The 288,358-nt window shown below is 44.7% G+C and overlaps 1 protein-coding gene across 1 annotated transcript; it reads left to right on the forward strand.

The window, feature by feature from the left end:
• Window positions 1-65,645: 65,645 nt before the first annotated feature.
• LOC146812913 (killer cell lectin-like receptor subfamily G member 1) lies at window positions 65,646-211,043 on the forward strand. Its single transcript, XM_085614645.1, has 7 exons — window positions 65,646-65,850; window positions 95,191-95,238; window positions 166,115-166,210; window positions 178,431-178,580; window positions 184,837-184,988; window positions 192,489-192,601; window positions 210,707-211,043. Exons 1-7 carry the CDS (start codon window positions 65,772-65,774, stop codon window positions 210,858-210,860), a joined length of 792 nt encoding a protein of 263 aa, XP_085470771.1. The 5' UTR covers window positions 65,646-65,771; the 3' UTR covers window positions 210,861-211,043.
• The last annotated feature ends 77,315 nt before the right edge of the window (window positions 211,044-288,358 follow it).

Below are 288,358 nucleotides of genomic sequence, written 5' to 3' on the forward strand. Positions count from 1 at the left end.
TAAAAGTAAAGCGCGGGTGCCGCGATTATAGCAAAAGTAGAGAAATAGATGTTTTTTCTATTTTTTTCCTTTTGCGAAAGTGAAAGTCATCACGGTTCTAATGACCCGTGAAAGACTGCTGGTGGCCGGCTGCGAGCATGCATGCTCACGTGAACGCAAGCGCTAGGCCAGCCAGCAGCACTTTGAAAACTCGTCTATAAAATGTCTCTCTGAGCAGCGCATGCGCGCTGACTCAGCGAGACCTAAAAAAGGAGCTATGTGGCCCACGGGAGCCCGGAGCTCAGATGAGCTGTTTCCTACTCCATTCCTGTTCAAGCCACGTCCCCTTCTCTCTCACTTTTATCCTATGATAGAATGGGGCTCTGCCCCCACTGTTTACCCCAGTAGCTCCTAGTATAATATTACTGATGCACTTCCATCCTCAGTCAGACAAAACTCAATTCACAACAATTGTCAGTTGTTACAAATACAGACACTTCGGGAATTATTATTTACAGCAACTGTTTTTCAGTCTCCACTACTGTTAATAAAATTATATATTTTACCCATTAAGTTAGGACAACTACTAATATAATCCTCAAAAACTCAGGTGCGTCACTTATTTCGCTTGTTTCACCTAAGTTGCCAAGGTTACCTCGTTAAAGCTGAAATTAGTTTTTTTCACCACACAAGAAGAAAGTGGCGACAGCGCGATATAATCTCAGGGCTTTATCATTGATCATCCAACATAGGTTCATAAATGATAAGAGTTTCGGAATCACCCAGCACTCCTTAGTAATAGTAGCCATGGATGTAGTGACCGGCTGGTCACTATTCTAGTGTTTGTTGTACGTCGTTGGCAAAAAAAAATAAAAAAAATAACTGGTTTTAATAATACCTGTATTTACGGTAAAACTATGGCCGATTTTACAATAACTGACCTCCATTAGCAGTATGTATATTAGTAATTTATAGCAATAATAAACGCGGACTCGTCACTGTCCACCCCCAGCCTGTGGCATAGCTTGGGCCACGGCCGCCAATGAGCCTCTTGGTGTGGCACTGCACGCACCAGCATCCGTCTGTGTTGAACTTTAAATTAGGATTTTCCTGCGCTGGCCCGGCCGGTGCACAGACATTATTTGCTGGCACTAAACGAGTGCTGTAAGTTATTGTCTCGTGCAGAAGAAGTTGCACTAGAAGTTCACACCTGAGTGCCCCGGCCATAGCACAGAATTGTTGCTTGTTTTTCGGGTCATTACTAGTGTTTATAGACTTGGGAATATTGGCACCAGCCAGCTTTAATGACGTCTTGTCAAAGGCGCTGAGGGACATCTCTTTGATGTATTTACAGATGGGTTTAAGAATCCTCTCAGCCCATTGAGCAAATTTGATTAAAACCCTCCTTTTAGAGCCTTGGATGTCTGTCAGTGTCAGTGTTTTTTCGCCTAACAAGTGCCACATCTAAACGTGTGTGCATGATGGAGCGTGTGACAGAGAAGGAAAACAAAAGTGAGGTGCGAAAGAAATGACATTTCTAGAGCGGTACATGTCATAACTAAACCAAAAGTGTCAGTTCAGAACAAAAATGTGGTTAGAATTAGAAAATGAATGTTGAAAAAAGCATAGAAGAAAATTCATTTCACTATATTTTTTCACACATTTGCTGAATTCAGGTCCTGTATTGTTTTTGCGAAGTGCAGTGACCCCAAAAATGATCACAAAATAACCATTTCAACAAAGCACATAGAACTAATGTGCTTCCTTCCAAAAACTCCAGAGGGCAAGATTTGCGTCAGCTTTGCGTTTGTGCTGAACTGTGTAGCGCCAAGTAACTGTTTGTAGGTCGAGTAAAGCTTATTTTCCTTTGTACAAATAACATTTTGTGATTCACAAAGCATGCTTAGAAACGGAGAGGCCAAGTGTGCTCTGTACACCACAGTAACTCGAGGGGGAGATACAAAGGCCAACATTAATGAGTCCAGCAGGTATCTCCACTCCAGTATTCACAAGTTACTGCGCCCGGGATCAGGGTAAAAATGGAGGCCTCGGGCATACTAAGCCCATTCCTGTATGATGTTCCCTGATTCCAGGCCCTGGCGTAGACGTTTTCCATCTGCTTTCGGCTGGTGGAAAGTGTACGTAGTAAAGCATTGCGGATTCTTGCTTTTTTGTTTGGAGTTTTATATAGTGTGAGTTTGACCCGAAGGTATCAGAGCGCCTTACATGAGCACCAGTTGCATTACATACGGACACATTCTTTTTTTTTTTGTTTGGCCCGGGGAGATTAAGTGATCTGCACAGGTCAACCGCTCTAGCTCTTAGACCACATCTTTTCTGTGCTCCTGTACCCAGAGTTTGACTGGAGCACAAAATACACAATTAGGGGTGTGGCCTAAATCATGCAAACTAGAATCATGTGTTTAAGAAATTCATAAAGTTGTATTTGACAAAGGATAATAAAATAGCAAAATGTTACATGAGACCCGTGCACAGCATAGCCAGGCAACACACACAAACTAGCATGCTTATACAATAGTGATGTAGGGAGTGTGTCATGGGCCCTAGTGTAAGAAAGGAAATGGGTCAGCACTGAGAGTGAACTATAAGGGAAATGCTTTTTTGTTTCTGCAAACTGAAGTAGCAACTAAGTACTTATAGGCTGTGGAACTGCTGCGGGGCAGGGGAGGGGCAGGGTGGGGGGGTAGTGAAGTCAGACAAACGACGGCCAGGAGTAAAGTAAAACACTTACTTTACGCCTGGCCTTCGTATGTCCAACTTCACTGCCCCTCACCCTGCCCCTCCCCCGCCCCGTCCCGCAGCACTCCCACTGCGAGCCGCCACTGCTTATACAGTATGAAAGCTTGCAAGAGAAGCAATAGTGGTGAAAAGACTTAGGTACCCAGGGTGTGTTGGTGACTGTACGTATGAAAAATAATGTGCTTACAAGTACAGCTTTTTGGTGTTCTAAACCCAGTCTGGTAATTGGCAAGCCATCTGTTTTGGTCACCATCCCATGTTAAAGGTGCTCTTTCAGGTGTGAATAAAAACAAAGATTACAAAATACCTATTAAAATCTTGAAATTTCATTAAACTTAAATTGAGTTGTTATTTTGGTAACCGTTGTTTTCTTAAATTCTGTAGTGGAAAGAAGACTGCTTATTCTCTGTGCATCTGTTATATAACACAATTGCAATTACACCTTATTCTAAGCTATTGTGTAATATCAAACACCTAGAAACAGTTTGTATAATTGGAAGACCTCTTTTATGACAGTTATTAACTGCCTTAACTGTTGCACAGGAGTCTATAGTGGTACTGCCTGAGTAGAGTGTAGACTGATGAGTGATCATAGCACCATTTGAAGTATGATTGTAACAAAATGATTTATAAAAACAATTTTCAACTAGAGGACAAAAAGTCACAAGTGGAAGTGACAAAAAGACTCACTCAAGTGTATTGCATGATTTTATTCAGTTTATTTGTTTAGAGTGTTCTAAGAACATTTCGGTTTATTTTGTCACATAGGCTATGTACAAGTTGTATCTTTGAACTCATAGACTCTGTTAAAAATGGCATCCCCAAGTATTGTCCTCTCCCGAAATCGGCACAGAGCACTGGAATTGTCCCTTTTCAATGCATTAGTGATTTTAGCTAATTTATTCCAAAATTGTCCTTTTAATGCACTTTTGATTTAATCTTTTTCAAAACTTTCACAGGACAGAAGAACCTCCTATCAAATCTTTACTATGAGGAAGGCTCCCTTGCTGAAATTCAGATTGGGTATTACATCAGACTTTTAGCAGTGACTAGTTGAAGTTGGAGCTAGTAGAGTAAGTGGGTGGAGCCAGTGGAGGAAGTGAGTGGAGCCGGAGAAAAGTAGGTGTGGCCTCTGACAAACATTTGAGCACCTGCACTTCATATTTTACAAATTAAGCACTGATGTGGCACAAACGGAAAAAAGACCGCCCTATGTGTAAAAGGGCCCCCGGATGTTAGTAAACCATAGGAGGTAGGGTGTTGGCATCCTAGTGGTCACAAGTTTTCTTCTGTTGCTCCGTCAAGTCCCAACCTGAAAAAGCAGCCAATCTCTGCATGGAGATATTCCCTTCAAGTTATGCCATGGCATCAAGGGCCTTGTCTTGGGACCCAAAGGCTTTGTGTTCCACCCCGTCGCTGCTCAGTTCTGAACATCATTTTGGATTCTCAATCCCCAATGGGCCACGTGGCCCTCTCACAATATTCATTTTGTTTATTTGTAAGCCTGTTCATAGTGCCTTGCCAATATAAAGAGCAAATGTTCTGTTGTTACCACTCATAAGGAAGTATCTGCTCTGAAACCCTGCTTACTGCTGATTATGGGACCCAAGTAGGGTCTCTCATGGGAACTGTCTGAATTAGATTCCAGCAGGGCTCCTTCTCTGGTGCATTTCTTCCTCTGCTGCTTCCTCCTGCTGTAGTTCCATCTCAAGCCCTTGGGACCAGCACCATCTTGGGTGCATCAGTCGGGAGCCCATTTGTGCAGGTTTTTACAATCCAAAGATATCTCTCCTTACGGTTGGCATCTGGCTCTGCCCATCTATTATCTCTGTGTGTGATGGCCCATGTTTGGTCCTCGCTTAGTGGAAAGGGTTCAAGGCAAAGGGGGCTGGAGGCAGAGGAGCCCTCAAATCACTTCTCTCCCTCCTGCTTTCCTCAGCCACATTCACAGCAGAATGAACAAGGGGGAGGCAGAAGCAATCTTGTGCAATGTATACAAGCAATCATGTCTGCCTTTCTTTCAAGATGAGATATGCAAATGGAGACTGATGCCAATAACAAGGATATGTATGGTATCCCACAGCAGTATTTCCATATCTAATCTTACACAGCCCACTTCCCTGATCACACCCCAAATACAACAACCCCCCCACCCCATCCCCCGCTGATGAGCAGACACGAAGCAGGGTGCCCAGTTTATCAATCCACACTAACGAATAAGAGCTATATAATTGATCTGAAAGGAATTTTCTGAGCTAAGTTCCACTTACTGCTTTGCATTGAGACACAAAATGTTTCCTCCGGACCTCCGCACTGCCTTGTAAGGCTCTGAGCACCATCTAGGGGCCGTTTAAGGGAAAATCACTATCAATATTTCTCTTATGCACGACTGTAATTTAATGAATGTATCAATAGTCCTCTTATACTAGACGACAATATAGGACTAAAAATAAAGCACTCCAATGTGCATATCAACAAGGGCCTTATCTCCGCTTTTTTGGCTTTAAAAGCCATAAAAAGCGTAGATAAATCTTTCGCCCTATTTACAAGTGGGTGCTAACATGCATTAGCGCATGTTAGCGCCCGTTTTCCCGACGGCTCGCTTTGCAGCTCTAATGAAATGCAAAGTGGGCGTCACTGGGCAGTACTGCATGTAAATTATTGCTGATGTGCACAAAGCTATATTTACAAGGAGGCCCACACATTTTAGCAGACGCTAGTTTTTGGCGTTTTTGCCAAAAACTAACGTCTACTAAAATTCTGACTAACGTATACTTAACATTGGGGGGGGGGGGTTATGCTGATACGACCACAGGGTCGTATTAGTAAGGTTATCACTGTTTTCCATGGAATATCGCTGGAAATCCATGGAAAACACCTCTATCGCTGGAATAATTATCGCCATTGCGCTATGCGTTTTTAATACAGCGCTTGAAGGCGATAATTTCCAGCGGTAGCCGCCGGAAAAAAACTTTCACGCTAAGCGCGGCCAGCGATAATTATCGCTGCCGCTTGACAATATGCCCCCTAAAAGTGATACACCGGCGGTGCGAGGGGCTTGTAAATAAGCCCCTTTACATGTAAACTTAGACTTCAGGTCTAAAGTTAAAATTCAGGTTTAAAGTTAGAATTCAGGTCTAAAAATAGACTTTAAATCTAAACTTAGCCTTCAGGTCTAAATTTAGACTCTATGTCTAAAATTAGATTTCTGGAGTAAACATAGGGACAGATTTACAAGCCCCTTGCGTCATATGTACGACACTGTTGCATCACTTCTGTGAAGCAGCAGTGGCGTAAACCATGCGCCACTATGCAAAAGATTTACAATGTGACGCATCTAGTGAGATGTGTCATGTTGTAAAGCCCTGTGCTACATTATACCTGCGTCAGTTATAATGTATGCAGGGTGGGCGTTCCGTCATAAGGAAGCCCCGTAAAAGTGACGTAGTGAAATATACAAGATATCACGGAGTCACTTTTACATGCATGCTGCGTCAAAACCTTACGCCTGCTTGAAGCAGGTATAAGGTGTGATGCAGCATGGTAGGTATATGGCGCCCCTGAGCATTGCTGGTGTTGCGTTGCACTTGCGACACGACTCCAGCAATGCACTGCCCCTACGCCAGAAGATCCGACACGCATCTGACTATCCTTGCGCCACGGTGAGTTGCATTGTAAATGTGACGCATCCATGGTGGCACAAGGGTATTCCTGCGTGTCGCATCTTTACTGGCGCATCCCTACCAATATGCACGGATGCCCCAGTTCTTGTAAATCTGCCCCACAGACTTTAGATCTCAGCTTAGCCTTCACGTCTAGGTTTACCTTTGTGAATCGGGCCCTTAGAAACTGGAGTTGCCTGTAGAAGAGGAAACAAAAGTAAGAGGTCTACAAAGTTGGAGTTGCCTTTCCAAGAACCAATAAGCTTATGAGGGGGAACTGACAGAGTTCTTGAGGTAGGAAAGGTTGTATGCTACAGATAAGTAATACAGAAAGGTATCGGCACCCATGCAGTTGCCCTTCTCTTGGATGGACACATGAGGCTAACTATATACAGTCACATGAGCTCTCTCATAGCCCCTTAAAACCTGGTGAGCCACACGCAGACCTCTGTTCTGACAAGGCCAAAACAAATTTGTATCACCCCCATTGATACACCACCAACATTAACTATGGCAAAACCACATCACTTAAAGTTAGATGAAAGGCTTTAATGCACGGAGCAGAACCTATTCAAAATCAACTATCCACCAATTCTAACAAAAAAACAGCAAGGAATTTTAAATTCAGGTTACTAAAGGAAACAACCTGGAACCCTAATTTCTGCACATACTTCTGCTTGTAGAAAGGAGCCCTAAAAAATGACCTAATCTTTTTTTATGCAGTGGACAGCATTCTGGAAATCCTCACTGACCACTCTTCTAGATCCCACTTCCCCCTAAATGATTCCACATGGACTAAAATACTCCATATACCCATCCTGACTTTTTAAGGCAGAGGCAGTAATATCAATTTAGAGGGGCAATATTATTCTTGTGCAAGCATCTAAGCAGAACTTGGAATAATTATTTGACAGGTTCCTCCTTACCCGTAAAGAGCACATAACTCTTGAGGAACCTGCAAACTCACGGCTTGCCACCTGCTAGAACACAACTCCACCAACTTCCAGACAACATTCACCATATCCACAACTCTCTCATAGCCTCTTAGCATATCCTCTCTTCTTTCACTCTTGTAATCAGTGCGGCTCTCTTGGACAATATGAGTCTGACCTGGACCTCCACAAATGACAACAGGTCCACTGTAACCCCGCCCCCCCCGTAACTCCTTCACACAGAAATAACACATCAGGACAGTTGTCCACAATTAATCGCAAGCAAACATCTCCATAACAGAATGAACCAAAATAACTGTGGACACCAGCATCTGCTTTACATCCAGGGAAAAACACCACACCTTCACTGACTGACTCTACTTCTTATTCAAGGACCACTAGTGACCAACCCAATTGGCTACACTCTACTCCAAAGCCATATTCTCTCAGCCCATCAAGGCTTCTCATCATGCAAAGATGACAGAAGACACCTCAACACAACTATGTAAAAAAACAGCCCTAAGCTAAATCAACAAGATCCCGCCTCTGAACACTTCCAGCTCTTGCACTAAAAGGTTACATTTACACGCACTCAGAGCAGTGAGCCAGAAGAAAACCAGTCATGACAACTCCATGGTCCATTAAATAGGAAGATCACTAACTGCAGCTTCAACCTAACCTCTCACAGTCACCCCTCAATTAACAATTTAGAGCTCAAGATCGATATAATTACTCGGGAAATCCAACACATCATAGAGAACCTAGGCAGTGTAGTACAAAATACTTGCAAAAGGGTGTCTCCCACCACCCTGAGGAGCTCCTTTACAAATCCTGGATTGGTGACGTCATCAATGATGTCATTTGAGATGTCATCAGTGATGTCATGAATTGAGTCATAGAACATGTCATGAGTGATGTAATATGTGAGTTACTAAGCAGTGCGTAGCAGGGAAAAAAATTATAGTTAACTCTGATAATGTTAACAGTGTAATTGAAAAGTTCACCTAACAATAACGTCACTTTAACCTTTGTTTTTTGCAGTGACTTTCAAAGTTTTTTTTAAAACAAATACAGATCTTTTTATCACACCTAACTATAAAGCTTTGGCTTTTTTCTGTGAATTTGTGGAGGTAATCACAGGACTGGGCATTCCGCCAGGCCCAGTGGCCAAGCACCCAGCAGGCTGAAAACCCCACACTGTGCATAGCCTTTGCAGTGCGCAGCATAGGGTTTGCTTTAGGCCCCTGGACACCCCGTCACCTATGGACAAAAAATATATATTAAGGGAGAGGGTCATGCAGCTCCCTCCTCGACACTTAATTGGCCCCGCGGATGCCAACCCCTGGGGCCAAATACAATTAAACAGGGGAGGAGGGTGTGCAGCAGCCCCAGAGACTTAATGGGACCCAGGGACCACATTCCCTGCAGCCAACTACAATAAAATATGGGAGGGGGGTCATGGGGCCCCCTTCACCACACCTTCCTGGGCCAAGGGACCCCATTCCTGGGGCCAGAACCTTAGGGAGGGGCTTGCAGACCCCTCCCTGAGCCTTATTAAACCCCCTGGGGACCTTATCCCCAGGGGCTGCATATGTAAACAAGCATTGGAAATGCATCTGTTACGCTTATATAATAAAAAAAGAGCTGTTTTCATCAATCATGGGCCAGGAGAAGGAAAGAGCTCCCTGACAGATAACACGTAGTGGAGAGGATGTGGCACAGCTGTCAGAGCTGCTGACTGAAGACCTAGGGATCCCAGTTTGAGTCTAGGTGGCGCCGCACAACATTCTGTGATACTATGCAAGTCACTTAATCTCTCTGGGTAATAAATTGTTTGGTAAATATGCTGCAATAGGAAAAGTCTAAACTTTATGAAAATATAGTTCCACCAAAGCAGATGTTAACAGTATTTCGGCAGTGGGAAACTGATAAGAGAAGCAGATGAGGAACAAGCATTGGTAAATGCAGGAAAATGTGCTACAGCCAATAGAAATGGAGGAAAGGTAAGCAGCACACACAGGAACCAATCAGAAGCCAGGAAAGAGAGGAGGCAGGATGTAAGTCCCTTTTAAGTTTATATTAAAAACAATAGATCTCTTAAGCACAGTGCAAGCACTGTGCAGGCGAAACTTAAAAATGGAAGGGAAACCTTGCAGCCCCCTCTTTCCGAGCCTTATTATGCCCCAGGGATCCCATCCGGTGAGCCAAACCAATAAAAACATGGAGGGAACCCCCCCACTACGAGCCTCGTTATGCACTGGGGACCCATCTCCAAGGGCCTTATGTATTTTAAAGTACAGGGGGGCCCTGATCTTGAGGCCCTGAGAACCCCAACCCCCAGGGTCAAATTGTTAAAAGGGGGGGGCACGTTGTCCCCATCTCCCAGCCTCATTAGGCCCGTAACTCATCCTCCAGGATATTCTGAACCTTAAAGGGGAGGGGGGTCCCTTCTAGTAGTCAATACTGCTTCACACAACTTATCCAATGTTTCTGAGCGATTGATTATTGGGTTCACAAACTTCGGATCCAGAAGTTACAGACACAGAGATACCAGACCAAGAGCCATCTGCATAGATATGGTCACTGTGGGCAGCTGCTGTGCTCAGCCCCGGCCCACCTGCATCCTTCAGCATGAGGGGAGCACAAGAATTTTTCCCAGCTAAAGAAAAAATAAACCTGACCTCCCACTGCCTCCCTTCAGCTTCCCAGAGACAAAAGAAAACCCCCTGTACCATTTACCGCCTGCTCCAACCCGATGGTAAATATATGCAGATTTGGGCCTTTTATTTCCTCTACTACTACTCAACAGTCTTGTAGCACATCAACTTACATCTCTTTCATGCAATATGAATCAGATGTAAATAACACTGATAGAATTTAAGCATTATTTCTGCTAGGATATTTACACCTTTAATAATCAGGCCCACAGCCTTGCTTGAATACGCCACCAAGACAGCATCTGTCCAAATTACAACGTGGTGTAACCTGTCACTTAATTAGTTTGTAAACTAGTCTCCATTTCCTTGCCCTGAAGGAAAGGAATGCAGCCCTATTGATACCTTTAATAAACCTGTGTAGATACTTTCAGCTGAGGTCTGCGGTTGATTGTGACTACCCTGTGGAATCTACAGCCTGGAAACAATTTGATTTTTCTCATTCTCATTACAAGAGTGATGGTTCACGGAGCCAACATCTACATAAAACTCATACCCTGAGAAGGTGCCCTTAGGTCATGTGTTATGTTTTGACCAGTTCTGTGAATGTGCATCCCATAATAGTGCTGATGAGTGGGTCCTCTTCCTTGCATTCTGGCCTCACCTGGCAGCAGTGCTTAATTCGTAAATAAGCAAGTGCCAGGGCACAGGGTTTTGCTCAGGAGGCCACTGCAGGTTGCACTACTGACTGGGACTGTTATCACTGGTAAGTCAGTATAAACGCTCCTACCAAACATCACAATGGTATATACTGACTGGGACTATCATCACTGGTAAGTCAGTATAAACACTCCCACCAAACATCACAATGGTACATACTGACTGGGACTATCATCACTGGTAAGTCAGTATAAACGCTCCTACCAAACATCACAATGTTATAAATGTGACAGTTTGGACGATTCCAGGCCACCTAAAGCAGTAGAGAATGCACTTTACAATTATCCTTGAATGTGCGTTTAATTGTTAACCGGATGTGCTTCACGCAGGAATAGACAGACAGTGTCACCATGTGCTGGACTGTCATAAGTAACAATTAAGTATTATTGCAGAGCACCGGAAGACACCAGCACAAATTAAGCACTGTTGGGCAGAGACGACGTTTACCAAGCTTTGTGGCTGCAACTATTGGTCGCTAGGCTCCAAGCGCGGCAAGCATCCATTCCACCATGTGCCTGTGCCTTTCAGTGCTTACCATCCCAGCCAGGAGTTTCCTGTGGCCTCATTAATTAGCAAAGGGATCATTTACACATCACCTCATGCTGAGGATGAGTGGGGTATCTCAACACGGGGTGCACTGCGCACACATGAATGCTGTGCAAGAAAAAGGTGATGCTGTGAGAGGAAGTGGATTTGCAGATGTCATGTAAACTTCACGTGGAGGACAGGATAGCCATGTGAGGCTTAGAGTACGAAGTCTTTGTCTGTGGGGCCAGGGGGGAGGATTAAAAAATGTAAAAACATCACTTACCCACATACCTGATTACAGCCGCAGCTTTTCTCTGTTTTCTTCCTGGCTCCCGGCAGCACACATACTCCATGCACAAGCCAGCATGACAGCTGCGTCGTGATTAGTCTGATAATTATCGCTGCCGCTTGACAATATGCCCCCTAAAAGTGATACACCGGCGGTGCGAGGGGCTTGTAAATAAGCCCCTTTACATGTAAACTTAGACTTCAGGTCTAAAGTTAAAATTCAGGTTTAAAGTTAGAATTCAGGTCTAAAAATAGACTTTAAATCTAAACTTAGCCTTCAGGTCTAAATTTAGACTCTATGTCTAAAATTAGATTTCTGGAGTAAACATAGGGACAGATTTACAAGCCCCTTGCGTCATATGTACGACACTGTTGCATCACTTCTGTGAAGCAGCAGTGGCGTAAACCATGCGCCACTATGCAAAAGATTTACAATGTGACGCATCTAGTGAGATGTGTCATGTTGTAAAGCCCTGTGCTACATTATACCTGCGTCAGTTATAATGTATGCAGGGTGGGCGTTCCGTCATAAGGAAGCCCCGTAAAAGTGACGTAGTGAAATATACAAGATATCACGGAGTCACTTTTACATGCATGCTGCGTCAAAACCTTACGCCTGCTTGAAGCAGGTATAAGGTGTGATGCAGCATGGTAGGTATATGGCGCCCCTGAGCATTGCTGGTGTTGCGTTGCACTTGCGACACGACTCCAGCAATGCACTGCCCCTACGCCAGAAGATCCGACACGCATCTGACTATCCTTGCGCCACGGTGAGTTGCATTGTAAATGTGACGCATCTGTGGTGGCACAAGGGTATTCCTGCGTGTCGCATCTTTACTGGCGCATCCCTACCAATATGCACGGATGCCCCAGTTCTTGTAAATCTGCCCCACAGACTTTAGATCTCAGCTTAGCCTTCACGTCTAGGTTTACCTTTGTGAATCGGGCCCTTAGAAACTGGAGTTGCCTGTAGAAGAGGAAACAAAAGTAAGAGGTCCACAAAGTTGGAGTTGCCTTTCCAAGAACCAATAAGCTTATGAGGGGGAACTGACAGAGTTCTTGAGGTAGGAAAGGTTGTATGCTACAGATAAGTAATACAGAAAGGTATCGGCACCCATGCAGTTGCCCTTCTCTTGGATGGACACATGAGGCTAACTATATACAGTCACATGAGCTCTCTCATAGCCCCTTAAAACCTGGTGAGCCACACGCAGACCTCTGTTCTGACAAGGCCAAAACAAATTTGTATCACCCCCATTGATACACCACCAACATTAACTATGGCAAAACCACATCACTTAAAGTTAGATGAAAGGCTTTAATGCACGGAGCAGAACCTATTCAAAATCAACTATCCACCAATTCTAACAAAAAAACAGCAAGGAATTTTAAATTCAGGTTACTAAAGGAAACAACCTGGAACCCTAATTTCTGCACATACTTCTGCTTGTAGAAAGGAGCCCTAAAAAATGACCTAATCTTTTTTTATGCAGTGGACAGCATTCTGGAAATCCTCACTGACCACTCTTCTAGATCCCACTTCCCCCTAAATGATTCCACATGGACTAAAATACTCCATATACCCATCCTGACTTTTTAAGGCAGAGGCAGTAATATCAATTTAGAGGGGCAATATTATTCTTGTGCAAGCATCTAAGCAGAACTTGGAATAATTATTTGACAGGTTCCTCCTTACCCGTAAAGAGCACATAACTCTTGAGGAACCTGCAAACTCACGGCTTGCCACCTGCTAGAACACAACTCCACCAACTTCCAGACAACATTCACCATATCCACAACTCTCTCATAGTCTCTTAGCATATCCTCTCTTCTTTCACTCTTGTAATCAGTGCGGCTCTCTTGGACAATATGAGTCTGACCTGGACCTCCACAAATGACAACAGGTCCACTGTAACCCCGCCCCCCCCGTAACTCCTTCACACAGAAATAACACATCAGGACAGTTGTCCACAATTAATCGCAAGCAAACATCTCCATAACAGAATGAACCAAAATAACTGTGGACACCAGCATCTGCTTTACATCCAGGGAAAAACACCACACCTTCACTGACTGACTCTACTTCTTATTCAAGGACCACTAGTGACCAACCCAATTGGCTACACTCTACTCCAAAGCCATATTCTCTCAGCCCATCAAGGCTTCTCATCATGCAAAGATGACAGAAGACACCTCAACACAACTATGTAAAAAAACAGCCCTAAGCTAAATCAACAAGATCCCGCCTCTGAACACTTCCAGCTCTTGCACTAAAAGGTTACATTTACACGCACTCAGAGCAGTGAGCCAGAAGAAAACCAGTCATGACAACTCCATGGTCCATTAAATAGGAAGATCACTAACTGCAGCTTCAACCTAACCTCTCACAGTCACCCCTCAATTAACAATTTAGAGCTCAAGATCGATATAATTACTCGGGAAATCCAACACATCATAGAGAACCTAGGCAGTGTAGTACAAAATACTTGCAAAAGGGTGTCTCCCACCACCCTGAGGAGCTCCTTTACAAATCCTGGATTGGTGACGTCATCAATGATGTCATTTGAGATGTCATCAGTGATGTCATGAATTGAGTCATAGAACATGTCATGAGTGATGTAATATGTGAGTTACTAAGCAGTGCGTAGCAGGGAAAAAAATTATAGTTAACTCTGATAATGTTAACAGTGTAATTGAAAAGTTCACCTAACAATAACGTCACTTTAACCTTTGTTTTTTGCAGTGACTTTCAAAGTTTTTTTTAAAACAAATACAGATCTTTTTATCACACCTAACTATAAAGCTTTGGCTTTTTTCTGTGAATTTGTGGAGGTAATCACAGGACTGGGCATTCCGCCAGGCCCAGTGGCCAAGCACCCAGCAGGCTGAAAACCCCACACTGTGCATAGCCTTTGCAGTGCGCAGCATAGGGTTTGCTTTAGGCCCCTGGACACCCCGTCACCTATGGACAAAAAATATATATTAAGGGAGAGGGTCATGCAGCTCCCTCCTCGACACTTAATTGGCCCCGCGGATGCCAACCCCTGGGGCCAAATACAATTAAACAGGGGAGGAGGGTGTGCAGCAGCCCCAGAGACTTAATGGGACCCAGGGACCACATTCCCTGCAGCCAACTACAATAAAATATGGGAGGGGGGTCATGGGGCCCCCTTCACCACACCTTCCTGGGCCAAGGGACCCCATTCCTGGGGCCAGAACCTTAGGGAGGGGCTTGCAGACCCCTCCCTGAGCCTTATTAAACCCCCTGGGGACCTTATCCCCAGGGGCTGCATATGTAAACAAGCATTGGAAATGCATCTGTTACGCTTATATAATAAAAAAAGAGCTGTTTTCATCAATCATGGGCCAGGAGAAGGAAAGAGCTCCCTGACAGATAACACGTAGTGGAGAGGATGTGGCACAGCTGTCAGAGCTGCTGACTGAAGACCTAGGGATCCCAGTTTGAGTCTAGGTGGCGCCGCACAACATTCTGTGATACTATACAAGTCACTTAATCTCTCTGGGTAATAAATTGTTTGGTAAATATGCTGCAATAGGAAAAGTCTAAACTTTATGAAAATATAGTTCCACCAAAGCAGATGTTAACAGTATTTCGGCAGTGGGAAACTGATAAGAGAAGCAGATGAGGAACAAGCATTGGTAAATGCAGGAAAATGTGCTACAGCCAATAGAAATGGAGGAAAGGTAAGCAGCACACACAGGAACCAATCAGAAGCCAGGAAAGAGAGGAGGCATGATGTAAGTCCCTTTTAAGTTTATATTAAAAACAATAGATCTCTTAAGCACAGTGCAAGCACTGTGCAGGCGAAACTTAAAAATGGAAGGGAAACCTTGCAGCCCCCTCTTTCCGAGCCTTATTATGCCCCAGGGATCCCATCCGGGGAGCCAAACCAATAAAAAAATGGAGGGAACCCCCCCACTACGAGCCTCGTTATGCACTGGGGACCCATCTCCAAGGGCCTTATGTATTTTAAAGGACAGGGGGGCCCTGATCTTGAGGCCCTGAGAACCCCAACCCCCAGGGTCAAATTGTTAAAAGGGGGGGGCACGTTGTCCCCATCTCCCAGCCTCATTAGGCCCGTAACTCATCGTCCAGGATATTCTGAACCTTAAAGGGGAGGGGGGTCCCTTCTAGTAGTCAATACTGCTTCACACAACTTATCCAATGTTTCTGAGCGATTGATTATTGGGTTCACAAACTTCGGATCCAGAAGTTACAGACACAGAGATACCAGACCAAGAGCCATCTGCATAGATATGGTCACTGTGGGCAGCTGCTGTGCTCAGCCCCGGCCCACCTGTATCCTTCAGCATGAGGGGAGCACAAGAATTTTTCCCAGCTAAAGAAAAAATAAACCTGACCTCCCACTGCCTCCCTTCAGCTTCCCAGAGACAAAAGAAAACCCCCTGTACCATTTACCGCCTGCTCCAACCCGATGGTAAATATATGCAGATTTGGGCCTTTTATTTCCTCTACTACTACTCAACAGTCTTATAGCACATCAACTTACATCTCTTTCATGCAATATGAATCAGATGTAAATAACACTGATAGAATTTAAGCATTATTTCTGCTAGGATATTTACACCTTTAATAATCAGGCCCACAGCCTTGCTTGAATACGCCACCAAGACAGCATCTGTCCAAATTACAACGTGGTGTAACCTGTCACTTAATTAGTTTGTAAACTAGTCTCCATTTCCTTGCCCTGAAGGAAAGGAATGCAGCCCTATTGATACCTTTAATAAACCTGTGTAGATACTTTCAGCTGAGGTCTGCGGTTGATTGTGACTACCCTGTGGAATCTACAGCCTGGAAACAATTTGATTTTTCTCATTCTCATTACAAGAGTGATGGTTCACGGAGCCAACATCTACATAAAACTCATACCCTGAGAAGGTGCCCTTAGGTCATGTGTTATGTTTTGACCAGTTCTGTGAATGTGCATCCCATAATAGTGCTGATGAGTGGGTCCTCTTCCTTGCATTCTGGCCTCACCTGGCAGCAGTGCTTAATTCGTAAATAAGCAAGTGCCAGGGCACAGGGTTTTGCTCAGGAGGCCACTGCAGGTTGCACTACTGACTGGGACTGTTATCACTGGTAAGTCAGTATAAACGCTCCTACCAAACATCACAATGGTATATACTGACTGGGACTATCATCACTGGTAAGTCAGTATAAACACTCCCACCAAACATCACAATGGTACATACTGACTGGGACTATCATCACTGGTAAGTCAGTATAAACGCTCCTACCAAACATCACAATGTTATAAATGTGACAGTTTGGACGATTCCAGGCCACCTAAAGCAGTAGAGAATGCACTTTACAATTATCCTTGAATGTGCGTTTAATTGTTAACCGGATGTGCTTCACGCAGGAATAGACAGACAGTGTCACCATGTGCTGGACTGTCATAAGTAACAATTAAGTATTATTGCAGAGCACCGGAAGACACCAGCACAAATTAAGCACTGTTGGGCAGAGACGACGTTTACCAAGCTTTGTGGCTGCAACTATTGGTCGCTAGGCTCCAAGCGCGGCAAGCATCCATTCCACCATGTGCCTGTGCCTTTCAGTGCTTACCATCCCAGCCAGGAGTTTCCTGTGGCCTCATTAATTAGCAAAGGGATCATTTACACATCACCTCATGCTGAGGATGAGTGGGGTATCTCAACACGGGGTGCACTGCGCACACATGAATGCTGTGCAAGAAAAAGGTGATGCTGTGAGAGGAAGTGGATTTGCAGATGTCATGTAAACTTCACGTGGAGGACAGGATAGCCATGTGAGGCTTAGAGTACGAAGTCTTTGTCTGTGGGGCCAGGGGGGAGGATTAAAAAATGTAAAAACATCACTTACCCACATACCTGATTACAGCCGCAGCTTTTCTCTGTTTTCTTCCTGGCTCCCGGCAGCACACATACTCCATGCACAAGCCAGCATGACAGCTGCGTCGTGATTAGTCTGAGTGGCCCACGTTTGGCCGCTCAGACAGCGCCAGCCTATGGACTGTCCTCCACCCGACTGTGTAACACAGCCAGGTGGAGAAATGCTAAGTGCGCATGACTGTTTGGCCGGCCCAAGACGTCCGTCCAAAGTGTCTCGTGCACTTATGGTTCATACATATATCCTCCACCCTACCCTGGCATTGTAGCCCGTACTAAAAGTAAAATGATCATAACTTTGTTTTATTATCATTTCGTTTTTCCTTTTTCCACTGCTCTGAGAGCAGTGGGGTGATACTGCTGGAACTTGTTTTCATGAAAGCAAAGGAAAGAAGGACTAACAAGCAGTTACAAATCATAGAAACAAATGGATGGAATGAAATGCAAAATGCTGTTGTCATCTTAACCAAAAAAAGCATATGCATGTACTGCTAGTGGCATCATTGACAGGTGACCATTTGTGAATGTGGTGATAAGCACTTTAATTGAGGGAAACACAAGATGGTGCCAGACTGCAACAAATGGTTTTCTTAAGAAAGGGCAAATGTTTAAGGGCAGGGTAGTGCTTTTGAGAAGGCGTGAATGTTTAAGGTGGAGGGTAGTGCTAATGCAACCAATGTGTTTTGGCTCTGGAGTCTTCATGTGTGTGGATGCTGTGAGGTGTGTCTTGAAGAGTATTTTAGCCAATTGTGTTTGCTGTACATAATGGAGTGGGTGGAGTTCTGCAACAAACTGCACAATCCCAGTGCTCGAGAGAAGTCACCCATAGCACTGTGGTCAGAGCACGAGTTGGGGGTACACGCGGGTGGACAGCGTCCGCCCACTATTTTCACAGGGTGCACCCAGTCCACCCCGCCAAAAAGTTGGGGCCACTAAAAAATATGCTGAATTCGTCCTGGTGTTATTGGCAAACACCGGGACACATTCAGCAGCGCCTGCATGTTGTTGTCTGCTTTCCATCCCAAAAACGTGCAGGCGGGGAGGGTTTTCTTAGTTCAGACTCCTTCTGGGCCCATAACAAAGGCCGCATCTGAGGGGCCATCAGGCCTCCTTTTGTTGGAGTCTACTGGCTGGGAGCAGTCAGGTGTCTCACACCTGATGCAAATGCAGCAGAGGGGAAACAAAGGCTCACATCTTGTTAGCACTTCACACATACTTAAGAGAGGCAGCTTTTCACTTTATGCAGTCCTTGTTTACAAGATATGCATGTGCTGTAAGAATGTCAGATGCATTGGTCTTTCCCTGTATTTACACAAAATAAATGTAATTTATATGGTGCTTACTACCACTAAGGAGGCGTTGAAATCATTTAAGTACCACTATTTTTTCTTGTAAAGCACTATGGGTAGAGGAAGTTTGCGCTGACAAAAGGCAACACTGTTTTATGCGTAGCTTTCAAAAGTGTGAATCTTCTGCCTCAATCAGGAGGGTTTGCGTGTATACTCGAAATGTGTTCCAAAGTACTCATGATAGACCTGTTAAACATATATGTGAGGGCTCAAGATCTAATGTCACTTTTTATGATGCTACTTCCTGTGATGTCACGTGTCGTGATGTCACACGCCATGATGTCAGGCACCGTGATGTCACGCGCTGTGACGCCACTTGCATTCTGAATTACTAGGTTAGTTCACCCACTTCTTTTTTGAGGACTTGTGCCCTGACTGTAGTGAAAAACTCTCACTGGAAGTCTGCCTTGACTGTGGTCACATCATCTCGAGAGATAGTTGAACTTCCCCCCATACATAAGCATGTGAGCTGCTGTGGCTCTAAGCATCTTCTGCTTAGTGAGAAGGAAAACACTCACAAACAGTCCGTGCAATGAAAATAGCAGGTGCAATTTATCATTTATCTATAGTCAATAAACTCAACAGCTAGAAACAAGAGATATATAAAACACATGTACAAATAGCACACATTAGTACAAATAACTAAACAATATAAAGAGATGCTCACATGTAAGGCATCCGTAGCATGTTAAAGAATTCATCAGTTATGCTTCATGACCTGCAATTCTGAATATGATCATTCATTTCTGCATGTGATTTATTTATTACCTTATTTGTAATGTTGCCTAACATGAACCAGGCCTGTGGGTGTCAGTACACTTTACAGAGGCAAAGTGTATCAAGAACAGGTATAAATAAAATCAAATAAGTCAGATTCTAAATCAGCTAATAAATTGCATGGAAATGTCAGAAATATTGCATAGGGTAAAATGTATAGGAAATAAACACAAAAAGTACAAAGACATCTCAAGACAACTTAAACCTAAAGGAACCGTACAAAATCCCAACCAAAGGCCCTAAAGCATTATGGGACGATATTCTAGAGTGCAGTGAATATTATAGTATCCAATATCAAAACACTCCACAAGCGGCAGGATCTCGGGCTCAGCTGAGAGATAATACTATAATATTCTCTAAACTCTAGAATCTCGCCCCATAATGCTTTGCTGGGCCTTTGGTTGGCATTGTATTTTTGCCCATAACTATGCTTCGGGTGGTCCTAAGAGGATGGGACCACCAACGAATTGTTCAGCATGATATGCTCTTTGTGTTCAAGGCATCTGCTTTCTCTCCCCCTAGGTAAGGGGTGACCCCAAGGTCATCACCGCTCTCATTGCCTGATGTTTTTGAAAGTTTACTTTTGTGAATTGGTTATATGCATGTAAAGGTAAAGTTGATTTACCAAAGGGTTGTGGGTACAGTAGGTAACTACATTGTGTAGTGGAGTGGGAATTATTTTATGAATTCCGTGTGTTTTCAATGAAATGTGTAGTTACCAAATCTCCGCAATGCTAGTGGAGTGGAGTTGGCCATGATGCTAACTAGTATTTCAAGCCCTGCACAGTCTATATTAAAGCGATGATATGGGCGTCTCACTAACATACAGTGAATAAAATGTCTGCATGTCTCTTGACTGATTAGAGTGACTGTGACTGGTCAACTGTGTGCGGCACCTTTTGAGACAATTGTACAAAGCACATTTTCATCTTTAATAACTATTATCTCAAAACAAAATCCACACTCTTCTTTCCTATTTGAGTTTCTTTGTCCTAATCAATGTCTTATAATTTTGCTTACTTTCCTAATAGGATCACCTGACATCATTGTTTTATCATTTTTTTAAAAAATAAATACATATACTCAACTTAGCTAGCAGTGAACAAATTGGTCCCCTCTCTCCCTCTCTGGCTTTGTTCTTTTTCCACAGGCCTTGCATAGTGGCGGATGACCTTTGCAAGTCTTGGCATAGGGCCCAGTGTAAGGCCAGGCCTTGCATCCCTTGCTGCGCTTGGCTAATGGTCATGTGCAGTAAGGGATGGCCTACTGTAGGGGTTTGGCATCAGGGTATGGCTGTAGTTTCACGCTGCACAGCTCCCCTGTTTGCTCACAGTTGAAGGCCACGTGCAAGTGGATTGGTCACTTCCAGAGGGTTGAGCACAAGGTATGCTACTGCGGCCAAGCATTGCTCTGCTTGGCTAAAGGCAAACTATTGGTACCTCTGGATGATGACATCACTGAGGCCATTTGAGCAGTCATCAGTGATATTATTAATGATGTCAGTTAACATTCCGTGAGTAAGGTTATATGTAATTTAATAACGTGATGTATAGAGGCAAGTGTTATGGTTATTTTACTTCTCTGTAATTGATTAACTTCAGTGTGGGTTTTTTAGGTCTTATTCGGTAATCATACCTTCATTGGAACTGTTTCCAGTGAATTACCTGTTCCCAAAACCAAAGAAAACCATATCTTTACTTAACACTTTATCCTTTTTCTTTTTCAGTGACTTTCTCACTTATGCTTTTATCAGAAAACATGATTATTAGTGATACCTATACACCAGTCCTTGACTTCCGATCCCTCCCTAAATATGATATTATATGCCTTAACAGAGAAGGCAAAACAGGTTGTGAAGTCACTGTAATCCACAATCTCTCTGTGTGTTGGACCTGTCAGCCCTAGGGTGGTCTCCCCATCTATTTTTGATCGCGCCTCTTTTTTTCCACCCTCATTTTGATGTTGGACTTAGGTCTCCGGGCGCCTTTTCATTGCCAATCAGTGTTAAGGTGCGGGTGCTCCCTTCTCCCAAGATGGCTGCCACAGGCTCCTGCTACTGCAGAGTGGTCTTTCTCGTAGCACCCTAGCTGCCAGGAGCTGGCTGGAACCCCACAACAATGTTGCAACACCAGCCCGCCTTTTTTGTCCCATAGGTAGAATGGGGAAGCTCCTGGAATGTGCTGGAACCTTCTAGAAGGGAGGTGTGGTTTTACTTTTGCCGCCTTGGCTAGAGGTCACCTGACCTAGGGCTACTTAAGTGAGGGAGGGAACTTTTTCTAGTTAGTTGGCCAGTGGGGTAAAGCAGAGCTGGAGAATCCACGCAGGAGTTGTAGGCGGTAGGGCCTAGACAGGAACTTATGCCTCTGAGAGTGACAGGATTTAGGTACTGCCTCTTAAGTGAGTGAGGGATCCTGTAAAGCCCACTGATCTTGACCAGCAGTAGGAGGACCCAGGGAACCTCTGCCCAGCCTGACTAGGAAGGACCTAGTCGCCAACTCAATCCCTACCCCCCAGAAACAGAACACCCCAAGGGCGCCAGAGACATCTGCGCCATCAAGACTTCATATAGCAACTGATTGCAGAAACTGAATGCTGAACCCTCATGACATGACTGCATGCTGAAACTGAATGCTGAGACTTCGTGTCAAAACTGAACACTGAAACCATATGCCAAGCTGATTGTGGAATTGCTGGGGATCGACCAGGTATTAGAGCTGTGACCCCTGCGCTCCTTGACCTGGCCTGGGATCCCCTGCAGCAAGCCCCGTTGAGCGCGGAACTCTCCGCTTAATTTGACCCCCCCCTGGCACGGGGGCTAGAGCCCGGAAGCCTGAAGTGTGGCCCCTCATCGTGTCGAGGCCCGTGGGGAAGCCCGGGGCCCCGTCGCTGCCGTCGCAGCTGCTGGAGGAGGTGCGTGAGGCTGTGGCCTGCCCCCGTCACGGAAGAATCGACTGCGGAGTCCGGAGCTGGGTTGGACGCCTCAAGACGTCAAGATCAAGGTAAGCCGGGAGGCTTGGGACAGACCCCAGTGCGCCCCCTACAGACCGGGAGCCGCACCGCACCCTGAGACCCTGGTTCCCCTCCGTGGGAGTTCCCCCGTTCACCCAGGACTGTGACACCCCTCCGAGGGATTGCCCCGTCCTACAAGACTGTCGTGTAGCGTTGTGCCCCACGAACTGCACCGGAGTACGGGAGGCTTGCTCCTTACGAGTATCGTTGTGCTCCGTGAACTGCCCAGAAGTGCCGGATGCTTGCATATTATGAGTGGCGCTGTGGTTGTAGGCTCTGCTCAGAAGTGCTTCATTCTGGTATATTACGAGTGGCGCTGTGGTTGTAGGCTCTGCTCATGAGTGCTTCATTCTGGTATATTACGAGTGGCGCTGTGGTTGTAGGCTCTGCTCATGAGTGCTTCATTCTGATAAATTACGAGTTGCGCTATGTTTGCAGGCTGTGCTCTAAAGTGTTCAATGCTCCATTATTACGAGTAACGCTGTGTTGGTAAGCCTTGCTCTAAAGTGTTCAATGCTCCATTATTACGAGTAACGCTGTGTTGGTAAGCCTTGCTCTAAAGTGTTCAATGCTCCATTATTACGAGTAACGCTGTGTTGGTAAGCTTTGCTCTAAAAGCGGTCAAGGCTCCAGTATCCCGAGTAACGCTGTGTTCGCAGGCTCTGCTCTGGAGTGTTCGAAGCTCACTTAGTACGAGTAACGCTGTGTCCGCAGGCTCTGCTCACCAGGATTCACAGCGCGATTATCACGAGTAGCGCTGGGTTCTAGTGCGCTGTTCCAGATTGTATCAGGTACTCCATACAGCACTGTTATGGTTGATGGGTGAAACAAATGCTAATCGCTAATGAACTGCATTGACATCTTATAAATTGCATTTACCGCTAATGAACTGCATTGACATCTTATGAATTGCATTTACATATAAGGAACTGCATTTACCTCTAGTGAATTGCATTTACATATAATGAACTGCATTTACATCTGATGAATTGCATGTACCTAGACCGAACTGTTTTATGCCTATCTGCTTGGATAAACTTGAGTTATTGCATAAACCCTACAGTGTGGCGTCCCGTATTGTGTGCGTTCCCTACTTCAGAGGTTGCGTGTGTTGTATGGTCGCTTTACACAGAAGCCTTTGGGTGCCCAGCCGCTCAAGTCATGTTACCCCCTTAGGGCTTGGTGACCCCAGGTCTTACACTGTGCAAAGCCCTTCTTTCCATGGCCTCATCATAGGCACTAGAGGCCAGATGCATCAAAGGGTTTTATCCATTCTGTGTCTATGGGAAAATGTGTTTATACATATGGCCCTAGATCCTTTACCACCAAACTCATTAAACTCACCATCATCTACCATCCACCCAGCAACAACAAAGCTTTTGTCAAACATTGCATTGACTTTATCACCTGACAACTTATTTCTGAACATCACCATGTTTTTCTAGGAGACTTCAACCTACACGGGGATGACCGGAGAACAAGCCATTCCACACCCTCTCCTCCCTCCCTCACAGACAGTGAGTTAACAGCATTCCCTGAAACCTGCTCACATTAAAAGGGACACATTGACCTGATAATTGTAGGGAAAAGTTCCTTATGAACCTCAGACCCCAGTCTTGTTGACTCAGAGGATCAAAATCAAATTTCTTTTTATCTGCTCCTCTCTAAATCTATAACCTCCAGTCAACTTAAATCGCAGAGAACAATGATCAGAAACACTAACATCATAGCAATCAATCAATCAATTAGGCAATTGTGAAGCGTGCTACTTACCTATGAGGGTCTCAAGGCGCTGAGGGGGGTGCAGCTCCGAGTCAGCCGAAGAGCCAGGTTTTGAGACTCTTTCTGAAAGTGTGCGAGCATCTGATGTTGATTGGGAGCTTGTTCCAGGTTTTTGCCGCGGTGTAGGAGAAGGTTCTTCCACCCGCTCTGGCTCTGCGAATGCGTGGGGAGTTGGCAAGGGCAAGGTCAGTGGAGAGGAGGTTTTTCTTGGGTACGTGGAAGGAGACTCTTTCATTGAGGTATTTGGGTCCAGTATTGTGGAGGGATTTGTAGGTGTGGGTGAGTAGCTTGAAGGTCACTCTCTTCTTGAATGGGAGCCAGAGGAGGTCTTGCAGGTGTTGGGTGATGTGTTCATGTCGTGGGATGCCGAGGACAAGTCTGGCCGCAGTGTTCTGGATGGTCTGGAGTTTGCAGAGCAGGGATCCATTGATTCCAGTTTAGAGGGTGTTTCCGCAGTCCAGTCTGCTTGTTATGAGTGCGTGGATGATGGTCTTTCTGGATTCGGGGCGGTTCCATTTGAAGGTCTTGCGAAGGATGCGGAGGGATTTGAAGCAGGTGGAGGAAACGGCGTTGATCTGTCGCGTAATGGGTGAGGGTGGAGTTGAGTATGATGTCGAGGTTCTGGGCGTGATCCGTGGGAGTGGGGAGGTTGCCAAGTGTGGTGGGTTACCAGGTGTTGTCCCATGCTGAGGGTGAGGGCCCGAGGACGAGGACTTCTGTCTTCTCCAGGTTGAGCTTCAGACAGCTGCTGCTCATCCATGATGCGACATCTTTTATTACTTCCTGGAAGCTGAGTCTGGTGGTGTCGGGTTCCTTCATGAGGGAGAGGATGAGCTGGGTGTCGTCGGCGTAGGATACTATGCTGAGTCCAAGCTGTCTGACAATGGCGGCAAGGGGAACATGTAGATGTTGAAAAGCATGGGGATGAGCGATGATCCCTGGGGTATTCCGCAGTTGATATCTGTGGGTTCTGAGAGGAAGGGCAGAAGTCTGGTTCTTTGGGTTCTGCCGGTGATGAGGGAGCAGAGCCAGTCGAGAGCGGTTCCCTGTATGCCGGCGTCGTGGGGTCTGGCGGTGAGAGTGCGGTGGGAGACGGTGTTGAAGGCTGGAGAGAGGTCTAGTAGAATGAGGGCCGTGGTGTGGCCTTGGTTAAGAAGGGTGCGGATGTTGTTTGTGGCGGCAAGGATGGCGGTCTTGGTGCTGTAGTTGCTGCCAAATCCAGAATGGGAAGGGTCAAGGACGGAGTTCTCTACAATGAAATTCGTTAGCTGGATGTTGACGATCATCTCAGTGACTTTGGCCGCGAAGGGGAGAAGAGAGAGGGGTAATTTTTGTTTTTAGGTCTGTCGGGTCTGCAGAGGGGTATTTGAAGAGGGGTATGACTTCAGTGTGTTTCCTGTCATCAGGGAATGTGCCAGATTCAAAGGTGGCGTTGATGGTGCGTTGTAGCTCGGGTTCTATGGCAGCAGTGACTCTGTGGAAGATGTGGGGCGGGCAGGGGACCCTGGGGGCTCCTGAGTAAATGCTCTTCATGGTGGTGGCAGTGTCTTTGGTGGTGATCGGGGTCCAGGCAGAGATGGTAGGCTGGCTGTTGTTGCTGGAGGAAGAAGTGTTTTTGGTGTCTGGTGTCTGTTCATTGAAGTTGTCATAGAGGGACTTTATTTTCAGATGGAAGTAAGAGCTGAGCTTGTTGCAGAGGTCCTGGGAGGGTGTGACATCCCTAGCTTCACCTGGGGGGTTTATCCTTTGGGTTGCTGGTGTCAGCGAGGATTTTGTTCTGGATGAAGGTCCTTTTGGTGGATCTGATGTGTTGGTGGTATTCTGTCATGGCATTCTTGTAGGTGGCCCAGCATTCTGCAGTTTTGCTGTTTCTTCATAGCATCTTGAGTCATCTGCAGATGTGTCTGGATTCTTGGAGGTCAGTGGTTAACCAGTTGGCCTTTATGGGGTGCTGTCTGTCAGGGTTGCAAGGGGGCCAAGCTTGTCTGCACAGTTGGTGATCCATCTGTGTAGTTCTTTGGCTGCAGAGTTGGCGTCAGTTGAGATGGGGAAGGGATCGTGTTTGAGGGTGGAGTTGAGGTGCTCCTCAATGACCTTGCCTCCATTCCTTCATGGAGGGCATGGTGTAGGTTTGTGAGCGGTGGCTTTGTCAAAAGAGAAGTAACGCAATGGTGGTCCATCCAGGGGGGTTCCGTGGGATGGCTGAAGTGGATGTTGTTACCTCCTGCGAAGATGGGGTCGAGGGTCTGTCCTGCTTTGTGGGTGGGGGTGGTGATGAGATGTTTCAGTCCGATGTTGGCAAGGTTGTCCAGGAGGGTGGAGAAGTTGGGGTTGCGGAGGTTGTCGAGGTGAAAGTTGTGGTCTCCGTGCAGTATATAGTCCTTGAAGGCGATGGCATGGGGTACGATGAGGTCGGTAATGGTTGTGGTGAATGCAATTCGAGGTCCGGGAGGTCTGTAGGTGAGGGTGCCGTGTTGGGTCGTACTGAGGCTAGTCTGGATCTGGAAATGGAGGTGTTCCATGGGGGACGAGGAGTCTGTGTCTGTGCAGGGACAGCTCGTTAAGGAAAATGCATCTCAGGGTTTTGGGTGTGCTGGCCTCCAGCGGGAGGGTGGTGGCCATGGGGATGCGGACGTTGGTGAAGGTTTGTCAGCAGTGTCGGCAGGAGAACTGGCTGTGGGTGGTGTTCGGCGTAGACAGCTAGCAAAAGACCTGAAAAACAGGCACAATAACAGTGACAACCTAAAAAACAGACACAAGACAGTCAACAGGCACAATTACAGTAAACAATTACAGTACAACAGGCACAATTACAGTAAATAGGCAAAAAGACAATCAAACAGAGAAGGCATCCGTGCGGACCCGCAGAAGAGCAAGGCTCTCCCACTGGACCACCAGGGATGAGGTGCAGACAGGAGCTCGCTGGTGGAGGAGGGCCTCGAGCACCTACCTGGACTGAGAGGTGTAGGGGGCAGTGGCAGAGGTGCAACGACGGAGCTGCTGGAGTGGAGGGCAGATTTCCCTGACCAGGAGGTCAGAGGTCTTGCTCAATTGCTCGAGCAGCGGTGCCATTAAATAGGGAACGGGGAGGGAAATAAAGCTGGGAGGTGGGAACCGGCAGGAAAAAGGGCAGCAAAAACAGGCGCAGTGGAAAACGAAGGACATAACTAAAGGCACAAAATACAAAAGACCATAAAAACAGGCACAATAACAGTGAAAACTGAAAAAACAGACAACAGACAGTCAACGGGCACAATTACAGGAAACAATTACAGTACAACAGGCACAATTACAGTAAACAGGCAAAAATACAAAAAGACAGTCTTTCAGGGAAGGCAGCCAAGTGGACCAGTAGAAGAGCAAGGCTCTCCCACTGGACCACCAGGGAGGAGGCGCAGGCAGGAGCCTCTGGGTGGAGGAGGGCCTCGAACACCTACCTGGATAAAGAGGTGTAGGGGGCAGCAGCGCAATGACAGAGCTGCTGGGGTGGAGAGCAGAGTTCCCTGACCAGGAGGTCAGAGATCTTGCTCATGATCCACTCATGAGTCATACCTGATCCACAGACTCGCCCATCTTAATACTTATCAGGATATTCATTCTGCAACCAATGATTTCAATAACACACTTACTGCAATCATGGACATTTGTGGTTTCCAAAAGACCTTAATGAAAAGAGAGAGAGAGAGAGAGAGAGAGAGAGAGAGAGAGAGAGAGAGAGAGAGAGAGAGAGAGAGAGAGAGAGAGAGACATTCCCTGGACTTATAAGTGGTCCTGGTCCTAAAATGTGTCTAGGTAAAATATCGTATTCTCCACAGCTCAAGATTTATGTACAAAATTCATGTCCTCGAAGTCAAATTTGAGTCTTTTAGTAACTAAGCTCAATCTTGCAGAAATTGACCAAACAGTGTTTCAAAATTTTTAAAACAGCACCTAAGCCCATGGCTCTTTGGTAATACTGAATTCTGACATGCAGAGTGAAGAATTCACCCACTTCTTTGACAAAAAGATCAAAATTATTGAAGCCTCGATCCATAAGAATCACAAAAATCTCCTCAGTTCCCTACTCAGTAAATCACCCAACAAGTGATGCATTTTCAGGGACATCTCCTAGTTCAATCTCTTTAACATTACCTCAAAAATCAAAGCTTCCAAAATGTCCATGACTCCCTCTCTGCATTCCTAGCTAAAGAGACACACAATGTTCTCATACCCCATTGAGCCGACCTCATTAATCTGTCTATATGCTAGGTTTTATTACTGATTGCTGAAAAATTGTTAACAAATCACCTCTACTAAACAAATCCATGAAGGATCCTGATGTTCTGAACAACGTAGGCCTCCCGTTCCTAGACAAAATCACTGAAATTATATAAATGCACAATTTAACCAACCCATAAAAGAAAACCATCTTCTCAACAAATTTCAATATGGTTTCAGGGATGACTGAAACATGGAAACAGCCATTCTTCAAATAACCACCAATACACCCAGAATCTTGGACATTGGGGACTCAGTGCTTAATTTGAGTGGGTGTGTTCCAGTGCTCGGCCCTGGCACTAAATTGGCAGCACCAGCACTTATGACAGACTGTTTGTCTGATATAGAGTGAGCACAACAACAGTTGTTTACTAATTCAATATACGTTAAAAATGACTATCACCTGCCCCCATGCTAATCTTATAGTTTTGGGGGCCTGGGCTAGGCAAATTGTCACACTTGTAGGAGTGTGATGGTTAGTAGTTGCATTGGTATTGTCATTGGCAGGGGCAATTAGTGGTGTTGGCTGCAGTCTCCTCCTGATGAGGGCCCTGGCACTTAATTTTTCAAAAGTTAAGCACTGTAGGGACTTATTCATTCTCTTTCTCTTGGAACTCTCAATGGCTTTTGACACCATCAATCACAAAATCTTCATCCACAGTCTAAAAACTCCCATGGGTTTTGGAGGAACAGTACTGAATTGATTCACACCCTACCTAATAAGTCGCTCCACATGGTGAAAGTGGAAGGCACTCTATCCCACCTTGTAGCTATTCCCGGGGTGCCCCTAAATAATCTGTGCTAGTACCTACTCTGATCAATCTCTACCTCGACACACAATGTGCTCTCCTAAAGGACTCTGGTCCATCCGGCCACCAATGCACCCAATGGCACCAAAGTTATTAAAGAAACAAAAAAATGCCTTTCCGATAGATAGAAAGACTGAGCTAATCATAACAACAAAGTGACAGCTTTTCCCTAAAAGTCTCATCCTCTGGGCAGCTATCTCGTTGGCCAACTCTATTAACACAATTCAGTCCAGGGTGACCTCACCCAACCTCAAGCTCAATCCACATAAACAGAGTTCCTCTTTTGTTTTAACTCATTCTCCCTATTTGCTGAAAAAGTTGCTATGATCAGCCAATATCCTCAACTTCTCTCCATGGATTACAAATAACACAAAACTCATTTGATGCACTATCAATGGGAGAGAGTCCTCTACAATCATCTCTTTCATCAGTTTGCCTCCTATTGTGATGTACCAAACTCTTGTGAGAAATCGGGACCTCTCAGTGGCCATCTTGGAACCAGTTCTGTTCAAACTGTGCCCAAGGTTCTGGAACTTGCTTTCCCTTAGTGGTTGTCCCCAGCAGGAGCCCAGCACGAATCTCCGCATGCTGACTCCTAAGTCCACATACGGAGACTTTGGCGATGATCCTCCAATGCTCCACAGTCCTGGAGAAACTAAAGCAGAAAGTGAAAAAGGTAATTGAGAGCTCCGCATTTTTAAGAGGTACTTCAGGCATAGGTATACATGTTGTTTACAGACAAAAGACAGACAATAAGATCACATTTCAGAACCAAGAAAGCTACACGCTAGTGTTTAGGCAGTCTCAAGAACATTTTAGTTCAACAAACTACAATTTGCATTTGGTGTACAGACAAACCTTCAACGGAACCCCACTATGAACTGTAATCCAAATCCTTTTGTAAGTCATAAATTATGTGTGAAAATGTAAAGTGCTCTTGAAAGAAAGTGCAAAATAGAAGTTTGATGTATAACTAATATGGTGTATCCATACAGGGCCAAGAGCAAGAAGCCATGAACAAACTACCTTAACCCATTCTGAGAAACTAGAGCGAAAATGAATCTATATGAAACAAGAGACCCCTACAGCTGATCGCACGCAAAGGAAGAAATTGAATCCTGTGGGGAGGAAAGGCCAGAGGTGAAACAAAATAAAATAGAAAAGGCCTGATCGCTTACCAAATGTTGATGTTGGTCTTAGGTTTGACAGCACTCTCGGGTGAAGGCAGAATCAACGTTCAAGACCCTCTTCCCTAAGTCTAATTGCTCTTCCTTTGCAGATATAAAACTAAGATAGAAAGGTTGGATGTTCAGAGTTGGGTACACATCATCTCGGTGAAGCCACAACTTAGACTCAGGGTAAGTTCCAGTTGTTAACCTGACAGGTATCCATACCTTGTCCCTATATATTTTTTTTATTGTTTTTGCTGGCCAGGATACTGAGTTCCCAAGTCCTACAATGTCTTCTGCCACACCTTTGTTGATGTGGTAGCAGTCAATCGGATAATAACTTTAGATATGTTACATCCATACTGCATCCTCTACCCTAAATATACAAAAATTTGAACCTTAATTTCTCAAACCTCCCTGAACATATTTATACCAAATCACAAGAAACATCCTTTCAGGAGCAAAATCAAGCTTTCTGCCAAATTTGGTGTGATTCAGTTTAGCCGCTTTTGTGGTATAGCTGTTCAATTTTCCTATGGAAAACTGCATGGGAATAATGTGTTTCGGGACACACCCCATTTTTTCTTGGTCCTCATTTGAAGGATCACCACGAAATATCCCAAGAAGAAGCTGACATGTACAAGCTTTTTTTTGCAATGTTTTGTGAAGATCCATGAAACAGTGCCAAAGTTATTAGCACCAAATCACAAAAGGCATGCTTTCTGGGTAAAGATTTCATTTTCTGCCAAATTTGGTGTAATTATCTTCAGCTTTTTTGGATGTAGTGGTCTCTAAAATTCACTATTGAAATAGCAAAGGGAAGTTACATTTTGGGATCACGTTTTTTTTAGCACCCGCTTTACTTATTACCCCGAAACATTCCAGAAAGGAATTGAAGTGGATTACATTTTTCTAATGTTTCCTGAAGATTCATCAAACAGAACCAAAGTTATTAGCAAGACAAAAAATTCACTTCCTATGGTATCTAGGTTCCAACTATAACTACACAGTGGTGAATACATGAATGAATGAAAATTAATTGCAAAGCACTTTAACACTATGACGCTTTTAACTTGATATAAAAATGGGTGCCCAGCTGCCCACAGGCATGGAACCCCCTGATGTGCGCAGTCTTCAGCCATGAACAGCTTTGGGTTGGCCATCCAACTAATTCACTGCAAGCAGTCAAGTCCCGTTGTGCACAGCCTACGGCCTACTCAATGGCAGTAGCCCCAGAGTCTGTTCTCTGAACATACTCTTCTCATTTCTCTTTTTAAAATGTCTTGTCTGTACTTCAGTACTGCACTACTGTGATAACTCAGTGCTACAGTGGGTACTCCAGCAACAGGCACTGTTAATGCTGTGCATGCGACCCAATTTGTTATTTTTAATAAATTTTGTCTTAAGGGAAGATGTCTCCTTTGAACCCCCAATATGGCACTGGGCCATTGGTGTACCCACCCTTCCCATTTATGTGGCTTCCCCTTTTTTTCTGTGTTTTGTTACGTGGCTTTTCTGGGGGCTTTTCAGGACTTTGTCACTGAATCTTTTAATGACGACTACAACATTTAATCAGGATCCCCCCATCTGCCTTGAATGGGCCAAGAACAACATATATGGATACCAACCGTCCCCAGATCTCTAACAGTAGTTTACTAGAGTTAATCCCTTCATGCCGAGCAGAAGCAACTTTTTACATTCTATTTTCTCAAGCACAGCTGAATGTATTTCACCAGATAACAAAAACCATGTGATCTGAGTAAAGTTCTAACTTTTTGCCAGATTTGGTGTAATTCCATTGAGCAGTATCAGATCTACGAAATTTACAATGGAATTCACACTTTTGGGTGACACCAAATTTTCATTAGCCCCAGCTTTGCGAATCAGAGCCAAACTTTTCATGAAGGAGCCAAAATAGTTTTTAAGCATCGTGGTCATTCGTCAAATGGCACCAAAGTTGTTAAAGAAACAAAAATTTTAAAAAAAATGATTTTTTTCGGTCAAAATGACCTAAAAAGTGCAACACACAGCAAACATTTACATCTGAAATTGCATCATGCTGTCAGTCATGATTAAAAAAAATAAAAACAATGGTAATTGTACACACATTTTCATATTAGAGTACATTGGATTTTTGAGATATAAGATTAGGCAAAGCTTACACAATTAATTTCGAAAAGTGCCTGGTGCAATGGATACATAAATTAGCTAAAAAAAACGTGTATAAAAAAATGCAAAAGCTCTTGAATTTAAAACTATACATGATATACAAAATAATTAGGGAGTTTGCTATACTATCACAATTGCTACACCACAGGGCAGGGCAATAGATGCAACATTTCAAGATCTCAGGTAAACCCTTCTCGTGCACCACATTGAAAACAGGAAACCTGTATCCGAATATACTATTGGGACACTAGAATCAGATTTCAATATCCTGAAAACTTCGTGACAGCGCCTGTTGCCAAGATTCCTACAAATATGGACCAACCAACGTCTCCTTGCCTTCTGATAGCCTGAACAGCTAAAAAAAACATGGAGCTCACTTTCCTCAGGGTGGTCACATGCCGGGCACTGAATCATTTGTTGGTCTCTCCACTTAGATGTAAAGCAGCGAAGTGGAAGCACCCCATATCTGTATTGTAAATAGAGCTTCCTAGCCGCTGGTGGAATTATGAGATCTATTGCCGGCTCAAAGCAAGGAAAATCTTTTATTTCTAGAACACCACTGGTGAGTTTCCCAGTTCTGGAAAAGGTATGAAGTTGAGTCAGTCTGTACTCTTTATAACATGCCTTCATGTAATCCTTAGATGTTAGCAAACAGGCTGACTCAGGCTCAGACCAACAATCCCCTAAACCCATGCTAATTAGCAGGGATTTAATGTGGTCAAACCATGGTATCTTTGCAGCACCCCGTGCCCTCAATACCTCTAGTAATTCCTCCCTGTAGGATATGAGTTCGGGGGTGGTCCACAGGCGACGCCAGTACATTATAGGTTTAAGACTCGCTACTTCAGCTATTGGAATTATACCCATTTCAAGACGTAGCAGGACCAACGGGGTGCCACGTGGTCGTCTGAATAACTGTCTTAAATATTGGTTCTCCACCTTTGTTAGTTTCTTCAAGTTTAGGTGGACCCATAGCTCTGCGCCATATAAAGCCCCACCTCTCGCCTGAGCCCTATAGATTTCTATTTCTGGGATGACAATCCTTTTGCTGGACTTATTAAAGACCTTCATGATGCCACCTGAAGATTGTGCTAATTTTAGCGTAGATTTTGTGATGTGCGCCCCCCATTCCATAGACTCGGATATTGTAATGCCTAAATACACGAAGGATGACACTCTCTCAAGGGGTTTACCATTTAAAGACGGGTTAGGGCGTGTACTTTTTGGGCAATTGAATGCCATAAATGTGGTTTTCTGTAAGTCTATTTCTAGGCCTCTATCTCTACAGAACATCTCAAATTTATCCAAAACCCTTTGCATCCCCATAGGCGATTTAGCTACCAGTAGGGTGTCGTCGGCAAACATCATTGCCGAGATTCTGCGGGAGGCTAACTTGGGGGCATCAAGGTCTTTTTCTGCAAGCAAGACGTAAATCAGGCCATTAATATAGAGGCTAAATAAAGTTGGCGCAAGCACGCACCCCTGGTGTATGCCACGGTTAATGGGTATAGGGGCTGTGAGATTACCGTCCTTACCATACCTAATTTGCGCATAATTGCATTCATGTAAATGTTTAAAAAGTCGGATTAAATATTCGGGGACCCCCATCTCACCCAAAACTAACCATAATTTCTCCCTAGGTACTAAATCAAATGCAGATCTCAAATCTACAAAGATTAAAAAGAGACTACCCCCCTGCACACTTACAGTCTTCCAGTACAGCAATTGTAGTCTTAGTACTTGGTCCAGGGTCGACAACTTTTCCCTGAACCCGGCCTGCAGGGCGGACAGGACCTTTCTCTCTTCCATCCACGACTGCAATCTAAGGAGTAAGACTCGCGCAAAAACTTTCTGGGAAATGTCTATTAAACTTATGGGTCTATAGTTAGTTGGGAGGAGTGGGGAGCCCGTTTTAAAAATCTGAATTATTTCCGCACCAAGCCAGCTTGGAGGAATCTTCATACCTTGCATAATTGAATTAAAAAGCATCCAAAGATATGGAGCCCAAATAGCAGGTTCACTCTTAAAGAGCTCTCCAGGTATCTTGTCCAGACCTGGGGCTTTGCCCGGAGCTATTCTTGCTAGTGCGACCATTATTTCTTTTATGCTTATACTCAGGCCCACATCTCCATCAGTCAAGGGGATTGAATCCCAATTAACTGCAGGACAAACGACTGATGGGTCACAGCCATAAACAGAATCATCACCGGGCAATCGCTCCTTAGCATACAGGGTTTCGAAGTGCTCCCGCCAAACCTGTTCGTCTAGGTTTGGTTCAACCGCACTTCGGGGGGTGGTTGTACCAGAATTAGCAAGTCCCCAGAATGTTCTCATGTCTCTGTCCCCTAAAGCAGTTTTCATTGTGGCCCAATTTTCTTCTTCCCACCTTTGCTTAGCTTCTTGTGTAACTGCTTTATAGTTTGCTCTTGCCGACCGTATTGAGAGGCAATCTTTGGCTTTGATGGATATTACTAGTGCCTTTTTAGCCTTACGGCAAGAAGTATTAAACCAAGGGTGGGAGGGCAACTTATCCTGTTTCAAGATTTTATTTGGATAAAAAAATTCAAAAGTGACTTTTCCTAATTTGACATGATTCAATTGGGCCTGCTGTAAATCTATACCCTCCTTACTCAGGCTACATAAATTGGACGCGTCTGTAAGGACCGGTAACAAGGCATCGTATAAGCTGCGCAATCTGTCTTCGGATTGGCTAAAATTTGTCCATTTCACTCTCTTCCTACAGTTCGAAACCACCACCATAGAATCAATAGGATTATCTGTAACTGACAGACTACCCGTGTTCAATGCTTTAAGTTCTACTACTAGTGCAGAATGGTCGCTTTCTAGACGTGGGATTATTTTAAAATCCATCATCCGATCCCAGAAGTGTGAATTAATGAAAATATAGTCTAATATAAACCCACAATTTTTTCTGTAGAACGTATAACCATTCGATGATTCGGATAGGGATCTCCCATTACAAGCTCGAAGGAAGTGTCTCAAAGTGAGAGAGCTCCTCTGAATCGCCAGTGGTGACCATTTTTTGACTTTTGGACATCCTGACTCTGGGATTTTCAAAGAAACAAAAAAATAACTTCCCTAAAAAATTCTGAGCTAACTATAACAAAGTGACAAAAGCAAATACATAATATATACATATGCACCGGGGAAATATAAGTATACCCCCCCTTAGTCACCAGAGTTTCAATGACCAGAGGAAGCTCTATCCACTTGGTCAGGCAACATAGCCATAACAATTGGAATAACCACTCAGTGAAGGGTGAGAGAGGCAATCTCACTCTGATTGCCATCTCTGACGAAGTGGAGCACCCAGGAGTTGGAACTGGATGATGTTGCAAGAAAGTGCTGAAGGTAACATTCAGTTAGCACGCTGGGCCAGCACAGCCAGGAATGCTGAGACTTTAGATGAGAGCTCGTCTTAAGCATCAGGTTGCACTAACTCACAAAACGACTTCACCTCTTCTGATGAGAAGGTGACTCCAAGGAGTGATGAATATAAAATGACGTGGTATTATAAGTAAAAGACAAATGGCACTGCTGCTTGAAAGAAAGGGATTGCTTGTGTTCTTTGAACAAACAATGGATCTTGTCCTGAAGTTTAACAGCTTTGTACCCTGCAGCAGCAGATTAAGAGAAGATTTATGATAGAAGCATTTGTACATAAACAACAGTAATACAGTGAAAGCACTACAAAAGGACACCACACCAGTTTAGAAAAATATCAAATATATTTATATATACAAAACAAGACCAAAATAATAAGAATCCAACATACAGTACTTAAAAATATATATACTTTGCAAGATATCCTTAAAAGTGCAGAGATACCTCAAAAACACAGTTCGTACGAGTAGTAGCTTCGTCCGGGGCTATCTCGATGCTGAAACAACAGAGTCTAACAGTTCCAGCCGACCACATTGGTACCAGCCAGCGAAAGAGTGGACAGACTTGGTAACAGTATCTTCCTCGTTGCGGTTGGCACGCTGGTGCTAACCAGTCGTGGCAATCGTCGCGGTTGCGTTGCAAAATGGAGGTGGTGCAGGGCGTGGTGCACTTTCGATGCGGTGCAGGCAGCAGCTTTGTGACGATTGTCCAGACGGCGTGAGTATGACCAAGGTTTACGGTGCAGGGTGAGTCGGTGCTTGATGCGGAGCTTGCAGTTTGCGGTGCAAGCGACAGAGCCGGCTAGCGGGAGCTGGCGTCGGTTGGCCAAGACTGCTGTGTGGGACGAGGCAGTGTTTTGTGAAACTTACGAGCGGTGCAGCCAGCCACGATGCGATCATGGGTTTCAAAGTCAGCAGCAGTGACAGCGTCCATGAGACTGGGATGGCAAAGTGAAGCGAGGCTGTGCGAGATGCAGGCGGTGCCCTCTGCGGTGCCGTCATGACACAGAGCCAGCGACGGAGTCGGTGACTGAGTCGGTTGCATTTCTGTTTTCTGTGGCAACTGAAAAAGCAGTTCCGGAAGTAGTACCCGGAGGTTGGTGAAGTCTTTGCAGTCCCTGAGACTTCATAACAGGAGGCAAGCTCTACTTCAAGCCCTTGGAGATACTCAGTACAAGTAAATAAAGTTCAGTCCATTCCTTTCACAGCCCAAGGTAGAAGCAGCAACTGCAGGCCAACCCAACAAAGCAACAACACAGCAAAGGAGCAGTACTCCTTCTGGCAGCTGTTCCAGAACTTCTTCTGGGCAGGTTCCTTGACTCCAGCAAGTTCTAAAATTCTGGGGTCTTAGCACCGATATTTATACTCAAAATCCCTTTGTTTTCTCAGGCAGAGAGTGTCTGTGATTAGTCCAAACCAGTTTGGTCCTCTCCGGCCCAGCTTCATGGCAGGAGGTGGAGACAACATTGTTCAAAGCAGACCAGGCCTATTCAGATGCAAGGAAATCTCCTCCCACTACTCTAAATGCAGCCCAGGTCTATTCAGCCCAGCCCTGACTCATTCAAACTCTCTGGAGCCATTGCACATCCCCGGCCCCTGCTACTCCAAAGCCAGACAGTCAATCCACAAAACTAGCAGAGGCACACAGGATGGCTCAGCAAGAAAATACCTATTTTCTGAAAGTGGTATTTTCAAACACAGAACATAAGAAAATAATCTTTACTAAAAGAGGCATTTTTACATTCTAAGTCAAGGCACTCTAAACTCCATTTCCCTAGCTTGTCCCAATGGGAAGTTATGCTTATAAGATGTTATAAGTAAAACTCCAACTCTTTCCTATGGGACAGATAGCCATGCAGTGGTGAAAAGGGAAATACACTGTAATTCACCACCAGGACATGTCACCTACCCCAGTACGTGTCCTACCTTTAACATACACAGCACCCTGCCCACAGGGGTACCTTGGGCCTGCCTTAGGGGTGACTTATATGTAAGAAAATGGAAGAATAGGGCCTGGCAAGTGGGAGTACTTGCCAGATTGACATGGCAAGTACACCCACTGCGCGCTGACCCTGCAGTAGCAACCCTTAATTACCTTTTCAGGGCGACGTCTGTGGGTTGCACAATCAGTGCTGCAGGCCGCCCACTAGTAGCATTTGATTTCCAGACTTTGGCACTCTCAGTGCACTATACTAAGGCCTTAATAGTAATTCAAATATGTCAATTATGGAGACACCAATCCATACCACAGTTTACAATAGGAGCATATGCACTTTAGAACTGAATAGCAGAGGTAAAGTGCCCAGAGTCCTAAAACCTACAAAGACAGGTCAGGAAATAATAGGAGGAAGAAGCACAATGTTTGGGGGTAACCCTGCAAAAAGGGCCATTTCCAACTGATACCAAACAACATGAAGGTGATGAACTGCCAGTAACGCATATGCAGAGACACACTGACGTTATGTATCTGCATCATTGTGGGCATTTTTAAGGCCAAGCCATGTTTCACAAACTGAGCAAAACCAAACCCGCTTACTTGCATAAAAGCTACCTACGAAACACCGGCTGCTGTTTGCATGCATCAACGTTGGCCACAGTTCACCCAGCCAGAAGGCCCTCAGCCATAACACAGAACCTTTGTGGATCACAAATAACTCCACCACAGGGGATGGGCAGGCCGCCAGCACACTGAAGAAACCAGAAGTAGAAAAAGGTCATTTGAAAGGCCACCTGACAACTGGTACAACTGCTCCCAATGCCCATCAAGGTAGGGATCCAGTCAGAACTGTCTTACCGGAAGCTTCTACAGAGTCTTATCAGGCTCCCAGGGCCCAAGAACTAAGGACCAACAGCCACAGTGGAGGAGATTGAAAACATGCATATGCCTAGAGCTTGTCATTACTGCCAGATACAGGAGAAAGGGGTGGTTGCTGTGAATCAATGTTTATTTTTGAGTCCACTGAGTTGAACAGAACATGCATTTTCATTTGACTCGTGGAGTGTCTTGTCTCAAAGTGGGATTAACCTTCAGACTAATGACAGGGACAAAGACGAGGGACATCGAACTAATGAAGGCCACAAAGGTTCAAGTTGCCAGAACATCCCTGTGAGGGTCAGCCAACAACACAATCTTCATCCTCTCTCCAGCTAAAGATGCAGCAGAAGAAACTTGAGGATCCCGACAACTTGAAGCTCTAACATAACCAAACAAAGTGTCCTTGTAAAAGGCTGCAGCGAAGGAAGCTTTCAAAGAGGGGGAACTGTTCGGGCACGCTATTAGCACCCTTAAACAGATGTAGATTCCAGACACTGCTTCCTGTGTCCAGCAGGCACAGACTGTGGTAGTGGGAAAGGTATTTGAAGACTTGGTGTGTTAGGAGTCCCATTGATGGGACATATGCATTGGCATAAGGCAAAATGAGAGGACCTCCCTGCAGAAGGTTATGAGGGGTCCCTAAATCTCATATCTTGGAGATATTCATTAACCTTCTGCTAAATGGTGGGCCCTTGAAGGTTTGTGTGTCCATGGAATGTTGGGGCCCCAGCCATGCCCCTGAGGATATGCCAGAAGGAGAATAGGTGGCACAAAGCGTCTCTGCTGTCAAATCTTTATCTCTCATTTAGTTTAGTGTTGTAGAGCACAGCTTGTAAACTGAGACCTGTGGCAACATTCACATCAAAATGAGTAATTTAAATACGCGTTTGGCTGAAAAGCCCCTGTGCGTGACAGCTGCTGCTCTGCAATACTCTGTCTGCTTCACTCAGTGCTTAAAATAGTAACTCGGCCCTCTAAGCGCCAGAGCTGGTGCGCTCTCTCACTTGGTGACTACACCGAAGTGTGAGAAGTCTGGTTACAGAGCCAGTTACGTGATGACCCTGAAGGAAATTGCTAATTTTATCTCTCACACCATCAGACCGAAGCTTCCTGGCCACAACTATCTATATTCAGGTTGCAAAAAGCACCGCAGCACGTATTAGCAAGCAGGAGGTCACTGGTACCTACGACTAGGCAACAATTTCCAGACCCACGGCGGAAGGACCTGCGACTCTTTCAAGAGCGCTGGGCTGGGGTCTGATGCTAGCAGGTGTATTCGGTGCTGGGGTCGGATGCTAGCAGATGTATTCGGTGCTGGGGTCTGATGCTAGCAGGTGTATTCGGTGCTGGGGTCTGATGCTAGCAGGTGTATTCGGTGCTGGGGTCTGATGCTAGCAGGGGTATTCGGTGCTGGGGTCTGATGCTAGCAGGTGTATTTGGTGCTGGGGTCTGATGCTAGCACGTGTATTCGTTGCTGGGGTCTGATGCTAGCAGGTGTATTCGGTGCTGGGGTCTGATGCTAGCAGGTGTATTCAGTGCTGGGGTCTGAAGCTTGCAGGTGTATTGGGTCTGATGCTAGCAGGTGTATTCAGTGCTGGGGTCTGATGCTAGCAGGTGTATTCGGTGCTGGGGTCTGATGCTAGCACGTGTATTCGATGCTGGGGTCTGATGCTAGCAGATGTATTCGGTGCTGGGGTCTGATGCTAGCAGGTGTATTCGGTGCTGTGGTCTGATGCTAGCAGATATATTCGGTGCTGGGGTCTGATGCTAGCAGGTGTATTCGGTGCTGGGGTCTGAAGCTAGAAGGTGTATTCGGTGCTGGGGTCTGATGCTAGCAGGTGTATTTGTGCTGGGGTCTGATGCTAGCAGGGGTATTCTAACAGGTGTATTCGGTGCTGGGGTCTGATGCTAGCAGGTGTATTCGGTGCTGGGGTCTGATGCTAGCAGATGTATTCGGTGCTGGGGTCTGATGCTAACAGGTGTATTCGGTGCTGGGGTCTGATGCTAGCAGGTGTATTCGGTGCTGGGGTCTGATGCTAGCAGGTGTATTCAGTGCTGGGGTCTGAAGCTTGCAGGTGTATTGGGTCTGATGCTAGCAGGTGTATTCGGTGCTGGGGTCTGATGCTAGCAGGTGTATTCGGTGCTGGGGTCTGATGCTAGCAGGTGTATTCAGTGCTGGGGTCTGAAGCTTGCAGGTGTATTGGGTCTGATGCTAGCAGGTGTATTCGGTGCTGGGGTCTGATGCTAGCAGGTGTATTCGGTGCTGGGGTCTGATGCTAGCAGGTGTATTCGGTGCTGGGGTCTGATGCTAGCAGGTGTATTCGGTGCTGGGGTCTGATGCTAGCAGGTGTATTCAGTGCTGGGGTCTGAAGCTTGCAGGTGTATTGGGTCTGATGCTAGCATGTGTATTCGGTGCTGGGGTCTGATACCAGCAGGTGTATTGGGTGCTGGGGTCTGATGCTAGCAGGTGTAGTCGGTGCTGGGGTCTGATGCTAGCAGGTGTATTCAGTGCTGGGGTCTGAAGTTTGCAGGTGTATTGGGTCTGATGCTAGCATGTGTATTCGGTGCTGGGGTCTGATACCAGCAGGTGTATTGGGTGCTGGGGTCTGATGCTAGCAGGTGTATTCGGTGCTGGGGTCTGATGCTAGCAGGTGTATTCGGTGCTGGGGGCTGAAGCTAGCAGGTGTATTGGGTCTGATGCTAGCATGTGTATTCGGTGCTGGGGTCTGATGCTAGCAGGTGTATTGGGTGCTGGGGTCTGATGCTAGCAAGTGTATTCGGTGCTGGGGTCTGATGCTAGCAGATGTATTCGGTGCTGGGGTCTGAAGCTAGCAGGTGTATTCGGTGCTGGGGTCTGAAGCTAGCATGTGTATTCAGTGCTAAGCCATGCCCAGCTCATTGCCCTAGTGGGAATTAACATGAATGACACTCACACACACACACACACACTCTCTCTCTCTCTCTATCCCACCAACACAGCCACAAGCAAAGGTCCTCCGCCTACTCCTGGCTTAAATAAATGACAACTAGCAGGCAAGAGCTATTTTATTGAGTGGGTTGAAAGTGTAAACAGTAGTGGTAAATGTGTAAAAAGTAAGCCAATGTTCTTACCCTCTTGTTAAGGGGCAGACTGTGAAATACAGATCCTCGGCGGCCATCAGTATTTGTTCATCAGTTAATAGGACAGGATGCAAATGTTACATTTTGTTTTCAAAAGGAAGTGAAGAAGTAAAACTAATTGCACTCCTGTGGACAAAAGCTGAAGTAGCAGACGTTTACCTAAAACTACACAACTCTTGCCTGCTGTGACTTTAAGCAGCACAGTCACAGTGGCACCTATGTGTGCAGCTGTGACTAGCCCAGGCCCAGCAGTTAGATAGAGCTGTCCACTCTGTGCAACACATTTCATAGTTTCTGTCCTCAAACATCACCCCTACTCTATATCACGAAGTCATTTTCTTCCAGAGGTGTTTGTTGCTTATGCTAAGAGCACATCCAGCTATAACTCCCCGGTCTCCTAGCACCCTGTCAGATCTGTGCAAAAGGTTTATTCTGCAAAGCAAAGCTTTGCAAAATCGGCAGACTGCACAGCTTTAGAAAGTTGTGGTTTAGGTTGTTCGCATAACGTTTCTCTACGGGTTGTTCCTGCATAGAAGGATCCTCCCTCAAAAAGTAAATTTTTTAAAATGTTTTTCTACAACAAAACTTTTTTTATGGATTTAATTTTCAGTCAGTGGCGGCTCCTCCGCTTTGGCGAAGGAGCTTCGCCCCACTGCTCTCAGCGCAGTGTAAAATGAAAAATTAAATGATAATAACAGAAGTTATTATCATTTTATTTTCAATATCCGCCAAGTTAGGGTGGGTGGGGCTTGGCTTCTGAAACATCAGGGAGGAGGAGTGGTTGCTGCACTCTAAAGTGCACATGCCGGTTTGACCGTCCGTCTTCGACCGGCCATGCGCACTTTGCATGTTCTCCACCCAGGCTGCATTACAGCCTGGGTGGAGAACATGCCCAGGCTCCCATTCCCCGTCTGAGCTCCAAAACACTTCGGTCAGACCAATCACTACGCTGCATTTCAGCGTTATGATTGGCTTAGGGGAACCTGGGTATTTCCTGGTTGAGGAGCAGAGGTGAGACGACGTGGGAGGCATGGCTGCTCAGGTAAGTTAATTTTAAAAGTTTTTTTACAACCCCCTAAAAAATGTGTACTGTATTAAATAGGTACAAGTGTTTTCAGTTGGGTATATTGAGGAGTCTGTTGGATTTCACCTGGGATTTTCACATACACACAGATAAAGATAGAAACACAAACTCACTCTCTGGTCTCTGTTTTGAAGGTGTTAAAAAATGTTGGTTAGTTCGAAACATATTGTGATTTTAGTACTCATAGCATACTGCCACTTTAAGCAGGGTCGGACTGGAAACACAAACCAGCTCTGGCAATTCAGCTGGACAGGCCCCGGGGGCAAGTGGGGAGGGTTGCTAGTCAAAAGCAATGCTGCCGCTTGAGCGCTGCTGCCGGCTGCTTTGGCACTGCTGCCGCTTTTGTTACTGGGGGCAGATGTTGCAGCACTGCTGCAAAACTGGCCTCCAGTAACAAAACCAGCCCCCGTCCTTCCAGTCCGGTGCACACTATGGCCTGTCCAGCCCTGCTTAAGCCCCCCTCCTGCCTTGCTTCTCATATAATGTATTTTCACAAGATACACCTGTGAGATTGTTGTGAAATCTGAAGTTGACACCCTGCACTATTACTCACCAAGCTACGCCCACGCCTATGCCTCTATCTCGCATCATAACAACTTGTAACACCTTTACCTCGACTTAACCGTTACTTCAACTTGCCCCTACGTTTACATGACTTGTGCACCCTTAGGGTCAATCAAATGCACTATTATTTAACGCAATGCAACACAGCAGGGGGACTTGCTGACCTGCGTTGTGTGAAAGTGAGAGAGCAGAAATGCTCCAGATCAGGGTCAGTTTTAGAGCTGGTGGCGCCCGGTGCAACACTCTTTTTTGACTCCCCCCAATGACCTCTTGCTCCATGGATTAACTGACTACGACCCTCCAACAGCGCCCCTCATCCTTCTATATCCCCCCTCTCTCACATGCATTGTATTTATTTTACAGCACTACTCATACCAGTGAAGGGTGTCAGAGAACTTTACATCACATGCACGCTATACGAAGATAATGAATCATAGGTGTGAAAATCAGTCTGTAGAATATTTCACATAGGACAATGAGGATTATAAGGTGTCGGTTATTATATATCATCTATACCAGTAGGCAGTATATTTTAAGAGTGCCTGGTCTGGAGAAGGACAATCTTAGGACTTGAAGCACGCTACAGTGGTTGGGTTTGGCTTTACTCATAAGAATGTATTCTACATAACTAACTTTTTTTTACAACATTAGAACAATGAAAGACTGTAGGACAAAACATTCTAACCTATACATAACATAACATTCTAACCTATACCATGCAGTTTGCAATCATCTGTTTGATGGCAGCTCATAGGCCAATGTACTGTATTAGGTATGTAACTTATGAACCACAAGTAATAAAAAGATCTCATTGACAAAAGCAGTTACCCACTGAGTTAGGTATATAAAATACAGTTCCTGTGATCTGCAGAGTACACATTATTTGCAGCAGGCATACTAATCCTCTGTGCTACTTTATGATACATCAAAATTGCCACTAGCTAGAAAAAACTCAAACTCTCTCCTGCAGCAACATTAATCTCCAGAGCTATCTTGACATTGTTATTGTTGCCTGAAAACTGACAGACACACCAGGAACTCTGCACCAAGTGCCTTTGAGCCCATATGTTATTTCTAAACACAGCGTCCTCCGAGCTCACTGCCCTAACGCCTTGCACCACAGATTGCCCCTGCCAGTGAAGCCTGTAATGGGAATAACACAACTACTAACCATCATACTCCTACAAGTGTCATAATTTGTACTATTTTAATCCTCCAAAGCTATAAGAAGGACCTGGGTGGCATGTATTAGTAATTTTTGATGTAGATTGAATTTATAATTAACTGTTGTTTTGGTCATCTCTAAATTGGCCAGACAGCACCACCTTGTGGCAAACTTTCAAAAGCTATATTAATCAAAAAGGAGACACTGTTCCAAAAAAGGAGAGAAACAAAAGGAGACTCAAAAAGCATGAGAAGAGAGGGTCCTAGGCTGTATAAGACCCAGTGTTGGAAGGGGAAGCAGAGCTTATTTTCTCTTGTTGCCCTCACACACCCCGGAAGGTGTCATGCTTCATCATCAGGCGTTTTGCTCCTCGTCGGGCCGGCGCTGCAATGCCCTACGGGTCCCCCGAAGGGTCACTTTAGTGGAGATATTTTTAGAGAAAACGCCGTTTGGTGCCTGCGGGTGTGTGGCTTGGGTCCTAAAAAAAGGGTAGTGGTGCAGTCGTGTGTGTGACGTGGTAAATTAAAATTGTCTAAGGGTTGTTCGAAAAGTATTGTTTAATAAAGACAAAGGAATGGCACCCTTGACAAACTAAAAACCCCGTAGGTTGGGTGTTACCCTAATGGGGTTAATGTCCCATCAGATAACTAAAATGTGGTCAATGTGGTCGACATGTTTCACGCCCCTGCGGTCCAAACGGATCCGTGGCGCTTCCTCAGGACCAACTAAGAAGTGCAGTGTGTATAAAAGTGATCTGGGGGATAATACCCGCAGTATATATCCGGGCGTCCAGGGACTCGGTGGCCCTGCTATCTGTTATGTCAGATTGAAAGTCGCTCCTGGATATAAGCCTAGAATATGTCAAGGTTTAGGGTAAATATCCCAAATCTGTCCATAGACTGGACACGAATAGATACATGGTTACGGTGTTTCAGGGAACACAAACTCCACTCACGAGTGACTGGGAAAGTGGGTTCTCAACGATAAGCAAATGGATGACCAACCCCAAGATAGATATCCTGGAGTAGGAGGCCTCCCGCCGCCGCTCGGAGTCACCCACTCATCCCATGCATCTCCTGTGGAAGGTCTGATGAAACTCAACATTAATGTGCAGGTAATTATTTGGCGGGGGTGGTGACAGCTCATCTCCCATTGGTGTCTGAGCCACAATGTAGACACCCCTAAAGTGCATCTCACAACACTCACCTAAGTATAAGGAGAAAGTTGCTCCATAGACTAGGGGACGAGCGTTCACACCTTCTTGTGCTAAGAAAGGAACAAATGGATGTCCCAGTGAGTAATGGCATATAAATAAGTTTAGACCCTGTGGTCTAAATCATGGTAAAGTCAGCGACTAATATCCTAAATGCGCCTTGGGTATTTACTTACAGTTTTGCTCCGGTGTGGCCTCTGACGAAACTACCCCAACCGTCCTCCTGTCTGGAATGGAACCGTATCAGGATGTGGGTTCCATTTGTAGTCCCGGCAAGCATCGTGGAGGCGGTACCCGTATCCGGTAAAAATTTGTAACAGGTGTGCGTTCGGGTGTATTTCAGATGATGCGCATGCGCGAAGACCAGACATGCGGTCTTCGCGCATGCGTGGCCAGAGTGAGACTACGTCTTCAGAGTGTGTTCGAGTCTCCGAGCGGCGGCGGGAGGCCTCCTACTCCAGGATATCTATCCTGGGGTTGGTCATCCATTTGCTTATCGTTGAGACCCCACTTTCCCAGTCACTCGTGAGTGGAGTTTGTGTTCCCTGAAACACCGTAACCATGTACTCAGTCTTTATCTATTCGTGTCCAGTCTATGGACAGATTTGGGATATTTACCCTAAACCTTGACATATTGTTTTTTCTTTCTTTTCTTTTGTCGTTTATGTTCACCTAGGCTTATATCCAGGAGCGACTTTCAATCTGATATAACAGATAGCAGGGCCACTGAGTCCCTGGACGCGCGGATATATACTGCGGGTATTATCCCCCAGATCACTTTTATACACACTGCACTTCTTAGTTGGTCCTGAGGAAGCGCCACGGATCCGTTTGGACCGCAGGGGCGCAAAACATGTCGACCACATTGACCACATTTTAGTTATCTGATGGGACATTAACCCCATTAGGGTAACACCTAACCTACGGGTTTTTTAGTTTGTCAAGGTTGCCATTCCTTTGTCTTTATTAAACAATACTTTTCGAACAACCCTTAGACAATTTTAATTTACCACGTCACACACACGACTGCACCATTACCCTTTTTTTAGAACCCAAACCACACACCCGCATGCACCAAACAGCGTTTTATCTAAAAAGGTCTCCGCTAAAGTGACCCTTCAGGGGACCCGTAGGGCATTGCAGAGCCGGCCCGACGAGGAGCAAAATACCCGATGATTTTGCTCTACACCTTCCGGGGTGTGTGAGGGCAACAAGAGAAAATAAGCTCTTCTTCCCCTTCCAACACTTGGGTCTTATACAGCCTAGGACCCTCTCTTCTCATGCTTTTTGAGTCTCCTTTTGTTTCTCTCCTTTTTTGGAACAGTGTCTCCTTTTTGATTAATATAGACGATACACGGAGCATAGACACTGGACCATAACAAGCTCCTGGTCCCCCCCTCTTCTCTTTTTATATAGAGAAACTTTCACAAGCACCACTGTTGACAATTAAGTTTCATTGCTGAGCACCAGAAACCACCAGCTCAAATGAAGCTGTGGTCTCAGATTTCTGTTTGAAAACTCGTCAAGATTATATCAGCTCAAATTTGCCAGACCCAATTAAATTGAAATATCTATGGATTAGACTCCTCTAAATTTCTATTTACGAATTTGAGGGGTTGTGGAACCGACTCCTAAAGGGAAAGTCTACATGTCGTCTTCGAGGATACGAAATAGAAATTCTCGTGCATGTAAGATGTATATGTCATAAATTATTACACATATAAGAAGATTTTACCTGCAGTCGCTTTTTAGTGTTGCAAAAATAAGATCAACAACAAAGGCTGTCAGATATAGTCCCCTTATCAAAGATAATACCTCCATCACAAAATTAACAACATTCTTAGACCAAGCTTATAAAGCGTTAGGATCGTGTACTTAGCATATTTTAATCATTTATATATAGCTTTTTTAATAATGATTATGAGATATTATTTTATTGTGATCAGTAAGTTTCATTCAATAAAATTGATTATACACATACATCTTACTGTAGTCTTTGCACGATGCATGGACAAGGCAAAGGCTTTGTGAATCTGGGCCCCAGCATCCAGGTCTGGAGTTAGAATAACATGTTTAACCACTTGAATGAAGTAGGAGGCAGGCCAAAGAAATGACCAGTCAAATTAAAGGTCAGGTCGAAGTTATGGTTAGCTCAGTAAAAGAATCGAGGGACTGACATACATCCGTCTATGTGCATTGCTTCATAAATTATTCCCTGACTTACCTCTAAAAAAGTCATTCATGTATTTTGTATGCTCCAGGTTTATCTTGCCTCACAAAATACATCTCTTTTTCACACATCTCCACAATGTTTGCGCCTATCTCCACTAATATTAGGTTTTACTATTTCCAGATCTACGCACATCCTAATATCTATGTCTGGGGTACGTGTGTATAACTCTATAACTGTATACCTGTCTGTTCTCGTTGCCCCTGGCTCAGGCACTATAGTGCCGCCAGCGGATTGTAGTATCTCACAGACTGGCCCTCATTTATTGTGCTCTCAGCACATACGCTCTGGAAAAAGATTGAATTCATTTGCAGAGCTACCCTTGGGATGAGAACCTCTGACCCCTTCCAAGCGCCCATCTTTGCACTTTTGTCATGCCTATCGACTTGTCCCTGTTATTGTTGATCTGTTTATGTACTTGCAAATGTCATGAGCTTTTTAGAGTCTTATGTGTCTGAACCATGTGACATAACTAAATTGTTTTCTGTTTCATTTGTGAGATTGATGTACGAGGTGGTGCTTTATTGAAAACACGTGGATGTTACATACAATTAATGGTGATAATAGCTAACACTCTGTGCAAAATCATCATATTATTTTAGAAGCGGATTGGCATAAGCCACACTAACAAAAATAACAGAAAATGCATCAAAGAGAAACATTCCATTCTGCTGTGTAGATAACTATCTGTAGTAAGTAACATTACTGCAGTCATCCTGCTGATGCACAGGTAGTGTGGAAGGAAGCATGTTTCGATGCATCTGCCTGTCTGACAAACATGTATCTGGCGGAGATATTGGGGCATATTTACAACAAAGCGGTCGAGGGTGGTGTTAGCCGCTTTGGCTTAACGCCGTGCTCCGCCACTTCAGAAACGCAGTGCTGCACCACATTTAGAAGAACATGGTGCAGCTCTGTGTTTCCCCCTGCACTGGCACTAAATTTAGCTACCTAGCGCCAACACAGGTACCCTTGCACCATAGTGAGAGGGTGTCTGCGTTGAGGGGAAGATTGTTTATGTGCAGGAAGGTCTCCCTTGGATAAATCATTTCTCCTCGTTTTGCTGGTCTTAATTTAGGTGCTGCCTCCTATTCACGCCACCCTTGTAAATAGGGGTAAGCGTTAACATCAATGGGTGTTGCGCTGGCACGCCCACCGCAACACCCATTGCCCTCCCCTTTAACACGAAGTATATAGTGAAAGGGTGCCTATTTTACAAGACATCGTTAAGCCACATTAAGTGGCTTAATGCTGCCTTGTGAATAAAGGAAAGCCCCTATCGCCAGCACAACGTCACTAAAAGTGAGATTGCGGTGGCGATGGGGCTTTTTTGAATATACCCCATTATTTGCTTCATAGCGATGACTTAGGGGATTGCATAATGGCTTCCTCCCCACATCTCTATAGAAAGTAGAAAGAGATCCAAGAATATGGGAGGGGATGACACAAACTCAGGAGAGCTGTTGCCCAAATGCAGATCTGTAAAATATCCAACGCTCTGCGGGGATAGAGCATGGCTTGACATAAAATAGTTAGGGAAAATATTAACCATTCCAAAAACAAAATAGCCATGTGATTGATAATAACATAGGTGCAATGTTAGGGAGGTTTTAGGCCAAATAACTACAGACAGCAAGAATGTGAGATGTAAAGTGCTATGGGTTTTTCTAATTCCCAATGTATTCTATATTGTGGCTGATGAGATGACTATAATAAATTTCATCCTGATACACAAGGTGTGTGCATTGATTATACATGTTGGCATCATTATAAATCAGCAACGGCTTTGTCTACTGCTTTTGGGGACCAGCATGAGAGTCTTTGCCTCTACAAATAACTCCTGCAGATGAGATCTTGTCTCTTGCAAGGGTCCTGCCATATGGCTACTCCTCTATTTCTTAAAGTTTACCTCTGTGGACCCACCCAACGAGGACAAGCAGTGTGGCCTTCACCAAAGTGCTCCTCAATTCTTGATCTTTCTCTGGCCTATCCAATCATTACAGGAAGGAGCTCCTCCATGCTCGGTCCTTCCCTGTAGCCTCCCTTATAAAGGGGTGTTTTATAGGTTCTGTCAGATGGTTGTGAGGGCCTACACCATGGCAGAAATTCTCATCCACCATTCCGAGCACCAGTCATTGTACAAGGTCTGTACCAGTGATGACCACTGTTACTAGGCAAAAGTATATTAGCTGATATTATTGTGTGAATATGGTATTTCAATGGCTTCCGTGTTGCAGATATAGATCTGACTAAGATGGTTGTTGCAACCAAGACTTGGATTTGTGAACAGTGTGCTGTTTCGGCACATAACAGACAATGTAGTGATGTGGAAATCCACTAGGTATTGCAACATTTTTGCCATGTGTACTACGCACTAAATGATGAAGGAGGGAGAGAAAATGTACTGGCAATTTTAGAGAAACACATACTTGCAATCTAGGAGAAGTTTTTGGTGCACACAGCAGGTCGAGCATTGTGGGTCATCATTGCCATAGCACAAAGATCTGGTTGTCACTGGGGCTTGTTTGTGGGTCATCGTGAACGATTGCTTGTGGTGCAAAGTGCAGGTGTTGTGTTTACAATCATTACAGATGGTCACTGTCAGAACAAAGAGGAGGCCTCACTGGAACTTTGGATTGGCGGTTGTCGCGGGCAGAAGAGTTTCAACTCAAACAGGCCTGTTTGTGTGGAGGCCAACTTTAGGATTTTCACCATTTTGTTCTTGGAAGTGCATCACCGAAGCCAGCCAACGTTCCAGGACATGGGGCACCACTTGGGTATCACTATTCACTCCAGGAGAGGCAAACAGCAAGTCTTAGGCAGGTCCCGCCAGGAACCTCAAAAGATCATCTCTTCACCGAAGCATTCAAGAAAATCGAATTAACCTTAGAAGTAAGGGGATATCCTATGATGATACTGGCTGGGGACTTCAATGGAAAGATTTCAAATGCACTACTTAATAACAGGGGGAAATCTCCACAAGAAGTAGCATGTTCAATACTAACCCCTGTCTTTCCTGACAAGATAAAAGCAGATAAAAGGGGAAAAATGCTCTTGTCATCTATTGAAGCAATTAAAGGCGTTATAATAAACAGGAGAATTGATGGTGATACTCCAGCGGCATACACCAGACTGGGTCCAACCAAGTCCTCAATTATAGATTATTTTCTCTGTAGTTTAGACATATTTTCGAAGGCCCAATCATTTTCTTCCCAATATACCCACAAAAGCGACCACGCATTACTTTCTGTAGAAATTGATGTCTTCACACAGCATACATCTTTGTGGTCTCTTCGCTTTTTGGAAGGACGGGCAGTCATAAATCACAAAACTGGAAGGATCCACTGGAATTCTGAAAAAATCAGTAAATAAACCATAAAATCTCCCAAGTTCTGCTAACAACCGTGAATAGAGTAGGCAATCCTATAAACAGATGTGAAGCCACTAGGCAGTCGGTAGTTGCCTCTCTCCAAGGAAACACAGCAAGGCATGAAAACGTTAAATTACATCAAAAAGGAAAACAAGCCGATAATAATTCTTGGCAACTAAATAAATCGACTAGAATTTAATTTCGTTCTTTCTGTGTGGTAAGACAAGGAGAAATAAGGAAACTGAAAAAACTCCACCAACGGAAAAAAGAGAGAGAAAGGCAAGCTCTAACAGATTGTGTCTGGGTCGACATCCAATTTGCAGTAAAACACAGAAATAATAAAACATTTTGGAACATAATCTCTGCACAAATGGGGATACGAAAATCTGCTCAAGCCACAAAAGTATCATCATCTGACTGGGAAAAGTATATTCTAAGGCATTATAAACCTAATCATCAGCATTTGATCTTCCCCAGACAGTAGCAAGTGTTGAAGAGCCAAGGCGAGCAGGAACCAATGAAAATCTCAGCCACACAAATTTCTATTCTTATATCCTCTGCCACATCATCTGCAGCGATGGGACCAGACAAGATCCCAATTAAAGTTTAAAAAAAAAACGCAGACAACTGGAGTAAATTCTTAGCCCCACTCTTCCAACATTGCCTGAAAAGTGTGGAATTACCAGAATCTTGGCAGCGGAGTGTGGTGGTTCCTCTCCTAAAAAAAGGCTCAAGAACGAATCCTGCAAACTACAGACAAATAGCTCTTCTTGAAGCCACCGATAAGATCTTTGCAGCTTGCGTTTTGGAACACTTAAAAGACTGGGCTTTTTTGAAAAAAGTGATCCCTATTTCTCAGGCTGGGTTTCGCCCAAAGCATTCAACATTGGATAACATCGCTGTTTTCCAAACAGTACTCGACAAATATGTTACATTAAATGCTCAAACGTTATATTGTGTTTTTATTGATTTGTTGACTGCTTTCGATAGTGTAGATAGATTGACCCTATGGAGAAAATTGGCGAATTTGGGGATTCCTATAGATCTTTTAACAATAATAATTTCCCTTCATACATCAACATGTTGTAGAGTCCAAATGGGGGGAGAAAAAGGCCTAACCAAACCTTTCCCAATGAAGAATGGGCTGCAACAGGGATGCTTATTAGCTCCCCTATTAATCTCTTCCTATATTAGTAATTTACCGGGGCGTCTCTCCCAAATTAGAAATTAACTTCTGAGATCAGCACAAGTTGACATACATTGTTTAATGTACGCTGATGATATCGTTATACTTGATCGTACTCCGATAGGCCTGCAAAGAAACCTGAACAAATTAAATCAATATGCAACTGAAAATTTTCTGGTGCCAAATATTACTAAAACTAAAGCTCTCCCTTTCAGTGGCAGAAGGAAACCTTTATCTTATATATGCTCATTAGGAGGTGGACCAATCGAGACAGTAAAAGAGTATGTCTATTTGGGCCGTTTTTTCACTTATAATTTACAGGACACAGCCCACCTCCAACACTTAAGTAACCCTGGGCGTAGTTCGCGAAGTAGCACTACGCGAAGCTACGCAAAGTGCACTTCGCGAGCTACGCGTAGCACTTCACGAACTGCGTAGTACCCTGTTCGCACTGTGCAAGATGTCGTTTTCAATGATTGCACAGTGCGGACAAGCAAGTGCGAGCTGTAGTTTTCTGCCGCTAGAGTAGATTTTTACTCGAGCGGCAGTTTTCTCAATGCGGACTGGTAGTTTCTCATCGCGAGCGGTCGCGAGTATACGCGACCACTCGCAATGAGAAACCTGACCTCCTCGCGTTGAGAATCTCGCCGGGAGGTTTATTTTCCACGCTCACGATCGCCAACTTGATGTTGCTGATCGCGAACGAGGAAAAAGTCTCGCCAGGATGTCATTTTGCTTGCTCGCGGTCACCAACTTCACGTTGAGGACCGCGAGCAAGCAAAAAATGACCACTGCACTACGCAACACTACGCTACGCGTGTTCGCACTGTGCTACGTGCAATTCGCGAAGTAGTGCAAACTTTGCAAATGTAATGTAATGTAATGTAATGTAAAGGACACTTAATATAGCGCTCCTATCACTCCAAGGAGTATCTTGGCGCTCACCCAACCCAAATGGAAGGGTTGGAGGGAAAAGAGACAGCTTACACTTTACACTACACATTACACCAGTGCTCTGCAGGCAGCATCAGTCAGAGAGAACACCCAGGTTTTCAATGCTTTCCTAAACTGGGTTTCGTGGAACAATGATCGTAGGAAGGGCGGGAGCTTGTTCCAGGCCTTGGCGCCCAGCACAAAAAGGGATTTGCCACCTTTTGTTGCCAACTTAAATCTGGGGATTATAAGCAGATTCTGACCGGCAGACCTCAGGCAACGTGTCGCGTGATACCGTCTAAAACCATTACATAGGTATTTTGGTCCTTGCTGTTGAAATGCCCTGAAGGTAATTAGCAGAATCCTAAAAAGAATCCTTTTACCAATTGGTAGCCAATGGAGCACATTAAGCGCTGCTGAGGCTGATGACTTGCGGGGCCAAGGTAATACCAGGCGGGCCGCTGCGTGTTGGACCATCTGTAACCTATGGAGTACGGACTTATTAGCTCCAGCATATAAGCCATTACAGTAGTCCAACCTGGAGGTTATTAGGGCAACTGCAACCGTTTTTCTGGCCGGCAACGGGAGGAGATCAAAAAACTTCCTTAGAGCTTTTATTACATGAAAGCACGTGCCAGCTACGGCCACCGCTTGATGTTTAAAGGACAATTGGTCTTCAAACTTGATACCCAAGTTTCGAGCAGATGTAATGGTGTTGGGGGGGCTTCCGCATCATCAGGCCAACAGGTTTTTGGGGAAAACAGATTTTGATTTCCAAACAGCAAAATTTCTGTCTTTCCGGCATTACATTTTAGATGATTATCAGTCATCCATTTGAATGTTGCTGCTAGGCACTCCTTAAGATTTTCCTCTGCGCCAGGCCGTTCCCTATCCAGCACCAGGATAAGCTGGGTGTCGTCAGCATATGATATTGTGCTGATCTGGAATGATGCGATCAGTTTCACCATGGGTACCATATACAAATTAAAAAGTACGGGGCTTAGACTCGAGCCCTGAGGGACCCCGGAGCTGACGACCTTGGCTTCAGACTGGTATTGGCCCAGCACTGTGACTTGGCGTCTGTTGCTAAGGAAGTTTCTGAGCCATGCCAGAGCCTCCCCACCTACTCCTGCGGCAGCCAACCGGTCCACTAAGATGTTATGTGAAACCGTATCAAAGGCTGCCGACAGGTCAAGTAAGATTAGAACAGCCTTCTTTCCCTGGTCAATGGCCATTCGTAGGGTCTCTGCTGTAAACAGCAGGGTAGACTCGGTAGAATGTTTTAACCGAAACCCTGACTGGTTAGGATGTAGAATGTTATTCTCCTCCATGAAGCTCGTAAGTTGACTATTGATGAACTTCTCTACCAGTTTGAACACCACCGGAAGCAGGGAAATAGGACGCAGTTTGGAGAGGGTGGTTGGGTCAACCAGTGCCTTTTTCTGGAGAGGCTTAATGGCTGCAAGCTTCCAATCATTAGGGATGTCTGCTGTAGCTAATGATGAGTTAATAATACTGTTGATGATAGGGTTAACCACTTCCACTAGAGTCTGTAAGACTAAAGGGGGGCATGGATCAAAGGGAGATCCTGATTTGCTGGCCAGAATGGCCTTGGAGGTATCTTCAAGGGAGACAGGGGCGAATCCCTCCAGGCGAGTTAAAGTCTGCTCCCCCTCTATCCTTTCAGCAGCTCCCGACATAGAGGGTACTGGAGGGAAAGTCCTCACGATATCGAGGATCTTATTTTCAAAATAGTCAGATATCGCATTGCAGAGATTTTGGGACGGAGGAATCTCCTGCGAAAGAGCTGATGGGTTCATAAAATCCTTTACTATCTTGAAAATTTCTTTTTGCCCCTGACCCGCCGTGGAGATGGCCTGTAAGTAGTGAGCTTTCTTGGCTGACTTTATTCCTGCATGATATTTCCTTGTGGCCGATTTATAGGCATTACGGGCAGTAGCCTCGTAGTTCCTGCGCCACCTCCGTTCCAGTACTCTTACTTCTCCCAGCTCTAATTTCAAGACCGGTGAAAACCATGGGGCACTCTTTTTGGTCTTAATGGCACTTGAATTCTTATTGCCAGTTGGTCCTAACGAGGCACCCGCCATGGCTAGCCAATCACAAAAATTCTGATTGTCCGCAGAGGTGTTACCTGTTAACACCGGTATACTGGCTTTTAGCATTTCTACAACATCAGGTCTGCTAGATAGTTTCTTCCAATTAGGTTTGTGATTTTCATCGGGGCTGTTAATAGTTTTTGTAGTGGTGGCCATTGTTTTATAATTTGGTGCAATATGGAACGGAATAAAGAGGTGATCGGACCAGATCTGAGGGCAGGGGGGTTTAACTATAAGCCTGGTGGAATTTGAGCAGATACAATCCAATAAGTGTCCTGCAAACTACGCGAGCGTAGTGCTTTGCCCACCCTTACACTTAAGTCGGAAGGCAGAACCCCACGTTGGGGCTCTACAGAGACTGTATCACACTACAGGAAATAGACATTTTATACCAATGCTGGAGGTTTATGGCATGCAAATCCCTCAGATTCTATCATATGCCATGGAATACACACAAATTAAAACATGGCAATCTATAAAAGTAAAGGAGGGAACCAATTTGGTAAAAGTGTTGCAGTCGGTACCAGTCCAAGCTCTTCGTCTCGAGCTATCTCTAACGGGAATTTCTGCTCAAGTAATTTCCAATATCATAAGGTGGGTGTACAACTTTTACATGCAGCACCAGACACATTAAGGCATCTGATAAAACTAGAGTCTTTTAGAGAGGAAGCGTCTGGGTATACTTTCAATAGGAATAAGCCTTTGAGGTTTCACAATGCACTGTTGCACTTTTACAGGAGTGGTCTCCAGCGCTCTTGAAACTGTTTTTAAAACATTCGGCCCCTAGAATCAGCTATGAAATGGATAAAGAATATTGCATTCAATTGAAGCATTATAAAGCGTTCACAGAAAATATAGAATTTAAAACGTATGCTCCCTATTTACGATTTCAACTAGAGCACGGGGTAAGGCGCTGTATTCTGCTTTTACGTTTGGGTATACTTCCATTAGCAACATTCTTAGCTAGCTGGGATGGTACAAATAACTCTAAAGGCATATTTGAATTGTGCAAAGGTGGTCGACAAGATTTGCTTCACGTTTTATTAATCTGTCCTAATGCGAGTATGGTAGAGGCTCGACGACGATATATAACTCTAATTCACACTAAAGTATAATGCTATCTTGGCCCATGATTTAATTATGTTGTGTAACTCTCCAGTCAATGAATTTGTATGCCATAACTTGTTTACGTTTTTAAAAAGTTTATTGGAGCCGTTCTAAAGGTAAAGCGCACAATCTTAACATCTTTATTTTATTTTATTGAATGTTGTATAAGTAGACGATAAAACATTATTACTTTTCCATTCATAGTGTGTCTTAAAAGTTTTACCATTTTAATTATTATAAACTCAATAATAATAATTGTATATCTGTATTTGTTGATCTCAGTTGAGGTCTGAATCAAATAAATTACTTGTGACTTGTGACTTGTCTCAGGCAGGTCTAGGCATGTCCAGATGCAGCTGGTCAGCTAGGCAGTAGCAGGGAGGCCTCTGAAAGCTTTTTGTGTTTCTGTAGCTCATACCGGAGCTCAACTAACTTACCCTTGGAGTCACTCTTGGTAGCCTATGATGAAGGTAAACAGGTCAAATCTTTCTTCAGCAAGGCATTCTTTCAAGCAGAAGGGCTGTGATCTGGCAGCAAGGCAGCCCTCCCTCCAAATCTTCCATAGGTCCTGGAGTCTTCTGAAGGTTTTGATGGTCTCACTTGTATTCCTAGTGCCAGCCTTTGTGTGGTGAAATTCCCTGACCTACCCCATAACAGTTTCTGGTCAGTTCCTGCCCTTCCCATGGTCCAGGCTCTATTATGTCGAAGGTGACAAAAGGTAGGGCAGGCATTGTGTCATGTTCCTTTGTGTGTGCTGCAGGCAGAGCCCTTTGAAGTGTAAATTAGGCTGGTTACAGCCCCTCTTCTGCCATCCTGCCAGTATGGCCCATCCTGTGCCTACCTAAATCCCCTTTGCCTCACTGTCTGAATTGAATGATTGATGTTACTTGTAGAGCACAACAGCTACTCGAATGAGTGTCCCGGAGTTACAATGAAGCAATATAAACAAATCCCAATAGCAACGCCATTCACAGTCTTGTGATCCAGGACACTGGCAACAGACCAAATGGTTGACAAAAGAAAATGCCAACTTTCTAAGTGGCATGTTCAGAATTGTAATTTAAATTCCAACTTCACTGTTAAAGAGGATTTTAAAGTCCACATGTTTTGAGTGTGAACAGCATATTTCTATCTGCTCCCAATCTGAAGCTAGTACTTAATAAATTTAATAAGGTAACTCCATGTTAGTCACTGGGAGAGATAGCCTTACAACAGTGAAAAACGATTTGAGGGGAGTTTTTTACTGCCAGGGGATCTAAAATAAAAAGTACTCATGTCCTACTTTTAAACACAATGAACCCTGCTCTATGACCCTTTAGGGCCTACTGTAGGTTTGACTTCTACATATTAGAAAGTAAGATTTAGGCCTGGCAACAGGTTTATTTAAGTTAAAAAGGAAGGGAGAAACCCCTATGTTTGACAAAGGGACGGGGGTACAGATATGAAGAAAAAACACACAAGAAAGTCCCTATATCTTAGTGTCTAAGAGGAAAAAGTACCTCACTGGGGCCAAGTGTATTATGGAAGTGTTAACAGATTATGTTTCAAACTCTTTAACTACATAAGCTGTGCCCTTCCCCAAAGGCTATATTATTTTCACTATACCACAGTAGCAACAATCAATTCCTCACAATATACTTCTACTTGGACCACAAATTATATTAAAAAAGGTTTATTAAAAATTAGGGATAAAAACAGAAATGCATCAGATAGTCAATCCAATGTCATTAGTGGTATGCCTCCCAATACTGGTTACAATCTTATTCTGACACATAAAGTTAAAAAAGTCCAATACGGGTTACGATCTTATTATGACACACAAAGTTTAAAAAGTCGACGCAGTGTTTCGGTGTTGATTCAATACTATCACCTTCTTCAGGACAAAAATGTTCATAAGATCTGAACATGAAAAAAAACATAAAATATATATAATTTAACGACCTAAACATAAACTATACACAAATGCAACGCACTGTGGTATTTTGATTACCTATCTATTTTATTAACTGGCACATTTTACTTATTCTATTAACTTACATGACCACATACTTAGCCCTTACTATAAGTATAGCATCATATTTTATTGTAACATCGCACATAATCCATGCTTTATTTTACAACAACCAAAATCCAATTCTTGTTAGTGAAGTTATATTGCTACATCTTATGATTATCTTAACTATTATCTGACATGGACATCATAAGTACTTATACCTTCTTTTCGTACCTTTATATTAGGTGGATTATGTTTAATCAATTGCATAATCGGTAGAGCTTAATAATAATCTCGCCACAGATAATGTTTCCTTGATAGAACCTCTAGGTAAAAGGAACAAACATTAGATTTCTGTTCCTCCTCTTTGTTACATTTAATCAAAAAACAGTTGTTACCCCATGTACCTCTCATTGGATTAGTTCTTTTATTATCTCCGTCAGAGCCACCGTCTTGTTCTGGTGTGGGGATTTGATAAAAACTTTCTTATGTTTAAAAGTTCTATTGATGAAACAAAACATTTTGGATGTCAAAAGGTTGTATCTATGAGCCTATTTTTATCATATTTTGCAATGTTAAAATGTTAGAGAACACCGAATTACATATTATATATAGAAATGTTGTTTTTAGTTTTCCAGCACGCTTATAGATTCGCGTTTGATATACTGGAACTTTTAGCAGCAAGCTGAACCATGCGATTCAATGCATGTGGTTCTACGATAAAATCTATAAAGAATAAGATTTATATAAGGTTTACGGTATAGTATATCTTTTCTGCACTCTTTAGTTCTCCATACATAGCTCATATTTATTATTTGGTATTTTTCTCATTTAGGAATATTTCTACTGTGCTAGCCGTTACGATCTCTATTTAAAAAAGTTCTATGGGCCGCATCTGGTATAACCATATCACAGGCAGCTGCCGTGTCTTATAAAGTGACAGCGTGTCAGCGTTTCATAAATGCGGCAGCATATTTCACGTTACACATAAGCTGATCCTGCGATAAGGTGCTATTTTTAATTTAGAGCCCAACCTTATAGCACCCGTATGTTAATGACAGTCGCGCTCCATTACTAAAAGCCTGGATAGCGGCATGTCTTGGTTATCGGCGTACCTATATACTAAACAGCAGCCTCCCAACATTGACCTGAATTTTAAAATCACAGCATGTCAGCGTTGCATGAATGAGACGGCGTGTTTAACTTTATACACAAGCTGTCCCGGCGTAGGGCGTTTGAGACCCAAAAATTGTAGCGCCCGTTTAACAATAATAATCGCGTTCTATTATAAAAAGCTTGCATCGCGGCATGTTGGGCTAATCAGCGTACCTGTATGTTCAATAGCGGCCTCCCTGCTCTGACGGTTCTCCGGAAGTGTTTCAATCACCCCCTTCCAAGGTCACGGCCTTATATACCAGTTCTCGCGTTGTTACCAAGTGCTACCACAAAGGTTAACAACATCGTCTGACTCTGAATTGTCTCGTTATATGAAATGCACACATTTTTTATTTATTTAAGAGATATTTTTCACAGTGGCATGTCAATTTTTCTTTTTGGTGTTTAAAGTACAAATGAGGTTCTATACGCACTTTACAGTCTTCCGTAACTGTGACAGCCATTTTAAAGTGTCTGAATATCTGACACCCACAGTAATATATCTAAAAACTCACCTATTAATTTTAGAAGCCATTGTTGTTGGTTTACAGTATAGCTCTTCTTTTGCCTTTTCCTATCCTCAAACAGGAACACGTAGTAATAAATACCAAACCACCACTCCGTCTTAATTAGGTATCATTTCTTCATTTCATCTATCATGTTTATTGCGTTACTTCTCTCCAGTGGTTTTGCCATTCCCATGTTTACATTTTTAGTGATGATGATGGCAGTATAATTTAGCTAGTTCATTCTGATCAAGTCACTTGTCTACGAATTGGTTATCTAATAACTGTCAATCTATATGGGTACATTATTCCTTCATAAAACCTAATATACCCTATAGGACGCATCGTTCACACCCTATAATATATGTGTATTCTTTTATCTCAGTATTTAAATAATAAAAAGATGTATGATCTATTAAGCATCTTGAACGCATATTGTCAGAGTTAATCTTCATTGCGAGCAGTCTTATTCTACAAACAGTTTGTTCTTTTATATCAATCTCTCCCACTCTTCTTTATTGTTAAGGCCATTTTTATAGGTGTTAAAATGAGACATTAAAAATTGCTCACGTTTTTACCTTTTGCAGATATGATCTCCTCCTCGGGTGCTGAGTTGAATCACTTCAACTCCACACCATCTCAAATCCTCTAATTTATGGTTATGCGTGATCCAATGTCCACTAAAGGGGCTGTTCGTTTCCCTGTCCTGATTGCTGACTTATGTTCTGTCACTCTAGTTCTAATTTCTCACGATGTTTCACCAATGTAACCCTTATTACAAGGGCACATGATTAAATAAATCAAGTTTTTAGTTTTACAATTGATGAAACTCTTTACATTATGTATAGTTCCATTATGCTGGATCACATTGCCTTTTATGATGTTGTTGCAGTTTTTACAAGTACTACAGGGAAAATTCCCAACTGGGAGAGGGTCATTGTTGATACTGCGTTGCTTGCATCCTGCCTCCTCTCTGTATGTATGTACCAATCTATTATGGATGGTACGATTCCGTCTGAAGCTGAACATAGGTTTAGGCAGTGTTGTATTATTTTTATCATCTAGAAGTTGCCAGTTTCTATTAATAATGTTTTAACTTTATTGCTTGTGCAACTAAAGTTAGTCACAAAAATTAGGGGAATGTCCTGTGTTGTCATTCCTTGGACTTTGGGGATAAAGAGGGATTCTCTGTCGTAGTATTTTGCTCTTTTATATGCCTGTCTGATAAGCTTCTTTGGATATCCTCTTTCTAATAGTTTTTTTGACAAAACATCTGCATGTCGGTTAAAATCTTTCATCTCCGTGCACTTTCGCCTAATTCTTAAATATTGTCCAAAAGGGATATTGTTCTTTTGGCAAGTGGGGTGGTTACTGTGATAGTGGTTTATTTAGCCAGGTTGAAATTTCAATTTAAACTGTACTGCAGGCTGCAGTGGCAGGCCTGAGACATGTTTTACAGTGCTATTTTTAGTTAGTGGCACGAGTACTGTTGCCCGCTAGTAGCATTTTATTTATAGGCCCTGAGTACAAGTAGTAAATGTACCAATCAGGTTGATGTCAACTGTGCCATGTTTTAAAGAGCGAACAAGTACTTTACCACTGCATTGGAAAAAGTGCACATATTCCTAATGTGAACAAAAATGGGTTTAACCAAAATCAAGGAGTGAAGGCAAAGTATTTTGGGAGAAGGCTGTTGTGTCTTACAACTTCAAAAAGTCAATGGTTAGTAAAAATATCAAAAAGGGGGGGGGAGAATGGACCACTTGTCCTGTGTACCAGGGTCTCAATTAACGTGGGTATTCGTCGTTAAAAAACCCTCATATACGTACACAAGCAATGGGCGGTTTATGTTGATTCTCCGCCTTCGTGTACCGTAGAAGCATGATCATTGGGCTTCTTTTGTCAATATGCTAACCTCCACATGGAGGAAGACCAACTGGTTCCGCAGTAGTGGCCAGAGATAAAAAAGAGGGCGTACTCGCGCTCAAAAAAATTGTGAAGTTGAAGATAAAATTCCCAGTATCAAATTTCGTATCCTTTATTCTTGAAGTTAATGACATGGGAAATTAAAAAGTTATCGTGCATGTGAAAACCTCGTTATTGGTTTAATGCACTGGTGATGGTCTAGTGATGGTCTACATGTTTCAGCCTCGTGTAAACTCTAGAGGCTTTCGTCAGGACCGAAGAGTTTGGGAGAGCACCTTTTGGCTCACCGAGGATAGTTGTGGGGTGGGTGTTTTGTACTCACCGCCCTTATGTTCAGGGATCAGATCTGTAGTATCTGTTTTGTTTGCCGCATAGTCGGAACAGCTTCGGCGTGGCTTACCGGTTACTCATGCATACTCGCTTGTTCTGACGCTGACGTTGATCAACTGTCATGTGTGTAATTGAGGAAATGAAATTATTCTACTGCAAAAGAAGTGAAGCAAAGATGGGACCTGAAAGAATCCTCTTAATTTTTATGATTTTCAATTCTGTTAGAATACAAGTTTGAATAAAGGGGAAAACTAAGTAAACTAAGGAGCACCAGTGACCTTGTAAATCAAACATCATGGACGTCTCTTAGTTCCAAAATACTTTTGTGGCTCTGCAGCTGGAAGTCTTAATGTGATCACCTGGCTCAAAGTTGTTATGTTTTATCTGTTCCTGGACTTAAAAAAACCCAATAATCATCCTCATCATCATCCTTATATCGTCACTATTATTATTCGTGGCAGTAGTATTAGTGGTAGCAGTAGTAGCAGAAAGAGTTGTAGTAGTTGTACTACAACTACTACTTCCACCATTACTACTACCACCACTATTACTACTACTATGTCTAATAATAATAATAATAATAACAATAATATTACAATAACATAACAATGATAGAAATACCAACAATAACAGTAATCATTATGGCAATAGTAAGCTCGTAGATTTGCTGTCTCTGTATTACTGACAGCTCTTTAGGGTTTTACCTGCCCAAGGTCCCTAGATTTTGAAAGAATATAAAAGGAAGTTACCTTGAGGCAATTCTAACCTATATCAGTGTCCCAAAATATCAAAGGCCTCAGTTGTTGGCCTGTACATTCACAGGCGATAATGTTGTTTGGATATAATTGGTACCATCTCACATATACTGTATCCGAAATATATCTATTGGGCATTGTCCGTTATGAACTGCAAAACTCAATAAAATTTGTTATATAAAAAAGAAAAAGTCCTCCCCAAATAGTGGGATTAAGCCTACCCATGGGTAGTTGACATATTGGGTGTGGACTCAGTGATGAAGCATGCCACACGAGTCCATGTGTGTGAGAGTACTGAAATAAAGGGCTATTATTTCCTGTTTTAAGATAGATGCAGGATTTAAAGGTCTTTTTAGGATAGATAGGTATCGCATTATTGTTCAAATCAGAATTATCGTCTTGGGAAGGCGTGGGCACGTAGCCCATCCAACCCAGAGTTGTTTTAAGGCATAGGCAAAGTGGGCTCTGGCCCAGGGCCCCAGCCTTTCAGGGGCCCTGATAGAGTCCGCTCTGTTCTTGAGAGACTCTTGTCCTGAAGATCTTGTATAATTCTTAAACAGATTGTTTTAAATAGAGTTTTACTTTAATGTAGATTTAATGAGGGTGATGCGTGAAAGTGTATTGCAGACATTTGCAGACAAATGATGTGTTTATGTTTCATGCAACATCCACAAAACTGTTTCTTTTAGATAAAAACAGGACCTCACATATGAAAAATGTCACAGAAATGATTTGCAGTAATAATAGTGAGATGCTTTTGTGTTACAATTTTTAAAACACACATCACTATCCCTGAAAAATTGATATAAAGACATTTAGAAGTTGAACTAAAGCACTTGTGCACTGTGAGTGACCCGGCCAAAGAGGGCCTGAAAGAACTGAAACTGGTGTCAAAAATTAGGGGCCACCTCAATGCGTTTGGCCCAGGGCCCCCAAAACCCTTAAGATGTCCCTGATCCAACCTTCTCACTGCTATATTGATTTTGGAATACATTGCTCATAAGGCAATGGGCCATTGTGAGGTTAGTAGATTTATTCAATTCTGTGGAAGCAGTATTTAATTCATAATTACGAATTTACTTCATTTGCCAAATAATTTGCAAAATGTGCAGATTTCAATGATGTTTCCGGCCGAAATGGATAAAAAATGTATTGCTGGAGAATGTCCGCATACCTTGAGTTTTTGTCATATATATCAGATAACCTTGCTGTATCATTTGGTCCTCCATGTTCCATACCCACAGTAGCCCTGACAACTTAAAGCTCTGCAGGATGGTTTGGGGGCTTTCATTATGACAAAAAAATCACACAGGCAACCGAGAAATATTTACACCATACAAGTAAAGGCAATGTAATGGTAAACTTCATAGCACATGCAAACATACTACTGCACCTGTTCCTAGCACAAACCCTAAACCTAACTACAACCATAAACGTAACCTTAACCTTAGCCATGCACCTAAACATAGCTATAATACCTTCCCCAGTCCTGAGATACCCACAGATCCACAAGCATTCCTATGCCTTGAGCCTAACCCTAGATCTGAACCTACTCCTAACTCTGAAATGAATCCTTGCTGTGAGCCTAAATCTAACACTAACACACTGATTTAAAGCTAATACTTATTTACCTGAAGATGGCATTATGACTCGTGGTATGTTTGACCGGGTGATAGCTTGCCCACAATATGTTTGTTCCACAGAGTTCAAAACTTGCTTCTTAAGTGTCAAACTCATCAGGTGTATTCTCCCCACCCGTTGACTGCCTTAACTTGCACTTCTTGAACCTTTTGCGTGACGCAGAACAGGCAACTCTTTCGATCTGTTGCAATCTCCCTCCCCTTCCTCCAACCAGGCAGGACTCCCCCTCCCTGCTTTTTCAATAGATTGAAGTGTGATTGGTGTGCTCAGTCTCTTTCGTGTCTCAGAGGTGAGAGACATCTTATGTGCTCGAGACACATCAGAACAGACCCTCTGCTCCACGTTAGTCCACTCCAGCGCAGCGCTAGTTAGAGACAGTGTTGCCAAGTCATACCCGGGGATGGCAGATGTGACATACGCCGACGTGAAGTTCTGTAAGCAGGAGAGAGATCCCACAACCTCTCAACGGAGCAGAGCAGGTAAGGTGATTCTGGTACTTGTCAAGCACTGGTGAACATATCACATACTTTGTTTAGGAAGAGCTTCTAATACTCAGCAAAACTTTGGAACTTTGCTTGCTTTTTACTGAAATTGTTTGTTTCCCATCCTATTTGGGGTAATTGTTTTTTAATTCTTCGCACCATACTATCCCAGATTTTTGTTTTACCACGAAGCTCAGAATTGTTGGCTTTTTTGCAATTGAACTGTCTTCCCTAGTTCACTTATTCCTTTCATGTTTTCCATCCACTCATTCGTTCAATTCATGAATAGAAATGTGGGAGTCGTAAGGCGTGGGACGTGACATGCTGAGAACAAGCCGAATAAAAATGATTTTCTTTAACAATTGTTTTCTGCAGGTGCTCGAATGTAAAATGATGCCTGTATTCTTAGCCCCCATAAATACTCCTGCTCCCACTCAAGTCCATGGTTGAATCTCCTTTTTCTGTAATGTCACTCAACCGGCCCCTCAGTGAGGCTAAAATCTATCTGAGGTTACTCCTAGCAGAAGGAATGTGACAGAGGAGTCTATGTGTTACTGCCCAGATTAGGGCAGGACCAAGACTGGGTGCTATTTGTAATTGCACAAAGCAGTGAAAGTGGAGTGAAATGCTGGCCAGAGTAATTACCAGTGATTACAACATCCTTATCCAGCACCATCCATTGCTTTCTGCTGGCATCCATGGTCTCTATAACTGGGTACACTTACACACACAGCTACACACCTATTTCTATTTCTGTGGGACCTGTCTTTCTAGAATACAAATAAGGACGTACAGGTGGCTCAGACGACATACTCAAGTGCTTGGAACATGTATGACTTTTCTGAGAACAACCCTCATCCCACCAACTCCGACTTCCATAGATTATTTATGTGTCACTATATCACAGTGGAAACGACAAGTCGACATACACAGATACTGCATTTACCATATCGTCTAACGCCATGTCATTAAGGTAAGCATATGGAGGTAAGCAGCGACTTACCTCTTTCCGTCGCTCCATCTCTACATACCTTGACAGTGCAGCGCTAGTTGTCCAGTAGACAGGAAATGTTTGCAGGTTGGTATTTCGACCGTGATATGGTTGCCTTGCTGCAGCAGAGAGAGAGGTGGGCAGGGCAGGAATTCGAGGGACCATCCACACTGCCCATCCTCCCTAGGCACAATGCTGGTGATCAGGTGGTTTGGTGGGCAGAGGGGGCTGGAAGAATCTCTCCCAAACTTCTGCTTATCCAAAGGCCTGTCTAAATACGGTACAAACAGTAGAGACCTTGTGCCAAAGAAGAAAGGGCACCAGTGCTGGCTCCAGAAAAACATTTCAGGGGTCATTTCAATGCTCCACAGCTTTCACATACATGAACCCACATCTGTCCAAACAATGCTTATTATGACTTTTTATTCAAGATTCATGCAGCATACTTTTGATGCTATTGAGTTTTGTTTCATAGAACTGTTTATTCAACATCAGTTCTTATATGTCTTAATGCCACTGAAGCGGTACATGTTGGGCTATAATCGGCAGATCTGATGTTTTCCTTAGAAATTAACCCTTTGTCTTGTAATTCATTGAAAAGGTGAGCTCCTTACTACATTTCCTTTTAGTTTTTCGAGGTGGGGCAGAGTGTAGAATGTTGTTTTTCCAAGGCCTCAAGGCATTCTCTCTTAAGTGCCATTGCCATGTCCTCTGGCTGTGTGCAAGCCATGAACATTTACGTACAATGAGATACACTTTGGGGCAGATTTACAAGCCACTTGCGCCACTTTTGCATCACTTTTAACATGGGAAAAAGGACGCAAAAGTGGCGCAAAGGGACTTCTAAATCTGCCCCTTTGTATTGAGCGATAAATAAAAGTAAATTAAATTCTTTTTTTTTTAGTTTCCGGGTGCTCCTTATTCTTGAGTTTTCTTAAGTAGTTTGACTATTATGGTTACATTTTTTTATCCTACGCCATTTTTGGAAAGCACTCGTTCTCTGAATGGCAAGTGACACTATGGGGCAGATTTACAAGCCCCTTGCGCCACTTTTGCGTCACTTTTCCCATGTTAAAAATGACGCAAAAGTGGCGCAAGGGGCTTGTAAATCTGCCCCTATGAATTTTAATATATTGCATTGCTGCATTTTAGTCCTCAACTCTCACAGAATATTTAAGCATTTATTTTTTCTTGTTTTAAATGTATAGTTTGCGACTCCGATATTTCTTGATTTGTGTATGTATTTTAAAGTTAAAACGAGACAAGATACCATTGCGTCATCATTTATCAAGGCTAGCCCTACTCCGATCTGCCTTCATCAGAACCGAAGTCTGTTTTCCATCTCTAAAGCTGGGTGCGTCCAAAGTTATTATCATCTGAGTAAAGCAGTTCCTTTGTTTTTGGGAGGTTTTCCGATCAAAGCGTCACTGGCTCCTTGTGAGGGACGTTCATTGATGAAAATGAAGGCTCCGTTTTCGCGTGACTTTAACTTAAAAACTCTGGGGCATATTAACCATGGACAGCGATAATTATCGCTGGCTGCTCTTCGCGGGAAAAATGTTATCGCTGGCTATCGCAGGAAATTATCGCCATACTACCATTGTATTAACAACTCATAGTGCAATAGCGATAATTTCCCAGCGATAGCGAAGTTTTCCATGGAACATCGCTGGTTTTCCAGCGATGTTCCCTACAAAACGGCGATAACCTTGCTGATACGACCCTGTGGTCGTATCAGCATCATCCACCCCCAATGGTAAGTATAGCGCAGTCTGCATTTTAGCAGATGTTAGTTTTTGGAGAAAACAGCGGTTTTCTCCCAAAAATAACTTCTGGTAAAATGCGTGGGCAGCCTTGTAAATATCGCGATGTGTACATCAGCGATATTTACAAGGTTGTACTGCTCAGTGAAGCCCAATTTGTATCTCATTAGAGATGCAAAGGGAGGCGTCGGGTAAAAGGGTGCTAACATGCGCTAATGCATGTTATCACCCTCTTGTAAATAGGGCGATATTTTGAGCTCCGCTTTTTTGGCTTTTAAAGCCAAAAAAGCGGTGATATGGCCCTTGTAAATATGCCCCTCTCTTCCATGTGGCATTCAGCGCTTCCTTATTCTCAGAAGAACTTAAAAGGAGGCCAAGAGAATCCACTTTAAGTGAAAACCCACATGCAGAAATCCTTGCTAACTACTTGTATTAATTTGTAGTACTTGTGAGTATTATGGGATGCATGTGAGAGGAAAACTTTGTGACTTAAAACCATTCGTGTCCGGTTCGCTGACACCCGAGAGTTTCAGATGAATAATATTTAATATATCTGCAACTTTTGATCCTTATGTGTAAGATATAATCCGCTCTCATTTGGAGTCATTTCCGGTTGTAGGTTTTCGCCACCGCATTTGACATTGAATTACGTCAGTGCGGTGTTTTCATTTTTTTCGAAGTGCACCTGGCGCTGGCCCTTTTGTGGAGGAGACACTTGGTTCTCTAACCAGAGGCACCCTAAGGTGACAGTTTCTTTAGTGCTTCACAAACCACTTGACCTCTGTGGTTTGAAGTCACAAACAGGACATCTTCAATGAAAAGCACGTGTGCGCCCTCCTGGGTCTATTCCAGGACATTTCTGCCCTTGATTAGAACTGCTGCACCTTGTCGGAGCATACCATCAAACTGTTTGGGAGGGGTTCTCGTGCCAATTTCTTGTAGTATCTCAATTGATGGCCCTCCATTCCATAACAGAACCACCACCTTTGTGATTCCCCGTAGACAATTCCAGAGCATGAAGGCCTTCACCTCAAACACTGTCAGAGGTCATCTGAGATAAACCTACTTTCGCTTTCAAATGCTCTTCGCATGGTTGAAGAGTCTCAAGCCCTCTATCCTGCATGGCACGAGTGCACTGCTCCAATGACGTCACTCCCCCACCCTCGTGACGTGTGATTCCCAGTATTGTAGCTTGGGTGGGAGGACACCGGTCATAGGTTTGTCTGCGCCACATTGTCACACCTAGGCTCAGATATACTGAATCATCACGCAGCGCAGCGCAGTGCAGCAGCCGCAAATGCTGCGCTGCGCTGTGTGCGAAGCAGAGAGCATGAGTGCGCCATATCTACAGGGTACAGCCCTCTCCTCCCATCTCCCTAGCGCTGGCGCAGAAATGTGCTGCCAAGCGCCAATGACGCACCTTTGCACCATAGTACAACGGTGTCTCCGTGAGTGTATTATATTGGAAGGACAAGCTTCCAGTACAAAAAGAATATGCTTAGAGAATCTTTACACCTTTTCCCGCTTTGCAGTGTGCTGTACAGTGCAGCACACATGCAAAGTCAGAAAAGGAGAAACGAAAGTATATCTCCTTCATAGCGGCTGTTTGTAATGGGCGCAGTTTCTTGCCTTAAACCTTGGTTGCTTATTTAAGTAAATAGGGTTTTACATCTAAAACCTTTGGTGGTTATTTGGGAACAGCAATGCAACACCCATGGAACGTCCCCTTGGCGCTAAGTACTGCAAAGCACTTCCATGCCCTGCTTTGTGTTACTTTCAAGTGACTTTCCAGGCAAAACATTTTTTTACCTCTTTACTTTCCGGCGCAAAACATGTTTTGCGCCGGAAAGTAAAGAGGTAAAAAAATATTCTGCGCCGATTTGTGTCTCTTATGTGATGCACGCATGGTGTAAAATCTTAGTAAATAAACCCCCACATACTTGGACCTTCCCTCTACTCAGTGATTTGGTAATGCTAATGCCTTTATGCTGTGTTGCAGTTTTCTAAGTTCGTTCATTGGCATTCCTAATACGTAGTAGTACTACTTTTCCTTGAAATTTGTACATTTCTTGGAGACAGGGTGCACCGTTCTCAGTATACACAAATGGCGTGCTACGGGGAAGGTCTTATCCCCATTTCTGATGGCCCTCAGGTGTTGCAGAACTTTCTTATGAACAGGATGGATAGTGCTGCCCACGTACCGCATGCCACAAGGGCATTGCAGCACGTATACAGCATAGTCCGTTTTACATGAGTAGCTGCCTATGATCTTCTTAGATCTTTTAGAGAGTCCTAGTGTATAGGAGGTGGTATTTTTGCCATAGCTATGGCAAAAATACCACCTCCTATACAGAGTTCTGCAACACCTGAGGGCCATCAGAAATGGGGATAAGACCTACCCCGTAGCACGCCATTTTGAATCTCATCATGAGAAGAAAGAGACAGGCCTTTCGTATTTTGTCGTTGACAGCATACCGCCAAACGTCAGAGGGGGTAATCGAGAGAGAAAGTTGAGGAAACTTGAGTCATGTTACATTCTTGCACTCAACACACGAACCCCCACAGGTCTTAACATGGAGGAAGACCTAATAACACATCTGTAAGAACCTGAATACTGTATATATATACAAGATTATAGTAGCTATCCCCCTCGTTATTGTTTATATGTATGAGCTGTTTTTGTAATATGGTTTAGTTTGTGCACTGTTTATTTCCCTTTTGAGAAGTAGTCAAGGGAGAATCGTAACATTCGCATTGAAAAAAACAATTTTTGCCCACTTGGGTCTAATTGTGAAAGTTTCCTGCCATAGCAAGCAGGTTGCTATATAGACATCTATGCACGGTTAAGAAAAACCCACATGGGTTTAGAGAGCAATATAACTTTAGCTTACACAGCTGCATAGTCCCGACTCAGCGAACAATGTAAGAGGAAATGAATTATGCACTTGCATGTAACGATCCATTTTGGGAGAGTCAATATATATGCCTGAATTTAACTCTAGTCAATTAATGAGTTATACTTTTTTCTTTAGCGATTGAATGAATTATGCACTCGCGTACAATTGTATTGATTGTTTTGGGACAAGATAATATATTTGCCAGGCCATTGAATTCAATTTAATTTTATTGAATGCGTCATGATTTGTATTAACGATCGAATGCTAATAAGCTAAAAGTATAATGGTTATTTCTCCCGTTAAACTACGAGTCTGTCTTTCAACACACTACATTTGTAGTCACATCACGTGACTTGTCACGAGCACGGAAGAAAAGTATGTAAAAGACTAATCAAAGTTTGTACTGATTGTTGGTGATCAAGCCTATATATATATTTATATATATATATATATATATATATTACCTACTGGCGGTCGCCAGTAGGTAGTTATAGTTAGGACCACGTTTCCATAGGAAATCCGCAACATTCTATTTTGAATAACTTTGGCGCCGGTCGACGAATCCTCGCGAATTTTTCAAAATAGGTGGGGCGCTACGCTCCGCTCCTACCCTGAAAGTCTCGGGGGGATTCGTCAAGCGGGGGCTGAGATAAAAGGGGGTCCCAAAACGCGTTTTTCCCATGCATTTTTCCATAGGACCTTTAGACAGGGCTACAGCCCGAACGGCTGAACAGAATTTAATGAAATTTGGCAGAGAGGTAGTCCCCAGGTCAAGGAAGTGCCTTTTGTAGGTTTGGTGTAAATCTGTTCAGTAGATTCTGAGAAAATAGCCTTTAAATCAATATATATATCTGTGGCAGCTTACGGTGCGCTTACCGTGCGCTTACCGTAAGCTTACCGTACGCGTACGGTGGCGTGCGCGAGCGCGATTCGGATTGGCTCTTAGATCTTAGTAAACATTCGAATCGGTCGAAACCAGGAAGCGGCGGCCGCCATTTTCTCTCTCGCTTCCTGAGGTGGGAAGCAAAAACGAACCCCAAAAATGTGTAAAGAGGCAGTTTCATGAGATCCTAACCACCCAGCATTGATACAGGGGTCCCCAAACCACCCCCAAGCCCAAAAAAAAAATTATTTTTTTTTTCGGAAAATCGCCGATTACGCTTACCGTACGCGTACGGTAAAAAATTGTAAAAAAAAAAAAATTATCCACATTCTCCCCACCCCGTGTGCAAATGGTGCCCGAAGGGCACCATTTGTGCATGGCATATAACATCTAAGAAGTTAACAAAGAATACATTTCACAAAGATGCGCAAAATATGTCCCCCATGTGCGCACGGTGCGCGAAGCGCATCGTGCGTACATGGGCCATCCCGCTTAACGTGGGCACGCGGTGCGCGCAGCGCACCGCGTGACCACTGTGCGTGCACGGCACTAACTGCGTAAAGTGGGCGCGCGGTACGCGAAGCGCACCGCGTGCTCACTGTGCGCGCACGGTGCGCGAAGCGCACCGTGCGCGCACGGAACGAACTGCGTTAACTGGGCGCGCACGCCACGAATGGCGTAAAGTAACTTAGCATTTAAAAAACCTTGCAAATTCACTGAAAAAACCATAGGTTTCACACATGTTATAGTTAGCTGGACATTTTACTGATAAAAAACCAATGAAATTCCCCCGTTATAGTTACTGCAGGCAACTATAACTCACGCGACCGCAATCTTCTGCTGATGACATATGTGTCTTTATGAAAAAAAAATATTTGTAATATATGTAAAGCTAAAATTTAATGGAAGAAGACATGGGCAAATAAGTGTCTAAATACAGTATTAGCATCAGCAGAGGATTGCGGTCGCGTGAGTTATAGTTGCCTGCAGTAACTATAACGGGGGAATTTCATTGGTTTTTTATCAGTAAAATGTCCAGCTAACTATAACATGTGTGAAACCTATGTTTTTTTCAGTGAATATATATATATATATATATATATTCCAATTGCTCGTCCTGCACACCATTCCTTTATGTGCAAAACAGACGATACGGACCCAAATTCGTAGTGCTATAATTTATTTTCGTTCAACGCCCTTCACCAACCGCCATAACGCGTTTCAGTCGAGTGCTATTTAAAGTGACAGTGCAAGACAGACTTCTAGCATAATAGACATAGAAGATAGATTCAAAGCAACAAAACAATGCCAAACGAGGGATTGTGATACATAATAATAAAATATCATAATCAAAAATATTATAAATAAATAAATACATATTTAAATATTTAAATAATTTAAATAATTGTAAAGCTGCTAAAAATTGCCCATAAACAGCACATTGGTAGCTAAGAACAGGTAAATATACATTAAAAAGAAATAAATTCATAAAATATGAAGTCATCTTTTCATTACTGAATATTTGTAATCAAATACCCATAAGCATATACCTGTAACAATCTATTCGCAAAGTTAGCTGCTGCAATTGTTATGCCCAAGTGGGCCTAATGGAACCATCATGTCTATAACATCAAGTGCAAATATCAGAGCCACCATATGTGCAAAAGTGCAAAATACAAATAAGTTAGAAAAGGAAAAAAAGGTTAATAAATTCCAGGGGAAGCAGCCAAATATTAATTTTGATTATTTACTTTTTTTTTTTTATTTCTTTATTAATTTTTCTATCATCAGACAGCCAAGACAAAAAACAATGAATACAAACAAAATAAATATGCCATCAGTCAAGTAAGTACATGACATATGAAATCAATAAATTAACAGCACAAAATAAGGTTCATAGCCAGTTAGAGAGTGGGGTCCATAATTTCAAGCCGATTAACCTTCTTTTCTTGCCCTTTGTTTTATAGACAGCCATTTCCAAATGATATACGGACAGTAATCTAGCTTGCCAGTTACTAAAAACAGGTGGTTCGATATCAAGCCATTGCGTCGTGATACAACACCGAAAGATTGACATACATATAAATACAAATCTATCCTCCAAATCTGTTCTGGTACTATCTCTACTAGTTTGTGCACCCAAAATAATTAATTCTGCAGTAATTTGTGTTTGAACACCTAAATGAGTAGACAAAAAATGCTCTACATCTCTAATAAATTGATTTAATTTTGGGCACAAAAAAAACATATGTATAGTGGCTGCAGCAACAAGTCCACATCGGTTACATTTATTCACTCTACCATGTGCCCATCTAGCAAGTTTAGCAGGTGTGTAGTATAAATCATAAATGGACATAAAATGTTGACTTATTAATGATCCACTATATAGCGTTTTGGTGGAAATTTCTATAACTCTATGCATATCAATTCCTTCCACACCAAATTTATCTTGCCATTTATCTTCCAACGCTGATAAATCGTCCTGATGTTTTGCCAACATTAATTGATAAATATAGCCAATTCTCGATCTTTTCCGAAGTGCTTCGATAAGTTTAACTTTTTGAAACAAAATTTGATTATCAGCCCATTTTCTATCTAAAAAACTGCGAACCTGTAAGAACTTAAAGAATTCTGTCCGAGAAAGATCGTATTTTTGTTGTAAGAATAAAAAGGAGGATATCTGTTGACCATCAAATAAATCCCCCAATAGACGTATACCAGACCGATACCATCTAAACATAATTAAGTCTTTGAAAATATCCGGTAACAAAGGGCAATTATTTAAAGGAGTATAATAATTTAAATTGGAACTAAGTCCAATTCTTTTTTTGATTTTCCTCCAGATCTCAAAAGCAGTTATGATAATTTTGAATTTAGTTTTTTTTATAATAACTAGGCTCAATAATGCGGACTAAGCACTGTCGTGCCTCTTCTCCTAATACCATCTCATATATTGATGGCCTTACTGATTCATCCAAACATGTTTCATTAACAAGTAAAACGCCCATATTCTGTAAAAAAAATAGACCAAAAATATAACGGAAAATTAGGAATTGCCCAGTCCCCTCTATCTCGTGGTAAAGTACACTTTTTCAAAGCTCTTCTAGATCTATGATAGCTCCAGAGAAACCTGGAAGACATTCTTTCGATTCGATTAAATATAGAGATAGAAAAGAACAAAGGGATAGTTCGAAATAAATTCAAAAATTTATGAAAAATAAGCATTTTCAACACGTTGCTACGGCCATATAAAGACAGATGCAGATTGTCCAGTCTTTCTACGGTTTTATTAGCAGAGGCAATTATTGGATCAGTGTTGAAACGAACAATCTTATCAATATCAGCTGATATTTTTATACCTAAGTATATAGCCTCCGCCTTAAAATGCATATCGTGTGGACGTCCTGAATCTGAATGAAGTAATTGAGTCTTAGAAACATTAAGCTTATATCCAGAATACCTGCCAAATTCTTCTGACGCTTCTATTAGCTTGGGTAAGGCAGTCTTAATATCTGTTGTAACTATAGCAATATCGTCTGCATATGCAAACACCTTATAAGCTATATCGTGTATCCGAACCGGTTTAATTCCAGCATTATTATCCAAACTGTTTAAAAAAGACTCAATATACAGAGCAAATAACAGAGGCGAAGTGGGACAACCTTGTCTTGTCCCCCTATTAATTATTATATTGACAGAAAGCCGACCTGTAATACGCAGCACCGCTTTTGGATTTTTATATAAAGCCTGAATAGCTTTAATAAATTCAACAGGAAAGCCCTTCCAAACTAATGTTGACCATAAAAACTTCCAGCAAACCCGGTCAAACGCTTTTTCGGCGTCTAACTAAGCCACTGCAACCAGAGAATCGGAGGCCTGTGCCCAGTCTAATAAAGAAATGATCCTTTTAACATGATCTGTCGTATCACGCCGCATAATAAAACCATGTTGTCTCTTGGATACCAACAAGGGCATAAGATTATTTAGCCTGTTCGCAACAATTTTTGAATAGATTTTACTATCCGCATTGAGAAGAGATATGGGTCTATAAGATCCAATATCTACTTCGTTCTTCCCTGTTTAAAAAAAAAATACTATAATGGCCTCTGACCATGAGTCCGCAGGGCTACCCAGAAAGGATTGTTGACATACTTCCAGCAATTCATTTTTCAATACATTTCTAAAAGTACGATAAAACTCCAAAGGAATCTGATCTGGGCCCATTGCTTTACCCAGAGCTAATGCTAATATAGCTTTTTCCACTTCCTCCCACGTTATTGGGGCAGATAAAGATGTTTTCTGCGACTCAGTAAGTCCTGTGGTTGCAACTCCCTTCAGATAATCCCCCCCATCATGATCAGGTATCTCACTGAGCGGAGCACTATAAAGAAATTGACAACATTTTTGAAAGGACTCCAAAACCCCCTCTCTTGTTTCTTGAATGACCCCATTAGCGTCCATGATTTTACCTATATAATTATAAACAGCTTTTTGCCTTAGTCTTTTAGCCAATTCTTTACCACGATGCCTAAGTAATTTTGGATAGAGGCAAGATGGCGGCCGTGGTGCGGGCTGTGTAACAGCTCTGCTCCTTGCCCTGATTGTTGGAGAAGAGGACAGTATTGAATTGTTTCCCTTTCGAGGAGTTTATGATTGGGGAATATGAAGGGGAATGATACGGCGATTTGAATCGACAAAAGAAATGCTTTGCTGCAGCTAAAACGTGTGCACCGGGATCTCTCGCTTTTGCTGTCTTTTAAATATCCGGAGTTTTTTTCGAATGTTTGGCGGTGTCTCCCTTCCCCTCTTTGCTGCCAGAAAACGCAATGGTTGGAAGGCATTTACTGGCCAGAGCTGGAGAGAAGTTTTGATTCGCTTACCTGTTGTCTGTGCCTGGGGTGTCCGTCGGAGTGGGGCCGGCAGACACGGTGGATGTGTTCAGTGTAAGATGCCGCCGAAAGCAGCAACACAAAGCACGAAAACCCAGGCGGCTGCCATGGAGGATTCCACGGCGTGAGTGATTAATGAAGCGGCAGGCGGAATGGCCAGCGCCGGGTCAGTCCAGCACCCGATTAATGCCTCTCAGAAGAGTGGAGAGCGAGGTGGGAAGGAGAAAATCCGCACAGGAAAGTATGGAGTGAGAACGCTGCCGGAATTGTTTGGGAAACAGGCAGCCAAAAGAGATACTGTGTTGCAGTCCGAGCTGGTAGGGGAGCCCGGTTCTGATTTATCTGACATTAGTAACATTGTATCCAGCAGCCTTTATCCCCTTGCAGTGTGCTGTCCTGTTTTCTTCTAACTGCCCAAATTTAGCCATAACAGATGAACAGCCTGTGGAAAAAATCCAGCTTTCCTCTAATTTTGACAGGGGTATTCTGGGAGATGAAGTATCTGAAACTCCTTTGCTTGAAGAATCAACCGGTAATTCAGCTGATTTGATATCACAAACAGGTTAATCTGGGCTAAGTAAGGAAGTCTCATTACAGGCTAGCTCTGGCTCTCAAGAGGTCACCGATAATTTTTATTCCTTATCGGATTTCTCGTCAGACGAAAGCAGCAAAGACTGGAGTGAAAACGAAGCAGACAATAGTACGGAGAATGAAGCTGATTTAAGAAAAGACTCTCCTAACGTACCGATAATCACTGTGAAAAAAGCCAAGAAAGGAAAAGAGCGATCTACTAACTGTAATAGGCGATTATCTAGCAGTGATACGCCTAGTGGACCGATATTTTTAGGACTTACAAAGGCTGGGCCGGTTTCTGAAGTCGTCCCTAGGCTTGATATAGAAACTGATTCTATCACACAACCATTGGATCAGGAGATTACGTTGTCAACGATTTATAATACTATGCTGGGACACAGAGCTGAGATTAAATCAGAGAATGTTCGTATGCAAGCCACTTGTCGGAAAGTGCAAAACTCTATGCGGCGGGTAATTAAGATTTGTTCTGATATGGCTCTCAGAATGACTGAAGCAGAGTGAAGGATTTCTGCACTAGAAGATACTTTGGCTGCGCAGAAAACGGAATAAAGCACCATTAGAGAATATAGGGATGATGTAGTGTTTAAACTGGCAGAATTGGAAAATCAAGCTCGGAGAAAGAATCTCCGCATTTTAGGCATTCCGGAGAAAAAAGAAGAAGCTGATGTTCGGAAATTTGTGTGCGATTTGTTTGTAGAGGCTTTTCCGGAGTTGACTTCATGGGACTGGTCAATAGAGATTCAGAGGGCTCACAGGAGTCCTTTTAATGTTAGAAAAGCTAGGTTGGGGGATGAAGATAGACCACGTGCTATTCTGGTTCGATTTAATAATTTTTTGGCTAGAGAAGCCGTGTTTGGCCTTGCTAGACCTGATAAAAAGAGAGTGGCAAAAGATTGTAATCTTTTCGCTAGACCTGATTTTTGTAAAGAAACGGTCTTGAGGCGTTGGCACTTGCGCCAATTAATATCTGGATTTCAAGAGAAAGGTGCCACTGTATACTTGCAAAATCCCGCTACGCTTAAGGTCATGATTAAGGGCCAGACAAAGTTTTTCTATTCTGAAATTGCTGCTAAAGAATTTTTATATTCTTTGTAATTTGGGATCGAATACACAAGGGTTTCAATTTAAGGAGAGTTCAGTATAAACGTGTCTCAATAAGTCTGTCTTTTCTTGCAATCAGGGGAGGGAGGGCGGTAGTCCATCTTTTTAGGGCTTGTTTGTCCCTATGCCTCATATGGTGGGTTGGGTGGGGTGGGTGGGTGGTTCAGGGTATAGGGAATGGGGTGAGCGGGGGGTGACGGGCAAGGGGTGTTTGGAGGGTGAAAAATCATCGACAGCCTGGATATATCATTTTTTTGATCTTGCAAGTATTAAATTTTATGTTAAGATTATGCAAATACATTAACAATATATTACCTCAGCTACTTTAGTTATCCTTCCTCAAAATATGAGTGACTTTCGAAATGTTATTTTTGCAATATGGCCAGGAAATTAAAAATTTGTACGCTCAATATTTGTGGGCTAAATGACGTGAAAAAGAGAGATGTGTTGGCTAAATTTATTCAGATTATAAATGTTGATATACTTTGTTTACAAGAAACTCATGTTGCTTGGGCCAAAAGGGGATGTTTGAGTAAACTTGGATTAGAATTGGTTGCATGTTCTAAACAAACAGGGGTGAAGAGAGGGGTAGCAATTCTTATGAGACGAGGTTTAGGCGTATTTGTTAAATTGGCAGAAGATAAATGGGGGCGTTGGGTGATTAGTCTATTTCAGATTGGACAATTCAGATTTACGGTATGCAATGTATATGGGTCCAATTTGGATGATACGGAACTTATACATCTCCTTAATCTTGAACTAGCTCAATGGCCACAACCCCTAGTTTTATGTGGAGACATGAATATCCATTTGGATGCTAATTTTAATATAAGGATGACCTCTCTATATAATGGTAGGAAGCCACGTTTATTTACAGCGTTAAGGGATCTAATTATAGATCATGGTCTGTTTGATGTTTGGAATGCAATTCATGGAGATGATTCAGGGTATACTTTTTACTCAGCTCCTCATAACAAATTTGTGAGATTAGATTATTTTTTTGTTTCACTGCAATATTTAGGTAAACTTGAGTTAGAGATTTTGCCTAAACTTATATCTGACCATAACCCCTTAGTTCTTGAATTTGTAACTAAACCACAATTAGAGGTAGGAAATCACTCATGGTCCTTTGAACGGAGTTTGCTTCTGAACGAGGAATACTGTCAATTTATGCTCAAAGTGATACAGGAGTTCTTTTCAGTTCATAAAGGAACAGCATCTAACCAAACTATATGGGATGCATTTAAAGCCATAGTTCGGGGGGAAACCCTCAGCTTTTCTTTATCACGATGTAAAAATTTGATTGGCAAATATAAAAATGATTTTAAGATGGTTATGTTGGCCAAACATAAATTGGCTGAGGCAATTAGGTCTGGTGGGGATTCAGAATTGGCTCAAAGAGAACTTACTATTAATAGGGCTAGAGTATATTCTAATATAGTGGATAAAATAGCTTTAAAATATAAACAACATAAGGAGCAAGTATATGAATTTGGCGAGAAAACTGGATAATTTTGATTATTTACAAGCAGACAAAAATTCTCTGCACTGTATATTCATCAATTATAAACAGGTAAAAAAATCCTCACTGGAGTTAAGACCCTGTGGTGTCTTGCAATCTAACTCTAATATGTATCTGGTTTCCAACTGTCTAAGAAGAGCCTCACGGTCTCCACCTCTTCTTAGAGGGGGAATTGTGTCTACCCCAAAATATTTTAAGACACTCACATCTTTATCATGAAACTCTCCAAAATGCCTGGCAACGGGGTAAGCCTGATCACCATTAATTATTGCTCTCATGTGTTGGAGTATCCTTTTGTGCACCTGCAACTTGGTACTGCCAACATAACGCAGGCCACAAGGACACTCTACCACATAAACCGCAAAATCAGTTTTGCATGTTAGTTTTTTATCAATGCGTACAGGTTCCTTCTTAAATGGAGTTGTATATTCCAATCGATTTATCCCGTATTTACAGGCTTTGCAGGTGGAACACTTTCGAAAACCTTTGCTTGTGTCCAACCAAGTTACACTCGATCTCAACTCGGGACTGCTTTTCACTAAAGAGTTAATTATAGATTTAGCCTTCCTGAATGTAATATTGGGTGACTTTGTTAACTCACTACCCAATATCAGATCATTTTTCACAAGTATGCAGTTTTTATTCACTATCCTACGGATAGTCTTATGCTGGTTACTATAAGTCAGGATAAGTCTCGAGGGTTGTTCCATTGTGTTAGGTAACTTAGTAGCATTTGTGGTTTTACATACTAGAGCCTGTGATCTCTCCATTTTTTTTTCTATGTCTAGATGTATTTCACTCATAGAGTACCCCCTAGCTAAAAATCTCATTTTACTCTCATGTTGTGCTCTTGCACACTCTGAGTCAGTGCTACAAATCCTCCATATTCGCAGCATCTCCCCATATGGGATGCTGCGAATTAGGTGTGCAGGATGGTGGCTGGTAGCATGCAATAATGTGCTGCCAGATGTAGGTTTTCTAAACAATCTAGTTTCAAGATTATTGTTGACAACCATTATTTCAACATCCAAAAAGAAAATGAATTCCCTACTGATATGACCGGTAAAGTGTAAGTTTAGATTGTTAACATTGATCTGTTCCATAAAGTGGAGGGCACCCGCTTGGGTGCCCTTCCAAATTATGAACAGATCATCAATATACCGATACCAGTGCATAACATGATCAGATAAAACATCAGCAAACATGATTTTTAAAACCATTTCTTCCCAGTAACCCATATGCAAGCAGGCGTAGCTTGGGGAAAAGCAAGCCCCCATAGCCACGCCTCTTACCTGATGAAATACTTGATTTTGGAAAAGAAAATAGTTATGATCAAGGCAAATAGAAATCATGGACAACAGCATCTTATTGTGTTCATGAAACAATAGTGGACGAGTGTTGGAACTAACATCCGGGGGTAGCTTGGCTCGAGTGGGAAGGCCTATACCCGATAACATGTTGTGCTTGCATCACATTCATTTCACGCTTCAGCGGACCACCACCAAGAATGACGCTACACCAAGAAGTTAGAAAAGGTGGAAAAGCTTTATCTTTCCTTATTTCTTGTTTCTTTTGTCTTTCAGATCGAATCAATCAATGTTTGCTTATAACTCATTAGGGTCATATCATTCCATTGTTATTAGACTGACAGTATATCAGATTCACTAACGCCGTAAGTGAAGTCTGTAATCATAGCGTTACCCACAGCAATCACCTAGCACTTTGTATAGAGTTCACAGATTAAGCGCTGCACATAACAATGGCTTCGACGCTTCAAATTAAGTCAACCAACATTATTCTGCACACAGCGTTGTCATTGCTGTAAATAAGGTCAATAAATATTATGCTGCACAGGGCATTGACACTGCTTTAAATAAAGTCAATAAATATTATGCTGCACAGGGCATTGACACTGCTGTAAATAAAGTCAATAAATATTATGCTGCACAGGGCATTGATACTGCTGTAAATAAAGTCAATAAATATTATGCTGCACAGGGCGTTGACACGGCTGTAAACAAAGTCAAAAAATCTTAGGCTGCACAGGGCGTTGACACTACATTTGCGGACTGAATGTGTCTTAGTTCAGAGCCTGGCTGGGGGCTTCATACTCCACTCGGACCGAAACAAGGTTGTTTGGCTTGCCCCTAACTCCCACCAGACCCTCATCTCTTCAGTACCTGCCCCGCAGACTCAATGACGGGTGTTTCCCCTGTCCCTTCCCCAGGGGAGGGGCAGCTATGGGCCTCACTCGGGTCTCCCGCCCTCCCCTGGGGTTACCTTACTCTTTGGCCAGACATAGGCCCTTGCGTGAGCTCCTTGGCCTCCCGGCGATGTCCGGGCCGAGGGCCTTTCTCCCGTGACAGTTCGGCAAGAGGAAGGGTTGAAGTGCCATGGTCCGCTCCTCACTCGTCCTGGGTTCGCGCCCGCAGTCGCCTGAGCAACGCGACCTGCGAGAGCACAGCCCAGTCAGCAACCCGGGCAGCGGCGGGGGTGGCGTCTCGCAGCCCGCCCCCCCGTCACGTGATCTGATTACCAGAACCTCAGGCCTAGCGCGGCCCACAGGAAACCTCGGCGGCGCGCTCTCCTCACAGAGGACCGCGTTTCAAAGCACAAAGGCAGCAATGGGGCCCCAGTTCTTCTTACAAGCCCCTGATGACAGGAGGGATAGTCCAGCGGACCCCAGGCCACAGCGGTAAGGGTCTCCTTATGGAATCTCCAGCAGGGGTGGCTCAAGTTAAGGGGGTGATCTACAGCTCAGGGGCAATCAACCCAAACAGCCAGTTTTCCCGGATCTGTGGCGCTGGTCACGTTTCTACCTAGACCAGAACAGCTGTCAATTACAAGGTCTGGGATACTCCAGGGCTCCGACAGCAACAGGGTTATAGAGACTTTGGGCCAGTGATGGAACTTCCTATCCCTATTCCCTTTTTAAGTCCTGACTAGGCAAATAGCCCATAAAGTTGGCTTATTCCCCAAGGACAGAGGCTAGAGGCAGGGTCAGGTCACAAGGAAGGGGGCAGTGTCAACCGGGGGGGAAAAGCAGGCCCTAAGTACGGTCAATTCCCCCCTCTAGCACACCCACCTCCCCACTAAGGTGCCTGGCTCCTGACTACCTCACCTCACACTTACTACACAAAATGGCCGCCAACCCTCACCTCTAAATATAGCCTGGGCCCTGACTAGCCAGAGTGACCCAGAAGGTTCTGGAACCCCTCATGACAGCCTATGGCCCAGGTTCTGAGGTGACAGTTTAGGCCACCATTTTGTAGCGGAGACCTCATCCACCCTCCATTTTTGAGAAGCACCTTGTGCCTCACCCTCAATTAGTGAGAATGGGCACCCAGGGCCTCTAAGTCAACACCAAAAAGTGACTAGTAAACAGAAAAAATTGGAGGGTAAAGGGAAACAAATTGAGGAGGGAACAGCCAAAGGACTGGCAGGTCTAACAACGAGTATCTAAATAATACTTTATCACCTTAAGCCCATCTCTATGATTAATGCTTGTATATAGAGATGATACATCAAGCGAGATTAAGAGATACTCATGTTGCCATTTGATGTTTGTCAATTTTCTCAGTAGGTCGCTCGTATCTTGCACTTAGGAAGGAAGACTTTTTACAAAATCCTGCAGATAAAAGTCAACAAATTTAGATACATTTTCCAGTATGCTTTTGCAGGCTGAAATTATCGGTCTGCCTGGTGGAATTTTTACATCTTTGTGAATTTTTGGTATAAAATATACCACCGGCATGACAGGGTGATCATTCTTTAAATATCTAAACTCATCATCAGTGAGGAGACCAGCACTTTTCAACGCAATCAAGTTAGTGTACAGTAAATTAAATGAGGATTTGACAACCAACATGGTACTGCAGTGATAGCAATCTCGATAATTGAGTTGTTTCAATGCTTCATCCATATAGAGATAGCGTGGCCACAACACCACATTTCCTCCTTTGTCTGCCTGTCGAATAATGATATCCTAATTGGCTTGCAATTTCTTCATAAGTTGATAATACACATTGTCTTGCTTTGTGTAGTACTTAGTGGTGGACAACAGCTTAGTGTATAAACTTTTGAGCTCTTGAGTCACTTTATCATTAAACACGTCAATATTGTCCCTTAGCATTATTGGACAGAACTTTGACTTAGGTTTAAATTAAGTTTTCACTGTTGTTAAAAGCATAGCCTGTTCTTGACTAGTTCTTTGACTGATGTTGTCAGAATCACACTGGAGACAAATAAGATCATTCAATAGGTCTGTATCACCTGCTGTTAGTATCGATGGACTGAGTGCATCACTTGTTGGAATTGATTTAGGATTTGATTTACCTGGTCCTTGCAGTAGTTGATATTTACGCAATTTTAACTTTCTTATGAACCTATATAGATCAATTCGTGTTTGTGAATAATTGAAATTACATTGTGGGCTGTATGACAAACCAAGAGACAAAATCTTATGTTCTTCTTCACTGAGTTTCATTGTTGACAAGTTGATCACAGTCGTTGCAGGAAATCCAACTTCCTGTGTCATTTCTAGCGATTCCATTGTTTGGTGCGCTTCTTGGTGTATTTTCTTGCGCCATTGGTTGCACCGTCTTCTCTCACCGCGTTTTCTGTTATCCCTTTGCTGTTTTGAACATTTTGGACACGTGGGCGTAGAGTTTGTTTTCTGTCCTGGTGCAGGCAATCGACTTCCTGCGCCAGGGAAAATTTGGTAAACCACAACCTCTGTATGCGTAATTGCTCAATATCAGATTCGCTGTCAGGAACTGTGCTGAGGTCTGAGGCTGAGGTCACAGGTACAATCCCAGTGCTGGTCGATGCTATGTTTGGGACAGTGGGCGCCACTTTGCGTAATGATTTAACTTGATCAAATTTCTTTGCAAAAGTGAACACCTGACCGTGTTCATAATCTAGTTTATCGCGTTGGAATTTGAACGCTTTTCGTTTTTTTATCATGTCTTCTTCACTTTGCAGACGTGTTGTCATTTCGTCCCGATATTTTCTCAATGTGGCCGAGTCATCAAATTTACTGATCTCCTCATTAACTTCCTCAATCTTAGTTTGGAGTGCCTGCCGGTCACTTTCAGCATATTTAAGAAGGATCTTCTCCACAAGTCTCCGTGAGGAATCTAAATTGGTCTCAGCCCATTCTGCCAGTATACGGGGGTCAGGATTCTCATATCTAGGAGCTACCATAATCCTCAAACTACATGGAATCCTGCCCACCTCCAAATAGCGGGAGAGAGAACGGTGTTCCCACCACTTAGCCTGCTTGGATTTCATAAATTTTTCTAGTTTTTTAAATGATTCTTTTATATTAGGGCTATGCTCGAGTGCGCCACTTGCTTGTAAAATAATAGTCTTTTTCCCACTTGGGGTATCATCAAACATATCTTGGGCCGCTGCCTCACGGCTTTTCAGCGCGTCCGCGGTCATGGTGAGATATTGGGGGCAAAATGATAGTCCTAATGTATGAAGTGAATTAATTAACCAGAACAATTTACGGACTCCTACCTCCCTCAGAATGTTGAAAACCGCTGCTGAAGTCAGCCGACCATTGCCGCATTGTTGATTCCGCTGTAGAAGTCTCCTTGTAAGAGTCCTTTGATCCCAACGATGTCGAGAAAACGCTTCTTGCCGCACTGCCCAAACAACGGAGAAGGGGTTCCGCACAGTATCGATGAAGCCACTCGTTAAAAGTATTCCAATTGCTCGTCCTGCACACCATTCCTTTTTGTGGAAAACAGACGATACGGACCCAAATTCGTAGTGCTATAATTTATTTTCGTTTAACGCCCAGCACCAACCGCCATTCCGTGTTTCGGTATCACACATACCTTGATCACATGACACGCTTTCGTTTTCCTGAGTGCTATATATATATATATATGTATATATGCATATGTATATCTATATATACGTATATATATATGTGTGTGTGTGTATATATGTGTGTATATATATATGTGCAGATATATAAATATATATATATATATATATGTATATTCACTGAAAAAACCATAGGTTTTATGCATGTTATAGTTAGGAATTGGCATTTAAAAAACCTTTGAAATTCACTGAAAAAACTATAGGTTTCATGCAGGTTATAGTTAGGAATTGGCATTTAAAAAACCTTAGAAATTCAATGAAAAAACCATAGGTTTCAGGGGCGTTATAGTTAGCTGGACATTTCCCTCATACAAAACCCTAGAAATTCCCCTGTTATAGTTAGATCAGCTAACTATAACTCGCGCCCCCCCAATGCACTGCTGATGACGTCACATATTACATCACTCATGACATGGTCAATGACATCACTGATGACATCACTCGCGCACGGCAAGTCATGTGATTTAGAAGCAAAACTTTTCATTGGTTTATAGTAGTTTCAGGTCATGTGATTAAGAAACAACACTTTTCATTGGTTTATAGTAGTTTCAGTTCCAGAAACTTCCAACACCACACCCACTCCCCTCATTATGTCTTCTGATTCCCTGGGAGAAGGAGCTGAGCAGCTTTTCCAGTACTCCAGTACTTGAGAATGGCAGAGCAGCAGTCATCTTCTGGGAGTGAGCAGGAGACCCTTGTGAGACAGAGGAAACAGAAAGACTCTTTTATCTGGCAATTTTTTAGATTTCCAGAGGGGCAGAAGAAGGTGAATGCTCCAAAAGTCACCTGCACTATTTGTGGAGTTGTCTTATCAAGAGAACATCCTAAAAAGAAATACTCTTTTAGTATTTTCACTATGATCAGGCATGCTAAAGGAGTACATTCTGTGGCTTTTGCTCGAGCTGCTAGAGACAACCCTCCAACAGCTCAGCCAAGCACATCCGCAGCAGCTCAGCCGAGCACATAATCGGCAGCTCAGCCGAGCACTTCATCTGCGGCGGCAGCTTCACCTGCTTCTGTTCCTCTGGATATACACCCTCTGTTCAAGAGGGTGCATATACGGTGCAATGCGTGCAATGCTCTTCTCTCTTATGGGGACACCAGCATTCCCCTAATAGAGAGCAAGATACAGCAGCACACATGCGGCACTCCATAATTTTTTTCATTTTTTTGTTCCTCTGTTCCTCAATTAACACAACGGCTCTTTTTAGAGCCACCTAACATCTTAACACTTAAATTTGATTTTTAATTCTATTTTTTTTATTTTTTTTCCGCCGTGCGCGCACATCGTGACGGTGCGCACGGTGCGCGCACGGTGCACGCACCCCGCGATTTAAAAAACATTTTTTTTTCACCATTCAGGGTTCTTCAGGGGCCCCCTGACAAAAGCTAGGGGGTCAGGAACTCTGTACCCTGCCCCCTTTTCACGTTCTCCACCTTTCTTTTTCACTGTCACACACAAAATGGCGGACAACACTTCCTGATTTCGACCGATTCGAATGTTGACTGACATGTAACCACCAATCACAATTACGCTCGCGCACGTTAAGGTGCGCGCACGATGCGCGCATATAGATTTATATATATATATATATATTCACTGAGGTTTCACACACGTTATAGTTAGGAATTAGCATTTAAAAAACCTTGCAAATTCACTTAAAAAACCATAGGTTTCACACATGTTATAGTTAGGTGGATATTTCACTCGTAAAAAACCAATGAAATGTCCACGTTATAGTTAGTTTAGATAACTATAACTCGCGCGCCCGCAATCCACTGCTGATGACGTCACATATTACATCACTCATGACATGGTCAGTGGCATCACTCATGACATCACTGATGACATCATCCTTGTGATAGAGTGGCGGCCGCGAGAGTTATAGTTATCTGAACTAACTATAACGGGGGAATTTCATTGGTTTTTTACGAGTGAAATATCCACCTAACTATAACATGTGTGAAACCTATGGTTTTTTAAGTGAATTTGCAAGGTTTTTTAAATGCTAATTCCTAACTATAACGTGTGTGAAACCCATGGTTTTTTCAGTGAATATATATATACATATTTCCTAATTGTGAATCGCAAAAATACACAATTAGTAAATCGCAAACTGACTTTTTTGTACATCTGGCTCTTTGAGTTTATTGCTACCTCCATATTGGAGTCTGCAAGGGCATTCCAACACATATAAAGCGTAGTCTGTTTTGCAGTTGAAGATAGATAGATAGATAGATAGATAGATAGATAGATAGATAGATAGATAGATAGATAGATAGATAGATAGATAGATAGATAGATAGATAGATAGATAGATAGATAGATAGATAGATAGATAGATAGATAGATAGATAGATAGATAGATAGATAGATAGATAGATAGATAGATAGATAGATAGATAGATAGATAGATAGATAGATAGATAGATAGATAGATAGCAAAACCATACCCTTTCAGGGATATAGTGAAGCATAAAGCATGCAAAAAAAAAGAGAGAACTCTGGGTAGTTCCCAAGTTTAGGTGGAGAGCAGCTCCTGTATAGCGCACCCTACAACACCAGCGATGCTCTAAATTTGCTCACTTCAAATGTCTGCTGTTCTATCAAAGTCTTTAAGTTTAGGATTAGCACAGTGCCATCCATGCCAAGATAGAAAGTGACAAAATATTATGCAATTTCTATAGCAAAGAATTAAAGCATAGGATTAGCAGCCTGTCATCCATGCAGAGCAGTAAAATGACAAAAGCATTTTAACACTCCAGGCACAGTGTTATAGCTTTGAATTGGTAAAATACCAACCAAGCCCACCTGAAATGAATAAAAGCAAAACCTGACATTTGTTTTGCTATCATTATAGCTCTACAGAGAGCCAATAGGTAGTTATAATTAGGATGTAGTTTCCATAGGAAGAGCGCTTTTTTCATTCTCCAATATCTTTGGTGTCTTTTGATAAATCCTCGCAAAATTTTCAAAACTAGTCTGCCACCCAATTTAGCTGCTGTTTTGATATTTTTGGGGTGATCCATCAAGCGGGCGCCAAGAAAAAGGAGGAGGTGCCCAAACACATTTTCCCCATGTTTATTTCCTTAGGAACTTTAGGCTCAAATGGCTGAAGGGAATTACACCAAATTTGGCAGGAAGGTAGATGTTGATCCAGAAAGAGCCCTTTTTGTGATTTGGTGCAAGTCCGTTCAGTAGTTGTAGAGTAATTTGAAGAAATGTTCAGTTGTATATCTAGGGATGCGGAGGATCCGCCACCCCTCACAATCTTGTGTTGAGATCTGATTGACTGCCAACACTTTAAACCAGGAAGTATTGGCAGCCATCTTGTAACTCAGTTGAACTGAGTCACAGAAAAAAATGTCAGGAAAAAAGAAAAAGAGGCAGGGTGGAAACTAAGCCTGAGCGGAGTATGCGGAGAGTGCCACGGAGTTTTAAAAGAACTCTGTGGGACTCCGCTCCGCCCCAGTCCCACCGGAATGTTTTTTAAAGGGAAAAAACCCACTTACCTTCTCTCTCTCTTCTGCGGGATGCCCTCCTCGTTGCCGCAGTGTCTCCTCGTTGCCGCCGTCCTCCTCCTCGTTGCCGGTCGCAAGCCCCTACGTTTTACGCCTTGCGTGAACTGCAATATACAATATACAAACCTATGACACATCTTACTTGTTATGTCTTTTGTATAGCACATGATTAATTCATTGATTTTCGGAATCTTTGGAGCATATGAGTGTCACCTCTTTAGTATGCAATTTTTGCCTGAATCTGCAGATTTGTCTGCAAATGTTTTTAGAATTGTGTGTTTATGTTGGGGTCAATGTGCGTATATTGAAAATATACTTTATGCAGCAATGTGTATTATCATAAACTACATTTTAAATGCAAAACACACTGTAAGGATAATAAAAATGATGTTCTTTTCTTTTTTTATTACATTGAAAACTATTGAGTAAGTTTAACAAGACACATATAAACTAAAATGAAGGTCTTTGATGACCAGGATCTGCATTTACAAGGTGATTATCACATACTGGGAAAGATTCATTGGTACCTGAATCAAGAATGGGCCTGTAAGGGTGAGTGTGTCAGATGTGCTGACTAATGATCTAGGAACAGCATTTTAATTGTGAATGCAACATTTCTTACCAGCACTGGGAGAAAGATAACAGCCCTTATTAATGAAGGAATTTCGCCACTGATGCGTCACTTTTTTGTGACGCTGCGGCGGCATAAACAATGTGACACACTGACCCTTATTTACAAAGTGATGCATTTAGGTAGATGCATCACTTTGTAAAGGCCTGCGCTATGTTATACCTGCATCAGGCATAATGTATGCAGGGTGGGTGTTCCCCTGTGAAAAAGTCTTGTAGAAGGGCGCAGAGAAATTTATGAAATTTCACTGTGCCCACTACTACAACTTACCTGTTTCACAATCCTTACTCCTGCTTCAAGCAGCCGTAAGGAGTGACACAGGGCTTTTCACATGGGACTCACCTATGTGTAATGTCACATTGCTGGATTTGCGTCAGCTATCCAACACACTCCAGCAATAGGTCATTTTTGTGACACCAGATACGTCAAGTATTCTGACATATCCGTAAATCCCTGCTCCATAGAGCACCATATTGTAAATACGGCGCATCCATGGTGTCCTAAGGATGGCGCTATGAAAAGTGACGGATCACTGATTTGGCCAGCGATGCACCGCTTTACATAAATGAGGCCCTAAATGTTTTGTTTAACTTTATGATTTGTATATAGCTGCACATTTTTACACACATTAGGAATGTTTTCACTACCTTCGTTCTAATATAAATTATTTTTGAAGGACTGTTTGGTTCTGATTTTGATAACTGTTGGCGTTTGGTGCAATGTGTTGAGATGAAGAGATATATTTTATCATTTTCTTATTTTAATATTTTTGTTTTTATTTTGTCACTTTAATTTTTGTTTTTTAAAATAATGTCTCGGAAATATTTGTTATTTTAAATTTAATTTTCTTCTTTTAGTTATAATACTTACTTTTGAGTATGTCTTTCTTGGACTTGTCAGTTTCAGGTGTCTGTGGCTTGATTCTTTTATCCCTTTTCTTCCATTTTAGCTTCTCTTAGTGAGTGTACTTGTTTTTTGAAGATGCAAATGTATAATGTAGTTTTAGTTATTTATTTAACCTACTTTATTTTAGTTTTTTTGTTGGTACTAGGTCATGTTATTTAAAAAAAAATGCTTTGTGAGTTGAATTGAGTATTTCAATGAAGTATAGCAATCTTCGTACGTGAAACTTCCATCTGGCAAAGTGGTGCTTTGCACCACTGGTAGCATTTTAGGATGCATTTTTATTGTGTTTTTATGTCCTTTTTATATATAACTGTTTTTTTTATTGGGAAAGTGTTTCTATTCATTAACTGTTTAAAAATGTAATTTCATAGGTTGTTCTGTCATTGGTTTGAATTTGTTCTAATCATTTACAGTAAAAGCTTATCTGCAGTTTCATTTTAAATGTAAAATATTTTTAGGTTATCTATATAATGTGTTCATATGTATCAATATATTTATATATACTATGTGATTCTGAGCATTTAGTTAATATATAGATTTTATTAGCGTTGAAAGTTTTGTTTTAATGGTTATTGTTTGGTTTCATTAGTTCTACTTTAGTCACAATTTTGTGCGTTTCTTTGTTTTTGTTTTCCATATGGTTGAATTTTAGATATTTATTCTAATATATTTTGTTATCTGCATATGTGGTTTTCTTGTTATAAGTAGAGGTTCACAATTCTTTTGTTGTCAATATTCGTCGTTCACGCTGTTTTTTGCACCTTTGTGTCACTGCGCCGTCCACTTCTCACTAGCACGCTCAGTGCCCACCTTGTGTGTTATGGTCATTGTATAAATATATGTACTTACAGAATTACAGAATTATAAAATTTGACTCTCTTTACCTCACCACGACGCTGTGGTCTCCCCTCCTTTGTTCCCCTCCCCACATGTGATTGAATTCACCGCTTGTAAATTGTCCTCTCCTAAATACTCTCCAGTTGAGACATTGTTCTTAGCTGCAAAGGGAGCCCATGCTTACTGGAGCAGCCAGTCTAAAGTTACAATGTACAACAGTGGACTTTCATTTTGTGTATATATTTGTAATTTTGCCAAATTGTATGTAGTTACTTGAAAGCAAATGATGCATATTGCGGACACAGATTGTTCCAAAGTGAGATCATTATTTACTATATTGTAAATGTTAGGACCTTTTTGTCAGCATATGTTCAAAAGATTATTGTTACCTGTTATGTGTTTGTATTTTTGAAAATGTGTTGGCGGGAGAACCCTTCAGAACTCACTTGCAGTAGTTGGGCTCGCCTAGTGCTCTTGATTTCTATGCATGGCAGGAGGACTCGACTGAAATGGCTACCAGGTCTGCTTTTGGATCCCAGGTCAGCCATGGAGATTGAGAATTATTCTAAGTTCTAGATATACAAGAAAACAATTATACTTTTTAGTTATGCCCAAATTACCATGAATGAACTCAGTATCACCCAGGAATCTTCTAAAGGGATAACTTGAAATACCATAATTGCCCACATTTATGCCAACTCCACAAGATCTAATAAAAAGAAAGAACAGAAGAAAAGAAAAGTGAAACATTTTAAAGTTGGAAAGGAAGGAGGTGCATGTTTTGGATGAATGGTCAATTTCAAAAGATAAGGGATGTGACCAGGAAGAGAGATGATGAGGATCAGCAAGATTTTCAAAAACTTAACATTTAAAATGAGATGACCCAACTCCTTATGTAAAATCTCTGCTACAGAGCTTTCCCAAAAAAAAATACCAGCTTGATCTAAAATAAGCTAATGCTGTCTGGGTTAATGCATCCACTGCAAGGATAAGTGTTTACCCTATGGTCACAGAGTTTAATCCTGGACGGCTTCTCAAACATTCATCCCCATAATGTTGATAACATTTGTACAGTTGTTAGGCTTAATAAACATCTAATAGATAGCACCAAACTTTCTCTATGTGAATGTAGGTGCCAGATGGTTGACCTAGCTTGACTCATGACATTCAATCTAGCTTGATATGTAAACATTTGATTCTCTAAACCTCTAGTTTTCTGACATTTTTGTTTTGATCTGAATGTAAAATTAAGCACCCTCACTCCAAACTTATTTTCTAGTGGCACTAAAAAATATTTTATGCATAGATTTGAAGCTATAAACCAAACTTAGGAACTCTAATGTACCTTCATTAGGGAATAATAAAATAACTAAAATAGATGGTCGAGATATTAATTGGAGAGAATGATCATTGAAAGGAATGTTCAAAGTAAAACAACTAAGTACTAAATAGGAAAAATATTAGTTGCCAAACTATGGAGTACATAGGATGTAAATGATATAGAATTGTGTTGTGTCCCAAAACTGAAAGGAACTAAAAATAGTGATCTGAATCCCTCTATTCTAGATCTCATTTACACATTAGGTAAAGGTGGGCATATGGTCACCACACTCTACTTGAGACATCTAGCTAAATATAAATATACCAAACTAACCACAGCTACACACACTACATGGTAATCCGAATTTGATTCAGACCAAACTGTACTAATTTGGCCAGTAGTCTGTGCCTCTTCTTCAAGAATAAAACAACCCCTTCTTTAGCTGAAAGAAAGAACCACCTTCTCCATAGAAGAAATTGGACCCCACTACAGCTTCATTAGTTGAATCTCCGAGGCAATCCCTTATGATGGATCTGCAACCTGGACACAGATGAGCTGGCTCATATGTTGTTCTACCATTCGATGCTAAAGAAATTCTGAACAAAAATCTTTACATTTATAGATGTGATCCTAAACATCAAACTCTCTTATTGCTTTTTTAATCTTTTTCCCTGGTCCATGTGGTTCTAATTGTTTGAATACAAATGATAATTACCTTTGTGACTTACTTCTCAACTTAAATTGTTTTTGCAAATGGAAATCTGCTTCAAAAGTTTCCTTTCAGAGGAGCGGATGGCATTGCTCTTAAACAACCTCCCTGAACAACTACTACTCGTTCCATTAGTGGAAATCTAGACTACTATCTTAAAACAATCCAAGCCACCAGGAATTTGGAAAGTATCTAAAATGTATCTGTTATACCTGCATTGGATCTTGTATCAATGTCCTTCACAACAAAGCTAAATTCTTCATTCCTTCCTTTTCCAGTGATTTAAACTGTTTTTTTATGTCTTCCCAAAAATATGAATAGTGGAAGGCACATAACTGTGATCATAAACATATGACCCTGTTCTATCTCTTTTCTATTTATCATTCCTGCTTTTCTCCGCTCTAATCTCAAAGAGTTAATGATATATTTTTTCTAGATGTCATGTAAACTCACTGTGTGAGTGGCATATACGAGCCTTGAATTCTGGTACCTAATCTTATGTGTATTTTGTTTCTTTCACGTAATAAAATACTTTGAAATAAACAAAAATAAATATCATATAGCACCAAAGATCCTCTAGGTGAATGTTGAGTTTCCAGATACATATTATTCTTTTCTATCTAACATATTCTGGCAAGAGTGTGTTAATATTGAAAATTCACCCTTAAAAGCCTAATCTCTCTCATGCAACTGAAGCTGCTGTTTTTCAAACATTGTGGTGCTTGGCGTTTTCCTCCTATAGCTCTTCTTTTGTTATTATGTCCCCCCCTCTTTCTCACTTTCGTTCTTTATTTTATTTCAAATTGCTGCATGTTATTGTTGAAATTCATTTTTGCATTTATCATAATCTAACCATTCGTTGGTGTTTTTCAGAGGCCATCTATACAAATCTGAGTGTGATTCCTAAATCCAGAAATGAAGGTATTTCTTGCTGCTTGCCAGTAACTTCATTAAACTGTGTCACTTGTTATTATAATATTGACATGTCATATGAATGTGAGGTTTTCCTAACAGTAGTGTGCAAGAGAAAAGCAAAGGTTATCATACATGTGCTTATGACTTTTATTCAGACTCTCCAGTTTTTAGTGATTTTGTGAATGCCTAATACAGGCAATTTCCGATGAAAAAAAACTGTGTCCCCTTGGTGTTTGTTTTCTCTTCTCATTTCTTGAAAATGTAGTTTGTCTTTTGGCTCTGAGCATTTAACAAAAAAAGAGATCTTTGGGTTTGTATCCAGCAAGCACTCCTTGATCAGGTTGAGCTAACACTGACATGCTACTCTTTGGGTGGTCAATTTATGCCCACCAATTTCAAACTCCCCCAGCCGCCATTGAGTACCTCATCATGTCAGAGCTACAGGGTGCTGGGAGTTTGATCCTAGTGGCAATAGATAGACAGAACTAAACTCCTAAACAGATGGATTGCAACTAAGAAAAGGCATGAGGCACTATCCCTTTTCCTTGTTGCTACAAGCAATGAATCTCCTGGCACCCTGAATTCAATCAATCAATCAATCAATCAATCAATCAATCAATCAATCACTAGATTTATAAAGCGCGCTACTCACCCGAAGGCTCTCAAGGCGCTGGGGGGGTGGGGGGGGGGGGCGCTACTGCTCTTGAGCTGTTTCCTGAAGGAGAGATGGTTCTTGGCCAGACGTAGGTGGGTGGGGAGGGAGTTCCAAGTCTTAGCCGCCAGGTAGGAGAAGGATCTTCCTCCGGCGGTGGTCTTGTGGAAGCGTGGGACGGTGGCGAGGGCGAGGCTGGTGGAGCGGAGCTGGCGGGTGGCCGTGTAGAATGTGAGTCGGTTGTTGAGGTATGCGGGCCCATGTTGTGGAGAGCTTTGTGTGCGTGGGTGAGGAGCCTGAACGTGATCCTCCTGCTGATGGGGAGCCAGTGCAGGTCTCTCAGCTGGGGGGAGATGTGGCTGAAGCGGGGGGTGTCCAGGATAAGTCATGCAGAGGCGTTCTGTATGCGCTGGAGTCGCTTCTGTAGTTTGGCTGTGGTTCCAGCGTAGAGGGTGTTGCCGTAGTCCAGACGGCTGGTGACGAGGGCCTGCGTGACCATCTTCCTGGTGTCTGTGGGGATTCACCGGAAGATCTTTCGGAGGGTGCGCAGGGTGTTGAAGCAGGATGATGAAATGGCGTTGACTTGCTTGGTCATTGTGAGCGAAGAGTCCAGGATGAAGCCCAGGTTGCGTGCATGGTCCGTAGGCTTTGGGGCGGAGCCCAGGGCGGGGGGCCGCCAGGAGTCGTCCCAGGCGGAGGGGGAGGTTCCCAGGAAGAGGACTTCCGTCTTATCGGAGTTCAGTTTCAACCGGGTGAGCTTCATCCATTCCGCGACGTCTTTCATTCCTTCCTGGAGGTTGGCTCTGGCGGTGGCGGGGTCGTTGGTGAGGGAGAGGATCAGCTGGGTGTCGTCGGCGTAGGAGATGATGTTAAGGCTGTGTTGGCATGCGATGGCTGCGAGGGGGCTCATGTAGACGTTGAAGAGGGTGGGGCTGAGCGAGGATCCTTGCGGGACACCGCAGATGACTTCGGTGGCCGAGGACCGAAACGGGGGAAGACGGACTTTCTGTGTTCTACTGGCGAGGAACGAGGTGATCCACTCCAAGGCCTTTCCTTGGATTCCTATGTTGCTGAGGCACTGTATCAGGGTGCGGTGACATACGGTGTCGAAGGCTGCCGAGAGGTCCAGGAGGATGAGGGCGGCTGTTTCCCCGTTGTCTAGCAGGGACCTGATGTCGTTGGTGGCTGCGATGAGGGCGGTCTCGGTGCTGTGGTTAGCTCGGAAGCCGGACTGCGAGAGGTCGAGGGATCCGTTAGTCTCGAGGAAGGTGGAGAGCTGCTTGTTGACGATCTTCTCGATGACTTTGGCCGGAAACGGGAGGAGCGAGATGGGTCGGAAGTTCTTGAGGTCCGTCGGGTCCGCGGTGGGTTTCTTCAGGAGGGCGCTGAGCTCGGCGTGTTTCCAGCTCTCTGGGAAGGTGGCGGATGCGAAGGAGTTGTTGATGATGTCCCGGAGTTGGGGTGCGATGACGGAGTCGGCTCTGTTGAAGATGTGGTGTGGGCAGGGGTCGGTAGGGGAACCGGAATGGATGGTGTTCATCGTGTGGGTGGTGTCTTTGGTGCTGACCGACGTCCAGGTGCGGAGGGTGGTGGTAGGGGGCGCCGGATCGGTGGTAGGGTGCGTGGTATGTGCGCCAAAGCTGTTGTGTATGTCGGCAATCTTGCGGTGGAAGAACGAGGCGAGTGAGTCGCAGAGGTCCTGCGAGGGTGTGATGTCGTTGTTGCAGGCGCTGGGGCTGGAGAGCTCTTTGACGATGCTGAAGAGTTCCTTGCTGTTGTGGGAGTTGTTGTCCAGTCGTTCTTTGAATGTGGTCCTTTTGGTGGTGCGGATCAGTTGGTGGTGTTTGCGGGTGGCGTTCTTGAGGGCTGTCATGTTTTCTGCTGTTTGGTCATGGCGCCAGGCTTTCTCAAGGGTGCGGCAGGTTTTCTTGGAGATTTTGAGGTCGTTTGTGAACCAGGAGGCTTTCTTGCTGCCGTGTCTGCTGGGGGGGTTCTTCAGTGGTGCGAGGTCATCGGCGCAGTTGGTGAGCCAGTGTGTGAAGTTGCGGGCTGCTTCATTGGGGTCCTTCGTGATGGTGGGGGGGTTCTGGCTGAGGGAGGTGGTGAGCTGGTCGGCGGTGATCTTGCTCCAGCTTCTGCGGGGGACCTGTTGAGGGTGGTGGTGGGTTGTGGTTCTCATGAAGTTGAAATGGACGCAGCTGTGGTCCATCCAGTGTAGTCCGGTGGAATGGCTGAAGGAGATGTGCTTGCTGGAGAAGATGGGGTCGAGCATGTGGCCGGCGTAGTGGGTCGGGGTGTTCACCAGTTGCTTGAGTCCGAAGTTGGCGAGGTTGTCCATCAGGGTGGCGGTGTTGCTGTCATTGTTGTTTTCCAGGTGGAAGTTGAGGTCTCCTAGGAGGATGTAGTCTGACGAGGTGAGGGCGTGCGGGCTGATGAAGTCTGCGATGGCTTCGCTGAATTGTGCACGTGGTCCCGGGGGTCTGTAGATGAGGGTGCCTCTGAGGGTGGTCTTGGGGTTGGTGTGTATCTGGAAGTGAAGGTGTTCGGCGCCGGTGAGGGTGTCTTCGGCGTTGGTCGTGATCCGGATGGTGTTCCTGTGGATGATGGCGATGCCTCCTCCGGTTTGGTTGACGCGGTCCTTCCGGGTGATCTTGTAGCCATCCGGGATGGCTATGGCGATGTCAGGGGCTGAGGAGGCGTTTATCCATGTTTCTGTGAGGAAGGCGATGTCTGGTGAGGTTGTGTCGAGAAGGTTCCAGAGTTCGATGGCGTGCCTGTGGACGGAGCGGGTGTTGAGTAGGATGCACTTGAGGTGATCGGTGCTGGAGTCTGGCTTGGCGGTTGGGGTGCAGGTGAACTTGCAGGTGTGGCAGGTGAATGCTCCGTGGGTGCGTTTCGGAGTGGCTTGGTAGCATGCTGGCTGTCGGTCGGTGTTGAGTGCGTGGAGGGTGGCGGCGTCGTATCTCTGTCGGCTTGGCTGGTTCTGGCGAGGTTCAGGGGTCCTGGCCCTGGGCGCAGTCCAGGCGCGGACGGGCTTGACTTTGGCGCGCCTTCGGCACACCAGCGGCGCGCCCGCTGCATGCGGCCACGCAACGGTTGCCATAAGAGGGAGGGAGGGGAGGGGGGTTAGCTGGGAGGCGGGAGGGAAAATCCAATAGGAGCAGGGGGTGGGGCCGCACAGGAGGCAGCGGCAGGAAGACAGAGCGAAGGAACCAAGAGGTGCGAACACTGGCTGGAACAGGCACTCAGGCACACGGGGTACAGAAGTAAGAAAAAGGGGCGGGCAGGCACTCAGACACACGGGGTACAACAGTAAGAAAAAAGGGGGCAGGCAGGCACGCAGGGTACAAAAGTAAAAAAGAGGCAGAAGAAGGCAGGCCAGGCGGCGATCGAGCAGAGCGCTGACCTGGGGGAAGAGCAGGCGTCAAGGCGGGCAGGCAGGCGGAGCTGCAGCGGTGGGGAAGTGACCTACCCGAGGGTCAAGGGTCACTGACTCCGCCGCGCAGCGGTCGCCATAAGAGGGAAGGAGGGGACGAGGGGCCAGCTGGGAGGCGGGAGGGAAAATCCAATAGGAGCAGGGGGGCGGGGCCGCACGGGAGGCAGCGGCGGGAAGACGGAGCAAAGGAACCAAGAGGTGCGAACACTGGCTGGAACAGGCACTCAGGCACACGGGGTACAGAAGTAAGAAAAAGGGGCGGGCAGGCACTCAGACACACAGGGTACAAAAGTAAGAAAAAGGGGGCGGGCAGGCACTCAGGCACGCAGGGTACAAAAGTAAACAAGCATTTACAATGCAACAGGTCTCGCATTTGTAAATTTTAGAGCTATCGTACACTAAAACTACGGACCCAAATCACTCCATTCCAATGCTCGCAAGACTCCAAGATTACATCAGGTGTGATAATGTAATGTTAGCACGTATTTGTTATCTTAGCTCATCCTGCTATCCTTACACACTTGGAATATATTATGACATTTATTCAGAATTAATAAGGGCAGAAGTTACAACTAAAAAAACTGCCTGCAGCACTGAGCCCATATACACTATAAGACGAGCATATTTTCAAATACAAATGCTGAGTTTTAAGCACGACGGCGTGCTTGTCTACAAAATCAGGAATTTTCACGCTCGCTGCTAACATTAGCTGCAATAGTAATTACGACCCAAATCACTCCATTCCAATGCTCGCAAAACTCGCAGATTACATCAGGTGTGATAGTATAATGTCAGCACGTAATTGTTATCTCAGCTCATCCTGCTATCCTTACACACTTGGAATATAATGTGACATTTATTGAGAATTAATAAGGGCACAAGTTACAACTAAAAAAACTGCCTGCAGCACTGAGCCCATATACACTATAAGACAAACATATTTTCAAATAAAAATGCTGAGTTTTAAGCACGACGGCGTGCTTGTCTACAAAATCAGAAATTTTCACGCTCGCTGCTAACATCAGCTGCGATAGTAATTACGAGCCAAATCACTCCATTCCAATGCCGCAAAATAAAGACAGCTAAACCCTTCTAGTAAAATAAATACAACGACCTAAATAGCAGTACAACTCTTCCCGAAAAATAAATTAAAACAAAATAAATAGCAGAAATGGACCATCGTACACTAAAACTACGGACCCAAATAACTATATTCCAATGCTCGCAAAACTCGCAGATTACATCAGGTGTGATAGTATAATGTCAGCACGTAATTGTTATCTCAGCTCATCCTGCTATCCATACACACTTGGAATATAATGTGACATTTATTGAGAATTAATAAGGGCAGAAGTTACAACTAAAAAAACTGCCTGCAGCACTGAGCCCATATACACTATAAGACGAGAATATTTTCAAATACAAATGCTGAGTTTTAAGCACGACGGCGTGCTTGTCTACAAAATCAGGAATTTTCACGCTCGCTGCTAACATCAGCTGCGATAGTAATTACGACCCAAATCACTCCATTCCAATGCTCGCAAAACTCGCAGATTACATCAGGTGTGATAGTATAATGTCAGCACGTAATTGTTATCTCAGCTCATCCTGCTATCCTTACACACTTGGAATATAATGTGACATTTATTGAGAATTAATAAGGGCACAAGTTACAACTAAAAAAACTGCCTGCAGCACTGAGCCCATATACACTATAAGACAAACATATTTTCAAATACAAATGCTGAGTTTTAAGCACGACGGCGTGCTTGTCTACAAAATCAGAAATTTTCACGCTCGCTGCTAACATCAGCTGCGATAGTAATTACGAGCCAAATCACTCCATTCCAATGCCGCAAAATAAAGACAGCTAAACCCTTCTAGTAAAATAAATACAACGACCTAAATAGCAGTACAACTCTTCCCGAAAAATAAATTAAAACAAAATAAATAGCAGAAATGGACCATCGTACACTAAAACTACGGACCCAAATAACTATATTCCAATGCTCGCAAAACTCGCAGATTACATCAGGTGTGATAGTATAATGTCAGCACGTAATTGTTATCTCAGCTCATCCTGCTATCCATACACACTTGGAATATAATGTGACATTTATTGAGAATTAATAAGGGCAGAAGTTACAACTAAAAAAACTGCCTGCAGCACTGAGCCCATATACACTATAAGACGAGCATATTTTCAAATACAAATGCTGAGTTTTAAGCACGACGGCGTGCTTGCCTACAAAATCATGAATTTTCACGCTCGCTGCTAACATCAGCTGCGATAGTAATTACGACCCAAATCACTCCATTCCAATGCTCGCAAAACTCGCAGATTACATCAGGTGTGATAGTATAATGTCAGCACGTAATTGTTATCTCAGCTCATCCTGCTATCCTTACACACTTGGAATATAATGTGACATTTATTGAGAATTAATAAGGGCAGAAGTTACAACTAAAAAAAATGCCTGCAGCACTGAGCCCATATACACTATAAGACAAGCATAGTTTCAAATACAAATGTTTAGTTTTATGCACGACGGCGTGCTTGTCTACAAAATGATGAATTTTCACGCTCACTGCTAACATCAGCTGCGATAGTATAGTTACAGCACGAAATTGTAACATGAAATCATCCTGCCGTCTTTACATACTTAGAACATGGGATGAGATTCGAGAGGGATTAATAAAGTTAGAGCTTGCAAGTATAAAACACCCGAAAACAGTGAGCCCATGTGGTTACAACAACAAAACAGCACCAAAGGCTAAAGTGATGTTCCTTATAACACAAGCACAGTTGTAAATAAGAAACGTTTGTTTTGGGCAAATGTATACCATTTTACACATCAACACGCTTCACGCTCGCTGCTGATATCAAGTATGATCGTATATTTACGGGACTTCATTCACACATCAAATCATCCTGCTATCCTTACGAAGTCAGTACATGGTGTGCCATTTGTTATATATTCATAAAGGCACAAGGGACAATTATAAAAGAGCCTGAAGCATTGCGCCCATGTACACTATTATTCAAGGGTTTCCTACCCGCATCCACGCTACGCGCACACAGCCACTTCGCAGTGCCCTTCAATTGGGAATAATGTGTGAAAAGGGTAAAAAAATCGGAAGACAGAAAGTCTGGTATGGTGTGAAGTGTCAGCTTGTTTGTGGCAGCTAAAAAACGAAAGAAACCAGGCCAAGATAATTAAGTACATTGAGATGGGCAGTATAGATTGTAATCTCTTCGTTCCCAGCTTCAAAGACATGCAAATGAAGACACAGAGTGATGTGAAAGGTCTTTTCCATTCCAATGCCGCAAAGTGAAGACAGCCAAACTCCCGGGAAAATAAATAAAAATAAGCCCAAAAGCAGAAACGGACCATCGTACACTAAAATTACGACCCAAATCACTCCATTCCAATGCCGCAAAATAAAGACAGCTAAACCCTTCCAGTAAAATAAATACAACGACCTGAATAGCAGTACAACTCTTCCGGAAAAATAAATTAAAACAAAATAAATAGCAGAAACGGACCATCGCACACTAAAACTACGGACCCAAATCACTCCATTCCAATGCTCGCAAGACTCGCAGATTACAGCAGGTGTGATAGTGTAATGTCAGCACGTAATTGTGATCTCAGCTCATCCTGCTATCCTTACACACTTGGAATATAATGTGACATTTATTTCAAATTAATAAGAGCACAAGTTACAACTAAAAAAACTGCCTGCAGCACTGAGCCCATATACACTATAAGACGAGCATATTTTCAAATACAAATGCTGAGTTTTAAGCACGACGGCGTGCTTGCTTACAAAATCAGGAATTTTCACGCTCGCTGCTAACATCAGCTGCGATAGTAATTACGACCCAAATCACTCCATTCCAATGCTCGCAAAACTCCCAGATTACATCAGGTGTGATAGTATAATGTCAGCACGTAATTGTTATCTCAGCTCATCCTGCTATCCTTACACACTTGGAATATAATGTGACATTTATTGAGAATTAATAAGGGCAGAAGTTACAACTAAAAAAACTGCCTGCAGCACTGAGCACATATACACTATAAGACGAGCATATTTTCAAATACAAATGCTGAGTTTTAAGCACGACGGCGTGCTTGTCTACAAAATCACGAATTTTCACGCTCGCTGCTAACATCAGCTGCGATGGTAATTACGACCCAAATCACTCCATTCCAATGCTCGCAAAACTCGCAGATTACATCAGGTGTGATAGTATAATGTCAGCACGTAATTGTTATCTCAGCTCATCCTGCTATCCTTACACACTTGGAATATAATGTGAAATTTATTGAGAATTAATAAGGGCAGAAGTTACAACTAAAAAAAAATGCCTGCAGCACTGAGCCCATATACACTATAAGACAAGCATAGTTTCAAATACAAATGTTTAGTTTTATGCACGACGGCGTGCTTGTCTACAAAATGATGAATTTTCACGCTCACTGCTAACATCAGCTGCGATAGTATAGTTACAGCACGAAATTGTAACATGAAATCATCCTGCCGTCTTTACATACTTAGAACATGGGATGAGATTCGAGAGGGATTGATAAAGTTAGAGCTTGCAAGTATAAAACACCCGAAAACAGTGAGCCCATGTGGTTACAACAACAAAACAGCACCAAAGGCTAAAGTGATGTTCCTTATAACACAAGCACAGTTGTAAATAAGAAACGTTTGTTTTGGGCAAATGTATACCATTTTACACATCAACACGCTTCACGCTCGCTGCTGATATCAAGTATGATCGTATATTTACGGGACTTCATTCACACATCAAATCATCCTGCTATCCTTACGAAGTCAGTACATGGTGTGCCATTTGCTATATATTCATAAAGGCACAAGGGACAACTATAAAAGAGCCTGAAGCATTGCGCCCATGTACACTATTATTCAAGGGTTTCCTACCCGCATCCACGCTACGCGCACACAGCCACTTCGCAGTCCCCTTCAATTGGGAATAATGTGTGAAAAGGGTAAAAAAATCGGAAGACAGAAAGTCTGGTATGGTGTGAAGTGTCAGCTTGTTTGTGACAGCTGAGAACCGAAACCAGGCCAAGATAATTAAGTACATTGAGATGGGCAGTATAGATTATAATCTCTTCGTTCCCAGCTTCAAAGACATGCAAATGAAGACACAGAGTGATGCGAAAGGTCTTTTCCATTCTAATGCCGCAAAGTAAAAACAGCCAAACTCCCGGGAAAATAAATAAAAATAAGCCCAAAAGCAGAAACGGACCATCGTACACTAAAATTACGACCCAAATCACTCCATTCCAATGCCGCAAAATAAAGACAGCTAAACCCTTCCAGTAAAATAAATACAACGACCTGAATAGCAGTACAACTCTTCCGGAAAAATAAATTAAAACAAAATAAATAGCAGAAACGGACCATCGCACACTAAAACTACGGACCCAAATGACTCCATTCCAATGCTCGCAAGACTCGCAGATTACAGCAGGTGTGATAGTGTAATGTCAGCACGTAATTGTGATCTCAGCTCATCCTGCTATCCTTACACGCTTGGAATATAATGTGTCATTTATTTCAAATTAATAAGAGCACAAGTTACAACTAAAGAAACTGCCTGCAGCATTGAGCCCATATACACTATAAGACGAGCATATTTTCAAATACAAATGCTGAGTTTTAAGCACGACGGCGTGCTTGTCTACAAAATCAGGAATTTTCACGCTCGCTGCTAACATCAGCTGCGATAGTAATTACTACCCAAATCACTCCATTCCAATGCTCGCAAAACTCGCAGATTACATCAGATGTGATAGTATAATGTCAGCACGTAATTGTTATCTCAGCTCATCCTGCTATCCTTACACACTTGGAATATAATGTGTCATTTATTTCAAATTAATAAGGGCAGAAGTTACAACTAAAAAAACTGCCTGCAGCACTGAGCCCATATACACTATAAGACGAGCATATTTTCAAATACAAATGCTGAGTTTTAAGTACGACGCCGTGCTTGTCTACAAAATCAGGAATTTTCACGCTCGCTGCTAACATCAGCTGCGATAGTAATTACGAGCCAAATCACTCCAATCCAATGCCGCAAAATAAAGACAGCTAAACCCTTCTAGTAAAATAAATACAACGACCTAAATAGCAGTACAACTCTTCCGGAAAAATAAATTAAAACAAAATAAATAGCAGAAATGGACCATCGTACACTAAAACTACGGACCCAAATCACTCCATTCCAATGCTCGCAAGACTCCAAGATTACATCAGGTGTGATAATGTAATGTCAGCACGTATTTGTTATCTTAGCTCATCCTGCTATCCTTACACACTTGGAATATAATGTGACATTTAATAAGGGCAGAAGTTACAACTAAAAACACTGCCTGCAGCACTGAGCACATATACACTATAAGATGAGCATATTTTCAAATACAAATGCTGAGTTTTAAGCATGACGGCGTGCTTGTCTACAAAATCAGGAAATTTCACGCTCGCTGCTAACATCAGCTGCAATAGTAATTACGACCCAAATCACTCCATTCCAATGCTCGCAAAACTCCCAGATTACATCAGGTGTGATAGTATAATGTCAGCACGTAATTGTTATCTCAGCTCATCCTGCTATCCTTACACACTTGGAATATAATGTGACATTTATTGAGAATTAATAAGGGCACAAGTTACAACTAAAAAAGCTGCCTGCAGCAGTGAGCCCATATACACTATAAGACGAGCATATTTTCAAATACAAATGTTTAGTTTTATGCACGACGGCGTGCTTGTCTACAAAATGATGAATTTTCACGCTCACTGCTAACATCAGCTGCGATAGTATAGTTACAGCACGAAATTGTAACATGAAATCATCCTGCCGTCTTTACATACTTAGAACATGGGATGAGATTCGAGAGGGATTAATAAAGTTAGAGCTTGCAAGTATAAAACACCCGAAAACAGTGAGCCCATGTGGTTACAACAACAAAACAGCACCAAAGGCTAAACTGATGTTCCTTATAACACGAGCACAGTTGTAAATAAGAAACGTTTGTTTTGGGCAAATGTATACCATTTTACACATCAACACGCTTCACGCTCGCTGCTGATATCAAGTATGATCGTATATTTACGGGACTTCATTCACACATCAAATCATCCTGCTATCCTTACGAAGTCAGTACATGGTGTGCCATTTGCTATATATTCATAAAGGCACAAGGGACAATTATAAAAGAGCCTGAAGCATTGCGCCCATGTACACTATTATTCAAGGGTTTCCTACCCGCATCCACGCTACGCGCACACAGCCACTTCGCAGTGCCCTTCAATTGGGAATAATGTGTGAAAAGGGTAAAAAAATCGGAAGACAGAAAGTCTGGTATGGTGTGAAGCGTCAACTTGTTTGTGACAGCTGAGAACCGAAACCAGGCCAAGATAATGAAGTACATTAAAATGGGCAGTATAGATTGTAATCTCTTCGTTCCCAGCCTCAAAGAGATGCAAATGAAGACACAGAGTGATGCGAAAGGTCTTTTCCATTCCAATGCCACAAAGTAAAGACAGCCAAACTCCCGGGAAAATAAATCAAAACGCGCTAAATAGCAATGCAACTCTCCCGGGAAAATAAATAAACATAAGCAAAAAAGCAGAAAAAGGAACATCGTACACTAAAATTACGAGCCAAATCACTCCATTCCAATGCAGCAAAATAACACAGCTAAACCCTTCTAGTTACATAAGTAAAACGCGCTAAATAACAGTGTAATTGTTCTGAAAAAAAAAATGAAAACAAAATAAATAGCAGAAACGGACCATCGTACACTAAAAGTACGGAACCAATTCACTCCATTCCAATGCCTCAAAGAAAACACAGCTAATAAAACACGCTATGGACCCAATTCAAAGTAAACACAGCTATAATAATAAAACACGCTACTGACCCAATTCACTTCATTCCAATGCCTCAAACTAAACACAGCTAAACTCTTTCAGCAATAGCCACGAAAAGAAACAAAAGAGTTCCAACTGAAACACTTCATGCCACATAAAGCATGTTTACTGTAGTTAGGCGGTGCTGCGTGGGCGTTCTTAAAAAAGTAAAGGCTGATCGACAAAGGGCATTAGCCTGTCAGAAACCAACACACTAAAACAGACAAGCTCAGGAACCAATTACTGACAAAGAGCTGCAGTAGGCGGAGATTCAACACATTTACAAATTACTTAATGCCTCGGAGAGGCAGCGCATGCGCTGCCCTATGCGAGACCTAAAAAGAGGCAGAAGAAGGCAGGCCAGGCGGCATTCGAGCAGAGCGCTGACCTGGGGGAAGAGCAGGTGTCAAGGCGGGCAGGCAGGCGGAGCTGCAGCGGTGGGGAAGTGACCTACCCGAGGGTCAAGGGTCACTGACTCCGCCGCGCAGCGGTCGCCATAAGAGGGAGGGAGGGGAGGAGGGGTCAGCTGGGAGGCGGGAGGGAAAATCCAATAGGAGCAGGGGGGCGGGGCCACATGGGAGGCAGCGGCGGGAAGACGGAGCGAAGGAACCAAGAGGTGCAAACACTGGCTGGAACAGGCACTCAGGCACACGGGGTACAGAAGTAAGAAAAAGGGGCGGGCAGGCACTCAGACACACGGGGTACAAAAGTAAGAAAAAGGGGGCGGGCAGGCACTCAGGCACGCAGGGTACAAACGTAAAAAAGAGGCAGAAGAAGGCAGAAGAAGGCAGGCCAGGCGGCGATCGAGCACAGGCCTCTTTACCATTTGATCCACCCTCTCAATGTGTACAGTCTTCATGCTCTCTATTGTTCCTTCCCACTCTCCACTTCTATCTTTCTCTGCTTCCATAATGTTCCCTTTGCTTTCTTTAGCAATCTTCTTTGCTGCAGATCCTTGTCCACTTTTGATATTGTTACTTTTTCTGCACCTTTTCCCTCCTTTTATCTCCTTTTTTTCTCCTGCCTCCATCCTTTTTAGTCCTCTATTGATTATTTCATCTTTCTTCTATCTTATTTTATCTTGCCTATCTTCCACTGCCCCCCTCCGCTCTCATCCGTATTTTTGTACTGTGCCCATCTACCTTCTCTTGGATTCTTTCTCTTCCCGTCAAAGCCCTCTACTTTGTAGCCGACATCTCTTCTTGCAAGCTTTGTCTTACCCTCTTTCTCCACCTCTTTGTCTGACCCTCTCCTCTGTTCTGTCACTTGTGTCACTCCTCTCTCCCCTCCAGTGTTTCTCCTCTCTTCATGCACTTTTGTCCCACTTTCTATTTTAGTTCTGTTTCTCTCTTTTGGTCCAGTCGCCCCATTCAACCCAAAGCCAATGGATATTTGTTATGGGAGACTCAGGGGCCCCTAATCACATTCTGCAGGGTGGCCCAACCATTTTGCATCATGACGCTGTTTCCTTCCCTCTATCCACCCTGTCTCCTGTAGTGTAAAAGGCTGTTGTTACTGTGAATGGCCCTGGCCAGAGATCATTACTTGCATTCCAGGGCAGAGCTGACTACTTCACTACAACATCATGTCTGCAGGGACGGAATACAGCTTTGGGAATCTAGGACAGTAGCAGTTGGTATGCAGAAAGCAGAACAGACATAGATCTGGTCGCAGTCAGCCAATGAAGCCAGGGTGGGTGGAGGGGCTGGGGGTGGCTTCTTGTACCCAACACCAGAACCATCTCAAATGAGGCCAGAGTGTGGGTATTAGGGGGGAAGGGGGGTGTGAGCAGCAGAGTGAACTGCGGCCCTCCCACCATGAGAGAGGAACCAAATATAAATCCATCACTGCAGAACGGGAGCACTGTGTGTTACGTCATCTTGAGGTGGGCAAACTATAGAATTTTTGGGAAGATCCAAAGCATGAGTGGAGACTGCAAAAACAACGTCATACTGTGACAGCAGGATGGCGGGAAGTGGAAAGGGTGCACAGAAAGAGGGCATCTGATTGGCCGGCTGGTGGATTTGATCACACTCTAACAGGCAGTGGAGATACTCCCATTCAACCACCTCACACTACCTCACACTACTGACTCTGTCCCAGCACTTCCTTCTTTTCAAACGAGCCTATCATGCTGTCACCCTTCCATGGTGTGGCTCTCCTCTCTCTGATCTTACTCTAACTTTTCATTTCCCACGGCTTCCCATTACAAATCTATTTTCCCATACTTCTGGCATATGTTTCCCTAACCAGGCTGTCACCTATATCACTCTCTTAGGTGCCTCTTCCTGACAACTACCAATCTTCCTCTGTCTCTGTTCCTCTTCCCTGCCCCATCTCTTCCTCTGTCTCTGTTCCTCTTCCCTGCCACATCTCTTCATCTGTCTCTGTTCCCCTTCCCTGCCCCATCTCTTCCTCTCTCTCTGTTCCTCTTACCTGCCCCATCTCTTGCTATGTCTATGTTCCTCTTCCCTGCCCCATCGCTTCCTTTGTCTCTCTTCCTCTTCCCTGCCCCATCTCTTCCTCTGTCTCTGTTCCTCGTCCCTGCCCCATCTCTTCCTCTGTCTCTGTTCTACTTCCCTGCCCCATCCCCATCTCTGCCTCTATCTCTGTTCCTCTTCCCTGCCCCATCTTTTCCTCTGTCTCTGGTCCTCTTCCCTGCCCCATCTCTTCCTCGTCTCTGTTCCTCTTCCCTGCCCCATCTCTTCCTCTGTCTCTGTTCCTCTTCCCTGCCCCATCTCTTGCTATGTCTCTGTTCCTCTTCCCTGCCCCATCTCTGTTCCTCAGGGCCGGCTTTTTATGGCGGTGCAATCGTTGCCACCGCACCGGGCGCTGACTTGGGGTGAGGCGCCCTGGCTGCAAGCATATTTTCGTTTTAAAAGCACCTGCCGACCCATTGTTTGCTTCCAGCAATTTTCAGCCATCAATAAAAACGTCAAGATCACTCCAGTGATTAATGTTCCTGCTGGAGCAGACCGTAGGTTTGCCTGGAGAAGTTTTAACTCGTGGTAAGCTAGTTGTAATGACGAGGCTTCAAGGGGTGAGTTAATTTTGAAGTTTATTGCAGAGAGGCACAGCACAACCATAAGCATCAAGGTTGAAGCTATAACTGAATTTCAGGGAAATCTGGAACATGGAACAAGCATCGTACAACGCAGGCACAACGTTCCATATTCCAGGTAAGGACATGGGGAAGGAAGGGTAGAAAAAGAAGAAAGATGCAGCACATCTCACCCTTAACACAGAAAAGGAAATGCATATAATTTTCAAGACAATCAAGACAAGTACCTAGCAGGTAAGAACCTGGGTCGATCATTACATTTAACTCTGGATGCCACAGATTGGGTGGAATGAAGAGAGTTACTATTGGGACCAGTCAAAACATGTAATGGTGAAACTTCATCTCTATCTGAGGTGAGATTTACAGATTTGCATTTGGCCACCCTTCTTACATTCCATACTCTACCATCTTGAGTAATGACACTATTTTTGCAAACTTTAACAATCTTAATGGGATGACCAAACTTCGAAGTACCTTTTACTAGGAAACCAGGTTTTTTAATCCTAACCCAGTCACCCACAACAAAATCAGGAACTTTAACATTCATTTTGGAGTCAAACAATGTTTTCATCTTATTTTGCTTATTTTCCACACGCTTAGCAATCAGATCCATATCAACACATTCATCAACCTTAATAACTTTTTTGATCCACCATGGACAGATATCCGAAATAGGTTCTCTTCCCTTCAAAAGTCTGAAAGGACTGACTCCAGTCACTGAATGAGGAGTAATACGATACATCCACAATTCTTTTATTACAACATTCTTCCAAGACTCATTGGATATGCTAGCAGACTGAATGCCATCTTTGAGTACACGATTAAATTGTTCCACTTGGCCATTTTCTCTCGCCTCATATTAGGATGTAGTTATAAGTTTGATATTACACATGTGAAGAAAACTTTCCATCTCTTGTAATGTGAGTTGTACCCCATTATCTGTTACAAGAACCTCAGGGGACCCCTCACATGCAAAAACTTCTTTGAAAAAAGTGATAATAACTTGAGTAGAGGTATTCGCAACAAATTTGACCTCTGGCCATTTCGAGTGGTAGTCCACCATGACCAAAGCAAAACGGGCATTTGAAGGCAAGTGTTTAAAAGGGCCTGAAATATCAAAAGCCACTTTTTGCCACGGGCACTCAGGCCAAGGAACTGGTTTAAGGGGGGCAGAAGAATTTTGCAGCATTTTATCACTACTGATACACTCTGGGCATTCTCTGACAGAACTATCCACCATTTTGTCAAGTCCATGCCACCAAAAGTTGGCCCTGATAAGCCGTTTCATAGAGGACATGCCTAAGTGTCCTTGGTGAGCAAGAAGTACAATTTTATTTTGCAAAGAAGCAGGGGGAATAATCTTACCTCCTTTGAATAGCAAACCACCAATGTCCTCAATTTCATCATTGACATGACAAAAAGGGGCAATTTCAGCACTGGCCGACCTTTCTTTGGGCCAACCATTTCTCACACATTCAATAATGTGTTGACACACTTCATCCTTATTCATTTCAGCCGTCCACTCAGTCTCAGACAAACACGAAAACTCCTGAGATACAAAATCCATGAAGGTGGAAACTATGTCCACTTCTTGTTCATCACGAAGCTCACATTCATCAGGACACGGGAGCCTAGAAAGAAAATCAGGCGTGACAATGTTTCTCCCTGGGACATACACCACCTCAAAATTATATTCCTGTAATGTGAGACGAGCTATCCGGGCAGTAGAATTCCAGTTCTGAGTGTAAATCTATTTCCCCAGACATAGTTGTGAAAGTGTTCTAAGGCCCATATGCACGCTAACAACTCTCTCTCGATCACAGCATATCTTCTTTCCGTAACAGAAAGAGTCCTAGAAGCAAAAGCCAAGCACCATTCTTCTTTTCCTGAAGATTGGCTAAGACCTCCCCCAAGACCATAAAGACTGGCATCAACAGTGATAATGCATTTCTTATTAAGACAGAAAGACCTCAAGGTGGGTGCATTAACAATTTCATTTTTGATCTGTTTGAAAGCCATCTCCTGTTTATCTGACCAGTTAAATTCAGTAGACTTTCTGCTCAACTCCCTAAGGGGCTCCATTTTGGTGGCAAAGTTTTGTGTGAATTTGCGGTAATATTCACACAGGCCCGCAAAAGAGAGAAGGTTTCCTTTACTGTCAGGAGCAGGAGCATTGACGATGGCATCAACCAATGATTTTTGGGCACTACACCGTCACCAGAAAGCGTGTGACCTAGGTATTCCAGTGATTTGCAAAAAAAAAGTACATTTACCAGCTTTAAGCGTCAAACCACATTTTTCTAATCTAAGGCAAACTTCCTTTACATGATGGAAATGATCTTCTTCATTTTTAGAAAAAATTTAAATATCGTCCTGGAAGCATTTAACAAATTTGCTGACATCTTTAAAAATGTGGTACATGACCCTCTGAAAGACAAATGCGGCCGAGGCAAGACCGAAAGGCATTCTCTTGAATTGAAGAAGGCCATGAGGTGTGATAAAAGCAGTAAAGTGTTTGGAATCATTAGTGAGTTCGATTTGGTGATAGGCCGATCGAAGATCAGGGGTGGAAAAAACACAAGCACTATCTAACATGCATACCATCTCGTTAATGTTGGAAAGAGGGTGGCAATCAGCGATCAAACATGCATTAAGCACCCTCAAATCAACACAAAGCTTAATACTTTTATCAGGTTTTTGGGCTAAAACAATGGGAGAAACCCATTCTGAGGATTCAATTTCCTCAATTATGTCAGTCTCAATCATACCATCTAACATGTTCTTTAACTCAGTCCTAATGCTGATGGGAACTCCCCTTAATTTCTGTTTCACAGGAACAGAACCTTCCTTGATTTTGATCCTGTGAGAGAAACCAACAAATTTTCCAAGATTTTGTCACCGGAATACACTTTGGAGGCTCTAGGGTTGACAGTGTTTACCTCACTGGACGTGGGGGAATTGGTTTCTTTGTTAAGTGACTTCATCCATTTATTGGATTGTTCTAAGGCCTTAGCAGTGCTAATGGCAGCTTCTAAATTAGGGTCGCCCATTATCTACAGTTGTTCCTGTACCTTCTTACTTCTTACATGAACAATGATTTGATCCCTGATCATTTCATCAGTCATGAAACCAAAGTTACAATGTAATGACAATGCACGTGGAGCAGTGAGAAATTCATCAAAACTTTCTCCCTCTTCTTGAGCTCTAGTATAGAATTTAAATCTATTAAGGGCAACACTAGTTGTTGGTTTATACCTACCCTCTATACGCAAAATGGCCTCATCATACACTTTGTGATCAACCCCAGACCTGGCAGGAGGAAGTGTTCTATAAACTACTTGTCCTTCAGAGCCCAAACAGTGAAGAAAAATGTTCTTTTTTCTCTCAGCAGACATACGTTCTCAATTGATGGCTTTAAGGTAAGTGATAAATTCCTCCTTCCACCTGGTCCATGGAATGGGTGGTTCTCCTTTTGTTTGTAGAAATTTAGAGGGTGGATCAAACTGCATGCTGGTGAGGCAGAAGCTACGCAAAGGTAACAAAATTATACAGAACGTGGAGTAAAGCACCAACACGTAAAATCACAGGTAAGTAACTTTCATGAAATATCAGGTAAGATGTAGGTAAGGCAGCAAATCTTCTGAAAAACAAAAGTTAGAAAGTACGTGTGACACAAACAAAATTAAGTAATGAAAAATGATACTAAAGTGTGCTGGTCACTGAAATAGAACAGGCAATAGAACAACAAAGTGTGTCTGTCACCTACACACTGACGATGTGAATTACAAGGTGTGCCTGTCACCGTAATGGATGCAGGCAGTGAAACAGCAGCGATGCGAATTACAAAGTGTGCCTGTCACCGTAATGGATGCAGGTAGTGAAACAGCAGTCAAGATGTACCTGTTACCAATCTGGCTCGAGACAGGCTCGAGCCTTCGGTGGCTCGTCCACCTCAGCAGGCTGCAAGAAGGCGGCGTTGACACAGCACTAGACATCAGTCACAGAGGATAGATTATGTCACAGAAAACCGTCCATGGGTAGCGTCCCCTGTGGATGTCACTAGAACTCGTCACAGTTCTGCGGCGATTCAGGGGACAAAAAAAGAGCCAGGGAGACTTAGAGAGTTCAGCAAAGTGTTGCCTAAGGGGGAGTCTGTGGGGCGGCTAGATTGGGCACTGATGCGCGCTGTGTTGGAGTAAAAAATCATAAAGTACTACCATACGTACTCTTGGTTATGCTGCATGGCTGACTTCACATTGAGTGCACTAGCAGGCCTGTCACTGCTAGTCATGTGTATCCCTCCTGGCCATGACTCGCTGCTTTTCACAATGGTGCAAGGGCTTGGGGAAAGTGTAGAAGACCAGTGTAGTCAATACCTTTACATCTGAACAAGAACTGGAAGAGCGATTCAGGTGTCTTTACATAAGCATTGCAACAGTCTTCACATATTGGAGAATTTGTGGCCGATGGGGGACACTTCGTGAATGTGTTTTTACAAATGGCAATATTGTGGGGGATAGTCTGAAAAAAGAGCAGGGAAAAATATGTATGAAGTAGAAACAATTTCGCAGAAGAGTGCTATGAACAGATCTGGTGAAGAAGAGAACTTAGGAACTGTAGTTATAGCTGTAGGCATGATCAACACTGTCAATGACAAATGCAGTTTGATGGAAGTTTGTTTAGAGAATCACGTTAGTGAAAGGTTCATAAATGCAACATTTTGAAGGACAGACAGAAATAGCGAAACAGCTGTTCGCCGGTGTTCCGAGTTCACCATAAACACTACTCAACCTACGACGCCATGTCACATCTGGCTAGGCCTCTGCGGGGGACACACAGTAGCAGCTGGAAGAGTCGTCTGCGATGGGAATATCTTTAAAGTTGTCATCTCCTCCTGTGTCTGGAGAAGACGACAGTGACATAAGTACATTTAGCTATGTTTTATTGCTCAGAAACCTGTCCTGTGGATGCTCTCTTGGGCACGTATTGAGCGGCAGCCAGCTGCCAGCCCCAAAGAATCATTTTGCCTGATATAAACCTACAAAGAGAACCTTTAGGTGCACGAGGGCCGAACATGTACTATAATGAAGGTAGTCAAATCCAAATAATTTTCATGTAGATTTATTGATGAGCAGGTTACATGAAAGAGAGCCCCACCTGGAGCAGCCACCCTGCTGCTCAGCCCATACACCAACTTACTATGGCACTCCAACATTCCACATACCAACATTCTATCACGCAGTCATTCTGGCTGAGCAGCAGGATACCACATGGAAAGGAAGGAAGTATCAAAATGCATCAGAAATTAAGTAAGAAAAATGAGAAAATAATTCACTGAAAGAAAGCATGGAAATAAAAGGTGGAAAAGTAAAGTAGGAAACTCAAACAGGAAAAGAGGAAACGAAAAGCAAATGACTCATGCACCAACATCCTTTCACACAGAAAGACAAACCCACAACCTCCCTCACATAAATAACAAAACAAACCCAAGTACAAAGATTATGCAAGCTGGCCAGGCAAACACAAAATTATACAAGGTGAGAACAAAACACGGAAGCAAAAGAACAGTGAAAGGGTGGAAAATAGCTACAGATAGAACAAGCAAAAGGATAGTTGCCTTTAACTCAAGCAAGAGTTTGGGGAAAAGTCCCCAGAAAGACAGCAAATCCTAGGTATGGCAGAAAGTGCCACACGGTATGCTGCAACATACAGGAATGCAGAACTAGGTGTGTCGGAAAGCACCACACGGGACAATGCAATAAAAAGCAAGGTATGGCGGAGAATACCACACAGTACATTGCAATATATGCAAACAGCAGAAATAGGTGTGGTGAAATATACCACACAGTACAATGAAATATGTATGAACATAAGAACCAGGTGTGGGAAATAACCACACAGTAAAATGCAATAAAGAACTAGGTGTGATGGAAAATACCACACAGTACAATGCAATACAAGAAAACGTAAAACTGGGTGTGGCGTAAAATACCCCACAGTACAACACAAGGTGTGGCGTAAAATATCACACAGTAAATCACAAGGTATGGTGTAAATTACCACACAGTAAAGTGTAATATGTAAGAAAAGCAAATTAGGTGTGGTAGGAAATGCCACACAGTACAGTGCAAAACGCAGAAACTTCAGTAGGTGTGGAACAATGCACATGGGGTAGAAAAGTAATAATGAATGCAGTACATAACCCCTTGCACAACATCATAAAATAAACTACAGAAGTAGGTGTGGCGTAAAATACAACACGTTAAAAATTTACCAAAATAAAGCTGGGGTGTGAGGTGTGGCAACTGGCCACACGGCAGAACGTACAAGAACAGAGCATAAGTGTACTTCAGCAAAACAGGTAAAGAAAGGTTCCTTAGCAAACAATCCTGAGCAGTAGGAGCAACAACAAGCAGACAAATGAATATAAATTGCCCACACTGAGGAGAATAGGAAAGCAAGTCAAACCAGGAATTAATTCTAGAAAACAAAGTAACTAGGTTGCCCACAAAAGTTTATGTAGATTGCAGGATGACGCAGTGTTGACACCTAAAAGCGCACCTGGCAAAGTTGATGTACAAGAAGGCAGGGGCTGAAGAGCAACGACTTACCCGAGGCAAGTAAGCTTATTGTGCAGTCACAGTTAAATGGAGGAGAAACAGAAGGTTTGCCAAGTAGGAAATAGTACCTGCAGTGAAGAAAGAAAATCAGCTGGAGCGATGTCCTTGAAAACAGTACACAACATATTGGAGGATAGTGGCACAAAGGAAGAAGAGCACTGATGTTGTTGGAGGCACAACAGGAAACCTTGTTGGGAATTTCTTCCAGAGGACTTTATAGAACAAACAAGGCGGTAAGCAACAATAAATCGCAGTGCAGGATGGCCCATGACAGTACAATCTTCTTGTGCTCCGTGATCGAGTGTGGCTTCCAAAGAGATACGTCACAAACCACTTGTAGTGAGGAAGACGATCGAAGCATTTAGCTTAATAGAAACAGGAATACATACTTGTTGCTTATGGCATTAATTAACCACAAGATGACGGCACGTACTGCACGCTGCGCCGGATGGTTCACAGCGCATTGAAGCAGCAAAGCGTCGGTCTGCAACAATGCTGCATGGAATAGACGACGTGGGATTTCCATACAAGAGAGGAAGGCTCGTGAAGAACATGCTTCACAACCGGTCCGAAGAAGTATCTCTGGACAGCAAGGAAGCAGGAAAGGTAGTACTGCACGCGCTTAAACGTAAAAAAAAAAAATACATGACACGCTCAAAGTGCGCATGCCAGGCGCAACTCGTGCTCCGTTTAAAGAGACAAACGGCGGTTAAACTGCCGTTACTGTGGACAAGTCTCAAGTGCCCTTAACAAATAATGGACAACAAGTGCCTCACCTGGGGCAGTACGTAATAGCAGAGTTTATGTTCACCACCTGTCCACACCGTGAATGAGCTGTCACAAGGCATCTTGCAGCAAGTCCACTTATCTCTGGCAAAGTAGAATGTGTCGATGAACCCTGTGTATTCATATATTGGTACCCCGCTCCTAGGCTACGCTAAGACAGCTAAAAAACAGTGTTGACAAATAAAGCGCTTTTGAGCAAGACTCGTTTCCTTCAGCAACCTGCTCTCTAGTAGCAATTAATATAGTGTCCTAAAAATTATATCAAAGATGCCATGTCGATGTCGATATAGGAGAGCTGGACACAATAGCAAGAGTTAGCAGGAGAGGCACATCTCTTCAAGACAGCAGAGCAGAGAGAGGAGGAACCGGTACTCTAGGGTTAGACCGATGTCGCAGGAACTGGAAGACAGCAAGTCTGGGAGATAGCAAGATCTGTAGACAGGAACTGGCACACTTTAGTTGTGGGCGACCGTTGGAAGGTCACTGGTGGGGCTCAGAGGTGCCAGTTAACTTGAAGTGCTCCATATTAGTTTTCATAGAAAGTCGTTTAGCTTTATCGTGGGTTCTAGTTTCTTGAGCCTCTTCTTTCCAGACTGTAGACACCCCACTCCTGGTACCAAAATGTGTAGTATAATGAAGGTAGTCGAATCCAAGTCATTTTCATGTAGATTTATTGATGAGCAGGTTACATGAAAGAGAGCCCCACCAGGAGCAGCCACCCTGCTGCTCAGCCCATACACCAACTGACTCTGGCACTCCAACATTCCACATACCAACATTCTATCATGCAGTCATTCTGGCTGAGCAGCAGGATACCACAGACCAGTACCCACTAGCATTCCATAACTTTGTTTGCATCCATTTTCAAATGGCGAGTTGCAACTACACATAAGTAAACCGCATGTCAAAGTATACTATTCAAATGTATGCAGAGTGGAATTTTGCTGTAAGAATTGGGTGTTTACATGGACTAAATTCAGATGTATTTTAAAGAGACAGTACTTTTTATGAATAAAAACAAGGTAGGATGCTGTTAGAAAGAGAATATCTTATAAATCTGATGTCAGTGGTTAATGGCCGCAATGCTTAATTTGTAAAATAGTACGTGCCAGGGCCCTGACTATGAGGCAACTGCAGCTTGCACCAGACATCACCCCTCTCATCGCTGCCAAAACAGCTACCTAACCATCTCTCTCGCCTGCAAGTGCAACAGTTCAGATTATTCCAGGCCCTCAAAGCTAAAGGAATGGCTGGGGAGGCAGGTATTATTAATTTTTAATGTACATTGTATACATAAACAACCATTGTTCTGCTCATCTCTAAATTAGATTGTTGTATTGCTGAAGAGTTTTGTCACTGACTCTCTCAAACAAGGAGGAAATTGGTTGAGTGCACTTAGGGAACATTTGTGGGTTTATCGTATTACCCCATATAATACTACTACTACTACTACTGAAGTCAGTCCCTTTAAGTTACTCAAAGGTAGAAATCCAGCGTCCAGCGTCTGTCCCTGGTGATTCAAGGAAAAATACAAGAATTTGTTGCAAGAAAGAGAATGCATACATGATACTACTAGGAGGGCGGAAAATAAACAAAACAAAACAAAAATATGGTACAACAATAAATGGAGTACAAAGGAACATGATTTCAGTGTTGGTGATTAAGTAAGAATTTTAAAACCTGGTTTCCTAAATAAAGGTTCCAATAAATATGGAAATGCCATCCAGGTCAAGAAGGTCTTTAACAACACTATAGTCACTCAGGATGGTAAGGTTTGGAACACTAGGAAGCTTGCTTAATGTCCTGTTTCTTTCTTCCTTGTATTTCTGATTATAAAGATATTTGACCACTAAAATGGTAACCAGAGTAATGGACAGTGTTTTGAATCTGTTGCTTCAAGAGTTAAAACCAACACTCGTGTTAGAAGTGTTCCCAAATTGTTTAATGATTTTATTTAGTTTCTCTCTTGCCCATTCCTTTCTTTTTGTTTTCCTAATAAGGGGGATGTTTTGCATTTTATTCATGAAATATCCTATGGTGCATGTTACTGTTTTACTTATATTGCTGTTTCATTATTAGCATGCGACTTGTGTATTTTCCACATGAGTTCCATACTCTTTCTGGAATGCTCATGATGTATGGTTCCACTAGGTTGTAGCCAGTTGCACCTGGACACCAACCTAGTCGGATGCCTTTTGCCATGGTGTAAATAAACCTGTTATTCTTACATTCATCTGACTCAAGGAATATTTTAACACAGATGAGTAGCGCCACCATGTGGAAGACTTTCATAAGTACAGTGTTGACAATTAAGTGCAGGTGCCAAAACCGGAAACCAATTTCAGTGCTGGTGCCGAGATCGGAAACCACTGGCTCCAATTAAGCACTGACCCAGCGGTGAACGCACTGAAGAATGTAAAGCCGATCTCTCTGGCTTTGAAAGCCATTAACCTGAATTTTTGGGTTTAGAATAATATAACCTATGCAGTAGTGAGTAGGGGACGAGGAGGTACCTGCATGAGCGATACGCATCTAAGTTACACAGTTTTATAGATCGTCCATACACTCGTGTTAGTAACAGTGAAAGTGAGTACAGGCTTCAGATGGAAAGCATCACAGACACCCTCCTCCTCAGGTATAGCTTCCCCCACATAGGTCTGTATTACACAAAACCTCATCTCTTCTAATGCAGACTAGTCCTAAAGTCACTTTAAAATAGCTTAGGATAAGGATGCGCCTTGTTGCTGTGCATGCATGCTGTCAGACTCCAAAGAATAGAGCTGCCTGACTGGGGGTCATGTACAATGACCAGCTGACCAAGTCCTGCATGGAGGTCAGTTCGAGGAAGTGACCCTTCTCAGGGGACAGGAGGGTGTGCAACCAGCTGCTCATGCCTGATTTTGTGGATTCTGCACCATTCAAATGCTCTGGACAAGATGGAGTCAGCAAAGACCCAGGCCTGCACTGCCCCTTCATCAGACCGACATTGTCAGCACCCATATACTGAGCATCGTTTAGGCTAACAGTGAGGTCTCCCATCATGTCAGCCACATGCTGGCAACCATTTGAAGCCCACAGTTTCCATGTTTTAGCTCTCTATCGGTGAATATTTAAAACTAATAGGCCATATTATTTGGGCTGCACATTTCCCCCTAAGTGACGTCTCTCCACATACCTTTGTTGTTTAAGAGGCATGTTCTAGCTCAGAAGCAGAGAGCCTCCATGTTCCCTGAGCTCTCCATCTGGACTCACATTGTGAGCAGCAGAGGCAAGACTTTCAGAGTACCTGACTCTGCCTGTATTGCTTCGTAGCAGAAACTCTGGGACTGGACTTGTAACTCACTTGAATGTGTTAGGTGTCCTCCAGTGATGGTGAATGGTCTCTTCTGCACCTGTATTGTGACCTGTCAGTTTAATTTCGATTCAGCCCAAATATTCTTATGCCGCGTCGAAATCTCAGAACAGACGAGGTGCATTCTCCATATAGGCGGAGTGTAAAACCTCTTAGAGTTTTCTATAACTCACTTTATCTTATAGCTTGGTTAGTTTCATCTTTTGTTTGAACTATGTCACACTTGGAGGTGACACTGTGACACATTCGTGTACCGCAGGCAGGTGGCTTGCTCACCTCAGATTTTTGTGCTCAGCTAAGGCTGCTGGTGACCTGCCCATGATCAGCTCAGCTCTATATTTGGTGTTTCTGACCACAACTAACACTGACGTTCCACCTCCGGTTCCAGTGCACAGACAAATGTGTGTCCGACAACTGATGGTTTGTCCACAGTGAGCGCATAGGTCACGTTTCAGTTGAGCAAAAGCTTAATTTTGGGATTAACCAATGGAGGATGATAAAGGCTATACAACTGTACACTTTCTGGGAAGGAAGAAGCCTGCGAGCGAAGGACATGTTTATCATTTTTTTAGCTATTCATGCCATCTCTGCAGGGCATTAACAATGAACCTCCTGTATCTTGAGATGTGGCAGGTCCTACTGTAAACCCTGTAGCTCAAGAAGAGCCTCTCGCCTCCTGTGCTTATCTGTGGCGGCTCCTCCGCTAAGGCGGAGGAGAGTCGGCCCACTGCTCTCAGAGCCGTGTAAATGGAAAAATAGAATGATAATAACAGAAGTTATTAACATTTTATTTTTAGCATCTTGCAGCCAGGTTACGGCGGAGCAGGGTTGGGCTCCTGTGACGTCGAGGGAGGGGGAGTGGTTGCTGCACCTTAAGTGCGAATGACGGTTTGGCCCGCCGTCTTGGGCCCGCCAAACCGTTATGCGCACTATGCATGTTCTCCACCAGGCTGTAATGCACAGCCTGGGTTGAGAACATGCACAGGCTGTCAGTCCCCGTCTGAGAGCCGATCACAGTGCTCAGACCAATCACGGGGCTGGTGTAATGGTGACAGCAGCATCGTGATTTTCTCAGGGGAGCCTATGGGTCTTCTGGAAGAGGAGTGGAAGAGAGACGATGTGGGAGAGACGGCGTGCAGAGGTAAGTGAAGTTTTCTTTCTTTTTTTCCCCTCCTCCTCCCCACCCTTCCACCACCATTCCATACCGGTTGCCTCTGGTGCTTATATGACTTGTGTTACTCTAAGCTCTCCAGGGAGCTATCAAAACGTGAACTTGTGGTTAGTATTGCCGTTAGCTATGCAGGTTAGACTTCCTTGCACTAGAAGAGTAGGCTTTAATCACTGGAGAGCTGAGGGAATCCTCATATCCTATGCACCTATCCTATGACCCTTGGTCTAGGTCCACTCTCTCCCCGCAGCTCTGCTGTGCCGTCTCTTGCCTCTGGACCCCGACCTCCTCCTTGGGAGGTTCGAGGCTGCTGCCCGCTCCTGTGCCTGCTGCCCGCTCTAACTGGGACCAGACTGCCTGCAACCACCGTAACCTTTCACAGCCCTTTTTTTTCTTCCTAATTTTTCCATATTGTGCCACTGTTATTGTGCCCATCTGTGTCTTCCTCTAATTCCACCACTGTTTTAATTTTCTAATGCCTGCCTGTTCCTTTCACCTTTCACTGCTGCTGCCCGTGCGGCCCCTCCCCCCCGGAATTCACCCTGGGAAATACCCTGGGAATTCCCACCCGGAATTCCCCCACTCCCGCCTCTCAGCCTCTCCTCCCTTCCACCTCCCCTACTTAATGGCAGCCGCTGCGCGGTCACGCAGCTGACGCACGCTGTGGCACGCCATAGGCTAGCCCGTCTACGCCTGTCCGCGACCCGACCGTGGCCAGCGCCAGAAACCCTGGACCTCCCACTACCCATCGCTACGACACCACCATCCTCCTCGCACTCAACCCTGGAAGACTTAGAGAATACAAACAGGCCTTGCCGAACATGACCCATGGCCAGTTCTCTTGCCTCCACTGCCGCCAGACCCTCACCGCTACCCCGACCTCCAACACCGCCGAAGCCAGCACCGGTGACACCCTAAAATGCATCCTCCTCAATGTACGCTCCATACACAAACACGCCATGGAAATCTGAAACCTACTAGACTCTCTCTCGCCCGACATCGCCTTCTTCACAGAGACCTGGATAAACGCATACTCTGCCCACGACATCAGCACCGCCATCCCAGTTGGATACAAGATCCAGAGGAAAGACAGCCCCAACCACCCAGAAGGGGGCCTCGCCATCGCCCACAAGAGCACCCTCCACCTCACCACCTCCAGCGAAACCTTCCCCTCTGCCGAACACCTGCACTTCCAGATCCAGACCACCCCCAAAGCCACACTCTGAGGAACCCTCGTCTACCGACCCCCTGGCCCCCCAACACCCTTCGCCACCACCATGACCGACTTCATCGCACCACACGCTATCGCCTCACCAAACTACAAACTCATTGAAGACCTGATTTTCCACCTCAACAACCCTAGCGACCCCAACTCCACTATCCTTCGTGACATCCTCGCCAGCATCGGACTTAAACAACTCGTCAACACACCAACCCAAGGAGCAGGACACACCCTCGACCCAATATTCGCGGCAGAAAACAGCGTCCAATACAGCCACACAACGCAGCCGCCATGGACCAACCACCACTGCGTACACTTCACCATCAACAAACCCAAGGGCACCCAAACCTGCCCCACGCCCACCACGAAGGAACTGGAGCAAGGTTACCGACAAGCAACTTAACTCCACCCTCACCCGAGACAAACACACCAGGGCACCTGATGCAAACGACCAAGCCAGAGAACTCCTCACCTGGATCTCCGACTGCGCAGACAAGCTCACCCCGCTCCACAACCCAGACAGACAACGCCCCAGGAAAGCCAGACGCACCTGCAGATGTCTGGAGAAGAACTGGAGAAACACCAAGACAACCGAACACCACACCACCTACAAGGACGCCATGACGGACTCCCACAACCAGATCGGAGCCACCAAGAGGAACTTCATCCACAACAAAATCCTGCCCAACTCCACCAACTCCAAGGAACTTTTCAGTGTCATTCAAGAATTCACCAACCCATGTAGCAAAGCCACAGACATCATCCCATCCCAAGACCACTGCGACAAGCTTGGAACCTATTTCTACCTCAAGATCAAAAACCTCTATGACAACTTCTTCGACCATCCACCTCGCGCCACGGACAGCCCTCTGCCCCCCAGAAACACCAGTCAACCCACCATCTCCAACTGGACACCGATCACAGCCGAAGACACCGCCTCGACCATGAAAAGCATCCACTCAGGGGCCCCCACCGACCCCTGCCCCCGCACATCTACCACATAGCAGTGGCCACCATCGCACCCTAACTACAACGCACCATCAACAACACCTTCAAAACAGGAACCTTCTGAGATGACTGGAAGCGCGCAGAAGTCAGACCTCTGCTCAAGAAGCCCACAGCTGACCCCACCGACCTCAAGAACTATCGGCCCATCTCAATCCAGCCCCAACAGTCAACAGGAAACTGACACAATTTATTGAAGAGACCCGTCCCAATCCAGATTCCGAATCAACCACAGCACAGAGACCGCCCTACTTGGCGCCAGAGATGACATCTGCACCCTCCTGGACCAAGGCCACTCCAAAGCCCTCACCCTACTCGACCTATCAGTGGCCTTTGATACCGTCTCCAACCACACACTAGTCGCCAGACTACACAACGCAGGGATACAAGGAACAGCCCTGGACTAGATCCGATCATTCCTCACTGGAAGAAGCCTAAGGATCAGACTCCCACCCATCCTCTCTGGCCCCACGAAAATCTTCTGCGGAGTCCCACAGGGTTCAACCCTGAGCCCCACCCTCTTCAAAATCTACATGGCCCCCCTCGCAGCCATCGACCGACAACACGGCCTCAACATCGTATCCTACGCCGGCGATACCCAGATCATCCTCTCCCTCACCAAAGACCCCACCACTACCAAACTCAACTTCTAGAAAGGAATGCAAAACGTCGCAGTCTAGATGACCAACAGCTGCCTGAAGCTCAACGCCGAGAAGGCAGAAGTCCTCGTCCTCGGTACCACCCCTTCTGCATGGGACAGCACCTTGTGGCCGACCGCCCTCAGAAGCCTACCTACCCCCTCAGACCACACCAAGAACCTCGGAATCGTACTCGACTCATCACTCACCATGAACCGGCTGGTCAACGCCGTCACCTCCAGCTGCTTCAACACCCTCCGCATCCTCCCCAAGACCTTCAAGTGGATCCCCCCTGAGTTAAGGAAGACAGTCACCTATGCACTCATCACCAGCAGACTGGACTATGGAAACGCAGTCTACTCCGGCATCCACAAGTCTCTTCTCCACAAACTCCAGACAATACAGAACACTGCCGCCAGACTAGTCCTCGCCATCCCCCGACACGAACACATCAGTCGACACCTACGAAGTCTACACTGGCTCCCCGTGGAGAAAAGAGTCGCTTTTAAAATCCTCACCCATGCCTACAAATGCCTACACAACAACGGACCCAAATACCTCAACAACAGAATCAACTTCCAAGTACCCAAAAGAAACCTCCGATCTTCCAACCTCGCACTGGCTGAAACCTCGCGCATCCACAGAGCCAGAGCAGGCGGAAGGTCCTTCTCTCACATTGCAGCCCAGTACTGGAAAGAGCTATCGGCAGACATCAGACGTACCCCCTCCCTGAGCACCTTCTGGAAGACCCTCAAGACCTGGCTCTTCAGCTAAAAAGCTCTGCGCCCCCCCCCCCAGCGCCTTGAGACCCTCACGGGTGAGTAGCGCGCTTACAATTACCTGATTGATTGATTGATTGATTGATTGATTATTTACCCAGTGTTACTGTAAGCTCTTTAATGAAGGGGACGATATATTTACCCCTATGGTTCCATGAATTTACCAGCTCTACTGAGTAGGTAGTTCTCTCATTCATTTAATGTATAATACTCAAATCTCTTTGTGGTAGTGAGCCTCTCTTGTCCATGACAGATGAATGATATTGTTATGCTTAACTCTGCCATAGATGAGACTTCCTGCATACCCTTGCCTCTGTGACATGGGTGCCCAATGTATGACCAATGTATGACCAGGATGGCCAATTCCTTGCCAGAAGTTCAGGATTACTGTTTACTATGCAAAAGAGTTCCATTTGGGTTCAATATTATGTACATTTGTTTCATGCAGCTATCCAGAAATTGCATAAATCACGAATGTTGGCAGCATGTATTTCTGCTTTGTTTAATGTTTGGATCATTGTTTTTTTATAAATCTGCTGAGGACAGAGACCTTGCTGAACAGACATTGGCCACATTGGCTTCGTTAAATGTTATGTTATGTTATCCTCTATTTATAGTGCGCACGGCTACTCAGAAGTGTCCCGGCGCGGTAGCCAATTGGTGGAGCCAAAGATGGACAGGCCAGACTGGAGGATTCCTTAAATAACAGAGTTTTCAAGTGTTTTTTGAACAGCCTGAGGTTGCCGGTGTTCCGAAGCTCAAGGGGCAGGGCATTCCAAGCCATGGCTGCTCTAACAGAGAGGGAGGTGCCTCCCATTCTAGCCAGGCGATACCTGGGAACAAGAGCGAGGCATTGACCAGTAAAACGTAGCTGTGGGGGCGGCACATAAAATGAGAACCAACTTCTAAGATACTGAGATCCAGACTTGTAAAGCGCACCATGGACAAGCGTAAGAGCTTTGAACAGAATGCGTTGGTCAACCGGGAGCAAGTGCAGATCCCATAGAAGCTGCCTCACACTGGACCTTCCTGGAATACCCAATAAGGCTCTTGCTGTCGCGTTCTGGACAATCTGCAGCTTTTTTAGCTGATATGCCGTAAGACCGATGTACAAGGCATTGGCGTAGTGCAAACGCGATAGGATGAGGGCCCGGGTCACTATTTCTTTGGCCACTCTGGGCAAAAGTGGCAGAAATGTCTTAAGTCGTTTCAATGTGCCAAAGCATGCACCGGCCAGCCTGTTGATCTGAGGCATAAATCTCAATTCCTCACTGAACCATACCCCCAAATTTTTTGCCAGGCTCCCCGACGATTTAGGCATGGGGCAGCCCACTGGCCAGATATCTTCTCTGAAATGTGGGGGGAAGGATCCGTAAAGGAGCACCTCTGATTTTTCTTCATTACATTTTAATTGGGCCTGCGCTAGCCATTTAAACACTTTCGCCAGACAGTTTTTGGCAATAGCCGGGGAGAAATCCGTTTTTTTCCACTTGAAGAGGAGCTGGGTATCATCAGCATAAGCTATGATCTTAGCGCCCAGCCCCTCTGCCAAGTAAATAAGGGGCGTCATATAGACATTGAACCGAAGAGGGTTCAATGTCGAGCCCTGGGGAACCCCTGTCGTAAGGCTTCGCGGGGATGAGGCGAAGGGCGGCAGCCAAACTTGCTGCGTTCTATTGGTTAAAAAAGATTTAGTCCACTCCCACGCCTGGCCAGAGATGCCGATGAGGGACAACCGAGCCAAAAGTTGGCGGTGTGGCACAGTGTCGAATGCGGCGGAGAGGTCGAGTAACACAAGAGCCGCTCTCCCGCCAGCATCCAAGCACTCCCTAATGGCCTCTGACACCTCCACTAGGGCCGTCTCAGTACTATGAGAGGCCCTAAAATCTGGCTGGGCGGGATGAAGAGCACCCGAGTTCTCCACAAACTCAGAAAACTGTTTGTGTGCGGCCTTCTCACACACCTTAGCCACCGCCGGGAGTAGTGAGATTCGACGGTAGCTAGGCGGGGTAGCAGGGTTGAGTGAGGGCTTTTTCAACAGCAGGAGGAGTTTTGCCTGTTTCCACTCAGGTGGAACAGTGGCCTCCATAAGGGACAGATTGACAATTTCATTAGCTTCGGGGTTGACTACTTCCGCCACCGCCGCCAGTAGCCTGGCTCGGCAAGGATCCAAAGGATTGCAGTATAGCCAGAGTATCTAACAGCGGAATGGGGGTGAACGCCATCAGACAGGGGCGGACTGGATCGTGGTCACCAGCCGTCTGGAGTGAATAAATCGCCTGCTGTTGGATGACAGTCCCAAAACTATCCTGTACAGCTTGGATTTTATCAATGAAAAAACCCGAAAGCTGCTCGCACCAGTTGTTCGAACCAGGCGAGGCCATCTGTTCCGCTTAAGGATTCAGGCAGCTTTGTACAATAGCAAAGATTTCCTTCTAATTGATTTTTGATTGAGCAATACGTTCCGCGAAGAAGTGGCATTTGGCCAACTTGACCATGGAATAATAGTTGTGCTGGGCTTTCCTGAGTGCAATTTTAGCTAGCGGACAGTAGGCCAGTCTCCAGCAGCGTTCTAATTTTTTACAGGATTTTTTTTGGTCTTTTGTATCCTTAGAGAACCAAGGTTGAGACGGGAATTGTCTCGCTCTTTTGTGAACCAGGGGTGTGGAAAAATGCTCCACTGCACTAGCCAGCCAGTTATTGAATCCCCCGACTTCCTCTGACAAACCCCCTAAAATGCTAGGGCGGGTATCCACCAAGACTCTACCAAATGCATCTGATTCGATGCGAGGGGGCGGTCTCGCCACCATAGTCTTTATAGCAACATAAGATGGCTTAATGTTCCAAGAGAATTGAATTTGAAAATGATGGGACCAGGAAACAGGAAAAGGATCCTGTATGACTAACGGAAAGTTGGAACAAACCCCATCAATGGTGTGACCCCCACTATGAGAAGGGGAGTTAATCCATTCAGTCAGCTGAGCAAGATCCATGGACTCATTAAAAGCATGTGTCTCAGAGGCCTCTCTACAATCAAAGTGAATATTAAAATCACTAAGCAAAAGATAGTTAGAGAAGAGCAAAGCTCTGGGCACAATGACTTCATCCAAAGCTTTTAAAAAGGCATTTGGTGGCCCGGGAGGGGGGGGCGGTATACAAGCGTGGCTCCCAGTAGAAAGTGAGGAGAGATAGTTAGGGAGAAATCCAGCGCTTCTCCCTCACTAATGTCCTGTGACTGTCCCAAAGTGAGAGACCAATTCTCCCTGAAAACTACCGCCACCCTACCGCCTTGGCCTAATTTGCGGTCGACCCTAGTAATTTTATACCCTGCCGGATAGCCAAGGCAATGACCGGGGCTGAGCACTCATTAAGCCAGGTCTCTAATATAAATATAAATAGCAGGTCTAGATTATTATCCACCAGTAGGTCAAAGATGTCCAAGGCATGTTTAGCCATGGACAGCGCGTTAATCAGAGCAGCTTGAATATGTTGCACATCTATAATATATAAACAATTGGTGCAGAGGGATCAATCTCTTATTTATTTTTGCACAAGAAACTATAAATTATCTTGGCAATACATTATTTCTTCTAGCAAATTCAACAATTATTTATCAGGTGCAAATATCCCTTAGTGAGCATCAGGCAGAAATAGCGTCAGCATTGTGGTTGAAATGATACCTGCAGATCGGACAAATGCTACAAACATTTTCCAACACTGTCCATACATGGCTGCACTTACTCAATGATGCCCCAATCAACCTCAATTCCTCACCACTCCAGACTCTGCGTACCGAAATCACGTCCGGCAGGGAACGGGCAGCATGGCTGGCAGCTTCCGGGACGGTGACGGGCGCAGACGGGCTTGCCGTAGGCGTGACTTTGGCGCGCCAGCGGCGCACCCGCTGCACGTCCATGCTGCGCGCATCTTTTTAAAGGTAAATGCCCCCAACAACTATAGCGCGCCCTTCCCAAGATGGCGGCCTAGATCGTCACACCGGGATTCCGGTGTTTGCGTGGTGCGTGAGTGCGAGTAAGTGCTCCGTGCTTCGTTAAATGATGTGAGTTTTACCTCTCAGTACAGCCCTTTCTAATGAAAAACTAGCCTGTCTCCCTGCCAGTGACTCACACTCGTAATGGAGATTACCAAATACGTAGCGAAGCCCATTGTAAGTCAGTAGTAAAAGTGCAGGGCACCCATCTTGTCAAACCTGGGTTAGTTGTGGAGTATGATCTGTGTCCTAATCCTCAAAATGAAATAAATGCATTACTGAAAGTTACAGAAACAATTCTCATAGGTTACAGTACAAACAAAATACAATTCAAACGCAACAAGATGATGAACGGGGCGCTGAAACTTTTAGACTCTCAACCCCAGTCACTATTAGATCTGGGTTAAAGTTTAAAGATGCTTTATTGAAAGAAAAAGCATGCAGAGAATATATCCTGGGAACTGAATGACATAAATGCAATACAAATACACGAAAAGGAGATTGATGTTAACCGGTTATTCAATTAAGCATAAGCAAGATGAAAGAAAAGGTAGGGATAGAAAAAAGGAAGAAGGAGGGAGGGTGAAAAAGGTATCTGATTTAAACTAAGGATTCAAAACGATATGAAAAAAGCATGAAATAATACAGATCAATGGGAATGATAACAATAAACATTCAGAAAACTGCAAACATTGAAACATTCTTACAGCATAGGTTACACAATACATTATAAGTACAAAAAATTCAAATTACTTGTTCAAGGAGGTTTAGGAACTTCCTCAGCAATATTAATTGCTTTTCTAAGTGAGCTAGATTTACTAAGAAAAGCTGCTATTGGTGACCATAATTGCTCTAATTTCATTGCTAATGAAATAGGATAGCCATAAATTCCATCCAGTTTGTGATGGACACAAACAGCATACCACCATGCTTTATAAGAGACATTTGAAGAGTTCTTCCAATGAGTTATAAAATGATGAAATGCGACAGCAAACAAGAGATCCAATATCTTAGGTGCATCAGGCAAGGAAGTCCACTCAGGAGAAAGGATACCTAAAAATATATTACATTAAAAATAGTAATAATTTGTTTCCATACTTTTAACCAGAAAATATTAGTCTGTGGACAGTGAAATAACATATGCATCAAATTGGAATTTGGTGTTTGACAGGACCAGCAAGTAACTTTTCACTTCAACAGGGATCTAGGAGCGGGTAGTAATCTATTATAGATGAAAAATAATACATTTTATCACAAAGGCTAACAGGCCAACTAATTTGGATGTCCTGTCCCATTGAAGTTCAAGAGCAGATACGAGTCTAACATCAGAGAAACCAATTACAAACCCCCACGAAGGAACTGGAGCAGAGTCACAGAGGAGCAGCTCAACTCCACCCTCAACCACGTCACCCCCCACCACCGCAACCAACGCCTACCTCGCAGCCAGGGAACTGCACACATGGATCTCCAGCTGCGCAGACAAGCTTGCCCCGCTACGCAACTCCGACAGGCAGCGCCACAGGAAAGCCACCTGGTTCACCACAGACCTCCAGGAAGCCAGACACACCTGCAGACGCCTTGAGAAGAACTGGAGAAACAGCAAGATGCCTGAAAACCACACCACCTACAAGAATGCCCTGACGGAATACACCCAACTCATCAGAACCACCAAAAGAACCTTCATCCACAACAAAATCCTAGCCAACTCCAGCAACTCAAAGGAGCTCTTCAGCGTCATCCAGGAGTTCACCAAGCCCCCCTACGAAGCCACGGAGATCACCCCTTCCCAGGACCCCTGCGACAAGCTCGGATCTTACTTCCACCTGAACATCAAAAACCTCTACGACAACTTCAATGACCAAACACCTGACTCCACAACCATCCCGCCCCCTGGCAATGTCACCAACCCATAATCTCCTCATGGACACAGGTCACAACCGAAGAGACCGCCTCAACCATGAAAGGCATCCACTCGGGGGCCCCCACAGACCCTTGCCCACCACACATCTACCACAGAGAAGCCACTGCCATTGCACCAGAATTACGTTGCATCATCAACACCACTTTCGAGACCGGCGCCTTCGGTGATGACTGGAAACGCACAGAAGTCAGACCCCTGCTCAAGCCCTGAGCAGATCCCATGGACCTAAAAAACTACCGGCCCATCTCACTCCTCCCCTTCGTGGCAAAAGTCGCTGAGAAGACCGTCAACACAGAACTAACAAGGTTCATTGATGACCACTCCATCCTTGACCCCTCTCAATACGGTTTCCGCAGCAACGACAGCACCGAAACTGGCCTACTCTCCACCACTGACGACATTCGCGCCCTCCTTGATCAAGGCAACACCGCAGTATGGATCCTACTTGACCTGTCAGCAGCATTCGACAACGTCTCCCACGGCACACTCGCCGCCAGACTACACGATGCCGGCATACAAGGAACCACCCTCGACTGGATCCGCTCGTTCATCACCGGCAGAAGCCAAAGGATCAGACTGACACTCTTCCTCTCCGATCCCATGGAAGTCAACTGTGGAGTACCCCAGGGATCATCATTCAGCCCAACCCTCTTCAACATCTACATGGCCCCCCTCACTGCCATCGTCAGACAGCACGGCCTCTGCATAGTATCCTACGCCCACCACACCCAGCTCATCCTCTTCCTCACCAAGGACCCCACCACCACCAGACTCAACTTCCAGGAAGAAATACAGGATGTCGCATCCTGGATGAGCAACAGCTGCCTGAAGCTCAACTCGGAGAAGACAGAAGTCCTCATCCTCAGAGCCTCCCCATCAGCATGGGACAACACCTGGCGGCCCACTGCCCTCGGCACCCATCTGACCCCCACGGGCCACGCCAGAAACCTCAACATGAGCGGACAGGTCAACGCAGTCGCTTCCAGCTGCTTCAACACCCTCCCCATTATCCGTAAAACCTTCAAATGGATCCCCCCCGAGTCAAGGAAGACAGTAACCCACGCACTCATAACCAGCAGACTTGACTACGGAAACGCCCTCTATACCGGCATCAACAAGTCTCTACTCCGCAAGCTCCAGATGATACAGAACACCGCCACCAGACTCGTCCTCGGCACCCCCCTCGACACGAGCACATCAGCCAACACCTACGGAATCTCCACTGGCTCCCTGTCGAGAAGAGAGTTACTTTCAAGATACTCACCCACGCCTACAAATGCCTCAACACCGGCCCCCAATATCTTAATGAGAGAATCACCTTCCATTCACCCAAAAGAAACATCCGATCCACCAACCTCACACTTGCCGAAACCCCATGCATCCACAGAGACAAAACAGGGGGAAGAGCCTTCTCCTACATTGTGGCCAAGACCTGGAACGAGCTCCCGATTGACATCAGACGCGGCCCCTCCCTGAAAACCTCCAGGAAGGCTCTTAAGACCTGGCTCTTCAACTGAACGGTACTGCAGACTCCCCCACCACCTCCTCAGCGCCTTGAGACCCACTCGGGTGAGTAGCGCGCTTACAAACTCCCTGATAGATTCATTCATTGGAGGAGGTTTTGTGTTTGTGTTCAATAGAGTAAGTAATTTGCTTCATGAATACACAATCTGTTGTCACTATGTAAGGTTTCAAAAGATTCACGAATAGCGTGAGATAGTTATGCTTAATTGTGAGCACAAGATTTAGGTAGTTGACAGGAAGTTTGTCCATTGTCAGATGGAAGAGTGTGATTGTTAAAGAATGAGGGCTTTAGCATGCCAGGATTTTCAGATTATAGTTCTGTTGCTAATTTCGAGATCTTTATTATGCCATAAGTGTGATATAAAAAATGTAATTTTATGTTATGTTATGTTATTGAAGCTTGTAACGCACACGGATATTCCAAAGAGTGTCCTGGCACGAGCCTTGAAAGGGTAAAGATGGGCCGAGAAATGTGAAAAGAAATGTTTTCAGTCTTTTTTTTAAGAGAGTGGGGTCCTGGGTGCTGCGAAGGGCGAATAGCAGTTGATTCCAGGCGGAAGTGGCCCTGAAAGAAAGAGAGCTTCCACCCATTCCTTGGAGATGAAAGCAAGGAATGTGGGCCAGGTGTCTAGCTGTCTAGCGGCAACAACGAACCTGAAGCGTTTCCTTAGGTAGATTGGACCGGATCCATGCAAGCCGGGGTGTGCAAGGACAAGGGCTTTAAACTTGACTCTTTCGACCACAGGCAGCCAGTTGAGTATGCGCGGATGTTGTTTTACGCTGGTTCGAATAGGGATGTTAAAAAGAAGCCTGGCTGCTGCGTTCCGGACTACCTGCAGTCTGTTCAGCAGATAGCCCGGCAAGCCAACGTACAAAGCGTTGGCATAGTCAATACGAGAGAGTATCAGAGTGCGAGTAACCGTTTCCTTGGCCGCCCTAGGCAGGAGCGCGAGAAATTTTCTGAGGGATTTAAGTATCCCAAAGCAATGCCCAGCAAACTTCTTGATCTGAGTGGCAAAAGACAGGTTCTCTTCAACCCAAATCCCAAGATTTTTTGCGGGTTGCCCCGCTGAAGCAGGCATGGGATATTCAGCAGGCCAGAGTGCTTCCCTAAACTGAGGGAGGAACTCCCAAAAAGGAGGATTTCGGATTTATCCTTGTTGCATTTTAATTACACAGAGGAGAACCATTTAAAAACTGCTGACAGCTTTTTGCCGAAGAAGTGGAGCACTCGCTTTTTTTCCAAGTAAACAGAAGCTGTGTATCATCAGCGTATGCAATAATTTTGGCACCAAGCTCTTCTGCCAACTAAATCAGGGGAGTTACATATATGTTAATATGAAGAGGGCTCAAAGAGGACCCCTGAGGCACTCCTGTGGTCACAATCTGAGGGGAGGAAGAGAAAGGAGGAGACAAAGCTGTTGCGTTTGACGCTCCACGAATGACTTCAACCAACTCCAGGCCAAACCTGAGATTCCTATGTCTGCAAGGCGAGCCAGCAACAGGGAATGAGGTACGGTATCAAATGCCACAGAGAGGTCCAACAAAATCAGGACTGCCCTGCCACTAGAGTCGAGGCATTCCCGAATGGCTTCGGGGATTTCAACAAGAGCCAACTCAGTACTATAAGAGGCTCTTATCCTGAACTGGGAATGATGGAGTAGGCCAGAGCCTTCAACGAAGTTGGTAAGCTGTTTGTTTACTACCTTTTCGCAGACTTTCGCCACACCGGGTAGAAGAGAGATGGGGCGATAACTCACTGGGTTCAATGGATCCAGCGAGGGTTTTATTTAAGAGTGGCAGGATCTTGGCCTGTTTCCACGCTGCAGGGACTAGAGCCTCTTGGAGGGATAAGTTGATGAGCCTATTGACCTCTGGGTTGACTGTCTCTGCGACCAAAGCCAGCAGCCTAGCTGCACAGGGATTCGGACGGGTGGCCTAATTTCAAGGCCTTGATGACCATCAGTGAATCAGGCAGATCAATAGGTGTGAAGGCCACCAGAGAAGGAGATGTAAGTGAGGTAGCAGGCGGTACCTCCAGAGGCAAAATCCCAGCCGCGGCATGGGTGCCGATATTAAAAATGCCTGGAGAGTACGAATCTTATTGGTAAAGAAATTTGAGAGTTTCTCGCACCAGGCGGCTGAGGAAGGAAGCATGATAGATTCAGCTCTTGGAGCTAGAAAGCTCTGCACAATGGTAAAAAGTTTCTTGGAGATATTTCTGGGCTTTCCTAAGAGTCACCTTAGCCAATGGGTAGTAGTCCTGATGCCAGCAATGTTCCAGTTTTTTGCATTGTTGCTTCTGCGCTTTGAGCTCAGATGAAAACCAAGGTTTCGAGGCCGAATGCCTGGAACGCCTATGGAGGGACACAGGAGAGAGGTGCTCCACCGTCCACGTGATCCAGCTGTAAAAGCTAGCAAGAGCCCCCTCCAAGTCCTTAGGTCAATTTTGGCGGAGGCTCAACCTTGACTGGGCTTGCCTGGTAAATAGTTGATATCGGCACCGGAAGAGGATCTTCAGCCATAATTTATGAAAAGGCTTGAGGAAAAGAAGATGTCGTCAAAGTGTTTACAAACATGCAATGGACAAGATGTTGAGAGAGGATATTTTCGTTGAAAAGCATAAATATTCCTGAAATTAAAAAGGTAGAATAAATGATTCTTCGATATAAAACCATAATGGTTTAGGAGAAGAGGTTTCATTTTGGAACCAATAGGTTGACTGTTTAAGACAAAATGTATCATGGAACTTTTGAAAGTTGGAAAAACTAACACCTCCATGCAATTTTGATAAATGTAAAGTGAGGGCGACTCTAGCTGATTAATTATCCAATAGAAAACATGAAAAAAGGGAAGCTACGATTTTGAAAAAGATAGATGGTATTCAAATAGCAATCATGGTTATTAAATACATCAGCTGAGGAGAAAGCATCATGTTTATTGAGTTTAATCTGCCCCACCAAGATAAAAATAGAGGATCAATGAGGAGCATAAACTTTCTAATGTTTTCAGGATATCCTAGTTTATTTTAACAGTGTCTATAATAAAGTTACCAAACCAAAGACCCAGATACTTTCTTTTAGTGTGTTGCCATTCAAATCCTAAACTCTTAAAATCATCTTTGGTACAGAATTTATTGAGTGGTAAAATCTCTGATTTATCAGAGTTTAGCACATATTCCGATACACAGGCAAAACCTTGAAGTTCTTTTTGAAATGCTGATATGGATGCAGCTGAATTGGAGAGGCATATAAGAATATCATCAGCGTAGACTGATAATTTTAATTCATACTTATTATATGAGAAGCCAGTAATGTCCTTATTTTGCCTCGTTTTGCATAAAAAGGGTTCCAAGGTGGGTATAAATAATAAGGGAGATAAAGGGCAACCCTGTCACACACCTCTCTTCAACAAAAAATAGCTTGATAAAACTCCATTTGCTAGGATAGCTGCTTTTGGGGAAGAATATAAAAGTGATATCAGATTTGAAATGTTTGGGCTGAAACCAAACCACTTCAGAGTTTTGAACATAAAGAGCCAATTAATACAATTGATTGCTTATTCAGCAACAAGAGTAATAGCTGCAGCTGTGCTTGGGGGGAACAGGCACTTGACAAATACATTTAAAGTAAACACCAACACTTTTAACTAAAAAGGGACCTATCCTCCCAAATAGGAAATGATGTTGTGTAATGGCCAAAGCTGCCAACTTTGGAACTAGGTAACTAGGTTTGAGTCTTGGGGTCGGCTCAATGTTCTCTGGTTCTGGGCAAATCACTTAAAGCTCCCCTGCCCTCCACCCAAAAAAAGAATTGACCTGTGTAATAAACAGTTGCTCATGTAAAGTGCTAATACCTTCGGGTCCATCTCACGCTATTTAAAAGTACACAAATATATGTGTGCATGTCAGTAAATTGAGGAGGGTATGTGAAATCCTGGGCCTTTGTGTTCAGTGAAAGAGGTGCACAGTTGGTGTTAGTGCACTCTTGCAGTGGCTGCTCCAGTTTCACTTCCTTGCCCCTCTCCTCTCTGGATGCAGGTACACACCTCACACATTCCTCAGCAGCAGGGTTTCAGTAATATGAATACACTCATACTTGCTGTTCCCATATTGCTCTTTGCCCCGTAATGAGTTCTAAGCACAATTTCCTCGGACACTCTGCGAAGTTTAATGGAGTTCAAATTGTGTAACATGTATTTGCATTCCAAACATAGATTCTCATTTAATAGGCGGCAACACCGGTTTACACGTTCTCATTAATTAATTACGAACCAATAGTGATCATTTCAAACCTCATTTTACTGCTATAATCTCCCTAATCCCTTTCTAGAGACTCTTTCTTCCTCCATCTCTCCTTTTACTCATCCAAAGCCTTTTCTTACTACTATGATCTCCCAAATAACACTTTCTAGACTCTTCCCTCTTCTATCCCTCCATTTTCCTATTTAATCCAACTAACAGACTCACATGTCCACCACTCAAATTAACTCATATTTCCCTATATTAATCCACCACTAATCCTTTTGGGCTCCAGAGGAGCGTGCTACTCGCCAAAAAGCATTTTGACGCCTCGTCAGGGATAGTAAGCACTATATAAACACAAATACAATACAATTACAATCTAGTGTTATCTGAGGAGAATCACCACTTAATGAAACCAACTTGTTGAAGGACAATTAATTAAGTTAGAATGGTTGCTAAGCGAATGGCTAAGATTTTGGCAAATAGTTTATAGTCAACATTGACCATGGATATAGGTCTACTTTACTGCATTGTTGTAAATATGGTTTTCTATAGGAATAAGAGAATGTATTGCCTCTTGAAATGTTCCAGAAGCACTATGGGAATTGGTAAAGCCATTAAAAGTTTTAAGAAGCCAGGGACATAAATAAGTTGAAAATAGAAGTACAAATCTGAAGAAAACCCTTTAGGTCCCGGTGCTTTGCAAGGTTTTAATATAGAGACTGCATTCACGATCTCTTTTAGAGAAATATAGGTTTCTAAATGTGAAAAATCCTCATCTTCTACTGTAGGTTGATGAACAGCATTTAAGAAATCAGTAATATGAGATACGGCGGGGACTTGTTCAGTTGAATAAAGAGATTCATAGAAATTAACAAATTCTTTCAAAATGTCTTCTTCTTCAGAAACTAATTGATTATTAGAACTCATTAGAGAGTCTATTTTTTCTTTTCTGTCCTATATTTGAGGAAAGTTTCTAAATGTTTACTAGTATGTTTTCGGCCACCATATTATCTGCCATTATGGCAGAGTAATGTAGAAGAAGCAAGTTCCAAGGAGAATTTATTAAAGGCAAACTTCACTGTGTGAAGGTCGTTAAGAAAGGCTTGTGGTTTTGTACTGCAATATTTATATTCCAATTTTTTAACGTCTTGCAATAAGGCAGTAGCTTTTTTTATGAGATTGCTTCTTGTTATCTATTGTAAATTCTAGACTGAAGCCTCCAGCTGAGGCCTTAAAGGCATCCCAAAGAGTTGGAAGATTAGTGTGTTGTATAGTATTAATTTGTTTCAAAATTCAGAAATAGAAGTTTTAAATTGCTCTATGAATATCATGTCTAAAAGAAGGGAAGTATTGAAGTGCCATCTACTTGCTTAAGGTTGAAAAGGTAAAAGATCAAAATCTGAAATAACAGGTGCATAATTAGAAAATAAAATAGAACCCATCTCGGCAAGTAGGAGGTGTTGAACTAGTGATTTACTTGGGAAGATATAATGGATTCGCAATTGAGTATGGTGTGTTGGAGAATAAAATGTGTATTCTGATAATGAGGGTTTACAGTTTGCCATGCATCGACACAGCATTTTTGAGAAAAAGTTGAGCCAAAAGATTTGTGCATTCTATCTGGCAAGAAATTAACTTTAGAATGTATATCTAAAATAGAATCATACACTTGATTCATATCTCCACCCAAAATTAAATATTCTCCAATGTAGTTCAATAACTGTTTAGTAATTGCGGGCCAAAAAGAGTGAATAATAGCTGTAGGTCCATAGATGTTAAAAAGTGTGAATGGAATGTTATCTGTCAATAAATCAACAGTAAGCCATCTGCCTTCAGCTTAATTAGAAAGTGAAATGCATTTAGCATTCAAATGTTTAGTAACCAGGATTACTGTGCCATTTTCTTCTGATATGCCAGAGAAAAAAATACCTGTCAAACCCAACATCTTTTAAGTTTTAAGGTTTTAGGTTGAGATAAATGTGGTTCCTGCAACGAGCAATGTATGCATGTAAAATAGCAAGATGTGAGAGGATACAGGGCCAGATGTACAGCCTGCCAAATTGTGCCTCGCAAATTGCGACTCATTTGTGACTCGCAGTTTGCGAGGCACAATTTGGCATGTACAACAGTGTGCACTGTTTGCGATTCCCATTGGGGTCGCAAATTGCGAGGCTCATGCATATTAATGAGCCTCTCGCAATTTGCGAACCCATTGGGAATGACAGGGCCTCCCACGGATAGCGGCCTGCTGGGTTCAGCAGACCACCATATTTGGGACTCCTTTTAAATAAAGAAGCTTTTTTTTTGTATATGCAGCCCGTTTTCCTTAAAGGAAAATGGGATGCATTTTTTAAAATAATGAAACGTTTTTGTTTAATTTTTTAGGGGCAGGTAGTGGGGTCTGGGACCACTGCCTGCCCTTAGAAAATATTTTCAGAGCCTGTCACAAAGGGAAAGGGGTCCCCTGGGGACACCTTCCCATATTATTATTATTATTATTATTATGTGTTCTTATATAGCGCTCAACTTACCCTTGGGCATCTTGGCGCTTGCATTGGGAACCCGTCCTGGTTTTTCCCTGTGAGATAACCCATACTGGGCATCCCCAAGGTGAAAGCCAGGCATCCCGCCGCGGGGGGGCCGTTGTGGAGATTAAGCAAGCTTGTTGCCCAGAGCTGCATGGTGTGAACTCGTGCTTAGAGTGGGCACCGAAGCGAGAATTATGGAGTCCGTGGACAATTGGGCTCCGGACCCTGCCGTGTCGGGAATTGAACCCTGGTCCCGGGTCTGACCTCTGCTTCAGGATATGCCTCCTCTAACCAGTGAGCTACACTTCTCCACCCACTCCATTACCACCCACTTCAAGAGGGTGGTAATTTGCAAGTGTTTTGCGATTGCAATTGCGGTTGCAAAACATTGGTACATGGCTTTGCCATTGCTATTAGGAAAGGAATGCCCCTTCCTAATAGCGAGTCCCAAAACCTATTTAGCGATTCGCAAATAAAGTTTGACTTGCTAATTAGGCTTTGTACATGGCCCATTAGGTTTTTGCATGTGCAAACATGTCGCAAACCCGTTTGCGCATGCAAAAACCGGGTCATACATCTGGCCAACAGTGTCTCCAAATTGTGTTACCTAAACCTTTAACATTCCACACAACTACCCTGAATGTAGAAAGCAATCAAATAAATGAAAACTATCAATGCTTATAACGATGAACAATACACGGTATCATATAAAATTAGCAATTTGAGAAGAAAAAAGAGGTACTCAATAACTATGAGAAGGAGATGGAGAAAGTAGAGAAAGTGGAAAAAGAGGACAGCAAAAGAGTGAAAGAAGACAGAGTACAAAAAACATGAATAAATAGACAGTGCAAGTAAAAAACATGACCACTGTAAGGCATACCTAGAAAAGGGGAAATCTTTGAAGTCATGGGTGGGGGGGGGGGGGTTGGGAAAGTAGAAACAAAGGCTAACACTGGGAAATCTCCAGATGGTCAAGACATCAAAGATGTAGATCGAGGATGCAAAGGATGATGCAAGAAAAGAGAAAAAGTTGGTAAAATTAAGTAAAATAACATAGAAGTTGTGTACTCCAGAAAACACTGCAATGTATGCCAGGTAAACAACATATAATGACGCGGACAATTCTGTGGATTCCACTCTGCTTTGATGAAGAAAGTGTTTGTGCTTCGTAGGATCATCTGACGTGACAGTTTTTATAACTTTATAAGTCACTTTAAATCTGCACGGATTGAGGAAATCGAATCTTGCATTAATAGCCCTCATTTGTGAACGAAGATCTAAAAATAGTTTTCATCTGTCCACTGTAGCTTTAGCCAAATCTTGAGAGAAGTATAATTTATGGGAAGACCACATCATGTGTTTCTTCACTTTGAGGACCCTGAGTAAGTCTGTATGTTCCAAAAAATAGCAAGATAACACCTCTAGATTTAGAGCTGGTTTTTTTACCCAGTCTGTGTGCATGTTGAATATTTATGGCTGGAGTAGAGGGAATGTCCAAAACCTTTCAAATAAATGCTGTGAAAAAATGAAGGAGGTCAGAACCTTCCACATTTTCTGATAACTCAGAAATTCCAAGATTATTTCTATGATTTCTATTTTCCAAATCTTCTATAAGTTTCCACAATTCAGTATTCTCCAGCTGCATTTAATCTTTTTTGGTGGTTTTATCAAGGACATCACTGACTCTCCGCTCCAATTTGTATATATGAATGACCATTTGGTTTCAAGATTATGTAGAGAGTGGGTGGTGTTTTCCATAAAAGGTTTTAATGCCCTTATTTCCTCTTGTAGTAACTCTAGAGAAATAGGCTGAGGGTATTTTTTTTGGCCTTTTATGAGGTGGTAATGGTGTTTGGTTTACAGATGTTTGGTTCTTTGAAATGGCCCCAGAAGGAGATGCTTCCTGAACTGGTGTCTCAGCCATTAAGGTGGGCAAATAAATGTTTCTTCCTAACTGCGAAGGAGGTTGATGAAGAACAATAAATTTAACATGCACAGGAGTCCACCTATGTATCCTCCCCATAAACTGGCCCACTAGTAACAAAGCCGAAAAATCAGCAATGCAGTCAGAAGAGTGAAGCGTATAATAAAGACCACCTGTGGTTGAAAGAGGATGAGACAGTAAGATATGCAATATTTGTGTTTTAGAGAGAGCTTTGCCTCGTTCCGTGCTTTAAGTCACATACAGTGCTTTGCGACGTAAAAATATTATAAAAATAGGTAAGATAGTTTTACTTTAAAAGACACAGTCATGATAGGTAAGGCTTTTACAGGCTGAGGAGGAGACAAAATGCCATCTTGAAGAGCTTTGTAGGAGTAGAAAAGATATAAAATGGCAGAAAAAAGTCCAGAAAGCTTGGTAGAAAGCAGCAAAATTGAAGATAAAAAACCTGTATGATCAGAAAACAGGCTTCATTATTGTGTTGTCCCAAAATTTATCAGCTCGCCTATTCTCAAAATGTCAGCTTCAAGAAGTGACAGAGTCAAATAGTCATGTTTTTTAAGGAAATTGGCTCCTTCTAGGTACTGATATTAGCAGGTGGTGTGGAAATCAGAGGTGGGCATGTTCCCCCAAAAATGCAGTGTTCGAGCTGTGAAGCATCCGATATCCGGACTGTGATACGAAGCTCCCCTCCTATGCGACCATCTTCACCGGCACTCACATAATTCCCTTAAAAATAAATTAAGTTAGTCCTTTGGAGTGGCTGAGTGCATTATTGTAGGAGAGTAGGATCTGCACTTATGTTGTCCCCACTTTTTTTCTGATGTATACACTGGTTTCTGGCTATAGTCTGGCTGGGTCCCTGCTAATCAGGGCCCCAGTCTCTCTATTCTCTCTAAACGACTTTGTGTGCATATTAGATGCACTAGTGATTGGATACTGTGGTACCTTATGAGCCCCTAGTATATGGTACCTTAGGTATCTAGGGCATTGGTACTTCACAGGCCTACCAGGGGCTGAAGCATGTATTATGCCACCCCTGGGAAGCAGACTCAATCTGACACCACAGGCCTGCTACTGCAGCTTGTGTGAGGTAGTGTTAGCACTCCTCACAGAGGTATAGGTTCCAATATTTCACCATACACACACATATAAACCTATCAGCCACCCCTATGGCAGGCCCTATCAATCCTGAGGGCAGGGTGCTTGGTTTACTATGTGAGGGGGTGCCTCTGCATGAGCAGGACCTCTCTGCAGCTACTAGAGTCTATTCTCTATGGCTGTTTGTAGATGCGGTTAAACCATATACTCTTAAGTGCATTATAACCTTGCGGTAAATGCTAACTTTGGAATGACTGCATCAAAACATGTCGTGTTTGGTGTCAAACAACTTGGAATCATACCCTCACACCAGTAACTGGTGTGGGAGTATGATCCCACCCTTCTAGAGGGGATGACATGTACCCACTGTACTAAACGACAGAAATCTGATAGAGCCCTGACATCACAAAATGGATGCCACCAGCACAGACACTGGGCTGACCTCCTGCTGCTGACTGAAACTCGCAGTGGCCCAACAAAAGGCATTCTGTCACAGGGAGCTGTCACCACCTTCCAGACAGGATTTAGTGTATTGGGGCTGGGTGGGTGCACTCCTAGAGTGCTTTGAAGTCCTGCACTGGAGGAGCAGTAGGCTCCTCTGTGCATATCTCAGCTCAAACCCGTTCAGGGGCTACCTGTCCCTGCTCTGGTGTGAAACTGGACAAAGGGAAGTGGGTGTAACCACCCCCTACCCTGACCCTCCAAGTGGAGTGGTCATAGAGCTAGTCCCTCCCCTATCTTCACTATAAGATAGCAAGCATTGCCATTGCAATTCAGACAACCCTGGACGACACTCTACAAAGACGAATCCTGGCCCTTCGACATTCCACTACCTTTGGAAGACAGAAGAATCTCCCTGGGAGTCAAGGAGTGACTCCCCTGCTTGGCAGGCACCAAAAACCTTAATCAATGGTTGCAAACTTTCCCACTCCCACCGGAGTTCGAAGTCCCTGCTGCCCCAAAAGTAGATTTCCTGACTTCTCGACAATCATTGTGAGTCCCCAGCAAAGCTGTGGTGAGTGGACCCCACGAGGGATGAGGAACAGCAATACCTTGGGGTCATGCACTATTGTCAAGTGCAAACCCTAAACAATGTTCTACAAACTTGTACATTAGACCATTTGTGGCCCAAGCCTCCAGCAGGTCTTGTACCAGAAATCAGTGTCCTACCCCATCCCGAGTGACCGTGGGCTCCTGTGAAGCATTTCCTGAAGAGGCGTCTTTGCGATCACTTGCCCATTGGCTAGTGGGTCCCCCAAAGACTTTTCTATTAACTCAAATAGCTCCCCTGGTTGCTTCAGGCCTGCCCTCACTTACCCTTGCTGGGTGAGTCCTTCAGACCTTGTTGGTCTGCACCATCGACTTTCTTCAGTCTACATGAGACTTGCAGTTGCCAAGGCTTGTTGGCTCCAATCCGGTTGCCAACACTGCCACCTGCTGCCGACATTGTGGACCACTCCGAATCCAGCTGCTGGTCATCGTCGAACACTCCTGGACCTTGTGAGCGAAGAGTCAAAACACCATTGATGACCTGAAATCACCCGACATCCGTGGTCATCCATCTTCCTGGCCACTGGTCAATGTCAAGTGACTTTGAACACTGTCCCTTCAATTTTCAGGTCTTCTCCATCTTGAATCCAGGCTTGGATTCCACCGGACACTTCCTCAGTCGACGCAAGCAGCAAGTCTTCTTTGGTCTCCATAGAAAACAGCAACACGACCCGACACCAAAAGACACCTATGCAGCCGGCTTCCCTGGGTGAGCTAACTCGTGCACTCCAGTGCCCTAGTGTGTGTTGGCCCTCAAAGTACTTACCTTGTAAGTGGCTTGCTTATAGTCTTTCTCGAAGTACCTTAGAACTTTAAAAATCAAACCGCGACTTGCGCCATTGTAATCAATAGGGAACCCGCGGCTGTGTTCACACACTGCACGCGTCTCCCGTGGGCATGTTACTTACCTGCTAACACTGCAGTAGTGAAGTCCCAGCGATTCCCCAGGCCCTAGGCCTTGTCATTTTGCAAGTCGACATCCTTATACCATTTTCTTAGTATATGGTCTGGTACGCCCCTAGGGCTCCAGCCATATTTGTGCTTAATTTATTGTGAAACATTGACATTTGAATGTGTACCTGGTTTCTAATCTCATAAAGAGATTAGTAGAGTGTGTCTAGTAATAAATACATATATATTTGATATATATACCTGTGTGGTGTCCTGTCATCTTGTAATTCAAGAGATTATAAGGTAAAACATGCTGCTTTACATTCCTCTGAGACTTAGCCTGAAGGCTGCTCTCCACAGCTACCACTAGGATAACTTTCTTGAAAAGGTGTCTTAAACCTATCTACCATAAGAGTCGAATTGGACTGGTGCAAGGTGGCCACTATAACTAGTGACCAGCATATGCCAGGCCAACTTCTCGCAATTATGAAATTTTGAGTCCACAATTTAGCCTAAAAGACAAAATTAGATGTCAAATTTTGATATTTAATTCTCATATGGATTATTGTGTGTCTGTGTCTGCTAGCATTAGAAAATTATTCAAATATTTACACCTTTGAATGAAAGGCTTTTCTCTCGTTGAAAGGTGTAGTCTCCTGTCACACATTTTATTATAATGTCTCTACAACTCAGTGCTGTATCTTTTTTTTAATTTCAAATAATTTTATTAGTTGTTTTCAAAAAGAAGAAACAAAAGACAACAAACAATAAACGATGTACAGCCAAACGGAATCATACAGATACATAAATTGGTGTCAAAAAACATAAAAGTTCTAATTGTAGTAACATTCAGAGAACCTCAACCCCAATACTATAAGATAAAGTAAAGAAAGTATTGCTAGCTAATATCACAAGCTGTATACTAGCAACTACCCTTCATAAGACTATGAAATAAAGAAAAATAATGAGAGGAAGAGATAAGAATAATAAGAATTACTAAAATAAGTTAAAGAAAAGGATAGCGAAAAAAGAAGATGGATCTGTGATAGCATTGCAGAGGCCTGCACAATTTTATGATAGGTGACATGTCAAACATGAATGGTGATAAAAAGGATCTGAGGGGAGGAGCCTCAGTGCAGTATCTTTAACAAACAAGGTTACAACCATGCTTTAAAGTCTTAAATTGCTTTCCCAGGCTCTGGTCAAAGTAGACTTTGATGTCCTTCTCAGGCTCCTCACTCTTAAATATACATCCATACTTTGCATTCCAGTCAACTATTTTATTCAATTATTTAAAGAGCTTTTTGTGTAGCTTTTCTGAAACTAGGCAGATATTTTAATGTATTACTAGAGTTTAAAAATAACCCTTCTGCAAGGAAATTCCTTTTATATATGATCCCTTGTGTTATTGACTTGAATGCAAAGAAGGTATAGTGTAATATCGTCCAGCATTCCATTTGAGGGGCTCTGGGAATGTCATAAGCAATAAATAGTAAGGCTGAGTAGTTTGTAAATTTGACCAGAACCCCAAAATGACAATAGTACTTGTAATGTATTTTTTTTTATACAAAATGCTTTTTATTGGCGTGCGTAGCTTGAAAAAACTGTTTTCTTCAAATCACAGGGTCAACATGCCTCAAATAACACCCAAAGGCATCAGGTAACTTGAAATGCAATGTATTTCAGTATGCCACAGAGACAAACAGTCACCATCAGATTCCATCAGTCGCATCTGTCAATTCCTTCAAATACCAACATTCTAGAATAAGGGTTCTGTGCACAGGCAGGAAAGCAGGTGAAGGTCACGTGACAAGGACATTGGCTGGGCTTTTGAAGATCCATATTGAAAATGTGTTTGCATGATTTGCACTTCCCACTGATGCAACATCCATAAGGCCATCGGAAATTCCCATCTCCGATAAGATATGATTGTCGAGCAAGATTCTGCCAGAGAAGATTTTGACTGCCAGTGCACTGAGATTAAGCTGTATCATGCTTGACGCTGATACCGAGCCAAGTCCTGGAGGAGAGGTGCTGCCGCGAAGTGTTTTCATTTCTCAGAAAACACTGTATCCTAAGACTTTTGATAACCACTGCTTTTGCTGTAAACAGGTATGCAGTGTGTTCATTCTCCCTAAGAAAATATAAATGCAAGAAATGCTACTCCCTCTTCTCCTAGTGTAGCGTGTAGAAGAAGGTTTTAGGGTTTTTGGTTATAGATGACATTTTAATCATCGTAGAAATGTTCATTTCATTGTCATTTTTCCCAACATTTATTTGCGCTGTTATAGTGATATTTTGTGTGGTTATTTTAGATGTTTTCAGGAACAGGTTGGGTCTGTTGTAATACGTTAAAGAGACTATTTTCTTAGTGGACAGTTTGTGTGTGTGATGTTGTAAAGAGCAAACTATGCGTGTTTCCAATTACCACAGCTTTCCTGGATACCCATTTAGTGACTGTTAGTAATCCAAAGGCAATGACACCTCTTGAACTTTGTATTGTGTGGAGCTCTGTGGAGCTACAATAACCTGTCTTTCACATTCAGCTTTAGTGCACTGAACTCCCTGATTGTGGGAGGGGTAGTTACTTTTGTAATAGCTTCTCATGCAATGTATGCCTTTGAGAGGTTTTACTTGTGGGTGGAGTGTGAGGTTTTAGATTCTGCCTTCTGGCAGTTTCAATCCTACAAAGTGGTACTACTGCCTGCACATTATAGGGCTTACCAGGATCTGGAAATTCAAAAATCGTTTGCAGGTCAGTTACCACACACATGCACAAGCATGTTTGTTGTGAATGCTGGGCAATGAAGGGGATATGTGGCCAATCTTGGCTGGTTACATACATATTCCACGTCCTGACACCTTAGCACTGGCTGAGGTTGAAGGGGGTTTGAATAACACAGTCGCCTTTTACAGGAGACTCGCATAGTTTGAACTGTGAATCATAAACTCTAGACCTGTTTTGCTCAACATTTAGGGAGATGCTTTGGTTCTGGCTATACGCCAGAGACTGGAAGCAGTCCCAGTTTCAGTTAGTTAATGGGAACTACTGCAAAACATAGCAGACGTTTTCATCTCTGCGGGACATGATACCTTGGGTATGCAGGTTTCTTAGGGAGAATAATTGCACTGCATACCTGTTTACAGCAACAGCTGTAGTTATCAGAAGTCTTAGGAGGCAGTGTGTCCCTGCAAAAAAGCACATGTTGCAGCAGTGCCTCGCCTCTAGGACTCTGCTCCATGACTTGGCAAGGTAGAAGTAGAACTCAATAATTAGTCCTAATCCTGAGCCAACAATAGAAATAATGTTCAAGAGTTCGAAAGGTATGATAGTCCAATTCTTCTTCTTTATTTTCAAGTAGTCATTGCATATATCCTGGAAATCAAATCCAATAGAACAGATGATTTACAGTTGTTAGTACTGTTGGTTGTTACAGTCACAACCTAGTGATGGTCGTAATCAATAGACGTAGCCAACACGTGTTTTGTCATAAGATCATCACCCTCCGACTTCCTCAGGGCTACAACAACAACATATATATATATGCACCCAGTAACTATTTGATTACAATTATATTAAAGTTAGTAAAATGAAGTGGCTAAAAAGACCATCAGTATAAAGACCCAGAAATTACAAACAGTCTTCCAAGGGTAAAGGGAAGAGATTATATGAGAAGGTGGCGGGGAGAGAGAAGTTTAAAGCAATGTCTAAGTGAAAACAGTCACCGAAACGTAAGAAGGCAAGTGTGCAAAGAGAAAGGAGTCAGGTATCCGTAGTGAAGCAGTGATACACTAAGAGCCATCACCCTAGTGATTCCATAAACCATGCTGATTCTGTATAAATCATAGGCTCACAAAATTGTCTACAATATCGATAAAGACTTCAGAGAATAATATACCCAAATTAAAATATGTGTAGCCTAAGTAAGAAAAGAAATAATGTCAAAATCATATTCCATCTGAGGCCCAAATTAAATAATAAGAAATATTGAAGTGTACGTAAACGTATATCCACTTTTGTTCCAAATCGGGCACGTGGTAAGTATGTCTAAAAACCAGTAAAGGAGGCAAAGCAATTATTATCAAGATATCTGGCCACACATTTAAAGAATCTTATTAATGCTTAAAGTATGTGAGTAAAAAAGAGAGATAACAAACTATCTAGCTTTCGCAAAACCGTTAGCCGTGCTATAAAAATAAGTGAACAACAATGCTGTCGTATTTATTAGTCTAAATCTTGCATCCGAAAATACATGATGCTAATCAAATAAGAGGTTATGCGATATATGCACTAACTCATAGTCGTTAAGGTATTTAAACCAAACTCATTAATAATTCAGTGTTCATGGTCGATAAATATTTTAATTCAGGATGTACACGTGCCGTATAGCGAGGATTAAGAAGTGTGTTAGTGCTTCAATATTAGAGAGTATAATGCTAGCAGCCAAAGTATATAACATGAGTCAGGAACCTGTGTTCCCAGAAAGACTCGACCCGCCCTGAAAAACCGTGTAATCACAAACTGGCGTGGTAGGTGGCCACCATCTTGTAATGGTAGTCTAGAGAAGCAATGAAAATTCATGTCTAATAAGGCCTAAAATAGTAGTTGGATCACTTTATAGGTTATATCAAGTAAAGAAAAATATTCAAGATAACAGCAAAGTGTAAATAGTGTTTAATCGTAAATAACCATCCATGTTAGCGGGTAGTGTAACTGTAATTCAAATGTCATACTATGCGTCCTACCATATGAGATAGATAGTCTCAAAAAGGACCTCTTTTATACAATATAGTGAGGATGAGAACTTTCGCTCATGATTGTGTATAGGTGAAAGCGGCATTCGCCTTATCGGTATTTAGGACCAAGGATACATGGCCGTCATCTTAGAATGGGGATGAGTTATCATTGTATTTATCATCAAGAAAAGGATCCGTATTCCTATATATGCTGCAAAGGTAGAATCAAATATCTATTCTCTGCATTTTTCCTGGTGTATGTAATTAGTTATCGAAAGGTGGACCAAGTATGCAAAATAATGTTAACAATTAGGGGTGAGGTGATATCTAAATATAGCGAAATGGATTTTCCTCCTAAATTGCTATGCGGCAGTACTATTTAAGAATAACATATCAAATAGTAAGTCTAGTATAGAGAGTAAAGGGAGCCTACGATACTCTAGTATCCCAATGAGGGACCTTCCACTGCACTGCCTGATAGCTCTTTTTTAAGGGAAGTGCAACGAATAAGAATGGGCAACAAGGAGAACGATGCAAGACAAAAAATGGAAAACATAGGAAAACAAAGAGAGGCAAGAGGGATGGAGGAGGCAACAAGAGAAAGAATACACACACGCTCATGGAACAAAAACAAACAATGAATGATTATCAAGGTGAAGAAGTGTTTAACTTATCTAGCAAAGAGCTGTCTAGGGACATGATATCTGCATTACAAAAAGGCATGGATTTATGTCTGACAATGAAGTTCGATATTACTGATATAAAGATCGATCTGTTTAAATTTATTAGACAGCTGAAATTAAAAAAGTTTTTTTAAACCAATCCTAACCTTATTGAGACTTTTGAACTGGAAGTGGTAACTTTGGATATGTCTATTCAGGATGTTGTTAATGTTACTATACTACTTTCCCTAGATGATGATGTTCTGGACCCAGTTACCGTACAAAATGCAATGTTTGACTTTGAACGATGTACTGATCTTAGTGAAGACAGTGGCTTCATAAATAGATCAAGGTGGACACCACAATTAACCTGTGGCAATAACATTGATTTGTTTTGCAAAATGATAAATATGGAAATTGACAAATGGGATGAACATATGCATAAAAGTAACTATGTACCCCACGCCAAGAATTTGACATATAAAGAACGTGAGGCTTTGAACATTCTAGCTAAAGATGGTGACATTATTGTGAGGGAAGCTGACAAGGGAGGGAACATGATTGTAATGGATAAGATGAAATACGATATGGAAATCATGACTCAGCTTGAAAATGATGCATGGTTTAGAAAGCTTAGTCACAACCCCATGTTTGAGATAGCCAAAACAATTAATTTCAGTCTCAAACAATGGTGGGATAAAGGCTTACTCACTCTGGATGAATACTCCTATTTGCTAGTTGACAAACCAAGATATCCATGTTTGTATGCGCTCCCGAATATACACAAAAGCTTGGTCTCCCCACCTGGCAGACCGATCTTTCCAGGATTGGGGGGCCAACTGAGAGACTCTCAGAATTCGTAGATACATTTTTGCTCACATATGTGATGAACCTCCCATCATACATTAGGGACACAAAGCATGTACTGAATATCCTTAATGACCTTACTTGGGACCCTATCATGAGATTTGTGACCATGGACGTGGTCTCACTATATACTAAAATTTCCCATGAATATGGAATTTCTGCCCTTAACCATTTCCTATATAGACGTCCTGTGAAACTTTTGGAGCAGTCTGAAATGCTAATTGAAATGTCACTTATGATCTTGAAAAACAATGCTTTTCTCTTTAATAACAACTGGTACTTACAGACTTGTGGGACCGCGATGGGTTCCAGATTGGCCTCGTCTTTCGCCTGTCTCCTTATGGGATGGTTTGAGGCGGTGCATGTCTGGGGCCCATCAGGGGCAAGATGGCAGGAATTTATTGTGGACGATACATTGATGACTGCTTATTAATATGGACAGGTAGTGATGAGTATTTACATGGTTTCTTTGAACACATGAGCAATAACACCTGCAACATGACCTTTACTATGACACATAGTATGGATAAGATCACATTCCGGGACATAGAATTGTACGCTGATGAAGGAAATATTCATAGTAGAATGTATAGGAAGACTACTGCATGTAATTCACTCATACATTCAAGGACTTCACACCCAAAGGGCCGTATTAATGTTATCCTTTTGAAGAAATGCTTAGGGCCCGCAGGAACTGTAGCAAGGACATAGATATTATACATAATGTGGAAGATATTCAGAAATGATTTCTCGCTAGAGGAGATCCCAATGAGATAGTACTCAAGGCAAAAACTAGGTCCACCAAATTACGATGGTTGGATACTATGAAGGATGATAAAAATAAAAATGCTAAGAGTAAGAACACACCTGTTAGAATGGTGACCCACTTTCACCCATGGTCACTTATGGCATACCGAAACGCCACTGGCACATCTTAACTGCAGATAGGGCATTGGAACATCATGTACTTAAATCTCCTAACATTACATACAGGAGGAGCATAACTTTTAGGAACCTGGTCAGTCCCAGTTACCCCTCATCACGGCTCCATAGTGATAATTGTCTCACCAAATTGAATGTGGGATCTTTTATCTGTGGAAACTGCAGTATGTGTAAGATGGCAAATAATGGTGTAAAGTCATTTGAGTACATTGGATCACGGACTGTATGACTAAATATGTTGTATATGTGATCCAATGCAAATGTGAAAAAATGTATGTTGGTAGCACTATACGCCCACTCAAGGAACGCATTGGGGAACATTTTCATGTACTTAAGAACCTGGATGTGAGGTACCCTATTGGGAGTCATGCACATTATTGTACTGCACAGCGCAAAGCACTTGGTTTTAAATTTCATGGTATAGAAGCTGTCATACCTGATGTTAGGAGGGACAACAGAGAACTTAGACTAAGTGAATGTGAGGCTCGTTGGATCATGAGGTTACGGGCGGTGGAACTGGGCATCAATGTGGACAATGAACTTCAATATTTTTTACATGTCTAGAGATATTTGTATAATAACAACTGTTTCCTGTACCCACACCCTCCGTCCACGTCTATTACTCCTCCATTTCTGTATACTACTCTCACCATACACACATTACAGGCCCATTTCTTATGATCCTTACCTCCAATCTTGATAACGTTTCGGGTGACTAAGTGGATATACCATACACTATTAGAGACTAAACAGGCCTTTGTTTTTGGACGAGGAACTAAGCACTCATTGGAGAAGGATGCTTATCCTACTATCTTTTTATCGTAGGTTCCCCTTACTCTCTATACAAGACTTACTATTTGATTTGCTATTCTTAAATAGTACTGACACATAGCAATTTAGGAGTGAAATCCATTTCGCTATATTTAGATATCACCTCACCCCTAATTGTTAACATTATTTTGCATACTTGCTCCACCTTTCGATAACTAATTACATGGCGGCCATGTATCCTTGGTCCTCAATACCGGTACGGAGCGAAAGTTCTCATCCTCACTATATTGTATAACACTCTACTCTTTAAGAGGTCCTTTTTGAGACTATCTATCTCATATGGTAGGACGCATAGAATGACATTTGAATTACGGTTACACTACCCGCTAACATGGATGGTTATTTACGATTAAACACTATATACACGTTGCTGTTATCTTGGATACTTTTCTTTACTTGATATAACCTATAAAGTGATCCAACTACCATTTTAGGCCTTATTAGACATGAATTTTCATTGCTTCTCTAGACTACCATTACAAGATGGTGGCCACCTACCACGCCGGTTTCTGATTAAAGCTTTTTCAGGGCGGGTTTTCTATGGAATTACTATTTAAGCAGGCACACTTTATGAGACGCTTGCAAGAAGACGGATATGTTACATGGAGTACTCTCCATCTGTGAACAGGTAGGATGCTATTAATGGAGATGATTGTCTTTACGTGGTGCCATATACATAACTTACTCCTCTGATGTCGAGTCTTTCTGGGAACACAGGTTCCCGACTCATGTTATATACTCACTAGCTATACTTTGGCGGCTAGCATTATACTCTCTAATATTTAAGCACTAACACACTTCTTAATCCCCGCTATATGGCAGGTGTACATTAAAATATTTATCTAACATGAACACTGAATTATTATTGAGTTTGGTTTAAATACTTAAATGACTATGAGTTAGTGCTTACATCAAGTAACCTCTTATTTGATTAGCATCATGTCTTTTCGGATGCAAGATTTAGACTAATAAATACAACAGCATTGTTAGTTCACTTATTTTTATGGCACGGCTAACGGTTTTGCACAACCTAGATAGTTTGTTATCTTTCGTTTTTACTCACATACTTTGGGCATTGATAAGATTCTTTACATGTGTGGCAGGATATCCATACAATAATTGTTTTTCCTCCTTTTTTGGTTTTTAGACATACTTACCACTTACCCGTATTTGGAAAAAAAGTGGATATAGGTATACGTACACTTCAATAATTCTTAATATTTCATTTGGGCCTCAGATGGAATATGATTTTGACATTATTTCTTTTCCTACTTAGGTTACACATATTTTAATTTTGGAATATTATTCTCTGAAGTCTTTATCGATATAGATGTCAATTTTGTGAGCCTATGATTTATACAGAATCAGTATGGTTTATGGAATCACTAGGGTGATGGCTCTTAGTGTATCTCTTCTTCACTACGGACACCTGACTCCTTTATCTTTGCACACTTGCTTTCTTGCATTTCGGGGACTGTTTTCACTTAGACAGAGCTTTAAACTTCTCTCTCCCCGCCACCTTCTCATCTAATTAATTCCGTTTACCCTAGGAAAACTGTTTATAATTTCTGGGTCTTTATACTGATGGTATTATTTGGTTCTTCATTTTGCTAACTTTAATATAATTGTAATCAAAACGTTACTGAGTGCATGTTGTTGTTGTAGCCCTGAGGAAGTTGGAGCGTGATGACCCAATAACAAAACACGTTTTGGCTACGTCTATTGAATACAACCATCACCAGGTTGTGACTGTAACAACCAACAGTTTTAACAACTGTAAATCATCTGTTGTATTTGATTTGATTGCCAGGATATATGCGATGACCAATTGAAAATAAAGAAGAAGAATTGGACTATCATTCCTTTTGAACTCTTGAACATAATGATCATTGTTTGCTCAGGATTAAGACTGATTATTGATTCCGTTTCTGGGACCTTTAATCCACTGAAATATTTGGGAACAAGGGGGCCGTTTCCCCTTTTTCCATTGAGCACTCTACAATGCTTTTCAGTGAGCTAATTTTTCTTATGGTTATGCGCAGACTCTAACCCAGCCACACTTTTTAGAAGTAGAACTTAGTCAGGCCCAAATCAGAAGATTTCCCTTACATTCTAATAATGCCATTATGTACCAGGAAATCCCTGATTGATCTGCTTTTGCAATATGTGTTCAGTGGTTGTCTGTCACACTATTGCGTATCCCATTATCACCAAGTTTTTAAAAGTTACTTACAGTACATAGTATCAGAAGCAACGCTCATAAACACACATTCAATCAATTTTTGACTCTTAACTTTATCTTCAATTCAAAATATACAGCATCACTATGGGTTGACCAGATTTAACCTACATCTCCTACCACACATGGTAGGTTACCCAGCGAACTGTTATGCCTTAAGAGGTCTGAGTCTCTGTCCTTGTAATGGGATTTCCTACCAATACAATTTGTACAACATGTCTTTTGCACACTTTCCGATATTCCTAGAAGTTAAGTTTTACTCCCCTATTTAATGTTTTTAAATTTAGACAGAGTAGACCAGACTTATTGCCTTTACAAAAAATACACAGCCCTCTGATATGCCATGCCAAGACCTCTTTTATTTGTCAGGTTCTTAAACTTTGGTAATGTGTATTTTTAATGTGATAACGTGATTCAGGCATTTTATTAAATTAATGTGTGTTAAAAATGAGAGCTGTAAAATTCCTTTGTCTTTGGCTTGTTTTAAATGTTTGTCTTTTATGATTAGTTATTTTATGCATTGTATTTTTGTGCTTTTAGCGAATAAAGATTATCTGACTTTACTTGCCTCTTAACCATTTTGCTTCCTTGTTGTTGAATATCGCTGGCCCTTTCCATCCGCTTGAAACATGAATGTTGACCTGGTTTAATGTTTTAAAATATGAAAAAAATTCAGGGCTGTTGGATCTGGCCCTCTCTGCTTGCTGACCCCAGGAAGTTTACTGAGAAGGCGGACCTCTGGGTCAGTATCAGAGGGTCCTAAAAGGTACCTGGGAATGACCCCAAAATGTTGCTCCAGGGCCCCCCTGCAGAGTGAGGGGAGCGTAAGGGAAACCCTGACAGGTCTTGTGGTAAGGAGGGAGGAAAGGGTTCCCATGTCATTCTGGGAAGAAGGAGGGAGGTTCTGGTGGGCGGTGGCCCAGGGCACCCCATTTCCAGCACCGTTGCTTTGATTGTTCCCAGCTGGGACACAAGCAGGGGGACTCTGTCTGTCCAAAGAACCCATCTACTGGTGGAACCTCTACAGGCTAGCCAATATGACCTTTGGGGTAGGTTGTTCCCAGAGGCAGGAGATAGATCAGCCTTAATCTCCCTTAGTTGGGGGTGAACTCAGAGGGTAGACTTGGGATCCTTGAAGGCAGAAGTCATCACTTCCACCAGGTCAAGGTAAATGGGGTTCCTGTCACTTGTCTGAGGAACACCGGGCCAGCCATACCATGGTAATGGAAATGAAGGTTTCCACAGAGCAGTGCATTGGTCAGATACGTAGGGTAACCCAGGCTCAGGGGCAGGTCTTTGTCTGCCCCATTGCCCTGTTATCCCTGGAGTGAGGTGGGGAGCTGACCCAGAAAAGGGTCATAGTTAGTTCCCAGATGCCCATTGACTGTTTTCGGGGGAATTATTTACCAGCGGTGATGGAAGAGCTAGGAAGCGTATCCAACCAAGGAGCCCTGAAAGCTCAGACATCTGGGTGTACAACTTCCAAACAGAGGATACCAAGCCCAGATAGAGGGACAAGGGGAAGAAGGACTCACCCCTGACTTGTACTCAGCCTCAGGGTACAGATCCCGGGCTTAGTGAGCAGTCTCAGGCACCACCCCTGGACTGAAGGGAAGGAGAGTGGAAAAAGGGTGCCTAACAACTGTGGCTGTTGCCACTCACTCTGTGAATCTTCAGAGGTCAGAGATCACAGGGAGGACTGGGACTTGGCTCTTGAAACTGGTAGCTGTCTGTGGCCTCTGTTCGTTGATGTCCTTTTAGGGAGAGTTTTCCTTGGGTTTGGGACAGATGTCTGATCCAAGGTATGGAATGGCCACATCACTTTGTTGGCCATGGTGGTACTATATGCCTACTGGGATGCATCTGTGAGCAAATTAAGGATAGGTGCTGCACAGATGGCATCCACAGGTGAGGAGAAGGGCTTCCCATGGGTGAGTTCAGTGGCTCAGGAGAGTGTAGACAGAGGGATCCAACTGAATTTAAAGGGGCATAGATCTGGCACAGGCCTCTGCAGTAGAGGGCCAGTGTCCATGTTCTATCGTCTAAACAGGGAAGTCCATCAAGGTACATCTCCCCTGGCTTTAGGCTGGAGGGGTGTCAAATTGGACCTGGCCCTCTCCGCATGGTCACCCCCAAACATTTTGCCATTTCTTCTCCACCTTTTTGCTGAATTTGTTTCTGTTGGCCTTAGGACTCTGTGCACTTTACCACTGCTAATCAGTGCTAAAGAGCTTGTGCTCATTTACCTAAACATGGCTTGATTGGCATATACCTAACTGGTATATTTTATTTATATGTAAGTCCCTTGTGGTATACCTATTGTGCCACCCACTTAAGTAGCATCTTAAAACATGTTCCAGGACTGCCATTAAAGCCTGAATACAGTTTCACATTGCCATGTTGACTTGACATTTAAACCTCCTTGCCAAGCCTTAAACTCCCCTTTTAATACTGATACAGAACCACTATGGTAGGTCCTAGGTAGCCCATAGGGCAGGGTGCTTTGTAATTAAAAGGCTGGACATGTACTTTAAGTTTTACATGTCCTGGTAGTGAAAAAACTCCCACATTTGTTTTTTAATACTGTGAGGCCTACACCTTTCATAGGATAATATTGGGGATTCCATATTATTTTTAATAAGCTGTAATTCCTTACTTGAGAGAGGGTAGATATGAGTTGTTTGCTACCAATGAAACTGAAATGATAATCCCACTTTAATCGTAAAGCCAGATTCTTCACTACAATTTTGAAAAGGCCGCTTTTAGAAACTTGCCATTTTCCTGCCCTTAGCCATTTGTGCCCTTAGCCTGCAGCCTGTCTTGGGTTACATGAATGGATGTAGCTGACAGTTAGACTTTGTGAATTCCTCCCAGACAGTCATACAATAGTGGGTTCAGGTGTGCCTCAATGGGCCATCAACTAGCAAGATGGAGGGGTGGAGCTGAGCAGAGCCCTACTTGCACCTCAATAGGCTGTGTTCTTTCTACTCACAAAAGGCTTAACAACCCTGTATTGTCACGGCAGCCAGCTTGGAGCCAGGGCATGGTTGTAAGGGAATTCCATGCTCTTTAAAGAACCTTTCCAGAAACTTCTCCCACTTTCTAGAATAATGTTCCCAGGATGTAAAAATAAGACCTTCGTACCGACTCTTCAGTTCACTACTGGACCTGTGGAAGGACTCTCAGAGGACTGCCTGATTCTGAGACCTGCTGTGCACTCCACAAGAATGCTGCTGCACCTGGAAGGACTGTTTTGCTACCTGGAGCCTGTCTTGAGCTCTCAGAGGCCAGTCCTGCTGTTGAGCCCTGCATCTTCACCTGCAGCCAGGGTTGTCAGAAGTGCCTTCAAGGGATACTTTGCTGCCTTTTGTTCAGAGCCACAGGGACATATCAGCTCCCACCATCTTGAGCCCGCACCTGGACCCAGCCTGGGTGAGCCCTGAAACCCCAAGAGATCTCTATCCATTCCTGGACCCTCAGTTGTTGTGCTAAGGTGCCCAGCTGGCCACTTTCCAAAACAGAGGACTTTGACAAAATTTAGCCAAAAAGTGCTCTGAGAACCAGGAGAAGGGCAGGACCAACCTGCTTGCCTATCCGCTCGAGGTGCATCACCGGTCAGATTGACTTTGCGGCTTCTCGCGCTACGTTCTCTGCAGCAGCAAAATCCTTTCAGCGGTCCTTCGCCAAAGGGGCATATGACCTTGTGGAACTGTCTTCAGCTACAGCCTTGTGCTTCGCCCCACCAGAGATTTTCGACTTCCATTTCGGCGACTAAAACCTAAGGTGAAAATATTCACTGTGGCTTTGCTTGACGGCCATCCGACAACAACGGTTCGTCCCCCGAAACTCATGCAGCTTTGTCCCACTGAACTTCTACCTTCTCAGATATTTATTTTTTCGGAAATGTTTCTAAGTCCGAAGGTAATCGATGACCGGGACCAATCCACTTCTTGTATCTGAATCACTCTCCATCTCGGTCGGCCTTAAATTTTGACTTTGAGCCGGTCTCACGCGACTAGATGTCCGAGATTGGCACTTTGATCTTTTAGACGCTAGATTTTACTAAAAAGTTTAAAAAATCATAATTTTGGATCTACTGATTGGATTTTTGTTGTTTTGGTGTCAAATAATTTATTAAAATTTAATCTATTTTTCGAAATTGGTTTGGGGTTTTTCTTGTGTTATGTTCTCACATTATTACTGTTTGAGTGCTGCATAAATACTTTCCTCATTGCTTCTAATTTAGGCATGACAGCTTTTTGTGCCAAACTACCCAGGGCTAAACACAGGTTATTTTAGTGACGTTTTGTAGTTTATCCTGCAAGGGATTGGGGCTGTTGCTTTACCAGGGCTCACACCCCAGTCTACCAACCATCCAATTTCTCACAATGGCTTCTTCACAAATGCACTTTGTTAGACCTACGTCTAAGGGGGGTAGCTTGGCTCAGGTCACTTGGCTCAACACTCCATTTGGCTTTTTCAGGCCTGCATCCCACTCAGCTCGCAATCCTGCGCCACATCACTCAAAAAGAACACTACACCGATTTTTGCACAAGAGTTATTGTACTTTATAACATTTCTTTTCTGATCAGGATTCAATTTTCATTTTGACATTACAATTGGAACCAGTTCATTTCATTTGCTTAAGGACCTCTCTCTAATGTCTAAGGTCAAACCTGTACGTTACGGTTCTAGGTAAACTTATCTTACTCAATTCCACATGTCCTCAATGTAACTTAAACTTGCAGAGGAAATAACAATTCACTCCAAACAATACTGTAATCTTGGAGTCGCCCTTTTTAGCTTATCCCACCACAGTTAGCAAGAGAAAGAGATACAATCCCCAATTATTGCTGGTTGAGGGACTTCCCCTCCCCACACTGAGCAACAGGACTGTATCCCCCAATAGCTAGTTCCAGTCACCTTCTTCGTGCCACTCCGAGTGTTGGTGTCCCCCAGGAATTGACCTCCCCCCTCCCGGGATACCCTGCTTACTGTAGTCGCGCTGACCGACCTGCGCGTAGTAGGGCACAATCCTGCACAAGAGGAACCAGTTCCCAGATGGCTGTCCTTACAACTGAAGAGGAATTCCTGTCATCCGGTTCGGGGGCGTCTCCCTAGGCACCTCCCCGCTGAAATACCTCACCCGGCGCTTACAGCGGAGGTCCTCTGATGCCACGGGCTGTCCCTCGACGCTTCCTGCTTTTTGCACTTGACAAGCGCACCCGCCACTGCCGACTGCAGCGCGATCTGCGGGGGCGCGGCCCTGACTCCGTTAGGCTCTCTCACTCGACAAGCGCTCCCGCCGCTGCCGACTGCAGCGCGACCTGCGGGGGCGCGGCCCTGATTTCGTCAGGCTCTCCCACTCGCTAAGCAACTCGTGGGGGGGTGCGGCCTCCTCACCCTGCTGCTGGAAGGGCGGCGCTTGTCTGTTGGTCCGGCACACGTGACCCGGGGGGGGTGGCTTCACAGCCCGTCAGTTTCCTGGCCGCCGCTTCAAACGATTGATCGGCGCGATGTCAGCTCTACACTCAGCTGATGCGCGCGATGCCCCATCAGAGAGTCCAAGCACCCCTCCAGCCTTCACTGCTCCCTCAGGACTCCACCGGGGTCTCACAGTTAGGCCCACGCCTCACATACACGAAGGTGAGGAACTTAGTTCAGCCAGGCGGGCAGGCAATGATTTAAGGGGCTTGGTTCACAACAGTTCAGATGGGCAGGACCATTAGCCCGGGGTGTATTTAGCCCAGCTCCCTGCCTTGAAGTCCACGATGGGCCGCTGTCGCTGTCACCACTGGGGGGAAGTTTTGGATTCCCAAATGTCATCCAGGGAGGTCTAGGCAGTTCCAATTGCAATTCCCACACGGTATCCCTCTTCAGGCCTCCAGGTTACGTTAGGGATCCCTAACCAGAACACAATGCCTCCCAGGGTCGATGGCTGAGTGCGGGGATCGGTCAAATGATAGCGGGTGATGTCAACTAGGTAGGGGGGTTCGCGCAGACCCTAGGGTCTGTCCTCTCCCAATCCCGCGCAATCACCTCACCACTCAGGTGCCTCACTCCTGCCTACTCCACAGCCCAGCTTGACTCTAAAATGGCCGCCCTCCTGCCACCTCTATTTTTCACCTTGGGCTGGACTTGCCAGAGGGGTCCAGAAGGTTCTGGAAGCTCCCATGGCAGTCATGGCCCGGGTGCTGAGGTGACAGTTGGAGCCACCATTTTGTGAATCCTACCCTCCTCCTTTATTTACCTCAGTGGAGCACCTTGCGCCTTTTCCTCATGTAAGGGGAAAAAGGCGCCCAGAACCTCTACATCAGTACCCCAAAAAAAAAGTTTAGTAGACAGAGAAAAAAATGAGAAGGGGTCAAGGGACAAAAATAATAAAAAGAGGAGGGAACTGCCAATGGGCTGACAGGTCTAACACGCGTCCCCCCCAGCTGAAAGTGGGGAGAGCTACCCAACCCCTTGGGAGTCCTCTTCACTAAGGCGGAAATACCTGGAGAGACCGTCAGCATTGGCGTGGTCCACTCCTGGGCGATGTTCCACCCTAAAGTCCATCCCCTGTAGGGAAATGGACCACCTCAACAGCTTGGGATTCTCGCCCCTCATTTGCATCAGCCATCTGAGGGGCCGGTGGTCGGTCTGAACCAGGAAGTGCGAGCCAAACAGGTATGGCCGCAGCTTCTTCAGAGCCCACACCACCGCAAAAGCTTCCCTCTCAATTGCACTCCACCTCTGCTCCCGGGGGAGTAGTCTCCTAGATAGGAAAACCACCGGTTGGTCTAGACCCTCATCATTAAGTTGCGACAGCACTGCTCCAATACCGTGCTCCGACGCGTCCGTCTGGACAATGAACTCCTTAGCAAAGTCAGGGGCCCTGAGAACAGGTGCCGCACACATGGCCTTTTTCAAGGTATCAAAAGCTTGTTGACATCCCTCGGTCCAGATCACCCGTCGAGGGTGCTTTTTGGAAGTGAGCTCAGTCAAGGGGGCTACCATGGTACCGTATCCCTTGACAAAGCGTCGGTAGTAACCAGTGAGGCCCAAAAAGGCCCGAACCTCTGTCTGAATTTTTCAGGGGTCAGTCCAAATTTCCTTACTAGGGCTACCTTCATGACGGGGTACCTGGTCTGATCTGGCTGTTCTAGCGCCAACAAGGCATCCCTCCCCACCGGAGGCATATACCTATACAGGCCACCCCCCCACTGGGCTTCGGGGACCCCATGGGCTCTTAGAGAAACCTCATAGGCAGCCAGCCATTTTACAATGTCATCCCCTATACCATAGCTAGCAACCACATCTTTGGGCAGGTAGGGCCTGGACTTTCTCGGGACTTCTCTCGGTATGCTGCCACCATTGGGACTGCTGGGGGTTCCAAGTTGGAGGGCTTTGAGCTCTAACTCTTTTAAGTGAAGCTCGTGGAGGAACCTCCTCTCCTCCCTCTCCTTTTCTAACCGGGCCAGATCCATTCTCAGCTGTCTCTCTTCCCTTCGATCAACTAGGTCAGCAGAGGACAGGCTCCCCCCTGAGGCGCTACTTCCCACTCTTGATGGGGCCCGGGACCCAATGTCCATATTACCGCTCCCAGGGGGAAGAAGGACTTCCGGTTCTTCTAGGAGATCTAGTCCTGGTTCTTCCTCCCATTTCCTGCTAGGGTGGGCCATAACCCAGGCTCTTAAGCTTGCCTGGAGCTCTGTCTTCTTTGCCCCTTGCTTAAAGAATACCCCCCGTTCCTGGCAGAACTCCTTCAATTGGCCCACTGTATACTCCTCCAACCTACCCAATTCGAATTCCATCCTGCCAGATGGGACCCCAACACAGTTAACAAGAACTTTTCTCAAGAAAGGGAATATACACAGGACAATTTCAAAAATCCTCCAATTAGAAAACAATCTGGAGAAAACTCCAGTCAAAACAATCCAGTGTAGGTGGTGATGCGCACAAAACTGCTACCAAGCGGATGCAAGCACTGAATAACTAATCCCACCGCTGAGCACCAATTTGTTAGACCTACGTCTTAGGGGGGTAGCTTTGCTTAGGTCACTTGGCTCAACACTCCATTTGGCTTTTTCAGGCCTGCATCCCACTCAGCTCGCAATCCTGCGCCACATCACTCAAAAAGAACACTACACCGATTTTTGCACAAGAGTTATTGTACTTTATAACATTTCTTTTCTGATCAGGATTCAATTTTCATTTTGACATTACAATTGGAACCAATTCATTTCATTTGCTTAAGGACCTCTCTCTAATGTCTAAGGTCAAACCTGTACGTTACGGTTCTAGGTAAACTTGTCTTACTCAATTCCACATGTCCTCAATGTAACTTAAACTTGCAGAGGAAATAACAATTCACTCCAAACAATACTGTAATCTTGGAGTCGCCCTTTTTAGCTTATCCCACCACAGTTAGCAAGAGAAAGAGATACAATCCCCAATTATTGCTGGTTGAGGGACTTCCCCTCCCCACACTGAGCAACAGGACTGTATCCCCCAATAGCTAGTTCCAGTCACCTTCTTCGTGCCAGTCCGAGTGTTGGTGTCCCCCAGGAATTGACCTCCCCCCTCCCGGGATACCCTGCTTACTGTAGTCGCGCTGACCGACCTGCGCGTAGTAGGGCACAATCCTGCACAAGAGGAACCAGTTCCCAGATGGCTGTCCTTACAACTGAAGAGGAATTCCTGTCATCCGGTTCGGGGGCGTCTCCCTAGGCACCTCCCCGCTGAAATACCTCACCCGGCGCTTACAGCGGAGGTCCTCTGATGCCACGGGCTGTCCCTCGACGCTTCCTGCTTTTTGCACTTGACAAGGGCACCCGCCACTGCCGACTGCAGCGCGATCTGCGGGGGCGCGGCCCTGACTCCGTTAGGCTCTCTCACTCGACAAGCGCTCCCGCCGCTGCCGACTGCAGCGCGACCTGCGGGGGCGCGGCCCTGATTTCGTCAGGCTCTCCCACTCGCTAAGCAACTCGTGGGGGTGCGGCCTCCTCACCCTGCTGCTGGAAGGGCGGCGCTTGTCTGTTGGTCCGGCACACGTGACCCGGGGGGGGTGGCTTCACAGCCCGTCAGTTTCCTGGCCGCCGCTTCAAACGATTGATCGGCGCGATGTCAGCTCTACACTCAGCTGATGCGCGCGATGCCCCATCAGAGAGTCCAAGCACCCCTCCAGCCTTCACTGCTCCCTCAGGACTCCACCGGGGTCTCACAGTTAGGCCCACGCCTCACATACACGAAGGTGAGGAACTTAGTTCAGCCAGGCGGGCAGGCAATGATTTAAGGGGCTTGGTTCACAACAGTTCAGATGGGCAGGACCATTAGCCCGGGGTGTATTTAGCCCAGCTCCCTGCCTTGAAGTCCACGATGGGCCGCTGTCACCACTGGGGGGAAGTTTTGGATTCCCAAATGTCATCCAGGGAGGTCTAGGCAGTTCCAATTGCAATTCCCACACGGTATCCCTCTTCAGGCCTCCAGGTTACGTTAGGGATCCCTAACCAGAACACAATGCCTCCCAGGGTCGATGGCTGAGTGCGGGGATCGGTCAAATGATAGCGGGTGATGTCAACTAGGTAGGGGGGTTCGCGCAGACCCTAGGGTCTGTCCTCTCCCAATCCCGCGCAATCACCTCACCACTCAGGTGCCTCACTCCTGCCTACTCCACAGCCCAGCTTGACTCTAAAATGGCCGCCCTCCTGCCACCTCTATTTATCACCTTGGGCTGGACTTGCCAGAGGGGTCCAGAATGTTCTGGAAGCTCCCATGGCAGTCATGGCCCGGGTGCTGAGGTGACAGTTGGAGCCACCATTTTGTGAATCCTACCCTCCTCCTTTATTTACCTCAGTGGAGCACCTTGCGCCTTTTCCTCATGTAAGGGGAAAAAGGCGCCCAGAACCTCTACATCAGTACCCAAAAAAAAAAGTTTAGTAGACAGAGAAAAAAATGAGAAGGGGTCAAGGGACAAAAATAATAAAAAGAGGAGGGAACTGCCAATGGACTGACAGGTCTAACACACTTTCTCGCAATAAAAAAGATATGTACTAATTTTGTGCCAACATGTTCTTTAAATGCTGAAAATTCACAATGATAGTAACACTTTTCTTAACTTCCTGACTTAAGTAAGCAAAAAAAGACAATTTCAAAATAATGTAGTTTGTATATGTTGTATTTATATGCAATTGTATTTATCTAAATAATAAGTGAAATTTATTGGCCATTGCTTAAAGTGCATTTATATATTGAGCTAAATTGCTAACCATTATCTAATTGTTTTAGCAAAAGTACTCAAAACATTTCTCCCTGGACTTTAAATATTTCTGTTTATTTCTAAAAGTCAAAACGCTGCTTAATGTAAGTCTTTTTATTTTATAGTTACCTACATTAACTTTCATTTCCTTCTCAGAAATGTTTTGTAAATTCAACATGTTTATTTTTTTACGAACTGATCGAGTAACATTGCCTTATCTTTAATACTGTTGCAACGTAAAGTTTAGCACTGGTACTGTGGCCCTCAGATTATATATTGCAATATGTGATTGTTTAAGCCCACACACTGGTCCAGAGACTGTTTATTGGTGGTTTAGAAATATATATATTTTGTTTACATGTAAAATTGCTACCTGTTTACATTAGTGATCAAAGTCAATATCTACTTGAAAACAAAACAGTTGCTTAATAAGTCCAAAATGACTTTAAAATGTGCATTTCCATCACCTTTACAACTTCTTTGTATTTTTAGCTCCAGCCTTGCCTCCAGTTTGCAGTTTCCTTATTAAGGCGTTAGGGGCTCTGGTGGTGCTGCTGCTTGCTGTGGTGATAACTTTAATGCTTTTAAGTAAGTGGATTCAGGTTTACTATTTAAACAAATCCCTTTCCATCGACTTGAAGGATTACATTTCACGTGGATTCTCAAACGCACTTTCAAGTACCAGTATGCATAGTTTATGCCTACACACATTCGAAATGAATACTTGTTTTACCAATGTATATTTACTTTACAGTTACACTAATACTTATGTAGTAAAAAAATCCACTGCTATACCTAATATAGGTGTAACGGTCAGATGAAAAATCACATATTCATCGATAACAGCACATTATGAAAGTCATAACAAGCATAGGCAAAGCCAATAGTTCTAGCCTTTTCACCAGCCTTCTGGCAATTCTAGTTTCGTTCTGGCATGGTTTTTGAAAAACTTTATTGTTTGGAAATATGCCGGACCTTTATCAAACTGAAATAATTTAAAAATTGCTACAGGCAAAAACCTTTTTGGGGTCACAACAAAACACACATTACCATGGTACTTCCTGGCACTGAATGCAACTATTTTGTGTGTGAATGTGTTATTTTGAAAAGATGGCATGCCATATCTCATAGTGAAGTCAGCCAATGGCTGAAGTGGGCTGATGCTTTGCACCTCAGTGCATAATGGAGTGTGTGGAAATAAAATGTGAATGACACCAAACACTGAATAATGGATGTTATAATCATAATCTTAGTAAAATCAAAAAGTCTTGGTTAACACAGACCTAAAAAAAAAAGTCAGTCAGTTTGGCATTTGCTGCAAGCTTCATTGCCTTTGAGAAAGAAAGAAAGAAAGAAAGAAAGAAAGAAAGAAAGAATGAAAGAAAGAAAGAAAGAAAGAAAAGAAAAAACAAACAGGAAAGAAACAACGACACAAAGAAGGAAAGAAACAAACACACAAAGAAGAAAATAAGTAAAAATTATGTAGGGAAAAAGGAAGGGAGGAAAGAAAAAAGGCAAGCAGGAGAGACAGAAAGAAGAAATGTATAAAAGAAGGCAAGAAAGCAAGCAAGAAAAAAGAAAAAGGAAAGGAAAACGAAAAGAACAAAAGAAGGCAAGAAAGGAAGATGAAAGAAAAAAAAAGAAACATAGTCAAAAGGAAAGTAAGAAGGAGAGAAAGAAAAAAAGTAGGAAGTGGATAACTTAATACAGATCAGTCTGGCATCTTGTGAAATAGCAGCTTTCAGAAAAGCAAAACACTCCAAAAGAAATTTACATTAGCATTGGCAAGAGACGGGTTCCGCTAAAGATGGAATGTGCCCTATGTTCACATTAAAATTGTCCTGTTATCACAGCAGGCTTTTACACACAAAGGCAACATTAAAGTAAATATAAAGTAAAAGCAAAAACACGGCTCTGAAGGGAACTGGCTTTTGTGTGGATGTGCTTTTTGTGAAAGAGCAAAACGCAGTCACACAAAGTGAAATTAATCAGAGGCTTAAATAGTCTGGGCCACTGCCCCAAGCAATATGCTGGAGCGGGTGGAAGCAAAACCTGAATGGCACAACAACAGACTAATGGATGAAGAAAGGTGGTGGAAAGCCCCTATTTGTACGTATAGTATTTCTATTTTTCTAAAATCAAAAGGTTTTGGCTAACACCAGTCTGAAAAATATACGCAGAGTACAGTTAAAAAAAATGTGAATAAAATGTACTAAATCCATAAAATACAGTGGAACACGCATTGGCAAATTTTGTTTGTGTGTGTGTTAGTTATACCATTGGCATTTACCAAGTAGTCCCATGTCATCTGTGACATCTTCAGTCAGTCCTTCATGCATTATGTAGACCCTTCACCTCCAATGCATTGCAATAAAATTACTGAATACCTGGACTCATAAACTGAATTAACCAATTTATATCTGTGAAGAAGGGGCACTCCATGTGTAAGGGACAGCAGTTACAAAAAACAATGGTTGTACTGTGGTCTCATCAAAATGTGAATTTCACTTTCAATAATCAAAAGAGATGGGGCCGATCTATTGCCTATCTTTTTGTATTATAGTCTCAAGAAAACAGTTGAAGCTACCTTTAACCTGGTCTATAAAAGGACTCTTATGTCAGCACTGATACTGAGCTGGCCTCACATTGCACATGCATCCATGGTCTTAGTAGTGAGTAGCTGTGGCCCCACACTGTATATGCATCCATGGGCATAGAAACAGTAGCATTGGTCCCAAAAATGCATGCATCAACTGGGCAACAAACATCACTGACCCCGCAGAATGAATGCTTTAAAAGGCCTAGTAATGAGGACCAGTGGTCTATAGACTGCATTCATCTGTTAGTAAAGACCAGTGGTTCCATGTGATGCATGTGTCAATAGGCCTACTCAAAAGCACCAGAGGCCTCAAACAGCAAACACATCAATGCGATTTGTAGCAAGAGGCAGTGACCCCACACATTAATTTCATTAATTGGTGCCAGTTGCCTCACACAACACCTTAATATACTTGATAAAGGACTGTCATGGACATTGATTCACCAAAAGGCCAGTGATAGCGGAAGTGCCATCACCCATCCTTTGACGTTAGTGACATAGTAGAAACTAAAGTCATATGACCTTTGACCCTGATATTAAAGGCCCCAAAATAAATGCATAATTTATATAGCACAGCAGCTACTAGCCCAAATAAATGTCTATTTTTGATAACACCTGTATTTTATTTAGGCTGCTGGCATGATGTGCCAGGGAAACATTACGCATTTTTTCCACTGAAGTGGAGAATATAGTGCCACAAAACATAAAACAACTTTAGGTACCAAACTTTTTTCTGCCACAAATGGTCAAGATACCATAATGTACACCAAAATCGTGAGATTATATTAATAAATCACAGAAAACTCCTTTAAGAAAATTACAAACAGTGCCTGTTATTAAAGAGAGAGGTCTTCGAGCAAGTGACCAAATTTGCAGAAACAAATGACTTTCTTGACCTGTATTAGACACGCTTCTGTTCAAGACAGCACCAAAGGTACTTTTGTTTTTGTGCTTGATGATCTAAGATGTGCTGTGGACTTCAATATTCATGCAATTCTGTTGGATCTAACATCAGCCTTTTATACTACAAGCCATTCTAGTCTTCTGACTAGGCTCACAGGTGTAGGAATCAAAGGCCTGTCCTTATTTTGGCTTTCTGACTGTTTAAGAGGTAGATAATTCCAAACATCTTGTCCATAATTTGAGTCTACTCCAAGACCTTTTTTGTGTGGAGTCCCTCAAATCACCCCTAATTGTCAATCTTTAAGTGATCTCTCTGGCCTAGTTTATCCAGTCTTGTGGGTCAATGTTTTTTTAATATTCAGATGATACTCAAATTATTGTTAGAAGGGAAGAACACTTTCAGGCAAAAGGTTCTAACTTGAAGAACTGCTTGTCTAACCCCCATTCTAGGATAAATGCTAATCAATTCAAGCTGAACGACATTAATATTTAGTTTTAAGTTCTTTTCATCTTCTGAATTTTGGGCATTCTCTATCTGACCAGCAACCCTAAAGTTTGCTGCTGTGTCTAAATCTTGCCTTTTCCAACATCTCTCTCCACTATAGAGCATTCAACTAATTAATCATTTTGTTTAGTTTGGCCTAGTCTTTTGAGCCAGACATGTCTGTTGAACCGCCATGCAGTCTAGATTTACCAGCCTCCTCAATCCCAAAGTTACAGTTTATTCAAAACTATGCTGCATACTTTGTAGGCAGTTTAGAACCCTGAAAAAGTCAACTCTATTCTTGAGATTCAAATGTTACACCCCCCTCACTCCTGCCCATATCTCTGCACCTATGCCGGCGAGTGATTCCTAACTTTCAGGTGAAAGGCGCTGGAGGAAGATCATTTTTGGGTGAGGTGGCCCTGGGATTGAATAGGCTTTTTCTCCTATTACTTGCTGAATCAAACCTGCTCAAACTCACAAAGCTGTGTAGAACCTGGTTGTTCTCTGCAAATATGTAGCCCTTCCTTTCTGTGCTCTTAATTTAGTATCTAGTCATTATATGTGTTCCTTCAGGACCAAGGTGCTCTTGTAAGGGTATTAGCTATACTTTATGAATAGTTTAAAATAAATAAATAAATGTTCACCTCTATTTATTTATTCATCAAATCAATCAATCAAATGACACGTAATAAACTGCACAGCTGCTTCAACAGAAGTGTCCCAGCACTCAAGCAAACAATATAAGATGAGCCAGAATAACAAAGGACTGAGCGGAGTCAAATGGCTAAGTTTTGAGTTGCCTTCTTTTAAAGGCTGACAGAGACTCAACCTGCCGAAGTTTAGAAGGATGACTATTCCATAATTTTGCGGTGTGCACAGTAAAAGAAACTGCCACCATGGAGAGAATTCAAGAATTTGGAGATTCGCAGGAGGCGACTACTGGTAGATCTAAGTATCCCCTTTTGAGTGTATAGAGACAGTCCATTCAACAGATAGCTTAAGACCTCCCCATGAAAAGCTCTGAATGCCAACGTCAGCGCTTTAAAATTAATACACTGGACAAACGGGAGCTAAGGCAGGTGTCTCAGATGTGGAGAGATATGATGGCAACGCAAGACTCTCCTGATTAGTCTTGCCACTGCATTCTGAATTAACTGGAGTCTGTGCATCAAATATGCAGGAAGACCTAGGTAGAGACTGTTTGTGTAGTCCAGGCAGGACATAACCAAAGAATGAACTACTGTTCTCCTACCCTCTTCAGGAACCAGATGAAGACAGGTGAAATATGTTTAATTTGTGCCGCAAAGGAGAGAGTAGAATCAGAGATATTGCCCAGATTTCAATCCGACGAGGTGGTATTAGGGGGAGTGTTAGGTTCAGCAGGCCACCAGAGGCAGGGGCAGTCATTTTGGTAAATAAAAAAACTTCTGTTTTGCCAGAATTCAGTTTTAAACATTTTGTACCCATCGATGCTGCAATCCCGCTAAGACATTCTTTAAAATTGCTGCTTTTGTATTGTCTTGGAAGGAGAAAAGCAGCTGGGTGTCATCAGCATAAGACACTACCTTGACACCCCAAGATTCGATGAGATTCGTCAAGGGGGAAAGGTAAAGATTGAACAAAAGCGGGCTCAGAGCACATCCCCGTAGAACACCACATAAAAGTGGTTTAGGAAATGAAAAATGTGGGTGTAAATACACCTGTTGGGATCTTTCCTCCAGGAAAGATTTGGCCCATAAACGAGCCTTGCCGTGCATGCCGAGATTGATAAGTCTGGAGAACCGGACTTAAATTTTAATAACTCATTCAAAGACCAATCTCATAGAAATAGGGTTATATTCACAAAAGATTGGCTTTTGCGTAGGCAAAACACAAGGGATGGTTTACATATTTCTCATATTGACTGAACTGATAGCTGAAGCCTCCAATTGAGAGTTAGGAAAGGAAGTGTAAAGATTTTAAATCTTCCCATCAAAAAAGCTGATAACGTTTCACAGTGTTCGACCGAGGGGGCGATGACCATTTTTGTCCCATTCATATGGACCCTTCACTGAATATTAACTATGTTATTGGCGTACAGTAATCCTTCTCATTGTTCAAGCATTTTAATTTATGATCACTGCAAAGACCCTGTTACTCCTACTAAGCAAAAAGGGGAAGGTTTTGTTAAACAAAATCACTTTCCACACATTCACAATAAATAATTATGATAGCTGTTTAACAACCACTGTTTTTATTTCACTTTTACTGTTTATTTCGAAGAGAGCACATGATGATGTTCAGAGGCATACCAAGTCCAGGAAACAGTAATAGCACAGGGAAATGTATGGTACTATGTAAGAAATTAGCCACCAACCCTGTCCTATGAGATCTCTATTCCTTATCTGCAGACTCTGCCTAGATGTTAACAACCAACAGACGCAATTGACAGTTGTCAAGAATCAGGTTTCTGGCCACCCAATGCCAGGTGGGGTCTCCAATCTGGGGCCTTGGGTAGGCAATGGCATTACTTCCACCTGTGGGGCTGGCAAGGAGTTGCCCACCTGCTCCTGAGGTCTAGTTCACCTCTTAACCTTCTCAGAGTGCAGGGCTGTGCCCACCTGAGACAGACACTCTTCTTCCACCATTTCTATTGCCATCTTAGGGATGATACCCTAAAATGGCTGTACTCTGAGACCGAACAGATGCTTGGTAGTTCAGGACTTCTAGGGAGGAAACACAAACCCCCTCAAGGGGTAGTATGAGGGAACTCTACAAGCATTTACCCCACATACCTTTACAATGCAGTCACTACACTACCTGCGACATTACCATGCATTACTTTACCACGCAAGTCATCACAATGACTTGCTTTAGGGGGAGGTGGACTTTGGGGTTGTATAAATTACTATTCCAACTCCAGTCTACGCAACAGTAGGGAAGGAGTTAGAATAAAAAATCCAGCATCAGTCCAATAATGCGCCCCCTACAGCTAGTCGTTGTAATGACTTGCGTGGTAAAGTTACACATGGCAATGTTGTAGGCTGGGTAGTGACTTCTTTGTAAAGGCAGGTCTCTGTTGAGACTGTGGGGTAAGGGATGTTTCCCCCTACAAGGGTGCCCCACTCTGTCTGTGTCATATAAGATCATCAGCAGAGTCCAGGGCAGGAGAGGTTGGAACTGGGCAGCTGGAAATTTGTAGAAGAAAGGCATCTTGAAGCTTGTTTCATCCATGTAGCTTGAAAAGGAGGTCAGCCTTATGACCCCTGGAATTATTTTCTTTGTCCTGGGTACAGGAGGGAACTAGTCCACTCCTTCTGGGCTCCTCTCAGGTGACAAGCAATAGGTCCAGTCTTCTGTTCTTCCTCACGTCCAGAATGTTTTCTGAGGATGATAATGGGCATGACACCTTTATGCTTGGCACCTGAGTGTAGGTAGTGGTGACTCCTAGCTCCTCACTTACCAATGGGCCTTAAAGTTCTCAGGGTTACCCTTTGCATTTTTGTAGCATTTCGTCTGTACCCTACTGCATAAAATCCCACAGTACTCCTCTTTGCCGAATTCCAAGATGATGAAATCCTTCTCCCTTGTTTCATAGCCTGTGTGCCCACCCAGAGTTGTGGCCAGGGTAACGAGCATCTAATCCTCTGTGGTTACTCCAAACCAGTTCTGGGGGCAGTTTCCCTCCCAATGGAATTGGTGCCTACCCAACTGGGGAAACAAAATAAGAGACCTGTCCAGTTGTCCTCTGACATCTGCCTGTGAGAGGGGAGGTCCCTTTGTAGTTCCTAAGCACATCCCAACTGTTCATCCTGTAAGAGGAATAAAAGCACCTCCTCACTCAGGTCTTTGTCTCTGTTCTGGGATCATTTGTCACACCTCATTCAGGGCCATTCATTCAGAGCTCTGCAGCTGGACATTAATGCAAACTAGCTTTTAGAGGCTTTAGGCAGGGAAAGGCAACTTTCTAAAAGTAGATTTTCCTTAATATCCAAAAAATAAATCCAATTTCACTATTGAATTGAGGTTTTAAAAAATAATAAAAATAAAGGTTTCATCACACGTCTAGCTGATCTATACCCCAAGATAAAAGAATAAATATTTAATATTGTGTTCCTCTATGGGCCAGCCAGCCCGTATAAAGCAAAATTCGTTTTTGGGTGCTAGTCAATAAAAGGACATATTAACACTACTATTAAATATTTGTTAAGACCATGCACACTGCCTTATTAGCTACAAGCCCTACATAGTGGGGAATTATTACAATTTAAAAGGAAGGTTTTGACCTGTCAAAAAGGGTATTTATTTTGACAGGTTGAATTGTAGGCTTTACACTACCACATTCAGGCTACAATGCAAGGCCTGAATCAATGTTTGCACTGTCTCTGTAGTAGCATAATAGGTGCTGCAATCCACTAGTGGAAATTAACATGTAGGGGCTGGGTACACATTCAACCATATACTTAGTGTCTATGTACAAGGTAAATATGCCAAATAGGATTATGCCAATTCAACTATGTTAACAAGGGGGGGGGGTACATACACTTTACTACTTGTTAACAGGAATAAAGTGCAAACACAGAGTTCTAAAGCCAGCAAAAATATAGTCAAGCAAAAGGCAAAATATCCGGGATGACCATGCGAAAAGGCATATTTCCTACATTAACTACACCCTGTCCCCAAGACAAGCGCTAGGGTAGACTAATCAGTCACGTGATTGGTTCCCATGCTCAGGCTACAGAGCAAGGACAATTTGCCGCCTCTGCAATGTACTTTATCTGTATTATGTCCCACTTGGCCTATCTGTACTCCTCTATCAATGTCTCTCTCAGACACCAACCCTGTCCATGGGGACCTCTTCAGTTTATCTGTAGGACCGCACCTGATTAGCAGGGGTAAAGTGCACGGAGCACCAGGAGCAGCAACAAAATAGGGTCTAGTAAAAGGTGATAAATTCAGAAAGGCAGATTTCCTACGAGTACATGAACATACCTCTCAACCTATTAAGTCTAAAGAACGGGTGAAGTTAGCCATTTGTGACCAGTGATCCCGTTGCAGTTAATGGAGGTAAACAACTTTGGAGGGTGAGGAAGGTCTGCAGGGCTTGTGACTCCTTTGACGTTCATAAGAATTCAATGGAGCATGGCAATGATCTCAATATGAGGCAGGCATCTGTCTACACCAAATGTAGGCAACTACTAAAGACGTGGTTGTTTACACAGGCTCATAAATAGTAGGGATCCCTGACTTTTCATTACCTAGCGCCAAGAGACCTAACCGGTGAATGTGCGCTCTATAAATAACCAACAACATAATATGACATAACTTTTGAAAGAGCATGAGTTTTTGAAGGTTTGCTTTTGACTGGATCTCCACCCCTGGTCAGATGGTTTGCTGTGTACTTTGGAGTGAACTAAAGTCAGTCTTGTCAGGTGCATACTGAAAGGGAATAAAGAGTCCTGAAATAATCCTTTGTGACATCCCAGTCTGTTAAAAGTGGGTAGGCACACCATGAACTATTCTCAACTATATAGAGAGCATTGATATTTGAGCTGAAAACCCCTTCTTTACAAGAGTTTCCAGCTCACCGTTTGATTGTGCTCCTTCACCGTGTGGCCGTGTGATGAGGCATGAAACTGTGTGTCAGTCTGAGAGGCACTGTGTGAGTTGGCAGTCCTGAGTTGTGGCAGTGGAGAGGGCTTTAACTCATCATGGCCCCACCCCTTAACCAAGGTCACACAACACTTCTCTCTGTATACTCCTGCAATGAAAAATATTATGAGTGTAGCAGATATGTACACATTTCTTTTTACTTGCAAGTGATGCATGTAAAGAAACTTGGGGCCTCATTTTATGAGGCCCCTTTTCGTTATGTTTCATGGCGGAGGAGCCTGCTCCATATTTACCAGGCAGCACTAAGCCACTTTCTTTGGCTTAATGCTGCCTCGTAAATATGGTTCCCTAAAACACAGTTTTCTGCATTAAAGCAGAGTGCAAATGGGTGTTGCTCGGGTCGTTCCCAGCAACATCCATGGCATTTTGACACTGCCCCAGATTTACAAGAAATCGTAAATCCGAGACAGCGCCAAAAACGTACGCCTTCCCAGGGGAGGCATAAGGCAGGCACAAAAAGGAGAAATATCTTTATTTCTCCTTGATTTTCCTTTTTCTATGTGTGCTGCAGCACACATAGAAAAAAGAAAATGCCTCTTGAGATTGTTATTGAGCAGGAAGGTTGCTTCCTGCACAAAAATAATCATCCACTCAACGCTGGTCCCCTTGCACCATGGTTCAAAGGTGCCTGCTTTGGGTCACGGCAGCCCATTGTGCGCCAGTTAAGGGAAAAATGACAGGAATGCGCTTGGTCCTTGGTAAAACACTTCAATCAGGTAAAACGTGTCCCCACTGCACCCTGCACAGCACAGACAGATGTGCATTTTTCTTTTATGTGGTAGGTACAGGAGGGGTGTGCAAAAATATCAGAAATAAAATTATTGTGTGAACCAAATATCGTATCAAGAATATCGAGAATAGAAATATCATGCAGGTAAGTTTCTGTGGGTAAGCAAAGTTTTACTATATATAACTCCACATATACATTCAAAGTACCTGGAAGTGGAGTTAGGAATACTAAATCTATACATACCACTCGGGGTACTGAAGTTCCTCAGGGAAGATTGGTTTTCATATTGTATTTGGATTGACTGCTCAGCTGGTGTCATTAACATTTGTTTCTCATTCCCACTTCCCCATAAGAGGGGGGAGACAATGATGGATGCATTAGGGATGAGAGATCTAGACTGCACTGTGGACTATAGTTTGCTATACCGAGGCAAGAATAGTTCAATGTAGTTTATTTTAGCCAGTCCACAGCCTTTTTTCATGGATATTATTTGTCACTTAGCAAATGCTTTGTGTCTCCAGGGATCCAAAGAAAGATAGTAAGGGCCCAGTAGAACTTTGCAGATGTGGGACATCCGTCAAAATGTGGTGGGTGTCCTGTCCACCCTATGTAGAGCGCATAGAGGCCCTACACACTCTAAATGGAACAGAAAATCATCCAGCACTTTTTGGTAGACATCTCATATCTGCCAAACTCTAAATAAGTCCCTTAGAGTATTGCTGTACTTTAATTTAGTTATTCACGTTTATTTCTTGTAGGGCAGCTTTTGCTTTGAATAGCTTTAGACTGCACTGGAAATAATTGTGCGAATAGTACAACAGTTGACTAGATTTATACCTGGGCACTTAAAACCAAAGTACTTCTTGTACGACTATGAGCGTATCTTAAATAAATGAAAAGACAAGAGATGTTTGGCAAAACAGGAACAAGTTGGTTTAATTAAATGCTGGGACCGGGATAGTATCAACATAGGCGCATCTGAAGACAGTCTCAACGTACAGAAGTTTTGGCCACACTTATATAAATTTTTTTTAGTATAAAGATGTCCGGTGTGGTGAGCGCGTGATCACCCCGTGCAATGTACATGTCGTGTCCTGATTGGCTAACTGTTCCTAACTACATGTGGCATCTAAAGTTGTGGTATTTTATGAATGCGAGCCTTTAGCAAAATGTGTTTTATTGGAGCCAATCTCCACGGTCCTGTTTGTGGTGTGACTACCCATCTGTGGGATCGATTAGGGTCCCATATCTGCCAAACTCTAAATAAGTCCTTTACAGTATTGCTGTTCCTTCTTTTAGTTAGTCAATGGCAGCTTGTGCTTTGAATGTCTTCAGACTGCAGTGGAAGAAATTAGAACCAAATTATTTATGTGCAATACAATTAAAAACACGGCAGTCTATAGTATTATGGCTTAAAATTATGATAGCCAAGCATAACTGATAGATTAGGGAGTCACAGTTTACTCCAGTAACAGCAAAGTTGAAAGAGCAACAAGCAAAGTTTTTTTAATCATCTGCGGCACTTCATGCAGACTCCCAAAAAGTAGAGGGATGAGGACAGCCTAGACTTTCTCTCTGGGCAGTGTATAGCAGTACAGGCTTAATGTAAAAAACAGGTGGCAACAGAAGTTCCAGGCATGAATGTGTTCCTTACAATTAGAGGAATATATAACCAATTTACATACTGTCCTAGTTGTAAAGACTACATTCATGTTATGTGTGTTTGCACCTATCAAAATACAAACCCAGGGACGTCTAAAGGGTGTGCACCCTGAAAATCAAAGCCAGAATATCAAGGGTAGCAAATATTGAGGACAAAATATTGACTCTAAAATATACAAAGGTAAGTAAATATAGATGTTCTACAGCTAACTTCTCATATATGTACCTTCACGATATACACATATAGCTTCATGGTACATAGAGGTTGAGTTAGGAGTAGTGATCTATATGGACTTATCTTTCAATATTTTGTCGATGATATTCTTGTACCACAATATTCATAACCTCAAAATTCAGTTATACAATTGTCTAAAGGTTTGGGCAATATGGACTCTTGCCATGGGCATCATTTTTTCAGGTGTCCCTTGTTTAGAATGATCAGACATCTGCTGCTGCTCTACCTTTATCTGTTATGAAGCAGAAACTGTCATATTCTTTAATTCTTTCTCTTTCATATCCACTTATATTGATTTAAAAGTTTGCATCAGGATGGTGAATTTATCCATTAGATGCATTAGTCAGACACTAGAAGGGAGATTGATTTTGCTATTTTTGAATGAATGGAGGGTGCACTTTCCATCTGTAATCCTGACTTTCAAATATTATGTTGACTTTACCCTATCAGGTCAAGGATATTAAATAATATAATCATTTTTTACTCCAAGGATGCGTTTTCTTTGCACAAATGCTCACTAACTTCTGTTTAATATGTCAGTCCTTAGGTGTTCCACTCATGTTCCTCCCTCAACCACAGCAATACCTGCTAACCGCAACCTCAAGAAATGTCTCAACTCTGGCTTCATCTTTGATAGGACATCATTGACAATGGAGGCGTTGAAGTACCATCTATGTGAAGAGTTAAATGGTGAGGAAATGGGAAATGATTGAATGACTGCGACAAACTGGATCACAAGCAACACTAACTTCAAAGCTCAAGTCTTCATTTGAAGATGAATTAAGACAGCAATCACCTTCAGACAACTCAAACCAATAGAAAAGGGAGAATAAGTAGACAAGAAAGACACGAGTACCATCCCAATGTTAAGATTAATTTTGAAGCGTTGTGGTTCATATGTAAGGATACATGTGATAATGATAAAAAATAATTAGATTCTGAGAGGATAAAGGTTACAAAAACTACAGTGTAGGTTTTCTTGGGCAAGTAGTTAATTTCCCCCAACATTAAGAAAATACAACATAAAGGCTTTTCGGTAAGCGTAGGGGTTTTTATCTGCTTAGAAGAACGTGGGTGAGGACAGAATACAGGTAATAGTAGGTGTTATAGTAATCTACCAAAAAAACACATTTTCCTCACATTTCTGTGGTGGAAAGTTCTAGAATCTGCGTGGATCCACAAAATTTTACCCAGCCCGCATTCCACAAAGTCTTCGAGAACAATGGTACCTCACTTGTGTGGGTGGGCCAAGTACCTGCGACAGGCAATGGCCCAAAACCTATTGAGGCGACTTAAAAATTACCTATCACAAAACAACCTGGTTTTGCAAGGGGGTCCCCATGAGTTTTTGGCCCCGGGCTCTGCGGCCATCTAGGGAAACCTATCAAACCCATACATTTCTGAAAACTAGACACCCTGGGGAGTCCAGCAAGGTATGGCCCATCATTTCCCTATCCAGAATCCCCTGCAAACCTCAAATTTAGCAGGAAAAAAATCACTTTTTTCTCAAATTTCTGTGTGGGACAGTTCTGGAATCTGCACAGCATTCTCCCAGGCCTGCCGATAAAAATTATACCTCACTCGCATGGTAGGGTCAAGTACCAGCGACAGGCAAGGGCCCAAAACCTATTGAGGTGACATCAAAATTACCTATCACAAAACAACTTGGTTTTGCAAGGGGGGTGCCATGAGTTTTGAGTTGGCAGGGTATGCCCAGACGTGGGTTCCTTGTTCACTTTGCCACTGGATTCAAGCTAGCCTGGCTGATGAGGGCTGTTAGCCCGATACCGGTCCCAGGTAACTTGTTTCCGGTCCAGGGAACACAAGGCTTGGCAGTTCGGGCTGGACTGTTCCCATGAGGCACTGGGTCAAGACTGATTTGCATATAGCTGTGTCTGAACTGGGGTGGCAAAGTGAGCTAAAGAATGATGATGGATTCACCCCAGATCTGTGACTGTGGGTGAGTGTCTGAAAAGTTTCAGCGCTCCGTCCTTCATCTCCTTGTGTTCGCAAGAATGAGAAAGTACTTATCTTCCTTTACAGTGAGAGGTGTTTCACAGAGTCGAGTGGGGGTACTTTCTCCACACCATGGAGCAGATGGGGTTTGGAGAAAAATTCTTGGGCTAGGTTAGATGCATGAATAGATCCTCTGAGGCAGTGAAAACAACCAGGGGCTTTACGTCACCTCGATTATCGGTGGAACAGGGCACCAGGCCAGGGTGCGCACTGTACCCACTATTGTTCCTTTTGATGCTTGAACTGTTGGCAATAGCTATCAGATGGGACCGGGAGAGTGTTGGGATATGGACGGCAGTGGGCGAACATAAGACATTTCTTTATGTGAAAAATATTCTCCTAATGTTGACTCAGCCCCAGCGATTGGATGGTGGCCCTGGTCAACCAATTCTCAACGTTCTCAGGAAACTGTATTAACTGAGCCAAATGTGAGGCCCTCCCTACATAGGCCTCTACCCCAGCAACGCAGGAAGATCGGCCCTTTAAATGGAAACACTGACACCTCAAATGCCTGGAAGTGTTGGTCAAGAAAGTCCTAGAAAATATGGTTCAGGACAAACTCAACCCCCTCATGGTCATGACTGAGGCCAATTTGAAAAGATGGGACCAGCTGAACCTGTCCCTATGGGGTAGAGTGCATGTGGTGAAAATTAATTTTGCACCCAGATTTAATTTAATTTTTGGGATGCTCTGGTACCCAAAACTCTATTGCGGCAAATAGACAAAAATATATGTGCATTTGTGTGGGGGAGGGAGAATCCCCGACTTCATATGTCAAAATGATATGCCACTTCGAAAGCCAGTGGCCTCCACTTGGCGAATATTGAATGTAATTGGCTTACTCATCAACTGGACTGATCAATCTAAATTTTAAAGACTTTTAGGGAAACACCATTATGGGCTCCCTTGAGGGGCAGTTGCTGGTGTTGGACAGGGATTTCGCAATATTCTACCCAGGAGCAGAGGATGGATTCAGGGGAAGGAATACTGTCATACAAGGTGACTTGGAAAAGGGAGCATGTACTGGTGAAAGGCTTAGCAATGCTCCGTGCAAATGTTCCCTTATGGTGCAATGCGTCAGGTGAGGGACTCAGAAATGAGTTGGTTAATCTAGAAGAGTTGTAACATTTACGGCGTGGCTGACATGTTTCGGGGGGGGGGTGGGTTAAATACTTTAGGGATCTGAAATTTGAATTTGGACTCCCAGCTACACAGGTCTGGAGATATGCCTATTTGAGAAGTACTTTGTGAGCAGCACTTAGGAGATAGTCATATGAGATACTATCTTCTCCACTGCACCCATATATTCATACATGGAAACATTTTGGTGGAACCATCTCGGGGCTATATATTTGTATAAAACAAGTCTTTTACTCAGAGACAGGAAGAAGGCTGAAGAGGTGATAGGAAACCCACCTGGTGGTAGAGTTTGATGATGATGACTGGGATGAACAGATGACTGACCTTATCCAAGGTATGAGGGAGGCGAGATTGTAGAATAGTAATTGTAAGATACTACATAGATGGTATTGGACCCCGGTGAAAATAGTGTCTGATATTGGGGTGCTGGATGTGTGAAATGGAATGGGTGACATAGTAAATATTTTATGGAACTGTAGCAGAGATGCAGACTATTGGTAAATAGTTACATCCATTCTTGAGGCAGAATTGGGAGGTCTTCTGATGTTGCAGAGGCAGGGGTCACTTCTACATTACTTTTCCCTGTTGCCCACACTGAGTTCTTTTGAACCATTGGCTTTCAATTGATCTAGCAGTGACACAATTGGGAATACTGAGTCTGTGGAAGACCATACAGAACCCATCCTATAGGCAATGGCTTGAAGATAAGTATTATATGGCAAGTTATAAACATAATATACAGACTTAATGCAAAATGCGAAAAATTGAGGAGATATGGGAAACTTTCTGCTCTGCTCTGTTGAGCTTTGTACCAGAGGGGAAGGACTTGGAGTTGGTGGTGTGGAGGACGGTGGAGCTGGCTTGTGTGGTGGGAGGTGTGATTCTAGGAAGGTGAATTTCACTCTGTATTTGGTATTTTGTCTGCTTCAGAGACAGTCCATAGGCAGTAGTGGCTGCTACGGGGCAGAAGTGGTGAGGGGTGGGTGGGGGGGGTTTGAAAAAAAGAAAACTCCACTAACCTGCTAGCCACCACCTCTCCTCTATCCGTCGCAGGAAACAGAAAGCAAACAGACTCCCCTAGCCAATCATGACGCCGCTGTCACCAGCATATCAGCAGAGTCACCCTGGTTTGGTGCTCATACAGGGACTGGGAGCCTGTGCATGTTCTTTACCAAGGCTGTGCAATACAGCCGGGATGAGAACGTGATAAGCGCACATGACTGTTTGGTCGGCCAAAGACAGCTGGCCAAACCATCATGCGCACTTAGAAAGTGCCCACCACTCCTCCCACTGCACTGTGGTCACTCCAACCCCACCCTGCCAACACACTAAAGCAGAGCTAGTACTTAAAAAAAATTATAATAATATTGTGTATTATTATTTTATTTTTCCTGTGTGCCTTAGCAGAGGAGCCGCCTCTATTCGTATGCATATATTCTGTGCAGGGTCCTTTTGTTGCGAACTGTATACATTCTGGTGATAAGGAGGTGATGTTATTTGTTTTCTTATAAATCAAAAACTAAATGCTATAAAAAAATAATTGAGGGGTGCGATTACTATTCCAATTCCAAAAATGCTCTCAGCAGCATCTCATTGATGGTTAATTGTTAGTTCTACAAGACATAGGGACTCATTTTTAAAAAATATGAAGCAATAACAACACAATTTGTATTCAAAGGGTACATGTGAAGTGCACCAACACACACTGCTTTTGTTTTGTGATATTTTATTTTTGTGATTTATGTGGCACCTTCTCACTCACTATTAGAAGAGGTAGGGTTTTGCAGAAGACATTAGGTGGTCAGTACTACCTATGGGGCATATTTACTAGCTGGCGATAAAAAATTATTGCCGCTTTTGCAGCCGTTTTCGGCTGAAAAGCGGCGATAATTTTATCGCCTAATTTGCAAGGCCACGCTAACGCGTGAAACCTTGCTTAAGTGTCGGGATTCCTAACACCCAGCTTTGCATCTCTAATGAGATGCAAAGTGGGCATTCCTGACCGAACATGACAGGAGAAATTTTGCTAAGCGACATTTCTCCTATCATCAAGCCCCACGCTATGAAGCATAGCGGCAGGAAAAGTAGCGATAACCCCTGTGTAGTGATGGCACAACTCCTTGTAGTGGTTCAATACTTTATTGAAACAAGATACACAAAACAGGTGAGCGCCAGGATACACCTCCACATCCACCGCTGGCTAACCGCTACTACCTCGAATCCGAATGTCACTTACTTAGTGACATTCCATGCACGCACACTCTCACCTTAAAGACACATCCACACAGACCAACACATCGACATCAAAGTAGGACACAACACCCTGTTATCGCTACTTTCCTTACGCCTGCTTCAGGACTGACTTAGCCATGATATTCTATGAAAGGTGGATATCATGGCTAAGTTTGTGAGTCCCTATCAGCAAGCTAACGCCACACTACGTGAGATTATCGCTGGGTTTCCAGTGATAATCTCACGTTAGGCAGTTAGCGTGAGGATTTTTATCGCTGAGGAGATAAGTGTTGCTAATAGCACGCTATCTCAGCGATAAAAATCCACGTTACCCGGCGATAATTATCCTCACGCTAAGAGCGCTGAGCGATAATTATCGCAGGTTGTTGCTGATATGCCCCTATGTTTCCAGGTCTTAAGAGACTTCCTCTTGGCTACCTTAGCCATTATGCAGTTTTGCAGTACATTATGGCATTTTGTAACTTGTGTACTTCTTCTGACCATGAGGTGATTTATCTCATTATTTGTGGTGTTAGTGGGTTTGATTCTCTTTTAGGAACATTGTGCTGGCATGTGTTAGTTACAACTCGTGTGTTCTTTCAGTGAGTATTACTGTGGCCTATCTTGTTGCTTATTGTTTTTAGAGTAAGGAATTGGTGTGGGTGAATGGAGAAGTTAAAATGAACAGGCTGAGATTTAGAGTGAGATTGTGTGAGATGGAACTTAAGAACAATAAATTCCCTCCCGGGGCTGAATTTTCCCTGTTTCCGCCATTGCACAACTTTAAATAGGTGTGCCGTGAATGAACAGGGAGAGTGGATCATATTCCCATGAAAGCGCTGCCCTCAGGGCAGCTGCAAACTCATGCTAACCTGAGCACAATGCATTCAGAAGAAATATGGAGCAGCACTTTCAAAGCTGCTCTGTGTTTCACTGTGCAGGCAGCACCCACCCGCACTTTCAAGAGGGGAGAGAGATCCCCGTGCAGGCAGGTGCAGTGAGTGACTGCACCCGCCTGCAAGGTAAAGTCTGGGGGTTTCCATGGGATCCCTTTTCTCCCCTTCAGAGGGCTGCCTTTAGGAGGTGCACTAAAAGTGCGCCATCTTTTTATAGTGCTGCTTCAGTGCGTCTCCTAAAGGCATGTTTCCCTGTGCATCCACGTCGATTATAGGGCACAGGTGCCGAGGCAAAGTGATTGCCTCAATTGCATGGGCCAAGCCCACCATTCAAATGAGGGAACACCCTCAAATGATAGCACTGGTGTTATGTGTGCGCCAGAGCTATCTGTATTACAGAAGGGGCTGCATAAGCGTCTGCAGCCCCTTCTGTAATACCAAAGTGCTCCAAGGGTGCAAAAAGCAGGTGCACATGCCGGTTGCTCATCCAGGGCACTCTGTATAGTATGGCCCCCAGTGTCTTTGGAGTGCCTCAACCTGCCCAGTATTCGCAATCTCTTCCCTTTCTGTATCGACTGAGGTGCCTACACATTTAATAATCTCTTATACGCCAGTCTGGGAGGGCGTTGAGATGTATTAATGCTGCTATTTTCTCCCATTAGAATCCACATGTGTGATCTGCCCTTACAACTGGCTGAGTTTTCGAGGAAGATGTTACTTCATCTCTGAGGAAATAAAATCCTGGGCCTCCAGTGAGGAATACTGCATCTCCCGCCAATCTCATCTAATACTCATTGACGATGAGAATGAAATGGTGAAGTATAGTGCATGAACACAGGTCATCTTTCAGTGATATTGCAGAAACGAGCAAGCGTGTGATGCCAATATTGTATATGCTCCCTGTGCAGCTCCTTTTAATGTTTTTAGCACACATGTAATCATTAGACTTCATTCTCAACAGTTTCATGACACTTTATTCACCAAAGCAATTTTAAATGTACATGGCCCAACACTGTAAAAAGGCAGGTACACTCAAAATCCCATTTTTTAATACTGCTTAATGCAGTATGCCTACCACAACCGTTGATTACATTGCCTGCCTACCTCCAGCATCATTAAGCATGATTGGGACCCTTACCATAAATCTATAAACCCACCAATAGTGTTGACATTTTCTTAGTCATGTACCTATGATGGGGTTCCCTTTTCTGCTGCTTCTTCCTGTCAGGTTAATAACATGTATCTATAGTATGTTACAGTCACTGCTTTCCAGTCAGTCGCTACTATGAGGATGGATTTCCTCTGCTCATCTACTTCCTGTGGTTACACACTACCCCGCCTCCAAGTCTGGTTCAGTTTCAGCTGCTTGCACTGCTACATAAAAACAATAAAAAAATACATTGGAGTAACTTCTCTATAGGGATCTTTCACTAAAGATGAGAGTGACTCCATTGAGGATACAGGTCTCTGTTTTGCATGCTGCGATAAGAAGGGAGATGGGTGCATACTCCTGTCTCCTCCTTAGGTACCAGTTTTGTAGATAGACTAGACGGATGGAATTACTCATAGTTACTCCTTAGCAACAGAAGGGAGCTAATGTGCAAGTAAAGAGTGCATAAGTGTCTTAGTGTGCCCACCTGAGCCTGAATTCTGAGCAGGCAAGGAGTTAGTTAAAGGAAGTGAGAGCCTTACAAAAAGTCCATTTGTTTCTTGTGATGCTGGTTCTTGGCAAACTGCTGCATGTGGCTATGGGGAAGTTCCCAGCTTTGGAGAATGGGAAGAAAATTGATGGAGAAACCCAAGAGTGGGACAGGAGGGTATTGGGCATATCCTGAGCTATTGGCAAGTGAATACTAGAAGTAACAAGACACCATGGCAGGTGCAGAGTAGTGAGTGGGCCAGACATGAATGTTGCCTCTACTGCCACCACACCAGTTGGTAGATTGGACAGCAAGGCAGGACGTTACCTCTTGTCCCGGGTAGGTGCTATGCTCAGTACTGCTCAGTACTGGAAATCTATCAGTAATAGGTCCACATGTCCTAGTGGGAAATCAGGTATTGTTCAAACACTTTGTTATATCCTGCTGTGAACAAGTGTCTAACCTGCAAGATTGTTTCCATTGTGCAATTCCAATGAATGTGCCTAAGGCATCAGAGAGGGAAAGCTCAGTGAGAGCAGCTTGACAATAACGCAGGCTTTAGAGGATATCCTGCTCCTACTACTCCGTAGCTTGTACACGTTGGGGCTTTAGTGCTAGCTATAACTGTGGATCAGATCCCCAAAGCGAGTTTATTGTATGGTACTGTACTGTAATATTTCTGTAGAGCTTGATAGCCCTGACTTGCTTCTGGGTGGTTGAGTAAGGGTTGATTGGATTCTGCACGATTGACTCTAGATGGTTATCTGGAAAGGTCTAGGTGAACTAAATCCACCAAGAAGGGTCCATTCTAAAGTAGGTCCCTTTTGGAATTGTATATTTCACCACAGGAATAGAATCACAGACTGAAAGATACAGGCACATAGTCCTTGTGTCTGAGGTCTTTGATGTGAGGAAAATGTTATGTATTGTGTACATATTTTTGCACTTGTAAAATACTAGGAGGAGGACATTTGATTATGGCATTTAGGAAAAAAGGACGCCACATGCTGAAGCCCTACAATGCATATACCTATCCTCATGATTGTTAGTTACTCAGTACATGACAATCCAGATACTGATATACAGGAGGAGGGGAATATGTCCTGCTCTGTAACCCTCAATCATGCACGAGGACCAAAATGTACAGAGGGCTTTAGTTTTTGTGCCACATCATAGATAAATTCTATTCGGTGATATTAAACCTTTGCATATGCGAACCCATCTGTAGGACCCTGATAGCTTGCCCAGTTAGGCAGGAGGGTAGAAAGTTGGGATGTTTGAAATGGTGATTATTTTGAAGGCTGTTTGTCAAATATTCTGTAGGTTATATTTATGTGTGACATATGCATGTAACCTGGTATGCAGGAACTGGGTTGCATGATCATGATGTCATCATGACCTGTGGCACATGTTAAGTAAACCTCTTAAGAGGTGCTGTGAATACTTACTTGTCTTCACTGACTTTGACCGTGCCAAGATGATCAGTGTGGCTAATCCACCTGTTCATGTTGCACCTGCATGGAATTATCTCAGTGATCACATGCGAGGATTCTGCCTTCCTTCCATCAGATGGTGCCCTTGGGACCAGCCATTACACTAGCGTATGAGAGCACACTCTACTACACCTTGCAGTCCTAGTTCCAATTCACCTTCCAGTCCAGGTTTCCACACCTTCATCCTGCTGCATCATGGTCCTTGTAGCACTTTCTGTTGCCAAACCCTGCCTAGATCACTTCATAGTGTTGGTGCTCTTATCACTGCCTTGACTCCAGATTCCTATGGCTTTTCTGACCCATTTGTTCCTGCATTCTGGACCTTTTTCCTCTTTTGGATCTGATCAGCAGTCCACTTCATTCTTCTCTGTTTCCCTGCTTGTTCTTTCTGGATTTCCTGGTATTTCTTCTTTAAAGTCCCAAGGGCAGCCTTCCCTTCTTTAGCATCAGGCTATTTCAGCTCTGTGAGCTCATTATGCAGTGGCTCTCAACAGTCAGCCCTTTAGCAAGAATTCCAGTGGCTCCTGTGTGCTTCCAGTCCTGAACTTTGTGCTTTGAACACAATAATTCAACTGTGAGCAGTCTGTCACACCAGAGCAATTCTGCATAGGGACATCTGCTCCTGGAATGAAGAGAAATGCCATTCTTGTGCTTGTGTGTCCATGATACAATCCAACATGAGTGCACTGTTCTAGTACAACTTTGAATTGACTGGCAGTGCTTGTGAGACTGCAAGTTTTTTATGAATGATTGGACATGTTGGAACATTGGCTAGGCAAGAACATCTTCGCGGCTCACACAAGGCTCAGCAGATTGTTGTTATAGTGGAAACTCATTTGAAGAAGCTGGCAAGAGGTACTGAAGGTAGACATGGAGCACAGTTTCATGGATTTTTTTTTGCATGAGTTCAAAGTAGACCTGAGGTAGACCTGAGCATAATTTAAATCATGCAGGTGTAATTTGTATAATCTCAGAAATTTCCCTTGCTATGTGAATTTCCTGAAATGATGGCTCTCTGGATAAGTACAGCAAATGCGCCATTTGCGGTGAGAGTTTACCACAAACTGACTTAATGGAATAACAGAATGTGTTTGGCTGTTTTCCACAGTGCTTTTGTTTAAATGCATCCACATGCCATAATTTGACACAAGAACACAATTCACACTAATTCTCATAATCTTGCTTAAATCTCGAATGATTATGCAAAAGCAAAGTAAGCAAATCTTTAAGGTCTGTGAGTTGGTTATTGCTGACTCAAGTTGGCTTGAGTCACAGAGGCATTCAGGTATTTTAGACTAGGACTGGTGTTTAAGGCGGCTGTGCTAAAATTCAATCATGTATGATATAATTTACAGGGTACTGAGCCAGCTATCAGTTGACCCAGTCATACTTCAGTATCAGACTATAATGAGGGTGAATGACACACTGACCTGCTCTGAAACAATGGGCCTTATTATGATGGTGGTCAGACGAGCGTCTGACCAACATCGTATCAGGAGGTGAAGCGTCCGACAAGTAGTCGGCGGTTCCACTGCCGATATAATGATGTGACCGCCAGCACTGTGGTCGGAAACATATCCATTACCATTGTGGCTTGTGCTGCGTCCCGGGAAAGGGCAGCAGCACAAGCTGCAATGGTAAAGGGTATGTTTCTAAACAACAATGCACCGTGTGGCAGACACCATGTGGTGCCTGGCAACCGGTGCATAGATGTTTGGGGGGGCAGCACATGTGCCCCCAAGGCCACACTGCGGAGGCCTAGGGGGGATGAGGGAATTGCTAGGTGCACCCAAATTCACTTTCCGACAGCCATACCATGTTGCAAAGTCTGACATGGAAAGGCTGTCTGAAAGGGACATCCTAATCCCTACAGCAGTGCCACCGCAGGCACCACCTTCATTGTAGGGATTAGGCATCCAGCTGATCCTGTCGAAGGCGTGTGGTTGGTCCCCCAGCGACATCACTCCAACCGCTGGCATAGTGATCCAGCAGTCGGACCGATGCCATGGATGTCGGACGGGCCACCACCGACGGCCTGTCAGTGGAGGTCCATCCTAAATCCTAATAAGACCCAATGTTTCAGTAGCAAATATTGCATCGGGAGGTGGTATTTATTCCAACTTCAATTGAAACACATCACAAAAGTGTATGCTGGCTAGTGCAGAACATCACCCTCAACATGATGCTTAGGGGCATCATATATAGAAACATCAAGTTTATAAAGCTATAGAAGGCTATTTGATTTTTGAATACATCTTATGACTGAAATAATAACAAATTAAAATGATGCTCTCAACCACCATTCTAAGAGATGCACATCTATAAAAAGTAGTAACATTGCATGAAAAAAGAAGAGTCAATAATGGCTACAAAACCAAAGATAGGAAATTCTAAATTTGTAGTGCCACCTTAACCTTTTTGTTCCATCCTAAAAATCTACTCTCTACACCATCAAACAAATGTTTACTCATAGAATCCAGCATGGCTATCAGGAATTACTTATGTAGTGGTTATGCATGGATAGAGACAAATCTGTAACACCACAATACAATGGCCAAAGGGCTATCTTACACTGACTGATAAGGACATGTCATTGCACACCTTAACAGCTCATGTCTGTAGCAACAAGCCAAACAACTGTGTCAACAAGTTCAGACACTTTCAATAAATAGCAATACCATTGCACATCAACAACTGCACAATTTCCATTTCAACTCAGTCTCACTCCGGCTACTTAGTAAAACATCCACACTAACTCCAAGTGTCACATCCAGTATTGGTGGGATGAGGGTTTAATTTAGTACAGCATGGTGGGAGATAAGATTAGATGTATTAGCAAATTAAACAATTATTTGAAATTATTCTAATAACATAGCAAAAAAATCATAATTTGTGTAAACGTCTCAAAGTTCAAATTTGTCAAAAGGCAAACAGGTTCCTTGTCTAACATATGCATTTAAAAGCAGTATTTGAAAAAGGCATCATGTTATACATTACGCTATTAAAAAATACACAAAAAAGTCACAACATTGCACAACCAATCGATGGCCATCAAACATGTAACATGTTCTTTACTGAACTCTTCGAGGGGCCATAACTGCATAGCTTCTCCAGTAAAAGCAAGCTTCTAAAGTATTACAACTGCAGTAATCTTCGAACTTGATCTGATGTTGAGGGGGGGAGGGTGCTGCAGAGGTAGACCTGTGCAAATACTTAATACATGACAAGGCTCAACCGGCTACCCAATCACTCTAGTGCCTTGTTTGGTATCATTACACTCCCCTTATAAAATTAGTACTAAACTAGACGTATAGAATAACTGCTTTGGAAAGCTCTTAAAGGCTGCAGATGCCTACATCAAAGGACTGTAAAAACACATTAGTTGCTAGGCTAGGCAAAACAATGCTGTTTGATGGGCTCCTAAGTCATCTGATATCAGCTGATGCATCCTTCAGTTCCTTAATGGCTGCCTTTAAGAACTTCAAAAATCGCATTGATAGTTGGGTTAATGTGCGCATTAGGCAGCAGTCAATCGCCTCAACACAGGGATGTTCAAGATTCAAAAAATAATCTGCAACCAGAATTTACTAATATGCAACAGCTTCTTACAGATGCATACTCCATGGCTGAGTGACTCCACCAAGAGGCCATATAATCAGCAAATGTAATTTCTGCACCCAGTGTGCTTTCATTGTGATTAATCTGAATCGTAACCACATCAGTCGCTTCATATGCATCTTAGCTAGTGATTGCGTTGAGTAGATTGACAATGGTGGTGGATCATATAGTTTAACAGCCCAACTTCCATGGAATGTTTGAACCAAGTACTTTCTATCAAGGTTAGCAGAGATCATTTTTGCTTGCAATAAGACATAAGATGAGTTAAGTGGGTGAAAAGTTAAGATAGTGCATTACCTGATACAGGAAGTTAGAGAATGAGCAGTGGCAGAGGACATTTATCTACACCAGTGTAGATGGGATGAAAGATTCACTGAGGATCTACATGCCTGGTGGACACTACTAACCAATTTTGAGGGCAATGAGCGGGAAACACAAGATTTTTCTTTGGAGGCAGTTGAATGAGAGAGTGTTAAGATGAGTGCACCGTGATTTACATTGATAGGAGGGAAGGATTTCAAGATATAACTGCAATCTAGGAAAACAAGTAATGTGCTGTTCCTAATGGGTTATAACTGAATCAGTTAGGGAGTCTAGATTAACTCAGCCTTGAATAGTTCAGAGGTAGAAATCCATTTTATTGGAATTTAGGGCCCTCACACACCCAGATGAGTGTCATGCTTCATCATCGGGCTGCTCCTCGTCGGGTCGGCGCTGCAATACCTGACGGGCTCACAGGGGCACTTTGGTGGAGATCTTTTCTCCAATAATGTGTGAAGATATCAAAATATGTTTAGATAAAGTGAGTTAAAATAGGGTTTTGAGTACCAGCTATAATAATTTTTAAAAAGGGGTCTCCTACCCTAAGTAAAAATAAAACAAAAGGCGCAGGTCTGGGATTTTATGTCTCAGATTAGGTGCTCTCTTGTGTGAACGGTCAACATGTTTCTCACCTAATCCTAAATTTAGGGGCGATTCGTCAGGACCGAAAAAACTGTAGGTTAGCTATCTTCACCTAGAGTAGTGGTGTGGTCAAAAACTCACATTGCTAACCACCCTCAGTACTAATTGTGTAGAATACCTGGCAGTGCTGGATCTACCTAATGATGTAACGTCTACCCTATTCGGTTTGCTAAAAAACTTCCTCAATCCCCGGGAAGTCAAACACTGGGGACTTCCTCCTGTGGTATGCGTCATTCGCTTCTCGGCCAGTAACCTACCCACTGCTGCCGGCATTGGAAGGTCTATCTATGCATATTATAATGGGTGTTGTTCTGTAATGAATCAGCAATGCCTTATGTCACAAGATGGAAGATGGCTGTATTGTTTTTGTATTGTTTACCTGCACTGTAATTGTTCACACTGACCCACAATAAAATAATGTCTATAAAAAAGTTAGTTCACTACCTTTCAAATTGTAAGATTATGTTAGATATTGTGTTGTGTCTACTATTGGCCCTGCCCCACATATATATTCTGTTCTGCAGGTCCTATAGGAGTCCATTCCAATCAGGAATTACAAGCCCTATAACTCATTATAACATTGGTTTCTTTTTTTTTTAGCTTTTTGCACATTATAAAGAAAAGATTAAAGCCTACTTTTGGATTGGCCTGAGACTCAACGAAAACAATTCTGAATGGACTTGGCTCAATGGCTACACACTGCGAGAAGGCAGGTACGCCTGAAATCCCATTTAGTCATACTGCTTACAGCAGCCACTGCTTATGTGTCATGGGAATCTCTCTAGTTTATACACTTTGGTGTCACTAAGAGTTGGAGGGGACGTGGTGAGGCTTATGTATTCTGAATCTTGTATAGAATTAAATATGAATGCAAATTGGCTGAAGGACATGTTGAAAAAGGTAAACTCAAGGGCATGGGGAAGAGAACAGTAATTGCCTGTATGGACAAATGATGGATAGGCTGCAGTGCGTGGTGCATCTCTTATCGAGGTGATCTATGGCACGAACATGGACAACAGTCACCTGCCTTGGCTCCTTGTGTCTGGTTGTCTTTTGCACCCTAGGAGGATCCTAATCAAATAGCAGGGATTTAGTGCTTGACGCTGAAGCTCAAGAGAGATAAGGTGGGAGGTGTACAACCTTAATTCAGCAAGGAAGGGACTATCTTATGGGAGAATCAAGGATGATAAAGGCCATTATTTTAGAACAGCAGCAAAGCATTGCTGATGGTGGGTGAAACACATACCAAATCTATTTGCAATGGACTTTAGGTCAATAGATGGCTGATGCAAGTGATAAAAGACTGACATTATGAGGTATTTGAGAGTAGGTTGACAGAGACTATATCAAAATTAACTTTAAGTGACACTTCAAAAGCTCCTCGGACAACCTCAGGTTAGATACTGAATACAAACAATGCATAATGTTGACTTTAAAATACTTTTTACCTTTATTGAACATGTAGCATGACATTTCAGTAATTGTTACCATTTTAGAAAGGTTACCTTACAAAAAATCCAAGATAGATTTTGTTTTCCATGGTGACATGAATTATAGAATGGCAGTCCATTATAATTAACAATATCCAACATACATATTTTTTTTTAAAACTGTCCTGGTCAAATCTTTAATGTAGCATTAAATATGGTACCTTTAAAAGCTGAAACATACATTGCACATAGAAATATGTCTTTAATATCCATTTGAAAGATAAAAACCATTCAACACTTAGGGGCCGATCCGGGTCGGAAGGGCACCGAAAGCGATCCGGCCGAAAAAACTACGAGCCGTACGCGTGTTTTCCGGCCGACTCGTACAGCTGTACGAGCGAGCAAGTACGATGCGAGCTACATGAGATTCACTGACCGAGTCGTTTCCGGCTCCGAACCGCTCCATACGTCTCGGTCGGAAGCTAACCGTGGCGTGCAATGGATGCGATTTACAACCGAGCCAGTACGAACCATGCGTCGGACAGCCTGTGCGAGCCGGAGTGTCCGGCTCGCAAAAGCTCCCGGAGTCGGACTTCGGGGGTCCGCATCGGAACTCCTGACACCTGAAGCCCTACGACTCGGACACAGGGGAAGAACTATGGGTCTCCCCAACACAGGCATGTATGGTGCGGATGGCACCGACGCGTACCCACTGTAGGCGGTGCACTTGTTCGAGACGTACCCATTCAGTCAATTTGAGCGCATATACGCGGCGTACGACTGGCTCCCATTGACTTCTATGGGAGTCCGACTGAACCAAGTCCGACTGCATACGGCCGCATCGTACTCGCTCAGTCGGACTGTAGGGGTCCGGCTCGGTCGGAAAACACTCCGGATCCGACTCGGTCGGAGAGCTTTCCGACCCGGATCGGAATCGGCCCCTTTACATTAAGTATTCTTAGATCCTTTCAATACAGATATTGAGGCAAACATATCAAAGGCCCACGAAGAAGGAAATTATGATGAGATAGAGGATCAGAATCGTTACTTCAGTGATCTCCCTCCACCAAGGGGTGTTACAAGTCCTGCCACAGTTTGTCAAAGTAGAGTGGCTCCCAGAAGACAAACAACTAGACCTGCTGTAAATATACGTTCACCTACACGATGCACAATTCATTTCTCCATCCAAAGACTTCAAAGGCAGAGATTAATACCATTAAAACCAGAGGCTACTCAAAAACACTAGAGACAGATGTAACACCATGAAAAGAGGAATTTGTGCACATGGAAAAACAATAGTGGATATTGAAAATAAGCACTTGGAATGTATAAATATGATTGCCTTAAACATTAATGAAAGATTGTCTTCCATTATTAGCAGCAGTGATAAATTAAACGAAACCATGAAATCATTATATGAGCAATTTGTGAGGGAATTCAACAACAGAATAAAATATATTGCCACATAGTTTTTAGAATGCAAAACTATGGTAAGAATTTTGAGATATTTGCTACTGCTAAGGGGTGCTTAGCAGAAGAAGCATACATTTTCAACAAGAAATGGCCCACTGTAGCAAGGATGTAGCTAAGGTCTGGGGTAGGTTAAATCATCACTGGAATTTCTGCAAACTATGCAAACAAATATCAGTGATCAAGCAATTCCTGCTCTACAAATTGAGGAGGTTTCCAGCTACAGTAGTTTGTCTGTGTCTGATCTAATAAGATGTAGGCGTAGTCGTAGTCAGACTGCTGAAAGAGAAGGGAACATGTCAGAAACAACTATCAATAGGCCAACTCCTAGCAATTTCCTGAAGAGACGTGCTATTTACAAAGCCACACAAATCTATTTTTGAAAGGCCTTGATTCGTTTTTCAGCAGCAAAATAAGGCGACACAGCTCCTGGTGCTGCCTTGCATTACCCAGCAACAAGGAGGCATTACATGGGTGGAGCATGATGTTACCGTGTGTCCACCCATGTACTTTGACACAAACCCACATTTACTAAAGTCAATAAACCTGAGTTTGCACGAGAATTGTCGTAACAAGGAAGAAATATCTTTAATTCCTCTTTGCATGTGTGATGCATTCTGCAGCACACAGGGATAGAATAATAAGGCGCAAATGATTGTTTGTGTGCCACAACACAGGGACCCTTGCACCATGGTACAAGGTGCCTGAATAGGTGCTAGACAGCCCCAAGTGCGCCAGTGCAGGGAGAGAGCTGAACAGTGCCATGTTTTTGTAAATATATCGCTGTTCACTTCTCTCACCTTCACGAAACGCAGCGATGCAACATGCTGCGTTGTGTTGTGTGAAAGATTTGTAAATCTGGGTTGTTGTTTCAAAAAGAAATCCTTTATTTTTCTGCATTTTGTGTCTTTCACATTTGTGTGAATAAACAATGGAATAAAAATTACTTAGCTAAATTTTGACTCTGAGCGTTCATTGTAAACTTTAACTCCTTCGCTGCCAGGACTTTTCCCCCTCCTGTGCCAAGCCTTTTTTGGGCTATTTGGGGTAGTGCGCGCTGAGGCCCCTGTAACTTTTTGACCACATCAGGTATCGACGCCAAATTTGCGTCCTTTTCATCCAACATCATGGGGATTCTAAAGGTACTCAGGGTTTGTGGATTCCCCTGGAGAGGTCATAGAAATGAGCCAAAATACAGCAAAATTTTGTTTTTTGGTGGAAAAATGGGCTGCAAATGAAAACATCTGGGTTTTTCCCTGCAAATGTTATCAAAAAAGGGATTGTGGGGCTGAAATCACCATTTTCCCAGCTTTTAGGGGATACCAGACCTTTGTCAGAAACCCAAAAAATTTTTTACACAGTTTTGTCATTTTTTCTGGGACATAGCCTATTTTTGCTATTTTTTGTGCTTTCGACCTCCTTCCAGTTAATGGTAGAAATGGGTACAAAAGCAATAATGGATCCTGGAAAGCTATACATTTTAGAGAAGTAGACAACATTCTGAATTCAGCAAGGGGTCATTTGTGTAGATCCATCAAGGTTTCTTTATAGAAACTAACAGTTAAATATAGGATAATTTGAAAATTAGTTGAAAAAAACAGCCTTTTGTGTCAACGTTTTCATCTGTAACGTCTTCTAATTATGACAGCTCTTTGCAAGCAATATAATGTTACATCCACTGAACATTACTGGTTGTGGGGATATTTAGGACTTGTAGGTTCACCAAGAACCCGAAGAACCCAGAGCCAAAAACTGAGCAGCAACTTGCATTGGTTTTTTATTATGTACCGGGTATATAGTAAATATTCTGTAAAAATGTGTACATGGAAAAATCGGTATGAAAGACACCTATGTATTTCTGAAATGGGAACAAAATATAGAGTTCAGATAGGTAGATATTTGCACATTTCTGAAATTGGGAATACTCATACTAGCATGAGAATTGTCAGTCATTTTTTAAAATGACTTCTTTTTTACACAATGTCTTTCATTTGGAAGGCAGAAATGCATCAAACGTCAATAGGTAATAACAGTTCCTTTACAAATCTCTCCTGATAAAAACGGTGCCTACCTTGTGTGGGAGGCCTAAGGACCCGCCACAGGCAAGGGTCCAAAAAGTAGTGAGGCGCACTACGTTTAGGACCCTTGTCTGTTGAGGCGCACTGCGTTTTGGACCCTTGCCTGTCACAGGTACTTGGGCCTCCCACACGAGTGAGGCACCGTTTTTTATCGGGAGACCTGGGGGAACGCTGGATTGTAGGAAATTTGTGTCAGCCTGGTGATGCCACAACTTTCCCACACAAAAAGGTGTGAAAAAAGTGATTTTTTTTCAGCTAAATTTGAGGTTTGCAGGGCATTCTGGGTAAGGAAACGTTAGAGGATCCACGCAAGCCATACCTCCCTATAATCCCCCGGGTGTCTAGTTTTCAGAAATGTGTGGGTTTGGTAGGTTTCCCTAGGTTGGATAGCGTAAGGGTAACAATTACTATTCCCACTCCAGAGAGTGCTACAGTAGGGAAAGTGTGGATAGCAGAGGGGTAAACATTACTATTCCCACTCCAGAGAGTGCAACAGTAGGGAAAGTGTTGGATAGAGTAGGGGTAAAAATTATTATTCCCACTCCAGAGTGTGCAACAGTAAGGAAATTGTTGGATAGCGTAGGAGTAAAAATGACTATCCCCACTCCAGTGAGTGCAACAGTAAGGAAAGTGTGGATAGCGTAGAGGTAAACATTACTATTCCAACTCCAGAGAGTGCAACAGTAGGGAAAGTGTTGGATAGCGTGCAGGTAAAAATTACTATTCCCACTCCAGTGAGTGCAACAGTAGGGAAAGTGTTGGATAACGTAGAGGTAAACATTACTATTCCCACTCCAGAGAGTGCAACAGTAGGGAAAGTGTTGGTTAGCGAAGAGGAATAATTTACTATTCCCACTCCATTAAAATAATTAAAAATAATTAATAACCAATTAATTAATTTTAAAAAATTTACCTTCTACAATATTCCCCTATAAATGACCCCACCAATGTTGTAAAACATAACACTATTAACATTATTAATTACTAATTAATTAATTATTTAAAATTAACAAACAATTAAAAAAATATATAATATTTTAATTCACACAATTAAAAGTGGATCCCTGCTTGAGGATCCCCACAGGAGGGCGATCCCCAAGCAGGGATCCACCCACTAGACACCAGGGAGAGTGGAGCGTCTCCTTCGGCAAGGGCCTTTGCTCCCCCCAGTTTATTTTGGCAACATTTAGTCTTTTTGACCCCCCTAGGGGGGCAGATGGGGGCATTAGCCCCCAATCTGCCCCCCCGGGGGGCAAAAAGCCCACTAGACACCAGGGAATTTTTTTTAAGTAATAATAGGGGTGGGGGCTGCCCAAAACGGGCAGGCCCATGCCCCCACCCCACCCCCCAATTATTACAGTCTTTCTGCACCCCCGGGGTAGATGGGGCATTTGCCCCTAATCTACCCCTTCGGGGGGGGCGGAAAGCCCACTAGACACCTGGGATTTTTTTAGAAACTAAAAATAAGGGTGGGGGCTTCTGAAAACTGGCATACTCATGCCTCCACCCTCCCAAATATTACAGTCTTTCTGCCCCCCGGGGGGCAGATGGGGCAATGGCCCCGAATCTGCCCCTTTGGGGGGGCAGAAATACCACTAAACACCATGGATTTGTTTTTAGGACTTTTTAGGGTGGGGGCTGCCCGAAATGGGCACGCCAATGCCCCCACCCACCCGCCACCATTACAGCCTTTCTGCCCCCCATACGCAGATGGGGCATTGGTCCCTAATCTGCCCCTTCGGGGGGGCGGAAAGCCCACTAGACACCAGGGATTTTTTTCGCACAATTTTATTTAGGGTGGTGACTGCCCGAAACGGGCACGCCAATGCCCCCAACCACGCCACCATTACAGCCTTTCTGCCCCCCCCCTGGGGGGCAGATAGGGCAGTGGCCCCCAATCTAACCCCCCGGGGAGCAGAAAACCCACTAAATGCCAGGGATTTTATTTTGCACAATTTGTTTTAGGGTGGGGGCTGCCCAAAATGGGCATGCCAATGCCACCAACCCCCCGCCACCATTACAGCCTTTCTGCCCCCCCAAGGGGGCAGATGGGGACAGTAGCACACAATCTGCTCCCGGGGGAGGGCAGAAAGCCCACTAGACGTGAAGGATTTTTTGGTGCATTTTTTTTAGGGTGGGGGCTGCCCGAAATGGGCATGCCAATGCCACCAACCCCCCGCCACCATTACAGCCTTTCTGCCCCCCCTGGGGGGCAGATGGGGACAGTAGCACACAATCTGCTCCCGGGGGAGGGCAGAAAGCCCACTAGACGTGAACAATTTTTTTTGTGCATTTTTTTTAGGGTGGGGGCTGCCCGAAATGGGCACGCCAATGCCCCCACCCTCCCCCCCACAAAAATGACAGTCTTTCTGCCCCCCAGGAGGCAGATGGGAGCTGTAGCTCCCAATCTGGTACCCCCCGGCGCAGAAAGCAGAAAGTGTAGGGGTAGGGGCTCCCCAAAATGGGCATGACAATACCCCCACCCCACCCCCAGAGAAATTCCAGTCTTTCTGCCCCCCCCCCCCCCGGGAGGGCAGATGGTGGCAGTGGCCCTTGATCTGCCCCCTGGGGAAAGACCGGCACGAAAAGGCAGTGAAAAACTGCCATCTTACTCCCTCGGTCGCAAAGCGGCCGGGAGAGTACTGAGGGATTTCCGGACAGCGGACGGGCTCTCTGAGCCTGTCGTCTGCAATCCGGAAATCCGAGTCGGATTCCTTTCCGACCGAGCCCATCAGAATGGCTCGGTCAGAAAGGAATCTGGCCGACACGTTCCGATTCGGTCGGAAGGGCTCCGACCATTGTTCGGAGACCTTCCGACCAAAATCGGAATCGGCCTCTATGTGTTGTTGTATTTAGGTATAAAGTCATGCTACAAGTACAGAGAGCATATGCACGGTCACCTACCACACATATAATGATATTGTTTAAAGTTGTTCAAATCTATATGTTAAAAAACAATTAATAAATGGCTAAAAAAAATCTTCAGCAAAGTATGGTCTTCAATGTTAGTTGTATAATCTACAGAGATTGAAAATGTGTGAATCATGTGTTGATCCAGGAAGCTTTGCTCCAGCATCTGTGATTAAACAGCCTGTAAGATATACAGGGCCTCATTTATGAAAAGTGATGCATCGCTGCGTGAAAACAGTGTTGCGTCACTTTTCAATGCGCCCTCCTTGCGACATGCTGATGCGTCATATTTACAATGCACAGGTTCTTCTGCAAAATCCGATTAAGACATTTTTTCAAACATTCATTACCAATATCATCGTCATCATATACTGGGATGCGTCCACCATCAACGTTCATGCCTCCAGCACACTCTGTATCCCACAAGATTCTGACGTATAAAAGCGTGGTACTACGTGACATTATGAAGATCTGCACCAAGTGACTATATGTGAAGTACAACATTACCAAAAGAGAACAAGAAGCCCTCAACACCCTGAAGAACAATAGAACTATTGTTATAAAGCCTGCTGACAAAGGGGAGCAATTGTTATGTAAAATGTCGAGGACTACAAAGCGGAGATCTACTCACAATTAAGAAATGGGATCAGCTATAGACACATCAGCGCGGACCCTACCAAAGAAATCCGGAGGACTATTAGGAATATCACGGAAAAAGGCAAAGTATCGGGTTTCCTGTCGCAGAAGGAGTATGAGTTTCTAAACGTGAACCAGGCACGCACTCCCACCATCTATACTTTACCTAAAGTACACAAGGATCCACTCAAGCCACCGGGACGACCAATCATTTCCGGCTGTGGATCGCTCCTGGAGCCGGTCTGCAGGTATGTGGATTTCTTCCTAAAACCACTGGCTGAGACAACTAAAACATACTTGTGAGAAACTATGTAAGTAATTAACCTGGTGGACAACATGGCGTTTGATGAGTATAAACAACTATTGGTAACCATGGACATCGTCTCCCTCTACACCTGTATCCCCCAAACCCCAGCCTTGGAGTCTATGACAAGGGCTCTTGAGAAAAGTTAAAAAAAAACACTGTATTTATAGTGGAACTGCTAGAAGTGGCAATGACTAAAAACTTTTTTGTCTTTCAAAATGAATTTTTCATACAGAACAAAGGTGTGGGAATGGGGGCAGCCTTCGCCCCAGACCTAGCGATCCTCTAAATGGACGACTTTGAGGAAACTAATATACTTTCATCAGATAACCCATTTAGGAACAACATCACTGAATGGAGAAGATATATAGATGACGCTATTCTCATTTGGACGGGAGAGGTGAATGAACTCACCAGTTTCGTCATATGGTTGAACTCTCGGTCTGACGATATCAAGTTCACCATGCAGTATGACAGGCACACCATTGATTTCCTGGATATCAGCATAAAAGCCAAAGATAACCACCTCTACACCACCCTTTACAGGAAACTGGCAGAACGGAACACGCTATTGAGCTACACGAGCCACCACACCAGAGGACTCCAAGATAACCTGCCGTTTGGCCAGTTTCTCCGGATCAGTAGAAACTGTTCCCTCAATGAAGATTTTTTCAATGAATCAGACGATTTGATCAACCGCCTTTTGAAAAGAGGTTACCCGAGGAGACTGGTTAAAAGAGCTAGGAAGAGAGCGTGGTACAATGACAGAGATACCCTACTGACTCCCAAGCTACGTACTACAGCCCTAGACAGAATGATATGTGTTACTACCTATTGTACCAGAAGCAATGACATCAAAAGGATAGTTAATGGACATTGGAGATTGATCTCAGACACTATAGAAATACAAGAACCACCCATGCATGCTTTTAAAAAAGCTAAAAATATCAAGGACCAAGTTGTCCGTTCATTACTAGACATGCCATCCAACCCGACCATACAAACAATGTGGAATCTACTAGAAATAGTGGGTCACTACAAGTGCACAAAATGTAAGGCGTGCTCAATGTGCATGGAAACCAAAACCTTTGAATTTAAAGATCATACCATCAATCTGCAGGCACATACTAATTGCAACACTGCAAACATAATCTATGCCATTCTGTGCTCCTGCAACCAACTATATGCGGGTCAAACCCGACAAAATGTGAAGACACAAATCCTACAGCACAGTAGCAGGATTAGGTGTAAGACAGCGGGAGCACCACTTGTGGAACATTTCTCTACCAACATGCACACTCCAGAATCTATCAAATGGCTAGTGCTAGAGAAGGTATCTCTTGGCCAACGAGGAGGTGACCTATGCCCTATCCTTAACATCAGGGAATGTAAGTGGATGCACCGACTGGACACAGTGATGAATGGTCTTAACGAGCAAGATGCCACCTATGCCCAAATGGCGGGTCGACATGCAGAATAAAGCTGATTACCTTGACCTTTAGACTAATACATACAGGATCGACACTAGTCTTTAGATACCAATCCAACATATCATATAGATGCCATTTTATGTATCAGGGAAACATTCAAAACGTCATGTTACTCCAGTGTTCCCCTCTCTAGGGCTAATCCTTTAGAAATAAGCATCTTTCTCAAGGTATATACAATGACTAACTGCACCTCTCTGTCTCCCAATTCGATTCATTGTAATCCTCAATGTTGAATATGTAACGCATTATATCCAAATACAATCAGATGTGGTAGAGTGCTCATCACGTATGACTTTCATGCACATACACGCTCCCTATCAATGATCATATATATTCTGATGTTTGCCGGCCTCGTTTTAATACTGCTTGTAATAACGTTTGTTGAACAGCGAATACGTTACTAGACGTTGCTCGACATTTGTGCAAATTGAATATAAACAGTTCTGTGTAAAGGTTGATACAACTTAATCACGACGGATATTTCAATGTGGTATGGGATAGTACCCGTCAGGTATGCTTACTGTACACAAAATGTGTTCCCAACTAATGATCATTTTACAATGTGTGCTTTTGTAAATAATGCATGTATTGTTGAAAAGCCAATAGGTTAGTACCATTTATAGAAAGTGAAGCCTACTACTTGGATCTAAAGGTCAATATACCCTATTCACTACAGACATTTTCCACCACGCCTTAGAACTATAAATGCTCGAGATCATTAACTCTGCCGTTAATAAACACGCCAATTTGTGACACATCTACGCAAGGCTGGTTCATGCCTTTTACCGCCATGGAAATGAGCGGCTCCGTCCCAGCACCCAAATACACACCCCCCTCCTTCCTATTGGCCAGACGTGAGGCGAGCCACTAGGAACCATCAAGCGACTGCACCTCATTGTGCATGCACGCCGTGGTTTCTGCCTATATCTAGTGTGAGCACACTGAGCAGGCTCATTGTTCGAGCTACCCAGCCACGTTCAGGAGGTAAGTGCTTAGCTGAGATTTGCCATGTCTTTGCGTAATCCAACACAGTGCTAAACCCCTTCTTAATGTAAAGACCGGCACACATTATTCGGTGGTTCATTTGCATAGAATGGATTTTAACATCACTACGATCGACACATCATGTCCGCTTTTAAATATTCTGTCAGATGCTATCCACAACGGGAACTCTTTAAGGTAAATGTTCCCATTTGTACAACGCGTCTTCAGCGTTCATTGTCCCGTTTAGTAAGGGACTTTTTTTTTAATCACCACTCCGAGCCTTTTTTAACATCACTTAGATCTTCTAAAACGATCGCTATGCACTGTTGAGCACTGCTTACACTAACCATTTTGCCAGATGCAACCCACATTTGGAAACGCGGGTTCGGTAGTAGGAGGCTGTTTAACACCTTTTTGAGCTTTTCAACATCACTTGGATTTTCCGATGTGGCAGAATATATGAGTGCCCTTTCTTTTTGATTCACACTTACTAATTGACCAGCGCGTAATTGACATTTCTGCACGATGCAATAGCCCTTATGACGCCCATCTCCCTTCTTCATTCAGACCCTGATCTGGATTCACTCCATCTTTTGCACCGGGAGAATGACTACCCCGTTTGCAAGATAAGCGACAGAAGTGCGTGTGCTACCCTTCTGTCTCTCCTATGTATGCGGAAATCTTCCACCCCGACATGTACTTCAATTAAAACAACATGTCTCCCTTTAGATTTTCAGGAGCCTCTTGAGAGGCCATTAAGGATCGTACATTTCCTGTCCTTCCTTACACAAGTAGGTGTAATATGTCTCACCTACCTGACTTTTCACCACTTCCACTATATCATTGCACTGAACCAATATTAATTATTCTTAGGTGCTCACCCCAAGAATTTGTCCTGACGAAGACCCCGACATGAGGACACCACTCACCCATCCATCTAGCTGGGGTCGAAATGTAGACCGTTTTACCCAAACACCCACGAGCTCATAGAATGGAATAAATCAATTGAAAACGTACCTATGAGCAATGTGTGCATAGGAACTAACAGACCTTTAATAGGCTGGAAAGGTCATTTTGTATATAATTTGAATTGTGTCTTTGTCACAACACCTTTACCCTGTCCCTCACTCGCCAATCCACTTACATTGCCCCATCTTCCTTTCTTCTCACACTGAGAGCACTGTGAATACTTTATGTACTACCAATGTTTTGGAACTAATACATTGCGACCCATGAATGATTTGATTGACAATCACATTTAATGCTGGTAATTTCTGTTTTTGAATTTGCTTTTGAATCTATAGTGGTGAATTGTTTCTGTTGTTTTGTAATTCTTATGAGAAATAGAACTACCTCAACCATTCTTTTCAACGAACTGTAATACTGACCCAGGCCGGGTAGTTTTTTCTTGGGGTCCAACCCTTAAAAACTAGTGATAAGTACAGTGTAATAGCAACATGAGGCTAAAAGAAGGTGGCAGCTAAGTACTTGAATATGTGTGGATGAAGACACTCCTATATGTGTCCCTACACACCACTGGGTCCAATTCAACGATGAGATCTAATTGCAGTGCAGTCTTTACTATTCATAAATCTTCTCCTCAGTCAGCTGGAATAAATTCACACTGACTCTGAATAAACACTTCTGTCTTTGTCTTCTCCTCTGCTGGTGTTGACCAAAACCCTCATCTTCCTCTCCATAGCATATAGAGCAGCCATTGTGGAAAAAGGTGTTTCTTCTCCTTTTATAGTTTGCACCTGCTTACCACCTGCTTCCACTTGGAGCTAATTGGAGAATGCAAAACTTGTTTTTGTGACTATTCCTAATTTGCAAACAGTCAATACATCCCAACTAGGAAACGATGTTAGATTTGTAGATAGGTACTCACTATTTCCAGTCGCAAAAATAGCGAGTCCTTAAGATTCAGTTTGTATTACTATTTTTGCAAATGGAGCCAAAAACCACTTTGATACATTTCATATTTACCTATTTGTGATCACAAACCTATTTGATACCAATTTCAAATCGTAAAACCCTTGTACATCTGGCCCCTAGTTATTTGGCTTTTTGGTCGATCTGGTTTTTGGGTTCCTGCTGGTAGTCTCATTAAATGAGTTGTATTCACTGCAAGTTCTGGTAAGATGGATTTGTGTGCTGACCAATAGCGTCTCCCTCTTGAAATAAGGGTGACTACTGAAGTAGGATACTATGTGCTGGTAACATTAGATCATATGCACACATGCGTGGGTGCATATGTGTGAGCTGATTGTATGTTACTGCTGTCTATCTTAGCCCAATATCTACTTACTGGGGGCTTACTACAGATGGCCACTTAAGAAATTATGGCCTAGGTAGACATTATAAGTGATTGGGCATTCAAATAGAAATGTTGCCATTTCTTATTTTACTGTAGTGTAAGTCGGTAGAGCTTATCTATATTTACACTGTAGGTGAAAGCTGAACCAAATAATATCTTCAGATTGATTGTAGAGAGGGGTTTAATGTATGCCTGCCCAGGTAAACAAGGGCATAGAGTGCAAATATCACATTATTTTACATATTTGGTCTTTGAACCTCCCTGGTAGACCAAGTTAATCACTGTGATGGCCAGCAGAAGGAGCAGAGCCTTCCCCACTCAATATGCAATGTATAAGAGATTAGACCTGTTCCTGAGAGAGGATCGAGAAACTACATCACTACTTGATAAGCCTGGACATGTCTATCCCAGTGAAACACACCGAGGCAGATCTCTGGCATCTGTCACAGAAGTGGCTTTTTGAAGTTTTGGAAGAAAGTGACCATGCTGTTGTGTCAGAGTGGAATTTAGGGATCTCAGAGAGCTGTGACTAGTGACTACTGGAAATCACCACCTTGAAGAGTCTGCAGATGCTGTGAAGGGGGGAAGGGACAGTGGTGGGGAGATGATGTGTTATCACTGGATAGGGCAGAGGTGGTCACTTTCTTGAATATTCCATTCCTACTTAAAAAACCCTGAACTATGGAGAGATCTTGAGAAGCAATTGATTCTGCAGGACTCCAAGGAAGACTAGCCCACTCGTGGACAAACTATTGTGTGGAGTGTTGAGACTTTTTGGATTTGTACTGACTTGACCTCTATATATCTATTGCACTAGGGCTAATGACACTGGCCTCCCCACTCCCTTTTGGGATAGTAGAGGAGTGGGCTTCCTGGGGTCCCTGGAGGAGAGCGTCTCACTGGTACTTCTGTGGACTAATTCTGCTGGTGTTGAGCAATAACCCTCATCCTCCTCGCCAGAATATACGGAGCAGCCATTGTGGAAAAAAAGATGTTTCTACTCCTTTAATAGTTTGCACCTGCCCTCCACCTGCTACAATTTGATGCTAATTTGCAAACGCAAAACCTGTTTTTGTGACTATTTGCAATTTGCAAATGGTTAATACATACCAACTAGGAAAATCAGTTAGAGATTCTTAAATAGGTAACCACTATTTCTAGTCGCAAAAATAGTGAGTCAATAAGAATCAGTTTGCATTACTATTTTTGAGAATGGAACCAAAAACCATGTTGATACATTTCATACTTAATAGCAGTCACAGACCAATTTCCCGATAATTTTCAAGAGGCATGTAATTAATACTCTTGGTAACTGGACCACGCCACCCGGAACAAAACTTAATTTACCCCATCTAAATTGGTCCAACAAGGCTGGAGAAAATTGCATTTGTTTTCCCCCACATTTCAAAGCTGCCTTAGAAGCCCCAGAACCAGGGGTGTAACACAGGCCACCGCAGCCCCCGCGGTGCAGGGGGCCCCCAAGCTCCAGGGCGCCCCCTCAGCACAGCACTCTGGCTGCAGATCTCCTGATGAAGCCCAGAGGCGGCCCCTCCATGTGCCTTGCAGGGAGGCCCACTCAAGTTTCATTACGCCAATGCCCAGAGCGAAGGGGTACATGAATCTCTGATCAGGGTTCAAGTGTGGGCATCGACATTTGAAGTCCCCGCTCCCTTCTTCTCAAGACATCCCCAAGAAAGACCAAAGCAGTGTGGTGATCACCATGCACTCCTCTCCCCTAAACTGACTCACTGGACCTGAGAAAAGGCAGTGCCCCAGAGATACTGTGGGATGCTGCTGCTCGCTAATCATGTAGGCTCCCTGGATGGCTTGAGGCCTGGGAGCATTGCCGGCTGACCCCATGGAACCTAGGAACCTAGGGGCAAAGCAGAAGTGGACTGTGAGTTGAGGGTTCTCCACCAGGCCGGCACACTTGTGTTGCGCTCTCCCACGCAGGATTGGGAGAGTGAGTAAGCAGCACACCATCATCAGTACAGATACATATGAGCTGAGTGTAGATTGCTGCTGAGGCCATGAGGGATGTGGAGGTCCCTGATTGTGTATATAAGAGAGCTTTGGGTGTCTTCTTTGGTCTGGACATCTTTTCTTAAAACGTAAAAGTAAAGCACCACAGAGCACACTTTATTTTAAAATGAAAATTACAGCCCACTGCTGTAAGAGACAGCAGTGGACTACCACTGAAGTTTGCTCTAGGAGCCCAGTAGGCTTTTTAAAATTGAGCATACGTCTTGTGGTTCTCTGCAGAAAAGCAGGGGTATGGCAGCTGATGGCCAGTTCGTGGTGGGAGCCACCTAGGATCCATGGTGGGCCCCCTACTATCATACACAAGCCTCGAGTCCAATTCAGTTTTTCCCACTCTAAGGGGTCTATTAGGATGGCGGGCGGATCGCCACTGCCATACGGGCGGTGGTGATCCACCTGCCATTTCCGTCCACATGCCTAACATTTCCGGAAAGACCGTCCACCAGTTTTCTGCCGGTAGGCAATCCACCCTATTGCCTACCGGGCGGAAAAGATCTACAATATGGTGGCAGTGCCTTCCAGGCACTACCATCCATCTTACGATGATGGCGGTCCCATGCCTTTCCATGGCGGAGACTTTCCCATGGAAAGGCATGCGCAGAATGCCTTTGGGGGCTCGTTGCGGGCCCACAAGGGGTTGGGGAGTGGGTGACTGCACTTGGGGGGTCCCATGGTACCCCCCAACATATGCATGCACAAGCTGGCAGGCACCACGCGGTGCCTGTCACGTTGTGTATGCAAATGCACAACATGCCCTTTTAACATTGTGGAGGGTGCTGAGTACAGCACTGCCCACCACAATGTTAAATATACAGGATGCGACCGCCATGGTGGCGGTTGCATCCTAATTGGCACAGCGGGACCGTCGCACCACTGGCGGCCAGTCCCAGCACCACTAGGCTGGTGTGCGGACCGGAGTCCGCCCGCCATCCTAATAGACCCCTTAGTCTGATTGGCATAAAAATGTATGCTACCAGGAGAAATATTTGAAGTTTTCAATCACTCTCAAATTGTGGGAGGTTCAGCACCGTGCCCATATGCTCATAGAGTGCAGGGGCCTTTGCTTCTATGTCTTGTGTTTGCTTTGCAACTGGCACAGATGAGTGAAAAGAATCTTGTGCTGAGTAATATTCAGGCTTGAATAAATTAGATTTCCAGTCAATCATTTCAGGTATTAGTGACTGGTATTGCAAGAAGATACCATCTTAAAATGTTTTAATATTGATTGTATTGTGTTTTTGTCTTACATTTCTGATTCTAACCGTTATTGATATAACTTGATAAAGCCAGTTTGTCCAATACACAGAGGGGGTTGTAGTTTTTGGAGTTCTGTGTTTCCTGGAGCATAAATGGTTATGGACCTTTTTGAAAGGGGCTGAGGGGCTTACATTTAGGATGTATCTGATATGTAGGAACCTGCCTTGTTGGACGTGATACAAAAAAAGTGATTGAAGGAATGCTTTAATTAATCTCAGTCCCCATCCCAGACCATCATTATCATACACAGTATGCCACCTCAGTTTAGACCCAGCCATATGCAACTCAGTGTTGACCCTGCTCGAATGGGAACAGTCCTGCCCGAACTGCCATGCCAGGTCATCCCAGGAATCAGAACACAAGCAACCTAGGACCGGTTTCACCTTAGTTATAGCTCATCAGCCAGGCATAGTTTGGTTACAGTGAGACAGTGTACATGAGACCAACGTCCGGGCGTTCCCCGTCCTTCTTAGGGTGACACACACAAATATACAAAAAAAGTTGGATACAATGGTTGAATTAATCTCAGACACTAGTAATCCCAGTCTATCTCTATTTTGCACAACTTGCCACTTCAGACTGGATGCAGCCATAGGCAAATCAGTCTTGACCCTTCCCCAACAGGAGGTGAGTGGAATCTATTTTCACCTAAGTGAGAGTGGGGTTAAGTGCACACAATTTAGATGGGGCTACATGTGAGCCGTTAAGTCACCCCAGAAAAATAAATATGTCCATTTGCCATGATACTATACCGTCTCATTTAGCGCTGAAAATGTGCATCAAACAGCCTATTTCAAAGGAACTGTATGAAATCCATCACAAAGTCAAAACAAGTTATATTATAAAAGGTGACATGGTTTCAATCAAGTTACCTGGCCATATCCATAAAGGCAAATTAAGATTTTCACGATCATTCACAGGGTCATGGTGAACAAAGGGAGTATGATTGCACGAGATGGGAAATTGTGGAATTTGAGGAGGTTTGCTTAGGCAAGCAATCTTGTTTCCCATCCCTGTTGCATCAAGAACAAAACCGAACAAGGACATCACTGACCCTGGTAAGAATCCTGTCTTTGTGGTGAGTTTTCAGCAGAAGTTTATGGACAACTAATTCCTGCTGCCTCTTGCAATCCTTTTTGATCACTCCATATGGAAACTACTTGCTACTCCTCTGGATTTTCACCTATAGACCAGTGTAACTCTGCTGCTCAGTTGGGTTTGTGGCAGCTAGAGTGCAAATGCCAACAGAATCAGGAAAACTACATTGAGGATGATGCAACATTGATCTGTCCCTGTTTTTGTTCTACTTATGGCACCTAGTGTGATCTTTGATGTTGCCTTCGGTATTGTTTTTATTTTAGGGGGGAGGAAAAGGAAGTATTATATTGAGTCACTTTTTATCATTTGTTATTTAAGGAGAAGAATATGTTTTACTGAGTCACATTAATTATCCCATCTCCTTCCTTCATTGTTTTCTTTGCCTTGCCCCTTCCCACTTTTTTCCAGTTTGGACATTTGTGAAGTTACTCCTGTCAAGGAGGGCCTTGGAAGTCATTGTGACTGATACTTGACAGTGATTCAAATAAACCCACCAATCACTTTTCTTACTTAGATTAATTATTTGACTCTCCTAGGTGCTACAAGCTAAAGGTGCCCTATTCATTTTTGCACTTCCTCAAATTGTGTCTCTTTTCTAGAACGGTTAGTCATTTGTTACGAGTTCACAGTTTGACTGAAATTTCTAAAATGACATTACAGTTGTTTTGCCTGTAAATCCAATAGATGGAAGGTTTTTAAAAGCTATGCAGATTCAGTAAAACTACATCATCAACAACTTCACAAGTTGTTCTGCACTGGCCGAGCTGTGATCCCCAGTTCACCAGTCTATTTTTTTTCTAACAGCATCCAAAAGAAAAACAACGACAAGTCTGAATCAAATTGTGGTTCCTACAGGGACAAACAGATCTACCCTTTAAACTGTGACAACAAAAACAAGTGGATTTGTGAGAAAAAGGCGATCCAGTTTGACAAGAAGTGTTTCGGCTCTAACCAATAATCCAAAGACTGGTAGTGAATGTAATAAAGGAATTTTGGTTTACATGTACTCTCATGAAATTAAAAGTATTCTTTTTTTACTTGTACAAGGTCTGCTTTGTAGCTAGTTAATACTTAAGACTCTTTGTTATTTTTAAAAGCAAGTCTCTTTTGTAATTGCAATAAAAAGTGATGGTTGACGTGACACAGTTCTGTCTGTATGTATGTGAATCTCTGGTGATCTTTAATGATACAACTTGTATTTTAGAGCACACTCACTCATCATGCACTCCCTTATAAAAGATCCCATGTACAAATATCAATCGTCCTCATCATATACCGTCAATATCCATTGTCATCATGAATGTAAGGGTCTAAGATCAATGTCTTATCTCCTGGTCCACAAAAAGGTATGCAAAGTTTCCAAATTGTATCAGTACGCCATAGCAATGGATAAAAAACACCTGAGGAGATTTAATGTAAATGGGAGGGGGGGGCAATGGATCATTGAATGAAAATAGCAACAGCATAGTTGAATGGGCATTCAGGAAATCAGTTAAACATATAACATGACTAAGAACATTATATATCAGGGGAAGTCTCTATGCACTGGTGAATCAAGTTGCCTCAGAAATGGTGGCCTCTCATCAGACATTTAAAGGTGCTACAAATGGTACAGACAGTTATTTAAAATGGGTAATTGGTCCAGATGGCAGCTGCTTGAAAAGAGAAACTCTGTTTTCCCCCAGAAGTCATCCTGAGCTTTGGAGAACAGATGCAAAGCAGGAATAGTACCACCGGGTCCAAGAACGGTCTAAGGTGGGATCTTAGATGTCAAGTAATCAAGTGCAAACCAGTGAATGCATCAAAAATTAAGATAAACTGCTTTAAAGATAATCCTGGACTGACAGGGAGCCAATGAAGTGACTTCCTTGCTTCAGAAACATAGTTCCTTTCCCAAAGTGCACTGATCAATCTACCTCTGATATTTTGGACCACCTGCAGCCAAGGCAGGAGTGAATCCGGTAGACACACTTAAGTACTGGTATGATCGAGGAATACAATCATGTCTGTCGCCACAATGCCTTTGTGATGAAGAGAGAGGGATGAATCTCTAAAGTGCATAGTCGAAAGAAGTTTTTCCATATCACTGCTCAAAGTGAGTTCCAGGATCATGTAATTGTCAAAATAAAATGAAGATTTCTTTAGCTGGGTAACTGGGTGCAAATCAAGTCCCATTGAGAAGACGGTGCAGTTGTATTTCCCTAGTGGTAAATGTGCTCTTCTAGTCAAACATTATGACTTCCGTCTAGTCCACACAATCACAAGAAGATAAGACTGCAGGTTGCAATAGTTTTCTCAAAGACCACTATGATGTAAAGTTTGGTGTTATCAACGTAAGACTGGAACCCAATGGAGTACAGTTTGATGATGTTGAATATTGAGACTAGAAACATACTTCAGTCTGATGGAAGTTATGAAGATCTCTTGCAACTAAAGCAGATGTTAGTTGTGGGGTCTCTTATGGAATTGGTTATTTTGAACATGCGAGACCCACCTGCTAAAAAAGCATAAGGACCGCCAGAGATGGGAAGAAACTGTGGATGGTATACAGAGAGGGATATTGTATGCCACTGTAACGAAGGCCATGGACAATTCCAGCATGATGTATGATACTGCATGACTCGTAATAATGCATTTCAGTGAGTGATCCCAAAACTCAGCCTGAAATTTTTCTTTGGCACTGATAGCCCTGAAGCTAGATTGGAGAGGCAGCAACTTTGATGTTTGAGAAAGCCTTGCAACAGCCTATTATTCTGCCTTCTGCGATTTTTTATTGAATTTATCAACCTCCAAATACAAAATGTTAATAAAAATGATTATTTTGCAACAGAAAAACTTAGCCTGTCTGAACGTAAGATGTTATATAAAGTAAAAATTCATCATAATCAAGACCACATTGAAGAACAATTTATATTCACTAAAGCAACAGTGCTGGCAAACCCGCCCAAAAATGGCAGTATTTATGCAAATTAATAATTAAGGGGGTTATTATTATAGCAGGCGGATCGCCACCGCCCGTATGGCGGTGGCGATCCGCCCGCTAATTCCCAATGCCTGCCTACCATTTCCCCCCCGCCATATTACAATGGCGGGGGGGACCCTAGTGGACAGAAAGACCGTCTGACGGTTTTCCGCTAGGCGGAAAAGGGCTCCAATATGGTGGCGTTGCCGCCATGGAAAGGCATGCAGTTTCTGCCTTAGGGGGCCAGTGCAGGCCCCCAGGGTGGGGGGTGCACTCGGGGGGTACATTTGACTGCACAAGGTGGCAGGCACCGTGCGGTGCCGGTCACGTTGTGCATTCAAATGCACAACATGCTTTTTTCACATTGCGGCGGGTGCTGCTTGCAGCACCACCTGCTGCAATGTAAAAAATGCGGGATGCGCCCGCCAGTGTGGCGGGCGCATCCTAATGCCACTGGTGGGACCACCGCACCTTCGTTGTTTGGTCCCTGGCTCCCTTGCGATGGCAGGCCCCTAAGATGTTAAAAATTATTTTATTTCTCTAAATTAGCGAAGTTTAATAAATATACTCAAATGTTGTGCTTAAAAAAGGAATTCCTTGTTATAAATTGACAGTGTATAAAATTAATTACAAAGTTTTCAGCATGTTGTATTCAAAATTTCTCAATTTGTAAAATATCTAGTGAGACAATTCATCTGAGCTTGATAGAACATTTGCGCTGAAAATCATTTGGTGATGCCATTCTAAGTAATTTGGAACATAAGAAGACTGCCAATATATTGTTACTTAAGATGGGGCTATGAGCTCAGAAATAAAAATGAAACAATTAAATTGTTTATCTACTTGAGTGCGGAGATCCGGTAGAGCCAAAAGAACAACGTTATGGTGCCGATCACGATCCGGTAAAAACCGGGTACGAACCGTCGGACGGAGCATATTCTCCGTCCGACGCGTACCCGGTCGTCATTTTCTACAAACAAGGAATCACGAATCGCACGGGTACACCATGACCGTACGATTCGTAAAAAAGTCCGACCGAACAAAAAAACACCTACCAATGCGATCCGGGAAAGTGCCGACCTGACGTCGGGACGCTCGCAGCCAGCCATTCACGACCCAGGAATCACGATTCGCACCGACGTCACCCCGCACGGTGAATATTTTGCGGCAGCCAAAAACTGCCGGGAAATCAGGACGACGCGAACAAGGACCACCAGTACGCGACGGACAGACGACGACGCGAACAAGGAGGACCAGTACGTGACGGACACACAGGACGACGCCACCAAGGAGGACCCGTACGCGACAGGACGACGCGATTGGAGTACCAGTACGCGACGGACAGACATGGACCCGAACCTACGAGTCATCCCTGCCCTCATAGCAGTCCACCTGCTCTACAGGCACCGACGCAGACGCCGCAGAAGGTCAGAATAACTAAGGGAGGGGGGAAAGTGGGGTGGGGTGGGGGTGGCACAACCAGGGCAGACCACAAAACAACCACATAAGTCACACATGGCCTGGACATACCTGACTCCCATGCCCTGGTCACCACGAGGGGGTGGGGGTGTGTCCTGATAAGCCAGCGACCGCCACAACGGAAGTCCGTCACCACGCGAACCGGCAACACAACCAGACAGGTACGTCCCGTACCCACGCCTCAAGAGCGTGGGTACGAGTCGTACCACGCCCACACACACGTCACCCCAACAATGGCGGGACGGATCTTACCCACGTGGCAAAGGCCTCGGTACGGCCCGCACAAGCATCACATAGCGTGGGGACGGATATGTACGGACCCTACCCCCACCCGCGTATGCATGGAGCGTACCCCCACCCCAACAGTGTAAGTACGACTCGAACCCTCACCCGCGGACGTACGGACCGTACCCCCCATGCCAACAGTGGAAGTACGACCCGTACCCCCACCCGCGTATGCATGGAGCGTACCCCCCATGCCAACAGTGTAAGTACGACCCGTACCCCCACCCGCGTATGCATGGAGCGTACCCCCCATGCCAACAGTGTAAGTATGACCCGTACCCCCACCCGCGTATGCATGGAGCGTACCCCCCACCCCAACAGTGTAAGTACGACTCGAACCCTCACCCGCGGACGTACGGACCGTACCCCCACCCCCACCAGTGTAAGTACGACCCGTACCCCCACCCGCGTATGCATGGAGCGTACCCCCCACCCCAACAGTGTAAGTACGACTCGAACCCTCACCCGCGGACGTACGGACCGTACCCCCACCCCCACCAGTGTAAGTACGACCCGTACCCCCACCCGCGTATGCAAGGAGCGTACCCCCCACCCCAACAGTGTAAGTACGACTCGAACCCTCACCCGCGGACGTACGGACCGTACCCCCACCCCCACCAGTGTAAGTACGACCCGTACCCCCACCCGCGTATGCATGGAGCGTACCCCCCATGCCAACAGTGTAAGTACGACACGAACCCTCACCCGCGTATGCATGGAGCGTACCCCCCACCCCAACAGTGTAAGTACGACCCGTACCCCCAACCGCGTATGCATGGAGCGTACCCCCCACCCCAACAGTGTAAGTACGACCCGTACCCTCACCTCGAATGCATGGAGCGCACCCACACCGTGTATGTCCCAAGCGTACATATCCAGAAATTGGAGGTGTGTGTGCAGAGTCCTCCCAGCAGTGCCCAGAGACAGGAGGGTGTGTGCAGAGTCCTCCCAGCAGTGCCCTGAGACAGGAGGGGTGGGTGCAGAGTCCTCCCAGCAGTGTCCAGACCCAGGAGGGGTGTGTGCAGAGTCCCCCCAACAGTGTCCAGACCCAGGAGGGGTGTGTGCAGAGTCCTCCCTACAGTGCCCAGAGACAGGAGGGGTGGGTGTGGAGTCCTCCCAGCAGTGCCCTGAGACAGGAGGGGTGGGTGCAGAGTCCTCCCAGCAGTGCCCTGAGACAGGAGGGGTGGGTGTGGAGTCCTCCCAGCAGTGCCCTGAGACAGGAGGGGTGGGTGCAGAGTCCTCCCAGCAGTGCCCTGAGACAGGAGGGGTGGGTGTGGAGTCCTCCCAGCAGTGTCCAGACCCAGGAGGGGTGTGTGCAGAGTCCTCCCAGCAGTGCCCTGAGACAGGAGGGGTGTGTGCAGAGTCCTCCCAGCAGTGCCCTGAGACAGGAGGGGTGGGTGCAGAGTCCTCCCAGCAGTGTCCAGACCCAGGAGGGGTGTGTGCAGAGTCCCCCCAGCAGTGTCCAGACCCAGGAGGGGTGTGTGCAGAGTCCTCCCAGCAGTGCCCAGAGACAGGAGGTGTGTGTGCAGAGCCCTCCCAGCAGTGCCCTGCGACAGGAGGGGTGGGTGTGGAGTCCTCCCAGCAGTGCCCTGAGACAGGAGGGGTGGGTGTGGAGTCCTCCCAGCAGTGCCCTGAGACAGGAGGGGTGGGTGTGGAGTCCTCCCAGCAGTGTCCTGAGACAGGAGGGGTGGGTGCAGAGTCCTCCCAGCAGTGCCCTGAGACAGGAGGGGTGGGTGTGGAGTCCTCCCAGCAGTGCCCTGAGACAGGAGGGGTGGGTGCCCATCACTCCCAGCAGTGCCCTGATACAGGAGGGATGTAACACATGTGTGTGAGGCCAGAATTATCCACATGCATACTGGCTACAAGGGAACATGTCCCCATGAACTCATGTCAACAGACTCCACACACAAGTACAGTGATCACCAAGGATGCCACGATTGTCGCAGGTGGAGACATGGCCCTGCATGCATGGCCAAAGTAGAAGGGCTCCGTCACACACACAGCTCATGTAGACACAGCTCTGCGCTAAACATTGGGAACACCCTGCAGGGAAGAAAGCTGGGTACACAGAGGAAGGAATACACCCTGGGACAAGTGCACCATGCAGTAACTGCTTACATGAACAAAGAAAGTTAGCCAACACCTTGTGATGGCACACAGATCACAGGGTCCCACCAATGAGCAGTACACTACTACACATCCCACACACCCAAACCCTTACACACCACCCAAAACCATGTAGCAGCCCCACCAGCACCAATACCAGCATAGCAGTAGTGTGATAATGAAAACAAAATTAAGCTTTATTCAGCATGAGCACAATGTCCGTGGATCGCAGGCAGTTCAATCTTCACAAAGCCCATAGGGCAGTCAATGATTCTCAGCTGGATGGGGGACACAGTGGGATGCGTGTCCCCTACATTGCCTGCACAGTCAAATGGCATCGTCTTCCACACTGGTGAGGGCATCAGGGGGGGGAGAAGCAACAGGCACCGCAGGGACATCAGGGCAAAGGGGCGGCGTTGTGGGTGCAGGGATGGAGGACTCCACCACAGGGGGTGGGTCAGTGCCAAAGGCGGAGGCCAGGATGGCACTACACACCTTTGCAAGGTCCTCCAAGGAGTCCCCTGCACCCGAAGGGACCTCAGGCCCCAAGGAGGGGGGGGGTCAGAGGGATGGGTCGCAGCGCCACCGGGGGAGGGTGGAGACAGGGGGGGAGACTCAACCACCCTGACCGGGGACCTCCTTGACCGCTTGCGTGGTGGTGTAACTGTGGGGCTCAGGGACAGAGCGGCCATGAAGGTGTCCTTGGGGGAGATGTGGCCAGGAGAGCTGAGGGGAGGGGATTTGGAGGGAGTGGACTGGGTGGAATGCGGACTCCCACTATGGCTGCGTGTCACACGTTTGCCCCCCGACCCAGTGGGTGTGCCTACCTCACCCTGTGTGTGCGTGTCAGGAGGAGTGCGGTGGACCTTCCCTGCTGGTGTGGTGCCCGTGTCCGTTGATGTGGGTGCATGCCGACGTCTGGGTGTACGTGTGACAGGCATGGGAGCGGGAAGTGTGGATGGGGCAGGGGTAGGTGGGGGGAGGTCGCGCTGCAGGAGACCCACTGCTGCAGTCAGTGTGGAGTCGATGGACCTCAGCAAGTTGCGTTGGTCAGCCTGCGATGAATGAATGCCCTCCAAGAAAGCCTCGATGTTGGTGAGGGTTTTGCCGTGGGCATGGAGGACATTAAGGATCGCAGCCTGACCAACCTGCAGTTGCCGCTGGATGTCCACAGACTCTGCATTGGCGGCAGCAGTGGAGACAGGGGCAGGGGGTGCGGTGCCTGGCAGGAAGGAGACATGCTGTGACCGGGCACGCTGGGAAGGGACACGAGCAAGTGGGAGGCGGCTGGTGGAAACTGAGGGGGCGGTGCGAGGTGTTGTTCTGCTGTCAGCTGCTGGTGCAGCCTCCGCCCACTCGGAGACATCGTCCCCGGACCTGTCAGCTTCGTAGTCTGATGTGCCAGTCGACAGGTCCTCGGCCACACTCTCCTCCGCCTCTGTACCACTCGATGTGCCAGACCCGATGTCACGGCTGGCACTGGTGCTCGGTCCCTCCGCCTGGTCTGTGTCCATGTCTCCCTCTGTGTCCCCCGACGATGCTGTGGGCAGGGTGGAGAGACAGAAATAATCAGACATCTGTACACATCTGTCACATGAGTCCAATCCACATAGGTAACATTGCATGGCCTGAAAAGGAAGATCCCTAACATCTACTGAACAGGGTACCGATGTAGGGCATGAAACACACAGTTGGTTGAGCCACCATGCCACTGAAATACCATGGAGAGCATGAGACAATAGCTAAACACAGGAAAGGGAGTCTGACATAGCACCCAGGCCCTGGGGACAATCCAGCACTGCATCTGCACCACACAGCGTTGGCGAAAATACCGATGACCAGGGACCATATCCATGAACTTGAGACACATGCTGCATAGGTAATGCTGAAAACATGCACAACATGACTCTGTCACTGCACATTGCGTGTGTGTCCAGACACATCACACACTGCCCAGACCCAGCAAGTGGTAATCAGGATTTAACACATAGGCATTGCCCGCCCCAACAAGACCCTACACGAGGCAAATTGTTGAGACACAGGTGGCACCAACATCTCATAGTCTGGGTGATACACACAGGGGCAGGCAAAAAGCGAGATTGAACGCCAAACAGCCAAGGTGCGCCTGTACAAATAATGTGGTACCAGTGCCCATCCTCAGATGAGTATAGCAAGACACACAGGCACTGGCAACTGTGAGTATGAAGAAGGACAATCAGGTCAGGCTGCACAGTGGACACCTGTACAAAATAGCACGTCTATATACATGGTGACAGGGGACAATGGCAGAGAGCACAACTTACGCTGTAGACACTGACAGTGGCCACGTTTATGATGACACATACACCACTGAGGAAAAGGTGCCCCAGGGGACAGTAGTGGGCACGCAACTACATGCTACTGAATGGTAATGACTGCAACACACGTCACCATCCCTGCACTATGTGTATCGCACACTCATGCACATCATGTCACAGGCCACTACATGGGACATGCGCGCTGTAAGGCATGACACATGAGAGACCAACTCCCATGTCTGGAGTCAGCATCAGTGCCAACTGATATGGAACCCACATGCAGTGAACTTGACAGTGCACAGGCAATGTCCCACAACCTGTTACACACCACCCCCACACATGATGCTACAGACATTGTTCCCGTGGACAAAGCGCCAGCCTACATTACCCTGTGGAGGAGTGACTACACACAGACCAGGGAACACATTGCAAGGAGGGGAAGGGTGGCAGGGGCACAGCGCTATACTGGGGCAAACAGGATCTGCACAGCACCTTTAAACCCTGCCAGTGAATTCATGCTACTGTGCCCTTACAAATGCCGGTGACACACAACAAACACACATGTACCTACCCCCTTCCGGCTGCTGCATCGCCTGTAAGCGCCTCTCCAGGTCTGGAAAGACCACCGGCAGCACACGCCTGTGGAGGTGGCTCAGACGGCGGCGGCCGCGGTTCTTGTGGCTCTCAGGTGAGTCCCCCAGCAGGAGCCGTGCAATCCTCCGCGTCCAGCACCGGATATCCTGCCAGCGTTTCCTCACCTGGGGAAGGCTCCGCCTCCGACCATCCACACGCCTCACGGCACTGACGGCGGTCAGCCAGATCTGCTCCTTGGCAGTGGCGCCTACCTGTGAGGTAGAACAAGTGACACCACATCAATACACCAGCCACATGTCACAGAGAGACATATGGGTACAAATTAGCTGGTTACAACAAGGCATGTCATGCAGCCAACGCATTGCACCTTTGTCATAGGGACATCATCCCCTGTTGAGGGGAAAAAGCACTACGTGCCACAGTGGGTACACAGGTGGAATGATGGCAATGTCACAATCAATGATCAAGGCTCACACTGTGCATCACACCCACCCCTCCTGTCTCAGGGCACTGCTGTTAGTGACAGGCACACACCCCTCCTGTCTCAGGGCACTGATGGGAGCACACTGTACCCACCCCTCCTGTCTCAGGGCACTGCTGGGAGCACTCTGTACCCACCCCTCCTGTCTCAGGGCACTGCTGGGAGCACTCTGTACCCACCCCTCCTGTCTCAGGGCACTGCTGTTAGTGATAGGCAGACACCCCTCCTGTCTCAGGGCACTGCTGGGAGCACACTGTACCCACCCCTCCTGTCTCAGGGCACTGCTGGGAGCACTCTGGACCCACCCCTCCTGTCTCAGGGCACTGCTGTGAGTGATAGGCACACACCCCTCCTGTCTCAGGGCACTGCTGGGAGCACACTGTACCCACCCCTCCTGTCTCAGGGCACTGCTGGGAGCACTCTGGACCCACCCCTCCTGTCTCAGGGCACTGCTGTGAGTGATAGGCCCCCACCCCTCCTGTCTCAGGGCACTGCTGGGAGACATCAGGCACCCCCCCCCTGGGACCCCCCCGACAGTACATGGCATGTGTGTTACACCTGGACGCAATGGCAGAAGTCACAGTCACAACATAGGGACAGTCTGTGGCAGTGGCCTATGCACTCACCTGATACCCTGGTCGCCCATACAGCATGGGGTACTGTGGGAGGATCACATCCAGCAGAGCCATGTTCTCCTCCAGGGTGAATGGCTGTGTCCTCTCCACAGCCCTTGACATGGTTCCAGGGAATCAGTAGCAGCAGCTGGGTCGACGAATGCAAAGATGTGCAGGCAAGTGCTCCCTCATGGGACCTGGCTGCCTTATATGTGCCCTTCTGCCCAGTCTCATGCACAGGAGTACAGAGAGATTGGTCACTCACATTTGCATCCTATGTTTCCACCAATCCCTACAAACCTAGCAGTCTGTGTGTTCTCTATCGGTTTCATTCTCCTGCATGATGTCAGCCCCACAAACACATTGCAACAAAGTAGACAAATTCCAACTGACTTCTGCTGTGCACCTTCCAGAACAATTTCGAATTTTGAACTTGGTCTCCATGACAACCAGCATGCATGTAGGCCTTAATACTTGTCCCCTATGTAATTTGGAGCATCACACACAGGTACGGTGCGTGTGGGGGCCCTAGGGCACCCCAAATGCATGGCAACGGCCCGTACATGCATGCCTACCCTCTCCATCACTATGGGTCTGCACGCGTATGCGTACCCGTAGTGGTACGGACCGTACACTCGCATCTACGCTCACTATCACTATGGGTCTGCACGCGTATGCGTACTCGTAGTGATAGTGAGCGTAGATGCGAGTGTACGGTCCGTACCACTACGGGTACGCATACGCGTGCAGACCCATAGTGACAGTGAGCGTAGATGCGAGTGTACGGTCCGTACCACTACGGGTACGCATACGCGTGCAGACCCATAGTGATAGTGAGCGTAGATGCGAGTGTACGGTCCGTACCACTACGGGTACGCATACGCGTGCAGACCCATAGTGATAGTGAGCGTAGATGCGAGTGTACGGTCCGTAACACTACGGGTACGCATACGCGTGCAGACCCATAGTGATAGGGCCGTACACTCGCATCTACGCTCTCCATCACTATGGGTCTGCACGCGTATGCGTACCCGTAGTGACACGGACCGTACACTCGCATCTACGCTCGCCATCACGATGGGTACACATACGGCAGCACTCCCACAGTGATTTGGGAACATGCACAGGCCCTCTCAGCAGCAGTACGGCGGATTTTACACATCACTGTGGTGATAGGCGACACACATGTAGGAATAGGGCGGACATACTTGTCCATGGATGGACATACTTGTCCAGGAATGGACATCAAGGCATCGTCTGTGCATTACCACATGTGTGGGGCACAGGTGTCACAGGCTGTGATGTGGAACATGCCTCCTGAGTGGAGAAGGCACCAGATGTATGATGAGATGTGTACATGTGTACTGTGTGAGGGTGCAATGTGTGCCAGGCATGCCCTTGACTCCTTTGACATGTGTGCATGTGGGACTGCGCACTTGGGGTGAGCGTCACTGGCATGGCACCGACACCAACACACGGAAGTGTCCCATGATGCCAGGTACAGGGTTCATGACACATGACTTATCACTACCCACAGTGCACAATGTGACTATGCCATATATGTGTCCGGGATTTACATCAGGTTGATGTTGTAGCACCCTCAAAAGCTGCAGCCGTTGCAGCAACCAACATGTGGCTGTGTGTAGATTGTCATTGCACACTGTTCCCAACACCATGCCACATGTGTTCTCGGATGTGAGGTGCACATGTATGCAAGGGACACGGAGTAGCGTGACAAGGCCATGTCAGCAAACTCACAAGGAATGTGTGGTGAGTCATGACATGTGCACCTTCATGGCAAGGTGTGTGGGCTGGACTAGTGTAATGTCATGTGACCTGTGGCTCAAGTGTTCCGCTGCCAGTCTCTGCAATCGGCATCACACTTCTGCTGATGTGTGGGTGTATGTCACTCCTGTCTTGCGTCGGGCAGTGCACTTGCACTGGGACACAGCTATTTCCATGGCGTGGCATGGGGAGGTTCTCAATCACCGTGTGTAGCTGGGTCTTGGAAGGAGTGTCACCTTGCATCCATACGTGTCCTGGGCATGTAGCACATGCCTGACTCCCTATGTGGCATGTGTGTATTGCCAGATTTACATGTGCTCAGTAGACATGAGTTGTTCTCGTAGTGCACTCACTCTTCCTTGTCACTTCCAAATTACTGCAGAGCGCCTCCTGTTGCCCGAAGAATTCCAGACTTGGCCACCATGCAGGAGAATGACAGGATCCGGCTCTACCGCTTCACCCAACCGTTGATTCTGGAGCTGACGGCGAGACTGGCACCACACCTGCAACCGCAGCACAGGTATCCTACGGCACTGACACCCCAGCTGAAGGTAATGGCTGCCCTACATTTCCTTGCCACGGGTACCTTCCAAAATACCATAGCTCATGTTGGTGGCATGTCCCAGAGCATGTTCAGCGGTGTGCTGCATGATTTCTTGGAGGCCATGTTGATTCACCTGGATGACTTCATCAAGTTCCCAACCCCTGAACAGATGACTGAGGTCAAGCGTGGTTTCTATGCCCTGGGAGGGATGCCCCATGTCATTGGGTCCATAGATGGGACACATGTAGGTTTGGTACCACCACACGCACGGGAGGTGGCGTACCGCAATCGGAAGCACTACCACTCCATCAATGCCCTTGTGGTGTGTCTGTCCAACATGGTGATTTCACATGTCTGTGCTCGTTTCCCAGGATCAGCACACGATGCCTACATCATGAGGCGTAGCGGGATGCCTGATATGATGATGCAGCTGCGCAACGAACGAGCATGTGTTGTTGGTGGGTACAGTCTGTCTGTCCTGTATTCTGTTTGGCCGAGCAGCACTACCGCTTCGCCAGTTCTAACGATGTCCATGTGCTTCCCATGTAGGGGACGCTGGCTATCCCAACATGCCTTGGCTGCTGACACCTCTCCGCAACCCCATCACGCCGGCCCAGCTCCGCTACAACACCGCCCATGGCCGGACAAGGCGAGTGATAGAGAGGACGTTTGGCATGCTGAAGAGCCGATTCCGGTGCCTCCACAAGACCGGCGGCGCACTCCCATATGCCCCGGCAAAGGTTTGCAAGATCTTCATGGTCTGCTGCATGCTGCACAACATGGCAGTTGAAAGAGCTGTGCCACTCATCCTGAATCAACATGACGAGGACCATCCACCCGTGGAGGACGAAGGGCTTGGCAATGGGGCTAGTGATGTGGAGGATGTGGAGCCGCAAGAGGACATCCGGACTCGGCTCATACGCGACTTCTTTGCTTAGTGGTGAGTACCAGTGTCTGAGTGTGCACGCCTTGGTCCCCGTGTGGCATGTGTTGTGATGTGTGTGTCCACCTGCATGTATGGCACGTGAGTCAGAGGTGTGTGTGGGTGTGTCACTGGAGTGATGGTGGCAGTGATGGTAGTATTTCCCCAGTCATAATTGTGACCTAGCATGTTGTCATCCATACATGTGTCGAGTCAATGCACATGCAAGTGGCTGTGCTTTTTGTGGCTGACTTCTTGTGTGTCTCTCTTCCCCAGGTACCTGCGCATGCCATCTGCTGGTTGCATTGTTGTGGCACTGCTATTCCTCATGGACATGGCATCGTGGGCTTACTCAGCGTTACAGGCACGGACACGTTTGGAAGTCTCCATGGGGTAAGGGATGCATCTGGGGTGTATTGGGTGTGGCAGTTGTTCACGATGTGTGCACACTGCCCAGGTCGGGGTTTGGTTCCTCTGCAGTCATGTTGCATCCCCATGGGACACGACATGCAGCTGGGTACACCAGAATAGATGGGCTGCCTGGCTGTCAGTCATCAGTGATGGGATGGTGGATTGTGATGATGGCATCAATGTGTGTGACACTGCCCTCGGACACATACGGTTGACATTGGCTTGACATGGCGTGGGACTTCCACATCAGCGGATCTATGGTGTATGGCAGGCTCTCCGTGTGCAGCTGTGGGTATTTAGCTGTTAGCCGACGCTTGTGTGCCAGTACCATGGCTATCACGCATTTGTGCTGCAGAAGGGGGGTGCCAGTGTTTGAGCCACATGTTACTCCACATGATGTGTTCATGTGTACTTCAAGTTGCCTCTGCAATCCCAAAAACATGACTATTAAAGGTGTCCCTATGCCTCCAAGGTGCCTCTGCTCAGTCAATGCTGGTGTGTTGGCACGGTGCATCCTGCATGTCTGGCATGGTATTCCCAGATTGTGGCTATGTGTCAATGTGTCGAGTGGCAAGATGCAAGCTGTGTGTGTGTGCTGAGACTGTGTATTGGGCATGATGTCCATGACTGTGTGGGTAGTGTGACATGTGCCATCCCCATGCATCCAACGTTGTCCAGGCCCCCATTCTCTGCATCCACCGGACTCAAGCTTGCAGGACATGGTTCTGCCACCTGTCTACACGTACCTGGGTGCCCCCCAGGACACGGGCCAGGTTCCCTGACCTCTGCGCATGACTGTTGCTGTACTCAATGTGTCTGTCAGCACGGTTGTTCGGCCACCCCCTCAGCTGGTTCTGCACATCACGGGTGTGTATGGTGCTCCATGTCTGTCTTGCCTAATAAACTGTGACCCATGTGTCCTGTGCCAGACTCAGGCCCCAGGGTGTGGATGGTTGAAGTGAACAGATGACTCAGGCATGTTTAGACTGTACAAGACACATGTTAGGTAATAATGCTACCAGCAGGCATCTACTCTTAATAGTGTGATTTATTAGGGGGGGGGGGACAAAGTGGGGGGCTTTCCGGGATTAGGGAATCCAAAGTTCAGTAGGGGAGTTGGTGTCCTTGCCATTGGAAATCCTCATAGTCCATGCCACAGTCTTTGTCAACATTGGTCAGCCAGTGACCAGCAGGGCCATGTGGCAGAGAATGTCTCTTGATGCTGTGATGCTGTTGCTCCAGTGGGCCAGGTGCCAGGCCAGGTGTCCTGGGAGATGGTGATGTAGCAGCCACCCTCACGGTCCTTTCCGTGGACGACCCGGCTTCCTGCGGGGAACCTCAGCAGCAGGCCGTGACGACGTCTGGGATGCTCCGTCGGATGTTTCCTCCTCCTCCTCATGATCCCTCCCTGTGGGTGGTGATGTTCTCCGCCTTCTGGCACAGGGAGGGTCGGCCATGGTGTCGGCCATCCGACGGAGTTCAGCGTGAATCCCCTGGGACGCCGTCACTTGCTCAGCCTGTCTGTCCTCCATCCTCCGTTGGTGTAGCTGTAGACAGGCTATTAGCTCCGCATGTTGCTGGGCCTGCTGGACCTTGATCCCCTCGAGGGCGGACACAACCTGGGCCATGCCCGTGGTGTCCTGCCGGTATGAGTCCAGGATGTTACGGACATGTGAAAATACCGGATCCCCAGCCAACTGGTCAGGCTCGCGCCTCCGCCGTCCTCCACTCCCACCACCCCTGCCCACTTGCGTCTGGCCTGCACTTGTGGGCACATCGGGTCTCCGGGACCCCTGAGGGGTGGCATTGGCGTTGTCGCCTGCCTCCTCCTGGGTGCCCGGGACACCGTGTCCCTCCTGGCGAGCCTGGCTGCATTGTGGTGTTGGGGCAGGGATCCTGGGTGTCTCCTGGGATGTGGCAGGAGTGGGGGTGGTGGTTGGCACGGTTGTACCTGACGCAGGTGCTGCAGGTGGTTGGACACCAGAGGGGCCAGGTCGGTCGGGGTCGTCCGCAGAGTGGTGAGAGTGGTCGCTGCCGGTGGGATCGGTCTCCTGCAGATCCGGGTCCTGTGAGTGTTCCCCCCCAGTGTTGGGGGGTGCAGCACGACGTTGACCTGTGTGTGAGAGAGAAAATGTTAATTTTGATCCATGCAACATCCATGTTTCATCCGTTACAAAGTTGGCACATTTCCTCTTGGAATTAGGATCTGTCTTGCATTCCACTCACAGTGCACTTGTGCATGTGTGTGTCCCTTGGGCACCAATTTGGCCCCTTTAACTATGTGTGGCACAGTCTTACTTGCTGCGTCAAGTGTGACTGCAGTCAGCAGTGGAGTGTGCATGTGTGCCGAGCTATGCATTTGCGCCTTCCTTGTAGCACTGTACATGTGCACATGGAGTGGATCCACACACTCATATGATGCAGGTGGCTGTCCTTGTGCTCGTGTACAGGTTGTGACATGGCCCTGCGTTTTGCCATGATGAAGAGGGGGGGTTCTGGCACTGGCCACCCTTGTCTACATGCACGCAGTCCACCTGCTGACGAGCAGACATTCCCACACACCACAGGACTGATTTGCTCTCCCTGTGTCTCCCTCCTTCTCTGTCCCCCTCTCCCTCCCTCTCTGTCCCCCTCTCCCTCCCTCTGTGTCCCCCTCTCCCTCCCTCTGTGTCCCCCTCTCCCTCCCTCTGTGTCCCCCTCTCCCTCCCTCTGTGTGTCAGCCTCCTCCCTCTGTCCATCTTCCTGTGTCTCCCTCCCTCTGTGTCCCCCTCTCCCTCCCTCTGTGTGTCAGCCTCCTCCCTCTGTCCATCTTCCTGTGTCTCCCTCCCTCTCTGTCCCCCTCTCCCTCCCTCTCTGTCCCCCTCTCCCTCCCTCTGTGTCCCCCTCTCCCTCCCTCTGTGTGTCAGCCTCCTCCCTCTGTCCATCTTCCTGTGTCTCCCTCCCTCTGTGTCCCCCTCTCCCTCCCTCTGTGTGTCAGCCTCCTCCCTCTGTCCATCTTCCTGTGTCTCCCTCCCTCTCTGTCCCCCTCTCCCTCCCTCTCTGTCCCCCTCTCCCTCCCTCTGTGTGTCAGACTCCTCCCTCTGTCCATCTTCCTGTGTCTCCCTCCCTCTCAGTCCCCCTCTCCCTCCCTCTGTGTCCCCCTCTCCCTCCCTCCGTGTGTCACCCTCTGTCACCTTGGCCCAGCTTCCTGGGCACACACTGTTAGCAGATCTTTGAGTGGCCCTTGGCCTGTTGATGTGAGTTTGTTTCTGATCTCCAGGCACCCATTTTGTCTGCTGTGTGTCTGTGCGCTGCTGCTGTGGTGGTGTGTGCTGCCACTCTTTCACACTGTTGGCTGTTCATTAGCTGCTGGCATGTGCAAAACAGTGCCTTCACCCCCATGTGTTGATGCAAGGCATCCGCCATTTGCTGGCAAGTCATTCCTGTGTTGGGACACAGTGTTTGTCTGGCTGTGACCTAGGCCATATGGGCAGAGGGCATTGTTGTCTGCTTTGGAGTCGCACTATGTGATTCTTGGTGCCCAGCCTCCCGCCATCCGGGTTACCGTGTCATGTGTTGTTGTCTTCTGTGGCCTGTGACTTGACATTGTCCAGCTGGGTGCATGGGGCATGGTGGCAGCAGTGGCATGTGCCTGCTCATGGAGTGTGGTTGAGTAATGCGATGGCTTGTGGTGGTTGCGTGCCTGTTAGTGATGTTGGTTGTGGATGCCGTTCCCCCCATGTGAGGTGCGTTGTTTGTGTACTCACCCGGGTCTCGGAGTCCTTCTACTCCTTCAACTGCCTCCACCGGCAGTATGGCCATCACCCTCTCCTCCCAGGGATGGTACTGTACGGGTCTGCGGGAGGGCCCTCCTCCGGTGGCGTTGGCCTGGTCGTGTTCCTCCTGTCTCTTGGCTCTGACCCTCCTCCGCAGATCGTACCACCTGTTCTGGCAATCCTGCTTGGTCCTCCTGGTGTCCGCAACAGCATTCACAGCATCGACGATGGTCTGCCACATGGCTGTTTTGGCTGCCTGGCTGGTGCTTCTGACCAATATTCCAAAGATCTGTGGCTCGACTCTGAGGATTTGATCAACAAGGACCTCCAACTCTCGGTGACTGAACTTTGGATTCTTGGTAGTGGGCATGGTGAGGGGTGTGGGTGGGGATGGTGTGGGTGTGGGGGGTGTGTGGATGTTGGGGGGGGGTGTGGATGGTTGTGTGTGTGTGTGAATGTGATGAGAGGGTGTTTGTGAGGGTGGTCGTGTGAAGGTGTGCAAGTGTAAGATGTGGTGTAGCTTGTAGTCTGGTTCTGTGGTGTCTGGCAGCAGTGAGTCTGTTGCAAAGGCTCATGGTTTGTGTGTGTGGGCCCTTTTCATTGGTCCATGGGTGGGTGTGGCAGTGTTTGAATTTTGGGTGGGTGTGTTATAAGGAGTGGTGGTGTATTGGGCCTCTGTTTGTTTTTGACAGTTGCAGGTCAGTGATTGTGTTATTTTAGTGGTTGTTGGCCATGTTTAGTGGCTGTGTGCCTTTCGAATGGTGTATTGTTGAGTTGTTTTGTTTTGTCCTTGTTGTGTACGTGCGTTTTGAGCGTGTGTACGATGTGTACATGGGCCATTTGGTTGTACGATTTGGTCCTTGTGTGTGGCTTTGTACGACTCGTACATGCGGTTGTGATGTTGGGGCATGGGGTGCGCTCCGTACTTAGGAGGTTGTGTTGGGGGTGCGCCAGGAACGTACTGGGGTGGGGGTACGACTGGAACGTACTGGGGTGTACATAGACGGTGGTACGACACGTACAGGGGTGGGGGGTGTACATAGACGGTGGTACGACACGTACAGGGGTGGGGGGTGTACATTGACGGTGGTACGACACGTACAGGGGTGGGGGGGTGTACATTGACGGTGGTACGACACGTACTGGGGTGGGGGTACGACTGGAACGTACTGGGGTGTACATAGACGGTGGTACGACACGTACAGGGGTGGGGGGGTGTACATAGACGGTGGTACGACACGTACAGGGGTGGGGGGTGTACATTGACGGTGGTACGACACGTACAGGGGTGGGGGGGTGTACATTGATGGTGGTACGACACGTACAGGGGTGGGGGGGTGTACATTGACGGTGGTACGACACGTACTGGGGTGGGGGTACGACTGGAACGTACTGGGGTGTACATAGACGGTGGTACGACACGTACAGGGGTGGGGGGGTGTACATTGACGGTGGTACGACACGTACAGGGGTGGGGGGGTGTACATTGACGGTGGTACGACACGTACAGGGGTGGGGGGGTGTACATTGACGGTGGTACGACACGTACTGGGGTGGGGGTACGACTGGAACGTACTGGGGTGTACATAGACGGTGGTACGACACGTACAGGGGTGGGGGGGTGTACATTGACGGTGGTACGACACGTACTGGGGTGGGGGTACGACTGGAACGTACTGGGGTGTACATAGACGGTGGTACGACACGTACAGGGGTGGGGGGGTGTACATTGACGGTGGTACGACACGTACAGGGGTGGGGGGGTGTACATTGACGGTGGTACGACACGTACAGGGGTGGGGGGGTGTACATTGACGGTGGTACGACACGTACAGGGGTGGGGGGGTGTACATTGACGGTGGTACGACACGTACTGGGGTGGGGGGGTGTACATTGACGGTGGTACGACACGTACTGGGGTGGGGGTACGACTGGAACGTACTGGGGTGTACATAGACGGTGGTACGACACGTACAGGGGTGGGGGGGTGTACATTGACGGTGGTACGACACGTACAGGGGTGGGGGGGTGTACATTGACGGTGGTACGACACGTACTGGGGTGGGGGTACGACTGGAACGTACTGGGGTGTAGGTAGACGGGGCTATGACACGTACTGGGGTGGGGGTGTGGCTCGAACGTACTGGGGTGTAGGTACACGGGGGGTACGACACGTACTGGGGTGGGGGTGCGACTGGAACGTACTGGGGTGTACATAGACGGTGGTACGACACGTACAGGGGTGGGGGGGTGTACATTGACGGTGGTACGACACGTACTGGGGTGGGGGTACGACTGGAACGTACTGGGGTGTACATAGACGGGTGGGGGTATACATATACGGGGGGTGCGTGTCGGACGTACGGGGGCTGGGGGGAGTGTTGGGCGCGTATGCGGGCACATGTCTCCATGGTTGCTATTGGTGTTCGGTGCGGACGGTGTTTTTTCCATACGGTTGTAGGCTCGGACGCACGGGATGGATCGTGATTCCTCGGTCGGACTTGGATTTTTACGTTTGTAAGGTAAATCGTCCGAGGACATGTCGGACACATTTTCCGACCCGAGGACATGTGGGGAATGATTCCCGGTGCGGTTCGTATGGACTTTTTACCATGCGAATCGTGATTGCCAGTTCGTACGGCACTTGTACGATTCGTACGGTAAAAAGACCCGATACGAGTCGCACGGGGGAATTTTTTACCGGATCGTGATTGGCACCTATGTCTAGGTTGGATAATCTGCTGAACATTTCTACTAATCTCGTCAAAGATTGTTTCGCAAAATTTGTGTTATCCGCCCCCCCTTCCCTGTCGGCATAGAGCATGATCTTTAATTCACCCACCTTTGTGAATATCCCAGAGATACCTTTATCTTGCCTCATTGGTATTGCTAGGGGTTCAAGTGCCAGCAGAGATTACAATGGGGACAGTGGACATCCTGGTCTAGGACCCTTCTTAAGAGAGATCAAGTCAGACTGGAAGCCATTGCGAATCATCACCACAGTTGGATCATCTTACAGGCATCAAACCATTGCGAGAAAGACAGCTCCTAGGCCCATTCTTTTCATCAGGTGAACATGGTAGCCCCACTCCACTCTGTCAAAGGCCTTCGAGGGAAGACATCACTCTGGTGACCAGGCTCTACCTTTACCGTGTAACTTGATGAATGAAGATTAACAGTTTGGAATACTTGGAATAAATGGATTTAACATTTGAACAATTTGGTGTATCTATGATATATTTGTCGGCCTTTAGCAGTGCGTCCGAAGTTGGAGTGCTCAATCGCTTCACTTTTCTCTTCATTAACCTACATGGCTTCAGGGCAGGCTATGGTCGGGCTGCACGCTACCACCTTTGAATAAGGGTTACATTGTTGAAATTTCATCACCACGGAGTGCACTTGTTCAAACCTTTTTTCGCATGATATTGACTCTGTCCTGACACAAGTGGCACCCACGACTACTGGATATGAATTCAAAAGTTACTAAGTTACACGATAAGATTTTGGAACTATCATCTATCCTTTTTACAACGGCAGTTTAACGAGCATGACGACAAAAAGTTGACACTCACAAAGTTATTATATGTTTTATTAACATCTTATGCAATCGACAATTTGCTTGTATTAGAACCGGACTGTTTATAAAGCAAGTTGACGTATAATGTACATTTTTAAGGGAGGGCGGGGCATATGTGTCAAAGCTCAAACTGATTTAAAATGATTGAAACACTGGATGATCGCTGACGTATACTTGGCATTATGGGAGTTGCAGTTTAGGCGAATAATTATGTATAACCGTTGGACAACGTCATTGGCTAATTGAAGGGGAGGGGTTAGCAGAGTGCTGTTTAAATATGAGGACGTTAGAAGTTAAACATAACGCTGCACAGCGCAAAGGGAAGCCTGCAATGACAAATATCAAGAGGTAGGAAGGATGAGAGTTGGGTACATTTTGTGATACAGGGGTGAATAATGAAGAAATTGGTTATCGAAATGTGATAGAATGTGTTTGTACGACATAGTGGCATAACAACGGTTGGGAACTTAGAGGGGAGCTTAGTTTAAGCACGTATAGCGGGAAAACGTCAATTAAAAGGTCCGAGTCATGAAACATGAGTAATTTGTTGAAATATGTAATATAGTTGGGATGTATAATCTAATAGTCATGTCTTTTTAAACTTTTAGTGAATCCCTGAAGAAGAGCTATAAGTTAAGCTCGAAATGCATTGGAGAACAATCACTAAGGATATGAATATTGTATAAAGCATGCGACAGAAAGAAGCCTGTGGCACATCTGCCGTTTTAGAAGCTAGCTATACGATTGATTACCGTGTAACTTGATGAATGAAGATTAACAGTTTGGAATACTTGGAATAAATGGATTTAACATTTGAACAATTTGGTGTATCTATGATATATTTGTCGGCCTTTAGCAGTGCGTCCGAAGTTGGAGTGCGCAATCGCTTCACTTTTCTCTTCTACCCTCCCACACCCCATTACATTGTTCTGTAAAAAATGCCCGGATATCGCTTGTGTTTATAAGTATATTTATACCCACCCAAACAAAATATTTTATGATTGCCTCTAGAGCAGATTGTACGTGTGTGGTCTTGGGTTTTAAATATAGTATGTCACATTTAGGCATCATTTTCAACAACTTACTTTTACAATGCATTTTTGACTTCACTTATTCACCTGTTTTTAGCTCGCAAAAATGCATTGTAATAAGTCAATGAAAATATTTTACAATTGTACAGATGGAATGTTAACAGGCTTGAAGCTGTGGTTCCTTTCAGGCTTACTTTAAAAAAACTACTGATGATTTCTAAAGGCAAAAGATACAAAAAAAGAAACGTTCTAAATTAGATTATATTTTGTATTAAATGGAATATATTTGACAGTGTTTTCAATTGAACATAAGAAGGGACTTCTTATGAAAATGTGCATTAATATATTTTTAGCAATTATGTAAAAAAAAGAATTCTATAATGTCACTTAATAAAAACATGCGTTTTACATGTAATTTTAATTGGCTTACTTTTAAATGTCATCTCAAGGTATGCGTTCTAAAAAACGTGCTGAAAAGCAATGCATTAAACATGTTTTCTAGCTTTTGAGTGATAGATAAAGGAAATGGCATCAGCATAAAGATTAAGCTTAGAAGCAGCAGTGAAAGAAGCTGTAACTGAATTTTGGAACAAATACATTCTGTTAATCAAATTTTCCAGCTCACATGGTTAAATGTTTTCTCATCATCCAATAGAATAGATGTCACTGTAACTTTTAGGTCACAATATCACTTAACTCAGACATTTTGTGGTCGATTATGTTGGTGGGCGGATCGCCACCGCCCGCATGGCGGTGGCGATCCGCCCTTCAATTTCCACCGCCCGCCTCCCATTTCCCCCCACCACATTATGATGGCGGGGGATACCCCGGCCCGTCCGCCGGTTTTCAGACTCGTCGACCGGGCGGAAAAAGTGTTTAATATTGTGGCGGTGTCTACAAGACATCGCCATCCATATTGAGATGACTGCAGAGATCAGCCTTTTCATGTCGGCAACGGCGCCATGGAAAGGCATGCGAATCCTGCATTTGGGAGCCCGTTGCTTGCTCCCAGGGTGTTTAGGGGGGTGGGGGGTGCACATGGGGGGTATCTATGGTACCCCTCAGCATTTGCATGCACAAGGTGGCAGGCACCGCGCAGTGCCTGTCACGTTGTGCATTCAAATGCACAACATGCATTTTTTACCTTGCGGCGGGTGCTGCTTGCAGCGCCGCCCGCCGCAATGTAAAAAATGCGGGATGCGCCCCCCAGTGTGGCGGGCGCATCCCAATGCCAATTGCAGGACCGCCGCACCTATGGCGAGCGGTCCCTTTAGCCGTTGCGGTCCGCCATCGCAATAGACCCCTTAGTGAAGGTTGTCACAAAGATTGTGGCACAGTATAGGACTACTCTGATCTGTATGGAATAAATGTGGAACTGAGATAGTAAGAGGATTTGCTATTACTTCAGGTAGTATCTCATTATCAGTGTTTAAAAATAGTATAGGTCGATGTGAGTCTAAATCAGGTGCCAATGTCTCTGGTTTTCAAACTCTAGAAAAATACTTCAACTGAAGGAAGGGGGAATTGGGCTGCCATCTAGCACAGAATTGAAGAAACCCAGTTAAGATTGTATTTAATGGTCCACAAAATGTTTATAAAAGTCTATGCCAAAGCCGTCTTCGCCACAGGCTTTGGCATTTGGTAATTGTTTTATAACCTCTCTAATTTTAATTCCTCAAACGGATCCTTTATACTTGAGCAGCTTCTTGAGAAAGTTTCGGTATATTTATCCCACTGATAAATTGGACAATACCCTTATCTGTGCTCAACAGGTCAGAGTCCTCCTCATTATGTAAACATGTATAATAGGCTCAAAAATGTTTTCATAACAAAGAGTTTCCAGATTTCTACTTGGTAATATAATTAAGTTTCAGTTATTCATTTCCCTGTTAGACCTAAAAATGTCTCACCCTTTCCTCTTCTTCAGAAAGTTGATGTTGTCTCTGAGTCCTGATCCCAGATGGTCTTCTTCACCTTCCAGTCCAGTCCATCAACTCCTCAGTTTGTCCTGAATGCGTCTGCGGTTGCCGTCGAGGCTCTCGTCCTCCCGTAGCATCCATCCAATCTGATGTCTCCCCAGCCGACACGAAGAACAAAGCCCTGCTCTTATATTCAACTCGGAGCTTGGCCGGGTAAAGGAGGTTGTACTTCAACCCAGCGGTTCACTGAAAGAGTATCGATGTAACAAACATCGATGTTCTAAATATCGACCACATAAATATCAACTATAAAATTATCGACTTCCATTACTTTAACAGGAAAGCACAAAAATGTTGAATAAAAAATATTGAATTAAGAAATATAGATGTAAAAAATATTGATTTAAAGCTATAACTAAAATAATGTTAAATATATAAAAAAAAATATTATCTTTAACAAAATTAATTACATTTTATATATATTTTAACTAAATATATAAAATAAACTTAATTTTAAAAATGTAAACACACAAATATAATAATTTATACATACTCATATATTTACTTTAAAATAATTCATTAGCTATTAACTTTATTTAATTTTTAAACTTTTATATTATATAAAAAATATATATATATACAGAAATCAAAAATTTAAAATTAAAAAATAACCATTCTATAATTAATTTAAACATTTAACTATCAGAAATTATTAAAACGTACATTTCACAATACAATAAATACAACAGTAGGCAAAATGTTGGATAGTGGAATAATTAAATTTACTATTCCAACTCCAATGAGTGCAATAGAAGAAAAAGTATTGGATATCGGAGGGGTAAAAATTACTATTCCCACTCCAGTGAGTGCAACAGTAGGGAAAGTATTGTATAGCGAAGGGGTAAATATTACTATTTCCACTCCAGAGAGTGCAACTGTAGGGAAAGTGTTGGATAGCGGAGGAGAAAAAATTACTATTTCCACTCCAGTGAGTGCAAAAGTAGGGAAAGCGTCGGATAGAGGAGGGGTAAAAATTACTATTCCCACTCCAAAGAGTGCAACAGTAGGGAAAGTGTTGAATAGCGGAGGGGTAAAAATTACTATTCCCACTCCAGTGAATACAACGGTAGGGAAAGGGTTGGAAAGCATAGAAAAAAAATTACTAATAACATTTAAACAATTTTTTAATTTTAAATAATCTTAGAAATAAATAAACAATATTTTAAAAACATCTGATTAAATATATTAAACATTAGCATTAAATATATTAATGACATATAACAAAAAGGTAATTTTTTAAAATCTAAAATACATTTATAAATACATGTATAAACGATATTTATTTAAAAAAGCAAATATTAGCAAACAAAAAAAATGAAAACATAATTTTTTTTGATTTCCTACCCTATAAAGCCACACCAATAAAAAAAATCAACATTTTTATTTAAATGTATTTCCATAATTAATTTAAAAAATATTCTTAGTAAAAAATTAATAAACATCAATTTAACACACATACTTTAACCCTATAATATGCACAACAGGCATCTACAATGGATTACACAATTACCATAATTAATTACTAATTAATTTAAATTAATTATCAACTAATTATTAATTCATCAATGTAAAATAAATTACTTCCCACCATTAACACCCATAAACACCACAACACACACCTAAAATTAATTACACAATTAACGTAATTAATTACCAACTATTTAAATACATTTAATTAGCAACTAATTATCAATCCATCAATTAAAAATAAATTACTTCTAACCCTTCCCACCATTTTAACGTATAACCCCCACAACACACATCTAAACTTAATTACACAATTAACACAATTAAAATAATTAATTACAAATTAATTAATTAATATAATTAACAACTAATGATTAAATAATTACTAATAAATTAATTTACATATTTAACACTATAACATCTCAATTCAACAATTATTAATAAATACAAATTATTCAATACATTTACTATAATTAAATTACTTCCCACCCTATTCCCATATAATCCCACAACCCACTACGGAACTAAAAATGCAAAATTAAATAAAATATTTTTTTTTAACTTCTAAAATCTTAACACCTGTAATAAAAACACAAACTATTTTTAAACAAAAAACACAAACATCACACACATATAAAATATATAATAAAAATACATAACATTAATAAAAAAAAATTAACAAATATATTTTTAGAAACAATATTTAACACTTCGATATTTTTTACATCGATATTACTTACCTAAAATCCCTATTCTTGACCACAATATTTTTTCTATTAATATTTCTGACCCAATATCATTTTACTTCGATATTTCTTTGAATCGATATTTTTACATCGATATTTTGCCCCTATACCAACCCAGCCTCCCTCATGAGTTTTTTCACTGCCAGAAAGGTGCGTTGTTGGTCCTGTACACCTACCAGTATAGTCCGGAAATATTGCTATACGGTGTCCCTCATAATTTAGGTTTGGTTTAGTACAGGTGGACTACAGAAGCATATCACGATCCTGATAGGTACAGAATCAGGCTATAATGGTTAACAGCGGAGCCCCCAGGCATGGAGGAGGAACCAGCGCCCTGTGCGCCCTCTCGATGTTGAAACATTTAGATGGCTTGCCCGGAGCTAGGACTTTTGTTATTCTAAAAACAATTCCGCTGATGACACCTTCGCTCGTTCCGGAAATCCCACAAATCTCAGATTATTCCTCAGCGGGCATCCTTCCAGGTCTTCAGCAGGCTCATTCAACTTGATAGATTTCATCTGGCGGTCCATTACTGTGTCCCGTAGGGAGTTGATCACCATTTGTAGAGCATCCATGTTTTGTTCTGTCATGGTGACTCTGTCCGAGACCTTGCGCAAGGTCACATCTGAGGAGGTAAACATCAATCGCCACGGCATCGATCCTGGTTACCATTTCATACTTTGCCGTCTGCACGGCAGTCAGAATGTCACTTAGAGAGGGGTCCCGTGGCTCCTCATCCGACAACATCTCTGCATCTTCTTTACTTCGTGCATACCTTTGGTTAGGGCCCTGAGGGAAAGGCTGCTTGCAGTTCGATATGTTATTCAATTGCGCTCCTGCTCCTTTGTCCTTCCCCATGATGGGTGCTAGTATTTCACTGCACCAGGGAGGTTCAACCTGAGCATGACACTGGGCTGCTGCCCACTTTTCCTTCACCTCGTGTCACTCCAATACACCCTCCACACAGGGCCTCACCCAGTCCCCTTACAGGAGTTTGCTTGTTGCTCAACCTGAGAGCCAGGAGCCTTCAGTACATAACCAGGCCTGTGACTTGCCACAGGACCCTAGTACCACTCTCTCGGCCACCAAACAATTCACATCATTCCAGGCCAGGCGCAAGACAGAGGTGGTGTTGACTATCCTCAATTCCCCAGTGTACTGCGACTGGGCCTCAGTGGTTGTCGGGCAGGTGATTACAGGTAGGTCTCCTCAACGTTCCCCTCAATGCGGAGCAGTGTTGACCCCTGGGCATATGCCACCATCACCACATCCAAGCACCAGAGTGTCCAATGTTAGATAAGGGCTACGTACTCCCTGCTGCAGCGCTCATTAGCACGGAGTCTGGGGCCTGAGGAGACCCTGGGATAGGCCTAGGAAGTTGGATGGATAGAAAACGGAGGGCCGTGAGAGTGGTGAGGTAAGACACGGAATCCTGGTAACATCGCATCGGACAGACCAGTGGACTCTACTCCTTCTCCCTTTCCTTGTTTTGATTCCCATTCGTCCCCAACTTCCCTCTTTGGCTTTGACTTTGTTTGGCGGAAGAGGTGGGTGAAACCCTTTCTTGGAGCCCGTCCTAACTTTAACAAATAAGTAACTCTGAAAAGCACTCGTGAGAGGAGGCGGAGGAGAAAGCACTTACTTTGGGACCCGCTAGCAGCGTTTTGCCACACCCACACTGTCAGCCTTGCTGCCGCCGTCTGCCATTCACGGCATTGCAGGACCACAGGACTACATTACCCAGCCTCCCAAGCGCCACTGGGGCACTTCCGCCCGCCGTCGCGCCAGGAGGCGCTGAAAAGCGCGAGCCTCCCTCGGTGGAGCGGGGGACTCTGAAAAGCACTCATGAGAGGAGGCGGAGGAGAAAGCACTTACTTTGGGACCCGCTAGCAGCGTTTTGCCACACCCACGCTGTCAGCCTTGCTGCCGCCGTCTGCCATTCACGGCATTGCAGGACCACAGGACTACATTACCCAGCCTCCCAAGCGCCACTGGGGCACTTCCGCCCGCCGTCGCGCCAGAAGGCGCTGAAAAGCGCAAGCCTCCCCCCGCGTCGTGGGACGCGCGCGGGCGGCGCCGGGAGAAGCCCAGGACAAGGCAGGGACCGTCTGTTGCCGTCCGGGGCCGGAAGAGGCCGGGCTGGGCTCTCCCTCTAAACGTTGGTATCATCGTATCTGCCCCTATCCAGGTATTGTTACCATTGCGTGTGGACATTTGCCTAATGCTGTGGATGTGGACTAGGGTTGTGTCTACTGGACTTCATATATGATAACCTCACTACTCATTGTAGGTTTGACAGAGTTCGGGACGCCCTGCCTTGATATTTTTGTTATATTAATGCTTGACGAGGGGAAACCCGTGGGGTAGGAAGGACCCAGGGTACTTACTAATTTGAAAAACAAGAGGTCCTTCAAAAACAATGCAGCATGCGATAAATATAGACCAGAATCGGCTCTATATCACTTGTACAATGCCCAGCCGGACATTGAAGTTTTAATGATCAATAGAAGTAATTTCTTACATACAATAGAATGTAGAGTGGGACACAGTCCTGTGTCCTTACCAACTGAACAAAAGGTACAGACAGTCAAACACAAGAAACATACATCAGGCTGAGGAATGAAGCTTATAGCCAGTACGAGATACAGGGGCAAGCTTTCTTAAAGGTACAGTGTCATGCACAATTTTTAACAAATGCGTTTAAAATGCATGTTTGTACATGGGGTCGACGACGTTTCGATCTATTCAACCAATACATAGATCATCATCAGGACTAGAGAGAATATAAGCCTGAATTTACAATTCCTGTAAGAAGTAAGTGGGAGAAAATAAGGGAGAAAGGAGAAGTACATTAAAACCTAACAATACTGAGAAGAAACAATGGTGCCAGTTATCATGCACGGCATGCCATACGTGAGGAACACACCAGACGGCTGGATGTTGAAGCGAAGGAATTGAATTTGTGCGAGTAACCGGTGAATTGACCCGAATGATCGAGGCAAGAACACACGCACAGGCTGTGAGTTGACAGAGTACGCGTAGACATGTGCAAGGGGCTAACAATGGTACGTAGTGGAGCGTGTGGTGAACCGCAAAATAGTATCGTAGTTCGGTGAACTAGTGCACGATCGAGCTAGCGAACAGTCAAAAGACGTGAGGACTGACGGTGAGCCGGTAACGTCGTGACTAGGAACGCAAGGAAGGCGGGAAACTAACCCCTTTCGGAGACGAATGACTCCTTGAATAATTGCACACAGTCCCAGGTAGGGAAGTGGTTGCGCGGATCAACCGGCCAGGACAATACCATGGAGGTTCAGCTGAAAACTAAGGACGGGAAAAATTAGGGACGGGAAAAATTAAAAGGGAACTACCCAATGAGGGAAAGGCGGAACGAGGGAAGGGGGACTCACCAATTGTACGCTGCAGCTTGTTGAGGGAATTAAGGAACGACCAACTACCCAGCGTGACGGCTTGAGAATCCAAGGTCCGCCTGTGGAAAAACGTAGCGCGGGAGGTAGGGGTGAAGGGAGCAGGGTCGTGGAGAGAGAACACGCGCCACTAGAGCACTTACCAGCATCAAGGGGAACTGCACGATCGCTAGTTGGTAGTGACTGGCTCGGCTAGTTGGTATAAGAAAGCCCCAGGAGACACGTGACACCCGGACCTTAGTCATGTGACAGGAAGTGCCGGTTGTGCTGGGACGTGATTGCGCGAGTGAATGGACAGCGGACATGTTGGGTCAGTGTTAAGTGATTAAAGTAATTGGAAAAAACAGAGCAAGGTTGAGTTAAAACAATGCCGAAGGTTCTACAATTGTGACAGGCAAAGAACAATGATCAAGTCACAGAATTTTCAGAAAAATTACAGACGGGTCTAAATGAGAGAAAGCCAATCCAAGGTTGAGTTAAAACAATGCCGAAAATTCTACAATTGTTACAGGCAAAGAACAATGATCAAGTCACAGAATTTTCAGAAAAATTACAGACGGGTCTAAATGAGAGAAAGCCAATCCTCATTCCTGTTTAGACCATTGCGAATTGTGTCAAGTTGAATAATAAGTTTCAGCTCTTCTTTATTCAAGATTTGTGCCAGATCGCCACCTCTTGGTGGCAGCTTGATGATTCGTAGAACAGTCCATTTAATCTCATTGTCCTGGTGATTAGCCTGTTTGAAATGTTCAACCAGTGGTGCGTTAGGGACATTACAGCGAATCCTGCTGCGGTGTTGACCGATCCTTGTTTTAATCTTCTGGGTAGTCTGCCCAATATAGTTCTTCTTGCATGGGCACTGAATCAAATAAATCACATTACATGTGTTGCAGTTTGAAAAACCATTAGAATTAATGACAGTGTCACCAAACGAGAAAGTTTTGCCCTCTAACGTCAGATCACATAAATTACAATTGCCACATTTCGCGTGCCCCACCAGTGGCGTGAGACCCCAATATGAATTAAGAGTTGTGGGAGATGTTTTTTTGGGGATTGCAGCGCGCACTAGGTGGTCTTTTAAATTGCGGTTTTTGCGGAAGGCAAATAATGGTCTTTCCAGATTGAGGCTGCCCGCATTCAGTATGGGCCAGTGTTTCAGAACAGATTTACGCACCTGGTTGGAGATGACAGAGAAGGTGGTGACACATACAATTCTTTTGGTTTCTTTTTTGGGGTTGGGTGTGAGCAGTGTTTCCCTAGGGCAATACCAGGCCCGTTTCTGGGCGTTGCGAACAAGTCGCTTGGGGTAACCTCGAGCTTTAAGCTTTTCAGACAGGACTGAGGCTTCGGTAAAGTAGTTTTCTTTTGAAAAACAGTTGCGCCGAATGCGCAAAAATTGAGAGTATGGTAAAGAGTCCCTCAAGGCCCTAGGGTGATTACTCTCATATCCAAGCAATGTGTTCCGTTCGGTGGGCTTCCTATAGAGTTTGGTGAGGAGCTCACCGTCAGAGTGGTATATGGTCAAATCAAGGAAGGGAATGGATGAGGAGTCGGTGGAGAGTGTGAACTGGAGACCTAAGCAGTTGTTGTTGAGCCAGTGCTGAAAATTGGTCAGTGAGTCAGTACTATTGTGCCAGATTAGAAAAACATCGTCAATATATCAACGCCATATTTTGACGCCGGATATAAAGGGGTTAGTGGGTGACAAAATGGTGGTAGTTTCAAGAAAATCCATGCACAGAATGGCCAGGTTCGGGGCAAAAATAGCGCCCATCGACGTGCCTTTCACCTGCTGGAAAAATACGTCATCAAAGCAGAAAAAATTCCTAGTGAGGCAAATTTCAAGCAATTTCAGAATAAATAACGTGGGGACTACATGTGGTCTTGGTCTAGAGTCAAGAGTTTGCTGGATCACTCTGAGGGCAAAAGGCTGTGGAATATTGGTATAAAGTGATTCCACGTCAAGGGTACAGAGGAGGTGCTCAGAAGGATCAAATGGATGGTGTTCGATCAAATTGATCATGTCCATGCTATCACGAATGTAGCATTGAGTCTGGGGTACGAAGTCTTTTATGAAATAGTTGACATACTGGCCTAGCGGTTCTAAAATAGAACCGCAACCCGAGACTATAGGGCGGCCAGGAGGAGAGGTAAGGTGTTTGTGTATTTTTGGAAGAGTGTAAATTACCGGTGTTCTGGGTGATTTGGCATTGAGAAATTGGAATTCTTTAGGGCTAAGAAAACCTTCATCTCTTCCTTCAGTGGTAATTTGAAGTATGAGAGCCTGTAATTCAATTGTGGGGTCTCTAGGCAGTCAACAGTAGTGTTCAGTGTTGTGTAGTTGGTGGAATACCTCTGCTTTGTAATCAGCCAGTTCTTGTAAAACAATGCCACCACCCTTATCTGCGGATTTAATGATAAGGGAGTTGTTACTTTTTAAGGATTCAATAGCCTTCTTTTCCTGAAGGGTTATGTTGAATGGAATAAACTTCTTTTTGTCTTTCAGAACGTTGAGGTCTTTGAGTACCATTTTTTCAAAGGTGACAATTTCCACCGGTACCATGTTTGACGTTGGAAAAAAGGTTGAAGGGGGGCGGAATGGTGTAAATGCAGTGGGTTGAGGTGTGGCATTATTCAAAAAATAGGCATACAAACGAAGGCGTCTGAAAAATCTAAGTAGCTCAGCATGAAGGTCAAGATAGTTGGGATGCGTGGTGGGGACAAAAGAGAGCCCTTTACTAAGCAGAGATGATTCAGTGTCGAGTAGGTTGTGTGATGACAGATTCAAAATAGGAATAGTTGCCAATTGTGGGGTGGCGGTCGTAGCGGAGTTTACCATTGGTAAAACTTCTGTCTGGTCTGACGTTCGCCGGGTTGGTTGTACCATCTCTGTGCCCGTTTGACTCGCCCCCGTTTCGGTGGTTCTGTCTGGCCTCTGCCTAAAAAATTCTGGTTCCGGGAGGAAGTACTGGGGCCCTCACCTGAGTCAGAGTTATAGGAGGATTCTCCTGAGGTGTCTGAGAAGCCAACAAGGGTATTCCGTTTGTTTGTCTTGGGTATCGATATTGCAACTGAAACACTAGCGACACTCAATGATGAACTGACTGAGATTGAGAAACAGATAAAAGATTCTAGTTCAGTTACTGAGGCCAAGAAATTGATTGAATCTGTACAAAAATCCGTTGATGAATTCCAGAGAATTGAACAAAATAAAAAGTCTCTCAAAGTCAAGAAGGATATCAAAGCATACTCAGTTGAACGCACATACCCCTACCTTCAAAAAGACTTTTACACCAACAGGTCTTACTCAAATCCGCAGAACAACAGACCTTGGGGACGTTTTAACAAACGGAATACCCTTGTTGGCTTCTCAGACACCTCAGTAGAATCCTCCGATAACTCTGACTCAGGTGAGGGCCCCAGTACTTCCTCCCGGAACCAGAATTTTTTAGGCAGAGGCCAGACAGAACCACCGAAACGGGGGCGAGTCAAACGGGCACAGAGATGGTACAACCAACCCGGCGAACGTCAGACCAGACAGAAGTTTTACCAATGGTAAACTCCGCTACGACCGCCACCCCACAATTGGCAACTATTCCTATTTTTAATCTGTCATCACACAACCTACTCGACACTGAATTATCTCTGCTTAGTAAAGGGCTCTCTTTTGGCCCCACCACGCATCCCAACTATCTTGACCTTCATGCTGAGCTACTTAGATTTTTCAGACGCCTTCGTTTGTATGCCTATTTTTTTAATAATGCCACACCTCAACCCACTGCATTTACACCATTCCGCCCCCCTTCAACCTTTTTTCCAACGTCAAACATGGTACCGGTGGAAATTGTCACCTTTGAAAAAATGGTACTCAAAGACCTCAACGTTCTGAAAGACAAAAAGAAGTTTATTCCATTCAACATAACCCTTCAGGAAAAGAAGGCTATTGAATCCTTAAAAAGTAACAACTCCCTTATCATTAAATCCGCAGATAAGGGTGGTGGCATTGTTTTACAAGAACTGGCTGATTACAAAGCAGAGGTATTCCGCCAACTACACAACACTGAACACTACTGTAGACTGCCTAGAGACCCCACAATTGAATTACAGGCTCTCATACTTCAAATTACCACTGAAGGAAGAGATGAAGGTTTTCTTAGCCCTAAAGAATTCCAATTTCTCAATGCCAAATCACCCAAAACACCGGTAATTTACACTCTTCCAAAAATACACAAACACCTTACCTCTCCTCCTGGCCGCCCTATAGTCTCGGGTTGCGGTTCTATTTTAGAACCGCTAGGCCAGTATGTCAACTATTTCATAAAAGACTTCGTACCCCAGACTCAATGCTACATTCGTGATAGCATGGACATGATCAATTTGATTGAACACCATCCATTTGATCCTTCTGAGCACCTCCTCTGTACCCTTGACGTGGAATCACTTTATACCAATATTCCACAGCCTTTTGCCCTCAGAGTGATCCAGCAAACTCTTGACTCTAGACCAAGACCACATGTAGTCCTCACGTTATTTATTCTGAAATTGCTTGAAATTTGCCTCACTAGGAATTTTTTCTGCTTTGATGACGTATTTTTCCAGCAGGTGAAAGGCACGTCGATGGGCGCTATTTTTGCCCCGAACCTGGCCATTCTGTGCATGGATTTTCTTGAAACTACCACCATTTTGTCACCCACTAACCCCTTTATATCCGGCGTCAAAATATGGCGTTGATATATTGACGATGTTTTTCTAATCTGGCACAATAGTACTGACTCACTGACCAATTTTCAGCACTGGCTCAACAACAACTGCTTAGGTCTCCAGTTCACACTCTCCACCGACTCCTCATCCATTCCCTTCCTTGATTTGACCATATACCACTCTGACGGTGAGCTCCTCACCAAACTCTATAGGAAGCCCACCGAACGGAACACATTGCTTAGATATGAGAGTAATCACCCTAGGGCCTTGAGGGACTCTTTACCATACTCTCATTTTTTGCGCATTCGGCGCAACTGTTTTTCAAAAGAAAACTACTTTACCGAAGCCTCAGTCCTGTCTGAAAAGCTTAAAGCTCGAGGTTACCCCAAGCGACTTGTTCGCAACGCCCAGAAACGGGCCTGGTATTGCCCTAGGGAAACACTGCTCACACCCAACCCCAAAAAAGAAACCAAAAGAATTGTATGTGTCACCACCTTCTCTGTCATCTCCAACCAGGTGCGTAAATCTGTTCTGAAACACTGGCCCATACTGAATGCGGGCAGCCTCAATCTGGAAAGACCATTATTTGCCTTCCGCAAAAACCGCAATTTAAAAGACCACCTAGTGCGCGCTGCAATCCCCAAAAAAACATCTCCCACAACTCTTAATTCATATTGGGGTCTCACGCCACTGGTGGGGCACGCGAAATGTGGCAATTGTAATTTATGTGATCTGACGTTAGAGGGCAAAACTTTCTCGTTTGGTGACACTGTCATTAATTCTAATGGTTTTTCAAACTGCAACACATGTAATGTGATTTATTTGATTCAGTGCCCATGCAAGAAGAACTATATTGGGCAGACTACCCAGAAGATTAAAACAAGGATCGGTCAACACCGCAGCAGGATTCGCTGTAATGTCCCTAACGCACCACTGGTTGAACATTTCAAACAGGCTAATCACCAGGACAATGAGATTAAATGGACTGTTCTACGAATCATCAAGCTGCCACCAAGAGGTGGCGATCTGGCACAAATCTTGAATAAAGAAGAGCTGAAACTTATTATTCAACTTGACACAATTCGCAATGGTCTAAACAGGAATGAGGATTGGCTTTCTCTCATTTAGACCCGTCTGTAATTTTTCTGAAAATTCTGTGACTTGATCATTGTTCTTTGCCTGTAACAATTGTAGAATTTTCGGCATTGTTTTAACTCAACCTTGGATTGGCTTTCTCTCATTTAGACCCGTCTGTAATTTTTCTGAAAATTCTGTGACTTGATCATTGTTCTTTGCCTGTAACAATTGTAGAACCTTCGGCATTGTTTTAACTCAACCTTGCTCTGTTTTTTCCAATTACTTTAATCACTTAACACTGACCCAACATGTCCGCTGTCCATTCACTCGCGCAATCACGTCCCAGCACAACCGGCACTTCCTGTCACATGACTAAGGTCCGGGTGTCACGTGTCTCCTGGGGCTTTCTTATACCAACTAGCCGAGCCAGTCACTACCAACTAGTGATCGTGCAGTTCCCCTTGATGCTGGTAAGTGCTCTAGCGGCGCGTGTTCTCTCTCCACGACCCTGCTCCCTTCACCCCTACCTCCCGCGCTACGTTTTTCCACAGGCGGACCTTGGATTCTCAAGCCGTCACGCTGGGTAGTTGGTCGTTCCTTAATTCCCTCAACAAGCTGCAGCGTACAATTGGTGAGTCCCCCTTCCCTCGTTCCGCCTTTCCCTCATTGGGTAGTTCCCTTTTAATTTTTCCCGTCCCTAATTTTTCCCGTCCTTAGTTTTCAGCTGAACCTCCATGGTATTGTCCTGGCCGGTTGATCCGCGCAACCACTTCCCTACCTGGGACTGTGTGCAATTATTCAAGGAGTCATTCGTCTCCGAAATGGGTTAGTTTCCCGCCTTCCTTGCGGTCCTAGTCACGACGTTACCGGCTCACCGTCAGTCCTCACGTCTTTTGACTGTTCGCTAGCTCGATCATGCACTAGTTCACCGAACTACGATACTATTTTGCGGTTCACCACACGCTCCACTACGTACCATTGTTAGCCCCTTGCACATGTCTACGCGTACTCTGTCAACTCACAGCCTGTGCGTGTGTTCTTGCCTCGATCATTCGGGTCAATTCACCGGTTACTCGCACAAATTCAATTCCTTCGCTTCAACATCCAGCCGTCTGGTGTGTTCCTCACGTATGGCATGCCGTGCATGATAACTGGCACCATTGTTTCTTCTCAGTATTGTTAGGTTTTAATGTACTTCTCCTTTCTCCCTTATTTTCTCCCACTTCCTTCTTACAGGAATTGTAAATTCAGGCTTATATTCTCTCTAGTCCTGATGATGATCTATGTATTGGTTGAATAGATCGAAACGTCGTCGACCCCATGTACAAACATGCATTTTAAACGCATTTGTTAAAAATTGTGCATGACACTGTACCTTTAAGAAAGCTTGCCCCTGTATCTCGTACTGGCTATAAGCTTCATTCCTCAGCCTGATGTATGTTTCTTGTGTTTGACTGTCTGTACCTTTTGTTCAGTTGGTAAGGACACAGGACTGTGTCCCACTCTACATTCTATTGTATGTAAGAAATTACTTCTATTGATCATTAAAACTTCAATGTCCGGCTGGGCATTGTACAAGTGATATAGAGCCGATTCTGGTCTATATTTATCGCATGCTGCATTGTTTTTGAAGGACCTCTTGTTTTTCAAAATTGATATTTTTGTTGTCACCACTTATTCCCTGTTGCAACTCACTTTTGTTTTTAATTTTGTGCCAGGGCTTAGTTGTGATTGTATGTAAAACTCGGATTAGCAGCAGTAATGTCAACCCGTTCTGGGAAAAGTTTGAGGGGGAGCGTGGGGAGTATGGCGGGCACCATGGACCAGTTCATCACCCGTGTGGCCAACGTCATCGACAAAGAAATTAACATGGCCGAACGGCGGCTATCTCAAAGCCCGTTTGGCGACAGACGATCTTCGATTGGCCAGTTAGCCCAGACACCCTCCCCGGACCGAACTTCGGACTCGCACCCCTATGTCCCCAATTCCTTGGACCATCCTCGAGTGGCGGCTTTGAGAGCTAATATAGTAGGGCTCGAAAACTTGACGGCTACGACATTTAATACTCAAAATTACGTGGCGCCCATCCTAGCAGTAACCAAGTCGCCCATTTCTTTGCCATATTTGGCCGACCCCACTACCCTCCAAACATCGCCCCCCACGGCGGCTATCGGGGTACAGGCAGAAATCCATCCTGCCTCACCGAAGAAGACAAGATCTGTAACCTCCAGGAAAACCAGACTGTCCAAAAATTGCAAGAACAAGAGGCGGGTGGGTATCTTGAGGGGTGTTTTTAATAAAGTAGTGGGGGGGGTTATTGGTTCATTTCAGGAAGAGGAAGAAGAGGGCACCATTGAGGGGTCTGCAAATTCTGAGCCTAACAATCAGACTGCGGGTAGCGCAGTGACTCTTCCCCTAGATTCTTCCCTTACTAATAAAATGGAGGATATAATGAAAGCTTTACTCCTTCCAGTACTACATAAAATTAGAGGGTTAATGGAGCGAGTGGACAAATTGGAGCAGACAACCTTAGACAACTTTTTCTCACTAAAATCATTTATAAAATTGCAGTTAAGGACAAGGGATGACGGATTAGGGGGGGGGACTGGATGGAAAGGTATTGTCTACCGCTCAACATAGATCAGTTTCCATCGCTGACAATTCACCAGTTGGGTTAGAAGTAACAAACCGTGACTTGTACCCCACTGTGTTGGCGGCGGACACTTCCAGTAATCCAGCCCACCCCTTCCCCAAGCACGTGGAGAAATCTAAGACCCCTAAGGTTCCCAATGTTCTTCCAGGCAAAAAGCCGTTATGCTCCCCAGCCCCGGTTTGCTCTGGCGATGTAAATTCTATTACCATATCTACCTCGCCAGTAGCACACAGCATACTTGAGACCCCAACTCCCAACCCAGTTAAAACTGTAAAGGCCAACATGGTGCAGCTAGATGAGGGCCCGACTTGTAGGCGGGATCTTAATATAAATCTTCCCCCTGATTGCCAGCCTTATGTAGTTGTGTTGACCGGGGTACCGGCGCTTAGTCCGGGCAAGAATGAGCCTTATATTGATCTGTACAATAAGACTCTATTCTGGCTCAAAGAGAATAGACCCTTGCCCGAGTTTTGGGAGGGCCTGATAATCCATGTACGTAGAGTTGGATGGATTGGCAACAGGAAGAAATCCATCAATGGGGATTGCATTATAGTGAATTTCGAAGACCCAAGGATTGTCAGCTACATATGCAGGGGATCTTGGAAGGAACATAGCTCAATAGGCAGTACGGGCCCAATCGGTACTTGTGACCTCAGTTATTTCAATCCCCCAATCCAGCCCGTGAGACAAGCTGGATTCCACACGTGGGAGGGTTGGGATAGCTGCTATTCTCGTGGTTGTATTTCTAAATTCAGTTTATTTAACAACAACCTTACCCAGTCGCAGGGCCTTCCATGGCAAGGTTATTGACAGGCAATCTGCCTTAGACAGGAGCGGCACATTGAAGCTTCTAGGGAATCACACACCGACAGCTCTCCTCCTGGAAAGCAATTGGTGAGCCTTTCCACCTCTACACTTTCTCTCCTACCTACCCCTAGGGGACACACACAGGCTGAGCCCCAGTTTAGTAGGAATTTGCTCGTTGAATGCCTTCAAACCCTTTATGATGCGACACCACTTGTTGGTGAAACGGTCATTACCATCGACACTATTTCTACTTCAAGAGCACAAGCTCTAGGGCAGGGAGGGGACCCCATTATGCCCCTGAAGGTAGTTAGCTGGAACATTGCCAGTCTAGCTCGAAACATAAGTATCCCAGATTGGAACACTTTCATTGAAACCTTCGGGATCTGCTTGTTCCAGGAAACTTGGTGCCTGGAACCACAGCACAAGCTGGGTTTTACTACCTACTTCGTCCCAGCTGTTCGACCGAAGGAAGGCAAGGGGCGCCCTTCCGGAGGTTTGTTAATTTGGGTAAGCATTTCTATTAAATGTATTGCCACTACCTCTCCGGACTTACAGAGACTTTCAGTAAGAGGCCCGTGTGGAGGTGGGGCACTCGAAATATTCAATATTTATGTTAGAGGCACTAGGGGTGGTTTACCTATCCTCTCCCCGTCGGGCATTGATGAGGAATTAAAGAGCTGTGGTCCAGACTCCCTTGTTTTATTAGCCGGGGATTTTAACTGCACATTTGAACCTCTTGCAGTGGATGATGTGCTGGGTTTCAGCGACGACGATGCAAGGAGAGGCATCCCGCCGTTGTCAATCGCTCCAATAAAAAGATGGACCCAAAACGCAATTGACCTAAATGCCCTTTGTCTGGAGCATGACCTTAGAGCTACCAATGGCAGATCCAAGTCAGACCAAATGGGGGCACATACATTCAATAGAATAGGTCATTCCTCCAGGATTGACTACATTATGCAGAACTTCCGTTGGTGGTCCTTCCTGGTGGATATGGAGGTCCGTCCATCCATCGACAGTGACCATAACCCTCTATCTCAGAGCTTTCCAAACTCTGTGTCGCGACACGGTACTGTGTCGCCTGCAAGTGGTGGGTGTGTCGCAGGATGACGCCTGTACTTCGCAGTTCGTACACCAGACGTACGCAGAGAAAGGAGAGGGTGAGCGTGTGTGTATGCGACACATGCACATTTCGCTCCTCAGAGCCATTCCCGGCAGGAGTGTTAGCCCGGGGACGGGGAGGAAACGACAGGGCCGGAGAACAATCAGTGGCCGCCAGGCTCCGCTGACTGTCTGAGCCCCCGCACCATGAGCATCGAGCCTCTGGCTGGCCTGACCGATCTGCTGCACACTTTATTCTGACACAGTAAGTAAGGCCTTGACATTCGAGACCTTCTCACAAGTACGGGTGTTCAAGTAGGTAGGCAGGGCATGGACTGCGCCTTTCTGCCTGATGTGTTGTTTGAATATTCGCTGGTCCTATAAACGGTTGGCCTGGAAGAGGATGGGTGATGTGAGGTGGGTGGAGCAGGGCTGGATGGAAGGCAGGGCTGGATGGAGGGCAGGGCTGGATGGAGGGCAGGGATGGATAGATGAATGGACGAAGAGTAGGATAAACTGATTTAAAGAAAGTCAAAAGGAGACTCACTGGCATCATTCACTCGCTCACGGCCGTTTGGGATATGGTTCGACTACTCCCTTCTTGTGCATTGGCTGTGCATCAGGAAGACCCGGAGCATGCACTATACAAAGTGCTGCATGCACAGCCTCAGGCGCACTGGCACTATTCAAAGCGCCGCATGCACAGCCTCAGGCGCACAGGCACTATACAAAGCGCCGCATACACAGCCTCAGGTGAACAGGCACTATTCAAAGCGCCGCATGCACAGCCTCAGGCGCACAGGCACTATACAAAGAGCCGCATGCACAGCCTCATGCGCACAGGCACTATACAAAGCGCCGCAAACACAGCCTCAGGTGAACAGGCACTATACAAAGCGCCGCATACACAGTCTCAGGCGCACAGGCACTCACCACTCACTGTGTTCACAACCTTCTTGTGCACTGCCGGGTTAGGAGAGGACTGATCCGGCCCAGGAAGTCTGTGCAGTAAGAAGGCCCCGGAGCAGACACCATAAAAAGCGCAGCATGCGCAGTCTCAGGCAAACAGGCACTCATCACTCACTGATGTCATCACCTTCTTGTAACAGGGCGATAATTAACACGCTACCTTCTCTGAACAGTTCACCAACGAGAGAAGCGGCTCCCAAAAACAAAGAAGGGATAAGGGTGGGGGGGTCCAGGAGACGGGGTCTGGGTTTTTAAGGTTAAACAAAGCACTCTTGTAAACCTGCTAGCTCTGCTGTACAATCGAACATCAAGTTCAGGGAGGCCAGACTGGGTAATTCGGCCCTAGGGACTCCCAGGGCAAACAGAATGATTGAGTATTTTTATTTAACTTACAGCACTTAGTAGCGATGATTATCATTTTTACCCCACACCTCCTAATACTGATGTTCAGCTTGCTTCCAAACACTCCCACTTTTGGCAGATAAGAAACGTGAGGCATGAAAATGTAATGACTTGCACAGTATTATTCTATTTTATTTGTAGTCCCCGGGGAACATAGCTCCACTGGCCTTAGAGCTGACTGCCAACCCAACAGAAAAGCATGAGAATTTCTCAAGCAAGTATTTGGGAAACACAAACCTGTTCTGACAGTAAAACAAATCTAAGCTATGCTGAAACAGTGAGTCTCTTCTAGTGCCTTCATGAAAGGACAGAGCTGGTGTGCCTGTCACAAGTCGCCCAGAAGAGTATTTGATAGTAAGCCGGCAATAACTAGAAAAGGCCTAACCTCAGCCTTTTTCCGATGGTTTGGGGGCCCCATAGTGGTTAATGCAAATAGTGTTTTTTTTGGTGTGTGGAGAAACTAGCCTCACAGTAGGGACACATGTATGGCTTGGTGGTATATTTCATGAAGTCTTTCTTTTTGCGTGCCTAGGATGTCAGCAGAACAAGCGATAGACAGTTTTGCTAGTCACTGTCTTGTTAGAACAGATTCACAATTGCTTTCTTAACCTTCCTGCTTTCTCAAATTTGCTTGAAAATACACCATTTGCCCACTTTTTGTTCAAAATGTTCTCATGTGGAAAAGCCCCCGGAACTTCCGTAGGTGGTTAGGCCTCCCTCGCTACGCTCGCTCGCATTACCGTGTCGCGAAATGATGCATGTCTAAAAAGTGTGTCACCAACAAGAAAAGTTTGGAAAGCTGTGCTCTATCTCTATCTTTGTCCCCTTTGTGGAAGGGTAGCTCCCCTCTCTCAATCCCCCATGTGTGAAAATCATCACACGAAATATGCCCCTCTAACTGCGGCAGGCGCCTGAAATGGAAGAATTTTATCGGCAATGAGGCTAAGATGTGGGAGGCACAATCTTTAATGGCTAACATTCTTCCTCGCTTAGATTCCCCCTCTATCAGTGCGCTGGAGGTATCCGCAGTTTTTGTACAAACCACAAAGGCTATAGGTGAGTTATTTATAGTCAAGAATGCGGGAAAGGGGGCCAATATGAGAGATGGCAGGAAGGGTCTAGCCGGGTGGTTCTCAGGTGCTTGCCGAGTGGCCAAACGGGAACTACTAAAGGCAGTAAAATCTAAGAATAGAGCCCTGGTATGTGCCGTAAGGGGCAATTATAGGAGGACTTTAATAAAGGCAAAGGCAGACTGGGAAGACCAGTTCTGGAGCAACCTAAAGGCCGCAAGCTTAAGGAAGGAGGCAAAGGGTTTTTGGGACCTATTGAGATCTAGGGAGAAACCTGTGGACACAATGATCACATGTAATGTTCCTGAGAGCGCGTGGGTTGACCACTTCTCCCAACTTTATTCAATGGCTCGGGAAGACGGGGATAGTTTGAGTGCACGACACCCTCCTGTATCTTCCCAATCTAAGGACGTAATTTTGTTTTCACCTAAGGAAGTGGCGGGGCGATTAATAGTCTTGTGCCCAACAAAGCTGCAGGTCCAGATGGCATTCCCGGAGACCTGCTACGCACCAATCCGGAAGCCTGGGGAAAACTTATCTCTGCCCTATTGAATTCCAGTTTTGAAGGGGCAATCTTCCCGAATTCATGGAAGGGTGCTGAGGTCGTCCCAATTTTTAAGAAAGGCTGTCGGAATGACCCAGCTAACTACCGCCCAATAAGTCTACTTGATACTTCACAAAAGGTGGCTGGAAAGGTGGTTTTGACTAGGATATTGCAGTGGGTAGAGGAAAAGGGCATCCTCTCAGACTTTCAGGCTGGCTTCAGATCAGGCACGGGGACAATAGAGCAATCTTTTCGACTTATGATGCTTTACTGGAAGGTTGTTCTATTGGCCAAGGGCAGTCTGTATCTTGCTTTTATAGATTTACGGACTGCCTTTGACCTAGTTCCCCGTAGCCAACTTTGGAGAGTACTTGACGAACAGGGCATTCCACCCTATTTGTTAAACCTGTTGATAAATCTCCATGCCGACAATTTTGCACAGATCAGGTGGGGTAATCAGGGGCAAAAAACAGCATGCATACCTGTAAATAGAGGGGTGCGCCAGGGATGTGTTCTCGCTCCTACCTTGTTCTCCCTGTATGTCAATGGAGTGGTGGAGCATCTGCTTCATCATCCTGCAGACTCACCATCCCTGGCGGGCAGAAGAATACCTACCCTTCTATTTGCAGATGATACCCTCCTGATCTCTAAAACCCCGGCAGGTTTGCAGAGTCTATTAGCCAACTTTAAGTCCTTTTGTGATGCAAGAGGGTTAGTCATTAATACTGCGAAGACCAAGTATTTGGTCCTTAACCCCCCGAAAAAGTTGGCTAAACCACCGACTCTAGATTCTGTTGCCCTCGAGAGAGTATCAGAGTTCGACTACCTAGGTATTCGGCTCTGCGACTCCATGAGCTGGAATTGCCACCTTCAAAAGATGTTCTGACTCACAAGAGGGTGGTGGGTGCCCTGCTCAAGGAACATCGTGCTTCATCCCTGAAACCCATCGCAGCTGTTTTAGACATCTACAGGGCAAGGGGTGTTGGCGCTGCTCTATATGGGGCTGAACTCTGGGGGGTCCATAAGGTGGATCATCTATCCCGCTCGGAAAGCAAATTCCTTAAAGATCTAATGGGGCTCCCTTATAGTACCCCAACCCTCCCACTGCTTTTAGATACGGGCACTCGGCCACTTAGCGACCAGGTCAGGCTCCGGCCTCTTCTTTTATGGGCGAGAATATGGAGAACCCCAGAATTATCCAGTTATGCGGATGGCCTAATTGATGTGTTGGGGTCATCAGACTGGGCCAAGATTCCTTGGTTGAGGGAAGTCAAGCGTCTTCTCTTCAGCCTTGGCCTCGGCGAAGACTGGAATAACAGAACTGCACCTCCTAAGACAGAGCTGAAGAAGATTTACTGGAGTTGGGTAGCTGGCATTAGAAGTAGCAATGCCAATCTGTGTAGGTCCTCTATGGATTTTCTCCTGATTAAGGAAGTGCATTTCTGTGAACCTTACCTGGATGCCATCTCAAACCGTAAGGACAGGGCACTATACTTCCAATTCAGAGTAGGTTTACTCCCGTTGGAGAATTGACCTCCGGGTGGAAGGCTCCAATCCAGACAACTTCTTTTTGCCCTTTTTGTGAATAAAGGCCCGAGTCTGTCCCCCATTTTTTGTTCGAATGTCCGGCCTATGCAGCCCCCCGGAGTAGATGGCTCAAGCCTCTTTGTAGAGAACTTGGAACTAGACTCCATGTTGAGGCCCTGCGAATACTAAAAAATGATCCTCGGCCCCTCTTTGCTTGTGGTTTAGCCAAGTTCCTAGGTTGGGCTTGGCGCATCAGATCAGCTAGGCTTTTGTATCTTGTTTAATTTGTTTTTATCCAAAAACACATTGGTTTTAACTTAATTTATTGGCACCAGTAGCAGCTCTGAAATGTTTGTTTATCTCTCTATGCACTGGTTCCTTTTAATGTTTTATTGTGTATTATTGTATTCTTGCTTTTTAAGATATATTTATATCGAAATAAAGCCTTCTTGACTGACTGATAAGGGCAATCTGGTCTACTCTTCTCTGGTCACAGATTAGTTTCTGCTCCCACAATCCACCAGCCCTGTGCACTGATAATCGGCCCCTCCTCCAGCTAATTGTCAACCAGGCAGGCCCCACTTCACACAGAACGTTCTCGGGGTACCCCCTGGCTTACTCACTTTCCGGCCTCTGTGCTCCCAGCATCCCCATGGGGGTCCTTGAATAATGGAGCCCTTGTATTGCCTGGGCTCCACCTGTTGACTGTCAGAATCGGGTGATTTGGCCTCCTCCAATACTCCTACAGTGATGCCATCCACAGTGCCCGGCACCGCTGCCTACCACGGGGGATATGCAAATGATTTTCCCAGGCCCCAAGGTCTCCCTGCCTCTAGATTATGCCAGGCACGGCTGAGCATCCTCAGCACCCGCTGCTGCGGTGTCTGGCCCCGCTCTCCCGGTAGCGTGCACGGGCCCTTTTCACCACGGCCAGTGTCTGAGCCCTTCGCTGCCACCCACTCATGTTCCCATACGTCTGCTGGGGCCTAGGGCTCCAAATACCTCCACCGGTGCCTCTGTTGTCCTCCCCGTCACGCCAACAGTGCTCAGGTCGGAGAAGCCCAGCACTCCGGGTCTCCGATGTGCTCCGCAGACCCGGCCACGCCTGGCAAGATGGCGGCCCCCATCCACGGGTCGCTCTGTTCTGCTGATCGCACCCGCCCAATATGTCATCCCTAGGGGGGATAGTCCATCGCGTGCTTACACCAGACAGAGTATTTACTAATGGTGAGGTCGGTGTTCGCTCAGCACCCCAGGATACTGCTGGATTTCGCAACGTTAGGAGGGAGCTCAGCGCAACACATCCTACTCAGCCACCTTGTTGGCCATGCCCCCTGTGGGTCCTCTTGAAGGTTTTCTTTGATTTCTGTGGGCTGCCCTGATTGCTCGGGCCTGGCCTGTCTCCCCTGCTTGTGGTGAGTCACCAGGATCTTGCTGGTCCCGACACTGCACCTTCCTCGCTTTCCATGTTTCTTGCAGTTGCCAAGCCTTGTTGGTGCTCCCGACAGACACCGACCCCTCAACTCTCGACATCCAACGTGGGACAGCTTGTGAACAGCTCCTGGTCCTCCACAACATATGCTGGTCCACACACCTGCAGCTCCAAGGGCACCGTCAGCTCTCCTGCAACACCTACACCGGTGGACATTCGTCTTCCGTACCTACTGGTCACTCCTGAGTGGCATAGACTCTGTCCCCTCTGCTTTCAGGCACTTCTCATATCGAATCCACCTTTGGATTCTCCATCTTCCTGAAGTCTTTCATTGATTTTTTTTTTAAACCTTTATTTATCAGTTTGTCATAACAGTAGGATTATAAACATCAGTGCAGCAGTGTCTACAACCCTTTTGTCCCTACAATGTCATTGTAATTGTGAAATTATTTGCTCCGTTAGCAACGACAACCGGGTAGCGGTCATTTTCACTAGAACTTTCATGTCAAAGTTTAATAACGATAGTGGTCTGTATGAGCTACATTGCGTTGGGTCTTTCCTGGGCTTAAGCAGTATCCCGTAGCGATAGCAGAAGTATACCTTCCTGCATAGCCTCTGTGTAGACCTCCAGTAGCTGAGGCACCAATAACCCCTTAAAGGTTTTAGAGAATGCCACAGTGAATCCATATGCCCCTGGGGCTTTACTACCATCCATGGCGTCTATGGCTTGCTTAATCTCATTGACGGTAAAGGGCTCAATCAGAAATTGTTGCTGGGCTGTAGTAAGCCATACCATAGCTAAGCTGTCCACGTATTGAGTTATTTCTTCCTCCCCCGCTGCGTGTCTAGTGGCGTACAGCTCTGTGTAGTACTTCACCAATTCACCTTTAATACCGGGGATGTCAGTTATATACACATTCTGGGAGTCGCATATCCCGGTTATGTAAGATTGCCCCTGAGGTGGCTGTTGGAGATGTGCAAGGGTACTGCGTGGACTTTCCCTTTCACCATACTTCCTAGCTATGGCATATCTACTCAAATAGTGGGCTTTTCTTTCTGCTGATTCGTGGAATTCCGCTAATAGCGTTGCTCTTTGGGCCAAACATACCTGTGAGGTCTTTCTTACCTGTTCCTAATCTAAACACATAAGTGCTCGATCCAGCCCAGAAAGTGTAGTGCGCAGGTCTCATAGTATTCCTCCCCCCTTGGATATACAGAGCCCCATCATGTAGGCCTTCAAAGCCTCCCACAGCGTGGCGTGATGTGGGACTGATCTTGTGTTGAATTGAAAGTAGTCCAATATTACTTGACGGAGTTCACTGCTAAAAACAGAGTCCTTCAACGCCCTCTCTGGGAACCGCCATTGCCTCTCTACGCCACCTTCCCCAGGGATACGCAACTTCATGATTACTGGTGAGTGATCTGAAAGTGTGCGGGCATGTGTTCCACGTATGTTAATCAGGGGGTCAGCGTTCAGGATGTCAGCCAATAATCCAACCATGTCCATGTATGGTATTGCGCTGCGTAGTGTGTCTATGCCTGGCCTGTAGGGTACGCATTCTCCAAGCATCTTGCAGCATGCACTGTTCGTAAAGGTCACCCAGTGCCTTGCGGGACCTGAGTTTCGCCTGAGGCGCTCTGGACGTGCTGTCTAATGCAGTGTCAAATAATATATTTAAATCTCCCCCAATTAGTATTTGATCTGCCTCTAAGAGTGCAGTTTGCTTCTGCAGCTCATGGAAAAAGCCTGGGTCATCAATGTTCAGAGCATATATGTTAACCAGTAAGATGCGATGACCCAGCATCACTCCCAGTATCAACAAATAGAGTCCCATCTGGTGAGGCACCGTGCTAATGTGTCTGAACTGCAGGTTTTTGCATATAAATGTGACCACCCCCTCACATATGAGCTGTAACTGGCGAAAAGCCTGTCCTTCCCCCCAGGTGGATCCCAATGTGGACATCCGAGAGGGCGCCAGGTGCATTTCCTGTAAAAATCCCACATCCACTGCGTGTTGCTGCATATATTCACCTGTCTGCATTTTTGCAAGCTGTTTAGCCCCCTGATATTCGAAATCATGAACACAACATCTGCCAAGTTTGTAATGTTGGGTGTTGTCATTGCACTGTACATGCAATAAAAGCATTTTGATGGTATATACTGGCATACAAGCCTGATCCTCCATTTGTAGATTTATCGCTGACTAAAGGTAACATTAAGACCCGCTTCTTCCTCCCTCCCCTCTCCCATGCCAAGCTGTGATCCACCCAGCAAGACCCAAAAGTGATAATGATAACATGTACACAACTTCCCAAAGCCTTCTAAGGCTGAACATATCTCAGTGTTGTGAACTTCACTGGGGGTGTAGCAACGCTACAACAGCTCCCGCTGTCTGAAATAGCAATTTGTATAATGTATTTAACTGTGTGGGATAGGATATAATAGTGTCTAATTTCGCTTCCCTGCCAGACTGGATAGTCATAATAATGACAAGGTCCCGCCAAATTTTTCTGTGGCTGGAAGTCTGCCACACCATCCCACTGGGCTATCCAGTAGGGAACAGGTCCATGCTGGCACCCGAGGGGAGTTCAGGATGAGATCCGCCCGGCGATCCACGTTTGACCTAATGCTGTGAGTCTAAAAAGGCCCTACAGAACTCTTGCACTTCCATCGGGCTGACAAAAATGTGTGCCTTCCCATGCACATTGACTCGCAGCCGCGCCGAGTATAACATGCCATAGCAAAGCCCCAGATTACGCAGTGTGGCTTTAACGCCGGCGAACTTGTGACAAGCCTCCTGGACATAATTCTGAAGTCTGGAAACAAGGACTGGTCCAAGCCTTGCCATTTTAATGGGCCCTTCTCCCTTGCTAGTCTGAGTGCCGTGTCACGGCACCTGAAATTCAGCAACCTTGCAATTATAGGGCGAGGGGGTAGGCCTGGGTTCGGACGCAGTCCCAGGGACCTGTTGGCACCTTCGACCGCAAAGGTCGCAGTGAAGGACTCGGCTCCAAACAGTTCTGTGAGCAACCGTTCCACAAAGTGATCCAACTGTCCCCTATTGATCAACTCCGGCACTCCCATGATGCACAGGTTGATCCTCCGCCCTCTTGGCTTCAAGTCTTCAGTCTACATGGCTAGCGTTCTAACCTGCCTCTCCAGTTTGTCCACCTTGTTATCCATTTGCACTGCGCCGTTCTCCAAGGTCCAAACCTTGCCCACCACTACATCCAGTCTTGGACAGTCTTGGACAGTCGTGATTGTCCTGGCTCTTGTGCATAGTGTCCAATTGTTTATCCAGTACATCATATCTACTGTCCAGCGCTTTGAAGCCAGATCGCAGTTCCTTTAGCAGTGCTGCAGCACTTGATCTTTCCGCGTCTTACACTGTCAGCATGGCAGTATCCGCATCTTCCGCTGTTGGGGCGGTGGTCGACTTGTCTTTGGTTGTATCAAACAATACTTGGGCTGCTTGGGGTCCCTCTTTGCCTTTCTCCTCCAAGGAGAGACTGCCCTAGCAGCCGGTGATGTAGTTCTCACCCAGCCGGCGAGGACAATCAGCAGTAACTTCTGATAGCCCCCAGGGTTGGGCACCGGGTTGTGGGGGATCCCAGTCATGGTACTTAAGTAGGACCTCGCTTTTTACTCTTGCTGCAGCCTACTGAACAGAGGCCCAGTGATTGCTCAGTGGTTTCCTATGCAGGCAGTGGCCCCAGCACCAACAGTCCTCAGCTCCTGTTCTGGGAAGTGGGGCTCCACACTTCCTCCCATCCCCGCAGCGACAGCCCGGGCCCAGCAGTCCCTAAATCCTAGAACTGCACCAGTCCCAAATGCCATGCACCTCAGCGGGCCCGCCGCTTGGCAGAGCCTTCCGATGCTCCCTAAGTCAGGCAGGGCCATGCAGCTCACCCTCCCGGAATTCTGCCTCATCAGCGTGCTGTCCCTTTCTGTTTTAAAATCCCTGGAGCCTCTAGCTGGCCGGCGAGGGCAGCCCCAGCCTGCGGCACTCCACCCCGCTGTTTCCGACTGACACAGCGTCCTACTTGCTGGTCTCCCAGGGCGGTTTCTCTCCTTTAGGTGGATGTCATACGTGCCACCTGAGCGGGCCCCGCGCAGGCTGCTATTGTACTTCCAGCCATGCGCTCGTATCTATTGCGTCGCAGCCCCGCAGCGACACGTTCCTGATGCCGCTGAAGTGTACAGCCTAGGCACCTCCACCACCTTGGATTGATGCCTGTTTCTCCATCACACACACCCTAGAGGGGCACAGATCGGAGCTTTAAGTCCAACTGGCCATTACGGTTGGTGGCTTGGCCACGCCCCCACAAGTCTTCCATTGAGTTCGACTGTGGTTTCCGATGCCACATCTATACACCCGGCTCCCCTGATGTAGGTATTCTGGTTCCTAGGGTATACTTGGGTGGGGTGGCTCTCTAACCTTCTGTCTTCCATGGGGTTTCTTGAGGGTCCACTGGGAAGGGTCCTTCTTCTTTAAAATTGCAACCACAACTTACCCATTGACTTGCATTGAGCCCGCAGTAATGTTCCCACCCTGCACATGGCCTCCGTGACGTTCCTGGTTACTTACCTTGGGTGGTTCCTTGGGTCCCCGGCACTTCTACATCTTCTGGGTATAGTATTGACTCTATTCGTGCTTTGCATACCACTATTTTAGTATATGGTTTGGTGTCCCCCTGGTGACCACTGTGTATTTGTGCTACTTACCTGATTGTATTGTAAATTATTGTGTGCATTGTGTATATCTCCAGGTATGAGATATCTGTATTTGTTAGTAAGTGTTTCTAATAAATACATATTTTTATAAATACACTGTGCGGTTCTTTTTCACCTAATCTGGTAAAACAAGCTGCTTTACACGCCGTCTGGACTAAGCGTAAAGGCTACTCTCCACGACTACCACTTAGAGAGCTTTCTAAGGTCATCTAAGACCACTAAAATCACAATAGGGTTGTCTGGATTAGTGCAGGTTGACCACTTACATAAGTGTGTACCATTTACTAAGCCATCTTCTCACAATTATTGAACTTGCTTCTTAGTTTTGTTAAAAAACTAAAATAAAATTAAATCAGGTTATTTACTATATGATTTGGTTATATTTTCACTTGGCAAATGTGTATTTAGTTGCACAGAATAGATTAGGTGGAACCAAGATGGCAAACTTTCTGGGAAGATAAGTGTGCAAAAAGGAGTCCGTCAAGGTTGCGTTTCACCTTCAACCCTATTTCCTTTATACATGAATGAGCTAATCAATGCATTATTTGATATCGGGCATGACCCTCCTAAACTTGCTGGCAGACATATTCCTTCACTTCTATTTGCTGACGATGCGCTGTTGATCGCAAAACACCAATGGGTATGCAAAATGTATTAAATAGGTTTGCAACAGGTTGTATCAATTTTGGCATTGAGATCAATTGCACAAAGACTACATTTGTGTCCTTTAACCCCACAGATCCCTTAAAGGGAAGTTGAGGCAGGGTTCAAATATCCTCAAACAAGTCATGGTTTTTTAATTACCTAGGCGTTAGACTGACTAGCAATTTGACATGTTCTGATCAAATTCAAAAGAGTAGTCTTGCATTTCAGCACGTAAACAGTGCAGTTGTCAAAAAAATCAATCGATCTGTCTATCTACCAGTTTCTCCAGTGATTGAAATACATCGAGATAGAGGGCTGGGTGTTGCTATCTATGGTACTAAGTTGTGGGGCATGGAACAGACGAAGAGCTTAGAGCTGGCAGAAAATAAATGTATATGATCATTATTAAATCTTCTGATAAACATGCCACTACTTCTGGTTCGGCTAGATCTTAGGTTAAAGAGCATTAGCATATAGCAGAGCTGAAGGTTTTAGTGTAATGGGTTAGACTATGGACCAATAAAACTCAGATCCCAGTTAAAGAAGCATTAGCTGAAATACAAATCATTGATAAAGCAGCCGGACAAGTGACATGACTCAGGGAGGTCAGGCAATGGCTGTTGAGATTGAGGCTGAGGGATATATGGGAGGATCCCAAATCCCTGAAGAAAGAAGCAGTACCTCTTTTAAAAGCAAAGTTTTGGAACCATATTCAGGATTCCTGTTTTAACGCCACAGTAACTGGTACCTTAACCGAAAAATTCCTAGATTTTAAATGTACAGTTTTGCTTGAGGCAGTTATGGATGAAATTGAACCCCCACATGCATGTGCACGTTACTCACATTTAGGTATGGAACTTTGCCCTTGAATTACAGTTGAAGTAAATGGAAGTATGCTACTATCACTCCATTGTGCCCTGTGGGCAGCCTCAGTCCACGTTTTTATCATTGTATGAAGTATTTTTATAAGGAAGATTGTTGTGTATATTTTATGTGAATGATCATTAATTGGTCATATAAAGATAATACTACTACAACAATATTGAACTTGAAAATAAAATTGAATGAAGTTATTTACAATATGATTTGATTATATTTTCACTTGACAAATGAGTATTTAGGTCCTAATTACGATGTCGGTTGGAAAACATGCCAACCAACTTCTTGTCGGAATGGTTTCCGACAGACTCGGGTTCGTGGAGTCCGACTGACTGCTTATGATGTTTCTGAACACCGTTCGGTCGGACTCTCATTGACTTCAATGGAAGCCTGTGTTCTGACCGACAACACCGGCTCCCATTGCAGAAAGGGGTGGATGCGGACAACTGTGCACCCTGTGGCGGGCACCCCATGGTGTCTGCCACATTGTGCATGATTGCAAAGAGGGGTCCCATGGGCACCCCAACGGGCCCCAACTGGAGGCCTTGAGGTGAAGGGGGGCCTGCTACAGACCCCAAAAATCAGTTTCTGACAGCTGTTCCATGTCGGACAAACCGTTTTGGAAAGGCTGTCTGAATCTGACATCGTAATACATGAAGGAAATTACCCAAAAATATGTTATTTAGGTCACTCGGGACCACCACTATGCCTTCCCAATAATGCTCACTAACTGCTCAATCCCCCCTCCCTCCTTTTTTCCTTTTCAGAAAAAAAACGTGCCTGTCTGCATGCCTCTCTTTCATGGAGAGACCAAACAGCTACAGACATTCCGTTCTTATCTCAAGGCTAAACAGCAACCCTTCCAAAGCGACTGAATCAAGCATGTATTTCATCTCCCCTACTGCACATTTAAAATGTGTGTCTGTTCAGCACAAATATACACCACCTTGAATATTCACAACAGATTTTTCAACTTAAATGCACATTCTATAATGAGGTCAAATCTATCTTCAACACACTCAAATCGATCATGAAATAATTAATTGAGCATCATCAGACTGAAACATCCCAGCAAGACCACTCATTGCCTTTACTCCCCACGCACCGAACCTCCACGTGCCCCTTCAGAATGCAGTCCATGTCCGAGACTCAAACTAGCCTCCCGCCATCCAGCAAAGCCCACATTCCTGTCCATCCTTCTTCGCCTCTGTTAAACTCCTTCAGCCATGTTCAAAAAGAAATCTAACATAGACTGCCTCCCTCCTTGGGAATTTCTTTCCTATCTGAAGAGGCTGCAGTCAGCCTGCCAGAACAAACTGAATTCATGAGCTACATGTTTTAACTTTGAAAATCCTTTTCATTCAGCATAAATACACGCTGCCTGGAGTGCTTGAAACACCTTTTCCAAATAAAATACACGCTCTATTGTGGGGTCAAATCCAAATTAAACACACTCACTCACTCAAATCAATCATAAGTAAACTACTTAAGCATTGCACTGAATTTCTGCGTGCCATTTTCAAAAAGCCGTCCATGTCTGAAGCTGAAAAGCTCTAAGGTGAAACCTGGGCGCCACCAACTCACTGCCCCCCTTTTTTCTCAATTACAGGATGCATTTCTCTTAATTTGCACATTTCCTATGTCAAAACAAATGTATATACTTACTAGTATTGCTGATCAAACTATTTTTTACATGCCTCAAAAATTAAAAGTGTCTTCAGGAGGCACCACCTGACCTGCTTCCAATGGGTATCTGCAGAGCAACAATGATAACAAAAAAACAAATTAAGCTCATTCCAGACATTTTCAAAAAGGGGCCAAATTCATTATTTTGCCTGGCAAAGGAATTGTAAGTACTTTTTCCCAAAAGACAGTCCTCAGATCGTACCAAAAACAAACTGATAGTGCACCATGTTCACAAAGGACCCAAACAAATTCAAGCACTTTTTCCAAACACGGTCCTCAGACTATGTCAAACAAAGAAAACCACAAGTCAGTCCTCAGACTGCCCCAGAACCAAGATGGTCCGGAGATTGCATCAAGACAAGAACAAGAGGAAGCCCACAGACTGCACCAAAACCAAGACAGTCCAGAGACTGCACCAAGACAAGTAGATAGGCTCTCGCCCCAGGCCTTTTCAAGAGTAGACCAAATTTCCAAGTGGCCTGGCAGAGTGTTCACAAACACTCTGTATCTCAAGGGTCCACAGACCCACCAAGTTCAAACAAGACGGCGCTGCACTTATCAAGAATTCAAGATGAACTCACCTGGTGCATACAGGTCAAACAAGATTATTCTCCACTGCCGTCTCTTCGGACCAAACAGTCAAATCCAAGGGCTTCGCCTTCTCAGGACCTCAGCCAGATGTCCACTTGACCAGGAGCCGCCTGATCAGACAGGCGGCCAGCTGCGAGTGCAAAGCTCTATCGACCAGGGCACCCTGATCCACCTATCCAACCAGACATACCCCCGTCCTCCTGACACCCGATTACGGGTGAGGATGGGACATCTGAACGGAGGGGTCCCTATTCAGGCACCAAATGAAGGAAATGACCCAAAAATAGGTCATTCGGGTCACTCGGGACTACCTCTATGCCGTCCCAATAATGAAGAGTAGGTCAGACAGAGGAGAATACAAACCATACATTTATTAGCCAGGTCTGACCTGTCTCCTGGGAGGACGGCCTTGGGACTGCCTTTCAGAAGCATAAAGGTAAGAATTATACATTTAAGCATGAGCACAAGACACACCCACCCAGTAACTTTCCACAGAAGGCAGCAAGAAACAAAGGGGGCACACAAGGATGAGCTAAGAGTCTGAGACCGGGCACACACTATCTCTCTGGCAAAGTCATTCTGTCCATGCCTGTAGCTTGAACAGTGGGGGCAAATCTCTATCTGCATGTGCTAACGAACAACTTTCTCATACTTTAGTGAGGCCTAACCTTGGAGATGAAAATGCATACGAGCAGCTTTCTGCTGAGGCAAGCAACATGAGACAGAAGCTTGATCTTTGGTCACAGTTAACCCTGGCCGTAGTTCGCGAAGTAGCACTACGCGAAGCTACGCAAAGTGCACTTCGCACTACGCGAGCTACGCGTAGCACTTCGCGAACTGCGTAGTACGCTGTTCGCACTGTGCAAGATGTCGTTTTCAATGATTGCACAGTGCGGACAAGCAACCGGCACTGTGCAATCATTGAAAACGGCATCTTGCACAGTGCGAGCTGTAGTTTTCTGCCGCTCGAGTAGATTTTTACTCGAGCGGCAGCTTTCTCAACGCGGACTGGTAGTTTCTCATCGCGAGCGGTCGCAAGCATGCGCAACCACTCGCAATGAGAAACCTGACCTCCTCGCGTTGAGAATCTCACCGGGAGGTTTATTTTCCACGCTCGCGATCGCCAACTTGATGTTGCTGATCGCGAACGAGGGAAAAGTCTCGCCGGGATGTCATTTTGCTTGCTCGCGGTCGCCAACTTGACATTGAGGACCGCGAGCAAGCAAAAAATGACCGCTGCACTACGCAACACTATGCTACGCGTGTTTGCACTGTGCTACGTGCAATTCGCATAGTGCGAAGTAGCGCAAACTTCACAAACTACGCGAGCGTAGCGTAGTGCTTTAGCCAGGCTTAGTCACAGTACAAGATGACACAAATAACAAGCATTGGCATAGCCAATAGGTCTCGCTTTTGGGACCTTAAGTTTTTATTTAGAATTAAATTTGTTGCAGTGAGTGGTATTATGTGGGATGTATGTTGCATTTATTCTTTTGTTATTATGTGTTATGTAATTATATGGTTGTGGTAGAAGGGTAGAGGGGTAGAGGGATAGTAAAGGGGTAGAAGAGGGTAGAAGGTTAGAGTGTTAGAGGGATAGTAGAGGTGTAGAATAGATGTAGTGGGAAAGAGGGTTAGTATATGGTTAGAGGGGTAGTAGAGTGTTAGAGAGGTAGTAAAGAGGTAGAGGGGTAGTATATGGGTATAGGGGTATAAGGGTAGAAGAGAAGTTGAGGGTTAGTAGAGTGGTAGAGGAGGGGTAGTAGAGTGGTAGAGGGGTAGCAAAGGAGTAGAGGGGTCGAAGATGCGTAGAAGTGGGGTATTAGAGGGTTAGTAGAGAGGTAGAAGAGGGGTAGTAGAGGGCTAGAAGAGTGGTAGTTGCGGGGTAGTAAAGGGATAGAAGAAGGGTAGTAGAGATGTCGAAGAGGGTAGTAGAGGGGTAGTAGAGGCAAGTTATAAATAGTGTAAATTGTATTAATTAAATATACTTTTTGATGTAGATATTTTGACAGTTTTGATAATTATAAAGGCTTGTGTTTTAAAAGTACAGTTTTTGTGCGAAAAATTACTGCTAGGGAGTAGTAAAAGTAAATAGTTTAAAAGCTGCAACTTTTAAACACTAGGGTGCCGATTACGATCCTGGAAAAACAGGGTACGAACCGTCGGTCGGAGCGTTTTCTCCGTCCGACTCGTACCCGGTCGTAAAAATATACAAACATGGAATTACGATTCGCACGGAAACACCATTTCCGTACAAATCGTAAAAAACACCGTCCGACGAAAATATACATACGAATGTGATCCGGGAATGCTCCGACGTGACGTCGGGACGCTGTCAGGCAGAGTTTCACGACCCAGGAAGTACGAATCGAACAGACAGCAGTCCGGACGGCAATATTTTCACGGCACCCAAAAAGTGCCGGAAAAGCGAAGTACGCCGCAAAACGACTGGAATAGGGGGCCCGGTACGCGCCGTACCCCCCCCAGCCCCCGTGAGTTTGTGCCGTACCCCCCCTGTATGTACACCCCCATACGTTTCGAACCCCCCGTGCATGTACACCCGTGTACGTACGAGTCGTACCCCCACCCGTGTATGTACACCCCTGTACGTGTCGAACCCCCCCGTGTATGTACACCCGCGTACGTACGAGTCGTACCCCCACCCGTGTATGTACGGTGGGTACCCCCAGCGCTACGGGTACGCACCGTACATACACGGGTGGGGGTACGACTCGTACGTACGCGGGTGTACATACACGGGGGGTTCGACTCGTACGCGGGTGTACATGCATGGGGGGTTCGACACGTATGGGGGTGTACATACAGGGGGGGTACGGCGCGAACTCACGGGGGCTGGGGGGGTACGGCGCGTACATGCGGGGGCTGGGGGGGGGTACGGCACGTATGTGGGCACATGTCTCCATGGTTGCTATGGGAGTTCGGAGCGGACGGTGTTTTTTCCATCCGGTTGTAACATTGGACGCACAGGATGGATCGTGATTCCGCGGTCGGACTTCACTTTTCACATTTGTACGGTAAATCATCCGAGGACGTGTCGGACACATTTTCCGACCCGAGGACGTGTGGGGAATGATTCCCAATGCGGTTCGTATGGACTTTTTACCATGCGAATCGTGATTGCCAGTTTGTACAGCACTTGTACGATTCGTACGGTAAAAAGACCGGATACGAGTCGTACAGGGTAATTTTTTACCGGATCGTGATCGGCACCTAGGTATGAACAGTAATATATAGTGGTTGATATTTGGAGTATTAGAGTGGTAGAGGGCTCGTAGATGGTAGAGGGGTTGAATAGTTGAAAAAGGCTGGAGGGGTAGTAGAGAGGTAGAAGAAGGATATAGGGTAGAGGGGTAGATGGGTATTAGATGGTTAGAGGGGTAGTAGAGTGTGAAAGGGGCAGTAAATGGGTAGAGGGGTACAAGAGGGTTAGTAGAGGGGTAGTAGAGTGATAATAGAGGGTTAGTAGATGTGTAGAAGTGGGGTAGTAGAGAGGTAGTAGAGGGGTAGAAGAGGTGTAGTAGAGGGTTAGTAGAGGGGTAAAAGAGTGGTAGTAGAGGGGTATTAGAGGGGTAGAAGAGGTGTAGAAGGGTATTAGAGATGTAGTAGAGGGGTAGGCGAGTGACAGAAGAGTAGAGGGGTAGTAGATGGGTATAGGGGTAGAATGTTATAAGAGGGTTAGAAGAGGGGTAAAGGGATAATCACTTTCCTGTGTCATAATGATCTATTGGAATTATTGTTATACAGGTACTGCGTAGCTTTTTGCACATGAGCATACGTTTTTGAGCATATTTTTATTTTGGTAAGGCGCAAGGCATAAGCTCATATTCGTGCGCGCCCACTGGGTTGTTCAGCCTTCACATGTTGGTAAAATTATAGGGGTTTATACAATACCTTAAAACAGCAATAACCGCACTTGGAACCACAACTTTAAATGCAAACAAGTAATGCGCAAGGCAGAGGCTCACATACGTGCGCTTACACTCTGTTTTGCAGCTTTACAATATCGATGTTATTATGGGGATTTAGCAAATGCAGCACTTAGTTCTCCAGTTCTCATCTTTTTTCATTTCCATCTCCCCTTACGCATTTAAATAATATTTTAGTGGACACCGCTATGCTTTTCACGTTTCTTTGTTCCTGGCATTTTTTGTTTTATGCGCACACGCAAGCGTATCTTTATTTAGTTAGTTAGATGCTGCTGCTTAATTCGCTCAGCACCTATATAGCCATAGCCATAACAGGCCACATACAGCTACAGACTCCCTTTATCATTAAACAGACACTTTTTGTGTGTTTCACACAGCTAATTTGGGGTGACTTGCTAAGAAACGGTGGCTGCGTTCGCCGTGTATATAGTGTCTTTGTACAGCCAAAGCCCCGAAGGCCTTTCTCACCTTTCACCACCGGCCGGAAGTTTTTCTGCTGTTACTTAATTATCAGACGCCGTAACGAAGCGTTTAAATTACCATTTTTCAAGGCAGTGTATGCTATTGGCAGGACTTAACATTGCAGAAATAAACTTTTTATTTTGTAAAGCTGCGCAGGTTACTGCCCCATCCCCATACAAATTAGTATAACAATAAACACACTGACAAGTGCAAGTTGTAATGTAAACATGTAAAGCGCAAGGCACAGGCTTATATATTTGCGTGCCCACTGTGGTGTTTAGGTTTGAAATGTTGGTTAAATTATGGGGATTTGTAAAATACGGCAGTTTGTGCCACTATTTCACTTCTCTTTTTTTATGTGTCCCCCTCTGCTACACATACAGCTGCACACCCCCACCTCTTCCTTTTTGTATATTTGGGCGTCTACTCTGTGTATCATCCTTATAATGTCGATAAATATTTTACTTTAGCAGAAACAAAAATCTGGTGCACGGAAACCACCCCCTTTCCCCTATATGCATTGCATTTTTTAAAGCTATGCCGGTTCATGCCACATCGGAAGTCTATTTTGTTTTAATTGTTGGGATACCACTGATCACTTTTCCGCAGCAAAATGATAAATTGCAGCTTTGTTCTACGCGTAGTGCGTAACTTTTCGCACACGAGCATATGTTTTTGAGCATTTTTTTTTTTTTGTAAGGCGCAAGGCACAGGCTCATATATGGGCGCGCCCACTGGGTTGTTCATCCATCAAATATTGGTAAAATTTTGGGGAATTATGAAATACAGCAGTTTGTGCCACCTTGTTACTTGTATCGCTCCCACTGACTCGGAGTCTCCGAATGCCGGTCGGAACCAAGTTGGAAAGTATGAACGGTTACCTTCCATCGTAATCGGAATCGGTCAGGGGAAATGTTTCCGAGTTGGTTAGAAACAGGGGTTCTGACAAGGGTTAGGTAAATCCAAATGCCCACCGGAGCCTTTCTGACTGACATCGTAATGAAGCCCTAAGTTGTGTTTCTTCAGTAGGTTCTACTAGTCCTATTTGTATTTTATTATTGATGGTTCTCTGTTGGTTTTGGGATTTTCCCTATGCGCAAGGATATGGATCTGGTTTTTTTATAATGAATAGATTTAGGATTCTTTCATGTACATGTTATTACATTGCTAGTCTAGGCCTATTGTTAAAATAAAATCGCCTTGGGTACTGTTGTGCCTCTTGGAACGAATGTGGAGCGGCCGTCCACACTTAGCAAAGAGCACTGTTTGTGTATTGCTCTCAGGACCCTGTGAATTGTGCCCCAGCTACTCCAGGGCCAGCCAAATACTGGAGGTCCGTTAAAAACGGCTAGGAAACTTGGGGGCCTTTTATCAAGACAGGCGATAAAATTGTCGCCGCTTTAGCGGCAGAAAACTGCCTCTAAAACGGCGATAATGGGCTTGATAATATGCTCTATGGAAATCCAATTGAAGCTCAGGTTAGATGTCCTTCACATCTAACATGGGCTTCAATTGGAATTCCATAGAACATATTATCAAGCCCATTATCGCTGTTTTAGCGGCAGTTTTCTGCCGCTAAAGCGGCGATAATTTTATCGCCTGTCTTGATAATATGCCCCTTCATTCCGATGAACCATGAGTATTTAAATGGCCCAGAGGGATTTATAATGTGTTCAAGATCATTATTAAACACTTTCCAGAAAATTCCAGAGATTTCCTTTAGGCTTCCTTGAGAATGTTTCAGAACCTTCTTATGTGTTCCAGAATCTTCCATTAATTTCAAAACCTAAATAGAAGAACTTCCTGTTCGAAACTTCCTGTTTCCTGTTCGTCTCTATATAAAGAGCTTCAGAACTGTTATTCCTTGTGTGGCAATGCCCTCTAAGGCCTACAAAAATAAAACAGTGATCCATAACCTTTCAGATAGAGGAGATCTCAAAACCAACAGTAAACCACTAATAATAAAATACAAATAAAACAAGTCCTCTGCTAGACAGTTGTTTTGCCTTGTTCCAGACACACAGTGCTACATTGGGACTTGTGTTCTGTAGTTGGCTGTTTTCTTTAGTCCTTCCTGGTCTCCCTTCCTGCTAACCACAGTAGTGATTGCCTTCTTTTACCCAAGCCCCATGTGCTTACTCCAGGGTGTTTTGTGTCCTGTGTCTCGTTCCCACTTTTTGGTGGATTCCCTGTCGCAGGCCCTGCGCTCTTCCATGTTCCACATTGTGGAGCAAAAGTGGCTACTGGAGGGCGGGGCACAATCCCAGACCAACACAGGCCAGACTGAAGAACACCCCGCAGTGCCCAATAATTGTTACAGACACACGAGATATTGAACTCACTCTAGCAACATCTGGGAATTTTATCACAAATATCGCACTTACCTACAGCCGAAACTTACAGGGAGTAGTGTGTGGGGTGGGGGAGGGAGGCTGGAGCCTGTTAAAGAACATAGCAGCATATCAACAACAACCGGCGATAATTATCGCTAAGCGCACTTAGCGCTAGGATAATTATCGCCGGCTAGCGTTGATTTTTATCGCTGAGATAGCATGCTATTAGCAACGCTTATCTCAATAGCGATAAAAATCCTCACGCTAAGTGGCTAACGTGAGAATATCGCTGGAAACCCAGCGATAATCTCATGTTAGCTTGTTGATAGGGACAGACAAACTTAGCCATGATATCCTCCTTCCATAGGATATCATGGCTAAGTCAGAAAAATACCAGACGTAAACAAGCATTTGCAATGCAATAGGTCTCGCAGTTACACGAGTTAAAGCTATTGGCATTGTAAATGACAATGCCAATAGGCATTGTTATTTGCAATGTCAATAGCTCAAACTCGCGTAAATGCGAGACCTAATGCATTGCAAATGCTTGTTACTAATTCCAGTCCCTTTTTCACCCTCTCGAGGTAAGCACGCCTCGTAAAAAAATAATCCTGCCACCCCCCCTCCCCCCACGAAAAAAAAGTACTGGCACATTCTGTCTGTCAATGCAGACATATTGCCGCTATTGCTGTTTAGCTTCGGCAAAAAAGTAAAAAAAAAAAATAAAAAAATTGCTTTCTGAGAATGCCGTACGGCTCATCCAAAAAAGCAAACCAAGCAATGCTGCAAAGACACGCTGACACCATTAAGCATGAGCAACTTCTGCATCAAGAAGCAACAACAGCCGAGAGGCACCGCACATGCATACGTCAAGGAGGCAACAGTTGTTTGTTTTAATTTACATTATCAAGACGGAGGATGATCATCTTGGAGCAGTACATAAAAAAAATATTTAAAGTGCTCCACAGCATTTGTCTCTTTGGTAAATGAGGGGCTTGCAGGAAACTGTAGCTAACAGACCCACCAAAAAGGACATGGGGGCAACAGTAGAGTGGGGGGGCAACAGTGGAGTTGGAGAGAGGCTTAAAGAAAGTGCCTAGATGCAGCGGTACAAAAGGGGGTGGTGATGGACGGAGCATAAGAACCAATCAAGCACTCACACCCAGTCAACAGATCTGGGTTTGATCCATCACCGTTCTTTAGCCCACTCTGCCACCCCAGTTCAGACATGGCTATATGCAAATCAGTCTGACCCTGTGCCTCATGGGAACAGTCCAGCCCGAACTGCCAAGCCATGCCTTCCCTGGACTGGAAACAAGCTTCCTAGGACCGGTTTCTGGCATTTCAGCTGTCTTCAGCCAGGCTTGCTTGAATCCAGTGGCAAAGTGAGCAAGGGACTCACATCTGAGCATACCCTGCAAACTTATGGCGAACAAAGCGATACAAAAGGGGGTGGTGATGGACGGAGCATAAGAACCAATCAAGCACTCACACCCAGTCAACAGATCTGGGTTTGATCCATCACCGTTCTTTAGCCCACTCTGCCACCCCAGTTCAGACATGGCCATATGCAAATCAGTCTGACCCTGTGCCTCATGGGAACAGTCCAGCCCGAACTGCCAAGCCATGCCTTCCCTGGACCGGAAACAAGCTTCCTAGGACCGGTTTCTGGCATTTCAGCCGTCTTCAGCCAGGCTTGCTTGAATCCAGTGGCAAAGTGAGCAATGGACTCACGTCTGAGCATACCCTGCCAACTTATGGCGAACAAAGCGGTACAAAAGGGGGTGGTGATGGACGGAGCATAAGAACCAATCAAGCACTCACACCCAGTCAACAGATCTGGGTTTGATCCATCACCATTCTTTAGCCCACTCTGCCACCCCAGTTCAGACATGGCCATATGCAAATCAGTCTGACCCTGTGCCTCATGGGAACAGTCCAGCCCGAACTGCCAAGCCATGCCTTCCCTGGACCGGAAACAAGCTTCCTAGGACCGGTTTCTGGCATTTCAGCCGTCTTCAGCCAGGCTTGCTTGAATCCAGTGGCAAAGTGAGCAAGGGACTCACGTCTGAGCATACCCTGCCAACTTATGGCGAACAAAGCGGTACAAAAGGGGGTGGTGATGGACGGAGCATAAGAACCAATCAAGCACTCACACCCAGTCAACAGTTCTGGGTTTGATACATCACCATTCTTGCAGATGCAGCAGTGAGCAGTGAAGGTCAACAACAGTAAAGTGGAGGGATTAATGAGGGCTCAAAGGCAGGTCCAACTAGTGGCAGCAGCAACTATAGAGAGAGAAGCATGGAAGAAATAAGTGGAAGTTCCTGATTTGTTTTCAGACTTTGCGCAGAATGGTTTAAGGGCTACACTTCTCGCTGAGGTTTTTGAAGGGGCAATCCATTTGCAGCTCCACATCTGAGTAATTCTTACACCGTACCAAAGAAAATAATATAGTGCTGAGGTGCTATTCTGTGCTGTACTATGCAGCGCTGTAATATGCAGAATATATTATGTACCTCCATTCAGGAACGGTGCTTTAAAAAAGGCAGTCTTTAAGCCCGACCTTTCCAGCTCCTGAAGAGACACAGAGGGGGAAGGGGGGGAGGTGGAGACATTCAGGCTGGCAAATGGTGATCATTTCGCGGCCGCGCGGCTCACTAAGAACATCAAAGCGGCCGCAAAATGATCACGCAGGCTGCCAAATGGTGCGCGCGCCCGGCGCACATGCACTGTATTTGGAGGCCTGCAAGCACTAGTTTGCACTTCCAAATCCCCCTGTTTCCAAAAGCTCTCGCGAGAGCAACGCTAAAGTGCTGGCTCAGGCGAGACACAAAAAGCAGCGTTAACCGAGGTTAGCGCTGCTTTTTTTGTCTCTAACAGGATTAGCGATATTCTTGATAATAGGAGTAATGTCGCTTAGCGACATTTCTCCTATTATTTTACTCTGGAACGCCCCCTTTGCATCTCATTAGAGATGCAAGGGGAAGCGTAGAGTAAAAGGGTGCTAAAATGCAAATTTGCATGTTAGCACCCTGTTGTTGATAGGGTGCTAGTTTTATCTCTGCTTTTTTGGCTTTTAAAGCCAAAGAAGCAGAGATAAAGCCCTTGTTGATATGCCCCCAAGCATGCGTTTTTTGGTGTGGTAGACACCGAAATCTGCATATCATCCCCCGCTATGAGGGCAATGATCAGCATGTGGTGCTGTGCATCGCAGCCACTGAATCGTGATCTCTGCAGGGTCAGAATACAGGATATATCAGGTGCAAAAAACATTGCACCCCTTTACAGGACGACCCTATTTGGGCCCTTAATTTTTTTTAGGTTTAAGAAGTGATTTGCCATGCTTTTGTTTTGGGGGACCGTGTTGGAGCTGACACCTTCCTAGCCCCTATTACAAGTACCATATGTCCCTGCATTAGGGCATTTTTAGCTGATCGGAAACCTCGGATATGTATCCTTTTCTCTTCTCCCAATATACTAATAAAACCCAGGAGCAGGCACACCTAAATTTCCTGAGTTTCAGGAAATCCGGAGAACCGTTGGCTATCTGCAGCCTCAGCCATCACAAGCCACCAGGGGAGCTCACCGGGGTGCACACGCGTGTGCATCCTAGCCAGCAGAGGAGCTCACCGGGGGTGCACACGCGTGTGCATCCCAGCCACCAGGGGAGCTCACCGGGAGTGCACACGTGTGTGCATCCCAGCCACCAGGGGAGCTCAACGGGAGTGCACACGCGTGTGCAGCCACCAGGGGAGCTCAACGGGAGTGCACACGTGTGTGCATCCCTATGAGGGCCTATAAGAATGCATTTTAGAGGGATAATTCGTTTACTCTCACGAGCCGCATTCTCCCCATCTGTCACGTTATTTTACTGTGAACTACAAGGGCTTTGGGTTGCACATTTCTACTGTGGCGTTTAAATTAAACAAAAAAAAATGCTTTCCATCACAAAAGATGTTTCAGTAGTATACATTTACAATAATATTGATTTGTCCTGGGATTTGCATATACTTTTTGGGTTTGGCGTTTCATATGCACCATACCCTGTTTAAGGTTTCTGACATTTCTGTTCAAGGTATTGATTTATATTGTGATTTATCTGATTTGATTGTATTCATATTTCTTGTTACATTTTGTTCCTGTGAAGTGCTCTCTGGACGCCTGTGGCTCTGGCTCATGCTAGGCCAAACTGTAAACACCTCATCAAAAGTAACGCATAAGATGATACGCACTGCATGCTATGGATGAGTGGATGATTGGATGAGTTGCAATGGGTTACCAATGTTAACAAGAATTTTTATTATTTTGTTTAATAATTTTACTAATGTGTGCTTTTTGTGTGTTCTATTTGTTTGTTGCGTACAGTTGTCGATTTTTTGTGCTGTTTAAAGATGAATCCATAGGTGAAACTGCTGCATCCCTTTCATCATCCTTATTCTGTAGAGTTGAACGCTTTAGCTTTCAGCGGCTCCGGGCTCTCGTGCAAACGGGGATGTGGAAGGTAACTGTGTATCACGTTAAGATTTGCATACAGTCAAACAAGCTTCCTTTCGCTAATCTGAAGTCTACCCAGAATGCTCTCAAAGACCTAACCTGTTAAGCAACACCAGTGGTCCACACACAACGCGTTAAAACATTCTGGGAGTCCCACGCCTCACACGATCCACATAGCAAATACAAACTGGACAAAGCTTGGGTGCAAGCACCTTCACCCTCCAAGCTCAAATGGTATTTGTGTATGAGCCTGGTGCGCCACAAGCAAATAAGGCCATTTGTTGCGGTCTGGCGCTATCTACTGGTTCTATTAATGTGGTGCTTGCTATGATGTTTTTGACAGCTCTGAGTTTACGCTCACATTTATCTAATCGCCGTGGAACGAAATGTTTCATGACAAATAGGCAATAGCCGCACTGCGCAAAAGATAAAAAAAAATTGCAAAGCACAAGTGTCGTGTGTCAATGACGTCATTAGAAGTACACACGCAAAGTTGTTTTGAGCGATGCTCAGACTTGCATTGTGCCGCAAAATGGGCGCCATCAGTGCCTTGTGGTGTATTCGAAGTACACCCTCCAATACAAATTCGGACGCAAAGACGCACACACACAAACAGGTCATCTATGCAAACTACGTGAATCGACATTTTCAGCATACGTTATGCCATAATCCGCTTACCCGCTATTTGTGCCTGCATCGACCTGGCATGAAAACTTGATGCAGAGCCAGGTCACACAACATTATTTTTACCTGTTACTGTGTCCAATCCAATCTAAACTCACGCAGCGCAGCAAGTGCTGCGCTGCGCTGTGTGACAGGGACAGGGCAGGAATGCGCCATATTTAAAAGAACACAGGGGCAGATCTATATTGGAGATGCGCCACTTTTACGCCGCCGTTGCGTCACTTTTGTGACGCAGCGGCGGTGTAAACCCTGCGCCACGTTGCGCCATATTTACATCGTGACGCATCTATGGAGATGCGTCACGATGTAAAGCCCTGCGCCACGTAAAACCTGCGTCAGGTTTCACGTGAGCGTGTCGACAGAGGGGGGGGCGTTCCGTCGCAGGAACGCCCCTGAAAAGTGACTCAGTCAAATCTATAAGATTTGACTGAGTCACTTTCCCAACGCTGATGCGCCAAAACCCTAAGGCGTAAGGCATGACGCACCATGTTAGGGATAGGGTAGGTTGGAACAGTGCTGGAGTTGCGTTGCGCTTGTGACGCAACTGAAGCACTGCGCCAACCTTACGCCATCGGATGCGTCACGCATCTGTTTATTCCTGTGCCATGATGCGCCACATTGTAAATGCGGCGCATCATGTGTGGCGCAAGGGTAAACTTGCGTGACGCATCTTTCCTGGCGCATCCTTGCTGATTTGCAGGGATGCGCCAGGAAACATAAATCTGCCCCACAGTACATTCCTGCCGTTTCCCCCTGTGCTGGCGCAGTTTTGGCTGCCTAGTGCCAACGCAGGCACCCTTGCACCAGGATGCCAGGGTGCCTATATTGTAAGGAGGATTGTTTTTGTGCAAGAAGGTGCACCTTCCTGTACAAAAACAATTCCCTGAGGCATTTTCCAATTACTTAAGACCAAGTAACAAGGAGAAATAAAGATTGTTAAGCCTCAACTGGGAAGGTGTAGCATTCTGGAGCATTCCCCAGTTCTTGATTTGTAAAAGGATAAGTGCCGGGGCTCTCGTAGGGAGGCCACTGCAGCTTGCACCTTACATAAGGCATGCCAGCGCTGCCTATGACAGTACATGCACAGCTACTAACCTTCAAACACCTACAACTGTGACAAGTCAGACTATTCCAGGCCCCCAAAGCCAGAAGAATGGCTTGGGGGGCAGGTATTAGTCATTATTAATGTAGATTGAACCAATAAACCGCTGTTGTTGTGTTCATACCGAAATTAGCAAGACAGCGCCACCATGTGGCGGACTGTGATAGCCACAGTGCTGTAAATAAGGTGCCGGTGCGGAGCACCAGAAAGCACCAGCTCAAATTAAGCACTGGCATTCCCAGATTGACCAGAAATGGTACATTTGGGAATGTGTCAAAATCTATAGAAGTTGTGTGGGAACACCCACACAACACCAACAGAATGCATTCCCAGGGCAAAGTAACACAACACAGCTATTCCCTTGAAACCATCCATCTTTTGTGATGCAAAACCCTATCCACTCACAATTGTAGACAGGGTTTTGAACCCCAAAATAACACCACTTTGAAACAGGCGTTTAAGGGACATTTTTTGTTTCTACTAACTTTTCCCAATTTGCATGTGTGCAGCATTGAACAGCACACTTCCAAGGTGGAAAAAGTTTCAAGGTTTGTCTAGGTTTGGGGGCAGATCTACAAACAAAAAAGTGACACAAACCTTGTTTTGTGCTGGAAAGTTACCTGAAGGTAACGCAACGCAGTGCAAAGCTGTGCATTACTCTGCATCAAGGAGCATTCATTGGGTTGTGCAGCACACATCTGAACTGTGAGAACAGATTTAAAGTTAGTATAAGCATAGTAAAGATATCATTTTGTATGAGAAGGGTACCATTCCAGTACAAAACCTATTTACACCTCACGCAAATACCCTTGCACTATGGTGCGTGGTACTCGTCTGCTTGATTGTGTGCCAGTGCTAAGGAGAGAGGAGGAGAGTGTCATATCTCTGTAGATAAAGTGCTTTCCTGCTCTTGTCCTGTCACACAATTCAGTAAGTTTGGGTGCTGTGCTGCAAACCATGGCATGCTTCTATATCTGTGACTTAATTGGAGCAGGAAAATGACCTTCTGTTAATTTATGCAAAGAGGCCTTGTTTGGGTGGACTGGCACAAAACCACTTTGGGGCTTATTTATGAGGGGTTTACATCGGGCTTGCACCATGCATTGTGGTGCATGCACGACACAAGCCCATCTTGAGTGACCCTGAGTGGCTTCATAAATCATGAGCAATGTAACACAGCAATAATGCCTGTGTACTGCCCATGGTATGCCCACTGGGCACAGATTAAAGCAAAGTAGCGCTAGCGCTGCTGTGCATTACTTTGAGGCAACTTTCCAGCACAAAGCAAGTTTTGTGCTGGAATGGACATTAAAAATTGTGCTGGTTTGCATCACTGAGCCTAAGTTTGATTTGTGCGAGTGTCAATTTTCAGTACTAAAAAACATTCGCCCAGGAAATTTGATCAATTTTGTCTTTTGTGCTGTTTGTTTAATTTTGCATCACCTGAGTATCTTCGTAAAACATTAGTAAATACTTGTTTCCATTTCTGTATCTCCACAAATTTGCTTTTTCAATTCAATTAAATTCTTATATTAAGAATAATGAGGTCCACAATAAGGCAGGATATACAAAATTTTGTTCACAATTATATCAAAATAGCAATTACAAATACATATTTAAATCCTTTACCGTCATCAGATAAATTGAGTTAAATGCACACATAATTTGCTATTATTTTTAAACTTCCATAAATGGACAACTCATAAAAAGTTACCATTTTGTCCAAATAGTCCATACATGAAAGCAGCAAAGTTTTATGTGTAAATTATTCCAAAGAAAGTAGAATCAATAACAGTCATAGCAAAATCTTCATATAGCCCCAACATTTACATTCTTGCTAAAACTGTTACCCTGGGCCAAGATAATAAATAGACATGCATACATAATTTAATTTTCGTTAAAACCAATTCTCAAAAGGACATAATTTTATATAAAAAATCCACTACCCTTAGCAGCAAAAGTTATGTATAAAATTATTCCAGAGAAGATAACAGCACTAGCAGCCATAACATAAGTCTGCAAGTAAACCCAATATTTATATTCTTGGTAGTAATAGTGACCGTGGGCTGAAATGTGAACAGGAATTCAGTGATCTCTGTTCAGGAACCTGCTCTCTCCCTCAGCAGCTCCATCGTTGTGCCGCTGCCGCTGATAGGGATCTGGTAGGTGTTCGAGCCTGCCTCTGCAGCTCCCCCTGCTGCCTGCAGCCTTGTTGTGCCCATTTTACCTTGCATCATACTACTGTCTTCTTTGTTTTATTGTATTCATTGTATCATCGTATCACTGTATTTATTGTTAATTCTGTGCCTGTTCATCTGTGACTCGTTTTGCCTGTTCCATGCTTGTTACTGCCGCCCTTTTCCTGCCGCTGTTTCCTCGTGTCCCCTGCCGCTCCAGCCTCCCAGCTGAGCTTACCTCCCCCCTTCCCTATTTAATGGCGGTCGCTGCGAGGGTGAGCAAGCATGACCTCTAACCTCTCGTCAGGGACCTGCTCTCTCCCCCAGCAGCCCCACCATTGTGCCGCTGCTGCTGATAGGGATCTGGTAGGCGTTTGAGCCTGCCGCTGTTTCTCCCCCTGTTGCCTGCCATCTTGTTGTGACCATTTTGCCTTGCGTCATCCACCTGTCTTATTTGGTTTATTGTATTCATTGTATCACTGTATTTATTGTTAATTCTGTGCCTGGTTATCTGTGACTCGTTTTGCCTGTTTGCCATGCCCATTACTCACCTTTCCCACCGCTGCTCCCCCATGGCCCCTGCCATTCCAGCTCCCACCTCCCAGCTGAGCTTCCCTCCCCCTTCCTTATTTAATGGCGGCCGCTGCGAGGGTGAGCAAGCAAGACCTCCGACCTCTGGCCAGGGACCTTCTCTCTCCTCTAGCAGCTCCACCGTTGTGCCTGAGCCACTGATAGGGTTCTGGTAGGTGTTTGAGCCTGCCTCTGCTGCTTCCCCTTATGCCTGCTGCCGTATTGTGCCCGTTTTACCTTGTGTCATCCTCCTGTCTTCTTTGTTTTATTGTACTCATTGTATCACTGTATTTATTGTTAATTCTGTGCCTGTTCATCTGTGACTCCTTTACTCAATGCCCTTTTCCCGCCACTGCTCCCCCATGGCCCCTCCCCCTTCCAATCCCCATTCCCGCTCCCACGTCCCAGCTGAACTTCCCTCGCCCTTCCCTATTTAATGGTAGCTGCGCCAATGGCGCACCAAAGGCATGCCAAAGGCAAGCCCGTCGGCGTCCGCCCACAACCCGACTGCGACTAGTGGCAGGAACCCTGGCTCTCCAATCACCCATTGCTACGGCTCAGCCGCCCTCCTCCCACTCAACCCAGGAAGGAACAACAACTGCCAGATGTCCACACCGAGCACCACCCACGACCAGTTCTCCAGCCGTCACTGTCGCCAGACCTTCACCACTGCCTGCACCCCCATGACCACCACCCCCACACTGAACACCAATACCTCCAAAGCCCTGAGGTGCATCCTCCTCAATGTACACTCCCTACACAGACAAGCTATAGAGATCTGGGACCTTCTCAACACCCTCTCATCGGACATGGCCTTCTTCACATAAACTTGGACCAACTCCTCCTCCACCCCAACATTGCCACCGCCATCTCAGACGGATACCAGATCCAGAGAAAGGACCACCCCAACAGCCCAGGATGGGGACTCGCCATTGCACAAAAGAGCTCCCTCCGACTCATGTCCTCCAGCTCAAGCTACAGCCCACCCATAACAGAACACCTTAATTTCCAGATCCAGACCAGTCCCAGAACGACCCTAAGAGGCACCCTCGCCTACATACCTCCCAGACCTCAAACTTCACCACCACCATTGCCGACCTCATCGCGCCACACGCCATCGCCTCCATGGACTACATACTCATCGGAGACCTCAACTTCAACCTCAAAAACCTCAGCTACCCCAACTCCGCTGCCCTCCTGGACAACCTCGCCAACCTCGGAATGAAACAACTCATTACCAGCCCACCCACAAAGTATGACACACCCTCGACTCCATCTTCGCAGGAGGTAACAACATCCACTTCAGCCACACCATGCAACCCCCATCGATGGACAACCATTGCGTACACTTCCATGTCGACAAACCCACGGCGCCCAAACCTGCACCCCGCCCACCACGAAGAAACTGGAGCAAGATCACTGAGGAGCAACTCAACTCCACCCTCAACCATGAGACCCCCGCCACCCTGACCAACGCCAACCTCGCAGTCAAAGAACTCCACAGATGGATCTCCAACTGTGCAGACAAGCTCGCACCATCATGTAACCCCAACAAGCAGCGCTCCAGGAAGGCCACTCGGTTTACCGCCGACCTTCAAGAATCCAGGCGCACCTGCAGACATCTCGAGAAGAACTGGAGCAGCAGTAAATCCTCGGAAGACCGGACCACCTACAAAAACGCCATGACAGAATACCACCAACGCATCAGATCCACAAAAGAAAATTCTTCATCCTGAACACGATGCTCGCCAACTCCAGCAACTCCAAGGAACACTTTAGCATCATTCAGGAATTCACCAAACCCTCCAGCGAATCCACTGACATCAAGCCCTCCCAGGGCCTCTGCAACAAGCTTGGCTCCTACTTCTTTCTGAAGATCTAGAGCCTCTATGATAACTTTAACAATCAGACAGCTGACTCCGAAACCACTCCTTCTGCCAGCAACGCCAGCCAGCCCACCATTTCCTCCTGAACCCCAGTCACCACGAAGACACTGCATCGACCATGAAAGGCATCCACGCAGAAGCCCCCATGGACCCCTGCCCCCACACGTCTTCCACAGAGCTGCCGCTGCCATCGTCCCAGAACTACGACGCACCATCAACGCCACCTTCGAAACCCGCATAATTCCCGATGACTGGAAACGCGCAGAAGTCAGACCCCTACTCAAGAAGCCCTCAGGAGATTCCACGGACCTCAAGAACTACTGTCCCATCTCGCTCCTCCCCTTCATCGCACAAGTTACTGAGAAGACAACCAACATTCAACTAACGAAATTCTTTGAAGAAAACTTCATCCTCGACCCCTACCCCTCCTAATCCGGATTCCGCAGCAACCACAGCACTGAGACCGCTCGTCTCGCTGCCACAGATGACATCCGCACCCTTCTCAACCAAGGACACACCACAGCCCTGATCCTATTCGACCTCTTTGCAGCCTTCGACACCGTCTCCCACTGCACACTCACCACGCATCGCCAGATTCCAGAAAGCCAGCATACAGGGTACTGCCCTCGAATGGCTCCACTCCTTCCTCACTGGTAGAACTCATAGAATCAGACTTCCACCCTTCCTCTCCGAACCCATGGAAATCAGCTGCGGAGTACCCCAAGGATCATCGCTCAGCCCCACGCTCTTCAACATCTACATGGCCCCCCTCGCCGCCATCATCAGGCAGCACAGACTCAGCATAGCATCCTACGCCGATGACACCCAGCTCATCCTCTCTGTCACCAAGGACCCCATCACCACCGGACTCAACTTCCAGGAAGGAATGAAGGGCGTTGCATCCTCGATGAGCAGCAGCTGCCTGCAGCTCAACTTGGAGAAGACAGAGTTCCTTGTCCTCGGACCCTCCCCCTCTGCATGAGACAACTCCTGGTGGCCCACCACCCTCGGCAGTCCCCCCGCCCCCAGGGACCACGCCCAAAACCTCAGCATTCTACTCAACTCTTCCCTCTCCATGACCCGGCAATTCAACGCCATCACATCCCCCTGCTTCAAAACCCTCCGCATCCTCTGAAAGACCACCAAATGGATCCCCCCGAATCAAGGAAGACCATCACCCACGCACCTATAAACAGCAGACTGGACTACAGAAATGCCCTCTATGCCGGGATCAACAAGTCTCTGCTTCGCAAACTGCAGACCATACAGAACACCGCAGCCAGTCTCGTCCTCAGCATCCCCCGCCAAAAACACATCACCCAGCACCTGCATAACCTCCACTGGCTCCCCGTCGAGAAAAGAGTAACCTTCAAGATACTCACCCACTCCTACAATTGCCTCCATAACACCAGACACCAATATCTCAACGACAGTCATTTCCCTGTTCCAACAGGGGTAAACCAATTTGCCATTAGATCATTTAACGGAATTAAATTAATACAAAATTAAATCAACAATTGGCAAATACCATGATCCAGATTCCAGGTTAAATACTTCTGGGCAACTCTTGGATTACTTGATGCAGATATTATATTTAACCTTTTCTTCATCCTACAGTACTTGAGATCCCTCTGGAAACTAATGATACAATTAGGGTTTTCTTAAAAACATTTTGAATTCTGAGAGCAGAAGGGAAATCACAAACTCCTCCTGTGCATCGAAACAGTTCAACACAAGGGTAAAATCACGGGAGAAGGAGTATTTATCTGCTTTTGCAACAAAGATTTCCTGATTCAAGAGCCATTCATTGTCCTCGATTCACTATTCTTCAGCTGATAGTCCCGCCAAATCACTCTACTTAATCCTTGGACAAATAAATTTATAAGACGAAATTCTAACTGTATAGCTGGGGTCAGGACCAATGTATTAAAATTACATAATTTATGCAAGATCTGGCCTTCTATTTTATCAAGGAAGCTCCATTTTCCTACTTGGATAGATTCAATTGTGTATAAAAGTGTTGGAGGGACTTTCACTTTAAAAGCAGATATCATGTGCAAAACAAATAAAAATATTGATTTTTTGATTTTAAGTCCAGTAGAAGATTATTATCAAGAATATTCTGATGTTTTCATATTTTTTTATATAAATCTTTTACTATTGATGCAGGAATGTCATTATGAATTTTATCCTATCCATTTTTGTTCTTTGATTTGTAACATGTCTTGTTACTTCATTCTTTTTTTTTGCTTTTATGACAGTTCTTTTTATGACAACCCCTTTTCCAAAACTTCTGCACAATCTTTCTTGGTCCTTCTTTCATTTATTGATTACTCAGGAACAATGCGTCTTATCCCGGAGAACTGGCACTGCGGTAACAATTTTTTTAAGATTGAAGATGAAAGCTCGTCTCATATAGTAAATTCTTCCAATTAGAATATTTATTTATAAATCTGTCATCAATGCTTTTTCTTTTACTCTTGGGAAGGCCCTAATCAAAGCTGTTATAGTCAAGGCTTTGTGACAGTTTTTAGATCAGGCGCATGGAGAGGTTCTTAGGGCGGAATGTTCCCAATACTTGGTGAGGCTGTGGACTGGGATTGCTTGTGGGCTTCACTGTGATCTGTGTTTTGCTTTGAGATGTTGTACTGTGCATTTAGTAAGCTAGACGTGATTGGTTTTGGCTTCAGCTGAATTCTATATTCAGGTGAAACTGCAGGACTGGGTTAGATTAGGATGAGCTGGGATTAAATAGACGATGCAGGACATTGGTTTGTTTGTGTGGATGTTTACCCACTCTGTGCTGAGAATAAGGCTTTATTTACAAATAAGGAAGCATTCTCAGCAGCTTCAGGGTGCTCAGGCATTGCTCAGGCATCTGTGTCTTTGCTGCTAATCCCATTTGGCCAACCCTCAGTTTCTGTGTAATATCTAATGAGTATTCCTGTAACTCCTGCAGGATCAACTTCTCAATTCTCAGTGGTGGTTTTGATGACAACCCATGGATCTGTGTGAGTAGGTTGTGGTTGGGGGACATTTGAAATTTGTAGTCAAAGAGTCAGAGATGAAAGCGACTGCTCCCCATGGGGCTGCACTTGCCTTCATTTCAGGTTACAGTATCTTTGTTGTGTAGCATATGTGACTGAAGCCTGTTTTTCATCAGCTTGGTGCTGGTGGAGAAAGACTGAGTCCAGGTCATTGAGACTAGTATTTATAGCAAGTTCTGCATCTTAATTTCTATTTCCATTAAATTCCCTCCTTCTCACAGCATGACCTTTTTTCAGGCACAATGTTCATATACAATCATCCTTGACTGAGATCACCACTCCGCATTAGGTGTTGGGTGCACAAGCCATCTCCCAGGCTACACCACCCATCTCCAAGACTTCCACCACCCATCTCCCAGGCTACTAGCACCCATCTCCCATGCTACCACCACCCATCTCCCAGGCTACAGAACCACAAAAAGATCCAGGCTGGGAAGATAATTTCTTGTGGACATATGCATGTGGCGGGAGCATGCTTTACTGGGAGTCAAGCCACTGGCAATTGCAGCCACCATGTTAGTGTCCATAAAGTCTGCTTTGCATCTGTGGAGAAGAGTCTGGGGGGCACAGAGGATGGACCCATTGGTCACCACTACCAATGAGCACTTGTAGATTTGGGACCACCAGTGCAGAGAACAAACAGGACAAAGCTAGTAGGGATGGGCGGAATTTGTGTAAAACGCAAAGCTCTGCAAAATGGTAAAAAACTCCGCGAGCACGCAAAAAGTTCCGTAAACATGCAGAATTGCTTGTTCCCCCCATTGGTGAGGCTTTTTTCCTGTTTGCGAATGCTGTTTGCGTGCTCGGGGAGGAATATCTCACGAAAATGCATTTTGAAAGCGCGAACAAGCAAAAAATTCAGCTACGGCGTGGATCGCGGAATTTTTGGCAATTCCGCGTTCTCCGCAGAACGCGATATTACCCAAATTCCGTGAGCGGAACGGAATTTACAGCCCAGGCCTAAAAGCTAGTGTCTGGTTTCAATTAGATAATTTCTTTCAAGTTGCAATATTTTTATGCTGATTGACTAGGAATTGCCAATAAATGGTGTGACACGGATATTGTTACTAAGAGATGAAATAATTAATCACAACTGACACAAAAATTGTACTTTACACTGTATATTAATATTCATATATCGTGGAGAAAAACAAAAGTCATATATCAAAGACACTGGACTGTTTCGCAAGACAAATAATAACATAAATTAGTGCAATACTAAGTGTGCATCACAAAAAACATAATCCTATCTACAAGACACTTGCCAATAAACAGAAAACACAAAATAACTGAATTGGGCTTCTGTTTACAACTCTTTAGAATGTTCGAACATATATCCTTAGTTCTTGGCCATAGATATGTGAGACATTGGTACGGAACACCTATTCATACTCTGGCACATGCATCAACAAAGACTTTTGCGATTCCTTGCGATTTTTAAGGAATCGCAATTAAGGAATTGCAAAAGCCTGTGAATGTAGGAATCGCTATAAAAATAGCGATTCCTACAAATTTCTTAATTGCGACTCGCAAATTGCGAGTCGCAATTAAGGAATGCCGTCCCATTCATTCCTATGGGCCTCCAGGCCCATAGGAATGAATTGGAGATTGCATGAGCAAATTGCGAGTACCAGTAGGTACTCGCAAATTGCTCATGCAATTTCAAGGGTGCAAGGGTGTCAAAATGACACCCTATTGCACCCCTGAAATTGATCTGTGCACATATGTTGCACACACACATGCTCTAAGGGCATGTGTGTGCGAAACATGAAACTTTGAAAAATGCACAAAAGAGCATTTTTCAAAGTTTTTGCAAATTACCATGAAGTTCAACTTAATGGTAATTTGCTCCCCCTATTAGTGAAATCGCTGTTGCCACAGTATTTTTACATAGAGAAACAAGGGTGCATGGCCACTGACATTCACTAGCTGTCTCCACAGTATGTTTACATGGAGAAGCATGGCTACAGGGCCACTGACAGTCACTAGATGTCTTCACAGTATTTTAAAATAGAGAAGCATGGCTGCAGTGTCACTGACAGTCATTAGATGTCTCAGCAGTATTTTTACATAGTAGCACTGCAGTGCCACTGACAGTCACTAGATATCTCTGCATTATTTTGAATTTGGAGAAGCATGGCTGCAGTGTCACTGACAGTCACTTAGGGCCAAATGAAGGTAGCTAAATACCGGTCGGTAACGGACGAAAATCGGTAAATTTCCCGTTACCGACCGGTATTTAGGTAATTGAGATGTAGGAGGCTGGATTTAAGGATTCGGTAATTTACCGATTCGTTATTTTAAGGAATTGGTAAATTACCGAATCCTTAAATCCTATGTAGGGAGCACTCAAGTGAGTGCATTTTTGTTTTAAGGATTCGTTATGTACCACCAACTACAGGTTGGTGGTAAATACCAAATACCTTTTAAAAAGCAATTTTGTGCTTTTCATGAAATGCCATGTGGCAG

The sequence above is a fragment of the Triturus cristatus genome, chromosome 7 (genome assembly GCF_964204655.1).
Source record: "Triturus cristatus chromosome 7, aTriCri1.1, whole genome shotgun sequence".
NCBI classification, from domain to species: domain Eukaryota; kingdom Metazoa; phylum Chordata; class Amphibia; order Caudata; family Salamandridae; genus Triturus; species Triturus cristatus.

Coding starts and splice junctions, on each gene's coding strand:
- LOC146812913 (XM_085614645.1), top strand. CDS start 65,772: ATGGCAGATGTGACATACGCCGACGTGAAGTTCTGTAAGCAGGAGAGA. Junction 166,211..178,430: donor GATAACTTTAATGCTTTTAA/GTAAGTGGATTC, acceptor TTAATATGTCAG/TCCTTAGGTGTTCCACTCAT. Junction 184,989..192,488: donor TTGACGATGAGAATGAAATG/GTGAAGTATAGT, acceptor TTTTTTTTTTAG/CTTTTTGCACATTATAAAGA.